The sequence below is a fragment of the Bos mutus genome, chromosome 10, assembly GCF_027580195.1.
Source record: "Bos mutus isolate GX-2022 chromosome 10, NWIPB_WYAK_1.1, whole genome shotgun sequence".
In the NCBI taxonomy this organism is placed as follows: Eukaryota; Metazoa; Chordata; class Mammalia; order Artiodactyla; family Bovidae; genus Bos; species Bos mutus.
The window spans coordinates 17,221,187-17,509,544 of record NC_091626.1 but is presented as its reverse complement, the minus strand read 5'-3'; the positions used below and the strand labels follow the sequence as shown (position 1 = coordinate 17,509,544).

The following is a 288,358-nucleotide window of genomic DNA, read 5'->3' as shown; positions in this document are numbered from 1 at the left end:
GATACACCCAGGAGCTGTGGACCTCAGAGCAGCCAGCAGGCCAGGCGCCCCCCTCCTGGCTGGAGAGCCGAGTCTGCACCCAGCTGGTGGCGCCTGCCTCAAACCTGGGGCCTCTCTTCTGGCCCCAGCCGCAGTCTCAGCACAGCACTGCTTATTCTCCGGCAAGGGAAAGCTGGTGACCTGGGAGGGGAAGCTGCTTTCTAACAGCCTTTGTTTTTGTTTCCATTTAAAAAGGTTAGTGACTTTACTGGATGTGGAAAGAACCAAAGTAACAATTTCAAAGAGGCTCAGCATGTTTTGGAGCTAACCGAATATATAGAACTTTTGGAAAAGAAAGGGAAGTGAAGGAATAAAGTTTATCCCACATTCGCCACGCACCAGACATACCCCTTGGTGCTCCATCGTGCCTTCTCCTGGCTTCTGCAACAGCCATTCCAGCCAGAAGCAAGTTCCAAACCCCTTACCATAGGCCATCAGACTGTCCAGAGGCAGGCAGAGGTTGCAAGACCCCAGCATGGTACACAACCGTGAACAATGTTACAGGATGCAATTTGAATCATGAGATGGAGTGATGTAACTATTAAGAAACTGGTTGGATGCCTAAATTTCAAAACAATAAGATTTACATTTTAAAATTCACAAGAATAACTTGGCTACATTGGTATCACCCAGGCTCATAAATACCCACAATCGTTTGATAGAATCTGTGAACTTAGCTATGCTGTTATGAGCACTGGAATGTCTATGAGTGATTTTGTTGACTACAGGGCTACTTTGACATTTACTCTTTTTATTTTTTTAACATTCACTCAGTTGAAGACAATTTTCACATATTATAGTCATCTAGGCCAGGGGTCAGCAAACTTTGGCCAGTGGGCCAAACCTGTCCCAGTGCCTGGTCTTGTCACATTTTCAAATGGCTCAACAAATATTGAAAGGATACTACTTTACGATGTGAAAATTATATGCAATTCAAATTGCAGTGTCCATAACTAAGGTTTTACTGCCTATTCATTTATGTATCAACTATGGCTGCTTTTGTGCTCAAAAGGCAGAGCTGATTAGTTGTAACAAAGACCCTACAGCCTGCAACTGGTCATTTACAAAAAGAGCTTGCTGGTCTCTGGTCTGGATGGTGCTGGACTGAAAACACGCTGAGATGATGAGGGTGACAAGCACCACCAGCAGCTGTTGAGGAAGCCAAACACCCATCCTGAGATACAAGCGGGCTGCTTGTGAGCAAGCCCTCTGCGCAGCACTGGTGATAAGCAGGGCACTGTGAAAAGCCACGTTCAAGCAAAATTATGCACCAAGCACCCGTGAACTCTCTGTACATTTATTTTACGGGAAAAAACATGGTCTGAGTGATGAGAGATCTGAATTCCGTGAGGTTTTCAAGAACGCAGTCCTCCAGGTACGGAGCAAAAGGAACCCTCTTGCACTCTTGGTGGGAATGTAAATTGATTACAGCCACTATGGAGAACAGTATGGAGGTTCCCTAAAAAACTAAAACTAGAACTATCATATGACCCAGCAATCCCACTCCTGGGCATATAGCCAGAGAAAACCATAATTCAAACAGATAAATGTATCCGGTGTTCACTACAGCACTATTTACAATAGCCAGGACATGGAAGCAACCTGAATGTCCATCCACAGAGGAGTGGATAAAGAAGATGTGATACATATATACAATGGAATATTACTCAGCCATAAAAAGAAACTGTGCCACTTGCAGAGATGTGAATGGAACTAGAGACTATCATACAAAGTAAAGTACGTCAGAAAGAGAAAAACAAATAGCATATATTAATGCATATACATGGAATCTGGAAAAATGGTACAGATGACCTTATTTGCAAAGCAGAAATAGAGACAGGCGTAGAGAAGACATATATGGATACCAAGGTGATGGCGGGGAAGATGAACTGGGAGGTTGGGATTGACATATATACACTGTTGACACTATATATAAAATTGACAACTAATGAAAACCTAGTGCACAGCACAGAGAACTCTACTCGATGCTCTGCAGTGACCTAAATGAGAGTCCAAAACAGAGAGGATATATGTAAAAAAAACAAAAGAATGCAGCCCTCCCATAAAACAGGCTTATGCATCTTCCTTCTCCCACACAGCCTCCCATTTGAGGGTGCAGCGCTTCAGTCTCTGTGGCTTCCCACCGCTGTCACGCTGATGCCTTTCTCCTGGGCTCCCCCGCCTTCCTCCTGCATAATAACGTTGGCCACAGGGATCTCCTCACCTGCACCCTCCAAGGCTGTAAGGCAGGAACACCAGTTCCCTTCTCCTTAAGGAGGACAGATGCCCCAGGGCTGACAGCCTTGCGCAGGCCTCAGTTTCACGAGTGAACGAACGCTGCACACACCACCTCCTCTCTCTCGCGGCAGGCACGGGGATCATCAGTCTGTGTCAGAGACGAGGAAGCTGGAGTTCGGAGAGGTTAAGCTGTTCACAGGCAGTAAGTGACAACGTCAGGACTGGCGTCCGCACCATTTTCAAACACAGGGTGCGACAACCGTGGGTGGTCGGGGCTCAGAAAGTACTGGAAGCAGGCTGAACGGAGGCATGGCCAGGCCCACACAGAACCAGCAAGGCGTAGTAACACAATCCCAGAGGCCTTCCCTACGCTTAGTGAAAGAGGCCAGTCACAAAAGACCACCTGTCACATGATGCCATTCACACGTGGGCAGCGAACGAACACTGACATAATTTCCCTGCATGGACTCGGAAAGTCCCAACCCACAGCACCTCTTATATCCCTGGTAGCAGTGAGGTGTTGAGTTCCTCCGACGTGAGCCTGAGGAAAGAACAGGGCCTCATGAGGAGAGGAAGAGGGAAGGCCAAAACAAGCACCCACTCTGTTTCTGGGTTCCCCCACCTGGGCCTCCCAGCTGCCTGTTCTCTGAGGGCCCCTCAGCGGCATGAGTGTTATTAGAACAGCTCCTGCTGTGGACCTAGTAAATTACACGACCAGGAACTGAACGTCCAAAACGGAGCCTGAGACCAGAACAGAACAGCACCCTAGGCATTCAGCTTGGTAAGCACTAACTCTTTGATGAGGAAAAAACTACAAACACCCTAGATCCGTAAAGGAAGATGGGGAACGGCGAAAGGAGACCATGATGGGGCAGAATGACGGGAGCGGCCATAAGGCTTAAAAATGGGAACCCCGACTATGTCAAGAGAAACGTTACACAAAAATCATACTGTGTGCAAAAAGGCATGCTTCAATTAAAATACAGGCAAAGACTAAGGAGAAAACAATATGAGCAATTAGCGGACTATGCAGATATGTGGGTGGTGGGGGGGTTGTGCAAAGAAGAGAGAGGAAGAAGCAGGAGGAGGAGGAGAATGGAGGGATATTTGGCAGAGTTACATGAACAGTAAAACTCAAGTTAAAAAATAACACAGTTGTGGAATTAAACAGCCTTTCTGGAAGGCCAGTTTGAACATATGTACCAAATACCTTCAGAGTATTTATATCTTTTGTACCAAAAGCAACACTATGCATTAACAGATGCACAAAAAATGCACAAAAGAAGCCATTTTATTTATAAACAATATTGATAAACTGAAAACAACCAACATGTCCAAAATAGGGGACTGCTTAAGTAAACATCAATATTTTTAAAAGTACACTGCAACCATTGAAAAACATTATAGTTTGGAAGAACATTGAATATTTAGTACACAAGGAAAATGTTTATGATGTATTATTAAGTGAAAGGAGGAGTGAACAAAACAATATGTTTAGTGTAATACCAATTTTATAAACTCTGTGTGTGTGTGTGTGTGTGTGTGTGTGTGAGAGAGAGAGAGAGACTAGGAAGATACACATTCAAAATACTGGTCATTATTGGTTGGGGAATTATGGGTGATTTTTTCCTGTGTGTATATTTTCTGTATTTCCTAAGTTCTCTGTAATAAATATACCTTACCTACATAATCAGAAAAAAATAAAGTGTTATATCTAGTAACAGTTCCCTGGGGGTTCCCCAGGGAACCCCTACTGGTCATTATTGGTTGGGGAATTATGGGTGATTTTTTTCTGTGTGTGTATTTTCTGTATTTCCTAAGTATTTCTGTATTTCCTCTGTATTTCCTAAGGGGCTTCCCTGGTGGTTAGTGGTAAAGAAGCTGCCTGCCAATGTAGGAAACAGGGGTTGGATCCCTGGTCCAGGAAGATCCCACATGCCTCGGGGCAACTAATCCCATGGGCCTCAACTACTGATGCCTATGAACTCTAGGGCCAGGTGCCACAACAACTGAGCTCATGTGTTGCAACTATTTGCAACTATTGAAGCCCATGAGCCTATAGCCCATGATCTGTGAGAAGAAGCCACCGCAGTGAGAAGTCCGTGTACTGCAGCAGGAAAAGAGCCCCCACCCCTGCAACTAGAGAAAAGCCCACACAGCAATGAACACCCAGCACAGCCTAAATAAATAAAATTATTTTTATAAAGCAAATCAGCAGTGCCATCGTCAGTGCTTGACACTGGGGTCCAGTTCAGTTCAGTTCAGTTCAGTCGCTCAGTCGTGTCCAACTCTTTGCAACCCCATGAATTGAAGCATGCCAGGCCTCCCTGCCCATCACCAACTCCCAGAGTTCACTCAAACTCACGTCCATCGAGTTGGTGATGCCATCCAGCCATCTCATCCTCTGTCGTCCCCTTCTCCTCCTGCCCCCAATCCCTCCCAACATCAGAGTCTTTTCCAATGAGTCAACTCTTTCCTGAGGTGGCCAAAGTACTGGAATTTCAGCTTTAGCATCATTCCTTCCAAAGAACACCCAGGGCTGATCTCCTTTAGAATGGACTGGTTTGATCTCCTTGCAGTCCAAGGGACTCTCAAGAGTCTTCTCCAACACCACAGTTCAGAAGCATCAATTCTTCGGCGTTCAGCCTTCTTCACAGTCCAACTCTTGCATCCATACATGACCACTGGAAAAACCATAGCCTTGACTAGATGGACCTTTGTTGGCAAAGTCATGTCTCTGCTTTTCAATATGCTATCTAGGTTGGTCCACCTGGAGTTAAAAGTAATCCAGCAGACTACAGCAGGGGCTAAAATGTCTCCACAGCACCAACATCAGGCAGACTGTGGTAAAGATAGCTCCAGAACCCTCTAGCCCACCTCTCCGAGGCAGGGGTCCATGGCACGCCCATGGCTACTTCGGGGTGCATCTCAGTAAGTTTGGCCAAAGACACAAGCCAAGGGCAGCATGAGTGCCTGGAGCAGGGAAGCTGGGCATCCCTGCATTTCCCAGACATGGGAACCCAGCCAAGCACTGACCCGCCTCCACCCCCCACTCTGTTCCTTCACACCTGCCCACAGTAAAAAATGAGCACCGCTTTGTGCTACACCTGCAATTGTAACCCCACCTCTTCTCTAAGCAAAATACCCTTACTTTTTATTTTAAGTGGGTCACACAGCAATAAAAAGGAATGGAGCACTGATACAGGCTTCAACACGGACAAACCCTGAAAACAGTCTTAGGGAAAGAAAGCAGTCACAGAAGACTGGGTTGGCCAAAAGGTTCCTCCACGTTTTTCCATAAGAGGGGATGGGAAAACCCAAACAAACTTTCTGGCCAACCCAATATAAGATTCCATTTATATAAAATGTCCAGAATCCATGGAGACAGAAGGTAGATTCATGGTTTCCACAGGCTGGGAAAGGAAGGAGTGGGAAGTGACTTCTAATGAGTATGGACTTTCTTTGAGAGGTGCTGAAAATATTCTGGAATTAGATCGTGGTGATGGTGGCACAACTCTGTGAATAAACTAACGATCACTGAACGTGTACTTTAAAATGGTGGATTTTACAGTATGGGAACTATATCTCAATGTTTAAAATTTTCAAGTGGGTTACAATTAGGCTTTCAAGTGGCTATACTTATATTTCTCAGCAGGTTATAATTACAGTGAGGTACTACCTGGCCCATTGGTTCTCCCCAGAGCTCATATTCTGGAGTCAGATGAGTTGGTTCAAATATCATTCTGTTCATTTGTTGCATGAGCCCCTGTAATTTCCTTAATCTCTCTGAGCCTCAGTTTGCTAGGCTATCGAACAAGAAGAATAACATCTAGCTCATGTGGACTGTTGAGAGGATTAAATAAGTGCACGCAGGTAAATCCCTGACACGGAGATCCATAAACAGCAGTTCCTTCTCCCTTAGCTGGCCAGAAGATCCTTTAAACTTCAAGCAGAATAAAACCCTGGGCCTTGACTAAAACATCACCAAAGTCAAGCAGGACCTGAGTACGTGTCCGTTCTGGAGAAGACACTAAACGGAGCTAGAGGCAAGGATGCCAGTGTATACTCCGTAATAAGACTTCAAAACTTGAAGACACAGCTCCACCCTCAAGGCTCACCTACTGGGTTGGCAAAAAAGTTTGTTGGGTTTTCCTGTAAAATGCTATGGAAAAACCCAAACAAACTTTTTGGCCAACCCAATATTGTTGTTTTTTAGTAGTTAAGTCGTGTCTGACTTTTTGCCAACCCAATATAACCAGCAATAAATTCTCCCCCGCCAAAGGCTTCATGTCCACTGTCGGGTTGGACCCTCTCAACCTTAGATAAGCATTGCTATTCTTAGCATCAATCAAGGATGGGGTGACAGGAGCTCAGAGAAACCAGAAAATGGGCAGAGCTGTGATTTGCACCCAGATTAGACTGTCTCCACAGGTCCTAACTTTGCTTCCAAGGCAGCTTTTGTCTCTACTCTCAGCCAGTTTTCTCTGGGCTACAGGTGACAGCAAGGCGGCAGTGGGCAGCGCTGGTGTGGAAGGGCCGTGCCACCAGAGGATTGGGCAGGAGTCACCACCCGGTCCAGCAGCTCTGGCCGCTGAGCACGGAGGTGGGGCGGGGGCAGGGAGTAGAATGAAAGGGCGGCTGGAGGCCAGGGAGCCAGCGGCAAAGGGAGGGGGCACCAGAATTCAAGGCATGTGAGGGTCAGAGGTCAAGCAAGTGAGATCCATCACCCTAAGCGAATCTGAGAAGTGTGGAAGAGAAGCTGCTTACATCCTTCCCAGAAAGGCGAGAAAAAAGTGATGGGTAACCTTCACATGGCACGTCCACGTGCCTGAGACTGCTGTAAGCTTTCTACATTCTCGTGAATCTCACCCATGTATGGACTTCTCTGGTGGTTCAGACAGTAAAGAATCCGCCTGCAATGCGGGAGACCTGGGTTCCATCCCTGGGTTGGGAAGATCCCCTGGAGGAAGGCATGGCAACCCACTCCAGTATTCCTGCCTGGAGAATCCCCATGGACAGAGGAGCCTGGCAGGCTACAATCCACGGGGTCCCACAGAGTCGGACACGACTGAGTGACTAAGCCCACAGCACAATCTTCACATGGCAGGTCCGCATGCCTAAGACTGCTGAAAGCTTTCTACATCCCCACGAATCTCACCCATGTTATGTATTATTATGATGCCCATTTTACAGCCCTACAGCACAAGAGGTTAAGGTTCAGGGCTCCCCAGCATGGCAGAGCCAAGGAACTCAGGGAGCTGGTTCCCACCCTCAGAGCCCCAGTGCTCCTTGCTGACCTGAGGAAGGAGGTGGGCCCACCGCCAACGACCAGACTCTCTCCTCCATCCTCCTCAAAACAACAGGAGATCAGGGACACTGCATTACAGAAGGAAAGGTCTGCTTGGCAACTACAAATTTGTAACGTGCTGATATGATTGAAAGGTTTCTGAGAAGGAAGCAGGTAGAGCAGCCTCCCTGCAGTCCACATACTCCATTTTCATAAGAAATTAATCTGAGCCTCCGAGAAAAATGGTTAAGTCAAAGCCGTCGCTTGTCACACCCTGCCCCCCTCCTGCCAGAGTCATGTGGCCACATCCCTGCCGTAAATCAAAGGCCAGGCTCCCCTTTCATCAGATGCCTACAGATAATTCCCCTGAGATTTCCCTGCTGGGGCTCAGAGGGCCACAGCGCAAAGGGTTAACATCTCATTTCCTCTCATCTTTCAAGCCTTAATCCCCATCCTGAGCTGGGTGCATTCCAAGCCCACCTGGAGCAGGTCATGACGAGCCCCAGCCCACGACTGGCCCTTCATTTCCCCTGGCAGGAGATTAGATGGGGCGCCCATTAATCACTCATTACTTGGGTCCTCGCTGCTGGCCAGCCCTCGGGCAGTCGGCCAGCTGGCTGGGAGGATTGCCCAGCCCAGGTCGTGGGCTGCTCGGTGCCACCCTTCTGGGACAACCGCCTTGTAAGCCGGCTTTCTGGACCACACCCGGGAGTAGAGGGGCTAAGGTAGAAGGCTGCCAGGGTACCGCTCAGTGATCCGCTTAAGCAAGGCTCATAGGAAAAGACAGAAAACACAGTATGTTCAGGGAAGCGTTAGTCACTCAGTCGTGTCTGACTCTTTCTGACCCTTGGACTGTAGCCCGCCAGGCTCCTCTGTCCATGGGATTCTCCAGACAAGAATACTGGAGTGGGTTGCCATTTCCTTCTCCAATGTTCAGGGAAAGATTAGGGGAAAAGAAAGAGAGATAAGCAGAAAGAGAGCACTCTCTCGGGACAAGTAACCAGCGATAAAGAAAACTGCTGCCTACCTTCCTCTTCTTAGAGGAAACCAAAGGGAAAATGGGAGGAGGGAAATGGAGAGGGGAGGGGATGCTGAATGGATAATTAATTCCTTATCATGTCCATCACCATCATCATTATTATTACTGCACAGCTGGGGGTGTTCATTTCCTGGATTTGAATATAAAGTTGTGATATTTAGCCCTTTAAACACAAACCCCCTGGACCTGAGGGGTCTGAGATTACATACTTTTTCTAGCGCACATACGTCCTGTCCCGCATGCTCAGTCATGTACAACTTTTTGTGACCCCATGGACTATAGGTCGCCAGGCTCCTCTGTCCATGGGATTTTCCCAGGCAAGAATACTGGAGTGGGTTGCCATTTTCTTCTCCAGGGCTATTCCCAACCCAGGAACCGAACCCAAGTCTCTGGCATTTCCTGTATTGGCAGGCAGATTCTTTCTGAGCACCAACTGCCTGCCAAGCACTGACAGTTTCAGAGCAGTTAAACAGGATGAGAAGCGACACTGGGCACCCACTGGGGGCTGGACTTCTGCTGAATGCCCTGTGTGCCTGTGCACCCGACCCCACACCCACCCTCTGGGTTGTGGCCATCCATCGTTACCGACAGACGACTGGAGGGCTGAGGGCACAAAACGAAGGCCTGTAGAATGAAGGAGAGGGGTCAGTGAGCAGACTCCACTCGGGTAAGGAAGAGGTTTGACTCACCACGCCCAGAGAGAGGGAGGGAGTGACTGGCCAGCATGCTCAGCTCTATTTGGGGAGTCCCAGTCCACTGTGATTCCAGGCAACTTGGGGCTGCAAACCAATCCCCTCTGGTCCTTCTCCCTCGGCACTTGCTCTGGCCCAGAAATAGTCAGAGTGAGCCATCATGATGGACGCTAGGCTCACCTGCAGAGAAGGCAATGGCAACCCACTCCAGTACTCTTGCCTGGAAAATCCCATGAATGGAGGAGCCTGGTAGGCTGCAGTCCATGGGGTCACACAGAGTCGGACACGACTGAGGTGACAGCAGCAGCAGCAGGCTCACCTGCCTTTATGGGGACGGGTAGGGAGCATGCTTTCAGGACTAAACTGAAGACCCCTTTGACCAAAAGAGGGCTCACTCCTTAAAGTCAAGGTCAAGGCCTGTTAAAAAGGACCATCCTATGTGGGATCCTGAGGCTTATTCGCCCACCCACCTGTCATTAGAACCTCCTTTGTAAAGGCAGCCTAGGGCAGTGATCCTTAAACCTGAGTGTGCAGAATTACCTAAGGCCACCTTTACAATGCCCATCCCAGGCCCTGCCTCCATTCTGGAATCTGAGTTTTTCCCACCAGATCTTAATTCTGATTCAGGTGTTCTGAAAACAACCCTTTCAGGGAACAGTGATATAGCAGGAGGAGCACCAGACTGAGAAAGCTAGGTTCTAAGACTTAGATTCAAAACCTGAGTTGTTGACCTCAGGAAAGGAAGCGGAGTTTCCTCAAGTGTGGGTGATACTGCTGCTGTCCCAGGTTGCTGGGGGGACGAAAGCATCAGGCCCAGCACACACAGGCTCATTAAACTTGACCTGAATGAGTTCATCAGGCCAGCAAGCCTCCAGAAACTGGAGAAGTCAGTTTTGACGGGTTGGGGAAAGAAGAGAAGGCAAATCAGACCCAAAGATGAGAAGTAGGCCTGCATCAGTTGCACAGGTCAGGCAGAGAGGGGTGAAGAGGGGGGATCCTGAAACAAGGCAAGTGTCAGCAATGCAATCTAAAGGCACAGCCTCACACTGCAGCTCCCGTCCCGGTGCCGGTCTGCACCATACGTTATCTACCAGCACAACACGTCTCATCCATTATCTTCAAAGAGAAGCCAGTTAATAAACATATATGTAAATAAATATCACAACTCTGCAGACACACAAAAAGAAAGATCAAAGGTGGGGAAAGTGGAGAGAAGAAGAGAGAGGAGGGAAAAGTAGGATGGAAGGTCAAAGCGAGTCACATTCTCAAGTTCGCTAGTGCTGGCAGTGTGCTGGGACTGTGTCCCACAGCCTGGGAGAGGTCCTCAGAGCAGGAGCTGCTCTGGAGAAACTTCGAGGTGGCTGAGGAGATGAGGCATGTCCATTAGAACATGTCTAGGCTGAATACAGAGTCAGTGCAAAGAGTGTAAAGGAATACCTAAGACAGGCTGGGATCCACTTCCTGGAGAAATTTAGCCCAGCAGAGAGGAAATCTGAATTTCTGAGCTAGGGTTAGGAGGCATATGCTGCTGTTGCTGCTGCTACTAAGTCACTTCAGTCGTGTCCGACTCTGTGCGACCCCATAGACGGCAGCCCACCAGGCTCCATCATCCCTGGGATTCTCCAGGCAAGAATACTGGAGTGGGTTGCCATTTCCTTCTCCAATGCATGAAAGAGAAAAGTGAAAGTGAAGTCGCTCAGTCGTGTCCGACTCTTAGCAACCCCATGGACTGCAGCCTACCAGGCTCCTCTGTCCATGGATTTTCCAGGCAAGAGTACTGGAGTGGGGTGCCATTGCCTTCTCCGAGGAGGCATATAAGACCACAATAAAAAGACCAGGTAAATGGAATGAAGGACTTCAGGCAGGAAAGAGTTGAGCTGCTCTTGGATCAAAAATGTAGACTCAAATTAAGGCAGAAGTCCCTGGGTCAGGAAGATCCCCTGGAGAAGGGAATGCTACCCACCCCAGTATTCTCGCCTGGAGAATTCCATGAACAGAGGATACAGCCTATGTGTTGCAAAGATGCGACTGAGAGACTAACACTTTGAAATCCCTAGATGAAGAATGGCCATGACACCACCACGTCCATACCAGTGCTTTCACACTGGATCTTTGCTCAAACTCTTCCCTCTGCCTGGCATGCTTTCCCTCCTTTCAGTCTTTCCCATCTCCTTGAACTGCTCCCCATGTTTCAAAGCCCAGGTGAAATTTCCCCAGCTCTTCTCATACAGGAAAATACTTCTCCCTCATCTGTGTCTCCTTTATGTCTTGCACACCCCAATGATTAACTTTGGTTTGTGATTCTCTCTTTACATCTCTCTCTTGGGTGGCTGTATATTATCTGTTGGCCTGTTAACAATTCAAGGGCAAGGATATTGTCTTGTTATTAATTTAAGCCCCAGCACATAGTAACAGTCCCTGGCACACAGCAGATGCCCAAAAATATTGGCTGGAGAAGATTTAAAGTGAAGTGAATACTGGGAAGCCATTGTGATTTCTTGAAAGGAGTGATGTGGCGAAATCAGAATTTGAGAAATATTAATCTGTCAGCATGAAAGATGATGGATTAAAATGAAGAAAGGGACTCGTGGCCGGGAGTCAAGAGGGGAGACTATTACTGCAATGTGGACATGGTTTAAAGAGGAGGCAGAGGGAACAGACAGGAAAATTATTTCCTGGGATATCACAAAAGAATGTGGAAGGGACTTGGTAATGAATTACCTACAAGTGAGGGGGATGGAATGGGGAGTCTGGTGCTCTCAAAAATAGAGACTCCCAGCCAACTTGGAAAAAGGTGGTACTATGGAGAGAAATGTGGGGGGATGGGCAATCAATATCCAGGCACTCTTTAGGATAATGTGATTACAATCACAGTAAGCACTTCTGGGTCAAAAACAACAACAACAACCCTTCAAGTCAAAATATCCAATCCTGATCTTATTCCCAAACTTTAGCTGTATTTTATTTTTACTTAACAATGAACTGGAACCACTTCTTCATGGGAGACTGAAATGAAGATAAGACCAACCTGGCACCCTGATGGGTGCTGGGCACGGAGATCACACAAGTTCAGCTGACTAGCTTTGCCCACAAGAGGCCACACCAGCTGCTTGTCCAGTGGGGGCTCCAGTATCCTGATCACCCAAACTCACTTCCGGGACCTCTGGGAAATCCCTGTTCCAGCCCTGCATAAGTTTATAGGAAAGTCCCAGGACTCCCATTAGCTTCCTTACATTAATTTCAGGGCTAGATTTTGTTTTCCAAGTAATTCAACCATGGTGCTAACAGAAATCAATAGGAATTGAGTAGCGCTGTATTTAAATCACCTGTTAAAAATGTTTTCTTCTTTGTATTTTGAGACTCAATAAAATCCTTTTAAGCTCAATCACTTCATCACTTTTATCAATGACGTAGAAGACATGAGCACGTTATACAAATTTTAAGATTTTAACATTTAGACTATGTGGTGCCTGGGTGCCTTCGGCTGTGAAAGGACAGTTGGACAAGATGATTCGTTAGCCCTCTCTTGGGTCTCTATTTCTCTTATTCTAAATTCCAACAGGCATCCCATGATCTCTTTGGCTACCCAGGTCCGAGGCTTCAGATTCGCTAACTGCCTGCCAAGGGACAAAGGGCTGCGTGATGGGGGTCACAAAGGAGACCGGAAGAGACGCGAGCACGCACATTCAACAGGCTGTACTGGAGGCACCCCGGCGCGGGGCTGAGTGGGGACTGCTTAAGGAGATCCCAGACCCCACACATTCCAGATGCTAAGTGGGCTCGAGAACGACCTGAAAGCTTCTTCCCAAGTTAGGACTGATGTTATTTCAAAGAAAAACCAAACAACAAACCCCCAGTAACTTCGCGATCGCTAAAGTTCCAGTGCGGGCTAGCTCCGTGAAAGCTAATCCTACACGCGCGCCCAGGGACCGCAGGTACTTGGGCTGCACTCGAGGAAGTGTCCAGAGTTGGCGGAAGCAACCCATCCACTCCGGCTCCCCGTGGCGCTGGGTTGCAGCGGTTTAGATCAGACACATACACAGATCTGAGGCTTTCTAGAAAACGGTGTGGCCGAGGCCCCAGGATGGGGCTCGACGCGCGCCAACCAAGGCTCCATCAGTTCTCCCGCCCCGGCAAGGAGGTTGGCCAGGCTGCGGTTAGGGCTCGCGGGCTGGGTGTGCACTCACCGGTTCCCATCTACCCCGACCCAGAGAGCTGGGGGCCCAACTCCGGGCCGACCAAGGTTGACCGTCCCTAGAGTTTCCGAGTGGGAGGGTGGAGGGGTGAGTGCTGGCGCCCGGACAGAGCAAATCCCCCAGAAAGCGAAGAGGGGAGAAGGAGGCGCAGCCGTCGGGACGGACCAGACGCGCGCTGGCTTCCCCTGCCTGGTTCGGGAGCAGCCCCCCGGCGCCCCTGACACACCCACTGAGCCCGCCGCCCGCGCCAGCCCTCCTGGCCGTCCAGAGGGGGACCGAGAGGCGGGCAGCGGCCGGGCCGGATCCGGGCCCCCGGGGCAGGGCGGAAGGGGGCGCGCGACGCGGGCGGCTCTGCTCACCTGGCGGTCCGAGTCCCGGTGCGGCCAGTGGCCGCCTTGCCTGGCCCCCGCGTGGTTCCCGGCGCCGGGCAGCCCCGAGCCCGCCGCATGGACGGCTGCCGCCGCCGCCCCGCGCCCGTCCTGCAAGGCTCCCGCTGCGCCGGGGTTCCGCGTCCGGCTGCGCGGGCGGCCAGCGGCTGGGGCGCGCGCGGAGAGCTCTGGCTCCGAGTTTGCGATCAGGAGAGCCGGGATACGCGCTCCCTCCGTCCTTCCCTCCCTCCCCCACTTACGGCCTCCTGCTGTCATCTGGAGTCGCTCCTGCCGCCCCCTGGCGGCCTCCTCAGGAAGCACCGGCCCTCAACCCACCCGCCGTCCCAGAGGGTCCCCTTACGAGTGCCGCTGATCCCTGTGTACCCAGAGAACATCATTCCCTAGGAGGACAGTCTAGATCGAAGAAACCAGGGAGGAGCGTGGCGAGAGGGGAAGGAAGAGTGGCCCGGGCTCGCCAAGTAAGAGGAAAAAGGGGTGAGACCAGGAGGTGAGTAAGCTAGAGACAGATGGTGGGAGGCTTTGAACTTCGAGCTAATCATATTTATCCTGAGGTTTGTGAGAGCCCCTGAAGGGCCGAGGCACAGGAGGGATGCGGGCATCTTTGCGTTTCAGAACAACCATTCTGGCTGCAACAGGGTGAGGCTGAGGCTGAAGGAGGGAGCCAGCAAGGAAACTTGATGTAAACAAGAGGAGAGAATGCAGTGACTCTAAGACAGGAAAGGGGACCCCTAGTCTAAAGGGCATATGTAGTCACACGTGAGCACTCACACACAAGAAAAGCCTCACTGGCTCCTTCTGAAGGCAAGGGACAACGGACAACAGCCCTCCGAATTCTAACTAGGATTGGGCAGCTTGAGGGAGCGAGAAAACACGCTTCCGACAGCCAGAGACATCTGGTACTTTTCTGGTCTTAGGGTAATACTGTTTCCCCACCCCTCGCCACACACACACACAAACCCCACATACACACACAGGGGGAAAAATCCTGCTGCAAAGCAATAATAACCAAAATCAAAGTTTGATTCATATGTCTGAGCCCTTCTTTTTACTCATTGGCAAATATCATCCCAAAGAGGTCATGACCAAAGTTACCTATATAGCTAATGGCAGCAAAATGAGTAGAGCCGTTTCTTGGGTTCCTAATGCAGTGCTACGTTCCTTAAATTCAAATGAAGCCCTTTAGAGCTAGTGAGGTAGGAAAGAGTGACTGGGAGAAAATGCCCCACCTCTACCAGAAGGTGTAAAGTGAAAGTGAAAAGTGAAGTCGCTCAGTCGTGCGACCCCATGGACTGTATAGCCTATCAGGCTCCTCCATCCATGGGATTTTCCAGGCAAGGGTGCTGGAGTGGATTGCCATTTCCTTCTCCAGGGGATCTTCCCCACCCAGGAATCGAACTTCCTGACCCAGGAATCGAACCCAGGTATCCCTCATTGCAGGCAGAGGCTTTATCGTCTGAGCCACCAGGGAAGCCCCAAAAGGGTGTGTTGCCTCCTCGTCGGGGAATCGAACCTCGGTCTCCCGCGTGACAGGCGGGGATACTCACCACTACATTAACGAGGACGGCAGGAGGAGGTGGAGGTGACCTTAAAAATTGGAAGAGATTGTCCAGATACTGGTAGTCTGACTAAATGAGTCGGCCTGTTTGTTGGTGACTGCGTCGGAAGCCCGCCTGCAGGAGCTGTTTTGAGAGCGCAGGTGCAGGGGCGGGACAATGAGGTGGCAGCAGAACGGGAGCTCCCTGCCCCAGAGCCAGGTCGAACAGCGCTGGGTGTGGTGTGTGGGAGCAGTTAGGAGAGCAGCAGGGCGGGTAGCCCCCAGAGGAAAAACACACACAAAAGAGAGTGACAACCCCGAGATTAGGACAAAGAAAAGGCTCTGGCTTTGAGTGCCGACTACTGGCCTGGAGCCTGGGCGGAACCCGTTCTCCCTGATTCAACTTGGTCCAAATGGGGTGAAATAATTCCACTTCGGTCAAACAGATTTTGATTGGACCAGGTGGCTCCTGGTGCAAGTGTCATGAGTCCCTTCAAAATCAAAGTGTTAATCCCTCAGTTGTGTCCCACTCTTTCTGACTCCATGGCTGTCGCCCACTAGGCTCCTCTGTCCACAGAATTCTCCAGGCAAGAATACTGGAGTGGGTTGCCATTTCCTTCTCCAGGGGATCTTCCCGACCCAGGGATCGCACTTGGTCTTCAGCATTGCAGGCAGATTCTCTACTGTTTGAGTCACCAGAGAAGCCCCACGAGTCCCTTGGGTCCAGATTAAGTGGCTCTAACAGCTCTGATCAGTTTAAACCATTTAAAATGAGAGAGAAATTATGGAACACTGGGATATACTGAATGCCAATGCACTGGACACTTAAAATGGGGAAAATGGTCAATTTTATGTCATGTATATTTTACCACAGTTTTTTTTTAAAAAGAGGAAACCTAATAAAACTTGTTCAAATTGGATTGATTTATTAACTCATTGAAGAGATATATACAGAGTGCTCAGTAAGGTCTTGGTACTGAGAGGGAAAGACGAAATGAAGAAAACATTTGAGTCCAAAGAAGCTCCAGAAGCTTCAAGTCAGGCAAGAAAGGTACAAAACAAAAAATCATACTGGTCAGTGGTGGGTATAATTGGGACATCTGTAGAACTCATGGGAGGGGATCGGAAATCTGGAATGTTCTGCCTGAGCTGAGTCTACAGGATAGGGGAAGTTCATCAGGCAGAGCACAGTATGAGCAGGGCTTAGGAGCCAAGGATATGGGGGTTTTTTTAAACTAATTTTAGACATACAGACAAGTCGCAAAAATAGTACAAAGAATTCCCTCTATTCCCACCCTTCTTCCCTTGATGTGAGCAGCTTACATAACCAGAGAGCAATTATTATTGACCTAACTTGATCCAAGTGACCTAGGCTGGCTTTCCAGAACTGATTTTGAACCACTTCAAACTTGTTCAGAGTTGTGACCATATTCTGCTAACATGTCCCAGAGTGTTCTCTTAAAGTCAAGACTATACTGTGAAATCCAGTCTCATTTTAAACAGAGTTGTTTACATTATGTATATCAGAAGAGAATATTAATTAACTATACAAAACCAGCAAGTTTTCTATCTTTCAGTCCTGTTGCATTTCTACTTTATCCGTGTGTGTGTGTGTGTGTGTGTGTGTGTATACACTCACATGAATCAGATTGGCAGGATTTTGTCCTCATGAATGAGATAAACGGATTTCCCAGGTGGCGCTAGTGGTAAAGAACCTGTCTGCCAATGCAGGAAATGTAGAAAACACAGGTTAGGTCCCTGGTCAAGAAGATCCCCTGGAGGAGGGCATGGCAGCCCACTCCAGTATTCTTGCCTGGTGAATCTTATGGACAGAGGAGCCTGGCAAGCTATGGTCCATGGGGTCACAAAGACTTGGACATGACTGAAGCAACTTAGCAAATGCACGTATGAGATAAACAACTAACCCTCAGCAGCAGAGAGGGCCAAGTAGAATGGGTGCCTCAGAACCCAATCAAAGACTACCTCATAGCCCTGGCATCTCCCTGGTATGTCAGTGTCTTCTAAACACAGCATCTTGGAAGGCAGCTGTCGAATACCCTCGTGCATAGCTGCAGAACGAGGTACTCACGACTCATAAAATAGCCCATACTGTTGTTGGACACGTTCTGTTACAAAGCCTCTTTTCACTGTTAACTGAAACCTTTTCCCTGTGACTACTGCCCACTGGCCTTAGAAGTGGCTCCTAGAATAAGAAACAAAATTCAACCCCTCTGTCAGCTCCGTGTACACAAGGCAGCCCTGGTTTCCACCTTCTTCCCAGTACAGTGTTTGTCGCTCATTCGTGTCCAACTCTTGGTGACCCCATGGACTGTAGATTGCCAGGACACTCTGCCCATGGTATTTCCCAGGCAAGAATACTGTAGTGTGGAGCCATTCTCTTCTCCAGGGGAATCTTCCTGACCCAGGGATCAAACTTGGATCTCCTGCATTGCAGGCAGATTCTTTACTGTCGGAGCCACCAGGGAAGCTTAGTATAATTATGGATTGTTAATGCCCCCTTCACTCCCTTGTCCAAGTTGCTGGTCATCCTGCACAAGATGGCCAACCATCTTGCTTCTTTAAGTCTGTTGTCTGCCTCCATTCCTTCTGGGGGTCCTCAGCCTGGAGCACAGTGTCAGCACCAGTGAAGGCTCCCAAATGTTGGAGGACCAATGGTGTACTGCTGAGAGCGGCTTCCTGGGATTTCAGAGCATATGGGACTGGAATAAGAGCCAAGTATGAACAGACTGCAGGAAGACAGCTTGGGACAACCAGACCTTTGTGGGGGAACATATGAGTAACACAGCTTCTGCACTTCACTCACAAGCACTTGACCAGGAATCCTTTTACTAGCAGAATATTTCTTGGGGCTAGTGTTCCAAAAATTACACTTTGAAAAAATACTGCTCTCTACTCTTGACAAACACTAGTGTTTTCATCTTAATGGCATTTCGGGGGTTGTGTCCCAGCGGGGAAGAAAAGCCCTCCATTATCCCTACTTTGTTAACATTTGGAGGTGGAAGGGAAGCAGACTTTCAGTCAAACCCCTAATTTCAGGCTCCAGTGAGGTACTTTTAGGATCCATCACAAGGCTTGCAAAATTGTCCTTTTCATTTTCTTGGTTGTAAACTTTTGTAGACTGTAAAGTCAAGACAAGCTTGTGCCCAGTGAATAATAAGGAAATAAGGAAAGCGTGATTTAAGCAAAACAATGTGACACGACACAGCCCCTTGCGAATGGGTAAACATGTAGTTTTAAGCTGCTTCTAAGTACCTTGGGTGAGTGTTAAGAAGCCTTCTCTCCCCTGCTTGCCTCCTCAACTTACTTCTTTCTCTTCCTCCTCTAGGGCATCTGGGACAAAGACCTAAAAATCGAGTTCCTCCTGAGGGCCTGCCTGGGGCTGCCCCCACGTGACCTGTGGTCTACAACCACACGAGAAGAACTTCAGCCTCAAGCTCAGAGGACAGGAGCAAAAGGACTTCTCAGTGGAACATGGGTTTCCAATGAAGTGTTGGGGAGTCTTCAGGCTGTGTTCAATTTGTCTAATTCCTCTTTCCTCTCTTGCCTCATGGCCAGAAAGAGGAGATAGGAAGCCTGAAGAGTTACCTGGTACAAGACAACTTCTGGAATCCCAAATATTCCAATTATTCCTCTTTTTCCTCTTTGAAAGCAGTAATACTCTCAGCTAAGGAGCATCACTCAGGCTGAAGTGGCTTCTCTCCAGGAGTAGCAACCCTGAGCAAGGTGGAGGGTGGACAGCACAGCCTCTTGATCCACAGGCTCCCTTTCTCCTTCTGGCAATGATTAACCAGACAGAGACAATTGATGGCGATGGAAGAAGTCCATATGCAAATGAATGCTCCTCTCACACGTGATTGGTCATTGTCTCATTCATCCATCCAACCTGTATTTATTAAAGCCAACTAGGAATGACTGGAGAAGGCAATGGCACCCAACTCCAGTACTCTTGCCTGGAAAATCCCATGGATGGAGGAGCCTGGTAGGCTGCAGTCCATGGGGTCGCTGAGGGTCGGACACCACTGAGCGACTTCACTTTCACTTTTCACTTTCATGCATTGGAGAAGGAAATGGCAACCCACTCCAGCGTTCTTGCCTGGAGAATCCCAGGGACAGGGGAGCCTGGTGGGCTGCCGTCTATGGGGTCACACAGAGTCGGACACGACTGAAGTGACTTAGCAGTAGCAGCAGGAATGACTGAAGGGAGGAGGAGAAACGTTAACTGAAGTCAGAAGAGGACAGGGTGGGAAAGATCGTCCTAGACAGAAGGAAACATACTTGCAAAGATCCCTAAGGGAAACATGGCCCACCTGGGGATCATAAAGAAGGGCAGTGTAGCCAGGGCTCAGGGAGAGAAAGCAGGGAAGTGGTCAGCAGGCGGGTTTGGCTGTGCGAGCCTTCCAGGCAGGGTTAATGAGCTTCTGACCACCACAAAGGCACAGGCAAGTCCAATCAGAACAGACATGAGCTACAGGCTGGAGCAAGGGTTTAGGGCCCCCCACTGCCTTAGATGCTGGATAAGGGATCCCAGAGGGGAAGTGGGGGCAGCTCAAAATAGTGGCTGTTCATCAACCAATACCAAAACGTATCATCCCATAATCGACAGGGAAAGCCATCGTGTGCAAATCAGTTAAAAGTCAGTGATGCTTACCATATGTAAAATAGATGACCAATGGGAATTTGCTGTGTGACTCAGGGAACTCAAACTGGGGCTCTGTGACAACCTAGAGATGTGGGATTGGGTGGGAGGAGGGAGGGAGGTTCAAGAAGGAGGGGACATATATATACCTATGGCTGTATACTTATGGCTGATGTGTGGCAGAAACCAACACAATTTGTAGAGCAATTATCCTCTCATAAAAAATAAATATTTTTTTTTAAAAAGTGAGTTATGCTTATGGTCTTTTCTGTGAGCTGGGTTATCTTCAAATGAACAAGAGGAAGCCTCTGAGGGAGTTTAAGCAGGGGCTGACCTGACCAGATCTGTGTTCATCCAAATGGAGAGGGGGAAAAAAATCCCTTCAGTTAATTAAAAAAAAAAAAGGTACTATAAAACATCATTCCACGACTTTTTTGTAAAGCAAAAATAAATGCAAAATAAATCCATCCCTCTAAAGGAATGCCCTGTGTTTGCCTTCCCTGCTTCCTGGGAAACTCTCCTAATAAGGTCTTGGCCTTCACTCACTGCCCATGCTGCCCTCGTGACCGGCACCGTGTGTCTCCAAGGCGGCCACGGGGTCAGAGGTCTCAGCATACGGAGCAGTGTCGCTGTTTGAGGCTAATCAGCTTACACGGTGCCTGAAATCGCTGTCACCTTAGCCTCACTGGCAAGTTTCCCTCTTTTATCAAACTGGCTTTTTGTTGAACAAATTGATTTTTACAAAGTCTCAGAGATACCACATGTCCAGTTCAACACTAGCCAGATACACCTTGTACACAAACCCAGGCACTACAGATCACAAAGTCAAATGGTCTACAGGTTCATTGTTCTACTTTGCCCGTCACCTTCGTCCTGCCCCTGGTGTCAATACCTAAAGACCTACTGCATGCTGATTGTGACATCTTGTCAGTCTTTGCTGCCAAGACGTTGACATTCCTCTTTACTGTTTTCTGTTTCATACTCTCTGCATGATGGTGGCATCTTCTCCTTGTGAGAAGCAGTTAGCAAAGCTAGAAATGCAGTTGCCCCCAACTCCCATACCAGCGTGATTTGTTGGCCATGTCAATGTGGAAATCACCAACCTCGGACCTGCAGTCCCCTCATTGAGAAAATAGGAAGAACATATTTATTCCTGTTGGAATAAAACAGTCTCATACCAAGCCCCTCCCAGCCCTCCAATCTGTGATTCTCTCAGAAACCCTGCAATAGGGAAATTCTGTGGCTCATTTTGGATCCATCTGGGAAAAGATGGCACACACAGAGAAGTATGTGACATCTTTTTAAAAAAGTTCAAGCTGCATTTGAAATGGCTTCTTTCTTTCCTATAATGTAGAGAATTACCACACAACTTTAGTACCAAGTTATGGCTTCAGTAGAAAACTCCCCACAGCCTGTGTCTTGAGTCTTCAAGGCTCACTGACATAGCCGCTGTGTTCATTTATTTGGGAGGGATGAGAGAAGGAAGGCCTGCCGGTTGTGTGAGCCCTGGAATGGCTCCAGTGTTCCCCTTGAAGCAGCTGTTGGTCCACAGGCCAGAGGATCCATGGCTGGCTTCTCCCTAAGGTCACCTTTCCCTATTTCAAACCACAGAGTTCTGGAGGTGGAAGAGAGCACTTCCTCTGATGCAGGCAAGTGAGTGGCAAACAGTCATTCTGCAAGTATGCATGTATCTGGTCAAGACCAAGAATAACTACCATGGAGGCCAGGACTTGAGCTCTTTCAGGGAGCCCCTCCACTGTCTTGCCCCTCCTAAGCCCATGCATGGAGAAAGCTGGGGTCTCATGCTGTCAGAAACAGCTATCAAAGCCACTAAAAATATCTTGAGTGTCAGATCGCCTGCACTTTAAAGTTGAGGACTTTGGGCCCTACTCAAAGCACATTTAATCTAATCAAGTGGTGTTTTTCCTTCTTTGGAGTTAAAACAAAAACACTGCTGGATCTTCCTCATGGGCTCATCCAGAGGCTCGGTCCTGCTGTATGGACACAAATTTCTACTACTCATGCCTCTCTCCAGAACTCATCTATGGATCTTGAGTTTGTTCAGGAAGAGTCCTGAGACCTGACCAACTTTTCTTCTAAAGTGTTGGCAGGACTATCACCACCACGGCCAGCAGTGTGAACAGTGGGGTTGCTGTCTCATCTCTACATCTCCCCGGGAAAGGACTGTACCTACTCTTGTGCCCATCAGAGAGCAAGCGGAAGTCTTTAGACAAGGGAGAGCTCCATCTACATCAACTGGTATGATATATTTAAGGACAGCTGCACCACGGGTAGGAGGGTAGGAGGAAGGCTGCAGAGTGGGGTGATCTGAGCTATGATTCAGAAAAATGGTAGCAGCTGGTTTATATCTGGTTCTAGACATGTGACCTTGAACATGGGCTTAACTTCTCTGAGCCTCATTTTCCTCATCCACAGAATGGGACTAAACATGGCTGACCTCTCAAGTAGGGAAATGGGTAGAGAGCATGCTCATGCCCTTTACCGTCTCTCTTATTTTTTTTAGGATATTTTTGTTGTTGTTTTTTTTTTAATGTGGAGCATTTTCAAAGTTTTTATTGAATTTGTTACAATACTTCTTCTGTTTCAAGTTTTGTGTTCTTGGCCATGAGGCATGTGGGATCTTAGCTCTCTGACCAGGGATTGAACCGATACCCCCTGCACTGGAAGACCGCTTAACTGCTGGACTTCCAGGGAAGTCCCTACCTTCCCTCTTAGAGTTTTGAGAGAAGGTGGGCTGTGTCCGTGGTCTGTTCCCTTTGTCTGGCTAGCTGCGTTGCTGTTCTTCCATCGTCACGAGAACATTCCAATGATGAATGAAGGGTACGGGATCAAGCAGAGAACAAACATAAGCAAGAACAAGCATGTAGATTAATATACAAACTCCTGACCCAGGCTTCTAAATGGAAAATACCACACAGTGGGAAAGAAACCAAATCACTCTGACATGCAATAATACAGTGGTGCACATCAAGGGTGGGCAAAAGATCTGGTTGTTGTTTTCTCTTCTCTTTTTAATCTCTTTATTTTTTCTCTTTCTTTCTTTTGTTCTTTCATTCTTTAAAAAAAAAAACACACACACAGCTTGTTTCAAAAAGAGAAATAAAAAAACTTTTCCACAAAGTTAATTTTGTGAAATTGGGGGTCAAGCTTTTTACTTATCAGCATCTGAAGCTCCCTGGAAGCTAATCAGAACCATCTTCTGTATAATGTATAATGCTTCCTGAAGAGGAAGCATCTGAGCTGAACAAGTGTGTGCCTGCATACGTGATCTGCTAACTTATCAACTGTGAGACCTGGGGAAAGTGCCTTAATAGAGTCTAAGGTTTTCAACTCTAAAGAGGAGATAATTCTTGGGGACATGGTTTGGGCAGTCATTATCAAGGCTGCCTATTTCCCCCTTAGTGGCAAAAGAGGATTTCATTTCACTGTCCCCTTGAACTTAAATGTGGCTGTGTGACTTGCTTTGGCCAATGGAATATGACTATTCTTTAAAATGAAAGAAGGAAGGAAGGAGAGAGAGAGGGAGGAAAGTTAGCAGATGCTTCAAGTCTCAGTGAACCAATCATTTTCCCTTCCCACTGGTGCCATGATTGTGGAAGCTACAGTTCAGACGTCGCCTTGGTTAGCATAGGTTCCAGAAGTCTCTGATGAGCAGAGCACTCACTGCCTCTTATTGGATGTGTAGCATCTTTTGTGGTGTTAAGCCACTGAGATTTGGATTTGTTTATTAAGGCAGCAAAACCTAGCATACCATGACTGATGCAATGGTTTTTATAATAAAACCTGATGGCATTTGTAGACACAAGTTGGCAGTGGTAATGTGCTGGAAAAACCTTGCTATTTTACTGTCTAGAGCTAATTGTACTGATTAGCTCAAGTTAAGGGGCAAATTCTTGACAAAGGTCAAGCAGGCTACAGAACGTTGTAACTTACCCCCAGACTATTTGTCTCCATCAGGGGCCAGAATCAGAAAAATCCTAAAAAATCTCCCCCAGTAGTTCTGCCATGGTGACCAAATACCCGCTCTAAAACTTTGATTAAACTCCAGGTAAAGGATCAGTTGATGTCCTGAAAGGGAACGTGCGTAGGAGGTTTCACCAGGCTCTGGGGAGTAGAGAGATGTTCAAGAAGGGTGAGCAGGCACAGTAGTGGGAGGGGTCTTGAGCAGCTCTTCAGACTGAGGCCTGAACTGGGGGAGGGGGATCCTTGGCAGCAGGAAGTTTAAGCACACCTCAATACGTGGTCCCTGTCTCTACTCCTTGCCTTAATAATTTTCTTCCTCACATCTTCCATGATAACTTTTCAACTCTAGGTTTCCATTTCCTGGATATTTTGGCAGACTCTTCAAGTCAATGTGTTACAGACAAAACATACCATCTCCCACCACCAAAACTGCTATTTCCTATTCCATGCTCCACATCTGGGTGAAGGGCAGTCATCTTCCCAATCGCTTAGGCTGAAAAGTTTAGAATTCTTACAGCCTTCTTGGAATGCTCTCTATTTCCCCCCTTATTAATGTGAAAGCGGAGCATGTAAACAAGAGAAACAACTGGAAGTATCATGCAGGCCAAGTAAGTCTGCAGTTCAACCTTGGAGTGAATTTGGTCCTCTGAGAATTTGTCTTTCTGAACTGTAGATTCAGAAAATAGTACGGGGACTGCCTAACTCTTTCAGGCCAAAATAAAGAGCTATTGCTGGTCTATGAAATTTTAAAATGCAACTTCTGAGGATTTTTTTTTTCACCAAGCAAAACACCAATGATTTAAAAAGCAAAATGAGATGCTGATCCCAGAAAAGATGGAATAAGAAGGGCACAGTAGTTGCACACTCAATGCAACTATAAATTCTGGACAAAACGGATGGAGCAGCTCTCTGAGGGCCCTGAAACGTAAATTGTAGCCCGCAGATTGGGGAAGGAGACCAGAATTCAAAGTTCCACTAAGCCAGCAGTGAGTTTGCCATTTTTTTTTTCCTCCTGTGTTGCACAGCCTGGACCCAAAGGCAGCCAGAAACTCAGAAGTGTGTACCAGGGGCAGATAGGAAGAGCTCCAAGTGAAATCCTCCAAGTGAAATTTCTTGTTTCTGATCCAAGAAATAAGGATACCCCTAACTGTCAGAGAGAGGGGGTGGGGGAATCCCCTGGTTCTCGTTTCTTTTTTCCTTCTTTTCAGCCTCTCCCATAGGCAGTAGTGTGGCAGCGGTGGTGGTGGGGAGGGGAGAGCGGTGGCGGCTGTGGTGATGGGCGGCAGCTAAAGTCCTGAGGGAGGGGGAAGAATCATTTTGCTTGACTAGAGGAGCAGTGATGGGAAGAATGTGAACAAGTCTCCGTTCTTTTTTTTTTCCTTTCTCTGTCCTCCAGTCACTTGGCTCCAGGCACAGTAACAGTCACAGGAAATGAGTGGCAGAAGGAAACCACAGTTCAAGCGTGCTGCCTAGAGCATGAGGAAGAAGGCCCCAAGGAGCCAGAGGTGTTGCGGAGGTCATGGAGAGTATATGACAGTTAAAAAAGTATAACATTGCCTGAAGGGGTTTTTAATATATGTAGATGTATCAGTGGGCTTCCCTGATGGCTCAGCAGGTAAAGAATCCACTTGCAATGAAGGAGACAAAGGAGATGTGGGTTTGATCCCTGGGTTGGGAAGATTCCCTGGAGGAGCAAATGGCAACTCATTTCCAACCATTTGCAAAAAGTCAGACATGACTGAGTGACTAAGCACACACACACAGATGTATCAATAATACCATAACTAATATAAATAGAGGATGTCAAAAGTACTTATTTGGTGATAAAGTTTCTATAATTCACATGAAATTGTAGAACAGAATTCTACACACATTGTGAAAGTATGTATATTTTAATTCCTAGAGAAACTACTAAAAAGTTTTTTTTAAGAGATATAGTAAAAAAAAATCTCAATAAAAAATATAAAAATATTCAAGTAGTACAAAAATGTAGAAAACAGAAAATGAAAACCAGAAGGAACAAATAGAAAATAGATAATAAAATGGTGATCTAGGTACAAAGATATTACTAATTTAAATGGTATAATATACTAGTTATCTGTTGCTGTGAAAAAAATGACCACAAATCTAGCTTAAAACAAGTACCTCACAGCTTCTGTAGGTCAGGAGTCCAGGCATGGTTTAGCTGGTTCTCTGCCTTAGGGTCTCTCATGAATGTGTTGGCCAGGGCCAGGCTTTCATGTGAAGTCTTGACTGAAGCAGGATCAACTTCCAAGCTCACTTACGTGGTTAGTAAGATGATTCCCTTTCTTTTGGGCTGTTGGATAGAGGGCCTCAGTTCTTAGCTGGATGTTGACTGGTAGCTCAGTTCCTTGTCATGTGAGCCTCCCCATCATGGCAACTTGCTTCATCAAAGCCAGCAAGAGAATGATTCTATCAAGAGAGTCCCCTAGAAATATGGAAGGTAACCTAGGTAACATAACCAAAGATGTGACATCCCATCACTTTTGCCAAATTCTATTGGTTGGAAACACCTTATGGGACCTGCCAGCATTTGAGCAGATGGTATTAAGCAATCAAATAAATCCAAGAGGCATCAATCATTGGGAACCGTTTTAGAGTGTGTCCATCAGACCTATGAAATGAAAGATTGAAAAAAATGAATTAAAAAAAGACACCATTTGTTACTCTGTGATTACCTATATGGAAAAATAATATGAAAAAGAATGAATATATATATATATATATACATATCTGAATCACTAACACGGTATTGTAAATAACTATATTCCAAGATAAAATTAAATTTAAGGGGAGAAAAAGGACACAACTACACTGCCTCAAAGAAATCTACTTTAAATATGATATAGTTATATTCAATTTAAATGTATGGAAAAAAGATAAACTGTGAAAACACTAATCAAAAGAAAACTGCAAAGGCTATTTTATCATTAAAGTAAATTTCAGTTTGAGGAGAATTACCAGGTATAAAGAAGAGACGTTGCATAATGATAAAAGTGCCAATTCACAAAGACATAGCAATCCTAAATGTATATGTACCCACAACAGAATCTCAGAACACAATAAAAACTGGTAGAACCAAATAGAGAAATGACAAATCCACAGAGTTGAAGACTTCAAAATCCCTCTGTCTGTAATTACTAGTTTAAGAAGATAGACTGGGGCTTCTTTGATAGCTCAGTGGTAAAGACTCTAAAGACTCTACCTGCTAATGCAGGGTTCGATCCATGGTCTGGGAAGACCCCACATGCCACTGAACAACTAAGCCTGTGCTCTAGAGCCCAGGAGCTGCAGCTACTGTGTGCACACACCCTAGAGCCCGAACCCCACAACCAGAGACGCCTCTGCAATGAGAAGCCCATGCACCGAAACTAGAGAGTAGTCCCCACTCACTGCAACTAGAGAAAGCCCAAGCAGCAACCAGAAAGCTACTGGAGAAGGCCCAGAACAACCATAAATAAATAAAATTATTAAGAAAACTAAAGATAGACAGTGAGCAAAAACAGAACCCAGCAACACCATCAACCAACTGAATCTACTCAATATTTATAGACCCCTCCCTGGTGGCTCAGACAGTAAAGCATCTGTCTACAATGCTGGAGACCGGGGTTCAATCCCTGGGTTGGGAAGATCCCCTGGAGAAGGAAATGGCAATCCACTCCAGTACTATTGCCTGGAAAATCCCATGGACAGAGGAGCCTGGTAGGCTACGGTCCATGGGGTCACAAAGAGTCGGGCACGACTGAGCGACTTCACTTTTGACCACCCAACAGCAGGATGAATATATATTTCTTTCAGGTACACGTGGAACATTTGGGGACTCCTTTGCATAAAGCAGTTCTTCACTAATTGTACCAGAGAGATGGAGATGTGATGGATGGTGGGAGTACAGTAGCAGAGAGGCATTTTCTTACTTCACAATCTAGCCTCTCAGAGGACATTGTGGGACCATTGGTGGTGCAAACTTTGATATGAAAAGGAAGTTCTCGTTTTAATATGATTGCAAGTAGCTTAAAGTATTGAGAACCAATTTATTTGCATAGAATTGTTTAAACAAGTTATCTAATAGGACCCGGGTGTCAAGTTTGTAGGTGTCTGGTTTTGAAACACAAAATCCAATATTTACTTTCAGGCTTTGAAATGCTTTTTAAAAATGTGGTGGTGGTTTAGTTGCTAAGTTGTGTCCAACTCTTGCAACCCCATGGGGGGCAACCCACCAGTTATCCTTGTCTGTGGGATTTCCCAGGCAAGAATACTGGAGCAGGTTGCCATTTCCTTCTCCAGGGGATCTTCCCCACCCAGAGAGCAGACCCTCATCTCCTGAATTGCAGGCAGTCTTTATTGCAGGTGGCTGAAGCACCAGGTGGTTCATATAAATTACCTTTCAACTTCAGTTTTATTATTAATTGTACTATAACTTGTACTCTCATTCAATTTCAACACCTTTTTGTTCTACTTCTAAACTAGTTTGCCATTTGGATAAATAAGTATGACTAGGTGGCTTCGAAGCCATCAACATAGTTCTGAATTCACTCACTTTTGCAGTGCCCATCAGTATCAAACTATGATTTAATCCAGAAATTCTTTGAAGAAAAAAAATATGAAAAGGTTTTTATTGGAGAGCTATTTTCAGATTACGGAAAGATGGTTCAGCAGTTCATGAGTCAACATATTTTCCACAAAAGCAGCACCACCTTGGGACAGAACACTCACAGATCTGGAGAAGTCATTTCTCTTTGAAAATGTGTGCTGTTGTAGGTCTAGCTCCTCATTAATTACTTTTGATGAAGCAATTCAAACCTGGGTGTTGTCCCCATGATAAAAAGAGGTTCTCCTGCAATACCAGTGAGGTCAGAGCCTGGTCATGTAGTTCACGTCCACTGAGGGAATCTCTTCTCTAGATATTTGGGAGAACTTTTTTTATTTGCCAAGAACCTGCCTTGATTTGATTAAAATTTAGAAAACTCGACAGTGTAAAAATAATCTTAATGCCGAGAGAAATCTGTAAATTAATGAACATTGTAGCTGTTCAGTCACTGAGTCGTGTCTGACACCTTGCAACCCCATGGACTGCAGCACACCAGCTCCTCTGTTCTCCAATATCTCCCAGAGTTTACTCAAACTTATGTCCATTGAGTCAGTAATGTTATCTAACCATCTTATCCTCTGTCATCCCCTTCTCCTCCTGCCCTCAATCTTTCCCTGCATCAGGGTCTTTTCCAATGAGTCGGCTCTTCACATCAGGTGGCCAAAGTATTGGTGTTTCAGTTTCAGCATCAGTCCTTCCAGTGAACATTCAGGGTTGATTTCCTTTAAGTGTGACTGTCAGGTTTTAATTGCTGAATTGGTAAAGGGTGTGCTTTGGATTTCATATACCTCTCACTGATCTATGAAAGCAAAATGTAAACAAGATATAATATATAATTACGTTTATAACTTATCCATATCTTTTCTTCCTCAATAAATAGCTAATATTTTTAAAGTCATGATGCCAGATCTGGTTTAAACCAACCAAAACTGGTTTTAGTCCGCAATGGCAACAGTATTGAAGATAGAGTTGACTTGATCCAGTCTGAATCAAGCTACTTTAACAAATGTGACTTAAAGCTGCTTTAATTTAGCTAGAATCTGTTTGCTCTGCTAAAAATAATTTTTACTGTTTTTCCCTATATGAAGCAGTCACCTCGCTGAATTCAGTTCCTCCTTCTGAACCACTGTGACCCAATTCATGTTGGTCTGACCCAGTAAGGACAAGTTAAAACCAGGCTCATCTGGCCTCGGTCAGCGTGAATTGCTCTGTATCTAATTTGTCCTAAGTCAGAATGTTTTATCCTGCTTGAGCTGGTTTTCTCCAATTTGAACCGGGAATGTTGGATTTGACCCAGTTCGAACCATTTAAAAACTGATTTTGACCAATTTGGAATCAGTTTGCTACTTTGGTTCCTACTGAGAACCAGTTGGTTTCTGTTAGAAATCCAACATTCAGAAATGGCTAAGCTAGCCAGAGCCTATTGTGAACCACACTGATTCAGATTATGAGAACTCTTCAGTCTGGTCAAAACACCAAAAACCAAAATGGAGATGCTAGAAGCTCAGGTTATACAGGTCAGGGAGTAAAAGAGGTGGGGGAGGAAATGGAAGACATTGAGTCTATACTCTTCTAGATGTAGGTGAAAATGGAGACTCAGGGTCAAGAAATGATCTTTTAAATAAAATATGGACCCAGGTCCCAGAAGAGATAGGAGGGCATAGATAAAGAGACTGGGTTGGAAACGAAGTAGGGACGATGGTATATTGTAATTAAATTGGGGGGAGATGGGACTTTTATAGACATGATAACAGTTTTAATATCATATGAAGACAATTTTTATCATAGGATTGTGGCTTTGGTTAAGCAATTTATGTAACTGATTATATTCTTTTGACAAGTCTATCAACTTCCCAACAGCTACAGTTTTCTACATTGAGATATTTGGAGAGAGCTGCCCATCTGTGTCCTAGCCTATTCCTCACTGGTCCACAAGGAAGGATGCTGAAACAGGAGAAAAGCTAGAGGCTTTTACCAGCCAAGGGGAGACAGGTTGCCTGAGTTGACAATGGCTCCCTCAGGAGACCCTACCAAAAGGAGTCACATTCTGGACTGCAGCAAATCCCTGCTGTTGTATCAGGGCTGTGGCAAAGGCAGTCACCAGTCTCTCAAAAGAGGTGACTCTACTGTCCTCCTGTGCCTAAGACAATTCTGCTTTACATCTGGGTTCCCAATGCCATTATTAATTTTGGCCTCTATCTCTCCCAAAGTTGTTCCAGTTTGGGCAATAAATTCTATGGTCAAGCAGTCTGAGGCCCTGTCTCCTCCCATCCGTCTCTCTCTACTCCTTTCTCTCTTCTCTTCTATGGGGATTGCATTCATTCTCATAGCTTAAAATTCCCTCTGTCCAGAATTCTCATCCCCATCTTTTCCCCTCAGCTTTCCATTTTTAATCTCCACTGGGATATTAAAATAATAATACACTCGATGCTGGTGGAAATGACCCAGAACTGACAGCTGTTGTGTTGGCCTTATCCACCCTTGCCACCCAGAAACCAGTTGCCTGAGTACTCACTGAGCCCAGCCCCCACATGAAAAAGAAAGAGAGGAAATATTCATTGCCACGTTGAAAAATAGAAGGGTATTTGCACGTGTTGCTAGGGTTCCTCTGGAAAGCATCCAAGAATCGTTTCAGAAATTCCACTTCCAGGTGTGTGTTTCTTTAAGGAAACATTGTGCTGCTGAGAAGGAACACCCTGGGAGGTGCCGCATGCTGTAGGCGTTGCTACGGCAGATGGGCCTTATGGTGGCACGGCAAAGGTGGAGACACAGGGGGAACACCACATGAATGGGCAGGGAGCACCCTCCACCCCTGAGGAAGTCGTAATCAGGTAGCTGACACGCTTCCAGAGTGTGCTTATTAAAGACCCAACTTCTCAGGCTCCAGACCCCCAGCAAGCACATGCTGGAAGGAGAGATGCGTTCCACTCCAGGATCAGTGAAGCACCCCACATTTCTGCTCAAGCCCTGAGCTCCTAGGCCAGCTCCCACCTAGTTTTGCACCATCCTAAACCCTTGAGACTGGTTTTAGAAAAGGCAGAGGAACCAGAGATCGAATTGCCAACATCTGCTGGATCATCAAAAAAGCAAGAGAGTTCCAGAAAAACATCTATTTCTGCTTTATTGACTATGCCAAAGCCTTTGACTGTGTGGATCACAATAAACTGTGGAAGATTCTGAAAGAGATGGGAATACCAGACCACCTGATCTGCCTCTTGAGAAATTTGTATGCAGGTCAGGAAGCAACAGTCAGAACTGGACATGGAACAACAGACTGGTTCCAAATAGGAAAAGGAGTACGACAAGGCTGTATATTGTCACCCTGTTTATTTAACTTATATGCAGAGTACATCATGAGAAACACTGGACTGGAAGAAACAAAAGCTGGAATCAAGATTGCTGGGAGAAATATCAATAACCTCAGATATGCAGATGACACCACCCTTATGGCAGAAAGTGAAGAGGAACTCAAAAGCCTCTTGATGAAAGTGAAAGTGGAGAGTGAAAAAGTTGGCTTAAAGCTCAACATCCAGAAAACGAAGATCATGGCATCCGGTCCCACCACTTCATGGGAAATAGATGGGGAAACAGTGGAAACAGTGTCAGACTTTATTTTTCTGGGCTCCAAAATCACTGCAGATGGTGACTGCAGCCATGAAATTAAAAGATGCTTACTTCTTGGAAGGAAAGTTATGACCAACCTAGATAGCATATTCAAAAGCAGAGACATTACTTTGCCAACAAAGGTCTGTCTAGTCAAGGCTATGGTTTTTCCTGTGGTCATATATGGATGTGAGAGTTGGACTGTGAAGAAGGCTGAGTGCTGAAGAATTGATGCTTTTGAACTGTGATGTTGGAGAAGACTCTTGAGAGTCCCTTGGACTGCAAGGAGATCCAACCAGTCCATTCTGAAGGAGATCAGCCCTGGGATTTCTTTGGAAGGAATGATGCTAAAGCTGAAACTCCAGTACTTTGGCCACCTCATGCGAAGAGCTGACTCATTGGAAAAGACTCTGATGCTGGGAGGGATTGGGGGACAGGAGGAGAAGGGGACGACAGAGGATGAGATGGCTGGATGGCATCACTGACTCGATGGACGTGAGTCTGAGTGAACTCCGGGAGTTGGTGATGGACAGGGAGGCCTGGCGTGCTGCGATTCATGGGGTCGCAAAGAGTCGGACACGGCTGAGTGACTGATCTGATCTGATCTAAAACCCTTGAGAAGTCATTAGAGTATTAATAGTATTTAAAATCATGAGACAGGGTAAAATCAGCTAAGAGTGAGGGGAGATAGAGATCAAGTCTGATGAAGGAGCCTAGAACACCTCAACATTTAGAAGGAAGGAAGAGGAGGCAAAGCCAGTACGGGGCATAGAGGAGTAATCACTGAGTAAGTAAACCAAGAGAGGGACTTTCCTGGTCGTTCATCTGTTGAGAATCGGTCTTCCAATACAGGGCACATTGGTTCAATCCCTGGTCAGGGAACTAAGATCCCACATATGAAAGGGTAAGCAGGCCCACATGCTACAACTAGAGAAAAGCATGTGCATCGCCGCCAAGAGACAGTGCAGCCTAAAATAAAAGAAAAAAGTAAGCCAGGAGAGTGGGTACCCCAAAATTCAAGAAAGAAAAGGGTTTTCAGAAGAAGGAAATGACCTACTATGTAAAATACTAATGAGAAGTCAAATGATATGAAGATAAGATTGACCAGTGGATTTAGCAAGATGAGACTTGTTGGTGCCTATTAGAATTCTGGTTTCAGTGTTACCGTAGAGACGAAAATCTGACCGATAAGGGTCAAAGAAAGAATAGGAAGAGGGAAAGGTAGAGTAAGGAGCAACAGTTGTTTTGGAGGAATTTTGCTATAAAGAAAGCAAAATAAATAATAGATAACGAACTGGAGGTCAAGAAGAGATTTTTTTATTTTTTAATATCAAAGGAACTTACAACATGTTGATATGTCAATGGGATAAAATCACCGGAAATGGGAAAGTTAATGATACAAGAGAAAGATGCAATGTCTTTGAATGGAAAGAAGAGATAGGACCCCATGAACAGGTGGTGAGTTTCCCTGGACAGAGGCAGAGGCAGGTCATCCTTCGCAGCAGGAAGAAATGTGGAGGATACAAATGCAGCTGCATGAAATATTTCTGTATGCTTAGGGAAATTGCTTTTCTTCTTCTCTAGAAAATTTGTAAAATTTCAACCTAAGCACCTATTAAATGGCTCACCTGGGGCTGGAGGTTTTGTGCTGCCTGCCAAGCAATGATTTGGGGTTCACAGGCAATCTCAAGAGAATAAAAGCAGGGGACCTGAGGTTACAGACCACATTCTTTTCCATTCTTCTTAGGCCTTAATAAATGCTGGATTGGTTTGAATTATGAGAAACTAAAATATGCTTGTTGAAGACCTCCTTAAAAGATATTTACAGGTGGTGCTGAAAGCCATTGCTCTGGGGAATGAATATAGCCTCCACAGTCTTCTGAGCAGATCTGTCTGCAGATGGGCAATATGTAAGTATAGAACCCTCCAGCAGTGAGAGCTGGGGTTGGTCCACTGACTAGCCCTCTATTCAACAATAGGGCATCCTCTTATTCTCACTTATGGATCCCCATGTTAGACTGTAAGCTCCCTGAGGGAAGAGGTTGTGTCTTAGTCATACTCCATGGCTTCCCCCAACCTCCCCAGGTGCACAGCCCACATGTGTCAGTGAAAATGACGGGGTCTCTACTCACAGTCGTTAAAGATGGAGAGCAGACTGTAGATATGAAAGGAGACCTTCTTCACATCATGTTCCCTTAAAGGCTTTTGACCCCAAATACCTTAGTTAAAGATACCTTTGAAGTTAACGAGGAAAAACTTCCAGATATGAAAGTCTGAAGTTCTAGTACACTCCTCTGCTCATCCAGCATTTCCTGCCATCATAAATGTGAGATTTTTCTATTTTCCTACTAAGCTTGTAATGTTGGAAGGATGGGGAGCAGATTATCCAAAAGTCTTACTCTCAGTTTGTCCATCATGCAGAGACAGAACACACTGACTGGTTTCTCTCTTTGGATCTGAAGCCACTTATAACAGTCCAGCTATAGCAACCCATGAAGGTCCACCCTGGGTTAACAATCATAAGTGGCCCCTCGATCCTATTCCACTGTTCAGTGGGGGTGATAAGACTTCAATCAGAAAACAAGTCCTTGGGGTTTCCTGACCCCTCATCCATGGACACTTTCTCTCTCCTCCTACCCTTGGATCCTGTGGCTATCTAGATACTTCTGTTCCTTTATTCCTCTCACCTCCACTGGTAAAGAATCTACCTGCAATGTGGGAGACCTAGGTTTGATCCCTGGGTTGGGAAGATCCCCTGGAGAAGGAAACAGCTACCCACTCCAGTATTCTGGCCTGGAGAATTCCACGGACTGTATGGTCCATGGGGTCACAAAGAGTCAGACATGACTGACTGCTTTCACTTTCCACACCCAGGAGTCCTACTTTCCTTTGGCCTTCTATGGGGGCTGCCAGACCTGTGGACTATTTTCTTCCAAAGCTGATCAGGACTAGGCAATTTAGAAAATCAGCCCCGGGAGTCAAAAGTCTATGAGATAAACACATCTTCCAGACTTTCAAGACAGGCCTCCTCTCAGCATGCTTCCTGTGTACTTCCCAAGGCCCCTTCTCATATTTTCACAGATATATGCTATGTCTGCAGAAGGAAATCATGCTAGCAAAACAGACCTGTCCTGCCAGGAAAGCCCCCACATCTGAGTGGCTGTCTGGGACACTACTGGATACGTGGCAAGTTTCTTTCTAAGGCCCTGAACAGCACATACAAGCTGAAAACTTGCTTTTTTTTTTTTCCTTCCCCTTCGGGTTGTTCTAGAAATGATCCCAGGCTTCAAAGTAATTCTGCATATAACGTGTAACTGCAGATGGAGGAAGGAACCATGAGTGAGGCGTACTGCTGAACTTGGATCAGTTTGTTCTTTGAGAGCCAAATCAACACACGAGGTTATGGACAGACATAACCACCTTACAGAAGCTAATGCCCACAGGCCAGAGCACGTCTCTGTTAATTAACTGATTGCATCAGCATATCTAAAGAAAGAGTATGTGGAAACCAGGTGAAAGTGGGTCAACTTGGAATCAGAAAAAACCTCAGTCAGAAAGGCACTTGGGCTAAGCCCATCTATGCCCTGCTGAAGGGGTCTGTCCTGAACTGGACCTGTAGGTCAGCTCATCACCATCACTCTCTGCTGGCTTAAGAGCTGAACTGCTAACACCCACGGAGTTATGAGCATCAACCACTGATAAATCCCAACACTCCTTCCTTGTCTCTGCCCTGACCCTGCTCCGTGATGGGAAAGTAGAGACTAAGAATAGCACACATAAGGGGGTAGGGTCTGGTATGGGGAATCAATTACTCCTGGGGACGGGGCGTGGGGCAGGAACCGTAGAGGTCACCAAGAGTAGGTCAACAGAATTACCCAGACTGGAATCAACACCTTTTTTAACCCCACCTAATTAAAGAATTTTTCGAATTCTTCAGAGGAACTGGTCATTAACTTTAGAACCCAGCCTTAAAGTATGTATGGTTTAGTGTTGTGTTGGGGTCCCCAGGACCACCTCCAGGTTCAGTGATTTGTGAGGACTCACAGGAGTCAGCATATGGTCACGCTCATGGCTGTGATATATTACAGTGAAAGGATACAGAGCCAAATCAGCAAAAGGGAAAAGGCATGTGAGAAGTCCAGAGGAAACCAGGTGCAAGCTTCCAAGAGTCCTCTCCCAGTGGAGTCACACAGAACAAGCTTAATTCCTCCAGCAACAAGTTGTAATAACACATATGAAGTGCTGTCTATCAGAGACGCTCATTAGAAACTCAGTGTCAAAGGCTTTTGGGGAGGCTGATCATACATAGACACCCTATTGTATCAACACTCCAGACTCCCAGAAGGAAAACAGGTTTTCAGCATAAACCACATGATGTTGGGTTGGCCAAAATGTTTGTTTGGGTTTTTCCATGACATTTTACTGGAAAACCCGAACGAATGATTTGGCCAACCCAGTTCAAACAGGGTAGGCACAGTGAGTTACCCTTATCAATTAGGGAAGTTTTAGATCAGAGTCAGGAACTGTTTACTGGACAATTCCCACATACCAGCCAAGGGCTACCATGACAAGCAAGACTTTCTAAGGACAGCAGTCTCAGGTTTGTAATGGTTAACCCTTATGTACAGGTATATATAATTAAACTTACATTATCTATAGCATAACAGAAAGATTTTATTCAGAAGCATAGGTTCAAACACTGTCAACAAATCTTTTGCTACCTACTTAAAGTATTAAGACAAAGCACTTCTCCAGATGTTGCTGCAGATCTAGTTTTCTACCAGTAGGACCCCATATGCTGCTGCCCATCAAGAATCTAGTGCTCCAAGCTGGCAAAACAGAACCTAAGCCTTTCCCCACCCACTCCCACTCCTGCCTTCTACCACCACCATGCACTGACCCCCATCCTGAACTGGACTTTAAAGCAGCCCACTTGACCTGGAGTGCTAAATACTGTTCACAAAATGTTCCTTTCTCATCCTTCCCCAAACCAAAACTGACCAGCATGGTGGTCCCAAGTTCTGGTTCTGAGACCTGGAAGGATCACACCCCTCATGCTGAAGAACTACTTCCTGAAGCTTAGGGAGGAACGCCTCTTTCTGATCCATATAAAGTCCTCTTCACATGACTTCCTCTGTTCTCCATTTTCCAGTCTCTATTCCACCTCCTTCAACCATTGGGATGTTATTGACTTATTTTCACTTGTCTGAAGTAAGCTCTTACTCTGATTTGGGCTGGGTCACAGTGAAATTTTCTTTAGACAGTTTCTCAAATATCTTGTGGTGAATGAACTCAGCTACCCTAAAATCAACCTTGAATCTTTGCAATGGTAATGACTCAGTTGCTCTTAGACACGTGGAAATCCTAATCCCCAGCTCCATTTCACACAGTAATGACCTTTCCCAGTTTATTTTTCTTTTCCTTTTTTCAAAGGACAGAGTTTAGGGAAGTACTGAGGGGAGATTAACCCTCTTGAGTCTACCTAGCTCAATCGGTCCATTCATGGAAGCCAGATTTGGGTGCCCCTCCACATCTAGAACATTATCCCAGTAGGAATTCCCCTTCTGTTTTTTCTTTTTTTCTCCAAATTTAGAATCTGGGCTGTCTGTGTGTGGGGCTGGGGGTGTTTCAGGACAAATGACATCATTTAGACCCATAGAAACAGATGTTCAGACTTTCTATGCTCCGTGAACTCAGCTTCGTGCCATCTACTGGAATGGAAACTGGCCAGGCCATCCAGAGGGAGTTTCTAAGATGAGTGGGCAGGACTTCACTGCTTTCCTTTCATTAAAACAGGAAGGGCCTGGGCTGGAATATGTTAGTGAGGACATCCAGAAATGGGCATGGAAAGCCAGTGCTCAAACCCACAGTAGGTAAAGACTCCAGTCCACTGAGCAGATTTGCAAGTGAGATGGTGAAATAAATTTTCCGCTCCACTTCCCCCCCAACCCCTACCTCCAGAAAGGCACAGGATATTTTTAGCAGAAAAAATAAATGCCCCATAAAAACGAACATAAAAATACCATACAGGGGACAGAGTACCCTCCTATCAGTTTCCAAGAGATCCCTGGAATGACCATGAAATTAAACAGGCTTCAAAGCCAGGATTGGCACTACACTTGCTAGTTCTGCCAGAAACACTTTCCTCCCAGATATCCTCACGGTTCACCTTTCAATTTCTTCAGGTCTTAATTCAAATGCTACTTTCTTGGCCACTTCTAAAAACATCACCAGTCTGACATTTTGGTGTTCTTTTCTTTCCTTTGTTTCTCTCCCTGATGCTTATCACTCATTATCCTACTCTAGAGGAAACGTATTCATCATGTTTATCTGCCTCTGTGCTAGAAGACGAGTTCCATAATTACACAGATCTTTGTCTCTTTTTGTTCACTTTTGCTGCTGTGTCTCTAGCGGTAATCTTTTATAGAATCAATAGAATGAAGAATGATGAGGCTACAGGCTAAACATCCATCATCTCTCCTAAGTTCCCTGTTGTTAAGGTTGACACCACTACTTGTCACATCTGCCAACTCATGGGAGCTCTCCTGAGCTGCTCACACCTAACCAGACACTCAGTTGTACTGCTTCTCCCCCCAACATGGATCTTAACTTCTGAACATTTAATTCAGCTTCTGCTTAGTTTAGAAATCCATGACAGACCTCTCAAAATGATACAGGGCAAGTGGCTTTGACAAAATCCTGGCCTCTGCTTCCTCATCTGTAAAGTGGGTGTAGTAATATCCCTTTTCATGAGGTGGCTGGGAGGAGTTCAGGTAGCCCGTCTATTGCGTTTCTCCTGGTTGTGTGCATGCTAAGTCGCTTCAGTCGTGTCCAGCTCTTTGCGACTCTATGGACTGCAGTCCACCAGGTTCCTCTGTCCATGGGATTCTCCATGCATGAGTACTAGAGTGGGTTACCATGCCCTTCTCCAGGGGATATTCCTGACCCAGGGATCGAACTTGCATCTCTTATATCTGCATTGGCAGGCGGGTTCTTTACCACTAGTGCCACACGGGAAGCCCATTTCTCCTGGTGCCTGATACAAAAGTTAATGCGGCTTCCCTTCCCTACTGTGGGTGTGCCATTCCAGTGCCCCTAATGGTGACCAGGTATTTTTGAAAGCTCTCCCTTCAGTCCCTTCACCGAGAAATCACCTTGTCCACTCTCACGTGATTTCTTCTGTTATTCTCTGGTTCAAAAATCCACATGTTCCTTCCAAAGAGGGAACCTTTCATTGAACCCAACTGCACAGAGTCAAATACAATCAAACCATGTGAATTCACGTGGCCAGCACAAACAAGGTGATTTCCTAGACAGAGGAGTGCAGGAAAACATTCCAGTGAAGATGAGGGCTCCCGCCTACCACAAAGCAAGTGGTCAGTTCATCAGCTGAGATCTCTGAACCCCCTGTAGACCGTCAAGCCCCACGTGCTCTTCCTTGTCTCTGAGACATCCTGAAAGCTTCCCCAAAACCTAGGAGGCAACTGCCTCCCCACTTCAGGACCCTGCAAATAATATCACACTCTTCAGGACCCTTAAGGCAGACCCTCCTTCAAAAAACCCACTGAGCCCCCTCCCAAAAGTGGTTTAGCTGCCCCTCTTCTACGCTCCCACCACCTTATCTGCTCACCACACCATGGCATGGACCATGCTAAATGGCATCTGCTCCCCAGCCTAGGTTGTGAGCCCTAGTGGGTAGGGACAGTGTCCTATCTCTCCACATGAACTCAGTATCTAAGACAATATTTGGCACATCGTAGGTGCTGAATAAATACTTTTTTAATAATTGAGTAAGTGAGTCAGTGAAAGAATGGATGATTCAATTAAGTGAATGAAGAAATGCAACACTCCCCTAAGTGGAGGTGTGTGAAGGTATGAAGAGGCTGGAAAAACATGCCTCTTAGGAACAGACCCAAGACAGGACCCACCCCACCAGCCTCCTCTCCCAAGTCATCTCTTCCCCCTGCACACACTTGTTCTCTCTGATCTGCCTCACCCACCCCGGAGGCTTCCATTCCCACCTGGATGTCATTGACTCCCAAAGCAATGGTCCCAAATTCTGTGCCAAACTTAAGCTTTGCTTGCCTGTGGTTTTTCATTTTAATTTTTGCAGCCACTGCTTCCTCCATGAGAGATCTCTTGTATCTCTGGATTTTGGAGAGTGCTTGCATTCTGGGAACAAGCACCTCTTCGTGTACGGACTGCATTCTGAACCTCCACCAACTGAAAGGCAAATCCGGCTACATCAGATTCTAGAAGAATTTTAGCAGGTTTGGTGAAGGTAAAGGCATCCTCTCTTTCCATAGAGATGTGTTATTCCACAATGACAGAGGACAGGGGAGCAAAATTAAAGTTACTTGCCTTGAAATGTAGTAGAAAATGTAAAAACCCAAAGCCTAGATGAGTAGGGCAGGAGTGGGAACTTCTGGCTCCCAGATCTTGGCTCAGTTTTCTTCCAATCTTTGGCAAACAGAACAAGTCATGGTTATATTAACCAAGAATGATGCTTATCAGTCGGTTACCACCCAGTCTGGAAATTATCCAGAGCCAATTGGAAGGCACTTGGGTGGTGATACATTTTACAAGCACATTCTCATTGTCCTGCTTCATTTCAGAATTCATTTTGGCTTCTTACCTTTCAACTCAATCCTCTTTTTCTCCAGAACCTGTGCTAAGTTTTAAAGGAAGTCTTTTGCTTTCTGCTCTTGTTTTATATTGTTGACTGAAGCCGTAAAATCACTGGATGTGAGAGCTGGAAAGACCCTGAGAGATTATCTGGTCTACCTCCCTCATTTTTATGGGTGAGGAAACTGTCAGAGGTGACTTTAACTTTGAATTTTATGAGGCCTATTTGTGTTGACAACATGATGGATCGCTCTGCTTCCAAGACTGAAGATTTGCAAGGAAAAATATTAAAAAATGTCAGTGCTCTTCCTAATGGGAGGGAGCGTGGGGTAACAGCTCTCACTGCTATAATTTTTCCTGTGCCACACCCTCTGCAGATATAATGTAAGATCTCTCTACCTGGGGTAAGCCAACCACAGTTGGAATGGCTGTAGAAGCTGCTACTCTTCTTGGAAAGGAAATTATTGAATGCTAAGAGGTCACTCCCTCTCCCCAGGGTGATTCAGATTGACATAAAGGGCGGAAGACCTCTGAGGCAATAAGATGTCCAGTTGGCTGCACCCGCTATTCCCAAAGGGGGTTTCTCTTAGGGATTCTGGCTGTTCAGACCTCTTTAAATGAATCTGCTCCTGTGCACTACAGTTGTTAAGTCTCCACTCCCCATTGAGCAGTGAGGCCACAGAAGGCTTCCTGGCAGTGAGGCACAGCTTGGTTTAGGAGCAGTATACATCATAGGCTACGGTGTATGACATCAGAGAGCTGAATCTTGGAATCATTCTGGAAAAAGGCACAGAGTTCAGAGTTAGAAAAGCAAAAGCAAAATCTGTTCACAGAGGCAGTGAAAACCAGCTGGAATGGAGAACTGGTTTCATGTCAATTCTGATTGGTAGTGCCTGCTTGGAGTACCTTATTGAGAAGGGTTGGGAGGCTGAGAGTCAGTGGAAAGGAGCACTGTTATAGATTAGTGCTGCCTGCCCAGGATGGGAGAAATAGCAACCATACTAGACCTTTTCTTTATAGATTTAATTTTATACAGGAATGATGTATATACAGTTTTAAAGGGCAAATAGCCAAACTTTCAAAATTTGGCTTCTCTGGTGACTCAGTGGTTAAGAACCTGCCTCCCAATGCAGGAGATGTGGGCTCAGTCCCTGGGTTAGAAAGATCTCTTGGAGTAGGAAATGGCAACCCGCTTCGGTATTCTTGCCGGGAAAATCCCATGGACAGAGGAGCCTGAAGAGCTACAGTCCCTGGGGTCTCAAAAGAGTCAGACATGACTAAATGACTAAAGAACAACAGCTTCCAAGGTTTATAATGTAAAACAGGAGTCCTCTTCCTACAGTCTTGCCAGCAGGCTCCCTGTCCTCACTGAAGAAACTACCTTAACAATAAACTTGGATTAAAGAGTGCTCTGGAAATATTAAAGTATGAGATTATTATGAGAGAAATTATAGATGATTTGAGAGTAAAAGCAAGAAGCTATTGGCCCTAGATATGGTGTTGTTGTTCTTCAGTGGCTAAGCTTTGTGACCCCATGGACTGCAGCATGCCAGACTTACCTGTCCTTCACAATCTCCCAGAGTTTGTTCAAACTCATGTCCATTGAATTGGTGATGCCATCCAATCATCTCATCCTCTGTTGTCCCCTTATCCTCCTGCCCTCAATCTTTCCCAGCATCAGGGTCTTTTCCAGTGAGTTGGCTCTTTGCATCAGATGGCCAAAGTATTGGAGCTTCAGCTTCAGCATCAGTCCTTCCAGTGAATATTCAGGGTTGATTTCCTTTAGGATGGACTGTTTTGATCTCTTTGTTGTCTAAGGGACTCTTAAGAGTCTTCTCCAGCAGCACAGTATAGAACCATCAATTCTTTGGTGTTCAGCCTTTTTTATGGTCCAGCTCTCACATCTGTACATGACTACTGGAAAAATCGTAGCCTTGACAATATGGACCTTTGTCAGCAAAGTGATGTCTCTGCTTTTTAATATAGAGATAATACAGGTTATCTGCATATCTGAGGTTATTGATATTTCTCCTGGCAATCTTGATTCCAGCTTGTGCTTCTGCAAATAAATTAAAGAAGCAGGGTGACAATATATAGCCTTGACATACTCCTTTCCCAATTTTGAACCAGTCTGTTGTTCCACATCCAATTCTAACTGTTGCTTCTTGACCTGCATACAGATTTCTCAGGAGGCAGGTAAGGTTGTCTGGTATTTATTTCTGTTTCTTGAAGAATTTTCCACAGTTTGTTGTGACCGACACAGTCAAAGGCTTTGGCATAATAAATAAGTGAAGAGGAACTAGAAAGCCTCTTAATGAAAGTGAAAGAGGAGAGTGAAAAAGTTGGCTTAAAATGTAACACTCAAAAAACTAAGATCATGGCATCTGGTCCCATCACCCCATGGCAAATAGATGGAGAAACAGTGGAAACAGTGACAAACTTTATTTTCTTGGGCTCCAAAATCACTGCAGATGATGACTGTAGCCATGAAATTAAAACACGCTTGCTCCTTGGAAGAAAAGCTATGACCAACCTAGATAGCATATTAAAAAGCTGAGATATTACTTTGCCAACAAAGGTCTGTCTAGTCAAAGCTATGGTTTTTCCAGTAGTTATGTATGGATGTGAGAGATGGATTATAAAGAAGGTTGAGCACCAAAAAATTTGATGCTTTTGAACTGTGGTGTTGGAGAAGACTCTTGACAGTCCCTTGGACAGCAAGGAGATCCAACCAGTCCATCCTAAAGAAAATCAGTCCTGAATATTCATTGGAAGGACTGATGCTGAAGCTGAAACTCCAATACTTTGGCCATCTGATCCAAAGAACTAACTCATTGTAAAAGACCCTGATGCTGGGAAAGATTGAAGGAAGGAAGAGAAGAGGACGACAGAAGATGAGATGGTTGGGTGGCATCACTGACTCGATGGATGTGAGTTTGAGCATGCTCCAGGAGTTGGTGATGGACAGTGAAGCCTGGTGTGCTGCAGTCCATGGGGTCACAAAGAGTCGGACACAACTGAGTGACTGAACTAAACTGAACTGATACAGGTTATCTATTTTCTCTTGAAGGAGCTTTGGTAGTTTGTGTTTGTCAAAGAATTGATCCATTTCATTTAAGTTGCTAAATTTATGTGTTTAGCATTTCATTATATGCTCTTATTATCCTTTAAATGTCTGTTGAAACTGTGATTACAGTTCCTTCCCCCAGTGTCTTCTTTTTGTCTTAATCAATCTGACCAGAGATCCATCAATTTTATTGATTAAAAAAAAAAAGAAGTGTTTGGCTTCACTGATTTTCTCCTTGGGGTTGAATTACTCTATTTTTGTCTACCTTTTTAAGGTGGTCATTAATTGAGACCTTCCCAAGAAATTCCCTCTAAGAACTAATTTACTAGCTTCCTATAATATTTGATATGTTGTGTTTTGATTTCATTTAGTTTAAAATGCTTTCTGATTTTATTTATGATGTCTTCTTTGATCCATGGGCTATTTAGAAGTATGCTAGTTTCCAAACAGTTAGAGATTTTTCAAGTATTTTTCTCTTGTTTTCTAATTTAATTCCATTGTAGTCAGAGAACATATTTTGAATAAGTTGAATTGTTTTCAATTTATTGAGGTTTGTTTTACATTCCAGAATATTGTCTTAGTCAATATTCCCTGGGCACTTGAAAAGAATGTGTATTATGTAGTTATTGAGTGGGGTATTCCATAAATATAAATACAGTTTACCTCTATGGTTATATTGTGTTTTTCAAGTTTTCTATGTCCAAACAGATTTTCTACTTGATCTATAAATTATTAAAAGAGGATGTTGAAATCTCTGATTATAATTGTGAATTTGCCAACTTCTCCTTTCAGGTCCAATAGCTTTCTCCTTGATTTATTTTGATGCTCTGTTACTTGGTACAAAAACACTGTTATGTCCTTTGGTGCAATGACCCTTTTGTTATTATAAAATGACTTTCTTTATCCCTGCTAAGATTATTTGCAATGAATTCTACTTTGTTTGGTATTAGTATAGCCCCTCCAGCTTTATTTTGACCAGGGTTAACTTGGTACATCTTTTCCACTTTTATTTTTAATCTGTTGTGTCTTTTGATTCCCAGGTGGCACGAGTGGTAGAGAACCCCCCTGTCAATGCAGGAGACATAAAGAGACATGGGTTCAATTCCTGAGTCAGGAAGATCCCCTGAAGAAGGAAATAGCAATCCACTCCAGTATTCTTGCCTGGAGAAGCCCATGGACTGAGGAGTCTGGCAGGCTACAATTCATAGGGTCTCGAAGAGTCGGACAGGCCTGAAGGGACTTAGCATGCATGTGTGCACTGCGTCTTTATATTTAAAATAGATTGCTTGCAGGCAGTGTATAGTTAGGTGTTACTTTATTATCCAGTCTGACACTCTCTGGCTTTTAACTTGGTGTTTCCACCATTCGTCCTTTATACAATAAGTCATACGCTTCTACCTCACTGTTTGACTTCTATTTGTTCCATCTGTCATTTGTGAACTTTTTCCTATTTTATTGACTTTTTTGGGTTAATTGAATACTTTTATGAGCTTTTTTCCCTCCTTTGGGGACTTATTAGTTAAAACTCTGTTTTGTATACAATAGTTGGTTTAAAGTGTATAGTAAACAGCTCTAATAATCACTGCTATCTGCTAAGTCACTTCAGTTGTGTCCGACTCTGTGCGACCCCATAGACGGCAGCCCACCAGGCTCCCCCGTCCCTGGGATTCTCCAGGCAAGAACACTGGAGTGGGTTGCCATTTCCTTCTCCAATGCATGAAAGTGAAAAGTGAAAGTGAAGCCACTCAGTCGTGTCCGACTCTTAGCGACCCCATGGACTGCAGCCTACCAGACTCCTCCACCCATGGGATTTTCCAAGCAAGAGTACTGGAGTGGGGTGCCATTGCCATCTCCGCTAATAATCACTATCTACCTTCAAATAGTAATATTCTAGCTATATATGTCCATAAATGTATATATGTGAACACAAATGTTTATAAATAAGTACATAAATGTACATAGAAGAGTTTCACTGTGTCTACACATCCTAGTATTCAGCAAAGACTGAGCTGTTTTTCTACAGTGCTTTCCTCTCTGGAACTCTGCCTTTACAGCTTCTAGCTACCTCAGATTCCCAGAACTCCAATCTCAGCTCCTCATCTCAGAGAGAACACTGTGTTCTGCTTGAGAAATCCCTACACACTCTGCTGACCAGATTGTACCTTCAGGCAGAAACCTACAATGATGCTAAGACTCATCTCATTGGTTTCTCTTTTCTCTGGAATGACAGTCTTTATCTTCACATCATCCTGTATCTTAAAACAGTTGCTCCCCATATGCTGTCCATTTTTTTTCATTGTTTAAGGTGGAAGAGTAAATCTGGTTCTGAGATATACTTTTAATATTGTTGGATTCATTTACTGAATATTTATGGAGGACTTTTTCACTCATTTTCATAATGGAACATGACTGTATTATCTACAGAGGCACGTTTCACTTACAAATATAAATACATACATATGTGTATATAACTATATATGTCTCTGTGTGTATGTGTTTCTTATTCAGTTTTGGATTCAGTTTTAAGAGGAAACGGCACCCCACTCCAGTATTCTTGCCTGAAAAGCCCCATGGACAGAGGAGCCTGGTGGGCTATAGTCCATAAGGGTCGAAAAGAGTCAGACACCACTGAATCACTAAGCATGCAAGCAACTTCTTAAAATGTTACAATAATCTCAGAAGTTTCTATTCTTGCTCTATCTTCCTAACTAAATTTAGGGAGTGTTTCTCAATCCTTTTTTTTTTTTTTCTTTTGCAGTAGCATCTCTCCCGTCACTGGAACTTTTTCAGATATGTTTCTTTCCCCTAATCCCTCACCTTGAAATTTTAATACCGCAGAGACAGTGTCTGTTTATGTACTGTGACCCTTTGGAGGACTACACACTGTTTTAATATCTAAGATTTTTATCCCTCTTCAAAAACCAGTGGATTTTGATCCCATTGAGAATATATGAACTAGGGAATTACCTCGCTCTTTATGTTTGTGAAGATTTCATCTAAAAACTTTTCCAGGCTGCAGCTTATTGGAAAAGAAAAGCTTTGATTACCACTTTGCTTCTTTAATGCTTACTGGCCTGTATGGTATTTATATTTCTCTTTGGGCCAGTTGGGAATTTAATTTTGATCTCAGAAATATGGAGCCATTATCTGGGCAGGACATATCAGTCTGGCAACCAGAGATCACCCTTTCTGATTGGCACATGCCCAGGCTGATTAACCAGCACCAAGCTCTACTTGATGTTGAATAATTTAAATATCATAGAGAGCAAAATCTATTTCATCTACAAGTTCAGTATAGTAGACTATAGTTTTCACAACATTCTTTTATTATTTTTAAATGTTGTATGTATCTGCAGTTATTTCCTTTTTATCATTCTGATTTTGCTTTATATGATCTTTTTCCTTTCTTCCCAGAAGAGCATCTTGTTTATCTTTTCAAAAAATTTAAAGATCAGCTTTTAATTTTACTGATCTTCAGTGTTATTGGTTGTTAGTATTATTATATCTTAAATTATTATTGTTTTCTTATTGCTTACTTTGACTTCTGCCCATAATATTTTTTGCTTGCTTGTTTAGTCACTCAATCGTATTCAGTTTTTTGTGACTTCATGGACTCTAGCCCACCAGGCTCCTCTGTCCATGGGATTTCCCAGGCAAGAATACTGAGTGGGTTGCCATTTCCTTCTCCAGGGAATCTTCCTGACTCAGGGATCGAACCTGAGTCTCCTGTGACTCTTGAATTGAAGGAAGATTCTTCACCTGCTTAATACTGGGTTGACCAAAAAGTTCGTTTGGGTTTCTCCATAAGATCTGATGGAAAAACCCAAATGAACTTTTTGGCCAACCCAGTATTTATTTTTCTCTCTGACTTCTTTAGTTCTGCTCTAATTTCTTTTTTCTTTCTTCTTGAACTAAACACTTAGCTCATTTGTTTTCAATCTTTTCTGATTCCTAATACATTTATTTAAATGTGTAAATTTCCCTCCAAATACTGCTTCAGCTAAGTCCATAAATTTTGGCTTAAAATACTTTGTTTATCCTGTTTTCTATATGATAGTCATGAATTCCTTTTTAATCTAAAGATTATTTAGTTGTATGCAATTTCATATCTACACTTAAAAGGATTTTAAAAAGTTATTATCAACAACTGTGAAGAGTCTTATATTTTACCTACTTGTAAGCTACACATGGACATCACCAGATGGTCAACACCAAAATCAGATTGATTATATTCTTTGCAGCCAAAGATGGAGAAGCTCTATACAGTCAACAAGACCAGGAGTTGACTGTGGCTCAAATCATGAACTCCTTATTGCCAAATTCAGACTTAAATTGAAGAAAGTAGGGAAAACCACTAGGCCATTCAGGTATGACCTAAATCAAATCCCTTATGATTATACAGTGGAAGTGAGAAATGGATTTAAGGGACTAGATCTGATAGAGTGACTGATGAACTATGGACGGAGGTTTGGGACATTGTACAGGAGACAGGGATCAAGACCATCCCCATGGAAAAGAAATGCAAAAAAGCAAAATGGCTGTCTGGGGAGGCCTTACAAATAGCTGTGAAAAGAAGAGAAGCGAAAAGCAATGGAGAAAAGGAAAGATATAAGCATCTGAATGCAGAGTTCCAAAGAATGGCAAGAAGAGATAAGAAAGCCTTCCTCAGCGATCAATGCAAAGAAATAGAGGAAAACAACAGAATGGGAAAGACTAGAGATCTCTTCAAGAAAATTAGAGATACCAAGGGAACATTTCATGCAAAGATGGGCTCGATAAAGGACAGAAATGGTATGGACCTAACAGAAGCAGAAGATATTAAGAAGAGGTGGCAAGAATACACAGAAGAACTATACAAAAAAGATCTTTACGACCCAGATAATCATGATAGTGCGATCACTGACGGGTGCTATCACTGACCTAGAGCCAGACATCCTGGAATGTGAAGTCAAGTGGGCCTTAGAAAGCATCACTACGAACAAAGCTAGTGGAGGTGATGGAATTCCAGTTGACCTATTTCAAATCCTGAAAGATGATGCTGTGAAAGTGCTGCACTCAATATGCCAGCAAATTTGGAACACTCAGCAGTGGCCACAGGACTGGAAAAGGTCAGTTTTCATTCCAATCCCAAAGAAAGGCAATGCCAAAGAATGCTCAAACTACTGCACAATTGCACTCATCTCACACGCTAGTAAAGTAATGCTCAAAATTGTCCAAGCCAGGCTTCAGCAATACGTGAACCGTGAACTTCCAGATGTTCAAGCTGGTTTTAGAAGGCAGAGGAACCAGAGATCAAATTGCCAACATCCACTGGATCATGGAAAAAGCAAGAGAGTTCCAGAAAAACATCTATTTCTGCTTTATTGACTATGCCAAAGCCTTTGACTGTGTGGATCACAATAAACTGTGGAAAATTCTGAAAGAGATGGGAATACCAGACCACCTGACCTGCCTCTTGAGAAATCTGTATGCAGGTCAGGAAGCAACAGTTATAACTGGACATGGAACAACAGACTGGTTCAAATTGGGAAAGGAGTACGTCAAGGCTGTATATTGTCACCCTGTTTATTTAACTTATATGCAGAGTACATCATGAGAAACGCTGGACTGGAAGAAACAAAAGCTGGAATCAAGATTGCCCAGGAGAAATATCAATAACCTCAGGTATGCAGATGATATCACCCTTATGGCAGAAAGTGAAGAGGAACTAAAAAGCCTCTTGATGAAAGTGAAAGAGGAGAGTGAAAAAGTTGGCTTAAAGTTCAACATTCAGAAAACGAAGATCATGGCATCTGGTCCCATCACTTCATGGCAAATAGATGGGGAAACAGTGGAAACAGTGTCAGACTTTATTTTTTTGGGCTCCAAAGTCACTGCAGATGGTGACTGCAGCCAAGAAATTAAAAGACGCTTACTCCTTGGAAGGAAAGTTATGACCAACCTAGATAGCATATTCAAAAGCAGAGACATTACTTTGCCAACAAAGGTCTGTCTAGTCAAGGCTATGGTTTTTCCAGTGGTCATGTATGGATATGAGAGTTGGAGTGTGAAGAAAGCTGAGCACTGAAGAATTGATGCTTTTTAACTGTGGTGTTGGAGAAGACTCTTGAGAGTCCCTTGGACTGCAAGGAGATCCAACCAGTCCATTCTGAAGGAGATCAGCCCTGGGATTTCTTTGGAAGGAATGATGTTAAAGCTGAAACTCCAGTACTTTGGCCACCTCATGTGAAGAGTTGACTCATTGGAAAAGACTCTGATGCTGGGAGGGATTGGACACAGCAGGAGAAGAGGACGACAGAGGATGAGATGGCTGGATGGCATCACCGACTCGATGGACATGAGTCTGAGTGAACTCCGGGAGATGGTGATGGACAGGGAAGCCTGGCGTGCTGCGATTCATGGCGTCGCAAAGAGTCAGACACGGCTGAACGAATGAACTGAACTGAACTAAAGGTACCAATGTCATCAGTCACAGTTTCAAAAACAGTGGTGAAAGACTCGAGACTTTGATTGAAAGGTCAAAGACAAAGGACTTAATGACTTCATTTTCTCATTGGTTCCCCTTGCCTCCCAAGTCCTATGGGAGTGACGCATGTATGGGTCCAGGAGGATGACATACCTGCAAGAGCTTTCAGTCACAGCTGAAGGACCCTGAGATGAGGAAACTCCTATCTTGCCTAAGGGAGTATAAGCCAACCTACCTAATCTTTTCCACACAGACAGACATTATCTTCATTTTCCTAGATAGCAAACAAACCTGCCCTCTGTCATGGAGGGAGATTATACCCTTATTTTCCAAGGCTGCTTGCTATATGAACATCCTTGAAAAGATAGTCAAAAGCTGACAATACTTCTGCTCAGACAAGATCCAGAAACACAAGAGACCCATGGAGAGTTGTCTCCCAATAATTCAGTTCAGTTCAGTTCAGTCGCTCAGTCATGTCCGACTCTTTGCGACCCCATGGACTGCAGCACACCAGGCCACCCTGTCCCTCACCAACTCCTGGAGCTTGCTCAAACTCATGTCCATCGTGTCGATGATACTATCCAACCATCTCATCCTTTGTCGTCCCCTTCTCCTCCCACCTTCAATCTTTCCCAGCATCAGGATCTTTTCCAATGAGTAAGTTCTTCGCATCAAGTGGCCAAAGTATTGGAGTTTCAGCTTCAGGATTAGTCCTTCCTATGAATGTTCAGGACTGATTTCCTTTAGGATGGACTGGTTGGATCTCCTTGCTGTCCAAGGGACTGTTAAGAGTCTTCTCCAACACCACAGTTTGAAAGCACCAATTCTTAGGTAATCAGCTTTCTTTATAGTCCAACTCTCATATCCATACATGACTACTGGAAAAACCATAGGTTTGACTAGACAGATCTTTATTGGCAAAGTAATGTCTCAGCTTTTTTTTATTTAGGTTGGTCATAGCTTTTCTTTCAAGGAGTAAGTGTGTTTTAATTTCATGGCTGCAGTCATCATCTGCAGTGATTTTGGAGCCCAGGAAAATAAAGTCTGTCAGTGTTTCCATTATTTCCCCATCTATTTGCCATGGAGTGATGGGACCAGATGCCATGATCTTAGCTTTCTGAATGTTGAGTTTTTTTTTTTTTTTTTGATTTTTTATTTTTTTTTTTTTCAGAGTATGCCCTTATTTATCTTTTTTTTTTTTATTCTTCCAATTTTATTTTATTTTTAAACTTTACATAATTGTATTAGTTTTGCCAAATATCAAAATGAATCCACCACAGGTATACATGTGTTCCCCATCCCGAACCCTCCTCCCTCCTCCCTCCCCATACCATCCCTCTGGGCCGTCCCAGTGCACCAGCCCCAAGCATCCAGCATCGTGCATCGAACCTGGACTGGCAACTCGTTTCCTACATGATATTTTACATGTTTCATTGCCATTCTCCCAAATCTTCCCACCCTCTCCCTCTCCCACAGAGTCCATAAGACTGTTCTATACATCAGTGTCTCTTTTGCTGTCTCGTACACCGGGTTATTGTTACCATCTTTCTAAATTCCATATATGTGCGTTAGTATACTGTATTTATGTTTTTCCTTCTTCTGGCTTACTTCACTCTGTATAATAGGCTCCAGTTTCATCCACCTCATTAGAACTGATTCAAATGTATTCTTTTTAATGGCTGAGTAATACTCCATTGTGTATATGTACCACAGCTTTCTTATCCATTCATCTGCTGATGGACATCTAGGTTGCTTCCATGTCTTGGCTATTATAAACAGTGCTGCGATGAACATTGGGGTACACGTGCCTCTTTCCCTTCTGGTTTCCTCAGTGTGTATGCCCAGCAGTGGGGTTGCTGGATCATAAGGCAGTTCTATTTCCAGTTTTTAAGGAATCTCCACACTGTTCTCCATAGTGGCTGTACTAGTTTGCATTCCCACCAACAGTGTAAGAGGGTTCCCTTTTCTCCACACTCTCTCCAGCATTTATTATTTGTAGACTTTTGGATCGCAGCCATTCTGACTGGTGTGAAATGGTACCTCATAGTGGTTTTGATTTGCATTTCTCTGATAATGAGTGATGTTGAGCATCTTTTCATGTGTTTGTTAGCCATCTGTATGTCTTTTTGGAGAAATGTCTATTTAGTTCTTTGGCCCATTTTTTGATTGGGTCGTTTATTTTCTGGAGTTGAGCTGTAGGAGTTGCTTGTATATTTTTGAGATTAGTTGTTTGTCAGTTGCTTCATTTGCTATTATTTTCTCCCATTCTGAAGGCTGTCTTTTCACCTTGCTAATAGTTTCCTTTGATGTGCAGAAGCTTTTAAGGTTAATTAGGTCCCATTTGTTTATTTTTGCTTTTATTTCCAATATTCTGGGAGGTGGGTCATAGAGGATCCTGCTGTGATGTATGTCGGAGAGTGTTTTGCCTATGTTCTCCTCTAGGAGTTTTATAGTTTCTGGTCTTACGTTTAGATCTTTAATCCATTTTGAGTTTATTTTTGTGTATGGTGTTAGAAAGTGGTCCAGTTTCATTCTTTTACAAGTGGTTGACCAGATTTCCCAGCACCACTTGTTAAAGAGATTGTCTTTAATCCATTGTATATTCTTGCCTCCTTTGTCGAAGATAAGATGTCCATATGTGCGTGGATTTATCTCTGGGCTTTCTATTTTATTCCATTGATCAATATTTCTGTCTTTGTGCCAGTACCATACTGTCTTGATAACTGTGGCTTTGTAGTAGAGCCTGAAGTCAGGTAGGTTGATTCCTCAGTTCCATTCTTCTTTCTCAAGATCGCTTTGGCTATTCGAGGTTTTTTGTATTTCCATACAAATTGTGAAATTATTTGTTCTAGCTCTGTGAAGAATACTGTTGGTAGCTTGATAGGGATTGCGTTGAATCTATAAATTGCTTTGGGTAGTATACTCATTTTCACTATATTGATTCTTCAATCCATGAACATGGTATATTTCTCCATCTATTAGTGTCCTCTTTGATTTCTTTCACCAGTGTTTTATAGTTTTCTATATATAGGTCTTTAGTTTCTTTAGGTAGATATATTCCTAAGTATTTTATTCTTTCCGTTGCAATGGTGAATGGAATTGTTTCCTTAATTTCTCTTTCTGTTTTCTCATTATTAGTGTATAGGAATGCCATGGATTTCTGTGTGTTGATTTTATATCCTACAACTTTACTGTAGTCATTGATTATTTCTAGTAATTTTCTGGTGGACTCTTTAGGGTTTTCTATGTGTAGAGGATCATGTCATCTGCAAATAGTGAGAGTTTTACTTCTTCTTTTCAATTTGGATTCCTTTTATTTCTTTTTCTGCTCTGATTGCTGTGGCCAAAACTTCCAAAACTATGTTGAATAGTAATGGTGAAAGTGGGCACCTTGTCTTGTTCCTGACTTTAGAGGAAATGCTTTCAATTTTTCACCATTGAGGATAATGTTTGCAGTGGGTTTGTCATATATAGCTTTTATTATGTTGAGGTATGTTCCTTCTATTCCTGCTTTCTGGAGAGTTTTTATCATAAATGGATGTTGAATTTTGTCAAAGGCTTTCTCTGCATCTATTGAGATAATCATATGGTTTTTATTTTTCAATTTGTTAATGTGGTGTATTACATTGATTGATTTGCGGATATTGAAGAATCCTTGCATCCCTGGGATAAAGCCCACTTGATCATGGTGTATGATCTTTTTAATGTATTGTTGGATTCTGATTGCTAGAATTTTGTTAAGGATTTTTTCATCTATGTTCATCAGTGATATTGGCCTGTAGTTTTCTTTTTTTGTGGGATCTTTGTCAGGTTTTGGTATTAGGGTGATGGTGGCCTCATAGAATGAGTTTGGAAGTTTACCTTCCTCTGCAATTTTCTGGAAGAGTTTGAGCAGGATAGGTGTTAGCTCTTCTCTAAATTTTTGGTAGAATTCAGCTGTGAAGCCATCTGGACCGGGCTTTTGTTTGCTGGAAGATTTTTTGATTACAGTTTCAATTTCCATGCTTGTGATGGGTCTGTTAAGATTTTCTATTTCTTCCTGGTCCAGTTTTGGAAAGTTGTACTTTTCTAAGAATTTGTCCATTTCTTCCACGTTGTCCATTTTATTGGCATATAATTGTTGATAGTAGTCTCTTATGATCCTTTGTATTTCTGTGTTGTCTGTTGTGATCTCTCCATTTTCGTTTCTAATTTTGTTGATTTGATTTTTCTCCCTTTGTTTCTTGATGAGTCTGGCTAATGGTTTGTCAATTTTATTTATCCTTTCAAAGAACCAGCTTTTGGTTTTGTTGATTTTTGCTATGGTCTCTTTTGTTTCTTTTGCATTTATTTCTGCTCTAATTTTTAAGATTTCTTTCCTTCTACTAACCCTGGGGTTCTTCATTTCTTCCTTTTCTAGTTGCTTTAGGTGTAGAGTTAGGTTATTTATTTGACTTTTTCTTGTTTCTTGAGGTGTGCCTGTATTGCTATGAACTTTCCCCTTAGGACTGCTTTTACCGTGTCCCACAGGTTTTGGGTTGTTGTGTTTTCATTTTCATTCGTTTCTATGCAAATTTTGATTTCTTTTTGATTTCTTCTGTGATTTGTTGGTTATTCAGCAGCGTGTTGTTCAGCCTCCATATGTTGGAATTTTTAATAGTTTTTCTCCTGTAATTGAGAGATCTAATCTTACTGCATTGTGGTCAGAAAAAATGCTTGGAATGATTTCTATTTTTTTGAATTTACCAAGGCTAGCTTTATGGCCCAGGATGTGATCTATCCTGGAGAAGGTTCCATGTGCACTTGAGAAAAAGGTGAAATTCATTGTTTTGGGATGAAATGATCTATAGATATCAATTAGGTCTAACTGGTCTATTGTATCGTTTAAAGTTTGTGTTTCCTTGTTAATTTTCTGTTTAGTTGATCTATCCATAGGTGTGAGTGGGGTATTAAAGTCTCCCACTATTATTGTGTTATTGTTAATTTCTCCTTTCATACTTGTTAGCATTTGTCTTACGTACTGTGGTGCTCCCGTGTTGGGTGCATATATATTTATAATTGTTATATCTTCTTCTTGGATTGATCCTTTGATCATTATGTAGTGACCTTCTTTGTCTCTTTTCACAGCCTTTGTTTTAAAGTCTATTTTATCTGATATGAGTATTGCTACTCCTGCTTTTTCTTTGGTCCCTATTTGCATGGAAAATCTTTTTCCAGCCCTTCACTTTCAGTCTGTATGTGTCCCCTGTTTTGAGGTGGGTCTCTTGTAGACAACATATGTAGGGTCTTGTTTTTGTATCCATTCAGCCAGTCTTTGTCTTTTGGTTGGGGCATTCAACCCATTTACATTTAAGGTAATTACTGATAAGTATGTTCCGTTGCCATTTACTTTATTGTTTTGGGTTTGAGTTTATACACCGTTTTTGTGTTTCCTGTCTAGAGAATATCCTTTAGTATTTGTTGGAGAGCTGGTTTGGTGGTGCAGAATTCTCTCAGCTTTTGCTTGTCTGAAAAGCTTTTGATTTCTCCTTCATACTTGAATGAGATCCTTGCTGGGTACAATAATCTGGGCTGTAGGTTATTTTCTTTCATCATTTTAAGTATGTCTTGCCATTCCCTCCTGGCTTGAAGAGTTTCTATTGAAAGATCAGCTGTTATCCTTATGGGAATTCCCTTGTGTGTTATTTGTTGTTTTTCCCTTGCTGCTTTTAATATTTGTTCTTTGTGTTTGATCTTTGTTAATTTGATTAATATGTGTCTTGGGGTGTTTCTCCTTGGGTTTATCCTGTTTGGTACTCTCTGGGTTTCTTGGACTTGGGTGATTATTTCCTTCCCCAGTTTAGGGAAGTTTTCCACTATTATCTCCTCAAGTATTTTCTCATGGTCTTTCTTTTTGTCTTCTTCTTCTGGAACCCCTATGATTCAAATGTTGTAGCGTTTAATATTGTCCTGGAGGTCTCTGAGATTGTCCTCCTTTCTTTTAATTCGTTTTTCTTTTATCCTCTCTGATTCATTTATTTCTACCATTCTATCTTCTAATTCACTAATCCTGTCTTCTGCCTCTGTTATTCTACTATTTGTTGCCTCCAGATTGTTTTTAATTTCACTTATTGCATTATTCATTATATATTGACTCTTTTTTATTTCTTCTAGGTCCTTGTTAAACCTTTCTTGCATCTTCTCAATCCTTGTCTCCAGGCTATTTATCTGTGATTCCATTTTAGTTTCAAGATTTTGGATCAATTTCACTATCATTATTCGGAATTCTTTATCAGGTAGATTCCCTGTCTCTTCCTCTTTTGTTTGGTTTGGTGGGCATTTATCCTGTTCCTTTATCTGCTGAGTATTCCTCTGTCTCTTCATCTTGTTTAAATTGCTGAGTTTGGGGTGTCCTTTCTGTATTCTGGCAGTTTGTGGAGTTCTCTTTATTATGGCGTTTCCTCACTGTGTGTGGGTTTGTACAGGTGGCTTGTCAAGGTTTCCTGGTTAGGGAAGCTTGTGTCGGTGTTCTGGTGGGTGGAGCTGTATTTCTTCTCTCTGGAGTGCAATGAAATGTCCAGTAATGAGTTATGAGATGTCTATAGTTTTGGGGTGACTTTGGGCAGCCTGTATCTTGAAAGCTCAGGGCTGTGTTCCTTTGTTGCTGGAGAATTTGCTTGGTATGTCTTGCCCTGAATTTATTGGCCCTTGTGTGGTGCTTGGTTTCAGTGTCGGTATGGAGGCATTTGATGAGCTCCTGTCAATGAATGTTCCTTGGAGTCAGGAGTTCCCTGGAGTCAGGGTTTGGACTTAAGTCTCCTGCTTCCGATTATCGGTCTTATTTTTACAGTAGTTTCAAAACTTCTCCTTCTCTACAGCACCATTGATAAAACATCTACATTAAAGATGATAAGTTTCTCTACAGTGAGGGTCACTCAGAGAGGTTCACAGGGTTACATGGAGAAGAGAAGAGGGAGGAGGGAGTTAGAGGTGACCCAAATGAGATGAGGTGAATCAATAGTGGAGAGAGTGGGCTAGCCAGTAGTCACTTCCTTATGTGCACTCCACAACTGGACCACTCAGAGATGTTCACGGGTTATACAGAGAAGAGAAGAAGGAGGAAGGTAACAGAGGTGGCCAGAAGGATAAAAGGGGGAATGAAAAGGAGGGAGACAGATCCAGCCAGTAATCAGTTCCTAAGTGTTCTCCACCATCTGGAACACACAGAAATTCACAGAGTTGGGTAGAGTAGAGAGGGGTTAGGGAGGAGACACAGGCGACCTGGTGGAGAAAAAAGGAGGGTCCAAAGGGAGAGAGAGCAGTCAAGCCAGTAATCTCACTCCCTAGTGAAAAATGGGTCCTGAAGATTGGGTCCTTAAAGGTACAAAATTGGTAACAAATACATAAAAGCAAAAATCAAAAATCTAGAGTAGAGTTTGGAATTTCAAAAAATACGATGTTAAAGAAAAGAAGAAGGAAAAGAAAGAGAGAAAGAACGAACAAACAAAAACAAACAAGGTCGCGAAAATTATAAAGAAAGTACAGGTACAAAATTGATAACTAATACCAGAAAGCAAAAATTAAAAATCTAGAGTACAGTTTGGAATTTCAAAAATACAATGTTAAAAAAAAAAAAAAAAGAAAAATAAAAAAGAGAAAACAAACAAACAAATACGAACAATGTCACAAAAATTATAAAGAAAATACAGGTACAAAATTGATATCAAATACCAAAAAGCATAAATTAAAAATCTAGAGTAAAGTTTGGAATTTCAGATATACAATGTTATATAAAAGAAGAAGAGAAAGAAACAGAGAAGAAGAAAAAAAAAAAAAAAAAAAGTCACAGATATTATATAAAAAAAAACTATAGGTACAAAATTGATAACATATACCAAAAAGCGAAAATTAAAAATCTAGAGTAGAGTTTGGAATTTCAAAAATACAATGTTAAAGAAAAAGAAAAAAAAAAAAAAAACAACAACAACAACAAAAAAAAACAAGGTCAAAAAATTATAAAATATATATATGTGTAGTTTGCTGAAGAAGAAAAAAATAGGTCTTTTTTTTTTTTTTTTTAAAGTAATAGGTTATAAAAGTGAAAATTAAAGGAACAATAGAGGACTTAAAAATTTTTTTTTTTTTAGTTAAAAAAAAAAAAGAAAGAATGATCGTAAAAATAATAAAAATATATCTAGGACTTTTTTGTTTTTTTTTTTGTGGGTGTTGTGGGTTCAGTTCATTTTTGGCTAGTTCCTTGGTCAGATTTATGTTTCTCAAGATCTATAGGCCCCTTCCTATGTAGTCCGTAGTAACCACAGGGTTTTGATCTATTGCCTGTAGCTTCCAAGGCGTTTCCCTCTGTTATATCTTCTTCTGTTTGCTAGTCTCTTCAGTATCTGGTTTCCGCCCTGACTCAAAGGGCACGGTGGAGGACACTTTTTTTTTTTTTTTAGGCTTACTTGTTCAGTCGCGCTGTGGGGATGGAGGGAGGGATGCTGCAAACAAATAACACTGGCGTGGGCTCGCAGTGCCTCAGCCACCCTGGGTCTGCCCCCGCTCACGGCGCGTGTAGCCTCCCTGTCCACACTGCTCGGACTCTAGGTTGTTCTGCCGGGAACAATCCGAGGCTGGCCCTGGGCTGCATGCACCTCCCAGGTCCAAGCCGCTCAGGTTCAGGCACTCGGGTAGTCCTCAGAGGCGCAGACTCAGTTGGGCCTGCGTTTTGTGCTCTTCCCAGGTCCGAGCGCCAATTTGCTCTTCCCAGGCGAGCGCCAATGCTGCGACTTATCGCCTCCCCACCACTCGGTTATCTGGATGTACAACCGGCGCACCTTCTCAGGCAGATGTTGACCGTCCAGACCCCCAAGAAGTTTTAGTTAGCAAAGAAGCCTACTTACAATTTTATAGATAATGTCTCTCTGGGGCTGCGATTGCCCCCTTCCGGCTCTGGCTGCCTGTCACCGGAGGGGGAAGGTCTGCAGCCGGCTATCTCTGTTCAGTCCTTTGTTCCGTGTGCGGGCCTGGCGGTCTTAGGTTAGGGCTGGCTTTTCGCGTGGTAGGTATCCCACAGTCTGGTTTGCTAGCCCAAATTATTTTGCTCAGATAGCACTCAGGGTATTCAGGCCAGATTCTTACTCTCAGCGATGCAGCCCACGCCGCGCCTCCCTGCCCAGCCCCGGTTTGCTAATGGCGGATGCAGGCGTCTGCGCTGCTTCTCTGCTGGGGAGTTACGTAGGGCTCGCAATCTGCGAGTTTTAAATTGTTTATTTATTTTTTCTCCCTGTTATGTTGCCCTCTGTGCTTCCAAAGCTCGGCACAGATTCGGCAGTGAGAAGGTTTCCTGATGTTTGGAAACTTCTCTCTTTTTAAGATTCCCTTCCCAGGACGGAACTCCGTCCCTCCCTCTTTTGTCTCTTTTTTTTTGTTTGTTTTTAATATTTTTTCCTACCTCCTTTCGAAGAGTTGGGTTGCTTTTCTGGGTGCCTGATGTCCTCTGCCGGCATTCAGAAGTTGTTTTGTGGAATTTACTCGACGTTTAAATGCTCTTTTGATGAATTTGTGGGGGAGAAAGTGTTCTCCCCGTCCTACTCCTCCGCCATCTTGGCTCCTCCCTGAATGTTGAGTTTTAAGCCAACTTTTCCACTCTCCTCTTTCACTTTCATCAAGAGGCTCTTTTGTTTTTCTTTGTTTTCTGCCGTAAGGGTGGTGTCATCTGCATATCTGAGGTTACTGATATTTCTCCGGGCAATCTTGATTCCAGTTTGTGCTTCATCCAGTCCAGCATTTCTCATGATGTACTCTGCATATAAGTTAAACAAGCAGGGTGACAATATACAGCTTTGACATACTCCTTTCCTGATTTGGAACCAGTCTGCTGTTCCATGTCCAATTCTAACTGTTGCTTCTTGACCTCAATACAGATTTCTCAGGGGGCAGGTCAGGTGGTCTGGTATTCCCATCTCTTTCAGAATTTTCCACAGTTTGTTGTGATCCACACAGTCAAAGGCTTTGGCATAGTCAAAAAAGCAGAAGTAGATGTTTTTCTAGAACTCTCTAACTTTTCTGATGATCCAATGGATGTTGGCAATTTGATCTCTGGTTCTCCTAATAATTATTTTTTTGTAATTCATTTCTAACACCATTGCATTGTGGTTAGGGAATATAGCCTGTGTGATATCCATATTTAGGATTACTGGTGGAGGCTGGGGAAGATCTATAGGAATGAGAGCACCACACACCACAGAACCTGCAGACCAGCTCCATTCATAGTTTCTTCATGAGGGATTGCCCCATTCAGAGAACCTCCTTGAATTCTTGGAAAGAAGCAGGTTATCTTGAAGAGGTAAAATTCTTAGTCCCCTGTCACTGAGGCTATGGAGAATAAAAGAATGAGGAAGCAAATGCCTTAGGGCAGCTAGATAGTATACACAGGTTCCCACTGAATTTTCAGATTGGCAGGGTCTTAAAGCTACCCATCTCCCCAACTCTTCCATTTCCCCCACATGCATAGCTGGCATCTGGACTGCTCTTGCTAATTTCTAGTCCATGGAAGTGATGGGGCCAGAAAAAAGTCCTGCAAAGCAATGTAGGGGATAAGTAAGAGCTAAATTCACCCTCCATAGCTACACCTACTGCTCCACTATGTCTCCATCCCAGACTGCCATGAGTTTCTTCTACACCAACTCAGAATGGTCTTTGGTTTCCTCGTGGCCTTTTTAAACCTTTGATGTTAGTTCCACAGCCTTCTCAACTCCTCTATCAATTTCTCAACTCTGGCTGCATATTATTTGGGACTGAGGTGTATTTTAAAACTTCTAGTGCCAAGATTCTGCTTCTGAAGATTCTGATACAAATGGTCCAAGGAGGGCTCCTGACTATCAGTAGTTTTTGAAGCTTCCATGGGTAATTCTAATGTGCCACAAAGGTTTCCAGTTTCCTCTGGGATGGTTTAGGGGAAAGGACCTCACAGTCCAGGTTATTTAGTTTTCCTATTAGAAGCTAGAAATTTATATTTTGATTAATGCTCAAATTACTAAACTCATATACCTAATAAAAATATTTTTTTTAAAAATTATCTTGAAATTTTAAGATGACTATAATTTGGTTAAGTTCTCCTATATCATTTAAAATGCAATTGCAAATTCATTATGGCTGTTTTTTGAATACTTCAAATGTCATAAAACTTTCACAAATGCAGTGACTACAAAGCTTATTATTATACTTACACTTGAATATATTCTAAAGCCTTGGAACAATGGACTTATTCATTTCTTTGATAATTTATGTGCTTGTTTTATACCTTCTGAGGGGATATTAGTATACTTATTTTAATATCTTCCTAGGGTTTCAGTAATACATTTTTATTTCTTCCCAGGGGTGGAGTAATATTACTAGACCCTCCAAAAAGAAGTATATGTGCTCAGCCCAGCCAAGGCTGTAGAATCTGGATTACTGGCTGATCCATTTTTGATCTGGGTACAGGACTCATCATCAAGCTGCATTAACTTCCGGCCTTACAGCAACATGATTTTTAAGGTCACACCTTCACTTGGGTTTTACTTTTTTACAACCTGCTGTCTTTCAGGAAATGATGTACTTTTAAAATCTCACTTTGCCAGAGTTACAAAACCCAATGTCCTATCAGTATGATATATTGACTTGGTCTGTTACCTTTTTAAAGAATTATGTATTTCTTATTGGTATTTTATTAACATGAGTAGGGCCATCTAGTGGTTTCATTTCCTGTAAGATGAGGCATTGCATATGAGTTGTAGATTCTTCCTCTTTGGGATATTTGACTAATTCATCTTTTTGGAAGATCTTGTTGCCCCTTTTTTCTATGTGGTAACATTGTGTGATCACTAATCCTGATTAAGTGTTGGATTTTCTTTCCACTTAAGTTGTATGTTCAACTCAGTACCAGCCAAACCAGTCTTTTCTCCTCTTGCTAGAGTTTCTGCTTTTTTCCTAGATTATTGGTTTGCTCAGTTCCACAATTTTATTTTTTCCTCTAAAACAAATATGTGTACACAGATTTATACATTTTTATAAAAAACAATAATTAAGTGGGAGAAACAAAATATCCATATACAAATAATAGCTACTTGTTAAAATCCATTAACAAGAGGCAGATTCATAGTTGGTTATCCATTTTTTTGTATGACAACTATATTTTTGTACTCATTATCTTAACTTTTCTGTTTTTATAAATATTATGAATCTGTACTCCTTGGAAGGAAATTTATGACCAACCTAGACAGCATATTAAAAAGCAGAGACATTACTTTGCCTACAAAGGTCTGCCTAGTCCAGGCTATGGTTTTTCCAGTGGTCATGTATGGATGTGAGAGTTGAACTATAAAGAAAGATTTGATGCTTTTGAACTGTGGTGTTGGCGAAGACTCTTGAGAGTCCCTTGGACTGCAAGGAGATACAACCAGTCCATCCTAAAGGAGATCAGTCCTGGGTGTTCGTTGGAAGGACTGATGTTGAAGCTGAAACTCCAATACTTTGGCCACCTGATGCAAAGAGCTGACTCATTGGAAAAGACCCTGATGCTGGGAAAGATTGAGGGCAGGAGGAGAAGGGGATGACAGAGGATGAGATGGTTGGATAGCATCACTGACTCAATGGACATGAGTTTGGGTGGGCTCCAGGAGATGGTGTTGGACAGGGAGGCCTGGCATGCTGCAGCTCATGGGGTCGCAAAGAGTCAGACATGACTGAGCAACTGAACTGAACTGATGAATCCATGGTCTTTCATAGACTCAATTTGCTCCAAGTAACCATAATAAAAATAATATTTCATGCTCAAACTGTTAAAACTTGGTCAATAGAAACTCTTAAATTGGGTTGTTTGGCCTTCTCATATTGTCTCTTACACTTTTTTTTTCATAAGAATATTTGATTTTAATTTTTAACTTTACATATATATCTATATTTACATAGCATTTTTAACTAGAAGAGAATAATAAATACTCAAAACCAGTTAACATTTGGACTAAAAGATCATGAGCGTTTACCCATCAGTTGCAGAACTGATTAACTAATTGGTTGGCTAACTATTTGACTGGATTTATACACTGGACCTGCAGGTTAGTGAACTTGAGCAACGACATCCATTATTTGGTTTTAAGCCATTTCCTATTTTTTTGCAATAATATCCCTCTGCTATTACTGATGGTGGTGGTTTAGATGCTAAATCATGTCCAACTGTAGTGACTCCATGGACTGTAGCCCACCAGGTTCCTCTGGTGATGACCCAGGCCAGAATACTGGAGTGGGTTGCCATTTCTTCTCCAGAGCCTCTTACACTTAAAAAAAAAAAAACAATATTCTTGCTTTCTGGGGGCAGTAGGATATTTCAGGCTCATTCTGATCTTTCTTTTTCATTTCCCAGCACGAAGAACCATCTATCCTCTGGGCAATCCTATTTCATTTTTTTACTTGACAAAAGTATTAGAATCATGGGCATGGGAGGATGCATATGAAAAATGGGCAAAAGTTTTCAAAGCCAGTGCTTAGTGACAACCTAGAAGGGTGGGAAGGGGAGGGAGGTGGGTTCAAGAGGGAGGGGACATAGGTATACTTATGGCCAATTCATGTTGATGGATGGCGGAAACCATCACAATATTGTAATTATCTTCTAATTAAAAATTTTAAAAACGTATAAATTTTTTAAAAGTTCCAACACTGCTATTGAGCCAGTTGCCTTGGAAAATGTGACTTAAAAAATAAACTATGGTTTCCTAAGATTTTTCAAATGTAATGATGTTATATTGATGTACCCTACTTTTCCAAATCCAGAGAAGGAAATGGCAACCTATCCCAATATTCTTGCCTGAACAATTCCATGGACAGACTCTTCTGTCTGGAGAAGTCTAGTCCATGGGGTGGAAAAGAGTCATACAACTGAGTGACTGAGCACGCACTTTTTCTATAGTAACTGGTATCACCTGTTATGAACACTTTCTCTCTGGTAACAAAGGTCCTATAAATATACGTGCCCCTAATATAAGTGTGAAAGTGAAAGTCACTCAGTCCTGTCCAACTCTTTGCGACCCTATGGACTGTACCCTGCCAGGCTCCTCTGTCCATGCAATTCTGCAGGCCAGAATATTGGAGCAGGTAGCCGTTCCCTTCTCCAGGGGATCTTCCCAATCCAGGAATCAAACCCAGATCTCCCTCATTGCAGGAGGATTCTTTACCATCTGAGTCACCAGGGAGTGAAGAGCATATGTGCTGGCCGGGAAATGAACCCGGGTCCCCTGCTTGGAAGGCAGCTATCAATCTTTCTTTTTGGCCACACTGCAAGGCAATTGGGATCTTAGTTCCCCAACCAGGGATTGAAGCTCTGCCCTCCGCCTTGGCAGCCTGGAGTCTTAGCCACTGGTCCGACAGGGGAATATGGTCCTAATGTGGTCCCAGCACCGTCCCTGCTTTGAGGAATTCAGTCTGGTAGGAGAAGACCAGATGTGACAGGCCTCTGTTCTCCCCATGGGACCTTAGATATTGCTTGTCAGAACAGCCCACTTCCCTTGGCACATTAATTCTCCTAAGAATAACTTGATAGAGCTTGAGATCAACACAGAGATTTTTAAGCATCGATATAAAGGTCTTGGAAGACTGAAATAAAGATGAGTGGCTGGAGACACTGAGAAACAAAGAAACAAAAACAAAGACAGGAAGAGCTTAATGGGATGAGAGGGAAGGAGATGTGCTTTGTGATGGGAAGTGTGGGAAAGAGAGAGCACCAAGAGTGTGGAGCAGGAAAGACAGGGGATTACAGAAATATTTGAGACAAAAAAAATAATAAATGAAGTAAAATAGATGACAGATACGGAAAAAATGATGACTTTCGAGAGGGGATTTACAGCAAGATATGAGAAGTAAAGGAAAGAAAAATGGACAGGATGAGAAAGAAAAGTAGAGAGAAACTCATTCACACAGTTTCTTTCCTAGACCACAAATACAAGCCACAGACTCACTGATAGAAAAACCCAGCAGAATTTGAATTGTTTTAGCTGAGCTCATGTTGATAAGTAAGCTCTATGGGGTTAGTTACATATTTCCAGTCTCAGTTTTGCCTGGACATTGGTCATTAGGCTACTTATGTTTGCCTACAGCATCTTCATGTCCATTTTAGGCTTTGTGAATTCAGCTACTAGATTTAACTTCCCATAGCTGATGATGTAAAAGAGCTCTGATTTCTTATATTCAGTGCTGGGATTAGCTCAAAGTCAACAGTCTCACTTGCCCCTTGGATTGTTGATCAGTCTTAGGCTGTCACCATTTCCACTGCTGTCAGCAGGCTATCTCATAGCACAGAAGCCAGAAGTGTTATTATTCTTAAATAATACTTAAAGCCACAGTCTCTGCATCACAGTCTCACAAAATGCTCTGTCCCTGGCCACCTGTCTTTTTCCTGTAGTCCAGTTTAATATTCTCTGGACTGTGTGACCAGTGCCTCACAGAAATTTGTTGGAAGGAGGGCTACCCAGTTCTGCTGTTACAATGTCAGCTAGGGGAGAAAGGCAGCGGTCTTAGACATTTGAAAATACACAAAGTTTTCAAAGGTGATGGCCAAACCTTTCCTTGGATTCTTCTTCTCATTCTCTTGTTATAAACCCTTTCTTCTTGTTAATATGGGCTTATGTCACCTGGGCTTTGCTCAGGTTGACTTTCTCCTGGTGAGTCCAGCTTAGTCCGGTGAGACCAAACTGGACTCTTTCCCAGCTTGCAGGAATACGTCAAGTGACTCATGGCTCCAGTGTCAGCATCTACCAAGTATTGGTCTCCAAATTTGGTATATGTAAAGAGTTATTTGGGGGCCTATTAAAAAGGCAGGGACCCACTTGAAGAGATTTTGTCTGAGGAAAGGGAATGCAGACAGCCATCTGAATTATAAGACTCCCTAATGCGATTCTGATGTGGGCATCCCTACGCCATCCTTCCAGAAATATGTCCCAGAGTAATGACAGTAGGTCTTTGCTTACATTTCAGAAGATGTCTTGCCGGTCAGGAGCCTGATATGACCTTCTGCTTGTCTGGCACAGGTATATCTAACACTTCAAGTCTTCTTCCCAGACCACGTATCTTACTGTTGCCATCTTCAGCATCAGTTCACAGCCTGGATACACTGATAAACTTGACTTGTAGAGTTGATGGAAATTAATTATGAGCTTCATATCTTTTTTAGAATAAGAAGTCTACTCTTGAAGTGTACAATACCTCCCTATAAACCTGCTAGAAAATGAAAAGTTCATCAGAAGAATTTGTGTATTATGAGCAGCTTTCATTCCCTGAGAGCCAAAAAAATGATAAAATCCATAGTAACATTCTTTTAGATTTCATCTTTTAAAAAATAATTTTATTTATTTTTTGGCTGTGCTGTGTCTTCACTGCTGCACGGGCTTCTCTCTAGTTGCAGAGTGTGGGCATCTGATTGTGGTGCTTCTCTTGTTGTGGAGCACAGGCTCCAGGGAATGCGGGCTTCAGCAGTTGCAGCGCATGGGCTCAGTAGTTGGCGCTCCCGGGCTCTAGAGTACAGGCTCAGTAGCTGTGGTGCATGGGCTTAATTGCTCCATAGCATGTGGGATGTTCCTGGATCAGGGGTCTAACCCATGTCTCCTGCTTTGGCAGGTGGATTCTTTACCACTAAGCCACCATGGAAGCCCCTAGATTCCATCTCTGACGATGTTCTTCCAGCAAAATTCTTTCCATTTTATTCTTATTTTTTATTGCCTATTATTTTTAATGATTTTCATCTTTGACTCTATTGTAGTACCTGTCAGGTTTCACTTTTCACTAATATCAGAATTACTTACTTTTCATTTTCCCGTTCACTCTGCTGTGCACACATGGTGATGCTCATAAGACTGAGCAGTTGGCTGCTGGGCATGGTCACTATGATGTAGCTCAGAATATTCTTTGCCGCTTGGCTTTTAAAAGTCTGAACTTTGTGTCTGGAAGGTGCATAGAAGTGTCAGTGCAAAGGGTTTAAAAAAATGCAGGATGCAAGGATTTTAAAAGTCTGGAAGCTGAGGGCTGTCTCAGAAATGAGAATTCAACTTAAACTGGTTTGCTATACAAAGTGTAAGATAAAGCTTTATTACTCATCCATATATTATGCTTGCTAACTATGCTGGATTACAGCAATGAAGACATGAAGACAGACATGGTCAAGGACTTTAGAGAATGTTGGAGGAGATAGGCAGGTAAATTACAAGTAAACTTTATAAAAGAAATACAGGGTGCTGCGTATACACTGACAAGGACCCCTTTCACCCAGAGAAGGCTAAGTGTGGTTTAGCCAGTGATAAAGGTAGAAAGATATGTTGCAAAATATCCAAGGCCTTAGAAACAAGAAACAGCATGGTATGTGCAGCAAATGGTAGTTTTCACAATCGATGTATCATTATTTCCCATTCCACACACTTTTCTTGACAGTGTGACTTTGATGCTCCACTAGACTAGAGCTGGATCAATATGCTCTAATGTGAAATCTGATCTGAAAGTGATGCTATGCAACTTCTGAGGCTAAGTCATAGAAGATGATAGAGTTTGGGATGCTTTCTTTTGGAACCCAGCCACCACACTACGAGGAATCCCATTCAGCCGTTTGACGAGGCCATGTATAGGTATTGTGGGTGACAACCCTAGTAGAAGTCCCAGTCGATGGTTAGCATCAACCACCAGACATGTGAGTAATAATCCTTCAGATTGTTCCAAATGCCATTCTATGCCTCTTCCTTCATGAAGCCCCAGACATCGAGTGGAGAAAAAACCCAGCAGTGGAGAGGGCTTCAAGCATAGCTCTAACAGGACTCCTCTAGTCCTCTTTATCAGCAAACCTCTTCTGAGTGTGGCTGATTTCTTTTATGGTATTAAAGAGCTGTAGAAGTTCTAGCCTTCATATTTGTACATCTTGAATTAAGAGCAAGAGAGAGTCAGCTCTCTCTTACTCCCAAATATTCAAAGCATAAAATAAAACTATTTCTCTCCGATTGGCCCTACTGAACCAATTACTGATGCTAGAGAAATTCCATATGTTGATTGGCTTATGTCTGATTCACTGCACAATGACTGCAGAAGAGACAAGAGACTGTTAACCAGCTTTTGTCAATTAAGTCTCAACTTTGGAGCAAGTGAAATCAATTCCACCAACCAGATTTATGCTACACTGCTGGAGGAGGATATGTAAAAACACATCTACATGTATATTTTGTAAGTCATTTTCTCTAGATCACTGGTGGACACCAGCAGTCTAAGTGAATGAACTGCAGATAATTTGGTGGTTTCAGAATAGTCAAAAATACTTTAAAAATTATCTATCTATCTATCTATATGTATATGTAAACACACACATATATATGCGCCCTGGTGGCTCAGATGATAAAGAATGTGGTAAAGAATCTGCCTGCAATGCAGGAGACCTGGGTTCTTTCTCTGGGTTGGGAAGATGCCCTGGAGAAGGGAATGGCTACCCACTCCAGTATTCTTGCCTGGAAAATTTCATGAACAGAAGAGCCTGGCAAGCTTCAGTCCAAGGGGTTGCAAAGAGTCAGACATGACTGAAGTGACTTAGCATGCATGCATATATATATATATATATATATTCCACAAATTTGGAACATAAAATTACTTTCACAGAAGTGTAAGCATTCCTATATTTTTATTTTTAAAGATTATCCACGTTATAAACAATTATTTTCTGCTGAAAATCAGTCAGTAGAATTCTTCTAGGCTAATGGAGCTTCTCACCATGCAGATTGTACTGTCTACTTGATTATGAATTTTATGAGGCTACATTTATTACTGCTCACTTTTATATTCTAAGCCACAGCACTATGCCTGGCATACACTTAATACCCTCATAAGTACTCAATGAGTATTTGTTGAATGAATGCTTCCTTATTATGTATATTTCTCACTTCTATAGAAGAACCTATCTCTTTGCAACCCTGTGGACTGTAGCCCACCAGGCTCCTCTGTCCATGGGATTTTCCAGGCACATGTACTGAGTGGGTTGCCATTTCCTTCTCACTTCTATTATGCTGTGTTTAGTCACAGTTCATAAAAATGGTTTATTGGTCAAGAATAATGATGAGTATATTAAATTAATGTAAATTATGTAAACTTAAATAGTGAGCTGATTCCAGTGTAAATAAAGAATGAGAAAATGAAGGTGCTGTGTAAAATGGAACTGTGTAAAATGATGATTTGATATGAAGAAATGAAATATAAAATTGTGAATATGAAGTATAAATGTTCATTATTAAGTCTATATAAAATTTGGGTTTTTATTGAGTTGGTGAAGTTTTACCTCTAAGTCTTAATTTATTGCTTATTATAAAACTATCAGATATGATATATATATATATATATATAAGTATAGGAGGTCACTCATAAAATAGAAACAGAGTGTGTATCTTCTAAATCCATATAGGGAAAATTATGCCTAAAAACACCCACCATTTAATACTAAATAATACTCAATAAATCAAAAGGAAGCAATTAAGGATGAAAAAACAAAATGAAATAAAACATGGAAGAGGAGGTATAAGTAAAAGCACAGCCTAAGGTAATTAATTTAAATTGATTTTATATTACAGTAAATGCAAATGAACTAAATTCACCTTTAAAAAGCCCACATTGCTAGCTAGACTGGAAAGAAATATAAATTATATGCTGTCTAAAGAAACATAAGAGGATGCGATGGTTGAATGGCATCATCGATTCATGGATCTGAGTTTGAGCAAACTCCAGGAGATAGTAAAGGACAGGGAGGCCTGGCGTGCTGCAGTCCGCAGAGCTACAAAGAGTTGGACATGACTGAGTGACTGAACAACAACAACCTAAAACATAAGGATATAGAAAGGTTGAAATTAAAACATACACAAATACCTCATTCAAATTGTAAAAAAAAAAAAAGCTGATATAGCTATGTTAATATTGAACAAAATAGACTATAGAAATTTCTAGAGACAAAACAGCCATTTCATAATATCAAAACATCATCTCACCAGTAAGATATGTCAGTTTTTAATTTGTATGCACTTAATAACATGTTCTTAAATGCATAAAGCAAAGGATGATTTGAACAATATACTTGAGATTTTTGACCTAAATTGACATACAGATGTTATAGTCACCTTTCAGAACTGAGACAGACCCTTCAATCAAACTTTGGTTCAGATGTTGATACTGGTGATTCCACACACATACCAAAAAGATATGAAATGTTCTATTATTCAAATAATGGGCCAACACATTTCTAAGTAACCTCTGAGTCAAAGAATAAATCACAAAAAATTTAGCATATATTTTGAAGGATATGGCTCTTCTCATTTTCTTTCAGAAAACAGAGTAGATGGGAAGACTTTCCCACTAGTTTTATGAGAGTAACTTAACCTTGAGACCAAAACCTGAAAAAGAGGCAACAGAAAAATATCACAGAACAACATTCTTAATAAACATAGATGCAAACACCTCTAAACAAATATTAGCAAATAAAATTGAGCAATATGTTAAAGGATATCATTATCAGTTCAGTTCAGTTCAGTCGCTCAGTCGTGTTCAAATCTTTGCGACCCCATGAATTGCAGCACGCCAGGTCTCCCTGTCCAACACCAACTCCCGGAGTTCACCCAAACTCATGTCCATCAAGTTGGAGATGCTATCCAGCCTTCTCATCCTCTGTCGTCCCCTTCTCCTCCTGCCCACAATCCCTCCCAGCATCAGAGTCTTTTCCAATGAGTCAACTCTTTGCATGAGGTGGTCAAAGTATTGGAGTTTCAGCTTCAACATCAGTCCTTTCAAAGAACACCCAGGACTGATCTCCTTTAGAATGGACTGGTTGGATCTCCTTGCAGTTCAAGGGACTCTCAAGAGTCTTCTCCAACACCACAGTTCAAAAGCATCAATTCTTCAGCGCTCAGCTTTCTTCACAGTCCAACTCTCACATCCATACATGAGCACAGGAAAAACCATAGCCTTGACTAGACGGACCTTTGTTGGCAAAGTAATGTCTCTGCTTTTCAATATGCTATCTAGGTTGGTCATAACTTTTCTTCCAAGGAGTAAGTGTCTTTTAATTTCATGGCTGCAGTCACCACCTGCAGTGATTTTGGAGCCTAAAATTTGCCATGAAGTGATGGGACCAGATGCCATGATCTTAGTTTTCTGAATGTTGAGCTTTAAGCCAACTTTTTCACTCTCTTCTTTCACTGTCATCAAGAGGCTTTTTAGTTCCTCTTCACTTTCTGCCATAAAGGTGGTGTCATCTGCATATCTGAAGTTACTGATATTTCTCCGGGCAATCTTGATTCCAGCCTGTGCTTCTTCCAGCCCAGCGTTTCTCATGATGTACTCTGCATATAAGTTAAATAAGCAGGGTGACAATATACAGCCTTGACATACTCCTTTTCCTAGGTGGAACCAGTCTGTTGTTCCATGTCCAGTTCTAACAGTTGCTTCCTTTTTTTTCTTTTCTTTTCCTTTTTTTTATACTTTAATTTTATTTTTAAACTTTACAATATTGTATTAGTTTTGCCAAATATCGAAATGGATCCGCCACAGGTATACGTGTGTTCCCCATCCTGAACCCTCCTCCCTCCTCCCTCCCCATACCATCCCTCTGGGTCGTCCCAGTGCACCAGCCCCAAGCATCCAGTATTGTGCATCTAACCTGGACTGGTGACTCATTTCATATATGATATTATACATGTTTCAATGCCATTATCCCAAATCTTCCCACCCTCTCCCTCTCCAACAGAGTCCATAAGACTGATCTATACATCAGTGTCTCTTTTGCTGTCTCGTACCCAGGGTTATTGTTACCATCTTTCTAAATTCCATATATACGCGTTAGTATACTGTATTGGTGTTTTTCTTTCTGGCTTACTTCACTCTGTATAATAGGCTCCAGTTTCATCCACCTCATTTGAACTGATTCAAATGTATTCTTTAATGGCTGAGTAATACTCCATTGTGTATATGTACCATAGCTTTCTTATCCATTCATCTGCTGATGGACATCTAGGTTGCTTCCATGTCCTGGCTATTATAAACAGTGCTGCGATGAACGGTTGCTTCCTGACATGCATACAGGTCTCTCAAGAGGCAGGTCAGGTGTTCTGGTATTCCCATCTCTTTTAGAATTTTCCACAGTTTATTGTGATCCACACAGTCAAAAGCTTTGGCATAATCAATAAAGCAGAAATGGATGTTTTTCTGGAACTCTCTTCCTTTTTCCATGATCCATATCATCCTGGTAATGCAAAGCTGGTTTAATATTAACAGCCTCAAGGAAGACGTATATGATTATTTCAACAGATGTAGAAAAATATTTTACAAAAGTCAATATTCATTCACCATAAAAACTTTTAGCAAACTAGGAATAAAAGGGGAAAACATTTCCCCTGTCTGACAAAGGCTATCTATGTAAACCTATAGTTAATCTTAATAATAGTGAAATATTGAATACTTGTACATTAGGAATGAAACAATGAGAACCACTCTTACCATTTCTTTTAGACAACTGAACTGGTAATCTTAGCCTGTACAGTAAAGAAAGAAAAAGAAATAAGGGGTATGATGACTGGAAAGAAAGATGTAACATTATATTTGTAGACAAAATGTTTTTTGGAAAATCCTAAGAAATTTACAGAAGAATCTATTAAAATTAGTAAAGCATGGATTGTTTGTTGTTGTTCAGTTGCTGTCATGTTGGACTCTCTGCGATCCCATGAACTGCAGCACACCAAGTTACAGGATACAAGGTCAACAGACTAGATCCTCATTATTCACTGAAGTTACATTCTATAAAGATGTTGTGAACACTGAGTCAGCAAATATTAAACAACTGCTCCTGCGGAAAATACAGGGTTAGGTGCCTGTGAACCTCTGAGCACCACATTTTTGTCAGTTAATTAGTATGTAAACTTTTTAATGTACGCTTTGTTTAAAGACATCTTTTAAAATACATATTATTGATTCAATAACATTTAACTCATGGCCACAGCATTACAACTCATCCCTGAACAAAATTTATCTAACTCACGCATTTTCCCTGTTAGGCACATCACAACCATCTGTGCTTTAAGAGACCAGTTTGGCACTATCCTTTGGGGACACTTTAAAAAAAACAAAATCACCAACAGAAAAGATAAAAATGCAACAGATGTGACACTAAATATACCATGAAAAGGACACTTGTTTACATTATGACAACTAAGACGAGAAGACAGAATGTTGCCTTCCTTGATCTCAGCTGGGAGGTGTGTGCCGGTTGACTTAAATTTCTCATCACTCTGCTCGGGTCTTTGAATCAACATGAAGGCACTGTGAGTATTGACTTTGGGGTTACAAATACACTTTAGCAATTAAGTGAATTTGCAAATACAGAATCTATAAACAATGAGAATCAATTATATATAAATTGTATTACTATGTATTAGCAAAAAGAATTAAAAGTAAAACTTTAAAAATACTTTTAAAATATAAAAAGTCATGAATAAATTTACTTTAGAATAAAAGTTAAACTGAAACCTACAAAATTTTGCTGAAAAATGGTCTTAATAAATGAAGATATATCTCATATTCATGCAGTGGAAGATTTAGTATTATTAAGATATTCATCTTCCTCAATTCATCTATAGTCAGTATAATCCTAATAAAAATGTCCAAAATCATTTTTTTTTAGAAATTGGCAAGCTGATTCTAAAATTTATATGGAAATGCAAAGACCTAGAGTAGCTAAAACAATTTTGTAAAATAAAAATGAAATTGGTGGGAGTTACATGATTTCAAGACTTAGTACAGTATTCATGGCAGTATGGTATTCATGTAAAAAGTTTAAAATGGAAAAGAATAGTAAGTGTAGAAGGAGATCCACACATGTACAGGTCCACTGATCTTTTAAAAAAATCGCCAATGCAATTCAATGGGAGAAAGGAACTTTTTGCACCAAGTAATATCCCTTGTAGCTCAGTCGGTAAAGAGTCTGCCTGCAATGCAGCAGACCCGAGTTTGATCCCTGGGTTGGGAAGATCCCCTGGAGAAGGGAATGGCAACCCACTCCAGTATTCTTGCCTGGAGAATCCCATGGACAGAGGAGTCAGGCGGGCTACAGTCCATGGGGTCTCAAGAATAAGACATGACTTAGCAACTAAACCACCACCATATGGGAACAACTGGGTTTCCATATGGAAAAGAAAATGAATTTTGACCCCTACTTCATAGTATTTGCAAAAATTAATTCAAGAAGGATAATAGTCCTGAATGTGATAGCTAAATCTATAAAGCCTCCAGAAGTAAACAGAGAATATCTTTGCAAACTTTGGACAGGCAAACCATTTTAAAGGGAACATTAAAAAGCACTTGCCAGGATTTCCCTGGCAATCCAGCTCAATCAATGGTTTAAACTTTATAATTCAAACAGAAGTATTTTATATAGAACATAGATAGAACCCATACAAATCAGTAATAAAATGACAATTCAAATTTTAGAAATGGGCAATAGACCTGAACATTTCCTTCACAAAAGAAGAAATAAAAATGACTAAAAAGCACATAAAAACATGATCAACAGCATTAGACATCAGGGAAAATAAAATTAAAGCAACAATGAGATGGCCAAAAAAGCCATGCTAGAATTATTAAAAATAATAAAGGCTCACAACTTTATTGGAACTCTGTATACGTTGCTGGAGAGAGTGTAAAATTATACACCTTGAAGAATGCATGGCAGTTCCTTAGAAAGTCAAACTTATAATGACCCAGTAGCTCCACTGAACTTTTATAAAATGTCTTTATTCATAATATCCCCAAAGTTAGAAACAACCCAATAGAGTAGATAAACAAATTGTAGTATCTTCACACTATGTAATAAAAATGACAATTTCAGATATGTGAAACAATATGAGTGATTCTTAAAAATGTATCCGTTGGGTAAAAGATGCCTGACACATGAGTACACACTGCATTGTTCTATTTACATGAAGTTCTAGAACAGACAAAATTAACCAATCGATGGTGAAAGAACTTAGAAAAATAGCTGCTCATGCTGCTACTACTACTGCTAAGTCACGTCAGTCGTGTCCGACTCTGTGTGACCCCGTAGACGGCAGCCCACCAGCCTCCCCATCCCTGGGATTCTCCAGGCAAGAACACTGGAGTGGGTTGCCATTTCCTTCTCCAGTGCATGAAAGTGAAAAGTGAAAGTGAAGTCGCTCAGTCGTGTCCAACTCTTCGCGACCCCATGGACTGCAGCCCACCAGGCTCTTCCGTCCATGGGATTTCCCAGGCAAGAGTACTGGAGTGGGGTGCCATCCCCTTCTCCGATAGCTGCTCAGAGGGAAAGGCAATTGGCTAGAATAACTTTTCTCAAGTGATTAGAATATTTTATATCTTAATTGGGATGTTGATATTTTCAAAATTAATCAGATTTTACACTTAAGTGCATTTCACTGTATATAAACTTCATCTTAAAAAAAGTTCTTGAATAATCTCTTCTCTGCACAAAAGCCATCCTCAAGAACACACACACATACTGTACATTAACTCGTCAGGTTGCAAAAATTGAGAATGTGGAACAACTGAACATGTATTGTGGGAATGTGAACTGATAATGACTTCAGAAACAATTGACAATATTTAATGTAGTTGAAGATGTGCATCTGACCCAGAAATCCCATCACGAATTATGTGCTCTCAAAACTCACCTGTGAACAAGTATATTCAAAGCAGAATTGTGTGTAACAGCTATAAAGTAGAAATCACAATGCCCATCAACAGGAAAATGAATATATAAATTATACTTTGACCGTACAGCCAAATATCAAACAGCAGTAAAAAAAGAGAAACAACAAAAGCTGAGTTATTTATTCCCATCAATTATGTTTTTGGGTAGAGCTGCTCAGAAACAGAATACCAAGTGGAAAAAAAAATATGCAGAAAAAATGCATATTGCATGATACTATTTATATAAAATATGAAAATATAAAGTCAATTCAATGAACTCCCTATGCATATGTGTATAAATAGGAATGGTATGAAAACATGAATGAATGATAAGCATCAAATTCAGGATTGTGGTTACCTCTAGGGAAAGAGCTACACAGAGGCTCCATTTCTACTTGTGATGTTTTATTTTTAAAATCTGAAGCAAATGTGGAAAAATATCTGTTATGCTTGGTGGTGGATACAAGGTTTTATTTGAGATACTATTCTACCTACATTTCTGCATGTTGAAATATTTCAAGATAAACAAAGAGAAGAAAGAAGTCAACTCTCTGAAAACTCAAGTTTAGAGAGAGCGATATAAGGAATAGTTTCATTGTCTCCTGAAGAGAAACTGTAAAGTGTTTCATTGCCTAAAATATAGGAGTAGTCTATTCTTTGGAGCTTTGGATATACTTTAACTCATTTATTTATCCTTTTCCTCTTTCCAGAAAGGATTTGAGGTAACTTTCAAAAAAAAAAAAAAAATACATACAATGAGCCAGGAAAACATAAACCTAAGTAGAAAATGAGGATCAAAGATAACAAATACTCCATCAATACTGGTTAACCACAGTCAGGGTGATCAAGTTTCAAACTTGGCTCTGAACTTCTTGGCAACAGTAACCATTCCATCTCCAGCTGACCCATAAAAGCAGGTTAGGAAAACTAACCTTTGTCCTTCAAGATTTAACTTAATATTCTCCTGAGCAGGATCTCTGTGTTCTGGTTTGCATGTTTGCCTTGCTAACTAGCCAGGTTCTTCTTTCCTTTCCTTGCTTCTTCCTTTTCTTTCCTTCCTTTCTTTTCATTCTTTCATTTATATTACTCAGATGCCAAATGCTTAAGATGAAACATGTTTATGAACGCAGGTCCCATGTACTACTTATTGGATGAAATACTCTTGGGTGAGGTTTTTAACCTCTCAAGGTCTCAGTTTTCTAGTGTTCAAATAGGGGCACATGTATATCACAGTGCAGGGAGAATAAATGAGACAATGCATGTCAAGAGCTTAAAATAGGACTCCCGTGGTGGTTCAGTGGTAAAGAATCCGCCTGCCAATGCAGGGGACATGGGTTTGATCTCTGGTCTAGGAAGCTCCCACATGCTGTGGGGCAACTAAACCCATGAGCCACAACCACAGAACCTGAGCTCTAGAGCACTCAAATAGCAACTACTGAAGCCCTTGTGCTCTAGGGCCATGTGCTGCAGCTGCTGAATCTGCTCACCCAGAGCCTGTGCGCCACAACTAGAGAAGCCACCGAAATGAGAAGACCCTGCATCGCAGTCAAGAGCAGACCCCACTTGCTGTAACTAGAGAAAGCTGGCATGCGGCAACCAAGACTCAACATGGGCAAAAATAAAACATTTTTAAAAAGAGCTTAAAATAAGTGCATGATGCCACCCAATAAGTCTTATTTGTTGTTATGATTATTATTACTCAGTGGAGCATACGAATACCACTGTAGCCCCTACCCTGGAAAGGAATAGATCAGGAGCACCGTGAGGCTTCATGGTCTCCTGCATCAGGCCTTTAGTGGAGTGAAGCTCACAAAGCAGGGAGCCGACCCGGGCACCATCCTCAGACAGCAGCACAGTTAATTAGCCTCAGATCCAACTGCACACTTAGCAGCCATCCCCAGACCCAACAATAGCACATGTAACCACCTAACTGCTAAACCATAACCCGGGGGACGGTATCTCCCCAGTTGGCAGATTGTGTACCTTTCTGCTTTTGAGGTGATATTCTGTTTGAGCTCGAGATTGTTTTTGGAAAAAGGCAATCCTTCAGAATACACTAGCCTTGATAGTCTCAGCCTGTGGGGTATGCATCTCGCTCCCTTCCTGAAGATCCTGGAAAACCCCGAGCAGAGATGACAACTTGTCGCAGGGATCCCTACTAGCCACAGAGTCCTCAGTTGATTTCAGACACAGTAGACCCAGGTCCCCTTGCCCTTTTCTCTGGGGATTATCCTCACCAGCAAGCATGGTCCAGCAAGTCCAGCAAGCATGGGTTCGGAGGAAGTTGAGTGGCAAGGGATAAGAATGAGACGGGAGGACACAGTCAGTGGGATTTGGGATCAGGCAAAACAAGGATTCAAGTAACAGAAATCACTCTGTGTAACAGCGGGGGTAAGCAAGAGGGAGCTCATGTACAAAGGGATGAAGAGACCAAGTGACTAAAGACGGGGCATTAAAGAGTTCTGATTTTAGAAACAAGACAGAACCCCTCTTACTAGGCTTGAAGCAGGTGCTCTGAGTTGAGCCAACCTGTAGGTTTGCCACCAAGCCAGTGAGTGTTGATCTTCTTTCAGTTCCTTAAACGCCTAGGAGGACTGGGGAGAGCCAAGAATGCACGTGAACATGAAGATCTAGGCTCTTTATCATCAGGGTGGGAGGGTAGGGGGAGGAGAGGCAGCATGCAGCAAGCTAGACAGGTCGTTTATTAAACAGCCAGGCATTCCCCTGCCTGGCCTAGAGTGAGCAACCACTCCCCGCATGCCTGAGGAGTCAGATGTCCTTGCCTCTCCTATTTCCTAGAAGCCCATGAACAAGATACTCTTGTTTTTCATCTCAATGTCACCCTCAAGGTGGGCTCTCGTTTCTATGCCAAATAAGACAGAAACCCGGGGAGGGGTCACTGTTTACCAGATAGATGAGAGTTGGTCTGTATGTTTCAATTTGGAAAGACGGAGGATCATCAGCAAACACTAACAGTTCTTCCTGTCCCAGGGCGCCAAAACTGTGGTTCAACCTGCTTCTAGAAGATGACAAAGAATAGCTTCATTTACTTTGTGGTCACTTTTAAATGCATTATCTCATCTGATCCTCACCATGATCTTATAAGATATGTGCTATCATGAGGAAACTGAGGTCCAGATGGTTCACAAGCTAAAGTGGGAGCTGAAGTGCCGAGATGCAAACCCAGGACAGTGAGATTTGAAAGGCCGTGTTCTGAAACATGGCTCCCTAAACTTGAGCCCTTCCTAAACTTGAGGGTGACCAAGAGCTCTTAAGGACGTAGGCCTTTCTTAGTGTAAGCAAAGCAGCTTACCTTCCTTCCCTTCAAGCGTTTCCGTAGGACCCTATCTTCCTGTAACTTTTGTTTTCATTTTCCCATATCCTGGTGATCCATACAGCTGCCAGGTGAAATCTGAGCAAATCGGGGAATTCCTACTTATGGACCTGTAAGATTGTGTTTCTAAAGTTGTATCACTTCTGGGTATGGTCATGGGCTCCAAAATCACTAGCATCAACCAGGACATATAACCCTGGATATATATACAAGCAGGATATAACCCCCTGCTTATATCTTTATATCTTATTTCTCTGTTTGATCTTCAACTGGAATTAGAAAAATTTGAAACTTTCCCTCCTAAATCTCTAATACTTTTGAGATACAGGTACACATGCCTGCCTAGAAAAAGAGCCTCAGAGTAGCCAACAACAGAGACACACAATTCATAGAAGCAGACTTACGGATTAGTCACTGCATTTCACATACATACACTCAGGATCTCTTAAGGCAAACACACTTCCTTCTTGTCCCTGTTTGGACTCATTTTCGTATTTTCTGCTCATAGTGACACCCAGGACTTTCTGTGGTGTGCCGAGGATGCATCCTTAGAATGAGGCCTCTTCCTACATAAGTAAAGAGAAGGGCTCCTACTCAGCTCAAGAGAAACGTGCAATAAATAGGACAATTCTGACTGGATTAAGGAGGCAAACACGTTTTCTTTTAAAGTAATTTATTAATAAGTTTATTCTTCACTCATAAAAAAGAACATATTTTTGGCTTTGAAATCATAACATAAAATAAAGAGGTAAGTAACTAAAAATTATCAGCTGAAAGTAGACAGAAGCAACTCATGCTGAACCATGAGCGAACACTACGTGCTTTGGGCTGTAGCAGGGGCACCAGTCAAATCAAGAACCCAAGACGCAGGGCCCATTCAAGGGCCCTAGAGACTGCTCAGTTCCCAAAGGTTGTTTGGTCAACATATATAGGAAATGAATTTTCCCTTTTGCTCTTTCCTTCCTAACCTTTAACTACAAGAACAGTAGGCAATAGATGCTTTGATGCTAGTCTTTCTAGCTTGAAGGAAAAGTTTTGTTGTTGTTTTAACATTTTTTAACCCACATAGTTTCAACCATCAAAAACATAAAACTAAAAATCTCAGTTGTAACTAAAAGCCATTTCTATTTTTGGTCAGTTATCTGCTGTAGGCAAAGCTTCATATAGGAATTTTTATTGCGGATTTCTATAACTGCATCCCTCACAAGCTCAATGAACATCTGTGGCCAAAGTTTCTGCAAAGCTTCATTTTTCATGTTGATTTCCGTGGCTTCCTTCACAAGATCCTCGATATATATCTTGCAGAATTTCTTTTTTTCCTTTATTTCCTGTCAGAAAAAGAATATTTTGCATAGAATCATAATTAAGCCCCAAACCAAAGCAACAATTAGCTGAACCAGAGAAGCTTGATAATCTATTCTGACCCCACTCCTCAGAGCAGGAATACTTTCCTAGACACTCTGACACAGAGCTCTGCTTGAGTAAAGATAGCAGCTGAAGGCTTCCTTCTTGCCAGTCCACTCCCAGCTCTGTGGGACAGCTCTGTTAAAAATATATTTCTTGGCAACTATGAGAAGAAAACTTCCAGTTGAGCTAATATGAAATTCATTTGCTAATTATGGGGAGAAATAAAGATTTAAAATTGTATTTAAAAAGTGTTTATTTATTGGAATCACTGGATCATAACTACAATTTCTCTGTTGATAGACCTTCTCTCTCAGTGCAGGCAGTTTCCCTCACACAAGTCAGCTGAATGTACAGATTCACGGCTTCTAATGGTAAATGATACTAACAATATTAATTAACATGAGGTCAGTTAATGTGCATGCGTGCTAAGTTGCTTCAGTCATGTCCAACTCTCGCAACCCTATGGAATGTAGCCCACTAGGCTCCTCTGTCCATGGGATTCTCCAGGCAAAAAAACTGGAGTGGATTGTCATGCCCTCCTCCAGGGGATCTTCCCAACTTAGGGATCAAACCCATGCCTCTTATACCTCCTGCATTGGCAGGAGGGTTCTTTACCACTAGCACCACCTGGGAAGCCTTGAGCTCAGTTAATATCTATATACAAACACGAAATAGCCACACTCTGACTTAATTCCATATTTTAGGAAAGGATGTAGTGATATATTACACTGACTTATGTGACTGAGAATATTTGGACAAAGTTGGGGGGAAGTGTACAAGGAGAAAGAGGACATATATACAAGCCTGGGACCCAGAACTTGGCCTTCAGATGAGACAATGCACCCATTCAACTTCTGGGTCTGACAGTCTGCAAATGAAAAGTGAAAGTGAAAGTCACTCAGGTGTGTCCGACTCTTTGCAACCCCATGGACTATAGAGACCATGGAATTCTACAGGCCAGAATACTGGAGTAGTTAGCCTTTCCCTTCTCCAGGGGATCTTCTTAACCCAGGGATCAAACCCAGGTCTCCCTCATTGCAGGCGGATTCTTTACCAGCTGAGCCACAAGGGAAGCCCAAATGAAAAATCTGGGTTCAAAACACAACAGAGGAAGTTTGAGACCTGAGGTAATTGGGGCATTGGGCTTGGATTTCATCCTAGAAGCTGAAACAAAGCCATTTTAATTAATGCAAGAATTTGACACTTAATTTGGCTATTGATACTTTGAGTATTCAGGCACAATGATGGAAAATGCCATAATATATATGGAAAAAAACATGAAATAGATCAGATAATCAGCATTATAGGGGAAGCAATTCACATAAATGGATAAGGAAATAAGTAATAAATGTCAATGAGAAAATAGGTTTAACTAATTGAAAAACGATCTACTAAAACCTCCAACTCAAATCAAAATAGCAAAATCATTTTTAAAAAGTTAAATTTAAAATATCAACAAATACTGCCCTTAAAATCTACTATGAAGGTTTATAGTAACAAGGAAAATGCTTACACTATAATGCTAAGTGGAAAAAGAAAAAGTACAAAATGAAATTTTGATAGAGGTTGGGTTATATGAGTATATGTATTTGTCAAAACTTAACAATTGTATACCTAAGATTTTATTTCATTGTATATAAATTATGCCTCAAAACAAAAAACTATATGAATTACTGAACTCTAATGATCTGCTCCTTGCAGTCCAAGGGACTCTCAAGAGTCTTCTCCAACACCACAGTTCAAAAGCCTCAATTCTTTGGCGCTCAGCTTTCTTCACAGTCCAACTCTCACATCCATACATGACCACTGGAAAAAACCATAGCCTTGACTAGACGGACGTTTGTTGGCAAAGTAACGTCTCTGCTTTTCAATATGCTATCTAGGTTGGTCATAACTTTTCTTCCAAGGAGTAAACATCTTAATTTCATGGCTGCAGTCACCATCTGCAGTGACTTTGGAGCCCCAAAAAATAAAGTCTGACACTGTTTCCACTGTTTCCCCATCTATTTGCCATGAAGTGATGGGACCAGATGCCATGATCTTTGTTTTCTGAATGTTGAGCTTTAAGCCAACTTTTTCACTCTCCTCTTTCACTTTCATCAAGAGGCTCTTTAGTTCCTCTTCACTTTCTGCCATAAGGGTGGTGTCATCTGCATATCTGAGGTTATTGATATTTCTCTTGGCAATCGTGATTCCATCTTGTGCTTCCTCCAACCCAGCGTTTCTCATGATGTACTCTGCATAGAAGTTAAATAAGCAGGGTGACAATATACAGCCTTGATGTACTCCTTTTCCTATTTGGAACCAGTCTGTTGTTCCATGTCCAGTTCTAACTGTTGCTTCCTGACCTGCATATAGGTTTTTCAAGAGGCAAGGAGATCAGCCCTGGGATTTCTTTGGAAGGAATGATGCTAAAACTGAAACTCCAGTACTTTGGTCACCTCATGTGAAGAGTTGACTCATTGGAAAAGACTCTGATGCTGGCAGGGATTGGGGGCAGGAGGAGAAGGGGACGACAGAGGATGAGATGGCTGGATGGCATCACTGACTCGATGGACGTGAGTCTGAGTGAACTCCGGGAGTTGGTGATGGACAGGGAGGCCTGGCGTGCTGCGATTCATGGGGTCACAAAGAGTCGGACATGACTGAGCGACTGAACTGAACTGAACTGAATGATCTGCTTGCTAAATCATTTAGGGAGAAGCATGGTAATGTGTGCAATTACTTGGAAATAAATTTAAAAAATAAGATGGATTATTGATGGATAGAGGATGGGGAAAAGCATAGATAAGTGATAAAGCAAGTACATGGTACAGTACAATACTAACAGTAGAATTTAAGTTTGGGGAATGAATGTTTACTGTAAAATTATTTCAACTTTTTCATATATTTGAAATTTTCATTAAAAAGTTACAAAAATATATTCAATATTAATGAAAGGAAATATACTGAAGTGTCATTAAGATTGTCTTAGGGTAGTGAGATGAATATTTCTACTCCTTTTTTATACTTCTCTTTCTTTTCCAAAGTTTTACAATTTATAAAACAAAAAATAAATATGTTTTGGATTCTTGATTAATTAACAGAAGTTAACAACGAGTCCCAGTTGTCACTAACCTCCTCTAACAGAGGCACATTTTGGAAATTTTCTTATGACATATAAGATTTCTCTAAATAATCACCATTCAGGGCTCAACATGCTGATCTGATTTGATTTAGTTCATGTGCTAAAAGCAACAGGTCATGTATTGACCTATCATAAAAATATGCACATATTCTGATGGGCAATAAATAACAGATGGTTCCAGCTGGTGACTTCTCTGGTGAACCAAACTTCACTAACTCTGAAATATTGTCTGGGACCTAGTCATGTGCACTAAGTTAGCTTATCAATGAGAACAGCATTTAGCTGCTTCCTTTTAACACTCAGTAAATTTGGGAAACAAGGAGAATACCAGGAAGAAAGATAAGTGTGAATCACTGGAGATCAAAAACTAAAGCAAGCAATATTTTGCAACGAGCAATGTATTTACATAAGTAGAAGACCTCTCTTACAGACATGTAAGTTTCTTAAAACATGATTTTGAATTTTTAAAAAATTTATAGCAGTAGGACCAGAAAATTTTTATAGTAATAAAGGATAAGAAAAATATAAAGATATTTAAATGATTTTTGTTAAATAATTTATATATAATATGAATTAAACTTTTCTAATTGGCATAGTGCAATTTTTGGTGCTTTACAATTTTGTGCTAGTTTCTTCCATGACTTCTTTATAAACATGTTGATACAGAATTATATCTAATATATACTAACCCTTAATTAGTAAATGTGTTTGAAAGCATCTTTGCTTCATCATTTCTTCTCTCCACTAAGCCAATTACTCTGCATCTCCATGCAATATACTCTAAAACTCATCAGGTGTCTGCCAGCACAACTCATTCTGCATGTACAGAATGATCCTCTTAAGAGCACATTAGAGATACTTCTCTTGCCCTGACCTGTCAAGAAGTTGCTCCTCTTTGAATAATGCTTTTTCCATTCTCAAATGCTTTCACACATCACACACTTATTCTTTTTCTATCCCTGTAGGGGGTATAAAACAAGTATTTCACAAGTTCAATCCTGATGAGATGAACTCTACAATATTGTTTATGTTAGTTCATTGAACTAAAATTCTATTGTCATGAAGATAGAAAAAAGCAGGTCACGGTAGACTTGTTATAAAGTTATTTGAACAATAATGGTACTTGTATAGGAATTTAATCCATATGTCCATTTTATAAATGGGACTCTAAGGTTAACAAAGTTTGAGAGACTTGCTCAGGATTGGCTGTCATCTACTAATACCTACCGGAGAAAATGCTGATTTAGCTCTTGAAGAACCTGCAGTTTAGTTGGAGAGATATCCTATACACATTGAAAGCTTAACTAAAAGAAAGGAAACAGTACATGAGTGCTGGATGAGATGTGTAGACAGCAAATACCACCAGTGTTCAAAGAAACGAGAGCCCTTTGTGCTGGGGTGGTCAAGACGACTTCAGGAAGCATTCAGGATAAACTGAAAGGAGCCAAGGCCAGCAATCAGAAGGCCTGAGTCCTAGAGGCAGTTCAGTCAGGAACTCACTATGTGAGCCTCAGCTGTTCACCTAAGTTTCCAGTTTTCCTCAGCTGTCTAATAACAGGATTGGATTCTTTAAAGTCCCTTTCAGCTTTCCATCTATCTTAAATCTTTTTCAGAATGAGTCAGGGCATTGGACCTACCAAGCAACAGAATTATATGTGTCATAGGCATAGTGAAAGGGGCGGCTTATCCTGATTTGTGAGAAACTTACTTCAAGTAATTCCTTCAACAACTCAAGATACACAGAGGCGAGAGAATCAGCACTTTGTGTTGCAGTGAGTAAAACATTTTCCAGGAAGTGGGGAATGCTACATTGTGAGTCAAGAGAAAGTGATTAACGACCAGGGCAAGGTCTTTCAGGTAATAAATAAGTGGTGGAATCATGGGCTCAGATCCAAATCCCCTAATGGCATATTATTCTTTCCAAATGTTATGTGGCTTCAGATTTTATTTTTCCCTTTGATACTTCTCAAAACAGGAGTCAGCATTGCTATCTTTACTTCTTGATTGCTTATTTACCTCTCAAACCACTTTAATCAAGACTCTGCTTATATGACTCCATGGAAACTCTATCTGTTTTTTTCAAAAAATGACCTCTATTGCCAAATTTATCAAAATTTCTCCCTACAGTTTGTGCCCTTGGGGGGTGGGGGGGTTAGAAAATCATAGCCTACCGAATCACGGTCATATTTTCAACTGTTTTTAAGTGAGAATTTTAAAGTTTGCTTTTCATATTTGGGTTTTTATTTGATCTGGAGTTAATTTTTTTAATATGGTTTTTAAGAAAGTACACCATAGTAGGGATATGTATTTCTGATTTGATATTTCATTTCCTCAATAGCATTTATTAGCTAGTCTGTCTGTACTAGTCAGCAATACCTGATATCTGTACAAAGTCTTCCCACAAACATGGGATAGTTCTGGCTATTTTGTCCATGGATCTACGAATCTATTCTTATATGGCCTCAATTACTACAGCTAAAAATAGTACTTCATATCTGGTAAGGCAACTTCTCTTCACTTATACTGTTGTGTTATTTTAAGTTCTTTGCTCTATCAAACACCTTTAGGGTCAACTGATGAAGTTCTACAAATAACTTTTCTAAATTTTTATTAGAATTGCCTTATACTGATGGATTTAGGAAGAACTGACATCTTTACTATGTAGAAAGTTTCTGTCCATAAACATAAACCATCTATTTAGTTCTTCCTCAGTGTCTTTCAAATAAAACTTTATAATTTTCTCTGTGGAGGGCTTATATATATTTTAAAGAAAGCTGAGCACCGAAGAATTGATGCTTTTGAACTATGGTGTTGGAGGAGACTCTTGAGAGTCCCCTGGACTGCAAGGAGATCCAACCAGTCCATTTTAATGGAGATCAATCCTGGGTGTTCATTGGAAGGACTGATGCTGAGGCTGAAACTCCAATACTTTGCCACCTGATGCAAAGAGCTGATTCATTTGAAAAGACCCTGATGCTGGGAAAGATTGAGGGCAGGAGGAGAAGGGGATGACAGAGGATGAGATGGTTGGATGGCATCACCAACTCAATGGACATGGGTTTGGGTGAACTCTGGGAGTCGGTGATGGACAGGGAGGCCTGGCGTGCTGCGGTTCATGGGGTTGCAAAGAGTCGGACATGACTGAGCGACTGAACTGAACTGACAGTGTTTATTGTCATGGTAAATGGTATATTATTTTAAACTTATTTTTGAATAAGTAACACAACCTATACGGGATTGTTGGTCCCTTTTCTCACTGATTTCTAAAAGTTCTTGATAATTTAGGGAGATTAGTTGCAAATTATTTCTTTCGTTTGTTTTTTGTCATTGCTTATTTTATCTCTCTGAAGGTCTTTCTGATCTCAGTGCTGCACATAAATCTTTCATGGTTTTTTGTAGATATTTTACCCTTTCATTATAAACTTCAACATCTCTGACTCATTTAGAATTAATGCGGATGTAAGTATAAAGTCTGAATCCAGCTCTTTTCCCTCCTTAATTCCGTAGTTATTTTCAAATCACTACTGGGATAATCCTTCTTGATTTGCTTGAGATTATTCTTTATCATATAATAAATTCTCTTTTTTATCTAGATGTATATTTGAATTTTCCATTCTATCTCATTAGACTATCTTTCCATAAACACCCTGTTTTAACTGATAAGATCATAATACGTCTTAATTTATCTAGTAGTGCTAGTTTTCTCCCCATCATTTTTCTTTTTCAGAGTTTTTATGGTTATTTATGTTTATTTTCCCACAGGTACTGTAGAATCAATTCAATGTAAAATTTTTGGCTTCTTATTGGGATTATATTAAATTTTAAATTATTTTAAGGAAAACTGACTTTTAAAAATTGGAGTTTGGTTTCTTCACACTGCTGTGTTGAAGAGAATCAGCCGTACGTGTACATCAATCTCCTCTTTGTTTTGATTTCCTTTCCCTTTAGGTCACCACAGAGCACTGAGTAGAGTTCCCCTGAGCTACACTCTCCCGACTTACTGATTTACATTATCCCTGCATATGTCTATCTCCTCCATCAGAACGTGAGATTCATGAGGATAATAACAGCGTCTTCTTACAGTCCAAGTATTACACGTGACAGGTGCTCAATACGTGAGTTTTGAATGTAAGAAAGGATAACTATAAAGATGACTTCAAGTAATTCATTTCAAATATTTAAAGAGTTTTCATAAGGAAGATATTTGCTCTGTTTCCTACATAAGGCAACATCAGCATCACTAATTCAAAGTTATTAGGAGGCAGCTTAACATGGGGAAGACTTTCTCCACTGTTGGAGTTGCTCAGTGATACACAACTACCTCACGAAGCAGTAACCTTTCATGCGCTAGAATTTAAAGCAGAATCTTTTCAAAACATCCTTCAGGATGCTATAAAAATATTGTTGCATTGAGTTAAATGCTTTTCAAAGTATAATCTTTAGAGGCCTATGGGTTCCAAAGAGATTCTTCAGGTCTGGGAATGAGGTGAGGAGAAAGGAAAAGAATAGAAGATCCAATCAAACAGAGCTCTGAACCCCATCTACAACAGGAGCAGCTCTGCTGTTTTGCTTTCTTTTGACATAATGAGTTTTCAGCTATAATATAGTTTGAATAAAGAATCTCACAACCATTATAAAACATTTGAAAAATATTTGGCCAATACACACTCACACAGCCCCCTAAACCCCTCAAAAACTCTTGCAGAATTTTAACATCTTATTTTTATATAGATGGCCTGTTTCTTCACCTTTCTCTGATTTCCATCAAGGCACACACTGCATGGTTCTCTTCTTTATAGTTCTGCAGTCCCCTAACACAGCATTCCCTCAAAAAACTTCTGAACACATACAGGAGTAAAGAATTGGTTCTAGCCTTTCTGTCTAAAAGACTATAGTGGAAACAAAATAGGTTAAAACTATGTGACTAAGAACACAGAAGCTAATGCTGTAGGAGAATAAAATAGTGAATTAAAACCTCAAGGACCTAGGCAAAGAGAACAGAAATGGAGGTTCTGTTGTATCTTCTGCCCGTCTGGCACAAGCTAGGAAAGTACTCAGAGCAAGTCTATTCCAGTTTTCTTAATTCAGAGATCTGAATCCTGGTCCTACTTCGGTCTAAATTTTTGGTACCTATTTCTTTTCAATATTTCTTTTCTGCTTAAATATATTGAACTAAGGGCTCTACTTCTCCCTAATTCCTTGGTGCCTACTGCCCCCAGCTCTGGATATGAGGCTGACTAACATTCCAGATTTTAAAAAGGTTATCTTAAATGAGTAGGAGAGAAACATATAACTCCCAAGTCTCAAGCCATTTGGAATTTATCCAGGCACTAAGTTCCAAAGATAATGGTAGTTTTACCTCTAGCTTTTCAGTATAGAAGTCTCTCGTGGTATAATTCAGTGTAGCACGATTTGTGTTTTCTCCCACAAGTCTCTTGCTATCATTATTTTCTTCACTGACAATACCAGGTTTTTTCCCTTTGGTTTCTAGAAGATATCGGAATTGCTTCTTCCTGTAGAAAGACGGTAAAGAGACTTAGAGAGTTACTTATCCAATTGGTGAAAATGTCTTTTCTGTTGATTTTTGAGGGTGGCATATGCTTTTTTGAATATCTGTTTTATGAGTTTGAGTTTTTAAAGTCAATTCACTACTCCAATTTCTCTACTAATTAAGTTATATAACTCAAATTCTTTTGTTTTTTACTACCAATCATCAACAAAGACATGTCTCAAGCATTTCTAAAATGAAAAAAAACTGTCTTTAAAAAATCAATATAAAACTTAAACAACACAGAACACACACACAAAAAGCAATTAAACACACGGTAGACCAAACTTCCATAGTCTTTATATCCCATGAAACATGTTATTTACACATCTTATAAATCACAAAAATAGTTCATAATTTCATTATGTAGCTCAGTAGTATTATCCATAGCTACAAATGGAATGGAATACTGGTTTAAGTTTAGGAAAAGCAGAACGAAAGTACTTCTAGCTGTTATCACATCAAGGGCAAGATCTCAGCAGGAGGTAAATAATGAAACAGGAAGCTTCGTTTGATCATGAAGAACACAGACAGTGTTCATAGTATCACCTGCAGACCCACAAGCCTAGAATTACAGACGACAGCAACTCATCATTCATGAAGGTTGCTTTCTGGTTTCTACCACTTAGGGTGTCTCTCAGGGAAGTGATGTAACTACTATGAACTGTGAACTAAGACTGGGAGCAAAAAGGGAATATATCTTTTAGAAAATGTCTTCATTTTTCCAATTTAATATGAGTATAACACAGCGATTTAAAAAATTATAAGGAGTACATATTTTGAAAAGTATGAAGAAAAAGCGTAAAATCATCCATAAATATATAACATATAAATCTATATAAATCAGTAACATTGTTCACATTAGACATATTTCCTCATAGACTTTCTCTGTGAATTTTTGTAAAAGTTAAGATCATACTAAACATCCAGGTTTGTATACTGTTTTTGCTTAATGCTATATAATAAGCATTTTCTATGTTATTAAAATTAATATTTTAATAAATGAATAAAATTTAATTGTGCTGTAGGTCAATTTATATGATCAATCTCGTTTACTGGATATTTTGGTAGCATAATTTTCTCACTCTTATAAAGAAGAAAGTAATATACATATTTATCTATATTTATTTTATTGATTTTTAATTATGAAAGCAATATACAAGTTATCCATCACTTTCAGTAGTGTTTTCAAATAATCAGTTTTTCATTATGTTTTCAATGTCATCTCCTTTATTTAATTTTCTTCAGGATTATTTTGCTATTGTTTTCCTAACTTCTTTAGATAAATGTTTAGCTCCTTCATTTTCAGTCTTTATTCTTTCCTAATGTACTCATTTCAATACATATATTGATTTTAAAATCTCACAATACTATTATCGTTGCTTTATATAGTTGATGTTTATTTACTTTCATCCCACAAATTTACTACTTTCTTTGCTCTTTAGTTTTCCTTGCACATCAGAATTTCTATCTGGGATCAAGTTCTTTCTGCCTTAATTAGAGACTATCATTTCTTCTACTGCAGGAATACTGATGGCAAATCTCTTAAAATCCTTTTTTTAGAAACTAATACAATAATTTTAACACAAAGAATAATAACAAAACAGAACAAACCCCAAAAGATAATTCCAAGCACTACATACATACAGTAAAGAGTAAGCTTCTGCACTATGAAACCCTACTGTTCTCAGTTTAACTCCTACAGACAATCATTTCTAAAAAACAAAATATTTAAAATTACACAAGGAAATCTCTGCAGTATATGTTCTTTTCTCACAAATTGCAGCATACTATACAACTGTTCTATATCTTATATTTTTAGTTTCTAAGACATCTTAAAGATTATTTCATATCAGAACTTCTAATAATTTTCATATCTGCAAGTAATTGGTCCTTTATTAATGGACATGTAGCTGGTTTTACAAAAGGCAGAGGAACCAGAGATCAAATTGCCAATGTCTGCTGGATCATCAAAAAAGCCAGAAAGTTCCAGAAAAACATCTATTTCTGCTTTATTAATTATGCCAAAGCATTTGACTGCATGGATCACAATAAACTGTGGAAAATTCTGAAAGAGATGAGAATACCAGACCACCTGACCTGCCTCTTGAGAAACCTATATGCAGGTCAGGAATCAACAGTTAGAACTGGACATGGAACAACAGACTGGTTCCAAATAGGAAAAGGAGTACGTCAAGGCTGTATATTGTCACCCTGCTTATTTAACTTATATGCAGAGTACATCAGGAGAAACGCTGGACTGGAGGAAGCACAAGCTGGAAATCAAGATTGCCAGGAGAAATATCAATAACTTCAGATATGCAGATGACACCATCCTTATGGCAGAAAGTGAAGAAGAACTAAAGAGCCTCCTTTTTTTTTTAATTTTATTTTTAAACTTTACAATATTGTATTGGTTTTGCCAAATATCGAAATGAATCCGCCACAGGTATACATCTGTTCCCCATCTTGAACCCTCCTCCCTCCTCCCTCCCCATACCCTCCCTCTGGGTCGTCCCAGTGCACCAGCCCCAAGCATTCAGTATCGTGCATCAAACCTGGACTGGCGACTAGTTTCATATATGACATTATACGTATTTCAATGCCGTTCTCCCAAATCATCCCACCCTCTCCCTCTCCCACAGAGTCCAAAAGACTGTTCTATACATCAGTGTCTCTTTTGCTGTCTCGTATACAGGGTTATTGTTACCATCTTTCTAAATTCCATATATATGCATTAGTATACTGTATTGGTGTTTTTCTTTCTGGCTTACTTCACTCTGTATAATAGGCTCCAGTTTCATCCACCTCATTAGAACTGATTCAAATGTATTCTTTTTAAAGGCTGAGTAATACTCCATTGTGTATATGTACCACTGCTTTCTTATCCATTCATCTGCTGATGGACATCTAGGTTGCTTCCATGTCCTGGCTATTATAAACAGTGCTGCGATGAACACTGGGGTACACGTGTCTCTTTCAATTCTGGTTTCCTCAGTGTGTATGCCCAGCAGTGGGATTGCTGGATCATAAGGCAGTTTTATTTCCAGTTTTTTAAGGAATCTCCACACTGTTCTCCATAGTGGCTGTCCTAGTTTGCATTCCCACCAACAGTGTAAGACGGTTCCCTTTTCTCCACACCCTTTCCAGCATTTATTGCTTGTAGACTTTTGTATCGCAGCCATTCTGACTGGCGTGAAATGGTACCTCATAGTGGTTTTGATTTGCATTTCTCTGATGATGAGAGATGTTGAGCATCGTTTCATGTGTTTGTTAGCCATCTGTATGTCTTCTTTGGAGAAATGTATATTTAGTTCTTTGGCCCATTTTTTGATTGGGTCATTTATTTTTCTGGAATTGAGCTGTAGGAGTTGCTTGTATATTTTTGAGATTAGTTGTTTGTCAGTTGCTTCATTTGCTATTATTTCCTCCCATTCTGAAGGCTGTCTTTTCACCTTGCTTATAGTTTCCTTTATTGTGCAGAAGCTTTTAAGTTTAATTAGGTCCCATTTGTTTATTTTTGCTTTTATTTCCAATATTCTGGGAGGTGGGTCATAGAGGATCCTGCTGTGATGTATGTCGGAGAGTGTTTTGCCTATGTTCTCCTCTAGGAGTTTTATAGTTTCTGGTCTTACATTTAGATCTTTAATCCATTTTGAGTTTATTTTTGTGTATGGTGTTAGAAAGTGTTCTAGTTTCATTCTTTCACAAGTGGTTGACCAGTTTTCCCAGCACCACTTGTTAAAGAGATTGTTTTTAATCCATTGTATATTCTTGCCTCCTTTGTCACTAAAGAGCCTCTTGATGAAAGTGAAAGAGGAGAGTGAAAAAGTTGGCTTAAAGCTCAACATACATGGCATCCGGTCCCATCACTTCATGGGAAATAGATGGGGAAACAGTGGAAACAGTGGCTGACTTTAGTTTTGGGGGCTCCAAAATCACTGCAGATGGTGACTGCAGCCATGAGATTAAAAGACGCTTACTCCTTGGAAGGAAAGTTATGACCAACCTAGACAGCATATTAAAAAGCAGAGACATTACTTTGTCAACAAAGGTCCGTCTAGTCAAGGCTATGGTTTTTCCAGTACTCATGTATGGATGTGAGAGTTGGACTATAAAGAAGGCTGAGCACTGAAGAATTGATGCTTTTGAACAGCGGTGTTGGAGAAGACTCTTGCAAGTCCCTTGGACTGCAAGGAGATCCAACCAGTCCATTCTAAAGGAGATCAGTCCTGGATGTTCATTGGAAAGACTGATGTTGAAGCTGAAACTCCAATACTTTGGCCACCTGATGTGAAGAGCTGACTCATTTGAAAAGACCCTGATGCTGGGAGAGACTGAGGGCAGGAGGAAAAGGGGACGACAGAGGATGCGATGGTTGGATGGCATCACCGACTCAATGGACATGGGTTTGGGTGGACTCTGGGAGTTGGTGATGGACAGGGAGGCCTGACGTGCTGCGGTCCATGGATTCGCAAAGAGTTGGACACAACGGAGCGAATGAACTGAACTGAACTGAGTGAATTTTCATATTTTTGTTATTTAATATTATAAACACTGTAACGAAAATCCCTGGATACCTATGTTTGTGCTGTCTATAACTTTGTGATGAAACAACTTTTTTAAAGTTTTAAGGCAGTTGTATCTTGTTTTCTGAGACTTTGCTTCTCTTGTTTCTTTGCTTTTCCAATTGCAATTGTACAGGTTTTTGTCTCATTCTTTTTTAATTTTATGATATTATCATTACAGAAAGTTATGTGCATGAATATGCTTTTTGAGATATATGAAGATTTTCTTTGAGTTTAAATATATGTTCAATTTTTGAAAGTTTTAAATAGGTATTTAAATAGGCTTTTTTTCCCCCTGAATTGGGGATAAGTTTCTAGAAATAAAATTCTAAATACATTTATTTGGTACAGTGTGTTAAGTGAGTTATTCAAATCCTCAGTATTATTTTCTAATTGTGTTTATTTGATCAAATGATCAAATAGGTTAAATATTTACCACAATAATGTGAATTTGTTAATATGTACTTATATTTGTTAACATATTTAGAAGCTGTGATCTTGGTTACATTAAGTTTCATAATTCTCTTTTTTGGTGGATTTTAAGTTTTTGATATCATCAAAATGACGGGCTGGATGAGTTACAAGCTGGAATCAAGATAGGTGGGAGAAACAGCAACAATCTAAGTTATTTGGATGATATCACTCTAATGCTCTAATGGCAGAAAGAGAAGAGGAACTAAAGAACCTCTTGATGAGGGTGAAGGAGGAGAGTGAAAAAGCCAGCTTAAAATTAATATTAAAAATACTCGCATCATGGTATCTGACCCCATTCATTACTTCAGGGCAAATAGAAAGGGAAAAGGTAGAAGTAGTGACAGACTTCCTCTTATTGGTCCCTAAAATCACTGTGGATGGTAACTGCAGCCATGAAATTAGAAGACCATTGCTTCTTGGCAGGAAAGCTATGACAAACTTAGTGTGTTTGCCAACAAAGGTCCATGTAGTCAAGGCTATGGTCTTCCCAGTGGTTACATATGGTTGAGAGAGCTGGACCATAAAGAAGGCAGAGTGCCACAGAATTGATGCCTTCGAACTGTGGTGCTGGAGAAGACTTCTGAGAGTTGCTTGGACAGACAAGATATCAAACCAGTCAATCTTAAAGGAAATCAATCCTGAATACTCATTGGAAGGACTGATGCTGAAGCTGAAGCTCCAGCATTTTGGTCACTGATGTGAACAGCTAAATCATTGGAAAAGCCCCTGATGCTGGGAAAGATTGAGGGCAGAAAGAGAAAAGGGTGTCAGAGGATGAGATGGCTGGGTGGCACCACCAATGCAATGGACATGAACTTGGGCTAACTCTGGGACATGGTAAGGGACAGGGAAGTCTGGCAGGCTGTGGTCCACGGGGTTGCCGAGGGACATGACCGGACAACTGAACAACACCATCAGCTCTATCACCGCTAGTAGTAACACTCCCATGGCTATTTATTGCTATTTGCCTGTTATATATTTTCCATCCCTTTATTTTCAACCTTTATATATTGCTTTAGGAGTATGTCTCAAAAACAAAACGAAATTTAGTTTTTAACCCAAGCTGAGAGCTATTTTCAATTAATAGAATTTCATTCATGAATATTTATTGTGATAACTGACATGTTCATTTTTTTCTTGCCATCCTGCATTTTTTGTTGATCAGTGGTTTTTTTCTTTTAATGATTTAGAAATTGTACATCTTATCTTCTTTTCTAATGGTAGCCCTTGAGATTTGAAAACACATAGATAAACATATACTTTTCGATTTCTCCCAAACAGGGAAAGAAACTTGGCAAACTTCAACATCCTTTCTCTGAGGATATTCTGGGATTATTTTTTTCAGGTTATTAAAATTTTTTGCATTATGTGCTGTGCTTAGTCGCTCAGTCGTGTCCAACTCTTTGCTACCCCATGTACTGTTGGTCGTCAGGCTCCTCTGTCCATGGGTATTCTCCAGCAAGAATACTGGAGTGGGTTACCGTGCTCTCCTCCAGGGCATCTTCCCAACCCAGGGATCAAACCCAGGTCTACCTGCAGTGCAGGCAGATTCTTTACCAACTGAGCCACCAGGGAAGCCCACTTATTAATGAGTCTTTCCACAACATCATTTCTTTAATTCAGTGCTTCCTATTTTTTACATTTACTGCTCATTTTGTAGCAGCACCTCGCTCAGTACTTTTTTTCCAGAATGTTCTGTGGGCTTTTTAGAGAGTTCAGCTCTGCCAATCAGATACACATGGGTAAGCTCTGAAATCAGAACTGAACTAAGTGGGAGAGTAAGCACGCCAGATACCCCTTTTATTGGTATGAATCATAGTAGAGCCAAGTTTTGAGGAGGGGAGCGGGGAACTCCCTGACCCCTGTGTGAACAGTGGAGGCCATGGTCTGGACAGGCATCCTGACCCCCCAGCCCCAGACTGTAGCCAAGGTGGCAGTGTCTTGGTGGACTGGCTCTGTGGTATCCTTGTGGGACCCCCTCCAGGCCCAGGCTAGAGGCTGCTTCCCTGTCCCTCTCAGTGACTTTGTAGATAGCTCATTTCTTGTATACCAGTTGTTTTCTCCTTCCTCTGGTCAGGGTGAATTCCCTATAACCGAGGCGTGACTGGCACGCCATCTTTGGCTTTCCTCTCTCCACGCCGCACCCTGTCAGTCTGTGTTTTCTGTCAGGTACACTTCTCTGTGTTTTTCAGTTATCTTCTCTATTCTTTCTTAGTTCAGACCCTTATAACCTCTCTCCTGGAATACAGACTGGCCTCCTGAATGGTGTCCGTTCCTTCCATCTCGATCCTCTCAAATGGCAGCTATTCTAGAACATGAATCTAACCACATGATTGTTGTGCTTAATTACAAAGCACAGTATTCATTTTGTTTTTCATGGATTTCTGGGCTCCTCAAAATCAGATCACAATCAATCTTTCTACTTTCACTTTCTATCACAATTCACAATCATCCTATGCTCTAATTATACTGAATTATTTACAGCTCCCTGTGCCTTTGCAGATCTCCTTCCCTCATACCCTGTATCTGAAAAAAAGATTATTCATTCCCGACGAGCTAGAAAAACGTTAACTCCTTGTGAAGCCTTCCCCAATGTTCTTCCAAAGCGTAATCTCTCCCATACTTTTACAGCCCTCTCTTACAACATCTGAAATGTCTTATTAGCTCATAAACTAGTAGGTTAATTTATTAGCTTATAAGCCACAAAAAAGCAAGAACTTTATCATATTCATCTTTATATCCCCAATACTTTGGAGAAGGCCAAACAAAAACAAATTTAGGATGTTTGTGGAATGAATAAATAGCACAATTAAGAAGTGTGTGTTATGTATTACTTTGTCTGGTGCAACAATACTTCTATAAAAACTATAGAAATGAAAGTTTACCTGGCATCACCCAGTATTGAAATCAGACGGTACTGGGGTAATTCAGAAGATGCTACATGGGCTAGGATTCCAAACAGCCTCTCAGCCATTATCATATCATTTTGCGTCACCTGAAGAGACAAATAGGAAAGGGGTAAAAAATGACATTGCCTCTTAACTTGATACAACTAACACAATCTCATAGAAATGTCCAGATTAAATATTTTCTTGGAGAGACTTCCTTGGTGGTCCAATGGTTGAGAATCCAATACAGAGGATGCCAGTTCGAGTCTTGGCTGGGGAACTAAGATCCCACATGCTGCAGGGCAAACGGCCTGCAAACCGCAACTACAGAGCCATGCACTGCAAGGAAGACCCCACATGTTGCAACTAAGACCTGATGCAGCAGCCAAAAATAAATTAATTAATTAAAAAATTTCTTTTCAGGGAAAATACATTCTCCTGGGCTGTAAGAAGAGAGTAAGTTCTGACTGATATTTCTCTTTTCTCCCTGAGCTTGATTAGAATGTAGATTTACAAATGTGGCTTATAGTGATGGAAGAGGGCTGGGAGGTGAAGTGTTAGCTCTGACTTAGAAGCCATGGTTCCTGAGGATTATCTTGAAACACCTTAAATTCTTAATGAATTTTTTTTTTCAAAAATCCCAAAGCTTCTTTGAGTAGAATGATTTAAGGGGGAAAATCTCAAGTGTCAATGGAATAGATTAACTTTAATAATGTGTTAAAGGCAAGTCAACGTGTTGTTACTATCTTGTTCCTGAAAGGATAATTTCATCCCTTTCTGAGGGAATGAACATTGGATTAGGAATGGCACTCCTGCTTCTTCTGAAGTTGCATCCACCTTTCTCCCCACAAGGAATAATTTGTCACAGGTATATTCCCCATGTGGGCTCGTTCCTGTGTTAACCAAGAAACTACTAAAAGCTAAAAGCAAGACTTACATTAATATCTGGGCATTTTTTAAATATAAAATTAGGTTTCTTGCATTTTAAATACTATTTCTTTGCCAATAGAATTCAGTGGTTCCCAATCAGGGGCCACTTTGGTCCCTAGGGAATGTTTGCCAGCGTCTGGAGATGCTTTTGGCTCATTGCAACTGGTGGACAGATGCTACCAGCATCTAGTGAGTCGAAGCCAGGGATGCCGTTAATGTCCCACAACGTACGGGACAGTCCCCATAACAAAGAATAATCTGGTCCAAAATGTCAACAGAGCTGAGGTTGAGAGACCCTGGTACATTCCGGATCTTTAAAATCTTTATTCTTAACACTTGTTATAATTACCTACACAGGGATTTTCTGGAAAATAACCCATAATTCACAAGCGACTTATACATATGAATCACTGCAGGCTGACTCTTTCCCTTCCTTCCCTAGACTTCAGCAGTTACTGAGGCTGCAGCTCCCTGGAATCATTCCTCCAGCTGACAACTAACTTGTTTGGTCTAACACAGTCACCTAGTGGCCAGTGTAGGCCACTGCTCCATCTTCTCCTCTTGATGCTCACAATGCTCACTCTCTTTCATACAGAGAAAAGCAGAAATACAGCATGACACTATCACATACTGTCAAGGACGAGATAAGCAGTTTTATTCCAGGTCTTTTATTAAAAGGTCAAATATTCCTGGGCATTGACATTTTCAGAACTTTAAATCAGAGTACATTACATTGGTTCTTTCTCATTCTTCTCTACTTTATACAATTATATTATACTATTACTTCCTATTTTAAGGTTTTATAATAACTATTATGTCTCCAGCAGTGATCCACATTTGGGTAAATATAGTATTTGGGGTTAATCAAGATAATGGTTTGGCCATTAACGAGGGAGAATTCCTCACCTATAGCTAAAATAACTATCCTACAGTCCAGGCTAGCTTTGTAAACTTTTGGAACTATTAGATTTGACCAGTACTTACAACCTCTCTGGGGAAATACCAAGAGGGTACATAAACCTAAAACCAATCTCTTGAGAGCTAGTTGGAGAAATTATTAGTCATCTGAAGGTTCCAGGTTTGCCCTACATCTTCAACAGATGGCTGATACTGGGGTCATGGACCTACCATAGCTGATGCAAATTTCACATGGCTCTTGTGTGCTGACCCAGAGACCTCCAGTCTCCTGATGGCATGCTGGAGTTCTCAAGTTTTAGGCCAGAGTTACTTATAGTGTATCAGTTGCAGAGACTGCAGTTGCTATTATCACCCCGCTAGCAAAGTTGATTATAGCTCATCTTACAATAAGGAGGTCTGAATTTTAAGAGATAATCACACTAATACTAGTAGCATATTAAAAGATTTTTTCCTTTGGAAGATTATCTAAACTCAGTTCTGGAATTCCACAGTAGAAGAAGAAGCATTTCTCTCTCTTCTTCCAAAGTAATATTTAAAGAGAACATGATCTTTGGATAGCTGGGGGATTACCCTTGTGACAAGCTTAGCAGAATCAATCTGAAAAATAACTCTTTGCTAATAATTTTCCAGTTATTCAGGCTCCAGACCTGAATTATACAATGTAGATATGTCCAAGCAGCTGTTACAAACTATTAACAAAGCAATCTAGACTTTTACTTATGGTTGTTTTATTTCCTTTTTCATTCATGTTGACTTTTTCTTCTTTTAACTTTCCTCCTTATTTCTCCCTCTTACTCTTCTTTTTAAAATCACTCTTCTTTCCCTATGTACATTTTTTTTTGCATGTTATTCTTCCCTTCCTCTATCACAACCTTTATTAAATGACATTTAGTATCACTTCCCCAGGCCCTTTTGCATGTCAGTATGTACAACACTCTGAAAAACACAAAGATCACATTACTTACAGAAGTGTTCTTTTTCTTTTCATTTTAAACTATTATCCTATCAATCCTTCTTTGAATACTCAAAAACAATAGAAAAAAGTATTTACTGTTCACCATGATTTGGTTACTAATTTATTCACAAAATTTGCCTAGTATACTAGAAATTTTTAGACAAATATTTTTAGCTTTTCAACATTTTAAATGTGATGATTTTTAAAAAAATTATTTCTCAAAAGTTCAATCGTGATTTTATACATAAATTCCTGGATATTTTTATGATTATTTCCCTTTAAAAGAAACGTTTTAATTCTATAGTTGACTTAGTGTTTAGCTTACCTCTGTTCCATTTATTTTCTGCATATTAAAATGGCTCAGCCTAAACAGGACATAATATTTCCAGAGTGTAAAATTGACAACTGGATTTCCTTGAGGATCAATTGTCAACTGGTCAACTCGACGGAGCTGTGCTAGTGCATTAAATTGCTGCAGCATTACAAGATTTGTTTCCTTGAATTTAAGGTGCTACAATAATAAACAAAAAAAGGGGTAAATATTGACTCTAACCATCTTAAAATGTTACCATTAAAGCTTCACTATCATTCCCCAAATAAGTCTAAACTAGCTAATATGTTTTCATTAAACCAACTAAATGTATTAAACTTAAATACCTTTAATCCATCTAATACAAAATTATTGATAGAATATATTAAGCCACCCAATATTGAATTCGAAGTGATTTCCATTCTGCAAAGGACATCCACCTATCTATTAACTAACTACATTTCTAAAAAATTACATAAATATACAATAATTCAGACTCTTCCAGATATTACAATGATTTTATATGCTTTACATGGAGATTAAATCTACAAAGGAAAAACCAGAAGTAAAATTTTCAGAACTTTACAAATACAGGGCTCACAGTACTTCTGAGAAGAACTAGTTAACCATTACTACTTTTATCTTGCTAATTAGTATGTAGGCTACTTAAACTGGCTATCAGAAAACAAAATACTAACACTGAAATGCTGATAGAAATGTTCTGTCTGTAAATTTGGATGATCTTTTCTAAACACACTGTCTCCACTTCTATCCTTTTTATTAGAAAGGAGAATATAACAAAAGAACAAAATACATTATAAAAGGGTTGGTGATGAGGAAACCAGAATTGAAGGAGACACATGTACCCCAATGTTCATTGCAGCACTGTTTACAATAGCCAGGACATGGAAGCAACCTAGATGTCTATCGGCAGACGAATGGATAATAAAGCTGTGGTACATATACACAATGGAATATTACTCAGCTATTAAAAAGAATGCATTTGAATCAGTTCTAATGAGGTGGATGAAACTGGAGCCTATTATACAGAGTAAAGTATCTATATTGAATTTAGAAAGATGGTAACAATGACCTTATATGCAAGATAGCAAAAGAGACAAAGATGTAAAGAACAGACTGTTGGACTCTGTGGGAGAAGGTGAGGGTGGGATGATTTGAGAGAATAGCATCGAAACATGTATATTACCATATGGAAATAGATCACCAGTCCAGGTTTAATGCATGAGACAGGGTGCTCAGGGCTGGTGCACTGGGATGACACTCAGGGATGGGATGGGGAGGAAGTTGGGAGGGGGTTCAGGATGGGGAACACATGTACACTCATGGCTGATTCATGTCAATGTATGGCAAAAACCACTACAATATTGTAAAATAATTAGCCTCCAATTAAAATAAATAAATTTTTTAAAAAAGCATTGTTGAGGGAAATCACTAGCTAATTGAAAAAAACACAATGATAATAAAAACTCAAGAGAGAACTCAGAAATCACAGCTTTCACAAATTCATACTAATAATTAATATAACAATACCATAACTGGAAAAGGCGAATGTCTCAAAGTAACTTTAATGAGCTATTAAAATGGTTTTAAATGTTGTTAGAGACTACTATAAAAATTATATGTGAGTATACTTGTCCTGTCAATACCAGGTATAGTAAATGAATATATAATAGAGAGTTAGATGAGGTCCTGTTGAAAGTTTCCCAAAGTAGAAGCACATCACTTGAATAAAATTACATTGGTCCTTCATACTCCATAAGGAAGCATTTTCTAGAGAGAAAATTTCCAATATTAACAGAATACTGCAAGGCCATTTATGAATACTAATTTAAATCTCAGATTCAGAAATTCAACACAAGAACTCAGTGTCCCTGCCAGATAGAAACGGCATAAATAAAAGTTAAAATAGGTCCTTGGCCTGAATATACAAGTCATGACTGAGAAGAATTCAAATATACAACAAAAAGGAAATGTTTACCAGAGAATTAGGAAACTTAATCTTCAATTTGGGAAGCACTTGGACGATTTCATCAAATTCTATGAAAGTGAAGGACACTGTTGTCACCATTCCTGCTGTTTGCACGCTCCAGTTGCGATCCAGGCACTCCAGCGCTCCCGAGCCATACAGGGAGAGCGTGTCTCCATCCACCTCAACAAGGTGTGTGTCTGTGACAGAGAGGTCCTGTAATGCACTGGTGAGTCCTGAGTCCAGAGACCTGGGAAACCCGTCATAGAATCTTAATGAAAGTTTTATCATGCAAAGTAAATAACACATTATAAAGATCTGTTGGAAAAGGTATTTGAAATTTTACATCCATTTCTTTTTATTTCAATAATTAAACCCAGAGCACTAAAGACTAATTTTCAGTAGTACATCTGCAAGCTTTATATTCTCCTATAGTCATATACTTTAATTTAAAAAGAGGCACATGTGAACAAAAAATTACTACTTTTAAACCCAAATTATTTACACTGATGAAAGAGAATTGATATTCTATTTAGTTTTAAAACAATACATTTAAGATAACCAAGAAGGACCTACTGTATAGCACATGGAATTCTGCTCAGTGTTATGTGGCAGCCTGGATGGGAGGGGAGTTTGGAAGAGAATGGATACATGTATATGCATGGCTGAGTCCCTTCACTGTTCACCTGAAACTATCACATTGTTAACTGGCTATACCCCAATACAAAATAAAAAGGTTTTAAAAAAAGAAAAAAATAAAACAATCCATTTAATATAGCATAGATACTTTTGCATGTCAAAACAAGTAAGTTTTCCTACTCTGGCAAGTATTCCACTGTCTGGCTGAAAAAAAACTGCATTTTACAGAATAATATTTCTATAGTAAGAACAATGTAATATAAAACTATGTTTGTAAAATACTTGGGAATTCACATAATAACTGCGAACAATAGTTTCTCTCTCGGAAGCTGGACTAAGAGGTAATTTTGACTCCACATTTTTTATTACTTCAATATTGTTTGAAAATATGCAAGTGTATATATATTACAGTTATAGGTAGCAATATCAACTAAGATTTCCTCCCTGTATTGAAATAAGAAATGATAAAAAATCCACTACATACACATACAAAATAACTTCACATACTCTACTGACTATGATAACGGTTAATATTTTCAAAGTTAGAGCCCCACTTCTGTGAAAGGTTACCTAAATGAATGCTCTTGAAGAAGAGAAGAAATAGCTTCAGTTCAGTTGCTCAGTTGTGTCTGACTCTTTGCGACCCCGTGGACTGCAGTACGCCAGGCCTCCCTGTCCATCACCAACTTCCAGAGCTTGCTCAAACTCATGTCCATCGAGTTGGTGATGCCATCCAACCATCTCATCCTCTGTTGTCCCCTTCTCCTGCCTTCAATCTTTCCTAGCATCAGGGTCTTTTCCAATGAGTCAATTCTTCACAACAGGTGGCCAAAGTATTGGAGTTTCAGCTTCAGCATCAGTCCTTCCAATGAATATTCAGGACTGATTTCCTTTAGGATGGTCTGGTTGGATCTCCTTGCAGTCCAAGGGACTCTCAAGAGTCTTCTCCAACACCACAGTTTAAAAGCATCAATTCTTAGGCGATCAGCTTTCTTTATAGTCCAACTCTCACATCCATACATGACGACTGGAAAAGCCATAGCCACTTGACCCAATCAAATTTTCTGCTTCATGAATACAGACACAACTATTTGTTACTCAACCTCAAAACTCAAACAATGCTTTGTTTTCATTATGGAATTTTGCTTTTAAACAGTATTTATTTGCCGTTACTAACATATTAATGTTTTGCCTTCCTTTGGACTCCAACAGAATTTTGTATACTCCTCTGATACATCACTTCTCATATTCAATCATAATTATTGGTTTACAATTCTGGCTACATTTTTTCATCTTTGGAGGGTCTGGAATCTATTAATGGGCTTTTCACAATGTAAATGATTGCATTATTAAAGATCTTCAGAAGTTTTATAATGTTGATGTTGTGAGTAAGACTGACAAACCATCACCTTGGTGGTTTATTATGCTTTACTAGATTTCCATGCACTTACTCCATAGGCACCAGTTAACATGTAACATATTTGTTAACACAATAAGAAGTTGAGTAATAACATCCATCAACTCTGTGAATATGTGACCAAGAAAATATAAAAAGGATTGATTTCTGCCAGGTTAGTGCTCATGGCAATGATTATTATACAGTAATAATCAAACATTTAATGAGTAATGGTCTGTGAATAATCTTAGACAAAAATCCTATAGAGGTAATGGCTGATAATAAAACAAAAATAAGATGAGAATTAAGAGTTTCTTATATTGTGGTTTGTGTGATAACTGTGTGTTGAGCTATGTAGAGTAGGTGGAGCTAGTGATAAACAATCTGCCTGCTAATGCTGGAGACACAAGAGACACGGGTTCGATCCCTGAGTCTGGAAGATCCCCTGGAGTAGGAAATGGCACCCCCCTCCAGCATTCTTGCCTAGAAAATTTCATGGGCAGAGGAGCCTGGTGGGCTATAGTCCATTGGACGGCAAAGAGTTGGGCAAGGCTGAGCAACTGAGTGCACACACAACCTGTAGAACATATAATCATTTCTGGAATAGAATAAAGGAGTTACATTTCAATGCCACTAAAATAAAGATGGCTTATGAAAAGAATACACACCACAGTTACAACACTTGCCGTACTGTACTGCAATTGCTTGTTTCCTTCTCTGTCTCTCTTACTAAATAATGTGATCCTTGAGGGTTCAAACTCTATCACATTCACTATAGTAGATCAGCACCTAGCACAGCTCCTAGCACATGTTGTGCTCAATAAATATTTCTTCAAAGAATTAATGAATAAGACAATTATGAATTTTCTTATGAGTATCTACTGAATCTTTAAAAGGGTGTTCCAACCATCAACTGTTGTTTGAACAAAGGGGCAGAGTCGGTGATAAAGACACAGGCTAAGGGGTTAGTAAGACGGTTCTCACAGGTGCTGCTGCTGCTAAGTCGCTTCCGTCGTGTCCAACTCTGTGCGACCCCATAGATGGCAGCCCACCAGGCTCCCCCGTCCCTGGGATTCTCCAGGCAAGAACACTGAAGTGGGTTGCCATTTCCTTCTCCAATGCATGAAAATGAAAAGTGAAAGTGAAGTCACTCAGTCGTGCCTGACTCTTAGCGACCCCATGGACTGAAGCCCACCAGGCTCCTCCGTCCATGGGCTTTTCCAGGCAAGAACACTGGCATGGGTTGCCATTGCCTTCTCCTCTCACAGGTGAGGCAAACACAAATAATGAAAAAGTAAAGTCAAGGCAAAAAAAAAAGTTTGCTAGTTAATGTAGTGATGCCCGATGGCCATGATACTCAGCGAAAGAAGTTGAATCATAGCTATGAGAAGTTGTGTTGTTTTACATCGTCTGTTTGAACATGTCTTGTTTATCTTTTTTCCATATGATTAAAAGTTTAATCAAAATAAATCAAAATAAAATGCCTTTATTAGAAAAATGGTTATTTTCTTTAAAAGTTTTTTAGTAAACTGTTGAGAAAATAAGTGAAATAATAAATAATCCTAGCCTGAGCAAAACAGTTGTACAGGTCCAAAACAAAGCAGAAGTAATTTCCAACTGCTGTAGACTTCATATGGACATTCAGTAGAAACAAATGGCAAGTTTGCTGGGCTGTAGCTAGGAAACAAAGCACCTGTTAAATAGGTCTTACAGGACCAAACCTTTTTCAGTTATTTTTTTTTCCCCTCTATTAAAAAGAAGGAACTTTATTTTTTTTTAATTCATTTATTTTAATTGGAGGCTACAATTTTGTAGTGTTTTTTTGCCATACATTGGCATGAATCAGCCATGGGCATACATCTGTTCCCCATCCTGAACCCCCCTCCCAACTTCCTCCCCATCCCATCCCTCAGGGTCATCCCAGTGCACCAGCCCTGAGCACCTTGGGCTGGCGATCTGTTTCACATATGATAATATACAAGTTTCAATGTTATTCTCTCAAATCATCCCACCCTCACCTTCTCCCACAGAGTCCAAAAGACTGGTCTTTACATCTGTGTCTCTTTTGACATCTCACATATAGGGTCATCGTTACCATCTTTCTAAATTCCATATAGATGTGTTAATATATGTATTGGTGTTTTTCTTTCTGACTTACTTCACTCTGTATAATAGGCTCCAGTTTCATCCACCTCATTAGAACTGATTCAAATGTATCCTTTTTAATAGCTGAGTAATACTCCATTGTGTATACATACAATTTTCTTATCCATTTGTCTGCTGATGAACATCTAGGTTGCTTCCATGTCCTACCTATCGTAAACCGTGCTGTGATGAACATTGGAGTACATGTGTCTCTTTCAGTTCTGGTTTCCTCAATGTGTATGCCCAGCAGTGGGATTGCTGGGTTGTATGGCAGATCTGTTTTCAGTTTTTTTAAGGAATCTCCACACTGTTCTCCATAGTGGCTGTACTAGCTTGCATTCCCACCAACAGTGTTAAGAGGGTTCCCTTTTCTCCACACCCTCTCCAGCATTTATTCTTTGTAGACTTTTGGATAGCAGCCATTCTGACTGGTGTGAGATGGTACCTCATTGTGGTTTTGATTTGCATTTCTCTGATAATGAGTGATATTGAGCATCTTTTTATGTGTTTGTTAGCCATCTGTATGTCTTCTTTGGAGAAATGTCTGTTTAGTTCTTTGGCCCATTTTTTGATTGGGTCGTTTATTTTTCTGGAATTGAGCTGTAGGAGCTGCTTGTATATTTTTGAGATTAATTCTTTCAGTCAGTTGCTTCATTTGCTATTTTTTCTCCCATTCTGAAGGCTGTCTTTTCACCTTGCTTATAGTTTCCTTCATTGTGCAAAAGCTTTTAAGTTTGATTAGGTCCCATTTGTTTATTTTTGCTTTTATTTCCATTACTCTGGGAGGTGGGTCATAGAGGATCCTGCTGTGATTTATGTCAAAGAGTGTTTTGCCTATGTTTTCCTCTAGGAGTTTTATAGTTTCTGATCTTTTGTTTAGATCTTTAATCCATTTTGAGTTTATTTTTGTGTATGGTGTTAACAGTGTTCTAGTTTCATTCTTTTACAAGTGGTTGACCAGTTTTTGTGGCACTACTTGTTAAAGAGATTATCTTTTCTCCATTGTATATTCTTGCCTCCTTTGTCAAAGATAAGGTGTCCATAGGTGCATGGATTTATCTCTGGGCTTTCTATTTTGTTCCATTGATCTATTTTTCTGTCTTTGTGCCAGTACCATACTGTCTTGATGACTGGAGCTTTGTAGTATAGTCTGAAGTCAGGAAGGTTGATTCCTCCAGTTCCATTCTTATTTCTCAGGATTGCTTTGGCTATTTGAGGTTTTTTGTATTTCCATACAAATTGTGAAATTATTTGTTCTAGTTCTCTGAAAAAATACAGTTGGTAGCTTGATAGGGATTGCATTGAATCTACAGATTGCTCTGGATAGTATACTCATTTTCACTATATTGATTCTTCCGATCCATGAACATGGTATATTTCTCCATCTATTTGTGTCATCTTTGATTTCTTTCATCAGTGTTTTATAGTTTTCTATATATAGGTCTTTTGTTTCTTTAGGTAGCTTTATTCCCAAGTATTTTATTCTTTTCATTGCAATGGTGAATGGAATTGTTTCCTTAATTTCTCTGTTTTCTCATTATTAGTGTATAGGAATGCAAGGGATTCCTGTATGTTAATTTTATATCCTGCAACTTTACTATATTCATTGATTAGCTCTAGTAATTTTCTGGTGGAGTCTTTAGGGTTTTCTATGTAGAAGATCATGTCATCTGCAAATAGTGAAAGTTTTACTACTTCTTTTCCAATCTGGATTTCTTTTATTTCTTTTTCTTCTCTAGTTGCTGTGGCTAAAACTTCCAAAACTATGTTGAATAGTAGTGCTGAGAGTGGGTACCCTTGTCTTGTTCCTGATTTAAAGGGAAATGCTTTCAATTTTTCACCACTGAGGATAATGTTTGCTGCAGGTTTATCATATATGGCTTTTATTATGCTGAGGTATGTTCCTTCTATGCCCGCTTTCTGGAGGGTTTTTATCATAAATGGATATTGGATTTTGTCAAAGGCTTTCTCTGCATCTATTGAGATAATCATATGGTTTTTATCTTTCAATTTGTTAATGTGGTATATCAGATTGATTGATTTGCAAATATTAAAGAATCCTTGCATCCCTGGGATAAAGCCCACTTGGTCATGATGTATGATCTTTTTAATATATTGTTGGATTCTGTCTACTAGAATTTTGTTAAGGATTTTTGCATCTATGTTCATCAGTGATATTGGCCTGTAGTTTTCTTTTTTGTGGCATCTTTGTTTGGTTTTGGTATTAGGGTGATGGTGGCCTCATAGAATGAGTTTGGAAGTTTACCTTCTTCTGCAATTTTCTGGAAGAGTTTGAGTAGGATAGATGTTAGCTCTTCTCTACATTTCTGGTAGAATTCAGCTGTGAGGCTGTCTGGTCCTGGGCTTTTGTTTCCTGGAAGATTTCTGATTACAGTTTTGATTTCTGTGCTTGTGATGGGTCTGTTAAGATTTTCTATTTCTTCTTGGTTCAGTTTTGGAAAGTTATATGTTTCTAAGAATTTGTCCATTTCTTCCAAGTTGTCCATTTTATTGGCATATAGTTGCTGATAGTAGTCTCTTATGATCCTTTGTATTTCTGTGTTGTTGTTGTGATTTCCCCATTTTCATTTCTAATTTTGTTGATTTGATTCTTCTCCCTTTTTTCCTTGATGAGTCTGGCTAATGGTTTGTCTATTTTATTTATCTTCTCAGAGAACCAGCTTTTAGCTTTGTTGATTTTTGCTATGGTCTCCTTTGTTTCTTTTTCATTTATTTCTGCCCTAATTCTTATGATTTCTTTCCTTCTACCAACCCTGGGGTGCTTAATTTCTTCTTTTCTAGTTGCTTTAGGTGTAGAGTTAGATTATTTATTTGATTTTTCTCTTGTTTCTTGAGGTCAGCTTGTATTGCTATGAATCTTCCCCTTAGCACTGCTTTTACTGAATCTCACAGGTTTTGGGTTGTTGTGTTCTCATTTTTATTCATTTCTATGCATATTTTGTTTTCTTTTTTGATTTCTTCTGTGATTTGTTGGTTACTCAGAAGCATGTTGTTTTAGCCTCCATATGTTTGTATTTTTAATAGTTTTTTTTCTCTGTAGCTGACATCTAATCTTACCGCATTGTGATCAGAAAAGATGCTTGGAATGATTTCAATTTTTCTGAATTTACCAAGGCTAAATTTATGGCCCAGGATGTGATCTATCCTGGAGAAGGTTCCATATGCACTTGAGAAAAAGGTGAAATTTGTTGTTTTGGGGTGAAATGTCCTACAGGTATCAATTAGGTCTAACTGGTCCATTGTATCATTTAAGGTTTGTGTTTCCTTGCTAATTTTCTGTTTAGTTGCTCTATCCATAGGTGTGAGTGGGGTATTAAAGTCTCCAACTATTATTGTGTTACTGTTAATTTCCCCTTTCACACTTCTTAGCATTTGCCTTACATATTGCAATGCTCCTGTGTTTGGTGCATACATATTTATAATTGTTATATTTTCTTCTTGGATTGATCCTTTGATCACTATTTCAGTTATTTTCTGAATGAGGCTCAAGGTCAGCCACAAACTCTGGCCAACAGGAAATAGAGGAAGCTGTTCCTCGGGTAAAATGTGCCCTGATTTCCATAAAAAAAAATTATTCGGGAAGTTTTCTCCCCATGTTCATATGTTGGGGATTGTCCTTCCAGTTTTTCTTGTATGCCTAAAGATACGTCCACATCTTTTTAGTCAAACATGCCTACATATTATTTCTTTTGCTCTATCATTCATTTATTGGCCAAACATTTGCTAAAAGCTCACTGTATACAGGGCACTGTCTTAAGAATTCTGTCATAGGCAACCAACTCATCTGCATTGAAAAAGTCAATCAGAACAGAAATCATGGGCAAGTTTTTTGATACATCAAAACTTTCTTCACTTTTACTGACTTATGGTCCCAGAAAAATAACTGCTCAAATAATACTCTGTAATTAAATTAATAAGCAAATGGGTATAATTTCTAAAGACCTCGACTCCATTAAACAAATAGGTTAATCTGGAGAGGTATTCATTGGGGATATAAAGATAATAGTTACTTATGCTTAAGGAGCTCTCATTCTGTATGAGGGTGGAAAGCAAGATAAATAAATACATTAATCCTAATATAGTATGCTTATTATCTCACAATGAATATTTAAGCAATATGTTATGGAAATGCAGAGGAAGAATGACTAATTCTGCTAGTGTGGAGAAGTCAGGGTTCAGAAGGAGGTAGTATTGATATTTGAACTGGTCCTTGAAAGATAAACAGCAGAATTTTATCAGAAGTAGAAGGAAGAAGCATACTTTATGTAAGAAAAACAGAATGAAGAAAGGCACAGAAGCCTAATTATAACATACTCAGTTAAAAACAATTTCAATATGGATAGAACACTGAAATTAAGAAATTAAACACTAAAATATATAGGGGATTAGAAGCTGAAGATGAAGTCAAAAAAATCAGATTTTATCCCATAAGTTTGAGGAGCAGAAAAAGATTTTTAAATAAAAAAGTAACAGAACCATATTCAGTGCAAGTTTTAAGCATCTCCAGTGTGCCATGCATGGAGCTAGGTTCTGTGGCTGGGAATAAAAAGATGAATAAGATATGTTCCCTGCCCTCAAGGACCTACTTGAGACAGATATGTTGGTCAATTTTTTGTGGATGAGGTAGTTATTAAGGAGAGATTGAATGGAGGGAGGTTAGTAGGAAGACTAGTGCAATAGTGTCAGCTAGATTATATAACAAAAAAGAAGGCATCATGCAGTGGAAAAGGCACTGGCAAGAAAATCAGATAGAGCTTAGTTCAAATCCTAGATTTGCCAGAATAAACAGATGACTTTTGGAGCAAGTGCCCGAATTTCTTTGTAGTTTCAGTTTCCTTATACGTAAAATATTGATCATAATACATATTTTTTCAGAGTTGTTATTAAGACTAGAAGTAATATTCTAAACCACATGGTGGTGGTGGTTTAGTCGCCAAGTCATGTCTGATGCTTGTGACCCCCTGGACTGTAGCCCACCAGGCTCCTTTGTCCATGGGACTTCCCAGGCCAAAATACTGGAGTGGGTTGCCATTTCCTTCTCCAGGGAACCTTCCCGACCCAGGGATCAATCCTAAACCATACTTAATGCTTACTTCAATAGATTTTAATGATAATTATTAATAAAAGAACACAGATATACCAGGTATTTGAGAGATCATAAAAGGAGGACTTAGTGACTGTGAGGATGGAATGACAGGGAGGATTCAAAAGGTTTAGAGTAGGTGATGGAGTCAACCTGGCCTAGGTTTTACCCCTGTCAAGGCTAAATTCATGTTTTAAGAAATGTGGTATTCCTCTACAGAGGATCCATGCTTTATAATTTGTTTTTCCATGAAGTGTAATACATTTCAATGTATATTTCCCAATTCAAGTACTATTTATATAACAGTAAGGCAGTCTGCCATCAAATAGGAATTCTCTTAAAGATTTTTAGAAGTTAATTTCAAGTCCATGTGTTCATTAATCCAACTCAACCTTTATATGAGAATGAATCAGAAAAATATTCTACGCCTTCCTGATTAGTAAAGGACTCTTAAGACTAGATGATTAACTTTATGCAATAAAGTAGTAAGTCCCAGAAAGCCAGGATAAATGGAGAATATACTCTTAAGTGCCTAAGTGGAGAGAAAAGACAATATTTCAGAGGATTACAGGTTTTTTTTTTTTTTAATCTTTATGCATTTTATAACAAGCTAGAATAGAAAGACTTAAAATATTTCGGAAGATTCTTTTCCCAATGAATAAGTGGTGCTGATTCCTATAATAATGTATTTTATGAATTTCTATTACAACATTCATAGGTGTGGAAATTCATTTTATGCATTATTTTTTATTATAGTAGTGTTGGCTAAAATACCACACTGTTCATAGACAGGAAATGACCGAAAATAAACCAGCCTCACTGTATGCATCCAATGTAAGCAAAGAAAACATTACACCACGTACTTTCCCATTTCTGGCAGGGGGAAGAAACCTGTAATATGTCATTTTACTATAGAGCTGTCCCAAGTACAGTGAACAGTGAAATCATTAATGGGATATACCAAAGTTTTACAGAATTTCTTCCCTTTATGTGACTATAATTTTTTCATGGACACTTATTTCCAGCCGTTTAGTTACACACCTATAAGCCAAAGGTCATAGACATTATAACACAAGAATTAGCCACTTTTTTGGCATTATGAAATACTAAAGACCATAAATGGGATTATTAAAAATGGAAAATTTTATGAAGCATTAAAAAGCAAATTGGAACCCTAAGGAAGAGACTCTGTGGCCCTCTGACTTTCTACCTTCAGATAGAGCCAGGCTTGTATCATTCCTAAAAGATGAAATTTAATTATATTTTTAAAGACTTACAGAGAATGTAGTAATAAAACTTCTAATCGTTAAAACGTTTCACTTTGTGCTTTCAGATAAAATAGTTGACAGAATTAGCATATGTTTGAAACTCTCCCTCCAAGACCCCATTAAGGTAATTAAAAGGTTATAAACTCACAATAACAACAAGTAAAGAGGACAGGGGGAGACAGTCTTTAGCAAGAAGTTTCAGTAAATTTCTGGAAGCTGGGTGAAGAATTTTGAGTGAGGAAGGACGAAGGAAACCATAGCTCTGGATATGAAGTGGGGACAAGAACAAAAACGTCAGCCAAGATGCCCAAACTTTAGAAAGGAGTAAACAGAGATATGATGGAAGATGGGAGTGAGAAGTGAGACTAACACAGGGAGGGGCCTTAATTGAAGGTCTGCAAGGACCCTGCTACTTCCTTCTTCCACTGCCAAAAAACAGGCAGAGGGACACTGCACTTGATTCGGAAAAGCAAAGAATACTCAGCAAATAACACTGGGCCAACTGGCTATTCCTAAAGGGAGAAACAAAGAAATTCAACCCAACCTCAAACTTACAAATCAATTTCAGATGTAATAAAGACTAAAATATGATAGGCCACATTTTAACCTTTAGGAAGACAAAATGGGAGAATATTTTTATAATCTCAGTGTAGTAAAAAAAAAAAAGTTTTTACCCTTAAACACAATTTAAATGGGTAAACCATAGAAGAAAAGACAAACATTTTGGTATCTTCAAAATACAAATGGTATTTAAAGTCAAACAAATATATGATATTGCATAGGGGGAAAGCAGAGAGAGAAAAGAAAGCTCAGGACTAAAATCAGAGGAATTCTACCATCTAGAAGTTGAAAGGACAGAAGTACTTGAGGATATGAAAAAGACACATAATCCAAGTAAAAAGTAAATACTACTAGTAATATGATGTAAAACAATAAACTGTAAACAATGATCCAAAAGGAAATAGTGAGATTAAATTAGGTCAGGGAGATAGCAGGCTTCAAAAAGAGTGGAGTCTATTTAACAGATAAAAAAGAAGTTCAAAGAAACTGAAATGTGGCAAAGGAAGCACAAGTCTCTTTGTTAAACAAACAAAAACAGGCCATCAGAAACCCCAGATGAAAACAAACTACGTAGGAAAGGCATGGCTCAAATATGAAGCAAACTAAACTGCGGCATGGTTTTGAACAAACTTTGAAGCGTAACCTTTCAGTCTGATACTAGGACTAGTTTTCTTGAATGGTTTAGGAAGCAGAAAATAAGATATAAGTATACAACTTGACTCTCAAGTAAAAAATAGTTACATGATAATTACATAATCACAGAAATTTAAACACTGTATCAGTTTTCAATCTTTGAAAGTGCAAGTCGCTCAGTTGTGTCCAACACTTTGCAATCCCATGGACTGTGGCCTGCCAGGCTCCTCTGTCCACGGGATTCTCCAGGCAAGAATACCGGTGTGGGTAGCCATTCCCTTCTCCAGGGGATCTTCCCAACCCAGCGATCGAACCCAGGTCTCCCTCACTGAAGGTGGATTCTCTACCATCTGAGCCACCAGGTGAGCCCAAGAATACAGGAGTGGGTGGCCTATCCCTTCTCCAGGGGATCTTCCCCACCCAGGAATCAAACTGGGGTCTCCTGCATTGCAGGCGGATTCTTTACCAGTTGAGCTAATCTATAGAAGCTACCAACTAACAAATGTAATGGTTACAGAACAAATATAAATGATACTGATCTTGAAATATAAAAGTATAGTTCATAGACTACAACAAAATTAGAGTACCAAAGGAGAGGAAAAGGCAGGATAGAGAAGTTTGAAACTCCATCTCTCCATAAAGGCAACAAATATAATAGCAAAAACTATCACAATCAACTTTTTCAGAATTCTGGAATCTAAGAAATATTACAACAATCAGGGGAATGTTTAATGAAGAAAAACATTGCTGATTTTTACAGAATTTAAGACAATTCGGTGGCATTTAAGGTTACCCTGTTCCTATCCCCTACTTCCCAGCTCAGTGGCAGCCTTGAACATGACAGCTCACATTCCTTGTGTGGGTTGCTGGTACCAGAGGAAGCAATACATATCTTATTATAAAAAAAAAAATTGTGGTTATACATTTTGACATGTCTAGTGGCTCGCCAAAGGATCAGCTCAAGGACTTGCTTTTGTTTCCCTGCCTCTGAGCTGCCCCGTAGCTGAAGTGGCTTCCTGGGTGGCAGTTTTCAAAAGTATTTAAAGGCAAAAATGTATTTAGCTGCTGCCACACAGGGCAAACAATAGAGAGACCAAAAAGACTAAGAAACAAGAGGCTGGGGAAGAAGATATTTAGGGGAAGAAGGACTTTGGGAAGCTCCTGTGTATTCCAGGGAAGCTACAGGGTGACACTTATGTCCACATTTATGCTCAGAAAAGTCTTTTCAGGTCTTTTCTGAACATCAACTCCAACTGTGGAAAGACAAAGATAAACAGAGATTCTTAAAAGCAACAAGAGAGAAATGACTAGTCCTGTATTAATAAAAAGAATCTTCAATAAGATTAATAGCCAACTTCTCATCAGAAACCATGGAAGACAGAGGCAGTGGGATGGCATATTGAAAGGAAAAAAAAAAAAAAACTGTTAACCAAGAATTCTGTATCCAACAAAATTGTACTTCAAATCTAAGGGAGAAATTAAGACATTTCTAGATAAACAAAAATTGTGAGAGTTCATTGCTAGTACACCTGCTCTATAAAAAAAAATGCTAAAGTGGTCCTTTAGATTGAAATGAGAGGAACCTGGACCATAAGTCAGTCACATGAAGAAACAAAGGATACTAGAACAGATAATTATACGATAAATATAGAATCCAGTGTCCCTGTATTTTTAGTTGGTAACTCCTCTTTATTCTTGCATGATTTAATAGACAAATGCATAAAATACTACCTATAAATCTATGTTAATGTCCACACAATGTATAAAGACAAAATTTGGAGCTATATGAGAGCAAAGTGTTTACAAATTAATACAACTAAATTTGTATTAATGCAAACTAAACTGTTAAATATTAAGATATCAGTTATATTCCTTAGTGAAAGTGTTAGTCACTCAATTGTGTCTGACTCTTTTGCAACCCCGTGAACTGTAGCCCACCAGGCTCCTCTGTCCATGACATTCTCCAGGCAAGAAAACTGGAGGGGGAGCCATTCCCTTATCCAGGGGATCTTCTTGACCCAGGGATCAATCTCATATACATTCAAAGATTTGGTAGAAATGGAGTCAGCAAGATACACTTAAAAGGGTGAAAGTAAAAGTTGCTCAGTTGTGTTTGACTTTTTGTGACCCCATGGACTATACAGTCCATGGAATTCTCCAGGCCAGAATACTGGAGTAGGTAGCTGTTCCCTTCTCCAGGGGATCTTCCCAACCCAGGGATCGAACCCAGGTCTCCAGCATTGCAGGTGGACTCTTGATCAGCTGAGCCACCAGGGAAACCCACCTGAAGAGTAGTCAGCCATAAAAGCCAACAAAATAATGCCACTGCAGCAACAGGGATGGACCCAGAGATTGTCATATTAAGTGAAGTCAGACAAAGACAAATATCATTTGATATTGCTTATATGTAGAACCTTTTAAAAATGGTACAAATTAACTTATTTACAACACAGAAATAGAGTCACAGGTGTAGAAAACAAACATAATTACCAGGGGGGAAAGGAGAGAGGGAGGGAATGAGGGATATATACACTCACCACTATATATATATATATATATAGAGAGAGAGAGAGAGAGAGAGAGAGGTACCTAATAAGGACCTACCATATAGCACACTCTACTCAATATTCTGTAGTAGTCTATATGGGAAAAAAAGCCAAAAAAGAGTGGATATATGTATATGTATAACTGATTCACTTTGATGTACACCTAAAACTAACACAACACGGTAAATCAACTATACTCCAATTAAAAATTTTAAAAAATAAATAATTAAAAACAAAAATTAAATAAAAAAGAGTAGCCACATAGGTAAAAGGAAAATCAAGTGAATGTGCTTTCAAGAATATTAATGTAAAGATCCTATCAACAATGAGTATCAACTATGTCAATGGGAGTGGCATGTTCAAGCAAAATAAGAACTTGAAGTTCAAAAAGTCAATCTGGATTCTCTGTTTAAGAGCCCTTCATGTAGGCATATACAAGGTAAAATAAGCTCTTTAAGAAATATTCCTACCTTTCCAATGTAACAGATTTTACAGGAATCACAACCACAAGCCAAACTGAAAAAAAAAATCTACAACTACTGGAAGTTGTGATTTTGCATTAGTCTCTACTAATAATTTCTTGTCTATCTCTAAAGTGTTACTTTTCTGACTTCATAGATAAATGTCATCTATGTCTCCTTGAATTAAAAGTTTTTAGATCATCAAAAAGGGTTGGACCATGATAATGTAATCGTGTCTTCATGGCACTTTGAACTTAACAACTGTAGAAATTTTTGCCAGAAACTGTGGATCTCTTTCCTAATAATTCATTACTGCTCTCCACATCCTCTGCATTGAACCCACACATCAATTTTCCCATCTCTTCCAAATTCTTCATTTGTGCTCTTTCCTTAAAAAGCCTCTAGCTTTGTGGAACTCCTAATAAAAGTTCTGAAATTCTTGGAAGCAATTTTAAGTCATAGTAATTTTCACTAGCAGATACTTCTTTCTCTTGGAACCAACTGTTTTTTACAGGGTCACAAAATTTTTGGAAAAAAGTTGTTTTAAAAGTTTAGAGTATCAGGAAAGTCACATTAATAGTCTGGAGTCCACCTATCAGTCTGCCTAATAGTCAGAGTCCAGCAATCAGAGATAGTTTTGCCAGGTAAAAGAATCAATTAATGAACAATGACACTCCCGTAATCACTGCTGCTGCCAACACTAGTAAAATGTGAACAGTGAACATCTCTGTGATATGGGCATAGGATGCATGGCTGAGATTGGAAGGAGATAATGATGGTCACCATTGAATACTCTGGCCCTTGGTTCCACACCTAGTTCTATCAGCAATAACTTCAATGTCCACACAATAATAACCTCAACTCATCTCCTCTCCTCTTCTCCTCTCCTTATTCTTTTCTACTCTTCTCCAACAACGCATTCCCAGGGCCGCAGTGGCCTCCAAAGTGTTTTTTATGTTATTACTAACATATATCCATCTCTAAAATCTTCAACTTCAAAAACTTAATTTGACCATAAATTCCCACTAGTTCAGCTCACTACTAACCCTATTACTTTATGTAATTCTCATCATTAATCTCATAAAGACTTCTAGTCCCAGAAATACTACATTTTCTTCCAATTCATTGGCAACCTTCTACTTTTCAACTATTTAAAAGTAGCCTAGACCATATGATCTATCATTTCTTTCGACATTATACTTGAATTTTTAAATTCCTTATCTTTGATCCTTTATTTCCTTATTCTTTCTAAGATATTTAGCTTTTCTACCGATATACCTATAACAAACCTTCACTGTATTAAAAAGCAGAGACATCACTTTGCTGACAAAGGTCCATAACGTCAAAACTATGATTTTTCCACTAGTCATGTTTGGATGTGAGAGCTGGACCATAAAAAAGCTGAGAGCTGAAGACTTGATGATTTCGAATTGTGGTGCTGGAGGAGACTCTTGAGAGTCCCTTGGACAGTAAGGAGATCAAACCAGTCAATCCTAAAGGAAATCAAACCTGAATATTCACTGTAAGGACTGATGCTGAAGCTGAAGCTCCAATACTCTGGCCATGTGATGCGAAGATCCAATTCATTGGAAAAGACCCTGAGGCTGGGAAAGATTGAGGGCAGGAGAAGAAGGGGTGACAGAGGATGATATGGTTGGATGGCATCACCGACTCGATGGACATAAGTTTGAGCAAACTCCAGGAGACAGTGAAGCACAGGGAAGCCTGGCTTGCTGCAATCCATGGGGTTGCAAAGACAAGACTTAGCGACTGAACAACAACAACAACTGATATATCTTGTCATTCTGTACTCCTGGAATACTCGCTCAACAATTCAGACTAGATGCTGTAATTTCATGGTCTGTAACTTCCTTTCAGTCAGTTCAGTTCAGTCACTCAGTCATGTCCGACTGTTTGCGACCCCATGAATCGCAGCACACCAGGCCTTCCTGTCCATCACCAACTCCCGGAGTTCACTCAAGACTCACGTCCATTGAGTCAGTGATACCATTCAGCCATCTCATTCTCTGTCATCCCCTTCTCCTCCTGCCCCCAATCCCTCCCAGCATCAGAGTCTTTTCCAATGAGTCAACTCTTCACATGAGGTGGCCAAAGTACTGGAGTTTCAGCTTTAGCATCATTCCTTCCAAAGAAATCCCAAGGCTGATCTCCTTCAGAATGGACTGGTTGGATCTCCTTGCAGTCCAAGGGACTCTCAAGAGTCTTCTCCAACACCACAGTTCAAAAGCATCAATTCTTCGGCACTCAGCTTTCTTCACAGTCCAATTCTCACATCCATACATGACCACTGGAAAAAACCATAGCCTTGACTAGACGGATCTTTGTTGGCAAAGTAATGTCTCTGCTTTTGAATATGCTATCTAGGTTGGTCATAACTTTCCTTCCAAGGATTAAGCATCTTTTAATTTCATGGCTGCAGTCACCATCTGTAGTGATTTTGGAGCCCAAAAAAATAAAGTCTGACACTGTTTCCACTGTTTCCCCATCTATTTCCCATGAAGTGATGGGACCGGATGCCATGATCTTCGTTTTCTGGATGTTGAGCTTTAAGCCAACTTTTTCACTGTCCACTTTCACCTTCATCAAGAGGCTTTTGAGTTCCTCTTCACTTTCTGCCATAAGGGTGGTGTCATCTGCATATCTGAGGTTATTGATATTTCTCCCGGCAATCTTGATTCCAGCCTGTGCTTCTTCCAGTCCAGAGTTTCTCATGATGTACTCTGCATATATGTTAAATAAGCAGGGTGACAATATACAGTCCTGACATACTCCTTTTCCTATTTGGAACCAGTCTGTTGTTCCATGTCCAGTTCTAACTGTTGCTTCCTGACCTGCATACAGATTTCTCAAGAGGCAGGTCAGGTGGTCTGGTATTCCCATCTCTTTCAGAATTTTCCACAGTTTATTGTGATCCACACAGTCAAAGGCTTTGGCATAGTCAATAAAGCAGAAATAGATGTTTTTCTGGAACTCTCTTGCTTTTTCCATGATCCAGCAGATGTTGGCAATTTGATCTCTGGTTCCTCTGCCTTTTCTAAAACCAGCTTGAACATCTGGAAGTTCACGGTTCATGTATTGCTGAAGCCTGGCTTGGAGAATTTTGAGCATTACTTTACTAGCATTGAGATGAGTGCAATTATGCGGTAGTTTGAGCATTCTTTGGCATTGCCTTTCTTTGGGATTGGAATGAAAACTGACCTTTTCCAGTCCTGTGGCCACTGCTGAGTTTTCCAAATTTGCTGGTACATTGAGTGCAGCACTTTCACAGCATCATCTTTCAGGATTTGAAATAGGTCAACTGGAATTCCATCACCTCCACTAGCTTTATTCGTAGTGATGCTTCCTAAGGCCCACTTAACTTCACATTCCAGGATGTCTGGCTCTAGGTGCGTGATCACACCATCGTGATTATCTGGGTAGTGAAGATCTTTTTTGTACAGTTCTTCTGTATTCTTGTCATCTCTTCTTAATATCTTCTGCTTCTGTTAGGTCCATACCATTTCTGTCCTTTATCGAGCCTATCTTTGCATGAAAGAACTAACTTCCTTTAGTTCCTCAGAATTTTCCTTCAACATCTCAACACTTCCCTAGTTAGCTCCCTAGTATACTTGAAAAATGTAGAGATATACCATGATTTTTAAAGTGATGATTTATTATCTTACAAATGTTAATCCTACTGATATAAACAACTTAAATACCATTTGAAGAAGGTTCTTAACTTTTCATTTAAATGATTTTAAAGCTCATATGTAAGAACAAGTGTGTGAGAATTGAAACTTTGAAAATAGTGAAAGCATATTTCCCTTACTAGATATTAAAACTATAAAATGACAATAATCAAAATAGTCTGGTATTGGCATTAAAACAGATAAGTAGGTTAGTGAAATGGAATAGAAAGTTCAGAAATATATCCAGTATTTATGGGAACTTAATATAAGATGAAATGACATTCTCATTACAAAAGAGAATAATTTAATTGAGGAATGCTATTAGAAAACTGACTAGTCAATTGGAATGGAATCAAGTTAGGCTCTTACCTAACACCATATATAAAAATAAAATTGATGTATTAAAGGAGGAATTTTAAAACCTTATTAAAATCTTAGAATAAAATTTATAAGGTCATTTGGATAAACTTGGAACTAGGAATCCTTCTTAAGGTAGAAAAAATATTTTTAAAGAAAAGATAAATCAGAAATAGAACTAATGGGTAGTATTTCATAAATCTAAAGCCCAATGACATAAAGTTTTAATTTTATAAAGTATAGTTATATACAAGTAGAATTATTTTGACATTTAAATAATATTAAATAAAGTTTCAGGACAATATAAGTGATATATCCATTATATAAGTTATCACTTAATTAAAATGTTAATTCTTATTTCCTTATTTTTCTAGCTGAAAGATCTGAGAAACTCTACATGTGGATACCCAAGTGAGGTGAAGGAGGTATGCTGGTCAATATAAATTAATCTTATAACTAAAACTGCTAAAGTATGTCTGTCTTTAAAATATATGTCAAACTCTAACTACAGTAAACTTCCAAAATATTATTCTAATTCCTCTTAAATGACTGTTGATTACACTCTTCATATATGGAAAGCTGAAAGAATACTGGCTGAAAAGCTGAAATAAAAGCTATATTATATTTAGTTTGAAATGTGTTTCAGAATTTGGTCAGGTCATTAGATAACTGTGCATCAAATGAAACAAAACTGAAGTGCATTCTATCTTTGAGTTTTAGCTTTTCTTTTTAAATTGTATATATATACACACACATTTTTAAATGACACACAAACTATGAAGTTATATATGCTTTATATTCCTCTCATTGACTTGATTCTAGTATGCCTGTATGAGAAGAAGGGAAATATGTTAAGCCTAGATAGTGTCCTCAGATTTGTTCATAAACCAAGGGATATGTGTTATATGATCTGTATGTCATAGAAGGAAAAGGCTGTGAGCCACTGGAAAAGACAGATACTATAGATTGCAACTGGAGTAACTATTTATGTTTTATGCCAAATTGCTTAACACTGATAGTTAAGTAGTAAGGATTTGTGCTAGCTAATGGGGAAACAACAAAGGTTAACACAATCAGGATTTTACATTCTAGTGGGGAAGACAGATACAAAACAACTATTCATGTTGTTGTTCAGTCGCTAAGTTGTGTCCGACTGTGCGACCCCATGGACTATATAGCACGACAGGCCCCTGTGTCCTTCACTGTCTCCTGGAGTTTGTTCAAATTCATGTCCGTTGAGTTGGTGATGCCATCCAACCATCTCATCCTCTGCTGCCCTCTTCTCCTTTTTTCTAACTACCCAGTGGTTATTAATGCTCATAAGTGCTAACAAGGGGAAGTGCAGAGTACTGGGAGAAAAAAAGGTATCTGATCTAGCCCACCCTCTGGGAAGTCATTAGGAAAGACTTTTCAGGGGAAGTGAGGGAATTCATTGAGAAAAAATGAATTTGGGAATTGGGAATTTGGGAATTGGGAATTCATTGGGAATTTGGGAATTGGGAAATTGGGAATTGGGAAATTGGGAAATTGGGAATTGGGAATTCATTGAGAAAAAAAGGTATCTGATCTAGCCCACTCTCTGGGAAGTCATTAGGAAAGACTTTTCAGGGGAAGTGAGGGTTGAAGTCAAGATCTCCAGGCTGAACTGCAGTTAGCCAGGGCAGGGTGAAGGAAGCAGGGCAGGGGAGAATAGATCTGTTTGTAGAAGAAGGGTTCTAAGGTAGGATGTTTTTGGGAATTGGGAATCACTGAGGCTGCAGCACAAGAACAGAATGGCTGATACTATGGGACAAGATAGGTAAGGTGGGTAGATGGCCTTACAGGCTATATTAAGTAATCTAGATTTATTCCTAAGAAAAATAAAAAACTACTAAAGGGTTCTGGCAACCCACTCCAGTACTCTTGCCTGGAGAATCCCATGGAGGGAGGAGGCTGGTAGGCTACAGTCCATGGGGTCGCAGAGTCGGACAAGATTGAGCGACTTCACTTTCACTTTCACTTTCAAAGCGTTCTTAAATTAGGGGCAAGCCTATATTTTCAATAGTTTCACCTTAACTTTTAAAACCTATTGCTAATTTCAGTAGGTTTTCTTAAGAAAACTATTTTAAAATAATTATATGTAAAATATTTCCCCATTTCTGCTCCAAATTCATTTCTCCAAAGATACTAATATCCCAAAAGAACACCACTGCATACCCTGCTTCCTCTGGAAATGTAGAGACGGTGCTTCCATCGTTCTGACAGTGGTCCTGAGAGTCAGAATCTCTTCTGTCTTGATTTATAGCAATACTGGTTATTCGATGCTGTTGCAAGTCCCACTTTCGAGCTACATTGTTAATTGTTAACCTTTTCTTCTCCTATGAAAAAGTTCATTGTGACAAGAATTACATAATGCCATTTCTGTAGCAGGAGAATCCAAGGAGCATATTGTTTGTACTACTTATCACATCTTTAAAAGGAGTCAATTACTTAAAGCAGCTACCAAATATGTATTCTAAAACATGGTATAAGCAGCCTTTATTCAACCTATGCATTCAAACATCTCAAAAATGCTCTATTATTCTTAAAAAAAGTATATACAAATAACAATTACTCCCACTGGACATAAAAAAATTTCACTATTTACAGGTTTAACTTGATGGAAATTGATATACTCAAATGTTACATTTGCATGTGTGCTAAGTTGCTTTAGTCATGTCCTACTTCTTGCAACCCATGAATTGTAGCCTTCCAGGCTCCTCTGTCCATGGGATTGTCCAAGAAAGAATACTGGGGTGGGTTTCCACTTCCTCCTCCAGGGGACTCAAGTGTTATGTGAAGTTTAAATTATGTCTTTGTGCTTAAAGATAGTAAGAAAACCTGACAATATTTTAATCTTTTTAACCAATAATTATGGCAAATATGGTGGAGTGATCTCGGAGAGAGGGAGAAAAGAGAGATTGATCAGTGTTTTAAGCTTCACAGTATAAATTACAATGTCTGAAAATTAACAAACATATATAGACTATTAAAAGAAATTGTACTAGGTTGAAACATTTCTAGATAACTAGTAGCATCTTAGATTATCCATTATCAAACCTCGTAACTCAGATGGTAAAGAATCTGCCCACAATTCGGGAGGCCCGGGTTCAATCCCTGGGTAGGGAGGATCTCCTGGAGGAGGAAATGGTAACCCATTCCAGTATTCTTGCCTGGAGAATCCCATGGACTGAGGATCCTGGTAGGTTACAGTCCATATGGCCACAAAGAGTCAGATATGACTGAGCAACTAACACAACTTCTAAATGGTATGTTGATTAAATCAGAGTGCTGAAAATAGACACCTCCCTTTTTATCTTTACTCAGAGAACAATCATCTAGTGAAAAATCATCGGTGTGATACTGCCCCTCTTCATCTGCTCCCTTTGGAACCAGGGAAGGCTGTCGGGAAGATTCTCTGCCCGTTCCCTCAGCGCATCCACACATGCAGAACACTTATGTTTAGCTCCACTTCTCTGCCTTCCAAAATTTTAGATGTAGAAATGGCACTGTTTAGGAATTAAAACTGGTGACAAAGCTTAATTACAACTAAACATTTTTAAAGTTCTATTTCTGCGTTTAAAAATGTCTTTAACATGGGTTCTTTTTTCTATTGCTTGGTATTTGAAATGTGTTTATATAATTAAATGGGTTCCACTTAGTATGTGTATACTTCTAAGACTTCTTGACATTTTATGTATGTCCTTATCTAAAGCAAGAAGGCATTTGACATTCTACTATAAATTTCCCCCCCAAATCTATGATAAGAAGGCATCTTATCTTAAAGGATTCTATTTCAATTATTTGCAGATGACTTGGGACAACCCAATTCTTAATCTACACAATACCATTATTTTCACTCAGTGCCAAGGCTATTTTGAAAGAGGCAGGGGCAGTGAGTTAATGGCAGATGGCTATCATGCTGACGCCATGCATGTGGCTTTCTGGCTGACTTGGAGTTGGCAAAAATAAATATTCTTAATGAGGTAGATGTAGCAGTGCTTAGAAAAAAGGCACAAAAGTATACACCACTCAGTATGTTAAATTTATAACAAGATACTCTGAAAACGCAAGCACTTTTCTATACCAACCCCAAAGTTAAGCTTTCTTTAACTGAGTTGTTAAAATCAGATCAACCCCAGGCTGACAAAGAAAATGGGTATTTTCACCGAAGTCAAGAAAAGGGAAGATATAGTTTAAAACAAGAGTGCAATCTGGGGTCAGGTGGGGACCACTGACTGGTTAGAGGGGCCAGCAAGGGCTCTAAGTGCCTGTGGGGCAGGAAAAAGAAGAACAAAGGAAAGACAAATATTCTATAAGGCAAAAGAGGGTTCCCCTCCCAAAAAAAATTTATGTTCAAAGATCATGGATGCATCTGGCATATTAGTACAATCACGACTATAGCTAGAGGACAGTCTGTCAAATTTGTGTTAAAGTGATAGTTATTTTAGAAGATGCCAACTTTCAGCTTCTGCCACTTGAGTCTATTCTTTATAAACCAAGCAATACCACACCAGTATATGTCATCACTATCACTTCCATTCATTTTAAAGATTGAAAAGAAAATAGAAAGATAGAAAAGCAACAGGACTAAAGATGGATGTCTATACACCCTTCCTGTCCCTCAGAAACAGCAGTCCCCAACATTTTTGGGTACTGGAGACGAGTTTAATGGAAGACAATCTTTTCATGGACCAGGATGGGGGGCGTGGTTTGGGGAATGTTCAAGTACATTGTATTTATTGTGTGCTTTATTTCTAAATTATCATACATTGTGATATATAATGAAATAATTATACATCTCATGGAATGCAGGATCAGTGGGAGCTCTAAGTTTGTTTTCCTGCAACCAGACAGTCCCATCTGGGGGTGATGGAAGACACTGACATCTCAACTGAGATGAACAGCTATAAACACAGATGAAGCCTCGGTCGTTTGCCTGCCACTCACCTCCTGCTGTGTGGCCCAGTTCCTAATAGAGTGGAGCTGAGAGGACTTGGGACCAAGTTTGTTTTGTTTGTTAATTTAGGAGTAGTTTTCACAAAGTAAAACACACAGATTCAAGTGTACTCTTCGATCAGTTCTGACAAATGCATAAATGTTAACCTGTAACATTTCCATCACCCCAGTAAGTTCTCTTGTTTCCTAAGTTTGCTATATGTAACTTTGTTATCCCGAAAACCTTTTAAGGACAGTAATATCTGATATGCTAAATCATTTCAAACAAGTTCAAAAAAACCTTTAATTTCTATACTCCTCAAAATCTCTACCACCTCTCTAATGGAGAAGCTAACAAAGATTTTTTTTAATTTAAAAAGCCATCGGATCATTTTGATATTTGGCAAAACTAATACAATTATGTAAAGTTTAAAAATAAAATAAAATAAAAATAAATAAATAAAAAGCCATCAAAAAAATAAACCCATGTAGCAGAGCTTGTTAAAATATATCACTAAAGATGACAGTTTACTACAGTGGTTTCCAAAATGAAATTTAAATGCCAGGAGGATATACAAGGTGATGTACTGGTGTGGAAATAAGGTTAACTTCTGTTATATATATATACTTTAATCTCTTCCTTTTATAATTTCTCATTTTCGCATTTATTTTATATTGTACATTACATTATATTGTATTTCAGAAGTACAGGATTTTTTATGTTTTAAGGGTGTCTGTTTATTAAAAACACTATCAAAAGGAATGAAAAATTTGCAGTTTGGAAACCACTTTTCTAGCTGATTAGCAAGCTAGCTTCAGTATGTGTGAGTGTGTGTACGTGTGTGTGTGTGCACACATACATGAATGTAGACACCAGAGACAATACCTTAAGCAAAGATTGCTTTTGACTTTCCCGCTTCTTCTCTTCCTCTTTTTTGGCTACAACAGATGCCATACGCCTTTCTTCTTCCTAAAAGAAAAATGTAAAAAAGTATTGTTAAGTATTTAACCTTTTTTGATGCTAAATATCTTCAGTTCTCCAAGTCTGATTTTCTTTGTGAGAGCCATACTACTTGCTAATAGGAAATATGCCCTCAAAGAAAAAGTCAGTGTGTTCCTCTTTATTTTCTTCTTCCAACTTAATTTGAAAAGAAAACTGTGCATTCTTAACTCTACTCCCAACTCTTGATGTGAGATAAACCTAAATAATACAAGAAAAAGACTGAGAAGAGAAAGAAGAAAGGGAGAGCAGGGGGCTTCCCTGGTGGCTCAGTGGTAAAGAATTCACCTGCTAATGCAGGAGACATGGGTTACGGTTCAATCCCTGGTCCAGGAAGATTCCACATGTCATGAAGCAACTAAGCCCGCGTGCCACAACTATTGAGCTTGTGCTCTAAAGCCTGCGAAACGCAACTATCGAACCTACGTGCCACCACGACCGAAGCCTGCATGCCCTAAAGCCCACGCTCCGCAACAAGAGCAGCCACTGCAATGAGAAGCCCGTGCACCACAACTGAGAGTGCCCCCACTCACACAACTAGAGAAAGCCACGCACAGCAGCCAAGACCCTGAACAATCAGACATAAATTAATAAGATTATAACAAAAGGGAGTGCGATGCAGGACTGTATAACTTTTCTTTGTACTGTAGTTTTACATGGAGATTTTTAATAAAGTTTTTATCATGAAGATGAAAATCATGCTTCTAACAATCTATTTAATTTATTGTTGCAAAGCAGAGTTTTTTTTAAATGACAATACAATTGTGAAAGCTTTTAAAAAATTTCTATGGATATTAATAAATTATTCTCCATTAATATCATTACTTTGTTTTAAAGTTGATTTGGCCAGTCTAATTTCTTCCATTCTAAAAACTATGAAACTTTACTGTAATAACATTACAGTTTAGAAAAACTTTTAAAAAGTAGTCATAATCCCAAAACCCTAACTCAAATATCATAATTTTTCCATCACATTATGATATTCACTATAAACAAATTTTTAAATGTTGCAATCTGCATATACAATCTGGATCATGATTTTTCACCCTAAGGATTGGAAAATTTTTAATAAAGTAAATTATAGGCATGTAACTCATAATTTTAATATCAAAAGATTTGATATTAAAATGATGTCATAATTTGAGAAAACAATTTCTTCATGAAAGACAAACTTGAAAATATCTTCAGAGACAGAAAACTATAAAAAGTAATTCAGTACATTTGAAGGAGAACATTTTCAGAAATACAATTTATAAAACCTGAAATTAAAAATTTAATGGAAGTGAGTTGAAGAGTAGAATGCTCTCATACCACCCTATAATTGCCAGTCATAGCCCTTAACCTCTTTCATTTAAATTATCTCTGGTACTATCTCTTCTCTTTCCTGCAAATAGATAGCTCCATGAAGGTATGGACCATATCAGCTACCCAGCACATAGTAGATATGCAGTAAATATAATATTCAAAGAATGAATTATTAAATGTACATCTCTATGACTGTGACTGTGTAAGTTCCTCAGTTGTGTCTGACTCTTTGTGACCCCATGAACTGTAGCCTGCCAGGCTCTTCTGTCCATGGGATTCTCCAGGCAAGAATACTGGAGTGAGTTGCCATTCCCTTCTCCAGGGGATCTTCCCAACCCAGGGATCAAATTCAGGTCTCCTGATTTGCAGGCAGATCTGAGCCACTGGCTCCTGATCTGAGCCACAGGGAAGCCCACAACTGTTCAATAATTTCCTAAAACTGAAACCATTAAATCAAATGGTAGACATATTTCTAGGGCTTTTGCTGTGTTTGCAAAAGTACTCCATAAGTGTAGTACTAATTTATATTTCTACCAGAAGTTAACACTTGATTTAAAATATAATGGATAGTCACAAGAGTTGTTCACCAAATATTCCTATGTCTTCTTACATCCTGGCCATATAGTCAGATGGCACTTCATGTCCTCTTAAAGTCAGGTGTGGTCATGTGAATTGCTTTGGCCAATGTCGTATGGACAAAAGTGATATGTGTTACTTCTGGGTAGAAAATTTCAAAGACAATGTATGATTTGGCTATTTCCTCTCTCACTGCTGGTACAGAATTTGCAAAGCTCCAAAGGATGGGCACTTTGAAGGCCTTGGTCGTGGAATGAGGACAACACAGAGTAAAGTTCTCAGACCACATAAAATGGACAGACTGATAGCATGAGCATGAAATAAGCTTTGTTGGTTTAATCCACTGAGATTAGAGAAGTTGTTACTGTAAGATGGAGAAGCTCTAAACAGCAAAAACAAGACCTGGAGCTGAACTCCTTATTGCAAAATTCAGCCTTAAACTGAAGAAAGTAGGGAAAACCACAAGACTTTTCAGATATGATCTAAATCAAATCCCTTATAATTATACAGTAGAGGTGACAAATAAATTCAAAGGATTAGATTTGGTAGACAGAATGCCTGAAGAACTATGGACAGAGGTTTGTAACATTGTATAGGAAGAAAAGAAATGCAAGAAGGCAAACTGGTTGTCTGAGGAGGCCTTACAAATAGCTGAGAAAAGAAGAGAGGCAAAAGCCAAAGGAGAAAGGGAAAGATATAGCCAAGTGAATGCGGAGATTCAGAGAATAGCAAGGAGAGATAAGAAAGCCTTCTTAAGTGAACAATGCAAAAAAATAGAGGAAAACAATAGAATGGGAAAGACTAGAGATCTTGTCAAAAATATTAGAGATACCAAGAGAACATTTCATGCAAAGATGGGCACAATAAAGAACAGAAACAGCAAAGACCTAACAGAAGTAAAAGAGATTAAGAAGAAGTGGCAAGAATATACAGAAGAGCTATAGAAGAAAGGTCTTAATGACCCAGATAACCACAATGGTGTGGTCACTCACCTAGAGCCAGACATCCTGGAGTGTGAAGTTAAGTGAGCCTTAGGAACAATTACTATGAACAAAGCTAGTGGAGGTGATAGAATTCCAGGTGAGCTATTTCAAATGCTAAAAGCTGATGCTGTGAAAGTGCTGCATTCAATATGCCAGCAAATTTGGAAAACTCAGCAGTGGCCACAGGACTGGAAAAGGTCAGTTTTCATTCCAATCCCAGAGAAGGGCAAGGCCAATGAATGTTCAAACTACCATGTGATTGTGGTCATTTCACATGCTATCAAAGTAATGTTCAAAATCCTTCAAGCTAGGCTTCAGTGGTATTTAAACCGAGAACTTCCAGATGTTCAAGCTGGATTTAGAAAAGGCAGAGGAACTAGAGATCAAATTGCCAACATCTGTTGGATCATATAAAAAACAAAGGAATTCCAAAAACATATCTACTTCTGCTTCATTGACTACGCTAAAGTCTTTGACTGTGTGGATCACAACAAACTTCAAAATTCTTAAAGAGATGGGAATACCAGACCTTTTTACCTGTCTCCTGAGAAACTTGTATGCAGGTCAAGAAGCAACAGTTAGAACTGGACATGGAACAACTGACTGTTTCAAAATTGGGAAAGGAGTACATCAAGGCTACATTTTGTCACCCTGCTTTTTTAACTTCTGTGCAAAATGCCAGGCTGGATGACTCACAAGCTGAAATCAAGATTGCTGGGAGAAATATCGACAACCTCAGATACGCAGATTATACCACCCTCATAGCAGAAAGTGAAGAGGAACTAAAGAGCCTCTGGTGAAGGTGGAAGAGGATACTGAAAAAGCTCTCAACATTCAAAAAAATGAAGATCATGGCATCTGGTCCCATCACTTCATGGCAAACAGATGGGGAAATAGTGAAAACAGTGACAGATTTTATTTTCTTGGGCTCTAAAATCACTATGGACAGTGACTGCAGCCATGAAATTAAAAGACACTTACTCATTGGAAGAAAAGTTATGACAAACATAGACAGTATATTAAAAACTAGAGACTCCTTTTGCCCTCATAGGTCTGTGTAGTCAAAGCTCTGGTTTTTCCAGTAGGCATGTATAGATGTGAGAGTTGAACCATAAAGAAGACTGAGTGCTGAAGAATTGATGCCTTTGATCTGTGGTGCTGGAGAAGATTCTTGAGAGTCCCTTGGACAGTAAGGAGATCAAACCAGTCAATCCTAGAGGAAATCAGTACTGAATATTCATTGGAAGGACTGATGATGAAAATGAATCTCCAATACCTTGGCCACCTGATGTGAAGAGCTGACTTACTGGAAAAGACCCTGATGCTGGGAAAGATTGAGGGCAAGAGGAGAAGGAGGTGGCAAAGGATGAGATGCTTAGATAACATCACTGACTCAATGGACATGAGTTTGAGCAAACTCCAGGTGATAGTGAAGGACAGGTAAGCCTGGTGTGCTGTGGTCCATGGGGTCGCAAAGAGTCAGATACAACTCAGTGACTGAACAACAACAGCCTAGAGCATCCTGATCAGTATATACATTAGAATTAGAATTAAGGAAAGTCAAAGAGGCACAAAAATGTATTCTAGGGTGTGAGCCATTATAAATGCTCCTGAAAACAAAGGACTTAGACTAAAGAAGTAAATAAAAAATACACAAAGCAAACTATCTCCGAGTTAAAAAGGTAATCAGAAATACATCCACTGGAGGACTCAAATTTTAAAAATGAGGAAATGAACAATGAGAAGTTTAGAAACTTATACAAGGTCAAAGCCAGGATCAGAACCAGGGGTCATTGGTGAGAAATGGGGTTTGCATTTTTATAATCAGGATATATTTATATGTGTTTTACTGGCTTTAGACAGATGAAAAAAGTGAGGTCAAAATTTAGCAGTAATCTGCCATACAATTTAGTTCTTTAAAAGGGAATGAAAATTTATGTGATTTTTGGTGAATTTAAAGTATATTTGACAATATGGAAAATAGTTGTTCTTAATGTTTAAAGGCTGAACAGAGGTAATGAGGAGAAATAAACTAAATAAGAAATTCAGAACCTTGGTTCCTAGTTTCATAAAATAGCTGAATTAATAACCACATTAAACTCTTTTGTTCAGTAGATGTTGATTTAGTACCTATTAAGTATAACCTGTTTCAGAAAAAAACTTAAAAAGAACAAAATATATTGATGGTCAATTGTTGACTCGTGTATTGAATGTGAACTAGAAACAGATTGGTTATTCAAAGAGCCAATTTTAAGCAGTACTGGAAACTGTATGGGTCACGTACTATACATACTTAATGGATGATTTCATTAGATTTGCAAAAAGAATCTGAGCTTCTATTAAAGGCAGGAGGACTTTAAAAGGAAAGTTAACCCAGGAAAACTGGATAGATGCCAAATCAATTCAAATATTCAATGTTTTAAAAATGTATAAATATGATGACTGTATTTCAGCCCAAATAATTACAGAGTAACTAAAGTTAGAAACAAAAATAAACCCCTTTAATTGTAAAGATAAGCTATAAACCTGTTGGTAAGAAGGAAAAAAATTGTAAAATTCAGGCATCTTCATGATAATAATCCAATTTCTGTGACAAAAACCATATCCTTTATGTAGCAAAAGAAAGAGATCTACCTGGCCTGAAAATAGACATACACTTTCCTCATTACTGTGGTTTGTCATGAAGACCCAATACAGAAACAGGTTTAAATTAATTAAGAAGCATAGTGATTTAACAGAGAAAGAAATGGCAACCCACTCCAGTATTCTTGCCTAGAGAATCCCATGGACAGAGGAGCCTGGTGGACTGCCGTCTGCGGGGTCACACAGAGTTGGACACGACTGAAGCGACTTAGCAGCAGCTAAGCAGTGATTTAATAGGTATTTAATAACTTACATTATACACTCTTAGCAGACTTCTAAGGCTCTAAAACAATGAATTTATTACATGAGAAGACATTTTGCTGCAAAATAAATAATAGCAGTCCTAATATAATCAGCAATTTATTATGTGGAATTTTAAAAACAATGGCAATGTGGGTTTTTTAACCATATACTTTAAATAGTTATTCAAGACATTGTTTTCCTTGACTATACTAAATATTAAAACAGACTAAAATTACAGAGCTTTTGTCTAGAGGAGAATGTTCTTTATTTTTCTTTCAATCTTTTTTTCTTAACAGAGAAAACAGATGTTTCCAGGGTCATAGTTAATGTCAGAATGAAGATTAGAAGCTATATCACTTGACTTCTACTGGCCCATGGATAATAGTCATATTATACATTCAGTTCAGTTCAGTTCAGTCGCTCAGTCATGTCCAACTCTTTGTGACCCCATGGACTGCAGTACGCCAGACTTCCCTGTCCATCACCAATGCCTGGAGCCTACTCAAACTCATGTCCATTGAGTCGGTGATGCCATCCAACTATGTCATCCTGTGTCATCCCCTTCTCCTCCTGCCTTCAATCTTTCCCAGCATCAGGGTCTTTTTCAATTGGTTGGTTCTTTACATCAGGTGGCCAAAGTAATGTAGTTTCAGCTTCAGCATCAGTCCTTCCAATGATTATTCAGGACTGATTTCCTTCAGGATGAACTGGTTGGATCTCCTTGTAGTCCAAGGGACTCTCAAGAGTCTTCTCCAACAATACAGTTCAAAAGCATCAATTCTTAGGTGCTCAGCTTTCTTTATAGTCCAACTCTCACATCCATCCATATATGACTACTGGAAAAACTATAGCTTTGACTAGACTGACTTTTGTTGGTAAAGTAATGTCCCTGCTTTTTAATATGCTGTCTAGGTTGGTCATAGCCTTTCTTCCAAGGAGCAAGCTTCTTCTAATTTCATGGCTGCTGTCACCATCTGCAGTGATTTTGGAGCCCAAGAAAATAAAGTCACTGTTTCCATTGTTTCCCCATCTATTTGTCATGAAGTGATGGGACCGGATGCTGTGATCTTAGTTTTCAGAATGTTGAGCTTTATGCCAACTTTCTCACTCTCCTCTTTCACTTTCATCAAGAGGCTCTTTAGTTCTTCTTCACTTTCTGCCATAAGGGTGGTGTCATCTGCATATCTGAGATTATAGATATTTCTCCTGACAATCTTCATTTCAGCTTGTGTTTCATCCAGCCCGGCATTTTGCATGATGTATGCTACATATAAGTTAAATAAGCAGGATTTCAATATACAGCCTTGATGTACTCCTTTCCTGATTTGGAACCAGTCTATTGTTCCATATCTAGTTCTGTTGCTTCCTGACCTGCATACAGATTTCTCAGGAGGCAGGTCAGGTGGCCTGGTATTCCCATCTCTTTGAAGAATTTTCCAGTTTGTTGCGATCCACACAGTCAAAGCTTTGGCATAGTCAATAAAGCAGAAGTAGATGTTTTTCTGGAACTCTCTTGCTTTTTCGATGATCCAAAGGATACTGGCAATTTGATATCTGGTTCCTCTGTCTTTTCTAAATGCAGTTCAAGCTGGAACATCTGGAAGTTCCTGGTTCATGTACTGTTGAAGCCTGGCTTGGAGAATTTGTAGAATTACTTTGCTAGTGTGTGAGATGAGTGCAATTGTGCGGTAGTCTGAACATTCTTTGGCATTGCCTTTCTTTGAGATTGGAATGAAAACTGACCTTTTCTAGTCCTGTGGCCACTGCTGAGTTTTCCAAATGTGCTGGCATATTGAGTGCAGCTCTTTCACAGCATCATCTTCTAGGATTTGAAATAGCTCAACTGGAATTCCATCACTTCCACTAGTTTTGTTCGTAGTGATGCTTCCCTCCTCCATCTTGTTTGCAACCCCCATACTACACATTAGGGGAGAAAAAGCCAGAACAGGATAGGTTATACCACCATAATAACTTTAAAACTCACACTGGCTTACAATAAGAAAAGTTTGTTTCTTAATCATGCAAAGAACACCCCAACTGTTCTCCATGTAGTAGGCTAAGTGTTCCTAGGTATGACTTGATGGCATCTTTGACTCAATATATGCTTTCACAATGACCACCACATGGGAGAAAAGCCCAGAAAATTGCACTTTGGCCTTTAAATGCTTCTGTCTGAAAATTATGTACATTACTTCTGCTCACATTTCACTGACCAAAGCAAGGTGCATGACCACGTTTAACTCCATGGGAAAGGGAAATACCATCTTTCCACCTGGAAGACGTAAGAACACACTGGGGGCATTAGTCATGGCTACCACAACAGGACACTCACTTCCACCTCGGACAGGCTGCCTCATGTTTTGGAGAACAAATTGTAAACAAGTTCATATGAAGCCAAATACATGTGAGTTTGAGGTGGAAACTTTAGATACTGTGTCTACTTCAGAACTGTGAGAATAGCTCCTGCATTCACAAAATACTGCCTTGGAAATAAAAAATTCTGGGAGGTGGAATTTTCTATACAATGGTCCTTGTTCTAGTCCTTCAAAATGTGTCTATTTTAGAACTGCCATATGACCCAGCAATCTCACTGCTGGGCATACACTGAGGAAACCAGAATTGAAAGAGACACGTGTAACCCCAATGCTCATCACAGCACTGTTTATAATAGCCGGGACATGGAAGCAACCTTGATGTCCATCAGCAGACGAATGGATAAGAAAGCTGTGGTACATATACACAATGGAATATTACTCAGCTATTAAAAAGAATACATTTGAATCAGTACTAATGAGGTGGATGAAACTGGAGCCTATTATACAGAGTGAAGTAAGTCAGAAAGAAAAACACCAATACAGTATACTAACGCATATATATGGAATTTAGAAAGATGGTAACGATGACCCTATATGTGAGACAGCAAAAGAGACACAGATGTAAAGAACAGACTTTTGGACTCTGTGGGAGAAGGTGAAGGTGGGACAATTTGAGAGAAGAGCATTGAAACATGTATATTACCACATGTGAAATAGATTGCCAGTCCAGGTTCAATGCATGAGACAAGGCACTCAGGGTCAGTGCACTGGGATGACCCAGAGGGATGGGATGGGGAGGGAGGTGGGAGGGGAGTTCAGGATGGGGAACACATGTACACCCATGGCTGATTCATGTCAATGTATGGCAAAAATCACCACAATATTGTAAAGTAATTAGCCTCCAATTAAAATAAATTAATTTTTAAAAATGTGTCTATTCCTTCCTTTTTTGTACAGTCATAAAAATATTTGAAGACTACGGTAACATCTTCTTTGTCAATGAATTGTGCTAGGTTTTCTGGAAATGTTTGTTTGCAATCATCTTTCTAAAACTAATAGTTCAGGTATAATTTAACAAAGAAAAAATGGGACTATTGTCCATTTTTCTAAATTCTCTATTTCTATAAATGAATATTGTTTTAAGGCATATTAACTTTGAACAATCATATTTCATAATTAACTCAATTTGGACTTACCAATTTCAACGCAAGTCTTTTTCACACATGCTAATTCTCTTTCCCCCAACTCTGCATTTGGCTGAGAACTGTCATGTTTGTTGTTAAGAAGTTAAGTCTAGAATTTTCAATTTATCTATTTTTCATCTTGTGAAATTCTGCTTCTATTTATAGATTAGAAGTTGGAAAAGTTTTTATACAAAGAGCCAGATAGCAAATATCTAAAGCTTTGTGATCCATATAAAATCTCCAGCACATATTCTTTTTCACAGTGTTTCACAAATATAAAAACCATTCACAGCTTGAGAGCTATGAAAACAAACAAAACAAAAAAAAAAACCAAACAAAAAAAACAGGCTGTGGGGTGGATTTGGCTCACAGGCTGTAGTTTGCCAAACCTTGTTTTAGATTATTGAGCTTCTTTTGGATTCTGATTTGATCAACTGGTATATCAGGATTTCTAACTTCCCTAGTTTGTCATTTATATATTTTATTAGAATAATATAATGCTCTCAATTAGTCAATACTTAAACATGTTTAAGAGAATGAGACTGAGCAAAAAGCCTCACAACACCCCAGTACAGATTTCTCTGCAGATTGGCCATTAATCCATTAATTTCTGTTCTGTAGGTATAACTGAATCACAAATCCACTTAACTATGTTGTCATACAGTGGAGGTGAGAAATAGATTTAAGGGCCTAGATCTGATAGATAGAGTGCCTGATGAACTATAGAATGAGGTTCGTGACATTGTACAGGAGATAGGGATCAAGACCATTCCCATAGAAAAGAAATGCAAAAAAGCAAAATGGCTGTCTGAGGAGGCCTTACAAATAGCTGTGAAAAGAAGAGAAGTGAGAAGCAAAGGAGAAAAGGAAAGATAAAAACATCTGAATGCAGAGTTCCAAAGAATAGCAAGAAGAGATAAGAAAGCCTTCTTCAGCGATCAATGCAAAGAAATAGAGGAAAACAACAGAATGGGAAAGACTAGGGATCTCTTCAAGAAAATCAGAGATACCAAAGGAACATTTCATGCAAAGATGAGCTTGATAAAGGACAGAAATGGTATGGACCTAACAGAAGCAGAAGATATTAAGAAGAGATGGCAAGAATACAAAAGATCTTCACGACCCAGATAATCACGATGGTGTGATCACTCACCTAGAGCCAGACATCCTGGAATGTGAAGTCAAGTGGGTCTTAGGAAGCATCACTATGAACAAAGCTAGTGGAGGTGATGGAATTCCAGTTGAGCTATTCCAAATCCTGAAAGATGATGCTGTGAAAGTGCTGCACTCAATATGCCAGCAAATTTGGAAAACTCAGCAGTGGCCACAGGACTGGAAAAGGTCAGTTTTCATTCCAATCCCAAAGAAAGGCAATGCCAAAGAATGCTCAAACTACTGCACAATTGCACTCATCTCACACTCTAGTAAAGTAATGCTCAAAATTCTCCAAGCCAGGCTTCAGCAATACGTGAACCGTGAACTTCCTGATGTTCAAGCTGGTTTTAGAAAAGGCAGAGGAACCAGAGATCAAATTGCCAACATCTGCTGGATCATCAAAAAAGCAAGAGAGTTCCAGAAAAACACCTATTTCTGCTTTATTGACTATGCCAAAGCCTTTGACTGTGTGGATCACAATAAACTGTGGAAAATTCTTCAAGAGATGGGAATACCAGACCACCTGACATGCCTCCTGAGAAATTTGTATGCAGGTCAGGAAGCAACAGTTAGAACTGGACATGGAACAACAGACTGGTTCCAAATAGGAAAAGGAGTTCGTCAAGGCTGTATATTGTCACCCTGTTTATTTAACTTATATGCAGAGTACATCATGAGAAATGCTGGGCTGGAAGAAACACAAGCTGGAATCAAGATTGCCTGGAGAAATATCAATAACCTCAGATATGCAGATGACACCACCCTTATGGCAGAAAGTGAAGAGGAACTAAAAGCCTCTTGATGAAGGTGAAAGTGGAGAGTGAAAAAGTTGGCTTAAAGCTCAACATTCAGAAAACGAAGATCATGGCATCCAGTCCTACCACTTCATGGGAAATAGATGGGGAAACAGTGGAAACAGTGTCAGACTTTATTTTTCTGGGCTCCAAAATCACTGCAGATGGTGACTGCAGCATGAAGTTAAAAGACGCTTACTCCTTGGAAGGAAAGTTATGACCAACCTAGATAGGATATTCAAAAGCAGAGACATTACTTTGCCAACAAAGATCCGTCTAGTCAAGGCTATGGTTTTTCCTGTGGTCATGTATGGATGTGAGAGTTGGACTGTGAAGAAAGCTGAGCGCTGAAGAATTGATGCTTTTGAACTGTGGTGTTGGAGAAGACTCTTGAGAGTCCCTTGGACTGCAAGGAGATCCAACCAGTCCATTCTGAAGGAGATCAGCCCTGGGATTTCTTTGGAAGGAATGATGCTAAAGCTGAAACTCCAGTACTCTGGCCACCTCATGTGATGAGTTGACTCATTGGAAAAGACTCTGATGCTGGGAGGGATTGGGGCCAGGAGGAGAAGGGGACGACAGAGGATGAGATGGCTGGATGGCATCACTGACTCGATGGACATGAGTCTGAGTGAACTCCGGGAGTTGGTGATGGACAGGGAGGCCTGGCGTGCTGGGATTCATGGGGTCGCAAAGAGTCAGACACGACTGAGCGACTGATCTGATCTGATCTGATGTTGTCATACAATTTACTCAATGTGCTATCATAAAAGACTTCACTCAGTGCTTCGCTTAGATACCAAAACACTGCTCTCTATAGTATTCGTCTGAGAAGGTCTACTTATGATATCTAAAATAGTAACCTAATTTTGTCTGGCACAAATTATTGTTAGTGAACTAATAATGCCTCCTTGTGATCAATTCCTTAAGTACTAACAAATCATCTAAATAATCCAATTTAGATTTCTTTCATAACCTACATTCAAGTTTATTCTCATAATTTGCCACAATATTTTTTCTATCCAAGATAAAAAGAGAGATTAGTTTATCTTACCTTTTAGCTACTCTACTATTCTACACTGCTTTCAGATGTAACTTTCAAAGGCCTAGCAACTTATTCACTACATTTATTCACGGCTCTAGATCAAAGATTGGCAAATTCTAGCCCACAGATCAAATGCAGCATGCCATCTGTTTCCGTAAATAAAGTTTTATTGGAACACAGCCATGCTCACTTTTATGTATTGTTCATGCCTGCTTTTACTTTACAATGAGAGAGTTGAATAGCTTTCAACACAGACTGTATATCCCCCGAAGCCTAAAATATTTACTGTGAGGCCCTTTAGGCTATGTGCTCAGTTGTGTCAGACTCTTTGTGGCCCCACGGACTGTAGCCCGCCAGCGCTTCTCTGTCCATGAAATTTTTCTTTCATGTCAAGAATACTAGAGCGTGTTGCCATTTCCTACTTCAGGGGATCTTCCTGACCTAGGGATTAAAACTGCATCTCTTAGTCTCCTGCATCGGCAGGCAGATTCTTTACCACTAGTGCCACCTGGGAATCCCCATAACGACCTTTAGCCCCTAATAGGTCTGGATTCAAACTTTTTATTCACCTATCCAAGGCTTTATTTTCACTTTATTAATATCTATTTCTTCTCTTTACTGACTAAAAGTCATTCTTCCTAACAGAGATAAGAAAAGCAAAATAGGAATAGAGGCCAGCAACTCACATTATCTTGAGATACCATATTACCTCTTGCCATTCCTCTAGATCAGACCCCCCAGAAGCTCTTATCCTGACTAACCCTGCTTCTCATCTTATCACTCATCCTATCTTTCCCAATGTGTCCTCTGGGCTGCTACTCAGACAACCTTTTCAATAGGCAAATCCAATTTAGGTATCTTAAACTCTTCGAGAGTTTCCTACTATATTCAACACAAAAATCTAAACTCTTTCTTATGGCCTAAAACACCCTCTTCATGACTCAGCTTTTACTGGTCATGCATCCTTTTCCGGCTCCTCTTCTCACCTATGAACACTCAGTGCTCAGCCATGTTGAACCACTCTGAGTTGCTACATCCTCACACCCATCCTCACACACGCATTGTGCGTGCCTTCTCTCTCTCCAGAATACTTTCATACTGATATATTCTCCTTTGTCTCTGGCCCTCTTCAAGTCTCAAGTCAAGTATTTTCTCCTTTGGGATTTTTTTCTATTTCTCCAGTATACATAGGACAGCCTTGCTGTTTGATATCATGGTGCTGTGTGTGTGTGTGTGTGTGTGTATAAACATACACATATCTATTTATCAATCAATTTTATCTAACTAGTTTGTCACTTTGCATTATAATCTGGCTGCATGCCTGCCTCTGTACTTGACTGTAAGTAACTTGAGGCTGTTAATTACAATTCTGATCTTGTCATCTCTAGAGTCTAATACACACCCTAGAGCAGAAATTCCAAGGTGCCTAAGACTGTCTTAGGAATTTTTCCATGGTACCACTAGGTCAGAAAAAATATGTTAAAGCTCTGTTTATTAAGTAGTTAGTAAACAACAAGATTCATGTTCTAGCAACTTAGTGAAAGTCGCTTAGTCATGCCCGACTCTTTGCAACCCCAATGGAGTACACAGTCCATTGGATTTTCCAGGCCAGAATACTGGAGTGGGTAGCCATTCCCTTCCTCCAGGGGATCTTCCCAACGCAGGGATCGAACCTAGGTCTCCCACATTGCAGGCAGATTCTTTATCAGCTGAGCCACCAGGGAATCATTTCCAAAATAATAATTTAAGTTAAATAAAAAATACCATTCTTGAATAACCATAAAACTTACTAATGAAATGTGTGTATCTGTAAGGCATTACACAGCTTCTCAAATATGAGAATTAGATTGGATACTGTCACCCTCATTTCCTGCTCTACAGTGATTTTAGTATTTGTTTTCATCACAACGGTCACTGAAAGGCAGCTTGGCCAGGATATAATGCCATAGAGAGAAATACATTGTGACCGATGGTAAACTACCTTAAGCTAAGTTTTCTCAGGGTCTCACAGATATCAAATCTCATTGCCTTTTGCTTGAAAATTAAAAATTCTCCACAACACCCCTGCGAGTTCACTGCAGTATCTTTGGCACACTCTTTGGGGACCCAGAGCCACAGTACACACAAGTTCATGAGGTATCTATGTAATCCACTCCAGCTAGAAAACAGTAGCTATAGAACTGGCATCAATAAAATTTTCCAGCCAGATGGTAAATATTTCAGGGTCATAGGCTATATAGTTTCTTTAACAACTACTCAATTTTGCCAGTGTAGCCTTAAAGCAGATATAAACACATAAGTGAGTGGACATGATTGTGTTCTAATATAACTTTATTTACAAAAACAGGTGGCCCGCTCATGGGCTAGTGTTTGTCAATACTAGCCCAGGTTGAAAAATTTATAGAAAGTCTTTTACAAGGTATATTCTTTACAAATTAAAGTTACTAAAAAGGTATAAACAAAAGGTGAGACAAAATACCATGAGTCTATACTGATATGAATAAGTTAATAAACTGAAACTTTTATGAGGTACAGAATTACAGAAGTGTGATAGTATGATTTATTGTAAGAAATACATGTTTGATCTTCATCCCAGTTTCTGGCTCACAGCTCCTCAAACCCTGGGAATTTCCTCAGTGTGTAGAGTGATAAAGGCGTCTATTGTTTCATTAATGAGATGACGTTGGACCTCATCTAATGATGGAGGCTGGTTGCCAGGAGAACCAACCAGGCAATTAAGAAGGCTGGAACTTTCCATGGCACCCCCAGACCTCCAGGGAGAGAAGAGGAGCTGAAGGTTGAATCAATTGCCAATAGCCAATGATATAATCAATCATGACTATTTAATGAAGCCTGCATAAAAAATCCAAAGGGACAGGTTCACAGAGCTTCGGGGTTGGTGAAACCTGGACATCTGGGGAGAGTGGTATGCTCAGAAGCTCTTTGTCCCTTCCCACCAAGCCCTGTGCATCCCTTTCATCTGGTTGTTTCTGAGTTATATCATTTTACAATAAACCGGTGACCTAGTTAAGTACTGGGTTAGTCAAAAAGTTTGCTCAGGTTTTCCCATAAGTTGTTATGGAAAAACCCAAATAACCTTTTTGGCCAACCTAACAGTTTCTTCCAGTAGGTCAGAAGTACAGGTAATAACCTGGACTTGTTACTGGCATCTGGCAGAGCAGGGAGGGTACACGTGCAGTTTTCCAGACTGAGCCCTCAACCTGTGGAACCTGATGCTATCTCCAGGTGGATAGTGTCCAAATTGAATTCTTGAACACTGAGCTGGTGTTCTGAGAATTTCTTACTGGAGGTGTGAGGAACCCTGCCCTCCACGTTGGAAATTGAATCTCAGAACACCAAAAGAAAAGGGAATGGGAATAATTTCACATGCAGAAGCCTCACAGACACCATCTTAAAGTAAACAACATCAATAAAGATATACATATAAATTACAGAACACTCAATAGGATACAATAAGAGAAATGCAAAATCACTTGTGTGATATTAGGCCAAAAAGCTATAACTATTAATTAATCATTAGGAAACATCGACTAAAACTTTAATTAAGGGTCATTCTATAAAATAACTGACCTGTAATCTTCATAAATGTCAGTCATGAAGTCAAGGAAAGACTAGGAAACTGTTCAGGAAATATGGTGACAGCAGACACCTGACAACAAAATGTGCCTCTACGCAATGGATCATTCCAAACGGATCATTCTGCCCCGCAGAACATTATTAATATGCTTGGTAAAGTCTGAATGTGGTGTGAGGATTAGACACTAGCAATCATTCAACGTTTATTTCTTGATGGTGTTGGTTATACTGTTTACATGAGAGAATGTCTTTGCTTGCAAGATATACCATGAAGTATTCAGAGCACTTGGGGAATTGAGTTAGCAGCTTATTCTCAAATCGTTCAATAAAACAAAGTTCTTTGTACTGTACTTACAACTTTTCTGTAACTTTGAGATTATTTCCATTAAAATTTCTTGAATTTCTAAAATTAACAGTGGAGGAACAGATGCACAAGGATTGCTGCTCTATATTTAGCAGAAGAGCTGGCCCTCTCCCATCCCAGGGGATTTTCCTCATCTCCTTACCAAGCAAGCACATTCTAGGGAATTTACAAGGACAACGATTATAGATAGTATTGTTTGTTCTCCCTTATTTCAGACATGAAAGTGAAAAGTGTTAATTGCTCAGTTGTGTCAGATTGTTTGCAACCCCATGGACTGTAGCCCACCAGGCTCTCTTGTCCATGGAATTCTCCAGGCAAGAATACTGGAGTGGATAGCTCTTCCCTTCTCCAAGGGATCTTTCTGACCCAGGGATCAAACCCAGGTCTCCTGCATCGCAGGCAGATTCTTTACTGTCTGAGCCACCAGGGAAGCCCATTGATCCCTGGGTCCAGGAGAGCCCCTGGAGAAGGGAATGGCTCCCCATTCTAGTATTCTTGCCTGGAAAATTCCATGGACAGAGAAGCCTGGCAGGTTACAGTCCATGGGGTCACAAAGAGTTGGACATGACTATGACTGAACAACTAATACAACTTTCCTTTTATTTAAGGCATGGAAATGGGTAAATTTTACTCAACCCAAAAGTCTTTACTGAATATTACTACATTCTCAGCATTGTATGAGATAGAGAAGGAAAGAAAATAAACATGTATAAAACAACTCCATATATCAGGCAAGGAAGATGAAGAATGGCTTCTGTCCTTAAGGACCATATAAATTAGCTGAGTAGACAAGATTGACATAAATTTACTATGAGAAACACACAATATAATTACTAATTTATATAAATGGGTTAGCTTCATTTCTCACCCTGTGCATTGCAACCTCAACAGGAAAAGAGTACTAAAGATCCTTAACTAAGAAAGACAAGAAGAGAAGAGCAAAAGTATGAGACAGAGTGGCCAGTATAGATCCAAACAAACTGAGAAGACAAAGAATCTTTTCTCCATGCTGGAACAAAGACAGAGGTAGAACCCTAGAAGATTCCTAGTATTTATGAATTCATCAACACTTTGCCTGTTAGCCACCTTGATGTCCATAATATTCAGTTCAGTTCAGTCGCTCAGTCATGTCTGACTCTTTGCGACCCCATGAATCACAGCACACCAGGCCTCCCTGTCCATCACCAACTCCCGGAGTTTACCCAAACTCATGTCCATCAAGTCAGTGATACCATCCAGCCATCTCATCCTCTGTTGTCCCCTTCTCCTCCTGCCCCCAATCTCTCCCAGCATCAGAGTCTTTTCCAATGAGTCAACTCTTCGCATGAGGTAGCCAAAGTATTGGAGATTCAGCTTCAGCATCAGTCCTTTCAAAGAACACCCAGGACTGATTTCCTTTAGAATGGATTGGTTGGATTTCCTTGCAGTCCAAGGGACTCTCAAGAGTTTTCTCCAACACCACAGTGCAAAAACATCAATTCTTCAGCACTCAGCCTCTTCACAGTCCAACTCTCACATCCATACATGACCATTGGAAAAACCATAGCCTTGACTAGATGGACCTTTGTTGGCAAAGTAATGTCTCTGCTTTTGAATATGCTATCTAGGTTGGTCATAACTTTCCTTCCAAGGAGTAAGTGTCTTTTAATTTCATGGCTGCAATCACCATCTGCAGTGATTTTGGAGCACAAAAAAATAAAGGTAGAAATGTGAATGGCACACACTGTGAAACCAGTGGAGTCAACTGGCAATTGAATAAACCTAAGTGATCACTCAGAATCCACATCAGGGAATTTGTTGGCTTTCCAGTGGTTAGGACTCTGTGCTTTCACTGCTGAAGGTACAAGTTCAATCCCTGGCTGGGGAACTAAGAAACCAGCAGACACAAGATATAGACCAAAAAAAAAAAAAAAAAAAAAAATCCACATAGAATTAGCACAGTCTAAAAGTAAGAAAACAGTGGAAGTTTAGGATATTTTCTAGGTCAGAGATTATAAAACTGAGATCATTAACAGATATTTTCTGTTCCAATAAATTTCAGATGCAACAAAACAAATTCAGGCAAGTTTCTTTCTTATAGAACTTCTTAGAGGCTAAAGTATGCTTATGTGCATTGTACACCTAAAAGGAGGAGCACTATAAGCAGTTTTTCACTTAGCTCAGGAGCCATATAAAAACTTGTACTGTGAACAATGTCTACCATGGAGACAGAATGAATAAAAAAGGAGATAATTTGAGAAATATAGCATCAAAAGGAATAATAATAACAGCTGCAGATATGCAGGTGACACCACCCTTATGGCAGAAAGTGAAGAGGAACTAAAAGCCTCTTGATGAAAGTCAAAGTGGAGAGTGAAAAAGTTGGCTTAAAGTTCAACATTCAGAAAACGAAGATCACAGCATCTGGTCCCATCACTTCATGGGAAATAGATGGGGAAACAGTGGAAACAGTGTCAGACTTTATTTTTTTGGGCTCCAAAATCATGGCAGATGGTGACTGCAGCCATGAAATTAAAAGACGCTTACTCCTTGGAAGGAAAATTATGACCAACATACATAACATATTCGAAAGGAGAGACATTACTTTGCCAACAAAGGTTTGTTTAGTCAAGGCTATGGTTTTTCCTGTGGTCATGTATGGATGTGAGAGTTGGACTGTGAAGAAGGCTGAGCGCTGAAGAATTGATGCTTTTGCACTGTGGTGTTGGAGAAGACTCTTGAGAGTCACTTGGACTGCAAGGAGATCCAACCAGTCCATTCTGAAGGAGATCAGCCCTGGGATTTCTTTGGAAGGAATGATGATAAAGCTGAAACTCCAGTACTTTGGCCACCTCATGCTATGAGTTGACTCATTGGAAAAGACTCTGATGCTGGGAGGGATTGGGGGCAGGAGGAGAAGGGGATGACAGAGGATGAGATGGCTGGATGGCACCACTGACTCGATGGACGTGAGTCTCAGTGAACTCCGGGACTTGGTGATGGACAGGGAGGCCTGGCGTGCTGCGATTCATGGGTTCACAAAGAGTCGGACACGACTGAGCGACTGAACTGAACTCAACTAAACTGATTATGTTTCCTGGAAGATTCACACTGTTCTAAGGTTTAGTACTTAACTTTATCTTGACAAGCATCATATGACATACTTATGATCCCCATTTTACTTTGAGGAAAATTAGATAGAAAGGTTAAGTAAATGGTCAAAGGTCCAACGACTAGAAAGTGGTCAATCCAGGATTCAGACTCAAGCAATCTGGCTCCAGCACCCGTCTTAGCCATTACACTATGTAACTCACCAATGAAATCCTTACTCATCTATTCCAAAGTAAACGGGTAGTTGGATATTAAGCAAGAATGAAAAACAAGCATGATGATTAATTTCAACAGAAAACTAGGAACTTAATGCAGTGAAATTGGGAATATGGATAAGAGGTAAAACAGAAAGTTTCTCTTTATAATTATGAAGTATATAGTCATGATAATCCATATATTGTTAAAAATCAGCATATTAAGCAAAGAATATGCACTCTATATTCCTAGCCCTTGCTAAGTAAACCAATATGGTGAGCACTTGAGAAGAGTTCTCACTCACTGTGATTCTCTTCATGTCTAGCTGGCGCAGCTGCATCATATTCTGAAGGATTGTGTGCTTGTACCATGACTCTTGAGCTATGGGATTGCCATCAAAGGTGATGTCTGAGAGAGAAGTGGAATCAGCGAGGCAGCAAACACTCTCAAAACTGGAGGAGAGACAGAAACCAGGGGATTACTGTGAGCCCTTCAAATAACACTTCATTTTGTTTAACATACATTATTTTTTAGAACACCTTCAGATTTACAGAAAAACTGAGAAGACAGTTCAGAGTTCCCACATGCTCCAGACCAAGTTTCCTCTATTATTAACATCATGGATTAGTATACTTTTTACAATTAATGAACAAATATTGATATATTCTTACTAACTCAATATTTTATCCAGAGTTCTTTAGTTTTATCTAATGCCCCTTTCCAATTCCAGGACCCCATCCAAGATATCACATGACATTTAGTTGTAAGGTCTCCTTAGGCTCCTCTTGGCTGTGACATTTTTGATAACCTTGACAGTTTTGAGGAGCACTGATCTGTTATTCTGTAGACTGACCCTGTATTGGAATTTATCTGATTTTTTTCATGATTAGGATTACAGTAAAGTAAAGTAAAAAGTCGCTCAGTCGTGTCCAACTCTTTGTGACCCTAGGGACTATAGCCTACCAGGCTCCTCCATCCATGGGATTACACTACATACTATTAATTAATATGACACCATTGTTGAAAGTTGACCTTGATCACCTGACTGAAGCAGTGTTTGTTACGCTCCTCCAATGTAAAGTTACTCTTCTCTCCCCTTCTTTCCACCCTGAATTCTTTGGGGGGAAGTCGTTATGTGCAGCCCATTCTGAGGGAGTGGAAGTTCAATTTCCTCTCACTGAGGACATAGTATCTACGTAAATTAATTGGAATTCTTCTTCCAAGGAAGGTGGTCTTTTTCTTGTTTATTTATTTATATTGGGTTTCTATTCATGGACATTTCATTTCATTCTTTGGGTTATAATCCAGTACATCTTTATTTATTTTTTATTGTTCAAATTGTTCCAGCTTTGGCTGTTGGAAGCTCTCTCAGTTGGCTCCTATGTCCCTTTGACATACCCCTATTAACATGGATTTTTTTTGTTTTTCTAAGCACTTCCTTACTTTCCAGCATTATAAGATTCTCTACTGCATATTTCCTACTCCAGTGTTAGAATCAGCCATTTCTTCAAGAAGCCATGGTTTCCTTTATTGGGAAATGGCATTAGAAACAAAGATCTGGTGGCAAGGTGTACTATTTACTACTATCATTCCTTTTAGGCCCTCTGATGACAGAGCAAGGAAATATATGCATGTATACCAACCTGTGTGTATATGTATATTTTTTCTCTAACCATCTGTGTCTATATTAAGCTAAACATGAGTTCAAACTGATGTTTCCAACTCTATCACCAAAAGGATCTCCCCTTACTTATCTGTAAATTCCTACTCCAACCAGGAGAAATCTGGCTCTCACCATCTCTCATCCATTTAGCTAATTATTAATTCCAGAATATATGTATAGTGGTATGAGAATTTTCAATTTGTTGTACCCTCTTGGGAAATCACTTTATTAACAAAAGCATAATGATAATGTGTAATTCCTTTTGCATCTAATCTTATAGACTCGTTTCCAAAGTTACTTAGGTTAGCACCTTCCCCTCCCACTCTTCCTTGCTCACACCTTCAAGAAGGTTGTTCCATACAATTGAAATGTGGTTACATTCTCTTGTTATAGTCTATATTCATTTCTTCCTGGGATTCTCCAATCTCCTAAATTATTTTTTAATATGCATACATTAAGGTTAACTATGCTGTAAAGTTCTGTGAATTTCGACAAACACATAATGTCATGTATCCACCAAGAAATTATCATGGACCTAAACAATTCCCCATTTAACCCTCCTCCTTTCTCCCTGAATGTCTAGCAACCACTGATCTTTTTACAGTCTATATAGTTTTGCCTTTCCAGAATTTCATATAGTTGGAACTATATAATTTACAGCCTTTTCAGACAGACTTCTTTCACTTAGCAGTATGCAATTAAGGTACATCCATACCTTTTCGTACCCCAATCAGTAACGCTGAAGAAGCTGAATTTGAACAGTTCTATGCAGACCTACAAGACCTTTTAGAATTAACACCCCAAAAAAATGTCCTTTTCATTATAGGGGACTGGAATGCAAAAGTAGGAAGTCAAGAAACACCTGGAGTAACAGGCAAATTTGGCCTTGGAATACAGAATGAAGCAGGGCAAAGACTAATAGAGTTTTGCCAAGAAAATGCACTGGTCAAAGCAAACACCCTCTTCCAACAACACAAGAGAAGACTCTACACATGGACGTCACCAGATGGTCAACACTGAAATCAGATTGATTACATTCTTTGCAGCCAAAGATGGAGAAGCTCTATACAGTCAGCAAAAACAAGACCAGGAGCCGACTGTGGCTCAGATCATGAACTCCTTATTGCCAAATTCAGACTTAAATTGAAGAGAGTAGGGAAAACCACTAGACCATTCAGGTATGACCTAAATCAAATCCCTTATGATTATACAGTGGAAGTGTGAAATAGATTTAAGGGACTAGATCTGATAGATAGAATGCCTGATGAACTATGGTCTGAGGTTCGTGACATTGTACAGGAGACAGGGATCAAGACCATCCCCATGGAAAAGAAATGCAAAAAAGCAAAATGGCTGTCTGGGGAGGCCGTACAAAAAGCTGTGAAAAGAAGAGAAGTGAAAAGCAAAGGAGAAAAGGAAAGATATAAGCATCTGAATGCAGAGTTCCAAAAAATAGCAAGCAGAGATAAGAAAGCCTTCCTCAGCGATCAATGAAAAGATGTAGAGGAAAACAACAGAATGGGAAAGACTAGAGATCTCTTCAAGAAATTTAGAGATACCAAGGGAACATTTCATGCAAAGATGGGCTCGATAAAGGACAGAAATGGTATGGACCTAACAGAAGCAGAAGATATTAAGAAGAGGTGGCAAGAATACACAGAAGAACTGCACAAAAAAGAGCTTCACAACCCAGATAATCACAATGGTGTGATCACTCACCTAGAGCCAGACATCCTGGAATGTGAAGTCAAGTGGGCCTTAGGAAGCATCACTACGAATAAAGCTAGTGGAGGTGATGGAATTCCAGTGGAGCTATTTCAAATCCTGAAAGATGATGCTGTGAAAGTGCTGCACTCAATATGCCAGCAAATTTGGAAAACTCAGCAGTGGCCACAGGACTGGAAAAGGTCAGTTTTCATTCCAATCCCAAAGAAAGGCAATGCCAAAGAATGCTCTAACTACTGCACAATTGCACTCATCTCACATGCTAGTAAAGTAATGCTCAAAATTCTCCAAGCCAGGCTTCAGCAATATGTGAACTGTGAACTTCCAGATGTTCAAGCTGGTTTTAGAAAAGGCAGAGGAACCAGAGATCAAATTGCCAATATCTGCTGGATCATGGAAAAAGCAAGAGAGTTCCAGAAAAACATCCATTTCTGCTTTATTGACTATGCCAAAGCCTTTGACTGTGTGGATCACAATAAACTGTGGAAAATTCTGAAAGAGATGGGAATACCAGACCACCTGACCTGCCTCTTGAGAAATCTGTATGCAGGTCAGGAAGCAACAGTTAGAACTGGACATGGAACAACAGACTGGTTCCAAATAGGAAAAGGAGTACGTCAAGGCTGTATATTGTCACCCTCCTTATTTAACTTCTATGCAGAGTACATCATGAGAAACGCTGGGCTGAAAGAAGCACAAGCTGGAATCAAGATTGCCGGGAGAAATATCAATAACCTTACATATGCAGATGACACCACCCTTATGGCAGAAAGTGAAGAGGAACTAAAAAGCCTCTTGATGAAAGTGAAAGTGGACAGTGAAAAGTTGGCTTAAAGCTCAACATTCAGAAAACGAAGATCATGGCATCCAGTCCCATCACTTCATGGCAGATAGATAGGGAAACAGTGGAAACAGTGTCAGACTTTATTTTTTTGGGCTCCAAAATCATGGCAGATGGTGACTGCAGCCATGAAATTAAAAGACACTTACTCCTTGGAAGGAAAGTTATGACCAACCTTGAGAGCATATTAAAAAGCAGAGACATTACTTTGCCAACAAACATCCGTCTAGTCAAGGCTATGGTTTTTCCAGTGGTCATGTATGGATGTGAGAGTTGGACTGGGAAGAAAGCTGAGCGCTGAAGCATTGATGCTTCTGTACTGTGGTGTTGGAGAAGACTCTTGAGAGTCCCTTGGACTGCAAGGAGATCCAACCAGTCCATTCTGAAGGAGATCAGCCCTGGGATTTCTTTGGAAGGAATGATGATAAAGCTGAAACTCCAGTACTTTGGCCACCTCATGCGAAGAGTTGACTCACTGGAAAAGACTCTGATGCTGGGAGGGATTGGGGGCAGGAGGAGAAAGGGATGACAGAGGATGAGATGGCTGGTTGGCATCATTGACTCTATGGATGAGAGTCTGAGTGAACTCCAGGAGTTGGTGATGGACAGGGAGGCCTGGTGTGCTGCGATTCATGGGGTCACAAAGAGTCGGACACAACTGAGCGACTGAACTGAACTGAACTGGACTGATACCTTTTTGTGGCGTCATAGCTTCTTTAAAAAAAAAAAAAATCACTCAGTAATCATATTCCATTTCTGGCTGTATCACAGTTTGTTTGTCCATTCATCTATTGAAGATATCTTGGTAACTTCCAGTTTTCAGCGATTATGAATAAAGTGGCTATAAATATTCATCTTCAGGTTTTTGTGTGAACATAAATATTCATCTCAATTGGGTAAATATTCAACAGTGCAGTTGCTGGATTGTACAGTAAAACTATGTTTAGCTTTTTAGAAACTGCCAAATTGTTTTCCAAAGTAGCTGTACCATCTTGAATTCCTAATGGCTCTCTAGTCTTATCAGCATTTCATAAGCGTCAGTTTTTTCTTAATTTTAGCCATTCCAATAGGTGTTCAGTGGTCTCACAATTTTAACATGCAACTCCCAAAGGACAAAGATGTTGGCATTTTTTTCATATGCATATTTGCTATCTGTATATCTTCTCTGCATTTTCAGTTCTTGGGTAGATTTGTAATCGTTTCCTTATTGCTGAGTTTTAAGAATTCTTTTTCTTGTATCATGAATATGTCTTTTATCAGAATATGTTTTGAAATATTTCTCCCAGTCTGACTTCTTTTCATTTTCTTAACTGTGTCTTTCACATGGCATAAGTTTTTAATTTTAATATGTCCAACTTACCAATTTCCTTTTTCATGGATCATAATTTTGGTGTTGTATCTAAAAACCTACCAAACCCAGGGGTGCCTAGATTTTCTCTTGAGTTTTCTTTTAGAAGTTCAATAGTTTTGTGTCTTATATTTAGGTATAATCCACTTTGAGTTAATTTTGCAACAGGTATAAGGTCTACATCTAGATTCATTTTTAGATGAATACTCTATTGTCACAGCGCCATTTATTGAAAGGACTATTCCTTCTCCACTGAATTGCCTGTGCTCCTTTGTCAAAGATCACTTGACTATATTTGTGTGGGTATATTTTTGGATCTTCTATTCTTCTTTCACCAATACTGTGCTGCCTGTATAATACTGTATCTTTATAGTAAGTCTTGAAATAGGACAGTATCAGTCCTCCGACTCTGTTCTTTTTCAGCATCGTGTTGCTGTTCTAGGTCTTAGCTTTTCCATATAATTTTTAGAATCCATTTGTCAATATCTGCTTGCTGATACTGTAATCAGGACTTTCATTTTTTTATTAAGTTATAGGTGACATACAATATTGTATTAACTTCAGGTATGCACATGATTCAATATTTGTATATATTGCAAAATGGTTCCCATTATTAACTAGTGTTAACATCCATCACCATACATAGTTACGAATATTTTTTTCTTGTGATGAGAACTTTTAAGATCTATTCTCTTGGCAATCTTTAAATATGCGATACGATATCATCAACTATAGCCGACATGCTGTACGTTACACCCCATGACTTATTTATTTATAACTGGAAGTTTGTACCTTTAGACCCACTCTGTACCCATTTCACCAACACCTCAGCCCTTACCTCTGGCAACCACCAATCCGTTTTTTATATATGAGCTTAATGTTTTATTTTTCAGATTCCACATATAAGTGAGATCATATTTGTCTTTCTGACTTACTTCATAGGTCTCAAGGTCCATCCACGCAGTTGCAAATGGCAAAATTTCATCCTTTCTTATGACTGAATAACACTCATTGTGCACGTGTGTGTATCACACTCTCTTTATCCATTTAACCATAAATGGACACTTAGGTTGTTTCCATATCTTGGCTACTGTAAATAATGCTGCAGTGAACATTGGAGTGTTTATATATTTTCAAGTTAATATTTTCATTTTCTTCAGATAAATATCCAGAAGATTTGCTGGATTACATGGTAGTTTTATTCTGAATTTTTTAAGGACTCATTTTTTAAAAGAAGCAAATAATCACTTTTCTAAATAATACCTCAAAGCAGACTGATAAATTTCAATTATATTAGAGTCACTCTCTTTAATGACTAAATAACTAATATAAGTGAAAGTCACTCATTCGTGTCTGACTCTGTGACTGCATGGAGTGTAGCCTGCCACGCTCCTTTGTACATGGAATTCTCCAGGCAAGAATACTGGAGTGGGTAGCCATTTCCTTCTCCAGGGGATCTTCCCAACCCAGGGATCAAACCCAGATCTCCTGCATTTCAGGCAGATTCTTTACCATCTGAGCCAACACAGAAGCCGATAAACAGGCCTAAAAGCACTTTAGGACTACTTTACTTATTAGGAACTATGTTAAATACCCTTCTGTATTAAGAAAAGCTGCTGCTGCTACTGCTCCTAAGTCGCTTCAGTCGTGTCTGACTCTGTGAGACCCCACAGACGGCAGCCCACCAGGCTCCCCCGTCCTTGGGATTCTCCAGGCAAGAACACTGGAGTGGGTTGCCATTTCCTTCTCCAATGCATGAAAGTGAAAAGTCAAAGTGAAGTCGTTCAGTCGTGTCCGACTCTTAGCGACCTCATGGACTGCAGCCTACCAGGCTCCTCCATCCATGGGATTTTCCAGGCAGGAGTACTGGAGTGGGGTGCCATAGAGGATTAGAATATTAATGGTATAGAAAATAACCTATATGCCTAGCAATTAAGGTGAGATAAAATCTATAACAAAAATAAAATTATTGTATTACTTATTGTCATATTTAAATATTTCTTCTATATTTTCCTCCTATTCAAGGTAGAGATACTCTATCAATATTTTACCTCAGAGCTTATCTTTACCAGTCTAAAAGGTAAATTTCATAATTCATAAACACATTTAGTTTTTCAAGACATGGTTAGAGAATTAAGGAAGACACTTTTTAAAAGGCTAGTATATGCAAATGAATATGAGTGTTCTGAATTTAGACATAATAACCACTTTGAATATAAGTAAACTTGAATAAACATTGCAATTTTTCCTACCTAGCATTGATAAATTTTTTTATCAATATAAAATATCTCGTAACAGTTTATAGTGTTTGAAATGAATGTTGAAAGATGCTTCTCTCCTTCCCCTTGTAGCTTTTAACATACAGCTAGAGTCAAATAAAATGCTTTGAGTAACTTTAAAACTGAAACACAAGGCAAACTTATTTCTTTCACATTGTTAAGTAAACTAAGTCATCACCTTCCCTTCACAAATCCGAATTCTCCATGTATATTTCATAACCTGTTAAGTCATCAAGTCAGTTACCACTGTGAGCCAGTCCCTTACTTAGAAACTGATGGCTGAGTTTAGTTTTTTAAGGAACCTGCATACTGTTATGGACTCTACAAAAGTGGTACTAATGAACCCATTTTCATGGCAGGAATAGAGGTATAGCTGTAAAGAAGAGACTTGCAGGGGAGGTGAGGTGGGATGAACTGAAAGAACAGCATTAACACATACACACTATCACGTGTAAAACGGGCAGAGAGTGGGAAGCTGCCGTATGGCACCAGGAGCTCGGCTCACTGCTCTGTGATGACCTAGACAGGTGGGATGGGGGCTGTTGGGGGGAGGCTTAAGACATAGGGGATATACATATACATATGGCTGATTCACTTCATTATACAGCAGAAACTAATACAATATTGTAAAGCAATTATATTCCAATAAAGAAAAAGAAATTGATGACTGTGAAGGGTCATCAAGGGATGTGAAGCAAAGGAGGGGGGCTAATATGACTAGAATAATCTTAACTTAGTAACATTAGGGAAGGCATAAAGAAAAAAGTGAAAAAGTGAAAAACCAGTTATAAAGTAGATTGCAGTAAGTAATAGAGGTGAAAAAAGTAAGGGTCAAACATATCATATAAAGATCGTAGCTATGAGAATAAAGAGGCAAGAATAGGTTCCATAGAAATTCAGAGTGAAGTATGAACAGAAATGAATACTTATTTGAATGTGAGGAAGAGAGGAATCTAGAATAACATTCAGGTTTCTCTCTTGGGTTAATGATTGAGGTAGTGGTTACAAGGATGTATACCTTGTCAAGATTCACGGAACATTACACTTAAAGTGGGTGTATTTTATGACATGTAGATTACATCTCAACACATTGATTTACGAGGAAACTTAAAGTATTAAAAAGCTATGTTTGACAGATTACCTGTCATCTCTCGTCTCTCCTTTATCAGGAACACTATGCTACGCTGGTGGTCAGTGGCTGTTAGGATATATTTCATAAAGACTTTCATTAAGTCTTCCTCCAGCTGCCACAGGATGGGATAACTTATTTCAACATTAAGATACTAACTAATGAGCGACAGAGCTAGTCTATGCTGAAGAGCAATTTTTTTTTCCAACGGCCCAGCATATCTGAAAAGAATTAAACTCTAAGTTCTGACCTGATAAGACTGCGGTGACTTGATATCTGTCACTAATTAGGGAGATGCACTGAAAAGTAGAAATAATACATCCAGAAGCACAGAAAAACTGGAAAATTTCACTCACTGTAGGTATATTCTAAATGTATTGTTATTTACTATTTATTTTCAAGCTGGGCTGCAGGGAGTCCATGATTTATTCCTTATTGCAGGTATAATTTTAAACTAAAATGATTATAACTGTTCCTAGCTCTACCTCTCAAGTATTCCCCTGGAGAATGAAATTAGTCTAATAATTTCTAATAAGTGTTGTTAAACACAAAGCTTGATTGAAGGCAAAAGGAGAAGGGGGCAGCAGAGGATAAGATGGTTAGACAGCATGACTGGCACAGTGGACATGAATTTAAGCAAACTCCAGAAGACAGTGGAGGACAGAAGAGCCTGGTGTGTTACAGTCCATGGAGTAGCAAAGAGTTGGACATGACTGACTGACGGAATGACAACAACACACAAAAAACCAATATCTTCAGTGAAATCTAATACTATAAGGCATGTTAGTAAAAATAGGGAAAAAACAGTATGCTCAGTAAATGCCATCATGAAGCACTTCAGAGATCTAGAAGACCTACTGATGCCCATCTGGCTTATGTCTATAATTCAAGCAAAACCAAAAAGAGGCACCAGGAATGGGAAAATTATTGCAATCCTTAGCAGGTACTTTCCTGGCAATCCTTCCCAGATCAGCAGCTAGTATTGACACCCAGAATGAAGTCTTTATGCTTTGAATAATTTTATTAAAGTAAAAATAGATTCATATTTGATCCAGAAGATTCCTCACAAAATTTCATTTCCATCTGCAAGGCATTTGACCAATAAACATGCCAGACATTCCTAGAAACACATTGACAAAGGGCACATGATTTTAAAGACATTCTCTAATCAAATAAAACAAGACTCCTTAAGTACAAACACAGGCTAATGAAGAGCGATATCCTACCTAGCCAAAGAAAGTATGAATCAGATTGTTAAAAAACAAAAACACTTGGAAAAATAACAGTAAGTATGGTGGAGTAGTACTGGCTTTTAAGAACAGTCTCTCCTTTTTTAAGAACACTCAGCTGCTTGTCTCTTCAAAGTACCAAGAGTGGAAAAGTTTTGGTCCAAAGGCTGACATTTAACTCATAGTTTGACTTTAATCTTTTTCCAGATTACTCATACATTTGTTCTTCCCCTAGCAGTCTCCTCCCAATGCCACATCTGCTTCCTATCTGCTAAAATACCTATAGAGGAACAATCTGTCCCCACTGACCAAAACTTACATCTCAAAAGGAAAATAAACTATTTCAGCGCATTTTATGCTTGCTTAATAAAACAGAGAAAAAACAAAATTTCCATATATGCATGTATACCACATAGTAAGAATTCTTCAATGCCAGTCAAATTTCTCTAATTAGAAAGTCCTCTCCCAAAAGTAAGATAGGTTTCACTCCTTCATACCAATGAAATACCATGTACTCTGTGATAACCTTAATGAAAAGCTCACTTGTTTTATACTGATCATTGAGAATTTTACTGAATAGTTTCTATGTGTCTAGCAGGCTAAAATGAAATGGAACAAATCAAATAGAATAAATCAAGTGTACTCACAAGGATTTAAATATACACAGTTAATAAACATAAATATCAATAAGCTAGATCAATAAGATATCAATAAGATAGATCAACAGAGAAGGCAATGGCACCCCACTCCAGTACTCTTGCCTGGAAACTCCCATGGATGGAGGAGCCTGGTAGGCTGCAGTCCATGGGGTCGCTAAGAGTTGGATACGACTGAGCGACTTCCCTTTCACTTTCCACTTTCATGCACTGGAGAAGGAAATGGCAACCCACTTCAGTGTTCTTGCCTGGAGAATCCCAGGGACGGGGGAGCCTGGTGGGCTGCCGTCTATGGGGTCGCACAGAGTCGGACACGACTGAAGCGACTTAGCAGCAGCAGCAGCAGTGAGATAGATGAATAAGATAATACCTAAGTGCTAAAGAATGAAGGACAGTTAAAGAAAGGAGCACACAATGATAGTGTATTTCTGATAAAATGATGAACTAAGTTTGTGGACTGAGGCTGTTGCTAAAAACAACTAAAAAATATAAATATGTTTTAAACAACTAAAAATAAAATATATTCTTAAAATCTTCTCAAATGCATCCATGACCTGCCAAAAATACATAAGAATTACACAGACCAAAAAAAAGAAAAAAGCAAAGGTAGGAAGCCAGAGAGGTAAGCAGGGTATTGAAACCCACCTTTTTGTTATGAGGGCACTTAGTGAACACAGTGAAGCTGAGCTCCAGCTTTCATGATCTTTAAAGCTGGAGGACAGAAGACAAATCCCAGGGGCCACCCAAATTGGAGAGTCTACCTGGAGACTTGTCCATAACCTTGAGACCCCAGGGGCTTCCCTGGTGGCTCAGAAGGTAAAGAATCTGCTTGCAATGCAGGAGACCTAGGTTCGATCCCTGGGTCAGAAAAATCCTCTGGAGAAGGGAATGGCAACCCACTCCGGTATTCTTGCCTCGAGAATTCCATGGACAGAGGAGACTGGTGGGCTACAGTTCATGGGGTAGCAAAGAATCAGACACAACTGACTAAGTCACATATACACTGAGACCCCAACGCCTAGAGTCTCAAAATGTGTTACAAACTTTTCTATCCACTACCCCAGGAGTATAGCTTATCTCAAAACTTGGGGCTAAGGTGAGGATGAAAATTCTTTCCTGGTTACTTGTAACCATAAACCACAATTTGCAACCTGAATCCACACTAAATGGGTGGTCTAAATTATTTCAAGAGGAGAAGTGATATTTTGAAAAAGTCGAAGGCTTGTTATGCCTATAGGCATCTGACAGAAACAAAACTTCTCCATGGAGAAACCTACCTTTAAACAAGACCTCAAAGAATTCCCAAAGACAGGTGCTAAGATAAATAAACGGTTCACAGTTCAGAAGGAAATAAAGCACTCTAACAGCCAGCAAAAACAATAGGTGACCCTATCAAACTTGTGACTTCTTCATATAAAACGATCATCAAACAGAATATAAAAATTATATTTCAAGAAATTTGAAAATATGAGTAAGCTCCAAGAAGATCTGAAAAGGCACAGATCTTCTAGAGGTAAAAAAAATTTTTTAATTAAAATAAAAACGTCAAAGGCAGGGGATGGAGATAAAGGGAGTCAAGCATTTGCCCTATTTTTCCTGCACAAATTGTTCTTCAGGGTAACCAGAAAGCTAGTAAAAGTTTTCTCTAAAGAAGAAACATAGATTTAAAAATGAAGAATGACAGAATATCATCTTGTAATCCCTATAGAAAGAATGGATCCAGACAACAATCATCAATGACTACTATATACTTCAGCAAAAAGATGATGGGGAACTTTATTAAAACTCGCTGAACCTAATAATACTGTTGAACCTAATAATCACTTTTAATATTACAGCAAGCAAAACTAACACATATTCTTTTCATATATTTTTTTCTCCATTTACATTTTCTTTCACTTTCCTGTTTCTTTTGGTGCTCCAAACATCTAGGTTTGATACATGTTAATTAATGCTAGTCACTAGAATTTTTAGTGCATGACGGTGATAAGGGTTCTTAGAAATGAACTGCTGTAAAGAATCTCAAGATCTCTTCTAATAATAAGTCGCTATGTTTTTCTCATGATGGAAAAAAGTTTTCACATAGCAGGAAAAAGAACTTCAAATTTCCCTTGAGGGAAGCCCTTAAAGTACTTTAACCTATCCACCACAACGTTTAAAAGATTCTAATAACTTGAGAAGATAAAGCAACAACAGATAGAAATAAATAGAAGGCCATGGATAAAGTCAAAAGGACAGTGAAAAGGCAGAGAGTTAAAGAGTTGACAGATGTAATACAGAAAAACGTTAAACTGTCTCTCTACATACCTTTTGTTACAACAATGCCATTGACAACAATTCAATCAGGAGAATATCTGTCTCTCTGCACTTGACTGACAGAGACACTAGCACAGAGTTGAGTGTCTCAGAATTGCAGATGACAATTCTGTAAGTTTTTTCAAGGCTACAATGTTCATTTTCTAGCAATAAAATGAAAAACGGAAAGAGATATATCCAGTTGAATGCAGAGTTCCAGACAATAGCAAGGAGAAATAAGCAAAGACATAGAGGAAAACAATAGAATGGAAAAGACGAGAGATCTCTTTAAGAAAACTGGAGTTACCAAGTGAACATTTCATACAAAGATAGGCACAAGAAAGGACAAAAATGGCAAGGACATCACAGAAGCAGAAGAGATTAAGAAAAGGTGGCAAGAACAGAAGAACTATATAAAAAAGCTCTTAATGACTCAGTTAACCATGATGATGTGGTCACTCACCTAGAGCCAGACATCCTGGAGTGTGAAGTCAAGTGAGCCTTAGGAAGCATCACTACTAACAAAGCCAGTGGAGGTGATGGAGCTACAGATGAGCTATTTCAAATGCTAAAAGATGATGCTCTTAAAGTGCTGCACTCAACATGCCAGCAAATTTTGAAAATTCAGCAATGGCCACAGGACTAGAAAAGGTCAGTTTTCAGTCCAATCCCAAAGAAGGGCAATGCCAAAAAATGTTCAAACTACCACACAATTGTGCTCACTTCACATGCTAGCAAGGTAGTGCTCAAAATCCTTCAAGCTAGGCTTCAAGAATTTCCAGATGTTCAAACTGGATTTAGAAAAGGCAGAGGCAACAGAGACCAAATTGCCAACATCCGTTAGATCATAGAAAAAACAAGGGAATTCCAGAAAACCATATTTCTGCTTCCATGACTATGCCAAAGCCTTTGTGCAGATCACAACAAACTGGAAAATTCTTCAAGAGACAGGAATACCAGACCACCTGACCTACCTCTTGTGAAATCTGTATGCAGGTCAAGAAGCAACAGTTAGAACCAGACATGGGACAATGGACTGCTTCAAGATTGGGAAAGGAGCACGTCAAGGCTGTATATTGTCACCAGGCTTATTTAACTTAGATGCAAAGTACATCATGAGAAATACCAGACTGGATGAATCCCAAGCTGGAATCAAGACTGTGGGGAGAAATACCAACAACCTCAGATACGCAGATGGTATCACCCTTATGGCAGAAGGTAAAGAGGAACTAAAGAGCCTCTTAATGAAGGTGAAAGAAGAGAGTGAAAAAGCTACCTTAAATTCAACATACAAAAAACTAAGATCATGGCATCTGGTCCCAGCATTTCATGGCAAATAGATGGGGAAAAAATGGAAACAGTGGCAGCTTTTATTTTCTTGGGCTCTAAAATCACTGCGGACGGTGACTGCAGCCATGAAATTAAAAGATGCTTGCTCCTTGGAAGAAAAGCTATGACCAACATAGACAGCATATTAAAAAGCAGAGACAACAATTTGCAGACAAAGGTCCATCTAGTCAAAGCTGTGGTTTTTCCAGTAGTCGTGTACAGATGTGAGAGTTGGACCATAAAGAAGGCTGAGCGCCAAACAATTGATGCCTTCGAACTGTGGTGCTGGAGAAGACTCTTGAAGAGTCCCTTGGACAATAAAATGATCAAACCAGTAAGTCCTAAAAGGAAATCAACCCTGAATATTCAATAGGAAGGACTGATGCTGAAGCTGAAGCGCCAATACTTGGCCACCTGATTCGAAGAACTGACTCACTGGAAAAGACCCTGATGCTGGGAAAGACTGAGGGCAAGAAGAGAAGGGTGTGGGAAGGGAAGAGGTAGATATTTAGATGACATCACTGACTCAATGGACATGAGTTTGAGCCAACTCTGGGAGATAGTAAAGGACAGGGAAGCCTGGTGTGCTGCAGTCCATGGGGTTGAAGAGTTGGACACAACTTAGTGACTAAACAACAACAAAAAAAGAAAAAACAAAAACATAGCTTCTGTCTCAGGTGATTTATAGTTACTCTGATTACTGAGGGTAGCTTTCAGGACCTGGTAATGTTCTTGTAATGCTAATCTGTGACACTAAAATCAAATTTAAAATGACAAAGAAAGTTCTTAATGACATATTTCCTTTTACTGAATTGATATGTGAATGCAAATAAGCCTCCTTAAATTTACAAAAGAAAAAAGGACTCTTTGCAATCTCAAAATAAGATAATTCTCAAAGACATGCTCATTTTAGTCACTTTCAACCTTTATATTGTTTACTAATTATATTAGCTATGAAGCAGGCTAAATAATATCCCACATACAAAGAGATCTAAATTCAGTACTGAGTAAATAAGCAGCTCTCTGAGAAAACAACAACCTGATGTAGCATTTGCCAGTTTCCACGGTGTACCTATTTCCAACATGGCTGATTTCAAGCTAAGAGGATGATGTTGCTGAGGTGATGAGATGCACAGAAATTGTTCTGGCGAGCCAGCATAAGCTGCCTCCAGCACACCACTGCAGACCAAGTTCCTTTTACAGTTAGTGGAAGTGAGGCAGGAGACAGATGGGTTCCCTCAAGGTAAAGCAGTTGGAGATTCATTCTCTATGGAGGGAGACTCCAAGAAGATAATAGCAAGGCAATTAAGGAAGAAGGCTGGGCCCTGCCTGGACCACATATCCCTCATTCCTGAAGTCAGGAGACCTCTCCAACCACACAAGTGTAGAAAAGGCTCCTTGCAGGGCAAAGGGGAAGCAATGTCAAGGGACATTCTATCCAGATACCTTGCATTCTATCCAGATACCTTGGCTAAGAAATGCATGCATACACATGGAAGGATCTTGAGATATACCAAATATAGACTGTGAACCAGGTAAATAAAAATGATTGGCCAAAGGAAAACTGGAAGAAACAGCCCATATAAGTGATTTAAACTGCCACACAGGCGCATCTCAGGGACTCTCCTTCTGAGTCTGCCTATCCACACATACTGTATTCTTTTTCCTCTTAATAAACACTTGTTTCACTGCTTTTTGCCTTTGTGGAAATTCTTCTCTGCAAAGCCAAAGGGCCAGGGCCTTGTCACTGACCACTGGTGTAGTGGCTAGGACCTGGCGCTTTCACTGCCATGACCCAGCCTCAGTTCCTGGTTGGGGAGCCAAGCGCTGCTCCAAGCAGTTGCAGGCTGGGGCCACCCGAGATCATTCTGTCATGAAGTGACTTTGTTTTTTGGAGGAACTTCCTCCTAATGATGGTTTTACAATATTTTTGAACTTTTTATCAACGTACAATACACAGTAAGACTACAAATCACAAGTACACAGCTTGATGATTCTGAACAAACTGAACATACCATGTAACCAGTACCCAGATCAAAATATCACCCACACTCGGATGCCTTTGTGTCCTTTTACAGTATACCTCCCAAAGGTAACCACTCTCCTGATTCTAACACTACAGATACAGATTTCCTGTTTTAGATAAAAGTGTACATATGCATTTGTTTGAATCTGGCTTCTCTTGCTACACATTTTGGTTGTTTGTTTTGTTTGGTTTTTTTGAGATTCACCCACATTGTCTGCAGCTGCAGCTTGATGACTCTCATTGCTGGGTAATATTCCATTATGTAAACACAGCATTCAATTTACTTCCTCTATTCTACTATTAGTGGACGTCTGTCTTGTTTGCAGCCTGGGGTTATTATAAACAGGGCAACTAAGAATATTCAGGTGGACATGTTAAGCGTTTCTATGGAGTATAAACCTAGCAGTGGAACTGCTGAGTGTAAAGTACGCTATTAAGAAGCTCAGCTTAATAGATGCTGCCAGAGTTTCACAGAATGGTTTTACCTAGTCACACTCCTACTAGCAGGTATGAGAGCTTCGGTAGCTTCAGTTCTTCGCCCATACTCCTTATGATATGTTAGAAGTTGACAAATCATACAACCCTGTCTTCTTTTAAAATATTAATTTTTCTGTATTTCAGAAGCTGCTAATACTGGCTGGGCATCAGAATCATTTGTGAAGCTTATTGAATACTTAGAACCCATCCAGATCTAAATCAGAATCTCTAGGAGTAGGGTCATAGATGAATAATTCCTAATAGTTCTGCAGGTGATTCTAATACAAAGTCAACATTTGAGACCACTGACCTAAACTTCAATATCCCCTTAAAACTACAGATTTTAACGTGAACTTCACAACTCCTTGCTAATATTGGGAAAGGATTCACAATTCTAAGGAGAAAGATGATTTCTCCAGACTCACATTGTGATACACTAACCCACTTTCACAAAAATAATATGTGAAAAAAGATGCATATTAATTATGACAGTGCTTGTAATAACAAAAAAAAGGCAAACTATCTAAATGACCATCAATAAGAGACTGATTAAATAGAGAGTGATCCATATAATGAAATTAAATGCAGCCATTAAAAAGAATGAGATGTACACGTAAGACTGATATACATGTGATATATAACTAACTGCCTTAGTTAAAATTCTGAGATAACTTCCATGCCAGTTGATAAAACACTGCTGTTCTCAAAACACCTAAATGCCCCTCCTCACTGTCCCACTCTCAGCCCTGAGGTGCCCCGCAACACCTATTATTTTGGCAGCAAAAATATAACCCTTGACACAGCAGGGGCCTCATGATCCAATTTAGCATCTATTTGGACTATACCAGTGTCCATGCATGAAAAAAAAATCTTTTGAAACTTTACCTGACTCCATAATTATGCAACAAAAAATCTTAAGTGTATAATGAGATTAAATCAGCAGTCTTCTTCATAGCTGTTCCTTTTGCCTTTTTTTCCTAATTATAAAAATTTTTTCCTCACCCCTAATACAGTGAGGAAATTTAATAATAATAAAGTGAGGAAATTTAGAAAAGTATAAAACCAAAATCTGGCAAAAAACAAAAAGAAACCATGTGAAATCTCCCCCCTAGGGACACATAGGTAAACTGCCATATGAAAAGAGCAGCACCTCCACTGTTGGGCAGACACTTATGTTTTTGTCTTGAGCTGCTGTTAAAAAAATCCTGTGATGAGTATCCTTGTAATATTCGTTTGGGAGCGTTTTCAACAAAGTACTACAAACTGGGTAGTTTAAACAACAGAAATTCATTTTCTGATAGTTCTGAAGGATAAACGTCCAAGAGCAAGGTGTCAGCAGGGTTTACTTTTCTGAGGCCTCTCTCTTTGGCTTGGAGATGGCCATCTTCTCCCCATCTCCACATGGTTTTTCTTCTGTTTGGTGTAGGTGTCCTAATCTATTCTTATCAAGATTAGGATCCACCATAAGACCTCATTCTACCTTAATTACTTTTTCAAATGCTGTGTTCCCTAATAAGGTCATATTCTCAGGTACTAGGAATTAGGACTTCAACATATGAATGTGCAGGGTGAGGGGAGGACACGATTCATTCAGCCCATAACACTTGCACATAGATCTTATGTATATTTTTTTTCAACTTTTTATTTTATGTAGGAGTATAGCTGATTAACAACGCTGTGGTAGTTTCAGGTGGACAGCAAAGAGACTCAGCCATACATATTCTTCTTTAAACTATTTATTCATACATATTCTTAGGTTTGATCCCTGTATCCCTATCCATCACTTCCCTTTCTGAATCATGAATTGACAAAGTATCTATCTCTTATTCAAATGGCAGTTACACTAAATTTCATTTCCTGCATGATCCAGACAGGATGACTGTAAGAGTTCAGTAGGAAACTGGTATTCGTGAATACACATTTCCCTTAAGATTTCATCAGAACATCAAACATTCATTGCAGCACTTTTGACCTTCCCAACCAAATTAAAATATGATAGCATAAAGCAACATTGCTACTTGTTTCTTTATTTGAACAAAAGAGTCCTGAAATCTCTCATTTCATTTTACAATCAAGTCACAAGAATAATAATAATGTAGCCATTCAGGAACCATGGGGCTCTTCTCTAAACTAAACAGCATCATTTTATAGTACTATGTAAATTGTATTCCTTCACTCATAAGGAACATGGCAATTTCTATATATTCAGGTTATCAAATAATAATTCCTAGTGCTGGTTATCTAGTGCACATGGGCATGGTTGCATAGTTAGAAGGGTTTTCACTTCATGTTACAATCCTTTAGTTATCTGCAGCCTTTGGGAAAAGGAAACTTTATTAACAGTAACGTGCAGTTACTACAATTTTGTTTCAATTGTTAATATGAAAAAGAAAGGCTTAAAGGGCATTGCGTATGATACGCACTGAGACTATTGCTAAGGGCAGAAAGATGAGTAAAACTGAACTGCTACTCTTAAGATAATTACATTCTGATAGGAGAGACAGTATGTAGATAAAACATCTACACACATACAGGCATGTATACATATATATATATATATATGGTAAATGTAGGGTATAAACACAATGTCCCAGTCTGTCTTTCAAAAAGCAATACAAAAACTATAAGAACAACAGGCAAATTACATAAAATCAATACCCAAAACAAAAAGAGAATGCTCAAGCATCAAGTTACCTATATAAGTAGGTCACACAGAAGGACACTTTGGAAAAAATCTTGCACAAGAGAGAAATGGGGAACTAGTAGTGGACTAATCCACAATCATTTCCAGAAAGAGAAATTCCACATTTGGTGTAAAAATATTGGAAACGTTCCAATAGCTCTTCCAGCACTACACAGAATGGACTTTTAAAAGCACATGATTTGCAGTCGCAGTCTTCAAAAACACATTGCTTTTGAGATGGTAGGAAGGAAGGTAGAAGAGAGGTCTTTAGAAATTGGATGGTGAAGATGAAAATGGGCAAGGAGCAAAAGGGGAAAATGCAAGACAAAAGAGAACCCAAAAAATAAAGAATAGAATGAAGATACACAACCCCTTCTCCCCAAAATTCACACACACACACACACACACACACACACACACACACACACAAACACACCATACTTGGCTTGGCTACACTGACAGAAGAAGACACCCTTGACCTAAGAATCTTGTAAATCACCCACACTCACAAAGGAAATAGGCAAAAATAGACTACATATCTCTAAAATATTTTAAGACTAGAAAATGAAACCCATTCAAACTGATGAAAATTCCCTTCCCCTTCAAAAACAAACATGAAGAACAAGGAAACTGTAATACAACATTCCACACTAAATTAAATATCCTCAAATAAGCACATTAAAGTATAAAAAACCCACCTTGAATATAAAATTCAAAAACTAAAAGCGAAAATGGACAATAAACAGGAAGAAACAAAAACAGGGTTGACTGAGCTTGGGAAAGAAATGAAAGGAAAAGACAAAATCATTGCAGAATCAAAGTCACCAAGGGAGACCAGATCCAAGTAAATTCTTACTAAGGGACATTTAACAAAGCCAGAAAAAACAACCCAGAGAATGAAGACGAGGCAAAGAAATGAAAAGGATCAGAAGTAAAGTGGTTGGAATAGAAAAGACCAAAGACGAAAGCAATGTGCAATAGGAGAGTCTAAAGATAAGAACAACTGAACAGAACTAATACTTAAAACTATAACCCAAGGAAACTTTCTGGAAATAAGGAAAGACCAAACTGTACATATTGAAATGGACCAACAGGTACTTGGGAAAAGTGAACCAGGACAATCAATTTGATACGACAAAGGTCCATATAATCAAGCTATGCTTTTGGAGAAGACTCGAGAGTGCTGGTGAAACTCCAGGAGATTATGAAGGACAGTGAACCCTGGCATGCTACAGTCCATGGGGTCGCAAAGAGTCAGACACAACTTAGCGACTGAACAACAACAATCCTAATAAAACTATTAGACGTAACCTCTAAGCATAAAGATGACAGCTGAAATCAGACTGGTACTATTTGCCCTAAACATAACTTACAATGCAAAGTAGCAAAAGTGATCTATTTAAAAAAAAAAAAAAAAAAAAAAACCTCATGGAAAAAATGAATAAAGCGAGAATTTCATTTTTCTCATGCCTTTTTTTTTTTAAATAGATCACACTTTTGCTATTTTGCATTGTAAGTTATGTTTAGGTGGGGCTTCCCTGGTACCTCAGGTGGTAAAGAATCCACTGCAATGCAAGAGACCCCAGTTCGATTCCTGGGTTGGGAAGATCCCCTGGAGCAGGGATAGGCTACCCACTCCAGTACTTTTGGGCTTCCTTGGTGACTCAGACAGTAAGGAATCTGCTTGCAATTCAGGAAACCTGGGTTCGATTTCTGGTTTGGGAAGATCCCCTGGAGGAGGGCATGGCAACCCACTCCATGAAGAATCCCCATGGACAGAGGAGCCTGGTGGGCTACAGTCCACGGGGTTGGAAAAAGTCAGACATAACTGAGTGACTAAGCACACAGCACAGTCCTTCAAGTATCAAGGTTAAGATTTCAGAATGTTCTGTACCCATGAACCTTCTGGAGGAATATACTGGATAAGCTTCACCCACTAAGAGATGACTGAGGAAACCTGACTAGCACAGATGATGGACGTTCAATAATTAATTAGAGATCTAAGACTCTCTATGACTCTCTAAAATAGAGGCATGAATCCAGGTGAAAGAACAACATGCTATGTATGTTATATAATGGGTTTTATGTGCAGTAAAGTAGAAATAATGCAGCTGAGAAAAACGAAAGGTGGGAGAAGAAGAAAGACAGTAAAACAAGTTCATGATTACTGAAGTTTAATGGGGTTAGATAAGTTGATACTTAAGTAGCATCCCAAATCACCAAGGAAAAGATAGGCTTTTTACATAAGTATCTCTGGGACAACTGGGTAGATGCTTGAAAAACTAAACTTCAAACCTCATGCTATTCCTCCCTCCAAAAAAATAATAACCTCCAAGTGGATCAGGGAGCTAAAAATACAAATACTAGAAATGCCACAGAAACACTAGGGGGAAAAAACACATGTGAGTTCATCTATACTACACATGTATCTGCTGATAGGCGCAAAAAAAAAAAAACCATGAAGATAAACCAGAAATTTATAAGGTTATGTAAAACAGTGGGTGAAAAAAAAAAGTGGGTGAAAAGAGGATGGAAAGGAAGGGGGTTGAAATTGAGGTAGAAAGAATAGGCAAGTAATCTCTGAGTGATCCCTTTTTTCATAGTTGAGTTTGGAGACCATGTTACAGTTACACAACTGAAAAATCAGTGTATCAGATTAGCAAGGCTGGGGGAGAACAAACAAAGTGGATACAAACAAACAGATAAATCTTACTGCTTAAATGAATAACATAATCACACTGAAAGGGTAGAGGAGAACTAACCCAAACAACTTTAAACACAGTTTTCTGATTACATACTTTGAGGCTAAACACAAAAACACTGTACAAAAAAAAAAAAAAATTTGAGGGAATTACCCGGCAGTCAAGTTATAATTCCTGAGGGATGAAAGCATGACTCCTTCTAGAAAATACCAGTGCAATTTAACAGTTCGTAACTTGAAAGGTCATGACCCCAAGGATCAATGCCATAGTGGCAAGACGAAAGAGGGTAAGTGAGGCACACATGCTTACCAAGACTACAGGGAAGTGAATTCAGACTTAGACCCAGGTATGTATATATAGGCTATCCTAAAGTATTCATGTGTTCTTGATAAATATGACTCTGAAATGTGATAGAAGAACCAGGCTGTGAAAGAAGCAAGAATCTCTGTTATCTAGGTCAGTCAGACAGATGGTACTGTGAGGTGAGGGAGATGGGGAGCATCACATTTGCACGCGTGCACGCACACACACACACAAACATGAAATGGGATGAAATGATCCAAAGTGAAGAGGCTAGTAACAGTGAGCCCTGACATTAGTGTGTGCTAAGATCTGAAAGTGGAAATGAGTGTATTTGGGTATCGCTTATGCCCCTGCTTCTCCTGATAACAGAACACTTCTTTTCTGCAGCAAACCCAATCCACAGTATTGTCCTGGGGGATAGAGAACATATGTCTCTATGAGCACTGAGTGTGACCTTGAGCATTCAGCGTGACCTATATGCCTGTGGCCGGAGTGATTAGTTCCAACTGGACATTTGACCTAAATAATAAATAAGCACAATCAGAATCCTCTGTGACAGTGCTTCCCAGACTATAACGTACATTTGAATTACCCAGGGATCTCTTAAAAAGGAGGATTCTGATCTAGTAGGTCTACAATAGCACTTGAGATTCTGGATATCTGATAAGATCCCAGTGATATTGATACTACTGATCCAGAGCCACAGTTTTGAATATCTGAGCTCTTCAAAAACTTTTTGTCATGTATTTGGAGAAAACTCTAATTTAAAAAGAAACATTCACTTCAATGTTCATAGCAGCAATATTTACAATGTTCAAGACACGGAAGCAATAAATGCCCATTGACAATGAATGGATAAAGAAAATATATAAAAGAATATTACCCAGCCAAACAAAGAATGAAATAATGCCATTAGTAGCAACATGGATGGGTCCAGAGACCATTATACTAAGTGAAGTATGTCAGACAGAGAAAGACAAATACCATATGCTATCACTTATGACACAAATGAACGTTTTTTCAAAACAAAAACAGATTCACAGAAATAGAAAACAAACTCATGGTTATCAAAGGGGAAAAGGGCAGGGGGAGGAATAAAGTAGGCCTTTGGGATTAGCAGATACAAACTACTGTACATAAAATAAACAACAAGGTCCTACTGCATGGCACAGGGGACCATATTCATCCCTGTGGCTGAATAGGGAATGGAAAAGAATATATATATACACATACACATACAAACATACACATACACATATGTGTATATATATTCTTTTTCCTGTTCTTTTCCATTATGGGTTATTACAGGATGAATATGAGGAGATATACATATATATATACACACATGTACATATATATATATATGTGTATAATGGAGTCATTTTGTTGTACACCAAGAACTAACACAATATACTTTAATAAAATTAAAACTATACTTCAATAAAAAAAAAAACCCTCAAAGAAAACATTTTGCCAGCATTATCAGGGAAGAAGAGCTCCTTACACCAGAGCGTCTAAGCTGATAAAACTGTGATACGAGGGCTGTGGGCTTTTCCACAGGCAGCAGGGGTGGTTTGTTTTATGTTTATGCTACTCATGTCTTTGAATGTTCTCTGTCATTAGATTGGGGCTTCATTTTCCCCAGATAGGGAGGTCTCAGGTGGCTCAGTGGTAAAGAATCCACCTGCCAGTGCAGGAGTTGCAGGAGATGCCAGTTCAATCCCTGAGTGAGGAAGATCGCCGGGAAAAGGAAATGGCAGCCCACTCCAGTATTCCTGCCCGGAGAAGCCCATGGACAGAGGAGCCTGGCGGGCTACAGTCCACGGGATCACAAAGAGCGCACACGCAGGCGTGCTGTCATCAGATTATCTACTTGTAGAAAAAAAAGGCATATATATCTCCTCTTGTCACTACGCACAATGCCTTATTTGATGTTTTATATAGAGAAATGCATAAACAATGTTCTTCAGAAAGCAACTGGGAAGAAATTTTAAAGTCTTTAAATGAAACAGATGGAGGAGATATTTTAATGAAATTGTAGAGGATGAGAAAGAGGAGGATCAGTTATTAGCTACCATGCTCTGGATATCCCTAAGGTAGTCCTACATCCTAAACCCATGCAGCTATAAAAACACTCTCAGGAGGACTTCCCTGATGGTCCAGTGGTTAAAAATCCCCCTTGCAATGCAAGGGACATGGATTCAATCCCTGGTGGGGGAACTAAGATCCCACATGCCATGGAGCAACTAAGCCTGAGGTCCACCACTACAGAGTCCACGCGCTGCGACCAAAGATCCTGTGCGATGCAACGAAGATCCCACGTGCCCCAACCAAGATCCGACACAGCCAAATAGATGAATACACACTTGAAGAAAACACTCTCATAATCCCTCAAGCAGGTTATTTTGGAGAATCACAAGCCAATATCCTAGAAGTGCAAAACTCCAAACTTCAAAGATAAGATCAAAGGAACTAGCCAAAAAATATTACTAATTTGGCTTACACTATTCAGTGCTTCCCAGGAGATTCCTCAACTAAGAACTATGATCTTAACATGGGGCCTACAACTGACACTGTCAACTTCTTTTTAAACCATAAGAAGGAAGTCTTGTCAACAAACAATTCCCAGAGACTATTCGGCAGTTGTAAACTACTCGTTAAGATATCTTGGAGTATATAATTAAGCCACTGCGATATCTTTTTAAGTGCCCAGGACAAACAAATCTAACTGGTTCACCTCCCTTCAAGACAGGAATCTAGAAATAACCTCCTTATTTATAGAGAATCCCAACTCCCATACTTGGATATCAGCAAGATTTTTTGAAGGGGAAGATGCCCAAGGCCTGATTGTAAGTTCAGTGCCTATCAAGTTCAGGCAATAATCTTCCTTCCAGCTCAAGCTAGGTTTCACCACATCATAACAGTCAACTTTAATCCTAAAAACGAATATGGAGAAAGCAAATAATTCACCCCATCTTACACACACACACACACACACAATTCCTACAAGGTAAACTCTTACAAGGGGACGTGCATACATAAGAGTCCCAGGTTCTCTTATTTTTCTTTCAGGTCACCCGGTCTCCAGGATGGGAGTGTTTTCTTAAGCTTCATTGTTCCCAAGGAGGGAGGTCTCGGTTTTCCAATTCTTTGGCCAGTGAGTTGAAAATCTAATCCAGGAGAGATATACTAGGAAGCCTGATTGTAGATGCATACCTAAACTGCATTCTGCTATTTTGTACTCCATTTATCCGACCGCTGTATCTTTCCATTGATTCAAAGCTTAAAGCAGAAGAGAAAGGGTGTGATTAACTATCACCCTTCAAATATCAAAAGTCAACAGCTTCTATAGAAACATACAATTCTTATAAATGTGCTCCTAAATAATTTAACACACCTTTTAGATAACATGTACTTTTCCATAAGAAACAGGAAAATGTATTTTTATTTTGAGAATGACATGATCCTGCACCCTCAGACATGGACTCAAGAATGACTCTATGTAGGCATATTTGGGTATATTAAAAGCATCCCAATAATTTACTCATACATTCATAATGTTCTCTTTTCACTTTAACCCATCACTAAACCTGTGTTCTACTGTTATATCTTTCTCTAGCCAGAATTTTCTGGTTTAACTAGCTTCTTCCTCAATCTCTTCAATAAATATTAGAGTACATTAAATCACAGTTTTTGAAGGAATTTCTATAGGGAGATAAAGTATGTAAAGACAGAGCATGGAGATTTCTGGACAAATAACATGATCCTGAAGTGGATTTTTACAATAGATTTTTAGCTCATTTCTAAATGGTTTATTTTAAATATCAGGAAGGCTTTTGACAGCAACTGCACATCTACCAATTCAGGATTAGATTTAAGTCCCTTGTTCTTAGATTCAAAAATACAGTATTGTTAATTTAAGGGAATTTTCATCTTCTATACACTAGACAGATCGCAAAGATGATATACAACATGATAATTTGAAAATACAGTTGAAGGAACTTGCACTTTTGGCTATGGGGTTATCAGACTCAATTTCTCAATGTAAACAACTATAAAACTGACAAAATATTTGAAGCAAGCATTGAACAACAAACAGGATAGATGTGATCCTCAGAGAAGAGAAACACATGAAAGCCACTTTAATCTTGCTTTCTGCCTGGAGGCACTTCTCAGATCACAGAAAAGGAAGAGGAGTCAAAAAGAGGACACAAGTCTCACTGCGTGGATCAAACAGAGGTCAGAGTTTGGGTCTGCTGAGGCTGCTGGAATCTGGGGCAGAGGGCTGGACAGTGGAGAGTAAGAAGTTGTATAGGGAAGAAACCCCAAAAAATATGCATAGAGGTCTTGGCTGAAATAATATGCGCCAACATAGTGCGGCCCCAGGAAGCCTAGCGAATTATAACCACTGAGGGGCCATGAGGTGAAAGTGTACCTATTAGCGTAGAGAGCTCGGAGACACTGGAGTTCCAACCAGACAGAGACCACGGGGGCACCCAGGCTAAATGGCTGAGGCCCCAGAAATGCTGTGCCTCAGGTGCTGGTCGCTCTATATTGGCAAACAGTGCTCAAATGTTCATATTTCTGCATGGGCAAAGAAAACTGGCACCTGGGCTCAAAGTGATGGCATAGTCAGAGATCTCTCAGGCGACACGGAATTTTATCTCCCACAACTGTGTGTTTACATTCCAAAGGTCATTTGACCAAGAAGCCCTCCCCATCTCTGTCTGTCTGTCTGTCTCTTGTATGTGTGTGTGTGAGCATGTATCTGTCTGTCTGTCTCTCCCTCCTTCTCTGGAGGGGAAGAGGTGAAGCTATACAAGCAGCTCCTACATGAGCTCCCAAACTAATAATGTTGTATTCCACTCAAGAGCTAGAAACCCTCACCCTGTACATGTGGGAGACAACTGCCCTCATCACATAAACCTGTGAGGAAAAATGCAGCATTGGAAACCAGTGCAAAGATACTCTGCAGATAAATAATTGCTTTGCCTTTGATGGAGAAATCTTGTGTTTTCTGTCAAGATAAAATAAATATAGATGTAAAGCTTATTACTCTACGTGTAGAATAAGATTACTTTAGACCTGCCTGAAAAAATCCTAAAAATAAACCTGAACACAATCTGATTTTCCTGTACGTTAACTACCTTTAAAACAAAATTCAACAACTTTCAAATTAAGACAACAAAACACAGATTCTCAACAATGTAATATTCACAATGCCAGTAATGTAATAAAAAGTTGCCAGACATGATAAAAAACTCAATATATGTGTCAAAAAGGAAAAACAAGTCACTATAAAAGCCTTAGAGATGACACAGCTGTTGGAATATTGGAATTAGTAGACAAGGACTTTAAAATGACTATTATACATATATTTATCAATAAGAGGGCTATCTTATCTTTGTGTTACATAATTTAGAAACTTCCTGAAACAGTCTTAGTTTTTCTTCAAAACAACACTTAACCTACTCAAATATTCAAAAAGTAACTGCTAAAATCTTAAGTCACTGAGGAAAGCTTTTAGTCTATATCTGTTACAGTTGTTTCTAATAATCCAATTCTACCATAAAATAATTTTAATTTGGCTTCCTTGTTTTAGTTACTTTTTATTATTTTATATCCCAGGGGACAGCCATGATGAATTAGCTGCAAACTGGGTCCTTAGACAACCAAACAAGATGACATGCTGAAAAGGGCTATTAAAAATTATCTATGAATATTGAAGAACATCAGCTTTAAACTTTGGTTTCTTTTTTTCATTAATTAAAAGAACAATAATTACATGCCTACCATGCGACAGATATGACTGAGACTATAATTAAGTTATAACTGGGCATACATCAAAATAGATATTACAGAACTCAAAGAGGTATGGTATAGATAATAGAAAAAGAAAATAATTCTTCTTGTTTGGGGTTTGTATTTAATTATAAAGGGTGAACAAAAGTTACTCCAGAAGATCAAATTTGAAAGTTCTGCAGTTAGGAGTATATACTTGGGGTTTTGGCATGATTGATTTTGACCTTGCTTTTTTCCTAAAATTAACTGACTGGTTTGTTCATTCCTTTCAATATCTGTTTGCTCACCTCTGCTTTATTTTTATTTTTTTAAACAACAGAAATTTACTATCACACAGTTCTGGAGGCTAGAAGTCTGAAATCAAGGTGATGGTAGTGGTGTTGTTTTCTGAGGGCTGTGGAGGAAGAATCTGTTCCAGGCCTTTCTTCTTGGCCTATAGATAGCTGTAGATAGCCATCCTTATGTTCACAAGGCAGTCTCCCCGTGTGTGTGTGTGTGTGTGCGTCTGCTCAGTCATGTTTGACTCTTTGCAACCACATGGACTGTAGCCTGCCCAGGCTCCTCTGTCCATGGGATTCTCCAGGAAAGAATACTGGACTGAGTAGCCATTCCCTTCTCTGGGGGATCTTCCTAACCCAGGGATAGAACATGGGTCTCCTGCATTGCGAGTGGATTCTTTACTGTCTGAGCTACCACGAAGTCCCTCTATACCTGCCTCCAAATTTCATCTTTTTTATAAGAATATCAGTCTTACTAGATTAGAGCCCACTCTAATGTCTTCCTTTTAACTTCACTACCTCTGTAAAGACCATATTTTCAAATAAGGTTGGTTACATACTGAGGTACCAGGGGTTAAGAGATCAACATAGCAATTTGGGTTGGGGTGGGGGAAGGGTGGGGAAGTGGAATGGACATAAAACAGATACATAAACATTTTTGTTTCAAATTTGTACATCTCTTTTCATGAAAACCAAAACACTCTGCTGTACACCTAAAACTAATACAACATTATAAATCAACTGTACTTCAATTAAAACAAAACAAGACAAGATGAAGACAAGAAGGGAATGTTACAGTCACTTACCTTTATTTTAAATGTTTATGTTCACTGTATTTGACATTGCTATTGCAAAATACTTCAAACGCTTTTTGGAAGTATTTTCTACAAGTTATAAGGAATAGCACCAGGGGAAGTTACTTAATATACTTTAAGTTTATTTCTAAATGCATTTTGGATTTACTCTACTTATACTTTGAATTTGTAGAACAAAACAAAATAGAAGTCATAAAACACACTGATCTCAATTTACCATGTGTTTCTCAACCTAGAAACAATCACCCAATATAACATACAATCATGAGTAATTTTAAGACCAAAATTCCCCCTTAGCAGTATGTACCAAAAATGTCCACAACTTCTAGAACCTTCACATTAGCAAAACCCAAAAGGGCCTTTGACACATCAATACCTTAAAATGTTAATTTACTGCCATGAATAGCTATCAGCCTCTCAACTATGTATGTGTGAACCCAGTATGAGACTCGGTGTGCAAAACAGCCTGCTCACAGTGTCTTAGTTTAATTTTAGTTCAAGAATCCTTCCTTTAAGAAAAACTCACACATACACACATTGAATAAATTATTCTAACACAAAGGAAAATGAAACTTTAAGATTATAATAAGAATTATCCGGGGACTCCCCTGGTAGTCCAGTGGCTAAGACTCCGGCTCCCAATATTGAGACCCCACAGTGTTTTCTAAACTTTTTAAACCCAATTCATGGTGAGAAATATATTTACATTGTAATCCAGTTCCCAAATATCTATAGCAAAATAACATTCATACACAAACACATACAAATGTATACAAAGATACACCCATATATATTAAAACTGCAAACTTCTCATGAGACAGTGTTCACCCTTACAATGTGTGAGAAACTCTCAACATTTTCTATTCTGCTTTTATGGTTCCAGTCTTGAACTAAAATTGACTAGGATCCTTATATGGGTTTTGACTCAAAGTCTGGAAAACACAGATCAGTGGCATTTTTAAGTCAGCTGCACAACTTGCTAAAGATACAAATTCCTGAGCCCCATCTAAAACTACTGAATTAGAAGCCATGGAGGATGGATCCCCAAGCACTGCATTTTCGCAGGCTCTCCAGATGATCCTTAAGCATATTAAAGTTTGAGAACCCTTGAGATCTTTAGGATCTCAACTTGAGATCTATAGGATCATCAGGTGTTATTCAGACAAAGAGAGGTAGAAAAAAATATTATTGCCAGAAGCCATAGTAAATGCAAAGACTAAATGGGCAAGGGAGAGCATGATTATATTTAAGGAGGTTCAGTGGAACACGGCAAGTTCACAGGGCTCTATGGGGAAACAGTGTGGATGAAGAGGTAGGCATGGTCCAGTCTGCCACCTGCCTCTCCTAGTTGGTTCCATGCCACCTAAAGAACAATATATAAGTATACATTCTTAAAAAGGAAGGAAACTTTTATACATGCTACAACATGGATGAACTTGCAGCCATGAAACTAAATGATGCTTGCTCCTTGGAAGGCAAGCTATGACAAATCTAGATAGCATATTGAAAAGCAAAGACATCACTTTGGAGACAAAAGTCCATACAGTCAAAGCTATGGTTTTTCCAGTAGTCATGTACGGATGTGAAAGTTGGACCATAAAGAAGGCTATGCACTGAAGAATTGATGCTTTCAAATTGTGGTGCTGGAGAAGACTCTCAAAAGTCCCTTGGACTGCAAGGAGATCAAACCAGTCAATCCAAAAGGAAATCAAACCTGAATATACATTGGAAGGACTGATGCTGAAGCTTCAATAATTTGGCCACCTGATGCAAAGAACTGACTCACTGGAAAAGACTGAATCTGGGAAAGATTGAAGGCAGGAAGAGAAGGAGACAAGAGAAGAAGAGATGGTTGGATGGCATCACCGACTCAATGGACATGAATTTGAACAAACTCCAGGCGATAGTCAAGTATAGGGAAGTCTGGCATGCTGCAGTCCATTGGGTCACAGAGTCAAACACGACTTAAGAGACTGAACAGCAACCACATGGATGAACTTTGAGGACATCGTACAAAGTGACGTGCACCAATCACAAAAAGACAAATATTGCATGATTCCACATACATGACATAACTAGAGTAGTCGAAAGTTCAGAGACAGAAAGCAGAACGGTGGTTGCCAGGGCCTTGGGGAGGGAGAACGGTTGTTTAATGGGTGTAACGTTTCAGTTTTGCCAGATGAAAAGAGTTCTGTGCAATACAAGACTGACTGCACAAGGGTGTAGGTGTATTTATTAACACCACTCTATTGTGTGCTTTAAAATGGTTAGGATGGTACTTCTATGAGTATTTTACCACAATTTAAAAAATAATACCTGAGACTAAGAGTCCTGAGTTGCCACTTGACCTTGACTAGTATTTGACTCTTTTCCCAGGGATATGAACGTCTCCTTATTTCTGGGAGCAGTAGCAACCATTCCCTTTTAGGCAAGGAAAACACTCAAATTATAAATGTGTCTTCTTTTTCTTTTTTTTTAAAGAAAAAAGCTTGTTAAAACTTTCTACATTGGAGATTGAAAGAAAGGAGACAGGAAAGAATCAATTATACCTTAACTTGGTAATGAAGAGCAGAGCTCTGTGCAGCCTCAGTGGAAAGGAGATGAAACACCCTGGGTTTTGCCTACAGATCATAAACTACCTCTGGGTGGTAGTACATATTTATCCCTGACAAATATTTTTGTCTAGAAGCTTTTTCTTGTGAAGGGAAATTTTATATAAAATAGTAATCTGCTAGTTAACAAATATTCTTATTTGGGGGTGCCATAACTCAATGGTTCCCAGATCTAGCATCAAGCTGAACAGCAGAATTCTCTGAGAAGCCTTAAAAAAATACAGATCCTTGGCCTCACTCCAGATTTACTGGAGCAGGTTACCCAGCAGTGAACTTAAGGCCTACGTGTTTTTAAAGCTGCCAAGGATATTTTTATGGGTGGCCTTTTGGGGGCAAATCACTCAAAGTAAGGACAGCTATGACAATGGCCGCTTGGTGTGTGATCTGACCTCTCTCTACCCTCTCAAAACCTCTCTGAAATGACTGAATATAAAAGTAGGAAAATATCCTTAGCAATACTAGAAAACCAGAAAAAGTTCCATCACCAGACCAGAACACTAAGGAATTTCTGGAAGATATAAAGCAGATGGAATCAGTAAAACCCCAAATTGCTAAAGAGCCTGAAATGAAGAGTATCTCTGCTAAGTAAATGCTACCGGCAGAACCTCAGAATACTCCCCAGAATAAGTGTGGCCAGCAGATGTGGGTCAGCTGTCCAGTAAGTACTGGAGGGCTTGGTAGCAATTTGCTAGCCTCCTACCCTCAAAAAAGGCTGACTCCTGAATTGTCTTCAGGTTGAAAATGATGAGAGAAGAAGGGCTGTGCTTTGGGAAAGTGCAACTGGCCCAAGATGTAAAAGGAGCCCCCATTCCCAGAAGGCAAGTTTCTTGTGAACATCATAAAGCAAAGTCCAACTGGTTGGATAGCCTTCCTCCTCCCTCCTACATCCTCCACAGACAGAGATCTTATAACTTGCATTCACAGCGACATTTCTAAATTATGCGAAGGAAACAAATTCATGTATATCCTCATATATAAACAAGAACAAAAAATCACAGAACAAATGAATGGATGAAAGAAAGTATTTTGTTTAATTTAAAGAACAAGTGTAGGTAATGGAGAAAAATAAATTCTAGAAATTAAAAAAAAAACTTTATCTCATAGAATAAGCCATTAGAGGGACTTCCTGGTGGTCCAATGGCTAAGACTCTGTGCTCCCAGTGCAGGGGACCAAGGTTTGATCCCTGATGAGGGAAGTAGCTTCCACATCCGGCAACTAAAAAGATTCTGCATGTGGCAAGGAAGATCCCACATGCCACAACTAAGACCTAACACAGTCAAATAAATAAATAATTTTTTAAAAAGAATCAGATCAGATCAGTCGCTCAGTCATGTCCAACTCTTTGCGACCCCATGAATCACAGAACGCCAGGCCTCCCTGTCCATCACCAACTCCCAGAATTCACTCAGACTCACGTCCATCGAGTCAGTGGTGCCATCCAGCCATCTCATCCTCTGTCGTCCCCTTCTCCTCCTGCCCTCAATCTCTCCCAGCATCAGAGTCTTTTCCAATGAGTCAACTCTTCACATGAGGTGGCCAAAGTACTGGAGTTTCAGCTTTAGCATCATTCCTTCCAAAGAAATCCCAAGGCTGATCTCCTTCAGAATGGACTGGTTGGATCTCCTTGCAGTCCAAGGGACTCTCAAGAGTCTTCTCCAATGCCACAGTTCAAAAGCATCAATTCTTCGGCGTTCAGCCTTCTTCACAGTCCAACTCTCACATCCATACATGACCACTGGAAAAACCATAGCCTTGACTAGACGGACCTTTGTTGGCAAAGTAATGTCTCTGCTTTTGAATATGCTATCTAGGTTGGTCATAACTTTCCTTCCAAGGAGTAAGCGTCTTTTAATTTCATGGCTGCAGTCACCATCTGCAGTGATTTTGGAGCCCCGAAAAATAAAGTCTGACACTGTTTCCACTGTTTCCCCATCTATTTCCCATGAAGTGATGGGACCGGATGCCATGATCTTCGTTTTCTGAATGTTTAGTTTTAAGCCAACTTTTTCACTCTCCACTTTCACTTTCATCAAGAGGCTTTTTAGTTCCTCTTCACTTTCTGCCATAAGGGTGGTGTCATCTGCATATCTGAGGTTATTGATATTTCTCCTGGCAGCCATTACAAAAAATGCAGACTACTTGGAAATTAAGATCATGAGAGCCAAGAAAAAGAAAACAAATCAAGCAGACAATAGCACCTCAGAAGAGCTGAATAATGCAATGAACACGTCTGAAGAACGAACTAGATACAACTGACTCTCTTGATTAGCCACAGAATATTTCCTTCAAGGTGATCATCACAGAGTGTACTTTGGCAGGTCCCTCCAGCATTCCATGGGCTGGAGGAAGACCTGGAGCTAGTTGGGAGGAGAAGAGGGCAAGCATCTCACTGCAGGTTCCCAGAGGGTAGGCCTAATGAGTCCACTCTGAGCCTTCTACATCTACTTCGGCTAGGTTGTACCCTTACCTGGAATGTCCAAGGACTATTCACTTTACTGAGGTCTACTCCACTTAGAGCTCAGCCCAGGGACCATCTCCCTCTGGGAAGTTTTCCTTGACCTCCCTTCTCTACACTGATTTACATTTTCTAGTGTATCTACGGAGAAGGCAATGGCACCCCACTCCAGTACTTTTGCCTAGAAATCCCATGGACGGAGGAGCCTGGTAGGCTGCAGTCCATGGGGTCACTAGAGTCGGACACAACTGAGCGACTTCACTTTCACTTTTCATTTTCATGCATTGGAGAAGGAAATGGCAACCCACTCCAGTGTTCTTGCCTGGAGAATCCCAGGGACGGGGGAGCCTGGTGGGCTGCCATCTATGGGGTCGCACAGAGTCGGACACCACTGAAGCGACTTAGCAATATATCTACATTTGACCACAGCTAAGTTTAACTCACTGTATTATAATTACCTATTTGTGTTTCTGTCTTCCTCGTGCTCTGAGGGATATTTTAACAGGAGGCATCACTTCTATTCAGATACACAGATGTGGATATGTCATTCATTCTCTTAATGTATCTTGTATGCCTACTAGAAGAACTAAGTGCCTGTTCTAATATCTACAGGAAAACATACAAAAATGGTCCTGTCTACCAAGGCCATGGTCAACCCATCATTAAATATAGGTACCTATCTACCCCAAGGTGGAGCTCTCTGAATTCAGTTAGGGTGCTATCACATTCTGGAACTTTCTGAATTTCCACCAGGTAATAGTTTATGTAAATGGGCCTCTAAGAATCCAACAACTTGGTCAAAATCTAGGAAGCCTTACTACATTAACAGTCAATTCATTTTTGTCTCCCCAAAATGGATACACGGTTGGATATTTCACTGGGTGATATTTGAAAGTTATCCAGAGAAAGTCCTAAAAGGTACTTTCACCTATATACTGCTATTTCTGCTCTTCTTGTATGTTACTCCTCAACCACTGAATTGCAAATTATGCAACTCTGTCATGCCAGGACTGTAGCAGGGTATGAAAGGACACCACAATTAACACTACAGATCATCTACCATCCCAGTCAACTGAAATATTTGTGTCTTGAATAAAACTCACAGAAATGTGAAAAGGGCTTTCACTCTCTAATTCCTCCTGTCCCCTGCCCAAGAGCCAATATATTCTCTATATCATCTCTTGGATTACATGCATCAACAGGAACAAAGCAGAAAATAGAAAATGTACTTGACCTGAAAAGCAGGTCATCTGGAAATACTAGAGAAAGGTAAAGAGCTAAGCCTTTGCAGAAACACAAAAAAAGCAATCAGTAAGAATACTAAAACCCTTCCTTCTATTCCAATTTCTCAATAAATCCCACTTTTAATAGAAAGTCATAAGTATTAATCCCACTAATCATATATTTATTTCGTTGAGTAGGTAAAACTCCTTTTCAGGTTGGGAAGAAAATTCCCTAAATACAGACATTTAAGATCAACTCCCTACAGAGCCAGGAGTTTAGAAGTTGAGGTATCCAGAGGAAGCGGGCACGTCATAACCCCCATACACCCAAATTTATAATCTCTTTTTAAATTATTCCCCATAAACAAGACAAGAGCAAAAGTAATAAGTTCTACCGCATCACTTCATGGGAAATAGATGGGGAAACAGTGGAGACAGTGTCAGACTTTATTTTTTTGGGCTCCAAAATCACTGCAGATGGTGACTGCAGCATGAAGTTAAAAGACGCTTACTCCTTGGAAGAAAAGTTATGACCAACCTAGATAGCATATTCAAAAGCAGAGACATTACTTTGCCAATAAAGGTCCATCTGGTCAAGGCTATGGTTTTTCCTGTGGTCATGTATGGATGTGAGAGTTGGACTGTGAAGAAGGCTGAGTGCTGAAGAATTGATGCTTTTGAACTGTGGCATTGGAGAAGACTCTTGAGAGTCCCCTGGACTGCAAGGAGATCCAACCAGTCCATTCTGAAGGAGATCAGCCCTGGGATTTCTTTGAAGGGAATGATGCTGAAGCTGAAATTCCAGTATTTTGGCCACCTCATGCGAAGAGTTGACTCATTGGAAAAGACTCTGATGCTGGGAGGGATTGGGGGCAGGAGGAGAAGGGGACGACAGAGGATGAGATGGCTGGATGGCATCACCGACTCAATGGACGTGAGTCTGAGTGAACTCCAGGAGTTGGTGATGGACAGGGAGGCCTGGCGTGCTGCGATTCATGGGATCGCGAAGAGTCGGACGTGACTGAGCGACTGAACTGAACTGAACTGAAGGGTTTGCCGCACCTTCAGAAGCTAATATTGTGAGACGTGAGAAACAACACAGTTTAAAAATGAGACACTATCTTCTCAAAACAATTGTTAACAGTCTTTAGGTAGAAACTCCTTAAAGAAAATTGAGTGCTCCTTCCATTGCCATTAAAAATAAATTCTACTCTTCCAACAAGATGGGAAGGCAGCTGGAACAGGATTCAACATAAACTGAAGAGGACATTAAAAGTATTTCAGAAAACTTTGTATTTCCACACAAAGAAAAAAAAGAAAATGATTGAGGGTGTTTTCTTTGAAATAATGCCTACATGCAAAATTCACCATCTAGACTTAAGCACTACCTTTTAGAGATATAGTACAGGGATGGGGGCTAACATAGGAAAAAGGCAGAAACAGAAAATGTGCAAAAGCTCAACTGGTTTTCAATAATCAGAAGCACAGACCTAGAACTCAGGAAGAGATATGTCCTCAATTCTTTTATACTTAGTTTTTATCCTTCTATAAAAGTACATTCAGAGAACAGTCTTGAAGTGAAACTAAAGAACTGAGGGGCAAGGGAGAAGAGAAGAAGGAGAGTCAGGGAAGGGTGGCTACTCATTCTGCATTGAAAAGTCTGACTGCCTGTCTCAGCTCCAGTTCTGAAATCTTCCACACTGACACTGAATGAGACATCATCACAACAGAAAGGATGATATGCTTCAAACCTTTACAAAACAACATTTAGACATTTATATATTTGAATATACAGTGTTTAGCTGCATTAGTTCTCCCAAGTAGGGATACCAAGTTAGAAGTTATGGCCTAATTAGCAAGTGGCTTAGTGACAAGTATAACCTGCTATATCAAAATTGCTCAGTAGCTACACAGATTGTAGATGATAATTTATGAAAGAAATTCTAATTCAACTGATTAGTGCAGTAAGTGTCAAACAAAGGACAGCAGAATATATGTTGACATTTCCACATACGTGTTTTACAAAGAAGCAACTCTAAACTATAACTATAAAGAGCACATACTATACTAAACCAGTCATCATTTTAGCATCAGAAGCGCTAATAAACACAAGAGCTTTGATTTTGCACAGAGAACTTTGTCACAGATGGCCCTGTCATTTTCCAGTTGAAAATCGTACATGTCAATAGAAATACTCCTAAGTATTTACAATCTTAATTTAAAGCATTAGAATCCACACAATCAAATTATTAATAAATGACAAGTTGGGAGTTTCCACTTACGTAGATATATTGTTGAAGCTGAGAAACAGACGTTGGAGGCAGGGCAAATTATCCACATCTCTCTAGAAGGAAACAGAAAGCAAAAATCTATCAGCTGAAAGGGAAAAAAAAATGTTATAAAATGTCTTCTTGTTCAGCTGTTGAAATACATAGCCATTGCTAGTTACTGCAACCTGGCTAGACCACTGAATGCTACTGGGCATTGAGCTCCATTCTTCTCCACTGCAGATTAAATGGGAGGGTTTTAGTACATCCGCAGAACAAGCTGCACCACTCGCAAGGTAGAAAGCACTGAGGAGAACAGAGGGAGCTGCTGCTGCTGCTGCTAGCCTCTTCAAGCATGCTTTTGGGAAAGGAGCCAAAGTGCTACTTCAGCCTTTCAACTGTAGCACAAATACAGTATGATCAACCATTTGTTAAAAATCACTTGGAAAAGAATCTGTTCAAACACTTTAAATTTTAAATTTATGCAATCAGCTTTCCAAACAGTACTGAGAATTTCAAAGCCATTCACCTCACTATTCTCAAACCCACAGAAATACACCACTCAGTTGCAGATGAATCAATACACTGACAATGCCCCCATAATGCTAAAAGGAGATCATCATAACTGTCAATGAAGGGTACTGGAAGGGCAATTTCCATCTAAGCAAGAATCCAAGGTTCTCACAATTGGAAATCTATGCTGTTCTGCTTAGGTGCAGCACTCCTGAGCAAAACACCGCTGTTTAAATACAGTTACCATCAGCAAATATTGAAATGTTTTGGCCCAAATGATTTGTTACTAATTTTATTAAAAGACACAAACCTTCTGAAAAGTCTGACATATTCTGGAATACCAGAATCTTAAGAGGAAGCTTAGTAATTACCTAGTCCATAATCTCATTGTTCACATGGGAAAAAGTGAAACAGTTGAGGCTGTGGCAGGGGCAGCATGGGAGAGGGGTGGAAAGGTGACCAAGATACATATTGTCATACACACAGAAGCCAAAATAGGACAAGATTCCAGTTATTCTGACTTCAGTGGTCTGCTCTTTACAATACTACACACACTGGTACTTCTAATATTAAATATTTTTCACTTTTATTATTTACAATAATTTCTAGTTATATCCAATTGAATGATGCTAATGTAAAAATGTACATTTTACATAAATTGTGACCAATATTTAAACCCAATCAAAACTTGTCTTACTCTTTCCGTAAGTCATCATCTTTCTTCCTCCCCCACTTTCCTTCCTCCCTTTTAAAAATACCATTTCCAAGACTGAATAAAAATGTAGGCAATGCATCAAAATTACAGACAAGTTCAGCTTTTCCAAAAAGTCATTTATTTATTTTTAAAAACTTGTTATACAAAGAAAATATAAAAGTGATAGAACTGTGGCAGAGCCACGTCTCGTGGATTTTTTAGAGGACACAGGAGAAATAAATCTGGCTGAAGACATTTCCCATATAGTTTTCAGGGCTGTAATTTCCAAAAGGAAAGGATAGCTTGCTTCCTATCTGGTCTCCGGAAGTTTAGAGTTACAGTCAGATTGAAAGCCTGTCTGAGGAATCTCTTCTCTTAAATTCTTCCTGGAATCTAAGGGAGATATTTCTGGGCATAAGCATTGTTTGCTGACATCTAACTAGGACAAAACTGAGAAGCAGTAGCCTGAATCTCCTTTGGATCAAGGCATCTTTTAAAAAAAGAAAAACATTTGCTTTTTTCCGTGCGATCACTCTCACAAACATGGAGAACGTTCCTAAAACCCACTGGGCTTCTTTAAGAAGTAGGAAAGTACAAATCCCACAAAGTGACAGTACAAAAAGGGCAAGGATTCTCTGAATGCCCGAGGAAGAGGCATTACGACAGGAAGCGGAGTGGCTATGGTGGGCACACTAAACCAGTTTTCCAGAAAAAGACTAAAACTACAACGAGATTGTACTGAGGCCTGACTGCATCGAGCCTAACTGCAGATTTAAGAGAATGAGATGCGAGCATTTTGAACTGAGAGGAGATAAGAGGAGAAAGAACAAGTGATCCAGATCTGAACTTCATATTTTGTTTCATTATGAAGACAATAAAAATTGGAGATTGTTTGCTTCATTTAGTTGCAATTGGGTTTTGGAAGGGAAATAAACTAGTGCCATCCATTTTTTAAGAAACAGTCTTCTTTTGGGGCCCCAGCCTACCACCATCAAAGACTACAGACACACAGACACACATTTCAAGACAGTTTTTTTACTATTAAAATATAAACTCAAATTACATCAGGCTATAAATTGTGAGAAAAGGGTTTTTTAAGTTTATTTGATTATAATGTTTTATGTTTATTTTCATTTAAGAAGCAAAATTTTACCAGAAGTTTTTATCAAATTTTCAAAATGATTAACTCTCATCTGATAAAGGTATAACAAGTATTCACAAGTTGAAAAGTTAAAAATCAGAATTCAACAACATATACCCCAAAATCATTTTAGGAGATAGCCTTTCCAGAACTTTAAAAAGCAAAATAATTACCCACAATCATTGTTGTTGTTCTAAACTTCATTCCTATAAGAAAACTATAACTTTAATTTTTCTAGCAACTCTAAGATATACTCTGTAATGAATTTCTAGCATTATAATAGACAAAAAGAAATATTCTATTTATATCAATTATCATGCATGAGTTATTTACAGAAGAAAAAAAAAAAAAAAAGACTGCTGAAAGTTACCAGAAGATGGTTGCTCTAATATGAGAGTGAACCAAAGATGTAGATACATAAGATCCAGGAAGTCGATTCACTATTGGAGAGAGACAAGAGAAACTCAAGGATGTCATCTCCATAGCAGGCCTAAGGCAACCAATCTACATTAGAGACAGAGGACAAAGGGCTAGAAAGGGTATCTTCGAAGACAGAAAATGAAACAGATATACTTGAGATCTTTGCCCATATAGAGAAGAATTTTAGAGTTCTGTTGGGGAGTTTGGACCTTCAGTTAATGGAGAAGTGAGACAGTTAGTTATTAATGCCAGAGAAAACAAAAGTTTAGTATCATGGTCCAACATTCACTTTGAAAAGCTCATCTTGTTCTGCCAGACAATCCTAACCTGAAAATCCGAAATCTGTTAGTTGCTCAGTTGTGTCCGATTCTTTGCAACCCTATGGACTGTAGCCCACCAGGCTTCTCTGTCCACAGAATTTTCCAGGCAAGAATAGTAGAGTGGGTTGCCATTTCCTTCACCAGGGAATCTTCCTGACCCAGGGATTGAACCTGGGTCTCCTGCACTGCATGCAGATTCTTTACCATCTGAGCCACCAGGGGGTAACCTATTATGTCATAAATTCATCAATCTGAAGCCAGTGCACTGAAAGACCCACCTTAAACAAGACCCCCAAGAAATCTCAAAAATACATATCGTGACTTGGTCCTTAAAATATGACTAAGACTGTGTCAAGAAAATGTGCTCTTCCTGTCAGGAAGTAATAATCTCAACTTTTCTTTATCAGCAGGTTGTTCTGGTGTTACACTGGGGAACCAGCACTCAACAATCTGCATATAATTATTTTGGAATAATGAGGAAAGCTAAAATAGGGGTTACAGATAATTTAAGAAAGCTAAATCCTTATAATGTTGAGAAAAAGTCAGCACATTTATTTCACTGTCAAGTATCAAATCCTCCCAGAAATTCTTTTCTGGAGGTAACTATTTCACAGGCACTGAAACTATTCCAAAGGGGCAATAACATACCTAAGATGAGAAAAAGAAGATGAAATATTTACATACAGGGGAAGATTTACAGTTCATCTGTTAACCTCTTAATATCAAATTTATTATATTTAACAAAACACACTTCTGGGAATCACATTCGAAATATGTTTTGAAGTTAAGACACAAAACCATTTTACAGATTTTTAAAAATATATTCTTTAAAAATAGACTTTAAAAAATATTTACTATATGGTTATTGAGAAGAATATAATTCTTTATTTTTCAAGAGAATAATGACCTGCCAATTTAGAAGCATGTTTGTCCTACCCAGCTCAGATGCTGTTTTCCATATTCCTAAACTTCACAAAAGAACTAAATGATTCAGCAATTTGACCCTGTGTAGAACATCTATTACTGGAGCTATTTTTAGAGCAGCCTCCTGCAGGGGCATAAGGAAGAAGGGTGAAGAGACGGAGGGTTTGGCATACAGCAAGGAGAACAAAGATGACTGTAATAAAATTACAGCAGTTCTCATTTTGTTACCTATTCTGTGACACAAAAAAGTCAGTGTTAAAATATGTAGGGGTAATTATCTTCATTTTGAGAACTAAAAACAAAGCACTGAATAAGCTTGAAAAAAAAAAAACAAAGAAAAAAGTGTTCCTTTTTATAAAAAGGTTTGTAAATTCTAAAATGACTTACTATGGCCATCACTGTAATACAGACACATATTATATGAGGAATAATATGTGTAAGCCATCATATCAACAACTCAAGTCATATTTTTATATACCATGAAAAAAAGTCTATTACCTGCCTCTATTATCCAAAAGCAGTAATATCCATATTTACTTTTTACATTTATTTATGACATATTACCTGGCAATTATCAGTCAACCTAGCTGCAAGCTGCTCTTTCAGTCTGATTTATTTCTATACACTGTTGTAATCCCCTGAAAATAAAAAGGAACTGAAAACCAGACTAATAAGCAGGAAATGACACTCTGACTACAGAGATTTTCAGTCTTTATAATCTAAGAGAGCTAGATATAACCTCTATGAGGAGAAATAGAAAAAGCCTCAATTTCACAATCACAGGCCTTTCCACACTTGAATTTCTAGTTCAAATTTACATCACATGCTTGATCTAACAAAAAAGAAAGTGTTAGTCGCTCAGTTGTGTCTGATTCTTTGTGACCCCATGGACTGCAGCTCACCAGGGTCCTCTGCCCATGGGATTCTCCAGACAAGAGTACTGGAATGGGTAGCCATTACCTTCTCTGGAGATCTTCCAGACAAGGGATGGAATCCAGCTCTCTTGCACTGCAGGCAGATTCTTTACCATTTGAGGCACCAGGGAAACCCAAGATTCCTCATAAAAAATGGCCCCTGACATTCTTACCCTTACCACTACAGGCAAAACTCACTAGAGAGACACAAACTCAAGTCAGACTGTACAGCATGTGTGTGTGTGTGTGTGTGTGTGTGTGTCTGCGCACGCACACATGCAGGTGCACTCTCAGTCGCTCGGTTGCCAGTTGTGCCTTAGTCTTTGCAGCCCCATGGACTGTAGACTGCCAGGCTCCTCGGTCCATGGAATTTTCCAGGCAACAATACTGGAGTGGGTTGTCATGCCCTACTCCAGGTGATCATTCGAATCCAGGGATCAAACCAGTGTCTTTTGCATCTCCTGTATTGGCAGGTGGTTCTTTACCACTAGCACTACTTGGGAAGCCTTACTGCATTTTCACAATGCAGATGATTAATGAAAAAAACTACTATGAGCAAGAGTAAGCATAAATTTTAGGCAATAAATGTACAATTACCAAAAAACTAAGAAAATATAATAACTTGATAAAGACTATGGAATGTCTATGTTTAAAATTATTAGATAAATAAAATAAATCAAAACATGAGAAATTGGGCATTTATTTTTTGAAATCCATGCAGAACTTCTAGAAATAAAAAATTATGGTCATTATTAAAAATTCAATGGATGGACTGAAAATCAGATTAGACAAAACTAAAGAGAAGGTTAGTGAACTGGAAGAAACATTAAAGAAATAAAAATCATGCACAAATTTAGCAGAGAAAAGTAAGAATGATGGAAAGTTTAAGAAACAAAGAATAGAACAAGGTCCATACCATGTCTAGCAGGTGCTGAAGAAGCAGATAGTGGAAAAGATCAGTATTTGAATATTTGAATATCAGAATATTCCTGCCCCCATAATTAGTCAAAGAAATGAATCCACAGATTCATAAAACATAGATACTGGGTATGTTAATAAAATTATCATATTTAATAAAATCTAAGATATCTGATGATTATTTTATGTAAACCTGGTGAAAATAAACTTATGATTAACCAATAAAATATCACTTTGAATTTTTATTTCATTATTACCAAACGAGTTCTTTTAATTTACTTAACCATATTTTTTAAAACCAAATGTCATTTCTTTACACATAAAAATTAGGCAAAATAAATTTGTTAAATTAATGATCTCCCCAAATATCTCCATGTATAAAGCTAGAATAGTTAGACAGTATAGTCTTGGTATAATGGTAGACAAATAGATGGAACAGAATAGAAGGTTCAGAGAAAGACTCATTTGACTATAACTCAATTTTGAAAAAGAAACCAGTTTAATTAAATGGTGGAAAACAAGTCCATTTGAATAACAGTGATGGAGAAAACAGACATTTCTATTTGGGAAAAATGAGTCATGACCCCTACATCTCACACCATGTGTGTGTGTGTGTGTGTGTGTGTGTGTAGTCACTCAGTTGCATCCGACTCTCTGTGACCCCATGGACTATAACCCACCAGGCTCCTCTGTCCATGGGATTTCCCAAGCAAGAATACCTGAGTGGGCTGCCATCTCACACCATATACAAAACTTAATTAAAGGTGGATCACAGACCTAAAACGAAAGGTAAAAAGTATAAGCCTTCTGGAAGATAACAGAGGAGAACATATCTACGATATCTGGATAAGCAAAGACTTCCCAGACAAGACAAAAAAAGACACTAATGATAAAAAGAAAACAAATTGATAAACTGTATGTCACTAAGACTTAAAGTTTCTACAAGTTGAAAATATTGTTAAGAAAGCAAAAAGGAAGCCATGCAGAAAATGCATTCAATATATAAATGAAATAAAGGGCTGAATCTAGAATGAAGATCTACCATACTCACTGATAAAAACATAACATATATTTTTTAATGGGCAAAAGACATGAACTGATACTTCACAAAAGGATATACCAGAATAGCTAATAGGTACCTATTGTCCATGAGTTACCATTTAGTCTGAATAACTGCAAGTAAAACTACAGTGAGACTGTAACACAGCTTTGTCAAAGGCAGTTATCTTCCTTTTAAGTATTTGACTGTTAATTAGCAAAATCGTGTGGAGTTAGAATCATTCCTCCAATGAAAAGCGTATTTCACTAATATTAAATTTGTTTTTGCTATTCTATTTCCATGTTTTTTGGAATAATGTTTGATTTCAATTCTAAATTATGCTATAAAATTTTAAAATACATTTTGCAGAGTAATTAAACTCCACACATGTAATACCAACAACTGAAGTGATAATAATATAAACAGTTATCAAAGTCAAATTCCCTGGGGGTTCTCAGTTCTTTAGCCAGATCCCCAGGTTGGGAAACCTGTTGTAGACCCTAGAACTTTTGCAACAGTGTGAGAACTTCTTTGTGTATAATTGTTCTCAAGTTTGTGGGTCACCTGCTCAGCAGCTCTATAGTAGAGCTAATGATAGCCTCCTGAAAGCTAGTGGAGGTGATGGAATCCAGTTGAGCTATTTCAAATCCTAAAAGATGATGCTGTGAAAGTACTGCACTCAATACGCCAGCAAATTTGGAAAACTCTTCAGTGGCCACAGGACTGGAAAAGGTCAGTTTTCATTCCAATCCCAAAGAAAGGCAATGCCAAAGAATGTTCAAACTACCGCACAATTGCACTCATTTCACACGCTAGCAAAGTAATGCTCAATATTCTCCAAGCTAGGCTTCAACAGTACGTGAACCAAAAACTTCCAGATGTTCAAGCTTGATTTAGAAAAGGCAAAGGAACCAGAGACCAAATCACCAACATCTGTTGTATCATAGAAAAAGCAAGAGAATTTAGACAAACATCTACTTCCGCTTCATTGACTATGCTCAAGCTTTTGATTGTGTGGATCACAACAAACTGTGGAAAATTCTTCAAGAGATGGGAATATCAGACCACCTGACCTGCCTCCTGAGAAACCTGTATGCAGGTCAAGAAGCACAGTTAGAACTGACCATGGAATAACAACTGGTTCCAAACTGGGAAAGGAGTACATCAACGCCATGTATTGTCACCCTGCTTATTTAACTTATATGCACAGTCCATCATGTGAAATGCCGGGCCAGACAAAGCACAAGCTGGAATCAAGATTGCCAGGAGAAATATCAATAACTTCAGGTATGCAGATGACACCACCCTTATAACAGAAAGCAAAGAGCAATTAAAGAGCCTCTTGATGAAGGTGAAAGAGAAGAGTGAAAAAAGTTGGATTTAGAAAAGGCAAAGGAACCAGAGATCAAATTGCCAACATCCCCTGGATCATCAAAAAAGCAAGAGAGTTCCAGAAAACATCGACTTCTGCTTTATTCACTATGCCAAAGCCTTTGTGTGGATCACACCAAACTGTGGAAAATTCTTAAAGAGAAGGGAATACCAGACCATCTGATCTGCCTCCTGAGAAATCTGTATGCAGGTCAAGAAGCAACAGTTAGAACTGGACATAGGACGATAGACTGGTTCCAAATTGAGAAAGGAGTACGTCAAGGCTTCATATTGTCACCCTGCTTATTTAACTTATATGCAGAGTACATCATGAGAAACACTGGACTGGAAGAAGCACAAGCTGAAATTAAGATTGCTGGGAGAAATATCAATAACCTCATATACGCAGATGACACCACCCTTATGGCAGAAAGTGAAGAAGAACTAAAGAGCCTCTTGATGAAGGTGAAAGAGGAGAGTGAAAAAGTTGGCTTAAAACTAAACATGCAGAAAACGAAGATCATGGCATCTGGTCCCACCACTTCATGGCAAATAGGTGGGGAAACAGTGGAAACAGTGGCAGATTTTATTTTTGGGGGCTCCAAAATCACTGCAGATGGTGACTGTACCCGTGAAATTAAAAGACACTTGCTTCTTGGAAGAAAAGTTATGACATAGACAGCATATGAAAAAGCAGAGACATTACTTTGCCAACAAAGGTCTGTCTAATAAAAGCTATGGTTTTTCCAGTAGTCATGTATGGATGTGAGAGTAGGACTATAAAGAAAGCTGAGCTCAGAAGAATTGATGCTTTTGAACTGCGGCGTTGGAAAAGACTCTTGAGAGTCCCTCGGACTGCAAGGAGATCCAACCAGTCCATCCTAAAGGAAATCAGTCCTGAATATTCATTGGAAGAACTGACGCTGAAGCTGCAACTCCAATACTTTGGCCACCTGATGTGAAGAACTTACTTACTGGAAAAAACCCTGATGCTGGGAAAGATTGAAGGCAGAAGAAGAAGGGGATGACAGAGGATTAGATAGCTGGATGGCATCACTGACTCAATGGTCACGAGTTTGAGTAAACTCCGGGAGTTGGTGATGGACAGGGAGGCCTGGTGTGCTGTAGTCCATGAGGTCACAGAGCTGGACATGACTGAGAGACTGAAGTGAACTGAACTGATGTAGATTGTAACATATATTCAGATTTCAGATTTGTTGAAATATAGAAAAATACATGCCTCAAATTGGTCAAATATAGTAGTTCCCTATCTATATAGATCATAGTGAGTCTGAAAGACTTCAAGAAGAAATCTTATAATCTTAAAACAAACAGAGGAAGTAAAAGACTACCAAGAAAAAGTGATTGATGACAGTTTAATTACAATAATAGAAAACTGAAGACAAGGGAATATGCACTTCAAAACATCCAGGAGAAAAACAACTGTCAACCAAATCCAGAATCAGTCATGAGTAAAAGCAAAATAAACAAGTTACCAAACATAAACTGAGAAAGCTTACTACCACCATAGCCATCTTAAAGGAACTTTATCTAAGTTATATACTTTGGGAAGAGTGGTAAAGCCAAACGAGTATGTGGCTGAATCTAAATAAACACTGACTAAAAACACAGCAATTAAAATATATAAATTGGATGGTTAAAAAAAAAAGGAAATACTAGGCAACAAAAGCATACAAAATGAGAGGGGTTTACTGGATTCAATGATTCTAAGGTCCTTTTAGGGACGTGTACTTGACTATAATTTAAGTCAACTGTGTATTTTAAAATGCAATAGTAACCGTTAATGTAAAGAAGAACAGAGAAAACTCTATCAACTGGAAATCATACACAAGAAGAAAAACAGAAAGCTTGAAATAATATCAAATTGATGAATGGAAATGTATGTAATCACAATTAGTATAACAGACAAACATCTGATCAGAAGACAGATTCTCAGATAGTAAATTTAAAAATGAATTGTGCATGTGACCTACGCATATGAGGATATTTAATTTGCTAAAAGAAGATATTGCCAAGGGGAGAGGGAAGAACAAAAAGAATTTACTTTTCAAGAAAATGTGCTGGGACAACTGGTAATCCATATGAGAAAAAAAAAATGAAATTGGATTTCAATGGCACATCACAAGCAAAAATCAATGCCAAATAGATGAAACACCCCCATGTGAAGAACAACTTTAAAACTCTTGCAAGACAACATAGAAAAATATCTTTATGTCCTCAGCCTATAAAAAAGGATTTTTCAAACAAAAAGAAGAAACAATAAAGGAAACTATTGATTTTTACTTCTGTTTCTCAAAGACAGCAGAAAGAAAAGAAATATTACTCATCAACAGGAAACTGCATCCATGAAATTAAAAGACGCTTACTCCTTGGAAGGAAAGTTATGACCAACCTAGATAGCATATTCAAAAGCAGAGACATTACTTTGCCAACAAAGGTCTGTCTAGTCAAGGCTATGGTTTTTCCAGTGGTCATGTATGGATGTGAGAGTTGGACTGTGAAGAAAGCTAAGTGCCGAAGAATTGATGCTTTTGAACTGTGGTGTTGGAGAAAACTCTTGAGAGTCCCTTGGACTGCAAGGAGATCCAACCAGTCCATTCTAAAGGAGATAAGCCCTGGGTGTTCTTTGGAAGGAATGATGCTGAAGCTGAAACTCCAGTACTTTGGGCACCTCATGCGAAGAGTTGACTCACTGGAAAAGACTCTGATGCTGGGAGGGATTGGGGGCAGGAGGAGAAGGGGATGACAGAGGATGAGATGGTTGGATGGCATCACCAACTCGATGGATGTGAGTTTGAGTGAACTCTGGGAGTTGGTGATGGCCAGAGAGGCCTGGCGTGCTGTGATTCATGGGGTCGCAAAGAGTCGGACACGACTGAGCAACTGAACTGAACTGAATAGGAAAAAGAAAAAGATGTTATAACAGTGGGCAAAGGATAAGGCTATCTGCAGAACAAGCAATATCAATATCAAAAATGGAAAAAAGATGATAGACATTCAATCCCACTAGAAATTCAAATTCAAATCTCAAAATAATACAATTTCATAGATATAAGACTGGCAAAAATTAGAAGGTCAACATCTGACAACATCAAGTGTCAATAAAGTTGTGAAGTTAAAGGAATTCTCAGGGAATGCTGATGGAAATGTAATTTGGTACAACCACTTTGGGGGAAATGTGGCAGTAACTAATAGAGTGAAATGACGTGCATAGTCCTGGCACCAAGCAATGCTTCTCCCAAGTCACCATTTAGCATTATTTTTCAAAGGCAGATTACAACCAGTTTTTCATTAGTCAAGAAATCAATTCAGGGACTTCACAGGTAGCTCACTGGTAAAGAATTCTCTTGCAATGTAGAAGATGCAGGAGACACGGGTTCTATCCCTGTATTGGGAAGATCCCCTGGAGAAGGAAACAGCAACCCACTCCAGTATTCTTGCCTGGGAAATCCCATGGACAAAGGAGCCTGGTGGGTCACAGTCCATGGGGTCGCAAAGAGTCAGATACGACTGAGCATGCATGCACAATGTAAATTTTATTTATTAACATAGATTATGGCTAAAACTGTCTGAAAGCCACTGTCCAAGGGAAACTGTTATAATTATGCACAAAAAGATACATACAAAAATATTATTTCTTAACAATAAAAATTAGAAATATTATCCAAAAACAGAAGAATAAATATTTAATCATAATCATACAGTATGATATTATATAACAATGAAAATTAGTGAACTGGAGCGATAGGTATCAACACATATAAATCTCAAAGCATAATAAAAGTAACTTACAGAAGATATGTACTGTTTGATAAAACCATGTACAGAAGACTTAAAAGCATACAAAATAATTACTTCATTGTTTAGGGATATATACGGGATTGTTTGGGAATCCCAAACAGGAAACACAAACAGACATGCATAGAAATAAATACCAAATTCATAACTGTGACTACGTCTGCAAAGGAGGGAGGGACTGTGTTGGGGGAGGGCTACAGAGTAGGACTCAACTATATTTAAAAGGCTTTTATTTAAATTCATTGGTTGACACACAAATGTTAGTAATCTTATTTCCTATTCTTTGGGAAAGTTTGAAATGTTTCATAGTTCTTTTAAAGGGAAAGATGTACAAACTAAAAAGATATTTGCTTAGAAACTTATAAAATTTCCAAGAAAAAGATCAGAGAATTGAATATAACTATACTGTATTAAATAGTCCTTGATTTTTTATTGTATTAAATTCTTTTCTACACTGAAATTATCAGTGAAGACAGTTTCTGATAAGATGGTAAAGTAGGTGATGCATTTATTTCATCTCCTTCCCAAGATTCAATGGGTGAAACAAACAAAATAAATAAAATGAGCAATTCCACAGAAAATGTTAAAAACAAAAGTTACTAATAGAGCAACACTTTTGATGAAATTTCAGGAAGCTGAAAAGCAGATGGATGTTATTGGAGATAATCTTGAACAAAGAAAACTGCAGCTCAGAACTGGCCGGAGAGATGCTGTACTGCAAACGTGGCAATTCTCTCCATGAGAATGCCAACTTCCACTCTCAGAGTCAGCACAAACAAAACACAGGCATGCACTATGAATAGCTATGACTAATCAAGTAGATGTATAATTAAAGATGTGTCTACTAAACGGCTAATCCTGGAACACCAACAAACCCACTGCCCACCCAGCCCACTCCCACTCCTACCATGCACACACACAATAATGTACAGAGCAGCTGGCCGAAGAAATCCTCAGCTACAGCCTCAGGATCTGTTTCTAACAAACAGAGACTCAAGGAAGGATGGAGAGCATGGGTGTTTCATCTATCAGTTCAGTCAGTCAGTTCAGTCGCTCAGTCGTGTCCGACTCTGCGACCCCATGAATCGCAGCACGCCAGGCCTCTCTGGCCATCACCAACTCCCAGAGTTCGCTCAAACTCATGTCCATCGAGTCGGTGATGACATCCAGCCATCTCATCCTCTGTCGTCCCCTTCTCCTCCTGCCCCCAATCCCTCCTAGCATCAGGGTCTTTTCCAATGAGTCAACTCTTCACATGAGGTGGCCAAAGTATTGGAGTTTCAGCTTCAGCATCAGTCCTTCCAACGAACAGCCAGGACTGATCTCCTTTAGAATGGACTGGTTGGATCTCCTTGCAGTCCAAGGGACTCTCAAGAGTCTTCTTCAACACCACAGTTCAGAAGCATCAATTCTTCAGCGCTCAGCTTTCTTCACAGTCCAACTCTCACATCCATACATGACCACAGGAAAAACCATACCCTTGACTAGACGAAACTTTGTTGGCAAAGTAATGTCTCTGCTTTTCAAAATGCTATCTAGGTTGGTCATAACTTTCCTTCCAAGGAGCAGGCATCTTTTAATTTCATGGCTGCAATCACCATCTGCAGTGATTTTGGAGCCCAGAAAAATAAAGTCTGACACTGTTTCCACTGTTTCCCCATCTATCTGCCATGAAGTGACGGGACCAGATGCCATGATCTTAGTTTTCTGAATGTTGAGCTTTAAGCCAACTTTTTCACTCTTCTCTTTCATCAAGAGGCTCTTTAGTTCTTCTTTACTTTCTGCCATAAGGGTGGTGTCATCTGCATATCTGAGGTTATTGATATTTCTCCAGGCAATCTTGATTCCAGCTTGTGCTTCTTCCAGTCCAGCGTTTCTCATGATGTACTGTGCATATAAGTTAAATAAGCAGTGTGACAATATACAGCCTTGACATACTCCTTTTCCTATTTGGAACCAGTCTGTTGTTCCATGTCCAGTTCTAACTGTTGCTTCCTGACCTGCATACAGGATTCTCAAGAGGCAGGTCAGGTGGTCTGGTATTCCCATCTCTTTCAGAATTTTCCACAGTTTATTGTGATCCACACAGTCAAAGGCTTTGGCATAGTCAATAAAGCAGAATTAGATGTTTTTCTGGAACTCTCTTGCTTTTTCCATGATCCAGTGGATGTTGTCAATTTGATCTCTGGTTCCTCTGCCTTTTCTAAAACCAGCTTGAACATCTGGAAGTTCATGGTTCACATATTGCCAAAGCCTGGCTTGGACAATTTTGAGCATTACTTTACTAGCGTGTGAGATGAGTGCAATTGTGCGATAGTTTGAGCATTCTTTGGCATTGCCTTTCTTTGGGATTGGGATGAAAACTGACCTTTTCCAGTCCTGTGGCCACTGCTGAGTTTTCCAAATTTGCTGGCATATTGAGTGCAGCACTTTCACAGCATCATCTTTCAGGATTTGAAATAGCTTAACTGGAATTCCATCACTTCCACTAGCTTTGTTCGTAGTGATGCTTTCTAAGGCCCACTTGACTTCACATTCCAGGATGTCTGGCTCTAGGTGAGTGATCACACCATTGTGATTATCTGGGTTGTGAAGCTCCTTTTTGTACAGTTCTTCTGTGTATTCTTGCCACCTCTTAATATCTTCTGCTTCTGTTGGGTCCATACCATTTCTGTCCTTTATTGTGCCCATCTTTGCATGAAATGTTCCCTTGGTATCTCTAATTTTCTTGAAGAGATCTCTAGTCTTTCCCATTCTGTTGTTTTCCTCTATTTCTTTGCATTGATCGCTGAGGAAGGTTTTCTTATCTCTGCTTGCTATTCTTTGGAATTCTGCATTCAGATGTTTATATCTTTCCTTTTCTCCTTTGCTTTTCGCTTCTCTTCTTTTCACAGCTATTTGTAAGGCCTTCTCAGACAGCCATTTTGCTTTTTTGCATTTCTTTTCCATGGGGATGGTCTTGATCCCTGTCTCCTGTACAATGTCACGAACCTCATTCCATAGTTCATCAGGCATTCTGTCTATCAGATCTAGGCCCTTAAATCTATTTCTCACTTCCACTGTATAATCATAAGGGATTTGATTTAGGTCATACCTGAATGGCCTAGTGGTTTTCCCTACTTTCTTCAATTTAAGTCTGAATTTGGCAATAAGGAGTTCATGATCTGAGCCACAGTCAGCTCCCAGTCTTGTTTTTGCAGACTGTAGAGAGCTTCTCCATCTTTGGCTGCAAAGAATGTAATCAATCTGATTTAGGTGTTGACCATCTGGTGATGTCCATGTGTAGAGTCTTCTCTTGTGTTGTTGGAAGAGGGTGTTTGCTATGACCAGTGTGTTCTCTTTGCAAAACTCTGTTAGCCTTTGCCCTGCTTCATTCCGTACTCCAAGGCCAAATTTGCCTGTTACCCCTGGTGTTTCTTGACTTCCTACTTTTGCATTCCAGTTCCCTATAATGAAAAGGACATCTTTTTTGGGTGTTAGTTCTAAAAGGTCTTCACAGAACCGTTCAACTTCAGCTTCTTCAGCGTTACTGGTTGGGGCATAGGCTTGGATTACCATGATATTGAATGGTTTTCCTTGGAAACGAACAGAGATCATTCTGTCGTTTTTGAGATTGCATCCAAGTACTGCATTTCGGACTCTTTTGTTGACCATGATGGCTACTCCATTTCTTCTGAGGGATTTCTGCCCGCAGTAGTAGATATAATGGTCATCTGAGTTAAATTCACCCATTCCAGTCCATTTTAGTTTGCTGATTCCTAGAATGTCAACGTTCACTCTTGCCATCTCCTGTTTGACCACTTCCAATTTGCCTTGATTCATGGACCTGACATTCCAGGTTCCTATGCAATATTGCTCTTTACAGCATTGGACCTTGCTTCTATCACCAGTCACACCCACAGCTGGGTATTGTTTTTGCTTTGGTTCCATCCCTTCATTCTTTCTGGAGTTATTTCTCCACTGATCTCCAGCAGCATACTGGGCATCTATCAACCCAGGGAGTTCCCCTTGCAGTATCCTATCATTTTGCCTTTTCATAGTGTTCATGGGGTTCTCAAGGCAAGAATACTGAAGTGGTTTGCCATTCCCTTCTCCAGTGGAGAAGTCAGAATGTGGTCCACTGGAGAAGGGAATGGCAAACCACTTCAGTATTCTTGCCTTGAGAACCCCATGAACAGCTTTATCTATGGAGATGTTTAATAACTGCCACAGTAGAACCAGAAGGGGAAGAGGAATGGCAATTTCAGCTGGCACAAAAGATACTGAGGTCCTTCTTATTCCTCCTCCCTGCCCTCACAAAGTAGTGTTTCTTATTTTGATAGTTACACAGTGAGCCTGCCTGTTGTCCACTCACTCTAAGGGGAAGTCTGCCAGTGTGTGGGATTCAGCAACTTACACAAATCTAGTGATCATTCTAGGGAGAGACTTATGGTTAAAAAAGACCTATTCAGCTGTAGAAGAGAGTCAGCCATGCCTTAACATGGTCCTTCATTTAAGAATAACCAGTCACTGAGGAAAATCAAAACCATGAGAAAAAACAAAGCAAAAAAAATAATGTGATAACTGACCCTGGAGAAAAGAAGAGGTAGTTTAAAAAAAAGAGAGGGGGGGGGAAAAAAGGAATCCTCAGATTTAAAGTCTCTTGGGCCTTCAGGAAAAGGATGCTTCAGAAAAGAAATAGAGTTAGAAAAGTTTATTTATTCTTACACATACACTCACAGTATCCAATAAATTAATACACATTATGCTTATACCATATACATAATATTTAAACCTTTTTCACTTTTAGAAATTAAAACAATTTCCTTTTCCATAAGATGCTTACTGCTGCCTAATCTATAACAGTAATGATTAGGTACTCAGTGGGAAATTCATTAAGCAATTTCCTGGATGTATATTACACATTTTCCAAATGAAGGACAAACTGTAGACAGAAATATGCTAAGGCCAACAGATTTCTGTACCCCACTCTACCGAAGTGTTTGGATTCTTACCACACCCAATGTCCTGAGGACGGATTAAGTCCAGCCTGAACAGTTCCTCGAGACAGCAATGTAACAGATTAACTCAATATGGATGTCTCTTAAAATAAATAAGCCATTTCCAATATTTAAATCCAATCTGGGGAAAGGTTGGCAGAATTTAAAGGTTCTGGAATAAATCTATGTCTTAGAAAAGGTTTTGAAATTATCTCAACCTCCTAGAAAATGTAAGCATTACTTGGCTCAGATTTTCTGGGGAAACTTCAAAATGAAACCAATCTGTCCAGTGAGGCCTAGAGATAGGGTATCAACTGTCCTCCAACTTTTTCAAGTGTACCACTTAAGTTTATGTAATTATTTACTAAGGAACTCGATGGGCTTACTTACTTACTAATGGGCTTCCCTCATAGCTCAGTTGGTAAATAATCTGCCTGCAATGTAGGAGACCTGGGTTTGATCCCTGGGTTGAGAAGATTCCCTGGAGAAGGAAATGGCAGCCCACTCTAGTATTCTTGCCTGGAGAATCCCATGGACAGAGGAGACCGGCAGGCTACAGTCCATGGGGTTGCAAAAGTCGGACACTTAGTGACTAAACCAACCAACCAAGGAACTCAATGTCTTGAAAAAGTTAAGAATCAGATTGTGCCTTTAAGAGCGCTTAAGTGATATCCACAGAAAACCTAATGCAGTTTCTCTGTTGCATATAAACAACAGAAAACTTGCTAAAACTTAACAAGAAACTTTAACAGGAAACTTGTTAAAAAACAAATAGTGTTTTTATAAAGCCTTAGATGTCTTCTTGGCCTGTATCATGTCATATAACTGAAAGTCTTATTTCTAGAGCTCCTCACATATGCAAGTTCAACATACCTGAGCATTAAGCAGTTATTTAGCTGCTAAACATGAGTAAAACTATAAATCTAATGAAGTTCATCCTCAGAGTTTCAGAGTAGTCTCATGATGCCAGCTCTTTTCCTCCTGCTCACATGCCAGCTTTCTATCATATTTATATCTTTTTTTCAGAGTCAGCAAACCAAAAAGGACTGCAGAGATGATCTAGCCCAATGTCCTCATTTTAGAGAAAAGTAAACTGAATCTCATAGGTGAGGGACTTACCCAAGGTCACACAGTTACGGGATCTTCCCTATAGCTCAGATGGTAAAGAATCTGCCTGCAATGCAGGAGAACCAGGTTTGATTCCTGGGTCAGGAAGATAGAGAAGGGATTGGCAATCCACTCCAGTACTCTTGCCTGGAGAATCCCATGGACAGAGGAGCCTGGCAGTCTACAGGACGTGGGGTAGCAAAGAGTTGGACACAACTGAGCAACTAACACTACACTACTACACAAGTAGTGAGAGATGAAGCGGACCGGCACTGGGCCTCTGATGTCCTGTGCAACAGTGTTCTTTCCTCCATACCAAGCTGCCTTCGAAAAACTGCCGAGAATATGATATTTATGTGTCTTCGAAGCCCTCAGTCTCTCCTCACTGCGTCTTTTTCCTCTCTGTGCAGCAATCTGCCAACTTTCAGTCACCAATAACCGTCTTTCTTATTAATTCTATTTCTATAACAACACAGGAAAGGATTCAAAATTCATTTATCCATAGTTGATTCATTTACTGATAACACTCCTGCTCCTAATTTTACATTTATCTTTTAGAATGGAAAATAACATACCATTTTCCAAACCATAATATTATAAAGCTTAACAATTATATCCACAATTTAAATTCAGAAAAAAACTAAATTACCTTAGACTCTTACTTTACAGAAAGCAATGCTATAACATTTATTTCATTCCCTTAAAAGAAAGGCCAGAAATCACATATTGATTCCATTTTAATACTCACCACAAAAGTAATTTGATTGTGTCGCAGGTTAAGCTCAGTTAGTGAATCCAGCCCATTAAGATTATCAACGTGACTTAAAAAGTTCCTGGCAAGATTTAAAACTCTCAAATCACACAAATGATTGACATTTTCAATTTTGGTAATCTGTTAAAAAAATGAGGTAGGGATGATTAGCAGGCATAAATCTCAGAGGTACATGTTATAAAAATAAAAGACCCAGTCACTGGATTCTGTAACAAACATATTTATATGAAGACATTTCAAAATCTATTTCATGTTTCCTCTGTTATAGATATTATGAAGTTACTTAATTTGTGAAAATTAACTAAAGGAACACATCTTGTAATTTGACCATGGTAATTATTTGAAGTATATTTTACCAAATAATCAATAAGCACTCATTTGGGCATCTCCAAGCAACAGCTAGAACTGGACCTGGAACAACAGACTGGTTCCAAATAGGAAAAGAAGTACATCAAGGCTGTATATTGTCACCCTGCTTATTTAACTTATATGCAGAGTACATCATGAGAAACGCTGGGCTGGATGAAGCACAAGCTGGAATCAAGATTACCAGGAGAAATATCAGTAACCTCAGATATGCAGATGATACCACCCTTATGGCAGAAAGCAAAGAACTAAAGAGCCTCTTGATGAAAGTGAAAGAGAAGAGTGAAAAAGTTGGCTTAAAACTCAACATTCAGAAAACTAAGATCATGGCATCTAGCCCCACCACTTCATGGCAAATAGATGGTGAAACAGTGGAAATAGTGGCAGACTTTATTTTGGGGGACTCCAAAATCACTGCAGATGGTGACTGCAGCCATGAAATTAACAGTTGCTTACTCCTTGAACGAAAAGTTATGACCAACCTAGACAGCATAGAGACATTACTTTGCCAACAAAGGTCTGTCTAGTCAAAGCTATGGTTTTTCCAGTAGTGATGTATGGATGTGAGAGTTGGACTATAAAGAAAGCTGAGCACTGACGACTGATGCTTTTGAACTGTGGTGTTGGAGAAGACTCTTAAGAGTCCCTTGGACTGCACGGAGATCCAACCAGTCCATCCTAAAGGAAATTAGCCTGAGTGTTCATTGAAAGGACTGATGTTGAAGCTGAAACCCCAATACTTTGGCCATGTGATGCAAAGAACCGACTCACTGGAAAAGACCCTGATGCTGGGAAGGACTGAAGGCAGGAGGAGAAGGGGACAACAGAGGATGAGATGGTTGGATGGCATCACCGACTCAAAGGACATGAGTTTGAATAAACTCCAGGAGTTGGTGATGGACAGGGAGGCCTGGAGTGCTGCAGTTCATGGGGTCACAAAGAGTCGGACACAACTGAGCGGCTGAACTGAACTGAACTGAACTGCCCAACACTGAGCCAGGTTCCCAGGAAGGTGAAGAGAAATATACGTACTAGCTGCAAAATAGAAACTGTAAGCCTAAGGCATGAGCTCACAATGTTTTGACCAAACAAGACTACCCTCTGAGAGAAAAGACAGAGAAAAGAAATGATACCAATTCTCCCTGTTCATAGTCCACTTATACTGTAGGATCCTGAAAGCAGTCAAGAGTCTGAATGGAAAAGGAACTAGGAACCCCAGGAGAGGGTGAGGATAGATATTCTTTATTACTGAAACTGCTTAAGAGAGGAGACAGATAATGTTGAGTCAGGGTACAATATGGTGGACACTGGCTGTTTAGAACAAGAGGACTTGAATTACAGACTATACACATGAACATAAGCAGAGGAATCTGAGGTGCACAAGCAAGGGTGAGTTACAGGGTATGGCCCGTGAAGTGACGAGCGTGCAGCATGACTTTAAGCCCCACTATTGTAATACTGCAAGAACAGCACAAAACAGGGTGAGTTTCTAAATGACCCGGAAGTAGGGCTCCTTGGGAGGGCTTCATCAACCTTTTAATCTAACAGACTTAAGTAATATCGAGTTATTCATAACATTTTTTTTCTGGACATTAAAATATATAAATTTCACAGTCACTGGAGATTAATTTTCTCATCTGTATTTCCATCACAATATTATTTGAAAATTTCGATTTAACATTTCAAAGCAGATATTGGCTAAAATAGCCTTTTTAAAGACTTAAAATACACTTTCTATGATATTATTTAGCCCTTCTCTTACATTCAAGAAATACCATCTAAATTTCATCTAGATTCAAGAGGAGAAATCTAAGTATATTTATCGCAAATTTAATAATATAAAAGATAAACTATGACCATGCTTTAAAATTTGCACTGAGATTTTTGGTTTAACTAACAATAAAATGAAAACAATTAAAATCTGTAAAAGAAAAAAACAAGGTTATGAGTATTTGCAGATGACAGAACTGTAAAGACACAGAAAATGACATTTCAAAACTAAATAGATGATAGAATTTAAAATGTATAGAATCAGCAAAAAGTAAAATGGACACTATAGGAAATCAGTAATATCAACAAAAGCTTGAGAAATTCTACTAAAATACTAAAAAAAAAAATAGATAGGTATATGAAAAAGCAATATGTATATGTATACATGTATATATTTTATATATATAAACCTTCTCTGAACTCAAGAAAGATAAATACACAGAATGAAGGGGCACATGACCTGTGTATCATGTCTTCCCCCTTCTGCTAATAATCCTGGAGCACTTCTTTTAGAAAACTACCTTTCTCCAATTTCATTTGCTCCTGGTGGGACATACAATTAGGATGCCTACATTTTAGAGTCCCTTTTTAGTTTGGTAACTCTGAAAAGAAATGTTGTTAATTCATGCTGCTAAGCTGCTAAGTCACTTCAGTCGTGTCCGACTCTGTGCGACCCCATAGACGGCAGCCCACCAGGCTCCCCCGTCCCTGGGATTCTCCAGGCAAGAACACTGGAGTGGGTTGCCATTTCCTTCTCCAGTGCATGAAAGTGAAAAGGGAAAGTGAAGTCGCTCAGCTGTGTCCGACCCTTAGCATGGACTGCAGCCTACCAGGCTCCTCCGTCCATGGGATTTTCCAGGCAAGAGTACTGGAGTGGGGTGCCATTATAGGTATAAATCAGTAATTAAAAAAAAAAAAAAATCACTGGGGATATTGTTCAATTTCTTGGTTTGCGAACCGACATGGCAGAATTGGGTGGAACATCTCCGATAGAATAAAATTTGTTACTCTGTTGCAGCCATGGACAAAGTCACAGGGATAGAGCAAATGACAGAATCTTCAAGCAAAAGGTGGTGTATAGTGAGAGCAGAGTTCTTAATCAGTTAATAAATTTCACAGCCAGAAGAAGAGATGATAGGAATGTTCAAAAGCCTAAACTTAGGTCACACTGATCAGAGGGGGTCTTAAGGTAGATAGGAAAGCTTCTCAATACATCAAGGAAAGCTGGATCCTGCAGCTTTTGTATGTGTATGAGTGACCCAGATTGCTCTATGTGGATAAAGATGACCTTCCTATTAAACAACACTGAAAAGAAAGATGTCTGCTTTCAGGCGAGCAATCACAGAAAGGGCAAGCTCTCCCTGAAGGAAAAGATGTCACTGAAAGAACAGATTCTTCTTGAAGCATGTTTGTGTCCACGTTAAAGCAACCATTCAACAGGAGAACATTTTCTGGTAGACAAAAAAAGAAATCTAGGTTATAAATTAAGAATCAGTCTCCCATATTCCTCTGTATTCTCTACTACTCACATACAATCAGTTGCTAAATCTTAATGTTTTTACTTAAATATTTATTCAATCTGCCCCTTTGTTACATCCCTATTGTTATTGCTGTAAGTTGTCATCACTTCTCACAAGGATTATTGAATAAGTCTCCCAACTGTTCTCTACCTCCGGTCTCACCTCCCCTCTCTTTCCATTCCCCATCTGTCTCTTGCTCCGGTCTCACGTCCCCTCTCTTTCCATTCCCCATCTGTCTCTTGCTCCGGTCTCACGTCCCCTCTCTTTCCATTCCCCACTCTGTCCCTTGAGCACTATCACTATTCCTCCCAATGTTTGCACACCAAAAAACCAATTACATTTCATTTTACAATGTACACCATGTAGCATTATTATTCCCAATGGAAGTAAATTCAAACTATAATAAATATTCACTTAATAGTCTTTTAGTTTTTAAACTATCTGATGCTATTTTTTTAGAGTTGCACATTGTTCAACTTGAGTTAAAACATCCCCTGACTTTTTAGTCACCAAGACTATCTTTGCTTTGAAATACCCCAAATTTTTGCTTATTGGATTTAAATATTTGAAACAAGACTAAGATTTTCACTTAAAATTTCTTTCTTGTATTCACAGAATCTTGAGAAATAATTTGTGTGGTATAAATATTTAATCTTAATACACAGACTATCACAAACATATGCTGGAATTATAGAACACATAATATAGGTCATTTAACAAGGAATAGAGCATTTTTAATCAATATAACGTTGGTAAGTAATCCCTATACAAGATATATAGATCAAGTGATATGTTATTCATTTGCCAGTTGCTCTTATAGATCTTGGGTAATGCCCATGAATTCTTAAAAGTATATTATAATATGAAGAACACATAAATAAATGCTTATACATTTTAAAATAAACTTAGGAAAAATATTGCTACCATAAAATGTTTCACTTATACTTATGAACAATATTTAAAATAGGGGGATAAATAAAGACAAAATAGCAATTTCTTAGTACTGCATATAAAGCCCTCCACAATCTGGCCTTATATCTACCTCTCTTGCCTCATCTCTCACCATCCCCCAACATGTGCTGAATTCTCTAGCAGTAAAAAAATACTTACCATGTTATTTTTAGCCTCAGTGCTTTTGTATGTGATATTCTCTTACTGACGAACACTTTAATTCTTCTTCCCCTTCTACCAACATCTATTAATAACAGGCTAACTTTCTCTCTACTAGAAAGACACTAACCAGCCTGCAGGGCTGGACAGTTCCTAGGCCATCAAAAACCCTCCCTCTGTGTGCACATATAGGCAGACATGCAGATGGAGCTGGGATCCCAGCCGCTAGCTGACCCCAGCTGCTAGCTGATGCGGCCTATCCAGATCTATCATGGTTTTATTAATAAAATTCGGTTTTCAACAAAACGCTTGGGACTAACAGCTATTAGAGCCCCCAGAGAGATTACACTGAGGTTTATGTCTGACTGACTGCAAGTGGTCTCAACAGGCAAGGACTCCCACATCATCCCACAATGTACATCTGCCACCTCAGGAAAGGCTTTACCTTCTGCATGCACATGTAGCTCATGTAGTTATTTAGAAATAAGTATTCTTATTGAAAAGACTAAAATTTAAATGTAAGAGCAAGGGGTTAAAAAAACAGCCAAGATGCTCTGAGAGAGAAGATAAGGAGGGGAACATAACAAACCAGACACAAATTAAGACAGACAAATATGTGGGTAGATAAATTGATCAAACATGATAATGATCCCAGGTTATACAGTAATCAGGGAAATATAAACCCAGACCGTGAGGGGCCACCCCTTTACACCAATTCAATTGGCAAAAATTAAGAAGTATGACAATTCCAAATGTTGAAAAAGATATGAAGCAACAGGATCTATTATGTGTTACTGGTGAGAGTATAAACTGGTACAATCACTTTGGAGAACAATTTGGCATTATCTTTTAAAGTTAGACATTTAAATAACCTATGACCTATCAGTTCCACTCCTAGGAATATACCCTAGAGTAATATAATGTATGGGAGAAACATATATAAGAATGTTCTTAGACATGTTATCCGAGTAGGAAACAAAACAAAAAGACAAGCAAACAAAAAGGAATCAACCCAAGTGTCTATCGATAATAAAATGGAGAAAAATGTTTTTGTATAATCAAACCATGGAACATATAACAATAAACATAAACTACAACTACATAATCAAAATAGATAAATCTCAGTAACATAATACTGTATCAAAAAAGCAAACATTAGATGACAATATACAGTGTGACACCTTTTTAAAGTTAAAAAACAATACTGCTAAACAATATATTATTTAGACACATGTATATGTGATGAAACCAACTAAAAACACCCACAAAGGGATGATAAATGTGAAATCCACAATAGTGGTAACTTGGAATAAAGAAGGAACACTTAGGTAGAAGAAAATCAATAGTAATATTCTAGTTCTTGATTTGGGGTTGGCTATTAACTTAATAAAAGACTAAAGAAGAAACAAAATAGGCATAACTACAAGAATTCTAAATGTTTTATGTCTTATCTGTCATTTGCTGTTGAGAAATCTATGTAAATAGACTTAATACCTTAATACCACAGCTAATTTCAGTGAATCAGTAAAGTAACTCTGGAAAAATTCAACACAAGTATAATTATTAAAAGTCCTATGCCAAATTTCCTAGAGCTTTTTCAAAAAAGTAAGTTACAAAAGGGCTTTAATAATACCTGATTTCCATGAAGGTCCAAGACATCTAAGCTCTTTAGATTCTCCAGATTTGAAATTTTCTTAATTCTGAAAATTAGAATGGAAATACAGATGTATCACATCTATTGCAAATCAAAACAGTCTAAGGCATAACTTATTTTAATGTATTCTATTTCTCCAGATAGATATATAGACACAGAAATACATATATACATAGAGAGAGAGATTGTATATAATTACATATATTAAAAAACATATCTCCATTGATTTAATTGTAATGTTAAAGATGCAGTCCCACTGGGGGAAATGTTCCAAAGACAGCTTAAAAGTGCTATCTTTAGGAAAGAACAATTCTACTTCTACGAACTTTAGCACAAGGCACTTATTCAAGGCAATTTCCTTCACCTTAGAATACAACTTAAAGCCCTCACCTCAGTCCTCAAGGCCCTAAACTGCCTGGCTGACTCTTCCTTTAGCTTATCTCCTTCCACGGCTTATCTCCTTCTCAGGCTTACCCACTCACTCTGCTCCAGCCACAGGGGCTTTCTTGCTATCTCTAACTTGACAAACTCATTCCTGCCTTGGGGTGTTCACCCTTGCTGTTCCTTCTTCCTTAATGTTCTTCCACCAGAACTTCACACGGTTCACTCCTTCCCGTTATTCAAGTCTTGGCTCAAACATCTTCTCAGAGCAGCCTTTCCAGATGACCCTATCGAAAAGAGCTCTCTCTTCCTTTCCACCACTCACATCATAGCCAAATCCAGAACTGTATTACCAAAAGCAATCCCACCCAGTTTAAGTTATAAAAATACTTATCATACACCTATTATGTTCTGTTGCAGTGTGACTCTTCTTCCTCTCACCCTTATCTCCCCACACCACCCCCTGCCCACACTACTCCACTAGGACCAAAGCCCCCTCTCAGTCTCCTCTCTCACACCCCTCTCCTCGCTGACACGGATTATTTACTGTCTGAGCCACCAGGGAAGCCAAAATAATAAAATATATTTAAGTAAAAAACAGATCACATAAAAACAAATTTTTAAAACTTACATGTGAGTATAGAATGGTGTATTCAGTATTGATAACCAATGCTTGGAAACAAGGCAAAGGGGTGAATGACTGTCCTTTCGGTGTTGTATCAGAGCACTGTCAACAGACCTACCTAAGGATCATCTATTTACAACTGACTAGCGCCCAAACCGGAGAAGGCAATGGCACCCCACTCCAGTACTCTTGCCTGGAAAATCCCATGGACGGAGGAGCCTGGTAGACTGCAGTCCAAGGGATCGCTAAGAGTCGGACCTGACTGAGCGACTTCACTTTCACTTTTCACTTTCATGCATTGGAGACGGCAATGGCAACCCACTCCAGTGTTCTTGCCTGGAGAATCCCAGGGACGGGGGAGCCTGGTGGGCTGCTGTCTATGGGGTCGCACAGAGTCAGACACAACTGAAGTGACTTAGCAGCAGCAGCAGCAGAGCCCAAACTCTGTAAGTTATATACTAAGTTGTAAAAAACTAGTAAGATACCAATGTAACCTGAAAGCTTTTACTTAAAAAGAAATTCTCCCATCACATGGAAGTGAACTAGAAAAAGACAAGGCCCACTCATCACTCAGCAACTACAGACCTCTATGGACATAGCACAGCTTGTCTCTGCAGGCCACATTATGTGCTGATGTCAGAATAAGGACCCCACTACAGGATCTATATGAGGCTTCTATACCTGGCTTCTCAGGTGTCAAAGACAAATCCTTAAGTGAGATACTTCAAGAAATCAAAAGGAAAGGAATATGGAATTCCAGGGTCTAGTAGAAAATTCTGTTATCTGTAGAACTGGGAGATCACGAGAAAACCCAGCAAAGTTCTGGTCATGAGCCTGTGAACATCAGGGTACCAGAAGATCTCCGAAAGGTAAACAGAGGATATAGAGAGTAGAAGAGTTAGACGGGAAGGACTTCAACAGCAAAGTGGCATAGAGGGGTTGGGAGTTCTTTGGTAGCAATGTAAACTTCACACATGGAAGCTGAGCAGGATCTTTTTATCTTTGGAGCAGAAATCTTTTTTGGATCTGCTTGAATTTAAAGGCATATGGTTGCACTGGATTGTCATATGTGGTTCCATTGCCTTGGACTCAAAGACTGCAGTGCTTTGAGATGTGCGAGGGAGTAAATGTCATTGATTTAACCAGCAGGGGGCAACTAGTCACCAAGAACGAACACAAGGAGACAGGGCGGTGGATGTGTGTCTCTTCTTCAGCAATCCTCAGCCGGGTTGGCCTAATATCCACTAAAGTACTGGCTCAGTATAGATCTGCATCTTCTAGGCTCACAGGCTCCTTGCTGTGACTAAGACAGCTGTGACTAAGTCAGCTGACTGGAGAACAGGAGGAATAGGTCAGAATTGCTTGTACTGATACTTCAAAAATATGCAATTTGGGAGAATGTGGAAAGTAGTCTTCTGACACATTTTTTTTTTTACTCCAGAACACTAAAAGTTTTAGAACTATTTAATAGCTATTTTCTTTATGTGAAAAATAAAGTGTGAGCAAAAGTAAACAAAAAACAGATGGAGGAATAGAAAGAGAAAGACAGACTTGTATCTTCAAAGAACAAAATATTAAAAAAATATATATATATTTCCAAGAAGCCAGATAAACTGAAAAAAAGAGACAGGAATGTGGAGAAAAGAAAACCTTCATGCACTGCTGATGGGAATATAAATTGGCGCAGCCACTAAGAAAATGTTATGGAAATTCCTCCAAAAATTTGAAATGGGGGACTTCCCCATTGGTTCAGTGGTTAAGAATCTGCCTGCCAGTGCAGGGGACACAGTTTGACCCTAGTGCAGGAAGACACCACACGCCACGGGACAACCAAGCCTGAGCGCCACAACCACTGGCCCCACGCTGTAAAGCCCATGTGCTGCAACCACTCAAGCCCACATGCCAAGAGGCTGGCTCCACACCCAGAGAAGCCACCACCGTGAGAAGCGCTTGAACCACAACAAACAGTAGCCCCCACTCACGGCAACCAGAGAAAGTCTGTGCACAGTAATGAAGACACAGCTCAGCCACAGAGAAAGAAAGAATTCTAAAAAAATTTAACATGGAACTACTATATGATCCAAAAAGTCCATTTCTGGGTATATATCTGAAGAGAAAAGCACCACTTAAAAGATACGTGCACCCCTATGTTCATGGTAGCGTTATGTACAATAGCCACAATATGGAAGCAACCCAAGTGCCCATCAGTAGGTGGATCGATAAAGATGTAGTGTATACACACACGGAATATTACTCAGCCATAAAAAAATGGAAACCCTGCCTTGTGAAACAACATGGATAGACCTGGAAGGTATAATGCTAACTGAAATACATCAGACAGAGAAAGGCAAAACACCATATGATTTCACTAATATGTAGAAACCAAAAAACACAAGAAAACAGAAATGGTTGTAGAGAACAAACAGGTGGTTGCCAGAGCGGGTACTGAGAAAGAAATAGGTGAGGGAGATTAAGAGACACAAATTACCATTTGCAAAATAAATGAGTCATGGGTATGAAATGTATTGTGTGACGAATATAGTCAATAATTATGTAGTATCTTTGGTGAGAGATGGTAACTAGACTTACTGTGGTGATCACTTTGAAATGTAAACAAATATCAAGTCACTACGTTGTGTAACAGGAACTAACAGAGATTTGGAGGCTGATTATATTCATAAACAAACAAAATCAGGGAAAGAAAGCAGATTCGTGGTTACCAGGGGCAAGGAAAGTTATGACCAACCTAGACAGCATACTGAAAAGCAGAGACATTACTTTGCCAACAAAGGTCCGTCTAGTCAAGGCTATGGTTTTTCCAGTGGTCATGTATGGATGTGATAGTTGGACTGTGAAAAAGGCTGAGCACCAAAGAATTGATGCTTTTGAACTGTGGTGTTGGAGAAGACTCTTGAGAGTCCCTTGGACTGCAAGGAGATCCAACCAGTCCATTCTGAAGGAGATCAGCCCTGGGATTTCTTTAGAAGGAATGATGCTAAAGCTGAAACTCCAGTACTTTGGCCACCTCATGCGAAGAGTTGACTCATTGGAAAAGACTCTGATGCTGGGAGGGATTGGGGGCAGGAGGAGAAGGGGATGACAGAGGATGAGATGGCTGGATGGCATCACCGACTCGATGGACCTGAGTCCAGGTGAACTCTGGGAGTTGGTGATGGACAGGGAGGCCTGGCGTGCTGCAATTCATGGGGTCACAAAGAGTCAGACACGACTGAGCGACTGAACTGAACTGAGGCAGGGAATAGGTGAGAGGAGGGGGAACTGGATGAAGGCAGTCAAAAGACACAAATTTTCAGTTATGAGATAAATAAGTATACTAGGGATATAATGTACAATCAGTTCAGTTCAGTCGCTCAGTCATGTCCGACTCTGCAACCCCATAAACCGCAGCACACCAGGCCTCCGTGCCCATCACCAACTCCCGGAGTTCACCCAAACCCATGTCCATTGAGGCGGTAATGCCATCCAATCTCATCTTCTGTCGTCCCCTTCTCCTCCTGCCCTCAATCTTTCCCAGCATCAGGGTCTCTTCCAATGAGTCAGCTCTTTGAATGAGGTGGCCCAAGTATTGGAGTTTCACCTTCAACATCAGTCCTTCCAATGAACAACCAGGACCGATCTCCTTTAGGATGGACTGGTTGGATCTCCTTGCAGTCCAAGGGACTCCCAAGAGTCTTCTCCAACACCACAGTTCAAAAGCATCAATTCTTCGGTGAGCAGCTTTCTTTAGAGTCCAACTCTCATATCCATACATGACTACTGGAAAAACCATAGCCTTGACTAGATGGACCTTTGTTGACAAAGTAATGTCTCTGCTTTTTAATATGCTGTCTAGGTTGGTCATAACTTTCCTTCCAAGGAGTAAGCGTCTTTTAATTTCATGGCTGCAGTCACCATCTGCAGTGATTTTGGAGCCCCCCAAAAAATAAAGTCAGCCACTGTTTCTACTGTTTTCCCATCTATCTGCCATGAAGTGATGGGACCAGATGCCATGATCTTAGTTTTCTGAATGTTGAACTTCAAGCCAACTTTTTCACTCTCCTCTTTCACTTTCATCAAGAGGCTTTTTAGTTCTTCTTCATTTTCTGACATAAGGGTGGTGTCATTTGCATATCTGAGGTTATTGATATTTCTCCTGGCAATCTTGATTCCAGCTTGTGCTTCTTCCAGTCCAGCATTTTTCATGATGTACTCTGCATAGAAGTTAAATAAACAGGGTGACAATATACAGGCTTGACCTTTTCCTATTTGGAACCAGTCTGTTGTTCCATGTCCAGTTCTAACTGTTGCTTCCTGACCTGCATACAAATTTCTCAAGAGGTAGGTCAGGTGGTCTGGTATTCCCATCTCTTGAAGAATTTTCCACAGTTTATTGTGATCCACACAGTCAAAGGCTTTGGCATAGTCAATAAAGCAGAATTAGATGTTTTTCTGGAACTTTCTTGCTTTTTTCATGATCCAGCAGATGCTGGCAATTTGGTCTCTGGTTCCTCTGCCTTTTCTAAAACCAGCTTGAACATCAGGAAGTTCACGGTTCACATATTGCTGAAGCCTGGCTTGGAGAATTCTGAGCATTACTTTACTAGCGTGTGAGATGAGTGCAATTGTGTGGTAGTTTGAGCATTCTTTGGCATTGCCTTTCTTTGAGATTGGAATGAAAACTGACCTTTTCCAGTCCTGTGGCCACTGCTGAGTCTTCCAAATTTCCTGGCATATTGAGTGCAGCACTTGCACAGCATCATCTTTCAAGATTTGAAATAGCTCAACTGGAATTCCATCACTTCCACTAGCTTTGTTCATAGTGATGCTTTCTAAGGCCCACTTGACTTCACATTCCAGAATGTCTGGCTCTAGGTCAGTGATCACACCATCGTGATTATCTGGGTTGTGAAGCTCCTTTTTGTGCAGTTCTTCTGTGTATTCTTGCCACCTCTTCTTAGTATCTTCTGCTTCTGTTAGATCCATACCATTTCCGTCCTTTATCGAGCCCATCTTTGCATGAAATGTTCCCTTGGTATCTCTAATTTTCTTGAAGAGATCTCTAGTCTTTCCCATTCTGGTGCTTTCCTCTGTTTCTTTGCACTGATTGCTGAGGAAGGCTTTTTATCTCTCCTTGCTCTTCTTTGGAACTCTGCATTCAGATGCTTATATCTTTCCTTTTCTCCTTTGCTTTTCACTTCTCTTCTTTTCACAGCTGTTTGTAAGGCCTCCTCAGACAGCCATTTTGCTTTTTTGCATTTCTTTTCCATGGGGATGATCTTCATCTCTGTCTCCTGTACAATGTCACGAACCTCAGACCATAGTTCATCAGGCACTCTATCAGATCTAGGCCCTTAAATCTATTTCTCAGTTCCACTGTATAATCATAAGGGATTTGATTTAGGTCATACCTGAATGGCCTAGTGGTTTTCCCTACTTTCTTCAATTTAAGTCTGAATTTGGCAATAAGGAGCTCATGATCTGAGCCACAGTTAGCTTCCAGTCTTGTTTTTGCTGACTGTATAGAGCTTCTCCACCTTTGGCTGCAAAGAATATAATCAGTCTGATTTTGGTGTTTACCATCTGGTGATGTCCATGTGTAGAGTCTTCTCTTACGTTGTTGGAAGAGGGTGTTTGCTATGACCAGTGCATTCTCTTGGCAAAATTCTATTAGCCTTTGCCCTGCTTCATTCTGTATTCCAAGGCCAAATTTGCCTGTTACTCCAGGTGTTTCTTGGAGAAGGAAATGGCAACCCACTCCTGTGTTCTTGCCTGGAGAATCCCATGGACGGAGAAGTCTGGTGGGCTGCAGTCCATGGGGTCGCACAGAGTCGGACATGACTGAAGCAACTTAGCAGCAGCAGCAGCCAGGTGTTTCTTGATTTCCTACTTCCTACTTCCCCAACCCTGCAGCAGACCACTGCCAACCCATGCCTCTGTCGGAGACTGCTGGACACTGACAGGCAAGTCTGGGTCAGTTTCTTGTGGAGTCACTGCTCCTTTCTCCTCGGTCCTGGTGCATACAAGGTTCTGTTTGTGCCCTCCAAGAGTCTGTTTCCCCAGTCCTGTGTAAGTTCTGGTGGCTCTACAGTGGGGTTAAAGGCAACCTCCTCCAAGAGGGCTTATGCCATACCCAGGTCTGCTGCACCCAGAGGCCCTGCCTCTGTGTCAGGCCACTGCTATCTGTATCTTCGCAGGAGACACTCAAACACAGTTCTGGCTCAGTCTCTGTAGGGTCTCTAGGTCCCGGTACACACAAGGTTTGTTTGAGCCCTCTGAGAATCTCTGGAGGGTAAGGGGTTTGATTCCAAATGCAATTTCACCCCTCCTACCATCTTGCTTATGGCAGACACCACCCTTATAGCAGAAAGCAAAGAAGAACTAAAGAGCCTCTTGATGAAAGTGAAAGAGGAGAGTGAAAAAGTTGGCTTAAAAGTCACATTCAGAAAACTAAGATATCTGGTCCCACCACTTCACGGCAAACAGATGGGGAAACAGTGGCAGACTTTATTTTCTTGGGCTTCAAAATCACTGCAGATGGTGACTGAACCCATGAAATTAAAAGACACTTGCTCCTTGGAAGAAAAATTATGACCAACCTAGACAGCATATTAAAAAGCAGAGACACTACTTTGCCAACAAAGGTCCATCTAGTCAAAGCTATGGTTTTTCCAGTAGTCATGTATGGATGTGAAATTTGGACTATAAAGAAAGATTTGATGCTTTTGAACTGTGGTGCTGGAAAAGACTCTTGAGAGTCCCTTGGACTGCAAGGAGATCCAACCAGTCCATCCTAAAGGAAATTAGTCCTATATTTTCATTGGAAGGACTGATGATGAAACTGAAATTCTAGTACTTTGGCCACCTGATGCAAAGAACTGATTCATATGAAAAGATCCTGATGCTGGGAAAGATTGAAGGCAGGAGGAGAAGGGGATGACAGAGGATGAGATGGTTGGATGCCATCACTGACTCAATGGACATGAGTTTGAGTAAACTCCGGGAGTTGGTAATGGGGATGCCTGGCGTGCTGCAGTCCGTGGGGTCACAAAGAGTCGGACCAACTGAGGGACTGAACTGAACTGTCTTGCTGGGGCTTCTCCTTTGCCCTTGGTCATGGGGTATCTTTTTTTGACAGGATCAGTATCAAAGTCTGCACGTGTTCAAATCCCTTATGTGAAATGGCAGAGCATATGTAGACTTTAAATCACCTCTAGACTACTCATAATATGTACCACAATGTAAATGATACATAAATAGTCTCCAGGAAGACAGTAAACTCAAGATTTACTTTTTTGGAACTTTCTGGAATATTTTTTTCAAGTGTTTTTCGATCCTCAGTTGAATCTGTGGATGAAAAACTGGATACAGATAGCCAACTATAATTTGACAGTCACAAAGTATCAAATGCCCACCCTTAGTTAAGCACTGAGAAGAATCACAAGTGAAACACATAAGCTTAATGTGAATACACATATTTAAAATATAGCCTGCTGCTGCTACTGCTGCTAAGTCGCTTCAGTCGTGTCCGACTCTGTGTGACCCCAGAGACGGCAGCCCACCAGGCTGCCCTGTCTCTGGGATTCTCCAGGCAAGAACACTGGAGTGGGTTGCCATTTCTTTCTCCAATGCGTGAAAGTGAAGTCGCTCAGTCGTGTCTGATTCTTAGCGACCCCATGGACTGCAGCCTACCAGGCTCCTCCGTCCATGGGATTTTCCAGCCAAGAGTACTGGAGTGGGGTGCCATTAATAGAACATAAAGGCCAAAGTCTGTTATTTACTCCCACATATGATATGGCTCTGGAAAGCAATGGAAATAATATGCACTTAATAAATGCTATGGGCTTCCCAGGTGGCGCTAGTGGTAAAGAAGCCGCCTGCCAATGCAGGAGACATAAGAGAATTGGGCATGATCCCTAGGTTGGGAAGATCCCCTGGAGGAGGGCATGGCAACCCACTCCAGTATACTTTCCTGGAGAATCCCTTGGACAGAGAAGCCTGGTGGGCTACAGTCCATGGGGTCACAAAGAGTTGGACACAACTTCGGCTTCCCTGGTGGCTCAGATGGTAAAGAGTCCACCTGCAAAGCGGGAGACCTGGGTTCGATCCCTGGGTTGAGAAGATGCCCTGGAGAAGGGAAAGGCTACCCACTTCAGTATTCTGGCCTGGAGAATTCCATGGACGGTATAGTTCATGGGGTGGCAAAGAGTCAGACGTGGCTGAGTGACTTTTACTTTCAATAAATGTTATTTGGTTTGAATAACTGTCAATATGAAACTCATAAAACAAATTATAAATGAATCTTAATCCAAACAGTCTTTCAAAAACATTAGTCTGTTAGGTTCTTAAGTTTTATTCAATGTTGAGTTGCTATCTAGAGACCACAGGAGGACTCAACGTTAGTCCTAAGTATAACAAACAGTGACTGATCTATAACGATTACCTGTTTTTCCCCAACAGAAGGACACGGAGGGATCTCAGAGTAGAAAGTCCACTAATTTCTTCAATTTGATTATCATATAGATCCAAGAATATTAGCCTCTGCAGATTGGAGATATTCTGGATCTGAGTTATAGAATTGTGCTGAAAGTTCAGGAGACGAAGGTGCTCTTCCCCGTCAATAATAGGACACACGGTCAGCTTCTGCCTAGAAAACATGTTTAAAGTTAGTAAGGTTATGATTCAGCAGTCTGCCTCTTCTCAAGAATATTAATAGTAGTATCTTTATGTGCCCATGCCATGAGAAGAAGAAAAACAGAACCACTTCTTGTCTTCATGAACCAAGCATTCTAGATCTAATTGTAAATCACTCATATAAAAACTGATATACTTTGGCAAGGGTAGTTATTAAAATTAAGTCTAGCTCTCATAATATTAAAAAAAAACTCCAGTATTAATTATTTCATATAAAGTTAACCATCAGAAAACACTCAGTGTAATTGCCTTCTGTGGGAAAGGTTGAGATGATTCAAGGAACCATGTCACATAACCAGAGAAATGCGCTTGCCATTAACCCACTGATATAAACACTGCTCAGGCATTGCTAAGCTAGAAAGTTTGCTCAACGCCCTGCTGTTACATATGTACTGCTGAGCTATAGGTATGCACAGCAGAGAAGGTTTCTCTGCTGGTTATAACGCTAAGGTAAGGTTGAAATCCTTCATCCACCATTCTACTGAAGATACTTTGCTAGATTTAAAGATGGGGATTAAGTCCTAAACACACTTATTCATTCAAGATTTGTTAAGGGTTTATTTTGTCCGGGGCTTTGTTTTAGGTGCTGAGGATACAGAATTGAACAAAACTCCCCATGTCTGTGGAGTTTACATTCTACTCGGAGGAGACAAACAATGAAAGACAATAAATATGCTAAGTTAAATATTTAATGTGTGAGAGGGAGATAAGTGCTGAGAAGAAAAGCAGAGAAAGGTGTTGGAACTGTCAGGGTTGAAGTCGTTGCTGCTTTGGAGAGTCCAGGCAGGGAAGGCTGTCCCTATATGGTGACCCTGGAGGAAAGGTCTGATGGAGGTAAGAAAGTGAGCCTACTGACACATGGTGAAGTAGCATTCCAGGCAGAGGGAACAGCAAACGCAAAACTCCTGAGGTTTAAGCGCTCTTGGTGTATTCAAGGAGCAGGTATGCAGTAGCAGGGTGAGTGAAGGCCAGACCAGGAGCAGGTGAGGTCAATAAGGTAAAGGGGAACTCAACTTAATAGTGTTGAGAAGGCCATTGGAGGAATGTATTTTGAAGTTTTTTTCCCTATCCTAAAACCCATTTTTATCAATGTCATATTTTAGAACCTCTATAGTACTCTTTTGGAGTATAGTCAAGCTCCTTTATATTACATAGATATAAAATTTCTCTGCATACTCCTGGAAGGATAAATTTTAAATTGGCAACAGTGATTATCCCTAGGTAGGAGAACTAAAAGGTTGAAAAACAAGGGGGAGGAAGAGAGACTTTTGTACCTTTCAAATCCTGTAGTCAAAAAAATTAAATAAGTTGTCCTCACCTTTCTAGGGTCAACCTGTCTGAGTAAAGAATCTTCTCTTCAGAAGAACGTTGGAGAATGGGAAATGAAGGCATTGATGAGCTCACCAAATTAATATGGTCACCTATTAAAAATAATATACAAATTACTTGAATAAGAAAAATCTTTCAGATTTTGAAACTAAAATCACCTTATATTTGGAGAACTTTGGCACCTACCAATATCCTTTCTAGAAAACACAGCTTCTATAGCTCTCTGTATCTGAAACTAAAGTTCAGCTTGTTTTCCTCCTCAGGTCTAAACTATGTGTTCTGTACATATCAAATAATTTTTCTCTTGCCTCGTATACTGGTTGAAAGTACAGGACTACTCTAGTGCTACATTTGTCCCTTATAATCCTGACTCCTAATACTATATCTTAACTCTCTTGTAACTGAGGTGATAGTTCCCTCATTACCAGATACATTGGGGCCAGCGCTATGACAGCCCTGCCGGATTCTGGACTTTGAAGGTGTCTGAATGGAAGAATCTCCAAATGCTGATAAGGAGCTCGTGGCAGCTTTCATTTCCAGCCCACATAGTTCTGTCACATTTGTTGTGGATGAGATGCAGGATGATTTATTATGAGGCGAAGGACTTATTACTCTTCCATCTCCTTCAAAATATCAAAACATTTATCACAAAGCTACACAGCACATGACTTTAGAGAAATATAGAGCAAGTAGTTTTGGATAGCAAATGTAAACCTCGAATCATCCTTTTTTCTTTGTATGTTCGGCTACTATTGGTAGAGAATATTGCAGAGACCTAAGTGGAGTCAATAAATCTTGTACATTTGCAGTTAGGTTTTTAGTTAGGGTCTAACAGGTATTTGACACCCTATGAGACTTATAAGCTGTTGGTCTGACGTTGTCCCTGCTGTTAGGTAGCTTTCAATCTAGTGGGCATAGGAAAGTAATAAACTGTACAGAACAAGGTGCACAGAATGCAGAAGGAAAAACAATACCTATTTACATATTCACACATTAATGTGTCTGGGTAGTTTTCACTTAAAGAAGATCACAGATGGGTTTCAGTGGAGGTGGATATTAAGGTATATTCTAAAGACCTAGAAAAATGTAGAATAGTTAATAAGATGCTGAGAAGCTCCAGAAATGAAGTAAGACTTGAGAAATGGGTCAAAGGTACCAATTTGAACACCAGAAAAAACTATTTTCTTCTACCAAGAGAAAATTTCCTGAAAGCAGCAACCGATGTTGATGGAAGCAAAAAGCAATAAAATAGAACCTAAAGTGCCACAGAATTCTACTGCTTAAACTGACTGATAAGACAAAAAGATGAAGCTAAATATAGGAAGCTATCATTCTTTGGGAGGCCATCTTAAAATCAAGTTCCATACATATCATATTAAAGAGCTATAAAGCAATGGTATTTGCTAACTTCTCCAGGTGTGCAAGATATATACCAAAGGGCACATACCTGGCTTATTGAACAAAATATTAGTGTTCACATCCCACTTTTTTGAGTATCATGAAATATCAAGATAATTAACAATGATGTTCTAGAGTACAAGCATTCAGAACAAAGATCATGTTCATAAATGAACTGGTCTTATGACATGACCAGTTGCTAGCAAAATACCCAAGCAACCATAAGTCAGTAAACTGATTTGGAAATCAAAAACTGAATAGTTAAAAAAACAAAAACTAGAGTAAGGATTAACTGGTTAAGGATTAACTGGTCAGCTAAAAATAATAAAGGAAAAACTCCAAACAATAAACAGCCTTGATTTCCCTTGTTAGTGTCAGAGTTAGGTTTTTAAAATTACTTTGTTAAGGCTTCAACCAGTGCTCAATTTAGAAAGCAAATTTAAATTTAATAAGACTTGGGATGTAGAGGCAATAATCAAGGAGTAAATTTCACTTACAGTCAGTGAATAAAGGAATTTCATCCTCACTCTTTCCACCTCTTATTATACACAGAAGTCAAAATCACAATCTGCATGATGAGCTTACTATCATGATCAGTATGACATACATCTTACAATAAATAGCAGAATACGAGAATGATGAGATAGAAAGGCCTTAAAATACACAAATGACCCTCTAAACAACTGGGGACCAGAATGATCTGCAATCGAAACATCCACAATAAATACCCACACACATATATACATACAGTAGATGTACGTATCAAACACCCAAACATATATATATGTGGACTGTTTGATCCTGCTTTAAAGCAAAATTTTAATTGAAACATTTCCTCTTACTGGTAATTTCATATATCACTATTTAATGTACCAAATAGTAGCTTTTGTCTTCCGAATTAAATTTATAAGCTCCTGGAGAAATGGAGCTCATTTTATATTCTTTATATTCTTTGCAGAATCTAAATTCAGTAGGCAATCATTAAATTAACTGATTTTCCAATTTATTGAGAGTTAATCAAAAATCGGTTTTGTGAATGTTATTTCTGTTAAAAAAGAACATCAGAAATATTTGCATTTTAGTATAAAAATTCTGAATGAATTCTTTCATACTTAGAATCCCAAAGTGTTTAAAGGCATAATGGTATATATTTGGTATGAGTCTTTACTACACCACACCCTAGATATATGATGGATGGAGGGATAGATGAGATGGATAGGTGAGTGGATGGATAGAGGGAAAGACGGACAGAGAGATGGGCAGGGGGATGGACAGATGGTTGGCTGGATAGATGGATAATACAGTACATGTTCATATGCTTGTCCACTTAGCCTTATCTTTAAGACTGTGTTGGTAATCAAAATCCTGATTTTGTATTTTTCATGATTCATCATGATCTTAAGAGTCAAGCACTACCTCTTCCTCTCTATATACATATTTTGGCATTCTTATCCAAGGGATTTAATCAATTAAGGTCTGGAACTGAGATTTTACTGTATAGCAGTCCCTGACTCTCACAAAATTTCAAGGATACAGGGCTTAACTCTTAATATTAATATAAAAAGCCTAAAAGAAATCATACACCAAGTTTAAGACCAAGTAGCCTAACTCCAACAAAGAGTATCTTTACTTTGGGTTGAGAGTACCACTGGTTAATTTATGGTATATGTTCAATTAATTTTGAAAAACATAAAAAATATGAAATGAAATAAAATTAATTATAATAATTCAGTATCAGACTGCAGTTTATTAGATAGAGATTCCCTCATTTTTCCTGAAAAATTGCTACTTAAAATTTTTCCAGAGTTTTTTGCCTTTGGAGGAAGAACAGTGAGTACAGACGTCAAGAATACAGCTATACACGGTGAGGTCTTCTTTGCATAAAACTGCCTGGAACTAGGAAGGAGGCACATTTGGAAACAATCGGTACACATTTTAGAGAGAATGATTTTGAATAAAATCTTTTAATGAAAAAAATAGGTTTATTTTTCCCTAAGGAATTAATTTGTATTTTACATTAAATATACATTATTTATGTACAGGACTTTATTCATCTTTCAGGTTTTCAAAATTCAGTGCCTCTATACTATTTCCTCATTAGCAAATATCTAGAAATACTTAAACACTTAAATAAATTTATTCAGCCAGACATACACAAATCTGTCTACCAACATCATCCTCTAACTCAAGAATACCTTGGGAAAAGTATTTAAGTTTGGCTCATGAGTCAGAAAACAAATTTAAGAGTTATTATCAAAAATGTAAAGGAAGTTCACAATGTAAACACAAGAAAATTCTACTTGAAAATTTTCAGGTTCACAGCTATAGCTCTGAGCCTAGTACAGTGTCTGGCACACAGAATACACTCAACAGATATGTACTGAACTGAACCAAAGAAGGGAAGACAGATGCTTTCTGCACTGCGGAACAGTGGTTAGGTTGATGTCATGTCTAGCAACTGACCAGGAGAAGAATTCAAGATACAGGAAACAGAAAAGTGATGTCAGATTAGCTGGGCCCAAGAGGAAAGTCCAGAAATTACAAAACAAAAAAAGAAAGCTAATATTCAAAATTGCCACGTGTTCGTGCAAGATGAACAATCTAGAGAGGCCTATACCAATTATCCTTCTCATATAATAACTCCTAGATGAGGACAGTACTGTATGTAAGTATTTTGCAGTGCTTAACTCTAGTACATTACAGAGAGCTAACAATTGTTGACAACTAAGATGGGAATACCAAACCACCTGATCTGCCTCTTGAGAAACCTATATGCAGGTCAGGAAGCAACAGTTAGGACTGGACATGGAACAACAGACTGGTTCCAAATAGGAAAAGGAGTATGTCAAGGCTGTATATTGCCACCCTGTTTATTTAACTTCTATGCAGAGTACATCATGAGAAACACTGGGCTGGAAGAAGCACAAGCTGAAATCAAAATTGCCAGGAGAAATATCAATAACCTCAGATATACAGATGACACCACCCTTATGGCAGAAAGTGAAGAGGAACTCAAAAGCCTCTTGATGAAAGTGAAAGTGGAGAGGGAAAAGGTGGCTTAAAGCTCAACATTCAGAAAATGAAGATCATGGCATCCAGTCCCATCACTTCATGGCAAACAGATGGGGAAAGAGTGGAAATAGTGTCAGACTTTATTTTTTGGGCTCCAAAATCACTGTAGATGGTGACTGCAGCCATGAAATTAAAAGACGCTTACTCCTTGGAAGGAAAGTTATGACCAACCTTGAGAGCATATTCAAAAGCAGAGACATTACTTTGCCAACAAAGGTTCGTCTAGTCAAGGCTATGGTTTTTCCTGTGGTCATGTATGGATGTGAGAGTTGGACCGTGAAGAAGGTTGAGCACCGAAGAATTGATGCTTTTGAACTGTGGTGTTGGAGAAGACTCTTGACAGTCCCTTGGATTGCAAGGAGATCCAACCAGTCCATTCTGAAGGAGATCAGTCCTGGGTGTTCTTTGGAATGACTGATGCTAAAGCTGAAACTCCAATACTTTGGCCATCTGATGCGAAGAGGTGACTCATTGGAAAAGATTCTAATGCTGGGAGGGCTTGGGGGCAGGAGCAGAAGGGGACGACAGAGGATGAGATGGCTGGATGGCATCACCAACTTGATGGACATGAGTTTGAGTGAACTCCAGGAGTTGGTGATGGACAGGGAGGCCTGGCGTGCTGCATTTCATGGGGTCGGAAAGAGTCAGACACGACTGGGCAACTGAACTGAACTGAAGTAACAACTCAAAAGTTCTAAAGAAGATTTCTCCTTTAATTGAACAATACATTTCAGAAATATAACCAGATCATATGAGGCTATTTTTCAAAGGGTGGTCCACAAACCACATCCATCAGAGTCTTTTGAGAAGTTATTAAAACACACTTTTCTAAATCCCACCCAAGACCTACAAAGTCAGAATGGGGAAGGGGATGAGGGAAGCACTAAGAATCTGTATTCCTAATAAGATCTTGCATGATGCACACAAATTTGATATAATTTGATATAATTCTTTGATATAATTTTGATATAATTCTATAATTATATGTATATATATACATATAGTATATATATAACATATATATATCAAATTATATAATTTGATATAATTCTATAATTATATGTGTTAGTAAGGGAAAGAGATAGCTTCTTTTCTACTCCCGACTTTCCATTCTTTCCAGTGTCCTTACTTACTAAATATGTGTTCCCATAGTCTTACCCTCACTAATTAGCTATTTTTCTTAGTTCTAAGACATTATTTGGTAGATTCTTTCTAATTCTCTTGTGTATAGCCCACTCCATACTAAAATATGACAATTTTTCCTATATTAGAAATAACCTATGTTGTGTACATAAAATCAATTCTGATTTAAACAAATGCCCAATGAATTTGGTAACCAATGAATAATGTCATCTTTAACTGAAGTCTATTTGGATACAGAAATTCAATATTATTAAACAATATTACTTAAAGATGACAAATCATATCTGATCTCTATTCTCTGCCAATACCTTGTCTACTTGAGTAGTTTCTTTCAAGGTCATGTTGTAAGAGTCGACCAGGGAATGATGGCGTTTCTCTATTTAGCTTGAATTCAACCTAAAAAACATTAGTTAAGACACAAGATTCAGAGACTGTTTTATAAATTCATTTGTACCTTTTTGGATGCTAGACTTAAGTGACATCATATGCCATTTGTCTCTGTCTGACTTCCTTCACTCAGTATGACAATGTCTGGGTCCATCCATGTTGCTGCAAATGCCATTATTTCATTCTTTTTTATAACCGAGTAATATTCCATTGTATATATGTACCACAGCTTCTTTGTCCTTCATTTAAGAATTCCTCCAGTAACATCTATTTTAAAACTTTTTAGGAAAAACCTGAATTGTGCCAGTTGAAGGTGCCCAACTTGGTCAAAGAAGAACAATTTGTGTTGTGTCTTGAGACACAGTTGTGTGGGACATGGGTACGTATATCTGAGTGCTCAGGTGACATGAGGGTAAGAAAACGTGTGTATCTCAAAAATCAAATCAAAAGCCAGAAATTAAGGAAATCCCAGGGAGAATATGGGCAAATTGTTTGGGGAAAAGAATGTTCAAATCTTAATTTCTAAATCTCATTAGGCCTAAAAAATTTCCACTGCTAATCAATTTTTTCTGGAATGTTAGATATGGGACCCCAAATTATCACATTTTATCTAATATAAGATTCTATGAGTAGTAAAACATGCCATCATTTTACCCACTACTAAGAAAGAAAAACTTTCCCAATTAAAATAATAATATGATCTGCCATCAGTTTCAAGAAGGATCCTGATTTAAGAAATGCTTAAAATGTCAAAAAAGAAAAAAAACAAACTCAAATTACCTCTTGCAATTGATGAAATAAGATTCAGTTTGTAAAGGAGGTGAGGTTTTTTTGGTTTTGCTTTGATTTTTCTTAATTGATGTACAGTTGATTTATAATACTATATTAGTTTCAGATACACAATGTTGTGATTCAGTACTTTTATAGATTACACTCTATTAAGTTATTACAAAATAATGGTTATAATTCTCTGAGATATACAATATATCCTTCTTGCTTATCTATTTTATACACAATATTTTTTATCACTTAATCGTATACCCCTAATTTGCCCCTCCCCCTTCCCTCTCTTTGGTAAACTAGTTGGATTTGTGTAGGCAAAAAATAAAAATTAGCTTCAAAGTAGAGACCAAAGTAAATATACTTAAATTTTCCAGTTTAGACTCTGCTCTTTAAATCATGCTATTTGTGCAGAATATAAAACAATTTATATTCAATCTAAATACAAATCTGCTTGAATCTTACTTTGTTTTTTTCAGGAAGCGATGATGTTTGAATAACCAGATGAAGCCCACAGTTCACCTACAATGTAAAAATTAAACCATAAAATATGCTCTTAACTTATACACACACACACACTCCTCCCCAAAACAGTACATAAAGATATAACAAAAAAATTAGAATGAAACAGAATGCTCGCTTTTTGTTTGTTTCTGGTAAATTAGCATGTTCTGGATATTTGCTGAAAACAATAAAATTACAACTAATAATTAAAAGGTTTCACTGTGATTTATCTTCCAAAATGTCTGCAATTTAACCCTCTACTTAGCACCTCAGGCTTTCGTCACCTGCCGTTTGAAGTCTAAGTAAATATCTCAGTGAGACAGGTAAAGGAGGTGGGGGTGCCTATTAATATTTTCTTAATTAAAAAAAAAAGGAATTGATCAGTTAAAGGAATTTAAATGAAGCTTAGCCTTTCACAGCAGACCAGCTCCACCTTCTGGGAAGCGGAGATCCTGGACAAGACTTTGAATACCCATCACACAATGTTAAATACCCTCCAAGTGCCTTGGTCCATTCCAGGAACCTTAAGCCTCGGTCAGACAATAGCTTGAGTAGACTGAGCGGTCCTGGTCTCAACAATACAGCTCATCACCTAGGACAAAGACGCCAGTCAGAAAGGACGGTACGAATGGAAATAAAGAGAAAGTAGGAAACCCAACCTACGTTGCTCGCAGCCCGGCCAGAAACAGAGCGGTATTTCCCGGGAATCATGGCAGGAGACAGTCCAAGAAGATCAGTTAGATCTGCCTTAGAAATGACGCTACAGCACAGATTCAGAGACCGAAAGGGGTCATCTCCTAGGCAACCCGCTCAGGAGTTACCATGGAAACTGCCATTTCCGGTCTGGTCCTCTCCCAAATCTACCGATCAGTGCACTCGTTAGAGCCTCTGGTTATATTTGAGGGGCCCAAAATATCAGCATTTCCTCGTTCTAGTTTCCCAGTTTCAGAAAAACAGAGCATTAGGGTGGAGAGGAGAATAAAACGAGGAAGAGGCCGGACACCTAGGTAGCTATGACAACAACCACTTCCGGTCCGTCCCTCTTTACCTCCCACCTCAGCTGGGCCCGCGCGAAATTTGTATCCCTTTGCCTGCTCTCAGGGGAAGACTGCTGGAAGAAGGACCGCCAAAAGCCGGGTACTCTCCAAGGTAGGGGCCGCAGTTTGGCACTTTCTCGCGGCCGAAGAAGCAGCAGCCGACACGGAGTCGGCAGGTGAGGGCTCTGGGAGTGCGAGACCGTGCTAAGGATGCAGGTCCCCAGCTCCCAGCCCCGAGGCCGCTGCCGTGCCCATGCGCTGCGGCAACACCACCAAGTCCGGGAAGTTGCTGTTTCGCTTCCCCAAAGGACCGGGCCGTGCGACTGCTGTAGGACCGCTTCGTGCGGGGCCTCCGGCCAACTGGTACCGGGGCAGTGACAGCTCCGTCATCTGCTCCGAGCACTTCGCTCCCGCCTGTTTTGATGTCTCTTCGGTTATCCAGAAGAATCTGCCCTTCTCCGAGGGCCTGAGACCCGTGGCGGGCGCCGCTTCCATCTTGCACTCCGTATCCTCCCTGCTGAAACCTACAGGGAAAGAAGAGGGAGACTGTGCGGGCGGCCTGGGAAGGGAGGAAAGCCCCAGGCAGTCAGGCAGCCCCAGGCTACCCCAGGGCCAGCCTCGTGTACACTCCTCTGGCCCACGAAGAGGGCTTTCGGCTTCACAGATAAAGGGCCACTCAAAGAGTCCCCCGAGGGTCTTGCAAGAACCCCAGTCTGTGGCTAGGCTCCTCTACTTAATGTTATTTTGGGAAAGTCACCTCACCACGGAGGTTTTTGTTAATCGGTGATCTCCAAGAGTCCATTAAGTATTAACACTGTGGAATTATAGCTTCTACCTCCTGTTCCCCGAAACACACACGCACACTCTTTCTTTTCCTTCACATTATAGAGAAGCCTTCACTCTCCGCTCCTGAGTTTTTAAATACGAAGCATTTAATTTGAGTAAATCTCAAGAGATGAGGTACTTTAAACTTTCTGCATAGCATATCATTGCATGATAAGCTGCAAGAATTATCAATTATACCGTCAAAATGGTGGGGGAATGGGAATGCAAGATGCTGATGAAGATAGGGCTTTGCTGATAGACATCCCTTCCCCCCTCCTAAACTTCCTCTTGACTAGCTGCCTTTAAACTAAGTCGTTCCAGTGAGTTGAATTCTCCTATCCTGCTCTCTTCTGCCTACTTTCTCGGTACTCATAAGATTGATTACACTTATTTTGCATCTGGTCACTACTGCCTTCTTCCCAACTTCCTAACTTCTCAGCCTTCTTTGAGTTAGTCAAACTTCAGCCCTATCACCATAACATAGATTAATTTATGACTCTTCATTGGATCTAAAAGGTGTTCAGTTTTAGAGATAGGAAGAGTTCACCAAGAAGTCAGCGGACCTGTAACTGACATTCTGGTTGTGAATATACAGAGGTATTCTTGAATTTTAGAGCTGAAGAAAACCTAAGTGATCATATAGTCTAGATTCACAATTTATGCACAAGGAAGCCAATCCAAGGTTAATTTCCTCAGGACCTTATAATCTTTTCTCTAGGTCCAATCACCAGACAGAAACTTTCTGCAATACCAACCTCCTTCCTACATGGGGTGGGTGCTTAAGACCCTTTCATGACGTCCAGCAATTATTAAGGTGGAGAATAAAATTATTAACAAAGTTCCTGCATGGTTTTTGGCCCTGCTTGCGACAGCAGTCCTGCTCCAATCCATGGTCTTTGTTGCTCACTGTGCACCAATCCTGCTGATCTTTTCCGTTTTTGAACATACTATATTCTTTCCTACCAAGCCTTTTCTGAATTATTTCATATAATGCCCTGGAATTATGCCCCTGCCATTCCCCATCATCACCGATTAAATCCTTTTACTTCAAAAATCTGTTCAAACATCTTTCCGTTTTCATCTCCTAATTTTATAGTCTCATTCTTCAAACACTTCGGTAGCACATATACTTCAGTTGCACTCATCACAGTTGTCATGAAATAATTATGTATTTTGCTTAATATAATGTTTGTCCTCACATTAGAATGGAAGCTCTCTGACCGCAGGGCTCTTATCTGATTTGTTCATTATTAACAGTAACTAGAACAATATTTTGCAAATTTAAGGAATTCAGTAAATATTTGTGGAATGATTATATGACTATGGGAACAGTTTTCTTTAGTACAGTGGAATTTCAGTTCTCTGCCTGTTTCCCTTTTCACCAAACTGTATAGCACTCAAGAAATCTCTGCCTTTTCCTTGAACCAATTATCCACCATCGTTACCTAGCCAGTCTTTACCCAAGCCCATATTTAAACATCTATCTATAGATATATGTAAATATGTAGTAAAAGAGTTAAACATGTGCCACACACACCTTTATACTGCTTTTCTCTTTTTTATAATTCTACCATCTAATCACGGAGAAGGCAATGGCACCCCACTCCAGTACTCTTCCCTGGAAAATCCCATGGACGGAGGAGCCTGGTAGGCTGAAGTCCATGGGTTGCTGAGGGTCGGACATGACTGAGCGACTTCACTTTCACTTTTCACTTTCATGCATTGGAGAAGGAAATGGCAACCCACTCCAGTGTTCTTGCCTGGAGAATCCCAGGGACGGGGGAGCCTGGTGGGCTGCCGTCTATGTGGTCGCACAGAGTCGGACACAACTGAAGTGACTTAGCATAGCATAGCACCATCTAATCAAAAACTGGGAGAAGAAGGGCCAGGCTAATAAAACAATCAAATGTTTTATAATACAACAAAGGCTAACTATTAAGAAATCCAGAATATATACCAACTCTGTTTTTCAATTAATAAAGATATCCAGCCAGCATTCCTAACAGTCCATATTACATTACTATATATTCTGAGTTATTAGGAGACTGTGTAGGTTTTAACAATAGTACTTTAAAAGTATAGCAATAAATAGACTTGATAGCAGTAAATATTTTTAGCCTTGACATATGACATAAAGAATCTGCCTTCAGTGAAGGAGACCTGGGTTCAATCCCTGGTTTGGAAAGATCCTTTGGAGAAGGGCATGGCAACCCACTCCAGTCCAGTGTTCCTGCCTGGGAAATCCCAAGGACAGAGGAACCTGTTGGGCTACGGTCCATGAGATCACAAAACAGTCAGACACAACTTTGCAACTAAACAACAATTTTAAACACTGTTTTAGGTGCTTGGTGCTATAGGTAGATAAATAGAAGTATGAATGTAAGCTATCTTCAGGGAGCTTGAGGAAAGATTAGGGACCACCCCTAAGGAAGAAAGGGGGTTCTGATGAGCACCATACACTGGCAATTTGTTTCATGTAGCTAGGATTATTGTCTCTCCTTAACTATTAATTTTGCATCCTTGTTTTTCTAACCCAACTGTATTTTTTAAACTTTAAATTCTGATACAGCAAAGTACAGCAAAGTGCTTAGATCATTAAATGACCAGAAGCTGAGCATGTGTAACCACTATGTAAATCAAAGAAATAAAACATGACTAGCAACTCAAGAGCCCAAGCCTCAGCCCCTCAGCCCTCCTCAAAGCAAGCAAGTTTGCTTTCTTTTGAACTTAATATAAGTAAATTCATATTGTTGGCATTTCTTGCATCTGGCTTTCTTATTCAACATTATATTTGTGAGATTTATCTATGTTGTTGCATATAATATAGCAGTAATTTGTTTACATTATTATATAGCAATCCATTGTTCAAATATACCAAATTTTTAAAAAAAATCTCTTCTATTGGACATTTAGATTGTTAATGTTTGAGGGCCATTTTAAGTAACACTGCTGTAAATATCCTTCTATGTGTCTTTTTCACATGATCTCCCTTAAGATTGACTAGTTTGATCTTACTTTCCAAGACTCAGGAATCTTCTCCAGCACTACAGTTTGAAGGCATCAATTGTTCAGCATTCTGCCTTCTTTATGGTCCAGCTCTCACAGCCATACATGACCACTGGGAAGACCATAGCCTTGACTGTACAGACCTTTGTCGGCAGAGTGATGTTTCTAATTTTCGACACATTGTCTAGGTTTGTTATCGCTTTCCTGCCAAGAAGCAGTCGTCTTCTGATTTCATGGCTGCCGTCACTGTCTGCAGTGATTTTGGAGCTCAAGAAGAGGAAATCTGTCACTACTTCCACCTTTTCCCCTTCTATTTGCCATGAAGTAATGGGGCCAGATACCAGGATCTTAGTTTTTTTAATATTTAGCCTTAAGCCAGCTCTTTTACTTCTCCTCCTTCACTCTCATCAAGAGGCTTTTCAGTTCCTCTTCACTTTCTGCCATTAGAGTGGTATCATCCTCATATCTGAGGTTGTTGTCATTCTCCCACCTATCTTGATTCCAGCTTGTAACTCATCCAGCCTGGCGTTTCTCATGATGGGCTCAGCATATAGGTTAAACAAACAGGGTGACGGCAGACAGCCTTGTACCCCTTTCTCGATCTTGAACCAAGCAGTTGTTCCATACAAGATTCTAACTGTTGCTTCTAGATCTGCATACAGGTTTCAGACTACTGGCAGCATAATCAGAGTTTATGTTGTTTCACATTCTTCCTTACATTTAGGTTGTCACTCTTTCACACTGAGTCCTTTTGAAGGGTTTACTTTGCATTTTTCATTTCCAAATGAAATTAAGGAACAACTTTTCAAATGTTAATTGAACATTTGGATAGCCTCTTGAGTGATAATGCCCATTTTTCTGTTGGATTATCTTTTTCTTATTGATTTAGAGTTCTTAATAAATTTTGTCCTCACATCTCTTCTCTTCACTCTTAATAGTGTTTTTTGTTGTACTGAGCTTTTTTTTTTTTTTTTTGGTGTACTTAGTTCTTAATTTTAATGTAAGCCAAACCAACAATCTTTTTTTCTGAACACTTAATGCTTAAAACATGCTACTTTGCTTTTCTCCATAAACTTACTGTTTCTAGTTTTTACATTCATATCTACAATCCATTCAGTGTTTTTCTCTCTGAGGTGGAGTTTGTTTCATTTTTTCCTCATAGAGAGATCACTATTGACTGAGCGTCTTTTATGGAAAAGAGTAGCATTTCCTCATTGTCCTGCAGTGTCAACTTTGTCATAAATCAAGTTGTCATACACACATTAGCCTGTTTCCACATTTTAAAATTCTGCTCCGTTTACCTGTTTGCAAATCTTTACACCATTATCTCAGAGCTTTAATTACTATAGCTTATGTTAAGAATTAATATCCAGGACTTCCCTTGTAGTCCAGTGGCTAAGACTCCATGCTCCCAATGCAGGGGGCCTAGGTTCAACCCCTGGTCAAGGGACTAGATTCCATATGCTGCAACCAAAGATTCCACATGCCGCAACCGAAGATAGCCATCCCACGTGCCACAACCAAAGACCCGGCCTAGCCAAATAAATTAAAAAATAATAATAATGATTAATACTCATTTGGCATATTTTCCTGATGAATGCTTATTTTCAATAATGATTGTTTTTTATGCCATTAGTTTAAATGTACTTTCTAAAATTCTTAATTCTTATAAGCCCTTAATCTAAATCAAAGTTGAGGTAATTGAGTAAGTAATCTTACTTTATATGAAGGTTACTATTGAGATTAAAAATCACAGAACATGGAAAATAAAACATGGTCATTGTACAGCCAAAGAAAATTAATATCCAGATGATTCATTCCTCTTACCTCGTTCATCTTCCTTATCCATTCATCTGTTGATGAGCCCTTAGGTTGCTTCCATATCTTAGCTATTGTAAATAATGCTGCTATGAACATTGAGCTGCACATTGAAAGATTTACAGTGTTTTTATTTAATTTTTAAAGGCCTTACTTTTTTAAGAAAAGTTTTAGGTTCCCAGCAGAATTGAGAGGAAGATAGGTTTCCCATTTACCCAGTGCACCCACACATGCATAGCCTTCTCCATTATCAACATCCCCCACCAGAGTGGTACATTTGTTCCACCTGATGAACCTACATTGATATATCATTATCGCCCAAAGTCCATCCTTAACATTACAGTTCACTCTCTCATCTTTCTACTTTTTCAATTTTTATTTACCATTCTTCTCTTTAACTTCTTGAACATTAAGTTACACCATTGATTTTCAGGATTTTTGTAGCAAATGGCAGATGGAGCAGCTGAGATTGACATGCTTATTTCCCAAAAGTAGAGTTCAGTAGAGTGGTATTATTTGAGGAAAAACTCCTGAAATGAAGATACATTAGAAATACCTTGTGAAATACTTTTTTAAATGGTGTTAAAACTGCAATCTAACTTAATCAAGCCTAATAAAATTTGTCTATAGTATTATGTACATTTAAGCATTAATGTACATAATAAGCATAGCATTGACTGAATCCCACAAGTTTTAGATTTCAGATTATTTTTATTATTTAGTGGAAAACATCTTCTAATTTCCACTGTAATTTTATCATGGGTTTAGAAGTATATTAAACATTTCCAAACGTGCAGGCATTTTGTAGTTGTATTTTTGTTAAGACTTCTAGGTCAATTATACTGTCACCAGAGAATATACAACATATGGATTTAATCTTTTGAAATGTACTGAAACTATATGAGGCCTAACATGGGTCAGTTTTTATGAATGTTCTGTGTACACTTGAGATGAACATGCATTCTGCAGTTGGGTACGTTTCTCCGTATATGTCTATTAATCATGTTGTTTAAATTTCTTATCCCTGTGGAATTTTTGCCTACTTACAAGTTACTGAGAGAGGTATGTTAAAAATCTTCCACCTCAGTTTTTAATTTACATATTTAGCCTTCTAACTCTAACAATTTTGTGTTACATATTTTGAAGCTGTGTTATTATATAGCACTAATAGAGCAATGCCAGCTTTCTGTAGGTTGATGTTGCCATAGTACATCTTTTTACACTCTTTTTATTTCAGTCTTTCTGTATCCTTAAGAGTTTAGGCATTACTGTGTCTTCCAAAGGTTGTCCTTTGGAAGAGAATATATCTTTGTCTCCTCCCGAGTTTTTCTCTTCATTTTCCAATTTTACTGTAATATGCATAGATATGGTTTCCTTTGTTTTCATTTACTCATTTGTGTTTGGCTGTGCTGGGTCTTCATTGCTGCCTGTGAACTTCCTCTAGCTGCAGTAAGTGGGGCTACTTCGTGGTTGTGGTGGGTGGGCCTCTATTGCAGCAGCTTCTCTTGTCGTGGAGCATGGGCTCTAGGGTGTCTGGGCTCAATATCTGTTGCTCGTGGGCTCTAGATGCACAGGTTCAGCAGCTGTAGCGCAGGGCTTAATTGCCCCATGGCATGCGGAATCTTCCCGGACCAAGGATCAAACCCATGTCCCCTGCATTGGCAGACAGATTCTTAACCACTAGACCACTAGGAAATCCCCTTTGTTTTTATTTTAGTAAATACATTTAGTACTTTTGTAAAACCATGATTAATGCCTTCTACTCATTTTGGTAAATTCTCAGATATTATTTGTTCAAATATTGTTTCTGTCCCATTTTCTCTGTTTTACTTTGGGGCTACAATTAATATTACATATTATGCTTTTTCATCTTATCTGCTATTTGTTTTAATGACCTTTTCTATAGTTACCATCATTTTGTCTTTCTCTCCCTACTTCTAAATATTTTCTTTTGACTCATGTTCCAGTTGATTAATACATATCTGGAAATTCTGTTTCTTAAGCTTTTAATATAAATAAGTAATCATGTATGTGCAAAAAAAGATTTATATTTAAAGATTTCTAATTTATGGATTATTTTAATAAATTATAGTTTATCTGTACAGTAGATTATATACAGCCATAAAAATTATATGTAAACTATTTAATAACATAGAAACATGTATTAAAGAGGAAAATAAGATTATAAAACATATCAGAATTTTAATAAATAAAAGACAAAGATAAGAAATATAGCAAAATATGAAGCTGTTAGCTATAAATGATGGATTTGTGGCTAATTTTTTCTTTTTCCTTCTCCATTTGCCACAAATTTTCTTCAGTGATAAAATGTTGTTATAAAGAGAACAAAACTTATTTCTTAAAGCCTTAATAAATTCCTAAAACTCCATTTTACCCGCTGTACATCTGTTTTGTAAAGAAATATATACTTATTCTAGACTTTTATAATGCTTGGTTTAGAAGTAGACATAGCTGTCAAAATTAGTCATAATTTTATAAACACAAAGATAAGATTTCAATTTTTATTTAAATCCTCAATAATAGTAGGTGTAATTATTCATGTTACAAGGGGACTCTTTACTAAAATTTCTTCATAAAGTTTCTTTAACTTGGGTATTAATAGCTTGTCCAAAGATGGGCTGAATAAAGGACAGAAATGGTATGGACCTAACAGAAGCAGAAGATATTAAGAAGAGGTGGCAAGAATACACAGAAGAACTACACAAAAAAGATTTTCACTATCCAGATAATCACAATGGTGTGATCACTCACCTAGAGCCAAACATCCTGGAATATGAAGTCAAGTGGGCCTTAGGAAGCATCACTACAAACAAAGCTAGTGGAGGTGATGGAGTTCCAGTTGAGCTCTTTCAAATCCTGAAAGATGATGCTGTGAAAGTGCTTCACTCAATATGCCAGCACATTTGGAAAACTCAGCAGTGGCCACAGGACTGGAAAAGGTCAGTTTTCATTCTAATCCCAAAGAAAGGCAATGCCAAAGAATGCTCAAACTACCGCACAATTGCATTCATCTCACACGCTAGTAAAGTAATGCTCAAAATTGTCCAAGCCAGGTTTCAGCAATATGTGAACCGTGAACTTCCTGATGTTCAAGCTGGTTTTAGAAAAGGCAGAGGAACCAGAGATCAAATTGACAACATCCACTGGATCATGGAAAAAGCAAGAGAGTTCCAGAAAAACATCCATTTCTGCTTTATTGACTATGCCAAAGCCTTTGACTGTGTGGATCACAATAAACTGTGGAAAATTCTGAAAGAGATGGGAATACCAGAACACCTGACCTGCCTCTTGAGAAATCTGTATGCAGGTCAAGAAGCAACAGTTAGAACCTGACACGGAACAACAGACTGGTTCCAAATAGGAAAAGGAGTATGTCAAGGCTGTATATTGTCACCCTGCTTGTTTAACTTATATGCAGAGTACATCATGAGAAACGCTGGGCTGAAAGAAGCACAGGCTGGAATCAAGATTGCCAGGAGAAATATCAATAACCTCAGATATGCAGATGATACCACCCTTATGGAAGAAAGCGAAGAAGAAATAAAGAGCCTCTTGATGAAAGTGAAAGAGGAGAGTGAAAGAGTTGACTTAAAGCTCAACATTCAGAAAACTAAGATCATGGCATCTGGTCCCATCACTTCATGGGAAATAGATGGGGAAACAATGGAAACCCTGGCTGACTTTATTTTTTGGGGCTCCAAAATCACTGCAGATGGTGATTGCAGCCATGAAATTAAAAGATGCTTACTCTTTTGAAGGAAAGTTATGACCAACCTAGACAGCCTATTAAAAAACAAAGACATTACTTTTCCAACAAAGGTCCATCTAGTCAAGGCTATGGTTTTTCCAGTAGTCATGTATGGATGTGAAAGTTGGACTATAAAGAAAGCTGAGCGCCAAAGAATGATGCTTTTGAACTGTGGTGTTGGAGAAGACTCTTGACTCCTTGGACTACAAGGATATCCAACCAGTCCATTCTAAAGGAGATCAGTCCTGGGTGTTCATTGGAAGGACTGATGTTGAAGCTGAAACTCCAATACTTTGGCCACCTGATGCAAAGAGCTGACTCATTGGAAGAGACCCTGATGCTGGGAAAGATTGAGTGCAGGAGGAGAAGGGGACGACAGAGGATGAAATGGTTGGATGGCATCATCCACTCAATGGACATGGGTTTGGGTGGAGTCTGTGAGTTGGTGATGGACAGGGAGGCCTGGCATGCTGCAGTTCACGGGGTCGCAAAGAGTTGGACATAACTAAGTGACTGAACTGAACTGAACAGCAACCAAAGGTGCTCACTGAAATATTTTTTCAGTGGTCTAGGTAAAATTACAAAGCACTTCTTTTCATTTCTCTCTCATTTGTTTTTTCCTCCCACAACCCTTCTTACATTTTCCATATACCTTTTCTTAGCCTCTCCACGTAATTTGTAGGTACTCAGTTTTATATTACCTTCTAAATATCCAAATTCTCTTCCTTTCTACCTCTTATTTTCCCTACAAATAAAAATTTCCATTTCACACTGTAATTTTTCTCAGGAAAGTATTAAAAACATTAAAGCCAATCATGTCGTCTTACTGAAGTATTCCTCATAATGTATAGAGGACTGATGATTATGTTTTCTAAAATAATGTTACTGCTTTATTCTAATATTTAGTGCTGTTACAATAATAGCTAGTAGTAGTATCTCTTCCAGCAGTTAATTTGGGGGAAAATATAATGGGTTGTAAACAAATAGCTTAATAGCAAATAGGTTTCTGCTTGACCAGGGTGCTTAGCAATTTTTAATTTAGAAATAGTAAAGAACAGTATGGCAGAGTTCTTAAGAACTTGGCCTATCAAGCCAGCTTGCCTAGGTTCAAATTCCAGCCTTCCTGATATGTGACATTGATAAGTATTATCTGTACTCTTTTACTACTTATAACTGTAAAGAAATAAAATCATATAAAGTAGACCTTACCTTTGATATAATTCTCATCTGATTTATATTTTTAGATTGCATGTGAGAATCAAGTTATACAAACACAATGGATGTAGGCCTGCATATATCTTTTGTAATTAGTGTTTTTGGTTTCTTTGGCTAAATACCCATGAGTGGAATTGTTGGATCATATGGTAGTTCTATATTTAATTTTTTGAGGAATCTCTGTATTTTCCATAGTGGCTGCATCAATTTACATTCCCATCAACAGTGCAGGAAAGGGTTCACTTTTTCCGACATCCTTGCCAATACCTGTTATTTGTTATCTTTTTTGTAATAGCCATTGTGACAGGTATGAGGTGATGTCTCATCATAGTTTTGACTTGCATTTCCATGATGATTAGTGATGTTGAGCATCTTTTCATGTGCCTGTTGGTCTCTGTATGTCTTCTTTGGAAAAATGCCTGTTCAGATCCTTTACCCATTTTTCAATTGGGCTATTTGAGTTTTGTTATTGAGTTGAATTCTTTTTATATTTTGGATATTAACCCCTCATCAGATATATCATTTACAAATATCTTCTCCCATTAAGTAGGCAGACTTTTAGTTTTATTGATAGCGTCCTTTGCTGTGCAAAGGCTGTGGCTTTATTTTAAATAGAATATACGGAACTTATAGTTTATATATTACCATTTACTTTTTGCATACATATTTTTGATTATCAAATTTTCTTTTATTATTGGATGAGTTTATTGGGGGGGGTTATATTTACCTCAACATCTTCCATATTATTCTTCATTTATTTATTTAATAAATACTTACTAAACATACTTGTGCCAGACAGTTGCCCTAGACACTAAGGATACATTGGTGAATAACACAAACATTCTGCCCTCTTGGTGCTGAGCTTTTAGTGAGGAGCCAGACAAGAAACAAAGAAATAAATGAATAAAAGATCAGCAGAGTAAGATGGTAGAGCATCATTCAGGTGGAGGAGAGCATTTACTCTTTTAGGTAGTATAGTCAGTAAAGGCCTCTATGAAGATACAATATATAATCAGAGACCTGAATGATCAGAAGAAAATGAAAGTCGTTCAGTTGTGTCCAACTCTTTGTGACCTCATACAGTCCCTGGAATTCTCCAGGCAAGAATACTGGAGTGTGTAGCCTTTCCCTTCTCCAGGAGATCTTCCCAACCCAGGAATCAAACTCAGGTCTCCCGCATTGCAGCAGATTCCTTACCAGCTGAGCCACCAGGGAAACCCAAGAGTACTGGAGTGGGTAGCCTATCCCTTCTCTGGCAGATCTTCCTGACCCAGGAGTTGAACCAGGGTCTCCAGCATTGCACGGGGATTCTTTACCAACTGAGCTACCAGGAACAGCACATGCTCTGGAATTTGAGGAATAGCAAGCAGGCTAAGGTGTTGCTGGAGATAATGAACTAGGCAGAGAATGCTTAGAGATGAGATTGGAGTGGTATATAGGACCATACCACCTAAGACATTTAAGGTCACAAGCGTTTTATTCTGGGCTTAAATTCTGTTTTGAATGTGTTCTTTGAGCTGGCTTAGCTAGTATTTATTTCTTATTCTTAAAAAACTTGATTAGATACACATGTAAAACCGTTAGACTTAGGTGAGAGAAGAAAGATATGGCAAATGTGAATATAAAATTTGATCAGTCAAAAATAAGCCTCTAGGAATTCTGGAAAGATGGTAGCAGTGAACAGTGTCATTTCTTTAAATCTCTTGAAATTTTTCCATGAAAGCAAATAGAGTAGTTCCTACTCTGTTAGTAGCAAAGAAGCTTGTACCAGATTAACCCTCCCATGGATGATGTGTAAATTTGGGGAAGAAACATACCAGACAGCTCTGGAGGCGGGAACTAGGGAGCATCTACAGCAAGTAGGACCATGAAGTTAGTCTTCAAGAGTTGAGCTGCACTGGGGGGATGTCCTTTATGTGCCTTTCCACCTGGTACACTCCCTGTTCCATACTGTGAAAGCGGCAGAACTCAGGCGGAAAACTGCAGCCTTACTGGCTTGAGTCAAAGGTGAAAATTAAGCACTATCAGAATGAAAAGTAATAGTCATGGAAAATGAGAAGCCACTCAGGAGGGGGAACCAAAATCTGCTTACAAATTCTACCCAGATCCTTGACTAATCACTTTTATGTTTTATGGAGAGACCTCAGGGGACCCAGCAAAAAGCAGCAGTTGGAAGCTTTACTTTAGTTGTTATCCATCATAGTGGGAACAGGGAGTTTGACTCCAGCCAAGTTAACTGGCTATTTGGACAAAATCCATCATGCTTTGGAAGAAGAAAACAGAATTTATCATCCAAAATATCCTGTGCAAAAGTTAGAATTATTATTTATGCAGAGAAATTGGAAAGCATGACTCATAATCAAGACAAAAATAATTGATAGAAACCAACCCCAAGATAACCAGATGTTGTGATTACCAGGCAAGAACTTTAAAGGAGATATTATAAATATGTTTAATAGGAAAATATAGCAGTATGGAAAGAAGAGTTAGGGAATCTCTGCATAGAAAAGGAAGCTATAAAAAAAGAGCCAAATGGAAGTTCTAGAATTGAAAACAGACTATCAAAACTGACACAAAAAGAAACAGAAAATCTGAATAGCTTTATAGTTATTAAACAAATTGAATTTATAATTATCCTTCCTTTCACAAAGAAAAGTCTAGGCCCAGATGACTTCACTTATAAATTCTATCAAACCCATAAGAAAAAAAATGCCAATATTACACAGCTCTTTCAAGAGAAATGGACTGGCAAACACTTGATTTCATGTTATGAATTTAACATCACTCTATTACCAAAACTAGGCAAAAAAAAATTAAAAGAAATTACAGGCCAACATCCCCTGTGGAATAGATGCAAATATATTTAACTTTTAGCAAACATATCCTGCAATATAAGACTAATATAACATGTCCAAGTATAGTTTAGCTCAGCAATGCAAGGTTACCTTTACATTTAAAAAAATCAATGAATGTAGGGACTTCCCCGGCAGTCCAGTGGCTAAGACTCCCAATGCAGGGGGCCCACGTTCAATCCCTGCTTGGGGAACCATATCCCATATATTACAACTAAGAGTTTGCATATACCACAATGAAGATTGAAGATTCTGTGTGCTGCAACTAAGACCCGGAACAGCCAAGTGAATAAATAAATACTTAAAAAAAAAAAAACAATGAATGTAATTCACCACATTGAGAGAATAAAGGATACAAATCATATCATCTCATTAGATTTAGAAAGAATATTTGACCTCAACATCCATTCATAATTAAAAAAAAAAATAAAGGAGACCTCTTAGTAAAATAGGAATAGGAGGGAACTTAATATCTCAATCTGATGAATGGCAGCTGTGAAGTATAGACTAATAATATCATAGGTAATGTTCAGGGGCTGAAAGCTTTATTCTTAAGATCAGGAACAAGGCAAAAATATCCATTCTTCAATATTCCTATTTAACATTCTGCTAAAGATCCTAATTAGTTCAGTAAAGATAAAAAGAAAGAAAATACATAGATGTTTAAAAGGAAGATAAAAATCTGTTTCTTTCTATAGATGACACGATTATATACACAGAAATGCCTATAGAATCTATAGGAAAACTACTAAAACCAATAAGTGAGTTAATAGTCAAAGTACAAAAATCAACTATTTCTATATAGTAGCAATAAGTAATTATGGAGAATGAAATTTTAGAAATCCATAACACTTACATAAGAATTCCCTGGCGGTGAAGTGATTAGGATTCCATGTTTCCATTGCAGGAGGCCTGGGTTCAATTCCTGGGGAACTAAGATCCCACAAGTCACATGGCAGGGCAAAACAAAAACAAAAAAAATCCATACCACTCATAATATGGAAGTGCAAAGTATTTAAAATAACCAAGGGTTGGAGAGAGAAAGAGCAACTGAAATTCTCATACATGGCTGTTGAGAACATAAAGCGTCACAACATTTTGGAAAACAGTTTGGCAAACTTTCATAAAAGTAACATATCCAAATCATTCGACCACATAATTTCATTCCTTGGTATCTATCCAAGAGACATTAAAATATATAGTCACACAAAGACTTTTTACACAAATATTCTTAAAAGTCAAAATCTGAAAACAACCCAAATGCTCATCAACAGACAAATGGATAAACAGATAGTATTATATTCAAACAATGAAATTCTCTCCGCAAAGAAAACAAACGAACAAACATACATGTAACACCATGAATGAATTTTGAAAACACACTGAGAGAAAAACTTCAGACTCAAAAAAGAGTACACACTCAGTATTTCTGTTTATGTGAAAGTTTAGAAAAGAGAAAAACCTGTATTAATAGAACCTCAAAGGGTAGAGGAAGTGTTTGGGGGCTATTCAAGACTTTTATATTCTGATGTGTTCAAAGTTACATTGGTACACACAGTTGTAGTTGTGTAAGTCACACCTTTGTGAAGCTGACTAAAGAAAAAAGCAATAATGCTAATTACCCAATGACCAACACAAACAATAAATTCAATAAATTCAAAGTAGGCTTCACAGAATAGGTAAAACTCCAATGACCCTTTGAAGAGAAATAGGATATAGGTATGTTATATTTTTAAAAAAGAAATGGAAAGCAAAAAAAAAAAAGTCAACCCTGGCATGAATGCAGAAGAGAATGGGATAGAGCAGGGTTTCCCAATCCCGGGTCTGGAGATCGCTACCAGTGGGTGGCCTGTTAGAAGCCTGTGTCACACAGCAGGAGGTCAGCAGCGGGTGATTCAACAAAATTCATCCACTACTTCCTTTCAGCTCGCATTACAGCCTGAACCATACCTTCTCCCCCGCCTACCCGACCACCCCCGTTAGTGGGAAATTGTCTTCCATGAAACCACTCACAGGTGGAAAAAGGCTGGCTATCTCCTCTAAAAGGGTTGAAAGTGAAAGTGAAGTCGCTCAGTCGTGTCCGACTCTTTGCGACCCCATGGACTGTAGCCTACCAGGCTCCTCAGTCCATGGAATTTTCCAGGCAAAAGTACTGGAGTGGGTTGCCATTTCCTTCTTCTTCTCTGGGCTGGGGGTCTTCCCAACCCAGGGGTCGAACCCAGGTCTCCTGAACTGCAGGCAGACGCTATTGTTATTAGATTGAAAGCAGAGGCTCTTAGAATGAGATTCCTAGGATGTGGGAGGATAAAGCTAGAGGCAGAATGTTGCCAAAACAAGGGGATTAATCCTTACCCTTTGAGCTCTGAATGACCTTTTGCAATTTTTTAATGGGAAAGTATGTTAGACAAATGAATCTGGAATATGGTGTGAAAAGAATTGACGAGAGAATTGGCTTCCACTGTAGCAGCTGCTGCTGCTAAATCGCTTCAGTCGTGTCCGACTCTGTGCGACCCCATAGATGGCAGCCAACCAGGCTCCCCCGTCCCTGGGATTCTCCAGGCAAGAACACTGGAGTGGGTTGCCATTTCCTTCTCCAGTGCGTGAAAGTGAAAAGTGAAAAGTGAAAGTGAAGTCCCTCAGTCGTGTCCGACTCTTGGCGAGAGGAGGGTTCAATCCCTGATCAACTAGGATCCAGCATGCTTCAGCCGGCACTGCTCCTCCCCCGCCCCGCAAAAAAAAAAGAGCGCGCGAAATGGCTAGGGTTAAGATGACAGACTTCCGCAACGGTCTTGGCTTGAGGAGATAAAAGACTGAACTAGAGTAGGGGAAGGAGAAGGCAATGGCACCCCACTCCAGTACTCTTACCTGGAGAATCCCATGGACAGAGGAGCCTGGTAGGCTGCAGTCCATGGGATCGCTAAGAGCCGGACACGACTGAGCGACTTCACTTTGACTTTTCACTTTTCTGCATTGGAGAAGGAAATGGCAACCCACTCCAATGTTCTTGCCTGGAGAATCCCAGGGACGGCGGGGCCTGGTGGGCTGCCGTCTATGAGGTCGCACAGAGTTGGACACGACTGAAGCGACTCAGCAGCAGCAGCAGCACCAGCAGCAGAGTAGGGGAAGGTAGAGAACGGAGGCAACAAGAAAGAAGAATTGATTGGACACAGTGATTAATTTAGACACTGGATTGGTGAGCAAGCAGAGACTTGTACACTATGACTGAGTTTTTAAGCCTGGGTACAAAAAAACAGCAGTATAATTAGTAAAAATAAGAAAGAGCCAGTTTGTGAAGAAAGATAGTGATTTCAATTTTAGGAATCAGTTGTCCGAGAGACCTACCATGACCCTACTCTTACTGTCCCTTAAGACTGGATGAAATGTCATTGCATCTAGCAAAGCATGTCATGCTTAACTCACCAGAGCATTTATCACTTTGCTGTAAATGACTGTTTATCAATATCACCCCACTAGTCTCTATCTTGAATGTGAGGATTGTCTTTCATTAGTATTTCCATGTGCCAAGCACTGTTCTCAAGGTCTAAGGGGTTTGCAAATGTGCTTGGCATGTTTATAAGTTATTTGCTAATAAATGCTGAATGTTGAATTTGAGAGAATAATGGAGCAGGAAAGCAGATGCCTTTCTCGGGCAATTAAGAGTGGTGAGGCATGGAGATGTAGCCTTGGGAGGCATTTACAGAAAAGTAGTACTTGAAGCCATGATGTAGAATCCCTAAAGGAGAGCTTATAACACTCCTGTGGCATTTAATGTCTTCATTACTTACCTAGCGAAACTGCTCCAAAATAAGAAGCAGGAGAGACCAAGAAAATTGTACAAGCCTGCGTTATCTATTAATCAACAACTTCTGAGTATTCTGGAACTGGCTCTTGAGATAGATAGCTGGCAAAACAAAATCAAACAAACAAAAAGACCCCGACTCTGTCTGGTGTTTGATGCTTGCCTCTTCCCTTTCTGTGCCAAGAATAATGAAGCAGTGACATTGAGAAAGTAGGAGAAAAATTCTGGGAAGATGGCAGCAGCCTGAATGCACCTATCCTGGCTGAATACTGAAACTTGAGTGCAAGCTGCACCACTTATCAACTATATGAGCTTAGACGAGTTACTTCATCTCCCTGGGCCTCAGCCTTCTCGTCTGAGAAATTGTGATTTTAGTACAGACATCCTATTTTTGTTGAGAGGGTTAAGTAAGTCACAATATGCACAACTTTCAGAAACAGTGCTTGACAGAGGGTAAGAACTGCATAACTCTTAGCTAGAATCGGGGATGTGCGGTGGTTAAGAGGATGGACCTTGTAGCTCACTATCTGGACTTGAATCCTGGCACTGCCATTTACCAGGCATGTTACTTTACCTTTCTGTACCATGTTTCCTTATCTGTTATGAGTACCTTTCATGGGCTTGTTGTGAAAACTAAATGAACATCAACTGCTGAGAACAGTGCCCAACACAGAATAAACATGATGTCGGTGTTAATTGTAACTTCCATCAACCCTATACCCCTTAGATCTTGATTCTCAAGCCTGTCTTCAGTTGAGTCCATACTCTTCAGTGGCCTCTCATCAGTCAATAGGACTATTGGAGGTTTTCAAATAAAGTCACACAGTGACACTAGATGGGGTTGCTGAGCTAAAGCACCTAAGAAAGGCTGGGCAGCCATAGCAGAACTTTGGAGTCGAATGAGACTTTAGGGATGATCCAGTCTGCTCTTTTCGTTTTGCAGATTAAGAAACTAAAGGTCGGGGAAGTTATCTGATGTAACCCCAGCATGAAATTTTCTCAACAGTCCAGTCTCTTCATTTCTGGTAAACCTCATCCAATTTCTTATCAGAAATGATGGGAAAATGAAGCTGGATATGTCTACAAATCTGACTTCTTTGCTAAAATAATTTGATCAAGCCCAAATGATACTGAAATCTCCAAAGAGGTGGGACCAAGCTGCTGTCATTCACTGATTGCTCTGTCTGGCATATAGTAGATCCTCAGTTAATATTTCTTGTGTGAATGATAGGGATCTACCATGTTTTTAAAGCTCTAGAGATCTTAGATCTTCCTCAATATCTGTTCCATGCTGTCTGAAGTGGATTCCCTTGACATACATGTCTATTCTTCTCTGTCTAGCTTCCATGAAGATGTCTGAGCTGAAAAGAACTTTGGAAAAATCATCCAGCCAAAATCCCTCATCTTGTCAACGAGAAAACTAAATGAGGTGATTTGTCCGGGGTCAGCTAACTGACTGATTAGTGGCAGAGCAGAGATTAGAATTTTCCCTAACTCATGGTCTTTAATAAAAATTCAAACTGCTTCAAGAAACTATCAATTTTTTTTTCCACCTGTCCTTTTAAATGTTCCCTAAACTTTCCTCCAGGTCACAGATGACACCAGCTTATTATTAATTTTGAAAAAAAAAATGTTTTTGTAACTTCCCTCTGGGATCAAGCTTACCTTTCATATCCTTCCCGCCGCCCCCCCCCCCCCCCCGGATTCCATTCAAACTACTAACCTGCCCTATCACAGCTACTCACCCATCTACCCTTTGTCCTTCTGGATCTTAATCCCTGCCCTTGAAGAAACAGTAGGTCCTCTTTCCACTGATGCGGGCAAGGATGGGTCTTCAGATATTTCTAGGAGGCTGTCCCTGCCTTGTTATTAATAGTTTCAGAACAGACAGATTCCAGACATCTAGAACACCTCCAGGATTGTTCTAAGATGGTTCTATTAAGGGTCTCAAACGTTATGCTGGACTGTGTGATAACATAACCCTGGGCGTCCCTAAACAGAGTGTGCCTCAGCTGGACTAAACGACATTCAGGTATTTTTGCTACCACCACCTAGGAAATGAAGAATTTCTATATCCAAGAACTGTCTCCCTGATATACCTAAGTTCTAAGGAACAGTTTATTTCTTTACCAACCCTACAATACATTTTTTAAGTGACCATAAAGTCTTCTACTCTCATCAAGAGATAAAATTTATTTGTCCACTCCTTGAATCTGGCTTGGCTATATGACTCACTTTCACCAATGGGACATTAGCAAAAGTTATGCATACTGAAGCTTTGAAAACGCATGATTATCAAGCTTTGTCCTCCTCCTGTGCTTGGAAACCTAATATCACTATATGAATGAGTCCAGGCTAGCCTGCTGGAGGATGAGAGGCCATGTGCAGAAGAAATCAGACTCTTACAAGAGCCTTGAAATGCCAAACATCTGAATGAGACCATCCTAGATCATCTAGCCACTGCCAATGTGCCTGCCGACTAGAGAAGCTTGAGTAAGTCCAATAGCATCAGTCAAGCCTGTCCAAATTGAAGAACTTCCCAACGAACCCATGGAATTGTGAGCTGAATTACTGGTTGTGTTTTAAGTCATTACACTGTGGAGTTACACGTTATGTGACAAATATCACTTGATGTATATGTCATGGTAAAGGCTCCCTAAGGCAAAGTCCATCAGTTCTTTCTTCTTCATCTTAACCCTCATCCTCCTATTCTTCTATCATCATAGATTTAGTTAGCTCTTTTGACTGTATATGATGTTTAATTTCAATGAGGGAATAGCTGAGTACAATAGGTATTGGTTCAACTGCAAACTTAGATTACCTCTGCTTGGCAATCCATTGTTAAGGGCTGTTTCTCTCTCAGGCCTTGGAAACTCTTCAGAAATAAGGTCCCTTTTCACTCAAGGCATAGATCCACTCCATGGTTTCAGATCAAAATTACTCTCCTCATGGTCATGACATCTTTCTTAGATTCTAATTATGGAACTGCCCTGGTCTAGATTTCCTCTTGTATTAAAGTGACAATAATTTTCTCCTTTTTGACAATGTTTTCATCCTTTTAGACTACACACACTTTTGGAAACTCTAAATTGTATCACAACTTGATCCCCAACATCTTCCCAGGCTTCTACACCACTATTCTGGATCCCTAAACCAGACCACTCAGGAAGTTCCTTCTAAGTATTCATCCTCCGGGTTAACCTCGTAGCACTATATGAATGTTTTTTCACTGATTCAACAAACTGAGGATAAAATCAATCATGACAGAAGCAGGCCTTCCTTTAAAGACCTTACAGCATATCTAAAAATTCTTTAAACCAATTCCAATCATGTTTTAGTTCGAATTTGATTCCCAGTGGGGAAGAGGATAAAATGATGACCTTGATAAGATAAGATAAGATAAGATAGGATAAGAGTTACCTCATAGGCTTATTCAGAATAGTTCTGTCCTGAACTGTTTTACTCTTTGGAGTTGATGCAACTTCACGCGAATCTGACGTGTCACCAAAAAGTGGTAACCAACTATATGGCATTCACTCATTTCTAAAAATGAAAAACCACAGTGGAGTTAGCATGACACTGCAGCAGGAATTTTATGACAAAGTGTGGGATGCTCTGCAACAATCCCAATTCAATTTGCTGATGACTCACGCCTCCAATTTTCAAGTCTATAAATCAATGGGGAAAACCACACCCTGCATCTTTGATTCAGCATCAGTCTTTGCTGTTGGAATTCTCAGAGAATTGCTGGGGGAAATGACAGGGCTTTGCTCTGCATACAACAAGAATTTTGCCTGGACACATTCCAAACTTAATAAACGGTCCCCTGGATTTTGAACCAAACTAAAAGAAACCAAGACAATCTCTCAGTTTCTGAAGCTCAGCGTGTCAAAAATAGGAAGGTTTGGGGCTGAGTTTCCTTAACTAGGAAACATTTCAGTAAATATTTTTTTTCTACCTGCAACTCAATGTTTTAATTTTAATAATATTTTCCTACTATTAAAGGGACAATGTATTGAGTGTAGGAGATTAAGAATAAACAAATAGGCAAGAATAAACAAAGTCACCTGTTAATTTAAGACCCTGCCTAAGCATGGGTGGGGAAAGTTTATAAAGATTAAACTATAACACTTTTGTCTCTGTTATATTTCCATCTTCCCAACCCAGGGAAAATCCCCTGGAGGAGGGCATGGCAACCCACTCCAGTATTCTTGTCTGGAAAATCCCATGGACAGAAGAGCCTGGCAGGCTACAGTCCATGGGGTCGCGAAGAGTCAGACGGGACTGAGTGACTGAACACACACACGCACTAGTTAGCTCCAGTCAAAAAAAAAGGGAGGTTGTTGGAAATGTATCAGGGACAAAAGTGTTACTGTTTAATGTTTACAACCTTTCCCCACCCATGCTTTTTAAAGAGGATTTGTGTGTGTGTGTGTGCATGTGCTGCTTAGCTACTGAACTTGTAGATGATAATAACCAGTAGAGCTACAGATCAGCGGCCTCTAATGACACACAACCCGAGGGGGTCACCAGTCCTAAGTCTGCATATGTATCCCACAGCTTCCTAACCACAGTTTCTGGATTTGGTAGTCCAGTTTTGTGTTGAAGCCTCTGATAGGTTCACCCTGGGTCAATCACTTTCAGGTCCAATCACCTATCACTGGAAGGGTGGGGCCACTTGCTACACATATGGCGGCCTAAAATTCCCCTTCTGTATTTGGAAGGATGGGGCGATGGGTAGGACATGTTGTTTTAGAAGATCAAGTAGGGAGGAAATGATTAATATCTATTGTGCAAATGTAATGCAATCCAGAATTCATGACTATTAACATTTCAGTGCATTTTCTTACTTGATATGCTATTTACAGCAGGATATATGAATTTTGTATTTGATGTACTATATATGTAGCTCTGTGCCTTGAGCTTTCATTTAAGAGTATATCACAAACCTTTCCTCTCATCATTAAAAAAATTTCCTTTGGTAGTGGTATAATACTCCATTGTATGGATATTACTGGAATTTATGAAATATTGGGTATTTGTGTGATTTTCCGGAGAAGGCAATGGCACCCCACTCCAGTACTCTTGCCTGGAAAATCCCATGGATGTAGGAGCCTGGTAGGCTGTAGTCCATGGGGTCGCTAAGAGTCGGACACAACTGAGAGACTTCCCTTTCACTTTCCACTTTCATGCACTGGAGAAGGAAATGGCAACCCACTCCAGTGTTCTTGCCTGGAGAATCCCAGGGACGGAGCCTGGTGGGCTGCCGTCAATGGGATCGCACAGAGTTGGACACGACTGAAGCGACTTAGCAGCAGTGTGATTTTCAAGTCCCTACCACTTTATATAAACTGCGGTAAATATTCCTATACCTTAGTCTTTGCATACATTTCTGATGGGTTCCTTAGAGATACCTAGAAGTGGGATTACTAGTTCAATACCTGTAAATATTTATTTACCCCCAATTAGTGTTTTAGAATGCTTGGAAAATCCCATGGATGGAGGAGCCTGGTAGGCTGCAGTCCTCCATGGGGTCGCTAAGAGTCGGGCACAACTGAGTGACTTCCCTTTCACTTTTCACTTTCATGCTTGGAGAAGGAAATGGCAACCCACTCCAGTGTTCTTGCCTGGAGAATCCCAGGGACAGTGAAATCTGGTGGGCTGCCCTCTATGGGGTCGCACAGAGTCGGACACGACTGGAGCAACTTAGCAGCAGCAGCAGCAGCAGTTTTTTAGAAAGTCTGTATCAAAGGCCCTCTCACCATCAATGACTAAGTGTCATCATCTCATTTTGTCACCAATTCTTACCCATTTATAAAAACAAAACAGAGCATGAAACTGGGCATTGCCAGTGTGTACAATTTTTACCCATCTTTGTATTGCATTCAATTCCTCACTCAGGCTGACCAAGGTTTAAAACTAAGATTCTTAAAATATGGTCCCAGACCAGTAGCCTCAGTATCACCTGGAAACTGATTAGAAATGCAAATTCTCTGAGATGCTGAATCAGAAACCCCCAGGAGATGGGAGCCAACCTGAGTTTTAACAGGTCTTCCAGGTGACTCTGCTGCCCACCCAAGTTTGAGAACCACCATTTGAAAGCACTGAAGTGTCCTTTCTAAGCTCTCTTGAGTGTTTTCCCTTTTGAGTATCCAAATACCCATTTTCTGGAGGAGAAGGGGACTACGGAGGATGAGATGACTTCACCGACTCAATGGATAGGAGTTTAGGCAAGGTCTGGGAGATGGTGAAGGACGGGGAAGCCTGATGTGCTGCAGTCCATGGGGTCGCAAAGAGTTGGACACGACTGAGCCACTGAACAATAACAACATTTATTTACAAGGGCCAATGTGACAAAGCATGAAGGCAGGGCTTTATTTTAGAGGGCCCGGGCTGTTAAGTCCTGGATGACTCCCTACTGGGTTTGCATCCAAACACGTGTAATAATGACTTATTATACTGTTAGAGCTTACATTTCAAGGTGAACATTTTTTCTATATCATTTAGCCCAAATGTGACACTGGAGGGAAGTTTTAAGCTAAGTTACCCCAGATGTTTCATGGTTACGCAAGAGTGCAAAACAAAACATGTTTTCCCCACTGAATGAAAACACAATATAAGTTTTCTTTAGCAGCTGTGGCTGGAGATTGCAAAATGGAATAATCTGGCCACCCTCCAGGCTATTTGCACCCCTCCCCCTCCCTCAAGGGCAAAGGACAATCTCACCAAAGAGAAGAGAAAACAGGGCTCCGAGTCCACAGCTAATATTGAGAAACGGCTCTGCTGGAGCATCTGGAACATATCAGAATAGAGGTGACAGAGAGGAGGAATACAGAGCACCTCGCCCTACGACCTCTGGATCAGACTAGTCCATTCAGAATGACTCTGAGCACCATGACCCCAGGATTCATCTCAAAGCAATGCGTGCCAGAATTTCAGGCAGTGTGCTGAGTGTAGAAGAGAAAATTAGGGAGATAAAAGTCTTTGCAGTGCCCTTCGAATAGCATGGCAGCCATGATGATCCTCTTCACCCAGATTTAATAATTTCCCCATTTCTAAGGCTGTTGAGACCTTAGTGCCATTGCATCTCCAAAAGAAAGCAGGGTAGTATAATGGGAAAAGTGTAGATTTGAAGTCAGATAGCATAACTCTTCATGTCTGTCGCATCCCAGCCATATGACCTTTAGAAAAAGCCACTTTTCTAAACCTCAGTTTCCCTGAAAAAGGCTTCATTGGAATTTCTACAAGGATTCAGTAAGGTCATTTGCACAGCAAACAGTATTTGCTCTTAAGTGGTCATTCCCTTTATCTCCTTTACTGTACTTTGGTGTCTTAGTACTTCTGTCCCCCACTTTAGTGTGACAGACACATGCAAAGTACTCCGCTGATGCTTAAAAAACCAATCTCATCATACATTTCGAAATTCCTTCACAGTTAGGAAGTTCTTTTCCAAATACTCTTGTCTATCAGTCTTTAACTGATACTTCATAGAGCCCCTCACACCTCTTTTTCCGGCGAGCATCTAAACTAAGGATTCTTGCCACTAATTCATCCCTTTATGACTTAGCCTGGGTCCCACCCGGATGTTCCTCTGGAAAGGGAGAAAGGAGTGAGAGAGCATGCATTGAGATGTGTATCGCCCATTTGGACTTCCCGGTCCAGGGCGCTGTGCCTTCAAGATTCTACTTCAGGTCAGCCTCCAACTGACCCAGTGCTACTTCAAGTCTGTCACCAAATCTTCAACCCAGATTTTCCCAAAGGCCAGACATGACTTTGAGTCCATCTGAAGCTCAGACCAGGTCCAGAATTGAACCACCTTTCAACTGCCCTCCTAACCCTATCCCCTCCTTCTTGGTCTATCAGAGACCAATCATTTAACGGCCCTGAGGGGTTCAACTCTGGAGAAAGGGACAAGGACTGAGTGGAACTATTTTAATTTCTACTTGATTTAGTTTAATTTTCTTGCAGTGTTACTGATCTCCTTAGGACCCTCGTACATGGACCAGTGCTGCTTAGCATTGGGTAAAGTGTCTCCAGATTCCCTAATACCCCCTACTTTTATCTGTACCCTCACTGCATGAAGCCTCTGAGGTCTTAGAGGCTAAGATCTGCATCTGATGTTGAAGATTATTTAAACGTCCAGAATCTTACCTGGAAGGCTAGGATGATTGCATGGGATGCTTGTCCAGATCTCCGCGCAGGCAACATAATCTACCAACCAGGGCTGCAGTTTTAAATACTGGTTAAAATTGTCTTTGCTGGGCATTCAGAAAATATATGCTGAATTCTGCTTTCTATATTTAATTGTGAAGTATTGACATCATTAACTTATTCCTTCATTCAACAAATAGTTAATAAAACTTGCTATGTACCTGAACTATGGGAATACAGTGAGGTTAGAGTAGGGAGAAAGACTTGCCTGTCCCTGCCTTCATGGAGTTTACTGTCCACTGAAAAATCAGACATGCAGCAGAGTCAAAAACATGATGAGTTTTGCAAAAGCATAAGCATAGGATGCTTATCAAACCATTTATCAATCAAGTGTGGCTGAATAATATTGGATTATTGTTTTTTAAGGGTAGCCTCTTTCTAATTTTTATTTTATTTGGCTGTGCCACATAGCATGTGGGATCTTCGTTTCCCCAGGGATCGAAACTACCCCCTGCATTAGAAGCACAGTCTTAAATCGTAACCACTGAACCACCAGGGAAGTCCCTGGATTATTATTATTTTTAGGGATTTATCTGAACCTTATAACCGTTAAAGTAAATATCCAAGTCTGTGCCTCTTTGCCTCTGGGGTGATCAGCTCATCCGGGTTTGCCCAGAACGTTCTTGATTTGGATAGAAAAGTTCTGTGGTCAGAGAAAACCCTCAGTCCTGAGCAAACCATGACAGTTGGCTGCACTTGTCTTAGGGAAACTTTGGAGCAGAGTTCTTTGACTTTGGTTTACAAAAACCTTAGTCTTTCAGGTTAACTGGCGTAAAACCTTCAAAAAAGTCAATTTCAAAAAGCAATATCAGCCACAATATAAAAAGGCAGAGAAAGTTTGCTAGATTAAAACTATATTCTAGAACAGTATAAGGTTAAGAATGTGTGACTCAGACTCTGGTTTTTGTTTTTAAGCATAAAAATTATTGGAATGATACATTTGGGAATAATTTGAATACAAAGTAGATATTAGATGATTTTGTGGAAATATTGATAATTTTGTTGGGTGTGATGGAGCTGTTGTGATTATGAAGACAAATGACTTTATTTTTAGAAAACATAGTCTGGAGTACTTAGCGTTCAGGAAGTAATGATGGCAAAATATCAACAATCTTTTAATTCAGTAGAGTTTATAAGGATGATCACTTTTTCTTATTCTTTCAACCTTCCTTTATCTATGAGAATAATAAAAAGTATTGGGAAAGAAGTTAGCGACCATTGAGCTGAATACGATTTGAGATGAGAGTAACTTCTCTGGGAACTAGAAAATGATTCCTCTAGAAGGAAAGCAAGAGGAGAAAGGAAGAAAATGGGTGTGTGTCAGGGGTGTTGATTCTAGGCACACCAAATCATGGCAAACCCAGCAAAGATCCCCATGCTCCAGTTTGGGCCTTGCAGCAGCAAACTGGGCATTGAGGCAGCCAAGACAGCTTCCGCCTGAGGATGATCTTGGTAGATCGATTCCTGGGGAAACAGACAACTGGCGACCAGATGACTGTGTGGAATTTTGATCCAAATCCAAGTTACAAGAAAAGCGCAAACTAAAACTGAGATTCAATTTCCAGCAACCCAAAGAGCTACACTTTTTCCACATCTGAGTTTATGTTGTCGTTCAGTCTCTAAGTCATGTCCGATTCTTTGTGACCCCATGGACTGCAGCGCACCAGGCTTCCCTGTCCTTCACTGTCTCCTGGAGTTTACTTAAATTCATGTCCATTGAGTTGGTGATGCCATCCAACCATCTCATCCTCTGTGGCCCCCTTTCCCTTCTGGCTTCTATCTTCTATCAGGGTCTTTTCCAACAAGTCAGCTTTTTGCATCAGGTGGCCAAAGTATTGGAGCTTCAGCTTTAGCATCAGCCCTTCCAATGAATACTCATGGTTGATTTCCTTTAGGACTGACTGGTTTGATCTCTTACTATCCCAAGGGACTCTCAAGAGTCTTATCCAGCATTACAATTTGAAAGCATCAGTTTTTGGGCGCTCAGCCTTGTTTATGGTCCAACTCTTACATCTGTACATGACTACTGGAAAAACCCTAGCTTTGGCTATAGAGACCTTTGTTGGAAAAGTGACGTCTCTGCTTTTTAATACACTGTCTAGGTTTGTCATAGCTTTTCTTCCAAGGAGCAAACGTCTTTTTTTTTTTTTTTTCTGCTGAGTTTATGGACTGCATTTAATGTCCTAGACCCTGAGCTGGTGACTCTGGAAAGGTCCATCTGAGTGAGTGACATTTTGGCTGATAGATTAGTAGGAACTGGCCTGTAGTGGGAGATGAGGGGGTGCCAAATTAGCATTTCAAGCACCTGAAGCTCAAGAGAGTGTTGGTGGCTTAAGGTAAACTGAGAGAAGCTCCACGTGGTTGGAGCAGAGACCTAGGGCCAGGGTGACAGGAGATAAGGGTGGGAAGGCGGGCAGGGGCCAGGATGTGCTAGAGCTTTCAGCCTCAGGGATCCCAGAGTGCTTGGTCTGGGCTACAAATGAGAAGTCACTCTGACTGGGCATTAAGTTCCTTCTGCAAAAGGGGTGACAATGAAGGAAAGCCCCATCTTCTGTATCTGTTACCCATGATTTTGGGGCTCCTTCCACCCGCCCCTTCTCACTCACTAATGCCATTAATATGGATCCTCATTCCTGCGCCACCCCAAACACGGCCAAGCACCAGTGGGAATTCCCTGGGTGGGGGTGGGTCTCACATGTGTCCACAGGTGAGTGTACCTAGTCATCACCTGGTGGTTGTAGGTCCTCCTTCCTCTGCTGCCCAGTGTTTCTCGGCTACACAGTGCCCCCTCCCCTGGGCACAGCTGTGTCCACCAGGCACCACAGGCTCCGTCCTGCAGCTGAGGAGGGGCACAGGAGGTGCCAAAGCTGTGAAATGTTCTGGCAAGCGGCAAAGAATGCCTCCCCGTTTATGTGTATGTCAACCAGTGGGGTTCCACGGTCCTTTTCCTTCTGCCCAAATAGTTTATATTGGTTATAAGAAAACAGCTCTTCCCACTTTAATACACGGGCCCCCCGTGTATTAAAGTTTTCCATGGAACTTGAATATATAACCACAGAGCATCAACAGGGTTTCGGTAGCAGGGCTTTGGCCCATAAGCAAACACACATCAGACACTGAGTGGTCCGCAAATCACTCTTCCTTTCAGACAGTGGAACCTTTGTTAGTGGGACAGGCTGGTGGTGCCTGGCTCCTATGTCCCTGGGATGACTATTCTCCTGGGAGGAGCTTCCTCTTGTAGAGATTTCTGAGCCTGCTGGCTGGTTCTCTGAATGTGCCAGATCCATATGAGCCCCAGCAGAACCCACACTTTTGTCTGTGTCTCCCACTAGATCAGGATGCTTGAAAGGAGACAGGATCTTACTTGCTCTTGTATCCTTGAAAGGTGGCGCAGACCTGGCATGTAGAAGGTACTCAATTTATTTTTATTGAAAGAACATCCCATACACTTACCTGTGGTCACCAACTTCAGCTTGATGGAATACACTCAGGATATTGTTTAAAAAACAGATTTCTCAGCCCTGTTCAAACATCTGATTCATTAGATCTGGAATAAAGGTCCAGGAATTTGTGTTTTAGAAAAATTGCAGGTAATTCTAATACAGATGGTTCTTGAATCTCCCTTTGCTTCAACCTCAGGCAGGCCTAAAATATAGACACTATTAGCCCTTTAGCTCCTTTGTGAGTATTAAAAATAGGCCCCTTTTCCCCTTCTAGTGGTATCAAGTCCAAGGCCAGGGCAACAGCTTGCTGAGCAGAGTTTAAGCTGTAGTTTCAGTCCCTTCCTACCCTTTACCAAGCATCCTTGTACTGTGTACAACCTACACAACTGTTCGCAGCAACCTGGTCAGAAGTCTGTTTCTGTTAAGAGATGGTAATTCACCTTTGAGTCATCTAGTTTCTCAGTTAACTCTATGAAACTGCCGGGATTGAATTGGACTCTTTACTCACACCTGGAAATCAGGTGAGCCAGTAGCCAGTCTCCAGATCTTTTAAGAGAGGCCTGGGAAGGAACATGAACTTGAATCTGACACAGACGTTCTTATCCTTTGACACACATTAGAATCAAATTGAGAGTTCCGGGGGATTTTGATGCCTGAATCTTACCCCCAGATTGAGGGAGGTACAACTTGGGCATCAGACTTTTGAAGAGCTCCCTAGGTGATACTAATGTACAAGAATCTCAGACCCACTAGGGTTCCCACCCCAATCAGGTTGAAGCTTTCACTGCTGTGTGTCTTCCTAGGAACTGGAGGATTGAGGATGCACTCATCTTTCTGATCAGAGAATGCAACTGACTCTCTTGGTCTGAGTGATCCAGCTTTGTTCTAGTTCTTCAGACTTTCCCTAATTGAATATCTCTGCTTGTGCTTTTTGGCACTTCTGCCAATCACCTTTACCCCTGACATTTCTGAATACTCTCCTAGAACTATCCCTCTTCTCACTTCCCTCCCATCCCAAACAAAATCCATCTATTTTTAATGTGTCATACTCCCCAGCAGTTTGATAGACTAGTCTTCTACAAGGCATACTGGCAGGCAAAGTTTAAAAGCTATCTCTCTGAAGTTGTGCCAAAACAATTTGATAATATGCCACAAAGAAATTAATGTTAAAATAGCAAGGTGTTACTTTGAAATAGTGGGATGCAGGCTTGGGGTGTTGCTCTTTTGGGGAGAGGGAACCTCAAACTTAAGGGAATAGGAGACAGTATCTGAGAGCTTTGGAAGCCCCCACTGTTTTTGCCATGTGCAAAAATGACTGGACTTCCACTAGTAATGCTGGTGATGCTATTGCAAAGGGATTGTGCATGCTAAGTCGCCTCAGTCATGTAAAGCATTTTACTCCCACCTCATCGACCAGAATTTAGTCACATGATTAGGACAATACACAAAGCATTCTGGGAAATATAATTTCTAGTTAGGTGGTTATTGGGGATTTATATTATTTAATAAAAGCAGTATATTGATGGAAAAGGCTCTTAAAACACCTCATATCTGTGGATGAATGTCTTAATTCTTACTGAAGCCAGAAATGAACTATAAAAAGAAAAGATCCTGATTTCCTGCCCAGAGAGGTTCTGTTTTGTCAGTATATTCAGAATCAAGTTGGCTCTAAAAGGGTACCTCAATTTATAAAGATTTTTGCATTTAGACAAAAAAATACCAATTTCTTGATTTACAATGGAGGAAGATATATATGTAGTAACTGAAACATTTGTGTTCCCCACACAGGCTAAGACTTTCCTTGAAAGAAAGTACTTAGAAGGCCGTATCATAGCATATACCAGCATACACTGAGCACCTCATCTGGGCCAAGTGCTGTGCTAGGCATTTTCCACAAACACCCTGATTTAATCTGTATCTCTCACTTGATGAGATAAGGATCATTCAGACCATTTTACAGGTGTGAAAACAGCAGCAGGAGCTTTATGTTGCTAAGATGTGGCAAGGCTGGTGTCTGACTCCAGGTCTATTTGATAACAGAGCAAGTACTTTTTCCACTACACTCTGCTGCTTTTCTAATAAGTGTCAAGACATCCCTGGTGATATTTTTATAGGCTGTGCCTCTTTGTTCAGGTTTCTGCTACAACGTTTATTGCAGTGGACACATTCTTGTTATTGAAGGCTCTCTTTTCCAGGCTTCCTCCATCTTCTGGTATTCATGGATCATGTCTTAGTCACTTTACAAAATTGAGGCCAGCACAGGGCCTGGTATTTGTTACATGCTTAAACAAATGATTGAATAAGTAAATAAAATGCCTCCTGCACCTACAGTTATTGGAAGGGTCTTTCAGAGTTAAGTTTTTGCTTTAATTTAACCTCAGGCCATCTCTATGCCTTCTCAGTGTTTTTCCTTCTGTTTTATCCTCAGAAACTATGGAAAAAAGCTATGTCCCAGTTTGAGTTTACTATAAAAATGAGCTCTCAAGATTCCAGGAGAAGGGAATGGTGCCAACTGTGAGCTGAGGTCATGATTTTGTTGAAGGAGACTTTGCTAATCATCTCAATACTGATGCAAACTGCCAGCAATGATGCTAAACACAGGCCTGGGTGGAACTGGCCTCACTCCCTGGCCACAGCCCTGTGAAGGAAGAAGCTGGAAACCAGAAGGGGCCCTTTAAAAGGCATGGTTCCTTCATCAGTGACGCAAGATGATGAGGTGTGTGGGTAGGATTAATCAAATCAAAGGTGAAGTTGCCTTAAAAATTTCATGCAAGTTTTGCATTTGATTCTCTCAGTGGGAGCCTGGCAGAAAGGTTTGTACTCTTGCTGTACCCAGTGCAGAACAGGAAGAACTCAGGGCTGGATGGTGTCTTACATCCTTTCTAAATCCAAAATTCCTTTACTCAGAGTCAGAAATAAAAAATACCAGAATGGGCATAGGTAGACAGTTTGGATCTAAGGGCTTCCTGGGGCTCAGACGGTAAAGAATCTGCCTGCAATGCAGGAGACCCAGGTTTGAGCCCTGGGTAGGGAAGATCCCCTGGAGAAGGGAATGACTACCCACTTGAGTATTCTTGCCTAGAGGATTCCATGAACAGAGACTGAGCTTAGTCAGTCATCAGACATGACTGACTAACACACACACACTCAAGGACATATAAATTCAATTTATTTTTTCAAAACTCCAACCAAATAAAACACTTCTGAGGATCAAATATACTTACCAGCTGCCAGTTTTCAAATTATAGGGGACTAGGAATTGGCATTTTCAGAACAGTCCCCAGGGGACTCTTATGATCAGGCAATTGGAAACCCTGATATAAGGTATGCATAAATTCTACATAAATTAAAACAATGGAGCCATTATCATGGGTAAGGACAATAATCCCTGAAGTCTTTGTCACACAGAACAGTTCAAATGAGAAGATGCATATTGTTTTGTGAATTTAGGAACTAAATTTATCAGATCAGGATGTGTGGAGCGGCTTACAAATCTCTCTCTTGCTCTTCACTGCAGTTGTGAACCAGGTGTGCAGAGGTCCTATAACCACTGTAGACCTGGAGGGAGGCACAGCTGAGTTGGAAAAAGATCCCCTTAACTTTTTGCCTCTTCCAGTAGCTCAGACTGCAGGCTGTGAGCTGTTCTGGAGCAGAACACCAAGGGTCTCCCTCTTCTTTCACTTACTCATTCTAGGACCTCTTTTTTCAAAAGAGAGATCTGAAAGAATACATGCACCCCATGTATCACTGCAGCACTATTTACAGCAGCCAAGACCTGGAAGCAACCTACATGTCCATCAACAGAGGATTGGACAAAGAACATGTGGTATACTCTGTCCATGGGATTCTCCAGGCAAGAATACTGGAATGGGCTGCCATTTCCTTTTCCAGGGGATCTTCTGGACCAGGGATTGAACCTGGGTCTCCAGCATTGGCAGGCAGATTCTTTATCACTCAGCCACCAGGGAAGCCTCACAAAGGAATTAAAAGAACATTAAAAAGTCATTAAAAAGAACAAAATAAAGTCATTTGCAGCAACATGGATGGACCTAGACATTGTCAGCAAGGAGATCAAACCAGTCAATCCTCAGAAATCAACCCTGAATACTCATTGGAAGGACTGATGATGTTGAAGCTGAAGCTCCAAGCATTTTGGCCATCTGATGTGAACAGTCGACTCATTGGAAAATCCTCCAATGCTGGGAAAGATCAAGGGCAGGAGAAGAGGGCATCAGAGGAAAGGATGGCTGGATGGCATCACAGATGGAATGGACATGAACTTGGGCAAACTTCGGGAGATGGTGAGGGACAAGGAGGCCTGGTGCGCTGCAGTCTATGGGGTCGCAAAGAGTCGGACATGACTGGGCAACTGAACAACAGCAGACATTGTCATACTGAGTGAAATAAGTCAGAGAGAGAAGGAGAAATATCATATGATGCCCCTTATATGTGGTATCTACAAAGAAATGATACTGAATGAATTTACCTCCAAAATAGAAACAGACTCTCAGAGAATGAATTTATGGTTGCCTGTACACACTGCTATATTTAAAATGGATGACCAACAAGGACCTACCCGCTGTATAGCACAGGGAACTCTCCTCAATATTATGTGGCAGCCTGGATGGGAGGAGAGTTTGCGGGAGAATGGATACATGTATATGTATGGCTGAATCCCTTTGCTGTTCACCTGAAACTCTCACAACATTGTTAATCGGCTATACCCCAATAGAGAATAAAAAGTTAAAAAAAAAAATTTAAAAGAGAGATCTGAAAAAGAAAGGGATGCAGATTCCAATGAGATCTTGAGCGGCTATTCTATTGCACCCCTGGGTCTCTCCTGAAAGCGAAAGTTGCAAAGTCTCTCTTTGCAACCCCATGGACTATACAGTCCACAGAATTCTCCAGGCCAGAATACTGGCCTGGGTAGCCTGAAGTGGGTAACCTTTCCCTTCTCCAGGGGACCTTCCCAAGCCAGGGATCAAACCCAGGTCTCCCGCATTTCTGGCAGATTCTTTACCAGCTGAGCCACAGGGAAGCCCCAGGTCTCTCCAGGCCCAGCTCAGATGCCAAGAGCCTCCTGTGTGGTGTTCTTTTTCAAGGATGCTGCTTTCCAAGACCCCATTTCGTGAGTCCAAAGGTATTCTTCTGAAGCCCTACAGTGGCAAATTAACACAACAGATTATGCGTAAGTCACTCAATCAAGAGCTTTGTGAAAGCAGATTGAGGTTTTATACATAGCTATGGCCCCGTCCCGGGAGAAGGCAATGGCACCCCACTCCAGTACTGTTGCCTGGAAAATCCCATGGATGGAGGAGCCTGGTAGGCTGCAGTCCATGGGGTCGCTAAGAGTCAGACACAACTAAGCGACTTCACTTTCACTTTCCACTTTCATGCGTTGGAGAAGGAAATGGCAACCCACTCCAGTGTTCTTCCCTGGAGAATCCCAGGGACGGGGGAGCCTGGTGGGCTGCCGTCTATGCGGTCGCACAGAGTCGGACACGACTGAAGCGACTTAGCAGCAGCAGCAGCATGGCCCCGTCCCTAGATTCTGGGTCACAATTGAAGGGTTGAGATAAAATTCAATATAAGCTAAAGGTGGAAAAGTGGCAGGGTTTCGACCATACTGGCATTTCAATAGCTTCATTTATTCATTCAACAAATATTTGGATGCTTACTAGCTATGTGCAGGGCATATTCTAAGAGGCATATATAGGGCAGTGGATTTCAAACTTTAGTGAATTTCAACGTCACTTGGAGGGCTTGGTAAAACACAAAATTCTGAATCATGCTGATAGCTTCCTAATCAGGTAAAGCTCAAGCTGTTAGTCTGGGGACCACACTCCGGGCACCACTGCACCGGAGCACCGCCAGAGCCAAATTCCTGACTTCACAGGACGCACAGTATAGGGTGGTTATGCCAAAGAGACCTAAGGTGGAAACTTCAGTCGTCTGTGCGAGGCAGACGGGGAGACGCGCAGGAAGCACAGAAGCCCCTTAAGCTCCTCTCTGTGCCTGCCACCCTCAGATTCATCCACAAACTGTGAAGTCAGATGTGCCGCGCCGCTCCCCTCCTCCGGGCAGCCTGGAAAGGAGCGGGCGGGAGGAGGGAGCCCCGGCACGTCCTCGCGGGCTTGGGCCGCGCAAGCCGCGGGCGCGCACTGTGAGGATCGGGGGTCGGGGGATCGGTCCCGGACAGCCCCCTGCGGGAAGACAGCAGAGAGGGCCTTCCCCTTGCGCGGCCCCGCCTGCGCGGGCGCACGGGGTGGTGGCTGCAGCGCGGGGCGGGGCGCCGCGACCCCCGTCCTTCCCGGGGCCGAGCGCTCGCGCCGCCCCCGCCCCTCGTCGCATTAGCCGCCGCCCGGCTGGCTCGGCCTCGCGGCGCGGGGATCCGGCCGCGCCGCAGTCCCGGCCGGCCCGCGAGCCATGGCCCAGCCCGGCGAGGAGACTCTGCCAGGGCCCGAGACCGCGGTGCAGATCCGCGTCGCCATCCAGGAGGCCGAGGACGTGGAGGAGCCGGAGGACGAGGAGGAGGGGGCGGAGGCGCGGGGCGCCGGGAACCCGGCTCGGTACCTCAGTCCGGGCTGGGGCAGCGCCAGCGAGGAGGAGCCGAGCCGCGGGCACAGGTAGGCGCGGCCCGGGCCGGGGTGGTAGCCGCCGACCCCGAGTCCTGGTCGAACCCGAGTTGGGGGGCCACAACTCCGCGGGCACGGCGGGTCGTCGGCCCCGCCGCCCGGGCGCTGCCCCGGGCCGTCCCGCGGAGTCGGAAGCGGCTCTGGGCGGTAGTCGGTGCCCGGGTCCGCCGTCCGGGAATCCTACCAAGCCTCCCGGGGCTGGCGACGGGGATCTGAGGGGCCTGGACGTGGGCATACTCTGGGACCCGGGGTAAGTCCTTCCTGGGCCAGCCTCGCCATCTTCTCTCCGGAGGAGACTCTGCTTGCCTGCTGAATTCAACCAAAGACCCTCCAAAAAAGCCTAACCCAGCCCAGCCTTCACTTCCGGAGCCGCCCGGCCTCCCCAGGAGAGTGGTCCCACCTAGCCTTCACTGGCACCATTGCCCTGTGTGCTTCTCGGTCCGAATGGGGCTGGGGCGTGGGGGGCAGGCCAGGCAGAGTTGACACTTGCTGCTGGGAGATCCGAGGACAGTTGATTTCATGATGTAGAGAGCTCACGTGCCCCGATTTGGGATCAGTTCAGGGCATGCTGCTTCATCCTGCCCTGCTGGGGGATTCCCGTTTTCATTCACCTTCTACAGATTTCTGAGCTTGCATCATCATCTTGCTGCCTTGGCATGGGGTTCCTGGGTAATGGGTGGTCAGTCTAGCGCAAGAAACCACCTGTCTAACCTCATCTCTGGGCCCTCATCTCTATTATCAGCCAGAGACCTTAGTTTTGCCTCCACTAACACCCAGGCCTTTCAGGACTGTGGTTTTTCTAACTGCTGTTGACAGGAGATGCGGTATGGAGCATCCATAGAAATGAGGGTAGGTCAGTGCTACAACTTGTAAATTCTGGGAAATTCCACGAGGCACTTCTTAAGAGCCCTCTTTCTTCAGGGACTCAGTGCACACACTTTGAGCTGTCAGAGCTCTGCAGCATTATTCCCTGGCAGGGAGAATACTCAAGGGTTTGAGGATACAGGGGCCAAAACTATTCCCTTTCACAACCTGATGTTTTCCTAGTGGAAGAGATCTGGGTTTAAGGACCCAGAGTATTCTAGGAGGAAAGTCCAGCCCAGCAGTTTAGTGCAGGAAAGCTGGGCCATAGCAGATGACACAAGAGATTAGTACATAATATCAGTACTTTACTGTAAGGTCTGATTTAATCATTCACTCAGCTCTGTCCTTTTTTTTTTTTTCTTTCCTATTTTTTGATTGCAGCATGAGAGAGCATAGTTCCCTGAGCTGGGGTTGAACCTGGGCCCCCTGCAGTGAAAGTGCAGAGTCCTAACCACTGGACCACCATGGACGTCCCCATGCTGAGTATTGAGAGTATAAAAATAATGAGTCACTGACATCTCACAGTCTTAAAAAGGCAGCTACCTAGTCAAAATAATTTCAGAGTTTGTGTCAAATAACCCAGAGTGACTTATTCTGCTGCCTTTATTTGCCTATGACTGTGGCAAAGAGCTGTTACATATCCTGGGGACTACACGTTGAGACTGTACCATTAGCAGGGATCAAAGCCCTCCTTATTTCCCTAGGGAGCCCTAGGAGAACACGGGCCCCCCTTCTTTCAGGGGGCAGGGGCTTCTTATCCTCACCCCTAACGCTTTCCCTCCAGAGCCATCCTTTCTCCCAGCTCCAGGGCTGGAGTGTCGTGGAGTATTCAGCCTGAACCCTCCTGCTGCCCGCTGGCATAGAGTTGACCCCAGATAATCCCTGGGGCTCTTCAGGGTGGTGGAGCTGACAGAGCCCAGCCGGCAAACACCCAGAGCACAAGGAGAGTGCAGCCAAGAATAGGAACCATGCTGTCCCCTGTTTGGGCCAGCCTGGCACAGCAGCCGCCACCGCCCTTTATGAATACTTCTGGACTCCCAGAGCCTGCAGGAGAAAGCCCAGGTTCCTAAACCCGCTCCTTGAGGTGGGCATCCACCCATATCATCCCTCAACCCATTGCTTCCTTCCCTGCCTGTTTTAACAATTCCTGCTCCCCAGTGCTGAGCCCCTCCAGAGCCCTGAACACGGGGTGCTGTTCTGTGTCCATCTGTCTTTGCACTCCCACCTCTGATCCCTCTGATTAATTTCTAGTCACCTTAAAACTTTGCATCATCCCCACCATCCTCAGTCCCTACCCCAAAGCCGAGTTTGTGTTCTCTTCTTTGTGTTGTTTAATACTCTGTACACACCACGGTGCTAATTTTGTCTCCCTTGTAAGAATATGAGCTCCATGAATTCAGGAACCACATTGACCTTGTTATCACTGTATCCTTAGCTCCCCAGCACAGCACCTGGCACCTCGTGGGTGCTCTGTATATATCTGTTGGATGAATGTCTCTCTCATCACAGTCACTCCAGGAAGTTGAAATAGTTGTGTGTTTCTCCTCTTCTAGACAGTGAGGTCTTTGAAAGTAGCAACTTTGTCTTAATCTTCTTCATATCCCCAGTACCTAGCCCAGTTCCTGACTTATCCCTGGGGAACAGGGGAAAAATGGAATTAAGGAAAAATCTTTATAACCTCCAAATGTTCACTAGTCTTACCCCTCACCTTGCTTACTAAAAAAGTGTCTTTTCTCTTATTCTCACCTTTTTAACATAAAAAAATCAGACATAAATGTGAAAGAGAAATAATGTGAGCATTTGTATATCTACCATCTAAATTAAACAGTTGTTAGTATTTTGCCATATTTATTTGTTGGATATATAATGTGTGTGATTTTTCCCTAAACTATTTGAAGTATGTTGTACACAAGATTTATCCCCTAAGTACTTCATTTTGTAGCTTTTAATAATGACATTTTCCTATAAAATCATGATACTGCTATTGCAACTAAGAAAATTAACCATTTCTGTTGTTATTCAGTCCCTCAGTCATGTCTGACTCTTTGAGACCCCATGGACTGCAGCATACCAGGCTTCCCTGTCCTTCCTGTCCAGTATTTTCCGGTGCTTGCTCAGACTCGTGTCCATTGAGTCGGTGATGCCGTCCAACCATCTCATCCTCTGTCGCCCCCTTCTCCTCCTGCCCTTAATCTTTCCCAGCACCAGGATCTTTTCCATTGAGTTGGCTCTTTGTATCAGGTGGCCAAAGTATTGGAGCTTCAGCTTCATAACTACCTAATATAATCCCTAAAATAATCTGATAGCCAAGTTCTATATTCATGTTTTCCCTAATTGTCCCACATTACATTTTACAGCTGCTCTTTTCCTCTTCAAACCAGAACACAAGCCAGATCAAAACAGTCGCCTATTATCTCTCTTTAGAATCTTTCAATCTAGAGCATCCCCACTTTTTAAAATGGTTTCCTAGTTTAGAAATGAGAGCCCAGATGTCTTGATGAATGTTTCACTCTTTGAACTGGTCTGGTTATGTTCTCATCCTCTAGCTTAACTTGCTCCTTTGTACCATGCGTTTCCCATGAGCTCAAGTTAGTGCTAAAGGACTGGTTAGATTCAGTTAAACATTTTGGCAAGAACAATTTGTGGGCACTGCCATGAACTTGTCCTTTGACCACAGGCAGCATCCAGCATTTGTGATGCTAAACGACTTCTTGATTAAGGTGATCCCTCCATTGTGATTAACAACATCTGGGCTTCTTGTGGATTTTCTTTGACTTTTCACCTAATGCTGTTAGCATCCAGGGATGATCGATGCTTACTTACTTGAGTCAGTTCATTGGAAATTACACATTGATGATTTTCTCATTTTATTATTCTTGGTACATTTATTAGCTGACATTCTTATGTAAAATAGAGCACTCCCTGATCATCTGGGATTGAACAAGTGTTCCTTTTAAAGAGGCAAGCAGATGGGGAGGTGGGAGGGAGGTTTAAGAGGGAGGGCACATATATGTATGGCTGATTTGTGTTGTTGTATGGCAGAAACCAGCACAACATTTTAAAGCAATTATCCTACAATTAAAAACAAACAAAAAAAAGAGGCAAGCAGAAACGAGCACTTCCTTTCCTTTTCCCCCTCAGTTTATTTTCTCCCCTCATTTATTTAAAGTTTATTTAAGTTTATTTTTATTTTCTTTCAGTTTCAATGAGATATAATCGACTACAGCATTGTATAAGGTGTACAAAATAATGGTTTGACTTGCTTACATCGTGAAATGATTAGCCCAGTAAGTGTAGTGAATATCCATCATCTCATGTAGATACAAAATTAAAGAAATAGAAAATAATTTTTTCCTTGTGATGAGAACTCTTAGGCTTTACTTTCTGAACATGTTTCATATGTAACCTACAGCAGTGTTAGTTATATTTATCATGTTGTGCATTAGATCTCTCGTACTTACTTATCTTATAACTGGAAGTTCGTTATCTTTTGATCACCTTCATCCAATTCCCCCTTCTCTCACCCGTCCTCTGCCCCTGGTAACCACAAGTCTAATTTCTTTTTCTGACTTTGTTAGCTTGTTTGTGAAGTATAATTAACCTCCAACACTATGTTATTTCCTGTTACACAGTGATTGTAGTGATTCAATGCTTCTGAACAGTTCAAAATGATCACCCCTTAAGTCTAGTTACCATCTCTCACCAAACAAAGATATTACATAATTAGTAACTATATTCCCCATGCTGGACATCTCATACCCGTGACTCATTTATTTTGCAGCTGAAAGTTTGCACCTCTTCATCTCCCTCACCCATTTCTCTCCTTCTCTGCCCCCTCCCCTGCAACCATCAGTTTGTTCCCTGAATCTGTTCTGTTCTGTCTGTTCACTTGTTTTTTAGCTTCTGCATATAAGTGAAATCATACAGCGTGTGTCATTCTGGGTCTGACTTATTTCATTCAGCATAATACCCTCTAGTTCCATTCATGTTGCAAACGAGGAGATTTTATTCTTTTTTTTTTTTAATGATTGAAATTCCTGTGTGTGTGTGTGTGTGTGTGTGTGTATGTATTCCTCATCTTCTTTATCTGTTCATCTGTTTATGGATACTTAGGTTGCTTCCATATCTTGGCTATTTTAAATTATGCTGTAGTGAACATAGGGGTGGATATATCTTTTATAATTAATATTTTCATTTTCTTCAAATAAATAGGAGTAGAATTCCTAGATCATATGGTAGTTCTATTTTTATTTTTTGAGAACTCTCCATCTTGTTTTCCATAGTGGTGGCACCAACTTACATTCCCATCAGCAGTGCATGGGGGTTCCTTTTTCTGCATATCCTTGCCAACACTTGTTATTTGTTGTCTTTTTGATAATAGCCATTATGACAGCTGTTAGGTAATATCTCATTGTGGCTTTGATTTGTATGTCCCTGTAGTGATACTGAGCATTTTTTAATGTGCCTGTTGGCCATCTCTGTGTCTTCTTTGCTTTCTGATACTAGATAGTCTAGGCTTAATTTATACTTTTGTCATGATATGTATCCATTTCCACAGGAATCCCTGTTTTTTCAAATACTAGGTGGGAGGTATTTAGAACCCAAGGCCTGGAATTAAAAGTGCTAATCTCTACTGGGGCATCATTGCTTTCAAGTCCTTTCAATAGAGCTAGGAAATATATTTTTAACAACTAAGAGTATATTGATAATTCCAATTCAGATTTAACATTTCAGGGTTTTTGCTTTATTTAGTTTTTTTAATACTGAAAATCTGATTCTTGGTAACATTACATTTACTTATTTGCATTGTCTTACAGTATGTAAAAATGATTTAAAATATAATTCTAAATATCAGTATGAATAATAAAACCACTGAGCATACCTGCCCTTCATTTAACAAACAAAAACATCTAGGTTTCTTTCTCTCTGTGATGTTTCAGGGCCATTGCACAAGGCTGTCTTTTCCCTTGTTCTGGGTGATGCTAATAGAAGCATTTATTAATGCCAATTGTGGGCCAGGGTTGTCGCTATGTACCTTGTATACATTATCTCTGCTCCGCACCACAAACCATTATTTAGATGTGGAGAGACATTCACTTGCTATACTTTTCCTAGGCCCTAGGAAATATGCCAGAACACCATAGCAGAAGACAGGATTGCAGAGGAAGGAAGGTCCTGATCTCTGTAATACATATGTAGGAACCCATGGACCAGCCATACATAGCATGGAGCCCTTCCATCTCCAGTGGATCTTCCCAACCCAAGGATCAAACCTTGGTCTCCCACATTGCAGGCAGATTCTTTACCATCTGAGCCCCCAGGGTTGTTCCTCCAAATAATTTACAAATGTAATAAATATTTCACCACTGGTCTGTGCAGCCCAGTCATCTATTTAAAATGTATCCTTTATTTCTATGCTTTGTTTCCATTTCTAGCAGGTTTACAGTCATGATATAATAACTCATCACCACTCCCAGTTTATAATGTTTTATTTAAAGCAAAACAATAACATAAGCATAAAACTTTTTCACAGTGAAACCCACTAATGACATACTCACTAGAAACCATACTTTATCTCTAAAGGAATCCTGATAAGTGATTTGCCCATACAAAAACAATTCATCTTACCTCGGTGATGCTTTTTAAGTTTCTGCTATGTGCAAGACTCTGGGTAGAATGAAAAAAATCAATATGAATCCTACCATCCCAGAACTTAGAACTCAGGACACTAATATATGCACACAAGTATCTCTAATACAAGTAGACACAAGTACTTGGAGAAGTTGAAATTATTTTCTTCCTGGAAAGAGTTGCATTTGAGATGGATCTTGATGTGTGGCTAGGATTCAGACCTGAGAGAGAGGGGTATTCACGGAGATGAGAGCTGCATGTGCAAAGGCATAGAGTCCAGAAACCTTGTGCTATTTACAGGGAACTATAAGTCTTTTATTTGCTTCAAAGGATCTGCATGAAAGTAGACAGAAGTAAATTTGGAAGCTGGTTATAGCCAGACTCTAAGTGCATCTGAATAAAGAGCTAAGGATTGTGCTTTTATTTAATAAGAAATAGAAAAATTATTAGTATTAATGCAGAGCAGTGGTATTTTATAGCTGGTCTTGAAAACGTATAATAAAACACAAAATAGAAGAGACTGTAGCCCAAAATACAACAGGAGGTGGTGGGAGCCTAGAAAGGCTGTTTTGGGGAAGTATGCAGAGGATGCAACAGTGAAAAGGGATGCTGATATCTGAGAGATAATTGAAATTCTTCCTTTAGAACAGTTGCCCAGTCTCTCTGCTTGTCAGTGAAAGATAGCAAGCAACATGCCCTTTTACTTCCCAGGGAAAAAGAAACCAGATAATTTTCTAAAGGAATTGAATGAACTACCTGGTGATCTAGGGCTGCTAAGATAGAGCTGGCACCTGTTTTAAGGCTCCTACTTAATGATTCCCTTCCTGCTCACTCTGAAGCAATGTCTGCCATTTGGCATGCCCCACCCACATATGTAGAGCCACCTAAGGTAGAAAAGGAATAGGAGCATACAGCGAGAGGAGCCTGCACACCTTAGACCTTCATTCTTCAAAATGAATAGCTATGGAACCATAGATCCATACTCCTTATATATGGACTTCTTTCCAAGGACTTCCCTGGTGGCTCAGACAGTAAAGCATCTGTCTACAATGTGAGAGACCTGGGTTTGATCCCTGGGTTGGGAAGATTCCCTGGAGAAGGAAATGGCAACCCCCTCTTGCCTTGAAAATCCCATGGACGGAGGAGCTTGGTGCAGGCTACTATCCATGAGGTCACAAAGAGTCGGGAAGCAACTGAGCGACTTCACTTTTTTCAAGGTGTACAGTATGGAAAGGGAGAACAAGGAGTCATTTTACAGTGGAGTCACCTGACAAATATGTCAACCAGGTGGTCAGGGTCAGCATCCACAATAATCAGTCATGTTGACAGTATTACCATATGACATGATAAGAATAGACATTTACATCTGTGGCCCTCTTCCCAAAAATTCATGTCTCTGGTCTAAGTATGAGAAAAATATCAGACAAATCTGAATTGAGGGACATTCTACAATATACCTGACCAGTACTCCTCAACATTGTCAAGGGCATCAAAAGCAAGGAATGTCTGAGAAAGTGTCATAGCCGAGAGAAAAGAGTCCCAGTGATTAAATGTAGTATGGGATGAAATCTTGAAACAGAAAAAGGATATCAGGTGAAAACTAAGAAAACTAAGAAATAAAGTGTGGACTTTAATAATAATGTATCAATACTAGTTTATCAATGGTACCATACTAATGCAAGATAATAATAGGAGACTTCTGGTGTTGCATATATGGGACTTCTATGCTATTTTCACAAGTTCTCTAAACTCTAATCTAAAACTATTCTAAAGTAAGTTAATTTAGAAAAACCTTTTAGAGAAAAAGATGACTTGTTTACCTGTCATGTGAAGGAAATCAATGACATGAAAATTAAATGGGAAAACTGACCCCAGAGGATATAGAGGCAACACTGTTGAAACAAAGGAGACTGTTAAAAATTACATACACTCCAGTTAGTGCCCTGGGAGAATTTAAGATATTGTATCCATGAAACAGCAACAGGACCGTGTGTAAAATAGTGAATGGGAAACCGCTGTGTAGCACAGGCAGCTCAGCTCGGTGCTCTGAGATGACCTGCAAGGGTGAGCTGGGGAGAGGATGGGAGGGAAGCCCCAGAGGGAGGGGATGTGTGTTTACATATGGCTGATTCACCTTGTTGTACAGCAGAAACCAGCACAACATTGTAAAGCAATTATACTCCAATTGAAAAAAGAGAAATAAAATAAGACATACATGTAAAAACAGGATGCTCTTAAAAAGGAACAGCCTGAAGAAATAAAAAAATGTTTTAAAGACTAAATAATTACTGAAATTTTAAAATTTACTGGAAAAGGTTAGAAAATAATGTCAAGGAAATCTCTTAGCATGTCTTGGATTTACATTCAAAGACAAAATATGAGTGAAAATAATAGATGTGGAGGATCAACACAAGTAGTCAACCAACTAACAGTATTTTAAGAAAAGAAGTGTAATCTTAGCAAATGCCTTCTCCCTGTGGTGACCAGTGTTTATGTAGTCATAATATTAATAATAACCTACAACTGATTGACTTTTAAGTGTTTACTAAATATAGACAAAGAATGAAATAGTTGTTCTGGAAGAGACAATAAATATCAAGAACCATGATGCTAGGAAATAAAGGCACATCTGATAAAATTTGGGAAGTTGGAAATGTAAGAAGAGATGAAGGAAAAGGAGAGATAATAATATGCACATTGTATGTTATGAGGAACTGAGAAATATTTTTTAATGTTGGTGGAATAAGAAACAGAATTTTAAATATATTATTTAAAAACACAGGGAAGGCTAATAGAAAAAACCAAAAATAGCATAAAATTTAAAAGTTGGAAGAGGAGGCTTTCACCCCCCAAAATCATTTTGTATAATAGGATGTGAACAGAGAACTTTGGAAATTGCCGAGTGGTATGTAGAGCTGTGAACTTTAGTTCAGTTCAGTTCAGTCACTCAGTCGTGTCCGACTCTTTGAGACCCCATGAATCGCAGCACGCCAGGCCTCCCTGTCCATCACCAACTCCCGGAGTTCACTCAGACTCACGTCCATCGAGTTGGTGATGCCATCCAGCCATCTCATCCTCTGTCGTCCCCTTCTCCTCCTGCCCCCAATCCCTGCCAGCATCAGAGTCTTTTCCAATGAGTCAACTTTTCACATGAGGTGGCCAAAGTACTGGAGTTTCAGCTTTAGCATCATTCCTTCCAAAGAAATCCCAGGGCTGATCTCCTTCAGAATGGACTGGTTGGATCTCCTTGCAGTCCAAGGGACTGTCAAGAGTCTTCTCCAACACCACAGTGCAAAAGCATCAATTCTTTGGCGCTCAGCCTTCTTCACAGTCCAACTCTCACATCCATACATGACCACTGGAAAAACCATAGCCTTGACTAGACGGACCTTTGTTGGCAAAGTAATGTCTCTGCTTTTCAATATGCTATCTCGGTTGGTCATAACTTTCCTTCCAAGGAGTAAGCGTCTTTTAGTTTCATGGCTGCAGTCACCATCTGCGGTGATTTTGGAGCCCAGAAAAATAAAGTCTAGAGAACTATAAGGATCTCCTATAGAAATTAAATGGTTGAACAGAGGTTGCATCTAGGAAGGGGTGGAGTGGGAGATTGTTGCTCTCTCTCCAGGTTCTCTACTATTTTAATTTTTTCTATATATATGTATTACTTTAATTTTAAGAATTATTTTTTATAAGCTATTAATAGGGTCCAAGGGAAAAGTAATGAGAACAGTTGGAATGAAAAAGAGAGAACAGATGGGAGACACTGCAGAATAAAATCAGCACTTGATAACGACTCAATTTGGGGGCAAAAGAGGAGGCTGAAAAATGCATTTTAGGTTTTGAGTCTAAGCACAGAGAAGAGAGTATAGGGAAAGTGGCGGGACAATTTGGGAGGAAAGATATGTGGCTATTACAGGATCGTTGCACAATGATTAAAAAGTTGCCAATGTTCGTATATAAAGACTATAAACTTCTTTAATGTTTGTGAAGGATACATGGTCTTTTGTGTTCAAAGGCTGTCACAAGAACCAGGAAATAGTGCAGCAGGCTCCCATATTTAAACTAGGCCTTCCTGCTCTTCCATGATTCCCCTTGGGAGGTGCACAGTTGCTTCTGACAGCACCCATGCAGAGGGAGGGGTCCTCTGAGTACAAGCAGCTCACCTCTGCACTCATACAGGGATTTTTTTTATCGCCTTCCAGTACTGCCCACCTGCTCTGGAATTTCTGGTTACTTGCTCACCAGGTGCAAATAACCTAGGAGTCACCTCCCAACACATTATGGATTATCTACTGAGAGACTGTGTGAAAATAAGAGGAGCTGCCCATGTAGAATGTCTCCTGGTGAGCAGACCTAGGCTCAGTCCTACCCGAGGCTGAGTTCTGCAGAAGGTGACAGTTTGATTCTGGATATATTGATATTGAAGCAATATCGGCCTATCCACATGGAAACATCCGGCCAGCAGTTGGGAATTGATGAGTGGACTTGAGTGAGAGCAGGATGGAGGGGTGGGAGGAGAGGCAGACTTGAATCAGATGAACCAACCAGCAGCTTAAGTGTGGAGATTGCCAGGGAATAAAGAACCCAAGGAAAGATTCTTGGGGAATACCTGCATTTAGAAATGGGAGGAGAAAGATAAACCTGAAAGGGCAGTCAAATGGGGAGAAAGACTAGAAAAGAACAACTCATATAAGTCCAGAGGGAGACTGTCAAGAAGAAGGTGACCAACTGTTTCCCATCCTATAGCTGGGGGTGGGAGACTAAGATGGAGAAAAGGCACCCAGGTAGAGCGAATGAATCTTTTGGTGGACGTCCAGACGTGCAGATAAGCTTGAGGAAGGCCTGGGCAATCTGACTGGATGAATTTTATTTTCTCAGTCAAGTTGGAGGTAGAATCATCTGCAGAGAATAAAGTCTTCCCATGGGAATAGCAACCTTGGGAAGAATGGGAAGATCTAGCATAGGCACTGAAGAAACGGAGAAGGCACATCATCTTCCTTCCGTTATGTTTTGTTTGCTGTGTTTTATTTGATTAGTGATAGCATCAACTGCTCTGGTTTGGGAGTAGGACTTCTTGGTCTGTGGGTCCTTCCGATGGTCTGGTCACCTCTGATATTAGCCATTTGTCATAACTTTGGTCATTTTGCTCATACCCCTGAGTCCACCCAAAACTCTTTGCTGGTCATTATCGCACATATCACCACATTCCCTGCTAGTTATTGTCACTCTTGTCAGCTGGGCCTAGAATTCCGTGTGCATTTGTAGTTATTTTACCTTGTATATTCAGCCTCAATTTTTTTTTTAATTTTTTTAAAATTTTATTTTATTTAACTTTACAACATTGTATTGGTTTTGCCATATATCAACATGAATCTGCCACAGGCATACATGTGTTCCCCATCCTGAACCCTCCTCCCTCCTCCTTCCCCATACCATCCCTCTTCGTCATCCCAGTGCACCAGCCCCAAGCATCCAGTATCGTGTATCGAACCTGGACTGGCGACTCGTTTCATATATGATATTATACATATTTCAATGCCATTCTCCCAAATCATCCCACCCTCTCCCTCTCCCACAGAGTCCAAAAGACTGTTCTATACATCAGTGTCTCTTTTGCTGTCTCGTATACAGGGTTATTGTTACCATCTTTTTAAATTCCATATATATGCGTTAGTATACTGTATTGGTGTTTTTCTTTCTGGCTTACTTCACTCTGTATAATAGGCTCCAGTTTCATCCACCTCATTAGAACTGATTCAAATGTATTCTTTTTAATGGCTGAGTAATACTCCATTGTGTATATGTACCACAGCTTTCTTATCCATTCATCTGCTGATGGACATCTAGGTTGCTCTATTTTAACTATTGTCTAGGGCAATAGACACTTTCTCTAAAATGAAAATTTATCTTTCCATCTTGCATTACCTTTTTCATTTCATTGTCCCACTGATATTTTTCCTGTGGCATGTTTTGAAGACCTCTTTTCTCAGTGTAGTTTACTATCCTAGGATTTGGCTGTAAGTAGGAGAAAACCCAACTAACAAGTGAATTAAACAGAATTTTATCTTTCTCTTATAATAATAGTTCTGCAAGTAGTTAGTTGTATCAGTTGGTTCAGTAACTTGGTAATGTCAGAAAACCAATAATGAAAATAAACCAGACCAAGCTGATTCTCTTAGCCTTTTCCTTATGGTAGTAAAATTGCTGCTATTGCTCCAACCATTACATCCACACTCAAAACAGATAAAAGGTGAAAGGACAAGGCCAAGAGATGTTCACTGGTATGTTATTGGCCATAACGTGACCAATGGCTGCCATGTGTAAGAGAGACGGGAAAGTGAGCATTTAGTTTTCATAGCCTCCATAGTAAAGGAGGGTAAGTGAGAAAGAGTTTGCTGTTAAACGTCAGGTGAGTCAGACTGGTGTCTGCCACAGGTGCCCTTTAGGACTTCTGAAACATTCAGCTTATCTGTTTAAGTTGCACTTGACCTGTTGTCTCTAATGGGCTGCCTTAATGTATGCCCCTAGTTTATCATCACATTTTAAAAAAGCCTTTCTAAAAAACATACTCTTAAAATTAGTCTCTCTGTTGTTGTTTTTTTTTCTTTACAAATGTACACATTTGTCTTGTGACATCAGTAAGGTATTTTAAAAAACCACTTCCAAACTATCTACAGGCAAATAAATAAAACACTTCATTTTAAAAATCAACCAATGTCTGTATTTTATGCTAAATATAATTTCTGGATTTGAAAAATTAAGGTAGATTTATTTAGTTTTTTCCTCTCCTGCCAGAATATTTGATTTTTGTTCTCATTTTGACTCTTACACAATTGCTTTTTTTTTTTTAAGGTTGTGAGCCAGTGAAAATTTTACTGAAGTTGAAGGACTTATGTGTATGAGTCTTTTTTGACTATCAACTGTCACATTCATAGATTCTTTTACTTTACGAACCTCATTTTTAATTGGTTCATTGTTTATATGAACTCTCTAATTCCTTTTGGAGAAGGAAATGGCAACCCACTCCAGTATTCTTGCCTGGAAATCCCATGGACAGAGGAACCTTGCAGGCTACAGTCCACGGGGTCACAAAGAGTCGGACACGACTGAGCGACTGAGCACGCATGCGCCCACCAAGCCCTTTGGGGAGCCTGGCAAGTTCTCCCAACACACTGGAAGTGCCTTGAGTGCTTTAGAAAGAGTAGGATCATTTAGGGGATTAAGTGTGTGCCTCCATCCCAAGAGATGCTCTCTGCTCAGAACATGTTGACAGAAGTCCTGGGTCTGATGTCCTAGACATCAAAGTCCTAGACATCAAACTGCCACAAAGGAGAGCAGTTCTTTTTCTTTTCTCTGGAAGTAATTTTAACCAATCCTTTGTATTGAATTATAAATACAGCATTTATAATACATAATTTGGTAATTAAATATACAAAAGAGAACTCACTTTTGATAACTTCTAATGGTATCAACTATGATGTGGATAACCAGAAATTCCTTAAAATATTATGAAGATTTTGTAGTCTCTTCATGAAATATTGGCCTTTTTAAAAAAGCTTTGCCCCAGTACTTCTTTGCCTAGTCCTCCTGTCCTAATATTCTGGGAGAGAGGGAGAGGAAGTGTGTCCAGGTGGAGCTGCTGGGGAAAGGGATTCATTCAGAGGGGCCCCAGTGAATGAGATTGTTTCCAGATTCCATGCAGTGTCCCAACATAATATGGAAGGTATCATCTGAGCTGACTTTGGAGACAGAAAATTTGAGTTTTAATCCTTTATCTGGCACTTATGAATGAATAAATGAATGTATCACTTACTGAGCTGTCAGGGTGTTCATAGATCTTTCCACAAATTAATTAATCTTCATACAGCCCTATTAAGAAAGTGATAATCTTGAATCCCGATTTACAGCTAGTAAGTACTGAGGTGTGGCAGTGGAGTTTTTGCCTAAGTTGACTCAGCTAATAAATGTTGGTGTCAGGATTCAAACTCAGGCACTAACTCTAGAACCTCAGGGCTCTTAGTCACTCTGCTGAACAGTCTTGTAGAAATAGGGATTTGTGGGGTGGAGTGGGGAGGGAAGAATAAGCAGGGTGTATGAAAAGCATGCTGTCAACGGCAGAGCAACATAACTGTTAATAGACGGTTAAACAAAAACTTGATTTCTTAGCTAGTTAGGGGCAAACTGTCCCCTTGTGGTCATGTGATTCTCACCTCTGAGGAGTCCAGTTCAGATATGAGCCATTACAGTTTCCTGCAGCCGCTCTAACAAAGAGCCACAAACTGCGTGGTTTAGAACAGCAGAGGTGTATTGCTTCAGAGTTCTGGAGGCTGGCAGTCCAAGATCAAGACATCAGCAGGGGCTGGCTACCTCTTGAGGTGCTGGGAAGGGTCTGTGCAGGCCTGTCCCCTAACTTCTGGTGGTTTGCTGGCAATCTTAAGACACTCCTCAACTTGTGCCACACCTCCCCGACCTCTGCCTTCATTCATCCTCACAGGGTACTCTCCCTACTCTGAGTGGAATAGGGCCCACCCCCAACTCTAGTATGATCTCATCCTTTCATTACACTTGCAAGACGTTTTTCCCAAATATCATCACACTCTGACACATCGGGGGTTGAGACTTCCACATATGAAACTTGGGGAGATTAGAGTTCAACCCCTAACACTTCATGTCCCCTCTGGTTCTCAGTGGCGCCACGACAAGTGGGGGCGAGAATGAACGTGATGACCTGGAGCAGGAGTGGCAGCCGCCGGACGAGGAGTTAATCAAGAAGCTGGTGGACCAGATCGAATTCTACTTTTCTGATGAAAACCTGGAGAAAGACGCCTTCCTGCTCAAGCACGTGAGGAGGAACAAGCTGGGATATGTGAGTGTCAAGCTACTCACCTCCTTCAAAAAGGTGAGGCTTCATTCTCAGAAGCTGCTCTGAGGATTTCAGGGGTGCTGTGGGTTGTGGTTCTAAATATTTTTACCCCCTTGAAACCTGATAACTAACAACTTTTTATTTCCTCTGAGCCCTGAAAAAGAGGGAAAAAATGATCCAAAGAAGGAATTTAGGATCATTATTAAGAATGTCCTCCCAGAAACTACCCTGGTGGTCCAGTGGTTAAGAATCTGCCTTCCATTACAGGGGACACAGGTTCAATTCCTGGTTGGGCAACTCAGATCCCACATGCCACTGGGCAACTGAGCCTGTGCTCTGCAACTAAGATCCTACACAACCAAATAAATAAATGAAAAGAATGTCCTCCTACACCATTGAAAGGGTCCTGGGTATCGAGATAAATCTCAGCTGGTAGCAGTTATAACATGACATTCCTTGTCTTAGCAAAGTTTAAGCACTCTTGCTGGGCAAGTGGGTGGCCGGGAGCATGCTTTGCCAGGACAGGGGGGCTCAGAGGCCTTGAGAGACACCTACCAGGCCTTGTCGTTGTTCAGTCGCTAAGTTTGTCTGACTCTTTGCAACCCTGTGGACTGCAGCATGCCAGGCTTCCCTGTCCTTCACTGTCTCCTGGAGGTTGCACAAGTTCGTATCCATTGAGTCGGTGATGCTATCTAACCATCTCATCCTCTGCCTCCCCCTTCTCCTTTTGCCTTCAGTCTTTCCCAGCATCAGGGTCTTTTCCAATGACTTGCCTCTTCATATCAGGTGGCCAAAGTATTGGAGCTTCAGCTACCAGGCCTAGAAATACATGAAATCTAAGCTTTTCATTTGTGGAATTGAGTAAATAAGAGGTTCAGGTTCAGGAAGGCCCATCTCAGTCTGGGAGATGGGCCTTCTCCAAGACTTCAGCCACCTTTGCTGTGTAATGCCAACATCCTCATCTATTTCTCTGCTGTATAGATCCAGCAACTGGGTTGTACCTTTCCTACTTGTTGATGAGGTGACAGGCCAGTTGGAGTAAGAACTCGGTGTCTCCCTTGGGGGAAGTGTATTTACTAGAATGGAAAAGCCCGTGTGGCCTGTTGCATAACGGGATGTGTAACGAGTGGGTCCCAGCCTATGCTGCTGGTGTACTTGGTTAGAGAGCCCTGGAGGGCGCTTTCCTCCCAGAGTTCTTCTCTGCCTTGCCTGTTAGAATTCTCTGCCCTCTTCTCTTGATCTCCTTCCTTTATTCATTCACCAAACATATTTATTCTATATGCTGAGTGCTGTGTTAGTCATAGGATATACAGAATGAATATGGCATTCTCCATGCCCTGGCAAAGTCCAGTAAGAGAGAGAAACCAGCGAAGGATCACAATATGACCATCAATAGATCACATCAAGAGATCGCCACCAATGTAATCACAATAGACCATCAACCTGCAACAGAAAAGAACAAAGTACTGTTTGGAGCTAATTGATCAGAACAGCTAACCCTGCGTGGAAGATTGAGAAGCCTTCCCAGAACTGGTGACATTGAAATAGGATCTTGGAGGATGAGTAGGAGTTTTCAAGGTAGAGGAGAAGGGAAGGGGCATTTCAGGCTATGAAGGACAGCCCACTCTGCCTCCTCACAGTACTTCTGCCACCAGATGTAAAGGAGGTTTCCCCACACCAAGCAATTCTGCGACACCAGCTGGATCTCCTGTGGTCTGACTCAGTTCTGGCACCATCTACCTGGAGATGGCATCAGGTCCCACAGATTAAGGATTCTGTACCCCTCTTCAGGTGCCAATCACAAGTAGCACATCCTTAGAATCTACAACTTCTGTCCAACCCGGCTACAAATCAGAGGTTCTAATGACCCTTTGGCTTTGATTATTTGCTACAACAGCGCACAGAACTTAGGAAAAAGCTTAATTACATTTACCAGTTTATTAAAGAATAAGGTAAAGGATACAGATGAACCTCCAGATGCAGAGACACATAGGGCAGGGTCTGGGAGGGTCCTGAGTGTAGGAGCTTCTGTCCCCATGGAATTGGGCTGTGACACCCTCCTGGCAGGTTGGATGTGTTCACCAGCCTAGAATCTCTCCAAACCCTGCGTGTTTGGACTTTTTATTGGGCCTTCATCAAGTCGTCATGATCAGTTATAACTGCAGTTCCTGCCCCTCTCCCCTCTCTGGAGAATGGCAGGCTGGGCTGAAAGCTCCAAGCTTCAAATCATGACTGGTCTTTCTGGTAACCAGCCCTGCCCCATCCAAGAGCCCACCCAGAGTCACCTTATTAGAACAAAAGATGCTCCTGTGGTTGTTTAGTCACTGAGTCACTTCTGCCCCTTTTGGGACCCAATGGACTGTAGCCAGGCTCCTCTATCCATGGGATTTCCCAGGCAAGAACACTGGAGTGGGTTGCCATTTCCTTCTCCAGGGGATCTTCCTGACCCAGGGATCGAACCCAAGTCTCCTGCATTGCATGTGGATTCTTTATCACTGCATCCTCTGGAAAGCTGCTTCTTGTGCTCTTATCACTCAGAAAAGTTACAAAGGTCTTAGGAACTCAGTGCTAATACCAGGGATGAAGACCAAATAAATATATTTCTTAGTGTAAATCACAGTATCACACATGCCCAGAGAACAGTGAGCAAGCCCTCACATGGAAGGTGTTTGTGGGGGACCCCAGTGGAATCATCCTGTACCTTCCTTTTTTTCCTCCACAGGGACTTTTAAAGTGAGCCTAATTTTGTTTCATGCTTCCCACGTAGCTCAGTCAGGAAAGAATCTGTCTGCAATGCAGAAGACCTGTGTTCAATTCCTGGGTTGGGTAGATCCCCTGGAGAAGGACGTGGCTACCCACTCCAGTATTCTTGCCGGGAGAATCCCAAAGACAGAGGACCCTGGCAGGCTACAGTCCATGGGGTCGCAAGAGTCGGACACAACTTAGCGACGCACTTGACTTGTATTTTGTTTCACTTTTAAGCTGCCACTTAACTGGATCTGTTTAGGAGCGTTCTCCTCTGTTGAAAACTGGCTGCAGAATAGACACAGACTCTCCAACAGCTCCAAAATAATAGCAAAGACCTTTTTCATTCTAAAAGATTTCCTGCTAATCATAATAGGAAGCATATATAATAAAGGTAGGGACTTCCTACAAAGAAGGCAATGGCACCCCACTCCAATATTCTTGGCTGGAAAATCCCATGGACAGAGGAGCCTGGTAGGCTGCAGTCCATGGGGTCACTAAGGGTCGGACACGACTGAGTGACTTCACTTTGACTTTTCACTTTCATGCATTGGAGAAGGAAATGGCAACCCACTCCAGTGTTCTTGCCTGGAGAATCCCAGGGACAGGGGAGCCTGGTGGGCTGCCGTCTATGGGGTCGCACAGAGTCAGACACGACTGAAGCGATGCAGCAGCAGCAGCAGCAGCAGCAGCGGCTTCCCAGGTGGCACTAGTGGTAAAGAACCCACCTACCAATGCAGGAGACGTAAGAAATGCAGATTCAATCCCTGGGTCGGAAAGATCCCCTGGAGGAGGGCATGGCAACCCACTCCAGTATTCTTGTCTGGAGAATCGCATGGACAGAGGAACCTGGTAGGCTATGGTCCATAGGGTCGCAAAGAGTCAGACATGACTGAAGCAACTTAACCTGCCAAGCGTTACAAAGGTAACTAACAGGGCAATCACAGAGCTTCACAAAGTCTTACCAAGCTCTAGTAACTGTACAAAGATGGCAGCTGCCTGGCTCCTCTTCCCAAATTATACCTGGACACTCCTTCTCCAGGCTCACAGACCCAGGCTTGGGATGCTTGGTCCTAACTGAGGTTTTCTAGTGGCCCTGACTCCTGGCTTTGAGCAGCAGGTGCTGGGTCCTGCTTCTCTCTGGATTGGGCATGGTCTTCCAGCAGCTTCTCCAGCCCTCTAAAGCCAGTTTGCCCTGGCCTCCCCTAACACTCCTTGTCTTCACCTCTCTCCTGAGTTCTCCCTCCCTGACCAGCAACAGACAAGGCTCCCCTATGTTTCACTCCACAGAGCCACTGTGTGGGTGTCCCATGACCCAGAACTGTCCCTTGGTCATTTTCTTCACGTTTTCTGGGTCCCTCATTGACTCTGTCCACCTGAAGTCCAACCTTTTGCCTGGATCTGCTTCTCTCTGCCCTTGGCTCATGCTACCGTGATCAGCCCTGAGTCTGTTTGTAGGTGACACGTGATTCCCGAATCCCAAGCCCCAGTCTGGGCCATTTCACCCAGAGGCCACAGGACAGTGGACAGTGCCCTCTCCACAGGAGCTTGGCAGTACCAGTTCCCACACCTGCCCTGTTTGGGAGCCCTCCCTTCTTCGTTCCGGGAAGTTTCTGTTTGAGTCAGGGTGCCTCTGCCCACTGTCTGCACTGGCTCAGGTTACCCACCCCACCCACCTCCGCTGGCTCTTTGAGATGACTCATTCTCCATGGCATTCCCTTTCCCGGAAGTGGGCCTCTCGAAAATTACTGTTTTACAGTATAAATATAGCTTCCCTGGGCTGTAGCATTGATACACACAATTTCCACTAAAAGAAGAGGAGTGAGGGAGATATTGAAAGATCTTTTGGCACCTTCTGTGTATTAAATGCAGAAATATCACTTCAGAGAAGGATTCGAATGTTAAAATCTCCAGATCCTGTCAAAACGGTAGCATGTAATATTTGAAATATGGATACCACATAATATTTATTGAATACTCTGTGAGCTGGACACTGCCCTAAGTTTTATATAAATGTGTATCTGGGTGTAGATATGTATATATTTCTCTATTCATTTAATTCTTATGACAGTTCTCTGAGGTAGGCAATATTAATATATCCATTTTACAAATGAGAAAGTTGGGGTAGTGAGAGACTGAATTAGTCTTCAGGTCTTACTGCCAGCCAGAGGTGGACCTTGGAATTTTGTATCCAATAGACTTGTTTTGGATTTAACCTCTCCACCTGCACAGAATAGAATATTTCCATCACCTCAGAAAGGTCTGTTGGGCATCAGTGCTCTAAACCATCCCACCTTGTTCATAATTATAGAGAGTGTGTTCGTTCACTCACTAGGTTTTTGAGTGCCTGCACACACCAGGTGTGATTCCAGATCCTGGTGTTACGGGGGTAGGGAAAGGAGGGAGGCGATTATAGAGGGCGCCAAGGGGACAAGGACAATAGGTACCATTTCCAATTTGCTCTGTGTTCTTCAGGTGAAACACCTTACCCGGGACTGGAGAACCACAGCTCACGCCTTAAAGTACTCAGTGACCCTGGAGTTGAACGAGGACCACCGCAAGGTGAGGAGGACCACCCCTGTCCCACTCTTCCCCAACGAGAACCTCCCCAGCAAGATGCTCCTGGTCTATGACCTCTACCTGTCCCCCAAGCTGTGGGCCCTGGCCACCCCCCAGAAGAATGGAAGGGTTCAGGAGAAGGTGATGGAACACCTGCTCAAGCTCTTCGGGACCTTCGGAGTCATCTCGTCAGTGCGAATGCTCAAACCCGGGCGAGAGCTGCCCCCTGATATCCGCAGGATCAGCAACCGGTACAGCCAAGTGGGGACCCAAGAGTGTGCCATTGTGGAGTTCGAGGAGGTGGAAGCAGCCATCAAAGCCCACGAGTTCATGATCACAGAGTCTCAGGGCAGGGAAAGCATGAAAGCTATCCTGATTGGCATGAAGCCACCCAAAAAGAAACCATCCAAAGAGAAGAATCAGGACGAAGAACCCACCTCGAGCATCCACCTGAATAAGTCCCTCAACAGGAGAGTCGAGGAGCTGCAGTACATGGGGGACGAGTCTTCCGCCAACAGCTCCTCTGACCCTGAGAGTAATCCGACATCCCCTATGGCTGGCCGGCGACATGCCGTTTCCAACAAGCTCAGCCCTTCCAGCCACCAGAATCTCTTTCTGAGCCCCAATGCCTCCCCGTGCTCCAGTCCTTGGAGCAGCCCCTTGGCTCAGCGCAAAGGGGTCTCCAGAAAATCCCCACTGGCCGAAGAAGGCAGGCCGAACACAAGCGCCAGTCCTGAGATCGTCCGCAAATGCGCGGACTACTCCTCGGACAGCAGCGTCACTCCCTCTGGCAGCCCCTGGGTTCGCAGGCGCCGTCAAGCCGAGATGGGGCCGCAGGAGAAGAGCCCTCGAGCGAGTCCCTTGCTCTCTCGGAAGATGCAGACTGCAGATGGGCTACCTGTGGGGGTACTGAGGTTGCCCAGAGGCCCTGACAACACCAGAGGGTTCCATGGTGGACACGAGAGGAGCAGGGCCTGTGTATAAATACCTTCTAATTTTAATACCAGCTCCACTGAACATCGCCTTTGTTTTCAAGGTTCTGACAAATACCTGGCATGACATTGAAAGAAATTAATGTCCCCTTGGAAAGATTTTGTATACCTGTAGACCTCTTAATTTATATATTTGTAATATATATGAATTGCCTGGTATGCTCTGGTTTTAAGACCATCTTCTAGTTCAGAACACCCATTCCTCCCAGCATGACCATTATTTTGATAATACCCAACTTGTGTGAATGGCTCTGCAGGGCTTTGGGACAGAGGCTGCCCAGAGAGGGCCTGGCAGTGGGTCTCTTCTTCGGGGCAGGATTCTTCTCTCCAGTGACTGAGCTGTCCTCAGTTGGCCATGCAAGGGCTTCCTGAATGCCCAAAGGAGTTCTGTTGTACAACCGCAACGAATTAAGCCAGTAGCATGGTGTTTTATATGACCAAATGTATGTTTCCTGTCAAGTGAATAAATAATAAAACACCTAACGGGGAGTGCTGGCTCTGAACCCATAGACTGTGCCTAATGTGCATCTGACAAGGTGTCGGTGGTGTCATGAGGCTCCAAGGAGCTTAACAGAGACACATTTCCTGAATGTGCCCCAGGGCTCTCCTTGGGGCTCCTAGCAGCCTGAGAGGTCAGCGGAGTTTTTGCAGATGTTGTTCAGTCTCTGTTGTGCCCAACTCTTTGTCACCTTATGGACTGCAGCACCCTATCCCAAGCTTCCCTATCCTTCACCGTCTCCCGGAGCTTGGTCAAACTCATGTCCTTTGAGTCAATGATGCCATCCAACCATCTCATCCTCTGTCACCCCCTTCTCCTCCTGTCCTCAATCTTTCCCAGCATCAGGGTCTTTTCCAATGAGTCAGCTCTTCGCATCAGGTGGCCAAAGTATTGGAGCTATCAGTCCTTCCAATGACTATTCAGGGTAGACCACCACAATCTCTCATCACAATGAATTGTACCCAACAAAGGCAGCTTAGTATAGGCCAAATTCTCTAGATGTGGTGCCCAGACCAGCAGCATTGACGTCATCTGGGAACCTGTTAAGAATGCAAATTCTCAGGCTCTACCTCAGGCTGACTGAATCAAAAACTCTGGGAGAAGCAACTATACACCAATAAAAAAAACTTTTTAAGATGGTGCACACTTTCAGCTATAAGATACATAAGTCCCGGGGATGCAATGTCCAGTCTGGTAACTGTAGTTAGTAATACCCTGTTGTATATTTGAAAGTTGTTAAGACTGTAGTAGTAGGATCAGAGCCATATTTCCTTCGTAGGAATAAAACCCATTTTTAATTTCAGAAGTGAAAGAAAAAACCCCATGAAATCCCTGGAAGAAGGGCTTGTAATCTGAATTTTAGCAAGCCCTCCAGGTGACTCTGATCCACACTAGAATTTTAAGAGTGACTGCCATAGACAGTGGTTGTGGGACTTGAGGTCAGACAGTCTGACCCCCATATTCCCAGCTAACTAGTT

General features: G+C 40.3%; 3 protein-coding genes across 6 annotated transcripts; 2 read left to right on the top strand and 1 right to left on the bottom strand.

Moving 5' to 3' along the window:
* Positions 1-80,142: 80,142 nt before the first annotated feature.
* On the bottom strand, positions 80,143-229,591 carry LRRC49 (leucine rich repeat containing 49). Of its 4 annotated transcripts, XM_070378500.1 has the most exons (18): positions 229,282-229,591; positions 229,112-229,210; positions 228,580-228,636; positions 227,256-227,343; positions 221,760-221,957; positions 221,324-221,426; positions 219,755-219,958; positions 210,288-210,354; positions 203,865-204,008; positions 184,973-185,034; positions 147,124-147,271; positions 127,217-127,300; positions 123,571-123,731; positions 102,588-102,825; positions 100,604-100,789; positions 97,473-97,582; positions 89,357-89,510; positions 80,143-80,791 (listed from the first exon to the last, which is right to left on the bottom strand). In XM_070378500.1, the coding sequence occupies exons 2-18, from the start codon at positions 229,130-229,132 to the stop codon at positions 80,588-80,590; spliced, it is 2,229 nt and encodes a 742-aa protein (XP_070234601.1). In that variant the 5' UTR covers positions 229,133-229,210; positions 229,282-229,591; the 3' UTR covers positions 80,143-80,587. The 4 variants fall into 4 exon arrangements, with proteins under 4 accessions (XP_070234601.1, XP_005911221.2, XP_070234602.1 ...); XM_005911159.3 differs by lacking the exon at positions 229,112-229,210; XM_070378501.1 differs by lacking the exon at positions 229,112-229,210 and having other exon boundaries at positions 229,278-229,589.
* Positions 229,592-229,725: 134 nt separating this feature from the next.
* On the top strand, positions 229,726-238,449 carry THAP10 (THAP domain containing 10). Its single transcript, XM_070378499.1, has 2 exons — positions 229,726-230,160; positions 237,928-238,449. The coding sequence occupies exons 1-2, from the start codon at positions 229,909-229,911 to the stop codon at positions 237,949-237,951; spliced, it is 276 nt and encodes a 91-aa protein (XP_070234600.1). The 5' UTR covers positions 229,726-229,908; the 3' UTR covers positions 237,952-238,449.
* A 26,246-nt stretch (positions 238,450-264,695) lies between these two features.
* Positions 264,696-287,385, top strand: LARP6 (La ribonucleoprotein 6, translational regulator). Its single transcript, XM_070377366.1, has 3 exons — positions 264,696-265,219; positions 280,412-280,622; positions 285,807-287,385. The coding sequence occupies exons 1-3, from the start codon at positions 265,020-265,022 to the stop codon at positions 286,872-286,874; spliced, it is 1,479 nt and encodes a 492-aa protein (XP_070233467.1). The 5' UTR covers positions 264,696-265,019; the 3' UTR covers positions 286,875-287,385.
* Positions 287,386-288,358: the final 973 nt, after the last annotated feature.

What these genes read in the sequence shown, in the direction of transcription:
- LARP6 (XM_070377366.1), top strand. Translation starts at nt 265,020, where the DNA reads ATGGCCCAGCCCGGCGAGGAGACTCTGCCAGGGCCCGAGACCGCGGTG. An exon ending in GAGCCGAGCCGCGGGCACAG is followed by an intron (nt 265,220 to 280,411) that starts GTAGGCGCGGCC and finishes TCTGGTTCTCAG; the next exon opens with TGGCGCCACGACAAGTGGGG. An exon ending in TACTCACCTCCTTCAAAAAG is followed by an intron (nt 280,623 to 285,806) that starts GTGAGGCTTCAT and finishes TGTGTTCTTCAG; the next exon opens with GTGAAACACCTTACCCGGGA.
- LRRC49 (XM_005911159.3), bottom strand. Translation starts at nt 229,329, where the DNA reads ATGATTCCCGGGAAATACCGCTCTGTTTCTGGCCGGGCTGCGAGCAAC. An exon ending in CGCTGGCCCCAATGTATCTG is followed by an intron (nt 221,427 to 221,759) that starts GTAATGAGGGAA and finishes TATTTTTAATAG; the next exon opens with GTGACCATATTAATTTGGTG. An exon ending in TTAAGTTTCCTAATTCTCTG is followed by an intron (nt 100,790 to 102,587) that starts GTAAACATTTCC and finishes TTATTATTGTAG; the next exon opens with CACCTTAAATTCAAGGAAAC.
- THAP10 (XM_070378499.1), top strand. Translation starts at nt 229,909, where the DNA reads ATGCGCTGCGGCAACACCACCAAGTCCGGGAAGTTGCTGTTTCGCTTC. An exon ending in CCGCTTCCATCTTGCACTCC is followed by an intron (nt 230,161 to 237,927) that starts GTATCCTCCCTG and finishes GGGTATTAATAG; the next exon opens with CTTGTCCAAAGATGGGCTGA.